The following is a 224,799-nucleotide window of genomic DNA, read 5'->3' on the forward strand; positions in this document are numbered from 1 at the left end:
TATAAATAATAGGTGTGCTAAGTTTAAGCTTTTATTATCTTCCTTAGAAAGGGGTATTAATAATATTAATAATAGCTCGGAGGGTATTAATTTCTTTTTAAAGAGCCTAAATATTAGTACTTACTTTTTTATTTCTTAAGTTAGATAACTTCGTTTTTTAGGGCCTAAATACGCTAGGGAGCTATTTTTAAATTATTAAAATATAATTTTAAAGTTTTTAGAGCTCGTTCGTAGTTTCGTTATATATAGTTTATATTTTAATAATATCTATATCTCCTTTCTTAACTCTTTTTTAGAATTATTTATAAGTTTCTTTTTTTAAAAAATAACCTCGTTATTAAAGTTAATATTTATAAGGGCTATTTTTTATTTTTTTTAACTAGGCTTTAAATAAGCTATTTAAAAAAAAATAAAAAAAAGCTCGGAGTAAAAAAAATTTAGTAGAGGTATAAGAAGATATTATTTATACTATTTAATTAGTTTTCGTAAAATAAACTTATTAAATAAGAGTAATTAAAATATTATAACTAGCTAGTTATAATAAGTATATTAATAAAAATTAAGGCTATGAATACTAAGTAAATAGTATTATAGTTATAAATAGCTTCTTTAAAACTATATTTATAAATCGTAAAGTAAATAGGGCTTTAGTAATTAATCATAGTCTTATTAAAAAGGTTTTTTTAATAAAAATAGTTAAAAACGATTATAAAATTTAATACTAAGTTGATTACTAAAGAAGTTATAAGAAGTTTATTTTTAAGTCCAGCTTAAGTTTATACTATATATAAGTCTTATTTATAAATATATTTTTTTATAATATTACTATTTATAATTACTTAACTATTTATTAAACGGTTATTTGTCTTATTTATATACGATTATTTATTTTACTTTTTTTATAGGCGTCCGTTTTTTTATTTTATTATATAATCGTAATTACATAACTTATTTATAATTTTTTTTATCTTAAGAGGAGTTATTTTAGGTTCGTTCTTTTTGTATATATAGTATGGTAGCTACTATAGGTTTTATAGGGCGGCCCCTAGCCTTATTATATTTATTAGGTCGTAATAAAAACTAAGGGTTAATATTAGTTTTTAATTTATTTTTTAAATAGTAAGTACTTAAGTAAAAAATACTTTTTATTTTATTTTATATATTTTTAAATAATTACCTTCGACTTTTTAATTAGCTTAGTAAACTTATTTTTAATTTCTTATATTATTTTAGTTTTATAGATCTAAAGAGATTTATATTATTTAAAGTTATATTATATAAAAATAAATATTCCCTAAGTAATTAAAGTATTAATTTTAATAGCGTTAAACTTTTCGTACGGGCTTTTTTAAAATTATAATAATATTATTTTATTTTAATTTAATAACTAAGTTATAATTATCTTTTTTTTTAAATTAAGTAAAATTATATTAACTATTATACAGGGACCTTATTAAATTATGTTTTTTTTAATCTTCCTCTCGGCCTTAGTTAAGTTAATAATTATAGTAATTAGGCTTTTTTATAATTTAAGTTTTAATTTTTTATTTATAGCTTTATTTAGTTAGTAATATAGCTTAATATATATTATATAAAACTAAGTAAAGCTATTTATTATATTTATTATAATTATTATATAGTTAATATTAATAACTTTATAAAATCCTATTTATTTTTAGTTTTTCTTTTAAATAAGTACGTTTATTACGACCTAATATATATAACTAAGACTAGGGCCTACCCCTGTAGGCTTATAATAGTTATAATACGCTATATATATATAAAAAATATTAATATAAGAGTTACTTTAATAGAATAGAAAAAACTATAAATAAGTTATATAATAATAAAAAGGACTAATAAATAATAAATAGTTTATAAATAAAAATAATAAAATAAAAGTAGTTTATTTATATAAACCTAATATTATAATATTAATCCTAATTATAAAAAAAACTATTTAAATAATATATAAGATTTATATATAATATAAACTCGGGCTAAGCTCGAAAATAAACTTTTTATAACTTTTTTAATAATTAACTTAATATTAAACTTTATAATTATTTTTTAATTATTTTTTATTAAAAAGCCTTTTTAATAAAACTATAATTAATTATTAAAACCTTATTTATTTTATAACTTATAAATATAGTTTTAAAAAAGCTATTTACGATTATAATACTATTTATTTAGTTATCGTAACCTTAATTTTTATTAATATACTTATTATAACTAACTAGTTATAATAACGTTACTTTAAAAAAAATAAAAAAAGATTTTTTAAATATTAAATCTATTTTAGGTATTAATTATATAATTAATTTTAATTTCTATTTTAATTAACTTAAGTATTTTTATAATTTTTTTAAACTATTTTTATTTATTATATAATATTTAATATAAATAACAAGTTAAAAATTAATTTTTAAATATATTTAAAAAGTTAATAAGGTTAGTATAATACTATTAGATTTAGTAATATTATTTAGGGCTTTAATTATTATTTAAACGATTATTTCTTTATTTATATTATAGCTAAGGTCTTTAAATAAGATTTCGTATACTTATTATACAGGTATATATACCCTTTTTTATTTTTTTATTACTTAATATATTTTAATTAGTATCTCTTTATATAATATACTTATAATTTTTACTTACGTTCTAAATTTTATATAAATTCGTTCTTAAGTTATATAAAAATATAATTACGTAGTCTTATATATATATAAATTTAATATTTATATAATATATTTTATATATGTTATATATTATAACTAGCTAGTTATAATAAGTATATTAATAAAAGGTAAAGCTATAATAACTAAATAAATAGTATCGTAATTATAAATAGCTTTTTTAAAGCTATATTTATAAATTATAAAATAAGTAAGGCTTTAATAATTAATTATAACCTTATTAAAAGGGTTTTTTAATAAAAATAGCTAAAAATAATTATAAAATTCAATATTAAGTTAATTATTAAAAAAACTATAAAAAGTTTATTTTTAAGCTTAGCTTAAGTTTATATTATATATAAATTTTATATATTATCTAAATAATTGTTTTATAATTGGGACTAATATTATAATATTAGTCCTATAAAAAATAAACTACTTTTTACTTTATTAATCTTATTTATAAATTATTTATTATTTATTAATCTTTTTTATTATTATATAACTTATTTATAATTCTTTTATTTTATTAAAATAACTCTTATATTAATATCTTTATATATATATAATATATTATAACTATTATAAACTTATAAAATAAGCCCTAATTTTAGTTATATATATTAAATCGTAATATTAAGTCTCCTTTTTAAAAAATCTAGTCCTATAAACTTATAAATAAATATCCTTAGCCTTAGTTAGGGCTTATTAAGCTTATTTACTTATTTTATTTTTTTATAATACTAATACTATATTAAATTATATAAAAGAATTAAGTTTAAAAACAAAATTTAAAAAAATAAAAATAAAAAAATCGTAAATACTTTACGCTTTTAAAATTTATCAAAGTTCGTTTAAAAATTATTAATATACTTTATACTCGTTATTTTTTATATAAAAGTCCCGTATTAGTTTAGTAAAAGTTCTTCTTATTATAAAACCTATATTAAAATAAAAGATTTTTTATAATAGAGTATTAATAACTTTAACTTATAAATTCGTTTTTTTATTCTTTTTGTTTTCTAATATTCTTTATAATTTAAAAAACTTAATACTTAATAAAAAAAATAAAAAAAATAAAAAAAATAATAAATAAATAAAGACTTTTTTAAACTTTATAAAAAAGCTAGCCCGTTTTTAGTTATTAATAATTATTATTCTTAGCTATTTATCTTATATTTAAAAAAACTTAAAAATTAATATATAATTATAAAAGTAAGACTTCTTATTAAAAAAATATAAAAAATAAATAAATCTAATACCCTAAAGTCCGTATTAATTACTTATAAATATAATATAATTAAAGAATTATAATTTATATAAGTTTATAATAATATAAACTAATTTATTTTTTAAAATTAATAATAAGTTCGTATTTTTTAAGTCTATTAATACCGTCCTTTAATAATCCTTAAAAAATTATTAAAAAATTCTAAAAGTTTATAATAAGTTCTTATATATTTTCTTTATATTCGTAGTCTTTTTATTTAATTAAAAATTCTTATATTTCGTTTTTTAACTCTATAATTAATAACTTATTTAACTTTATATTTTAGTTTATTTAGTTTTATAATAATATAATTTTTTATATATAAACCCTTAAGTATTAGTTTAAAAAATAAAATATAAAACTAAATAATACTTTATTATATTTAAATATCTTAATTTATAATTAATATTTAAGATTCTTTAAATATAATAAAGTATTATTTAGTTTTATATTTTATTTTTTAGCTATTTCGTTTTAATATTATAATAAAAAAAAATAAATACTATTTCCTTTTTTTAAAATTAATCTTCTAATCCTTAATTTATTTATATTTCTTTTATACGTTAATATATAAACTTAAGATCTAAAAATATTCTTTTTTAAATTTTTTCTAAGTTTTATTACGTTTATTACTATTTTAATAGCTTATAATCCTTATTATACTTTTTTTATATATTATTATTTAGTATTTATAATTTAGGTAAAACGAGGATTCTCTTATATTCTTATTAATTATACTATTAATTTATAAATAAAAAGTAGTTAATAATTTATAATTTATATTAAATTATAAGATTAGGGATTTCTAAAACTTTAAAATAAATAAAGTACCTCTATTAAAAAATAATTTCTTTTTAGTATACTATAAATAATAATACTATTTTTTAAAAAAACGTATATACTAATTCCTTTACGTTACTAACTTTTTTTATAAAATATAAAATAAGCGAATTTAATAAGTTAATTAATTATAATTAAAATATTATTATACTATATATTTATAAATAGTTCCTTAGATTATAATAATTTAATAATAATATCCTATAAAATTAATTATTATACTTTTATAAGTAATTATAATAACTATAACTTATTATAAAGCTTATATAAACTATTTTTTTTTATAAATTATATAATCCTTAATTATATTAGTAATTATAGCACATATAGCGGATTTATTATAATATTAATAAATCTATTTTTACGTTTTAATAACTCTTTAATATTTATATATAAGTATATTATAAATTTTTAATAATAAGCTTAGGGGTTATTTTTCTAATTAAATTAATATTAATTTTTTCTAATTATTATAAAAAGTTTTATAATTAATATAAAACTACCGTCTTTTTTTCTTTTTTAAAAATAACTTATATTTTTTTAAAAACTATAACTTCGTAATTAAGTCTTTTATTAAGAGCGTTTACTTTATTATTTTTTAAACCTTTTTTAATAAATAATTTAAAAATTATATTTAAATAAGAACTTATTTTATTTAACTTATTATTTATTTAAATTCTTATTTATTATAAAATTTATAAAGTTTTTATAATTTATATAAACTATAACTTTATACTTAGTTCTAAATAATTATAATCTTTATTCTTAAAATACTTTAATAATAATTATTAGTTTTTTATTATAAATTTATTAATTTAATTTTACTTTATAAAATATTTTTAAAATAAAAATAATATAAATAAAACTTTTTTTATTTATTTTATTATTTTAAAACCGCTTTTATAATAAAGTTTAAAGTATTAATTTTAATTTTTAAAAGGTTTTTAAAGGTTTAAAATTATAATAACTAGTTTAAAAATAATTATATTCCTAATTTTAATAAATACTTCTTTATACTTAAGATCCTAAACGAATAGGGTATTTTTTTATATTAAATTATTAAAAAGTTTAATAATATTAATATAGTTTTTTAAAAAAAATTATTAATAAGAGTTAATAAATCCTAAAATTTTTTTATATATTTTTAACGTTTTATAATATAAGCTAGTCCCTAATTATTTCTATTTTTTAATATTTATATATAAATTTATTTTAATATTATAATATATTTAAAGAAGTTTACTTTCTATATATAAAACTTATATTTAAAAAAGTTTAATATATAGCTTAGTATCTTAAAGTTTTTAAAATACTATATAAATATATTTTTTATATATTTTAAAATTAAAAGAAAATAAGAATATTATTAATATAAATAATAATAAAAATATTAACGAACTCCTAAAATATATAGTTAATTATTATTAAAAGAATTATTAAAGTATTAGTAAATCTAAAATATATAATATAATATTTAAAAAGTCCTTTATAAATTTGAAATACTATTTTTTTATTTATCTCTTTTTTTAATTCGGATTTAATTAAATATTTTTTTTAAAATTTATTATAATAAATTATTTAGTTTTATATAATAAATCTCTAAACTTAATAATAAGTAATAAAAAATAGTAATTTTTTTTTATAATTTCGTTGAGTTTTTTTATAATTAATAATAAGTCCTAATTATTTTTTTTCTTTTTTTTAATATAAAAAAATAAGACTAATTTTATAAAGGATTTCGAGGGTTAAATATATCCTTTTTTAAATTCCTTATTAATATATTTATTAAAATAGTTTTATTTTTTTTTAATTTATAAGGTATATAAAAAATAAACTTAGGTCATATTCTTTTTTTAAATTCGATTTCTATATCCTAATTATTATATTTTAATAATCTTATTTTTTTAAGTTTTATAAATAATCTTATATATTTTAATACTCTTTAAGTATAATTTAGAATTATTTTAATCCTTAATTATTTATATTAAATACGAACTTCTTAAAGCTTTTTATTATCTTAATAAAAAACTATATATTATATTTTTTTTCTTTTTTTTAAATATTATAAAAAATTCGTTTAAACCTTTTATTTTAAATTGTTTAATAACTAAATTTACTTATTAAACTTAGTTAATAATCTAATTTATTTATAAATTATATTTTCATAATTATAAGATTTTTTAAAAATAATATTAATATCTTTAATTTTTATAATATCGTATTATAATTATTTTTAAATAATTATTAATATATATTAAAAAAGTATATAGTTTTTTAATTAATATATTTAATATTATAATTAACTCTTTCTCTTTTTACTATTTATAATTAATATAAATTATTTTTTTTATATTTATAATAAATTAAATTTATTTATTACTCTTAATAATATAAAAAAAATTTTATATACTACTATTAATTATAATATATAGTTATTATTTATATATATTAAATTTAATTAGTAAATATACGTTATATTATTATTTAATTACGCATAAGAACTTATATTTAATATTTATTTCTTATTATTCCTTTATAATTAGCTTTTTTAGTTTTTTTAATATTTTATTCCTTAGTTATTTTTTCTTATTCTATTTATTTTTATTATTCTCTCTAAGCTCGTATTTTTAAAAAATATAATAAATCTAATACTAGTTATACTTATAATTAGTTTATATTATATTATTATTATTTTAATATTATATAAGGAAGTTTAAACTTAGTCTAAATATTATTTTATAAATCTTATTAAAATATATAATTATTTAGTTTAATAACTAGTTATTAATATAAATATTTTTAATAAGTTAGTTATTATGTTTTTATAAATAAAAATAGTTATCCTTTTTAAGTACGAAGTACTAAAAGTATTTATTATTTAGGTATTTTATTTAAAATAATTCTTTATAAAATATATTTTTAATATTAAATAAAGAGCTATTTCTTTTTACTTAGGGTATTATAAGAACCTTTTTAAATTCTATTATTCTATAAAATTATAATATTTATTTATTATTAAATAAGTTAATATTTTTTATATTAATTCTTATTAAAATCCTTTTTAAAACTAATATTATTAATACTAAAATAAGATCTATAATTAATTTTTATTTAAATATATTATTAAATAATATTATAAAGTTTATTTTAATTATATAATAATTCTTTATTAAAAAATAAAATTACTAAGGCCTACGTAAGGTTCTTTATTAAATTAAAAATTAATCTTTTTTTTAATTTTTTTAAAATCGAAATCTAGTTTTTTTAATTATTTTAATCCTATTTTTTATATAATAAGTCTTTAAATTATTCTTTAATTTTATAAATAAACCTTTTATTATTATTTTCTTATTTTATTATATAAATAAACTTAGTTAGGATTTCTTTTAAATTAAGTTTTTTAAATTTAAAAAACTATTTTTAATTATTATTTTATTATATTATATAAACGAGGTTATTTATAATCTTTTTTATATCAGGGTCCTTTTTTTTAAACTTAAAAAAATTATTTTTTTTATACTTATTTAAAGTCTTTATATAATCTTTTTTTTAAAAAAAATAAAAGATATTTTTTATAATAAAGTCCGTTTTAGCTTTTTCTTTTATATTCTTATAAATTTTAAAAAAATATAATAATATATTTAAAATTATTATTTTTTAAAAAATATATAATTATTATATTAAAAATAACTTTTTTCTTTAGTTATAATAACTAGTATTTTAATAAATAATAAAGTAGTATTATATCTTAATTATTTATTATTCCTAAGTTTTTTTAAATACTAACCGGTCTATTCTTTACTATTTTAATAAATAAAATAGTTATTATTATAATAAGTTATTTAAAAAAGTTATTTATAAAGAACTTCTTTATTTATAATATTAACTTATTTTTTTTAAAATAGGTTAGTATTAAATACGCTTAGGTTATTAATAATTTTTAACTATATATCCTAGCTTATTATAATTATAATATTTAAAATCTTTTTTTAAATAGTTATTTTCTTTTTAATAACGCTAAGGTCTATAGGATTATTATATTATTTATAAATAGTACTTTAGTAATTACTATTTTAATTATTATAAAGTTTTTAATTTATTTAAAAACTGCGCTAAAGGTTATTATTAATATTTACGTCTTATATTTTAGTATTATTAATAAAATTTAGTTAAGTATTAAAATATTTAAACTTAATAAAGTATTTCTTTATTAATTTAGTTTATTATAATTATACTAAGTTATGCTTAGTTTATTATTTCTTATTAAGGTCTTAAAATAAAAACTTAAAAACTTTTTATAAATTTATTAAAACTATAATAAATATTATATATTTTAATAAAGTACTTATTAAGAGTCTCTTTATTAAAATATTTTTTTAAAAATTAGTTTAAATTATTTAAGGGCTCGTCCCCTAAAAAAGTTAATAATATATATAACTTTCTTAATTTTATTAATAATGTCTTTATAATAAATATTTTAATAATACTTAATTTAAATTAAAAAATCTTTTAAGAATACCCAGGGGTATTATTATAAATAATAAATATATTAAACTTAAGTTTTTATTATTATTTTTTAAAAAGGGGTATTAATAATATTAATAACGGCTTAGAAAATATTAATTTCTTTTTAAAAAGCTTAAATATTAATACTTATTTTTTATTTCCTAAGTTAAATAACTTCGTTTTTTTAAAGCTTAAATATATTAAGGGCTATTCCTAAATTATTAAAATATAATTTTAAGGTTTTAAAATTTGTTTATAATTTTATTATATAGAATTTATACCTTAATAATATTTATATTTCTTTTTTAACTTTTTTCTAAAGTTATTTATAAGTTTTTTTTTAAAAATAACTTTGTTATTAAAGTTAATATTCATAAGGGCTATTTTTATTTTTTTTAGCTAAGCTTTAAATAAACTACTTAAAAAAAATAAAAGAGCTTAGAATAAGTAATTTAATAAAAAATATAAAAAAAATATTATTTTATTATAGCTAGCTAGTTATAGTAAGTATATTAATAAAAGTTAAAGCTATAATAATTAAATAAATAGTATCGTAATTATAAATAGCTTTTTTAAAACTATATTTATAAATTATAAAATAAGTAAAACTTTAGTAATTAATTATAATTTTATTAAAAAGGGTTCTTAATAAAAATAGTTAAAAGTAATTATAAAATCTAATATTAAGTTAATTATTAAAAAAAGCTATAAAAAATCTATCCTTAAACTTAGCTTGAAGTTATATTATATATAAGTTTTATTTATAAATATATCTTTTATAATACTACTATTTATAATTACTTAACCGTTTATTAAATAGTTATTTATTCTATTTATATATAATTATCCGTTTTATTTTTTTTATAAGTATTTATTTTTTATTTTATTATATAATTATAATTATATAACTTATTTATAGTTTTTTTATTTTTAAAAGAGTTATTCTAAATTTTTTTTTATATATATAGTATAATAACTATTATAAGTTTTATAAAGTAGCCCTTAGCTTTATTATATTTATTAAGTTATAATATTAACTTCTCTTTTTAAAAGTTTAATTCTCTAAGCTTATAAATAGGTTATTTATTTTTAAATTAGAGAATCGTTAAGTTTATTTTATTAAAAAAATATACTAATATAATATTAAGTTAAATTAAAAAAATCGAAATTTTAAGTAGCCGTATTTCGTTATAAGTTATTACGTATTATTTATTTTTTTTTAATAAAAGTATAAAAATAATATTTTATTTAAATTATTACTCGCATAATATTTAGTATTTAGTTTTTTTTAATTTTAATATTTATAAAATATACTATTACTTAAGTATATTATATAATGTTTTTTATTAATATTATTTATACTTATAAGTAATCATAGTCCTTATTTAATAATCTAAGCTAATTTAGTATAGTTAATTATTTAATAATAAAATCTAATTAATTAGATTATAAAAAAGTAAGTAAAAGAGTTACGTTTTTTAAAAAAAAGGCTATAAAGTTATAAAAAAAAGCTAAGGCTTATTAATAAGCTTAAGCTAAGTTAAATAAATCGTTATTTAAATTAGAGCGTTTTTATATTTAAAAATAAATAATATTTAAAAGAAGTTATATTATATTAAAAGAATTTTTTTAAAAAATACTAAAAATATTTTATTAATAACCCGCAAAATATAAACTAATAATATTTTTTAAAATTATTAACTAGGACGCTATAATAACTAAGAGTTCTAGTTTTAATTTTAATTTTAATATTTTTTAAAAAACTATTAAGAATTTTAGAGGTTCGTAATAAATTTTTTATATATCTTTTTTTATATTTATAGTTTTTTCATTTAATAAAGAATTCTTATATTTTATCCCTAGTTCTATAATTAATAATTTTTTTTAATTTTATATTTTAGTTTATTAAGTTTTATTATAATATAATCTTTTATATATATACCCTTAAGTACTAGCCTAAAAAATAAAATATAAAAAAACTAAATAATATTTTATTATATTTAAAAATCTTAACTTATAATTAATATTTAAGATTTTCTAAATAATTTCGAAAAGTCCAAGTTTTTTTATAATTTAATTTATTATTTAGTTATTTTATTTTAATATTATAATAAAAAAATATAAGTCCTATTCCCCTTTTTTTAAAATTAGTCGTCTAATTTTTTAATTTATTTACGTTTTTTTTTATATATTAATAAATAAACTCGAGATTTAAAAAATATTTTTTTTTAAATTTTTTTAAAGTTTTATTATGTTTATTATTATTTTAATAGCTTATAGTCTTTATTATGTTTTTTTCATATATTATTAACTAGTATTTATAGTTTAAATAAAATAAGGATTTTTTTTATATTTTTACTAATTATATTATTATATACGCATTAGGTTATTAATAATAATATTATTTAGTTATTTTAATCGTAGTTTATATAATAATAGAGGTATATTTTAAAAAAGTTAATTAATATTTTTTTATTTAACTATTAGTTTATAAATAAAAAGTAGTTAATAGTTTATAATCTATACTAAGTTACAAAATTGAAAATCTTGAAAATTTTAAAATAAATAGAGTACTTTTATTAAAAAATAATTTCTTTTAGTATATTATAAATAGTAATAATATTTTTTAAAAAAACGTATATACTAATTCTTTTACGTTATTAGCTTTTTTTATAAGGTATAAAATAAGTAAACTTAATAGGTTAATTAATTATAATTAAAATACTATTATATTATATATTTATAAGTAATTTTTTAAATTTTAGTAATTTAATAATAAAGTCTTATAAGATTAATTATTATACTTTTATAAATAGTTATAATAGTTATAGCTTATTATAAGACTTATATAAGCTATTTTTATTTTTTTTATAAGTTACGTAATTTTTAATTACGTTAATAATTTTAATACGTATAGCGGATTTATTATAATATTAATAAATTTATTTTTTATATTTTAATAACTTTTTTAATAACTATATGCGGGTATATTATAAATTTTTTATAATAAGTTTAGGGGTTATTTCTTTAGTTAAATTAATATTAATCTTTTTTAACTATTATAAGGAGTTTTATAATTAGTATAAAGCTACTATTTTCTTTTTTTTAAAAATAATATATATTTTTTTTAGGGACTATAACTTTATAATTAGGTTTTTTTATTAAAAACGTTTATTTTATTATTTTTTAAACCTTTTTAATAAATAATTTAAAAAGTTAAACTTAAATAAGAACTTATTCTATTTAATTTATTATTTATTTAAGTTTTTATTTATTATAAAATTCATAAAGTTCTTATAATCTATATAAACTATAACTTTATATTTTATTTTAAATAATTATAATTTTTGTTTTTTAAAAAGCTTTAATAATAATTATTAATTCTTTATTATAAATTTATTAATTTAGTTCTACTCTATAAAATATTTTAAAATAAAAAATAATATAAATAAAGTTTTTTTTATTTATTTTATTATTTTAAAACTATTTTTATAATAAAGTCCGAGGTATTAATTTTAATTTCGAAGGGTTTTTAGGGGTTTAAAATTATAATAATTAGTTTAAAAATAATTATATTTTTTTAATTTTAATAAATACTTTTTCGTATTTAAAGTCCTAAATAAATAAGTTATTTTTTTATATTAAATTATTAAAAAGTTTAATAATATTAATATAATTTTTTAAAAAATTGTTAGTAAAAGTTAATAAATCCTAAAAAATGCTTATATATCCTTAACGTTTTATAATTTAAACTAGTCCCTAACTATTTCTATTTTAAATACTTATATATAGATTTATCTTAGTATAATAATATATTTAAAAAAAATCTACTTTTTTAAAACTTATACTTAGAAAGTTCAATATATAGCTTAATATTCTAAAATTTCTAAAATATTATATAAATATACTTCTTATATATTTTAAAATCGAAAAAGAAAATAAAAAATATTATTAATATAAATAATAATAAAAATATTAATAAACTCCTAGAGTATATAATTAACTATTATTTAAAAAATTACTAGAATATTAATAAGTCCGAAAAAGTATAATAAAATACTTAAAAAATCTTTTATAAATCTAAAATACTATTTTCTACTTGTCTCTTTTTTTAATCCTAATTTAATTAAATATTTTTTTTAAAATCTATTACGGTAAACTAATTAGCTTTATAAAATAAATTTCTAAATTTAGTAATAGAAAATAAAAAAATAATAATTTTTTTTAATAATTTTATTAAGTTTTTTTATAGTTAATAATAAGTCTTAATTTTTCCTCTTTTTTTTAGTATAAAAAAATAAAACAAATCCTATAAAAAAAATTCAATAATTAAATATATTCCTTCTTAAGTTTTTTTATTAATATATTTATTAAAATATTCTTATTTTTCTTAATTTATAAGGTATAATAAATAAAACTTAAATTATATTTTTTTTTAAATTCGATTTCTATATCTTAATTATTATATTTTAATAATCCTATTTTTTTTAAGTTTTATAAATAATTTAATATATTTTTAATACTTTTTTAAATATAATTTAAAATCGTTCCGATTTTTTAATTATTTATATTAAATATAAACTTCTTAAAGCTTTTTATTATCTTAATAAAAATTATATATTATATTTCTTTTTTTTCTTTAAAAATTATAATAAATTTGTTTAAACCCTTTTTTTTAAGTCGTTTAATAACTAACTTTATTTATTAAACCTAGCTAATAATTTCATTTATTTATAAATTATACTTTTATAACTACGAGATTTTTTAAAATAACGTTAATATTTCCTATTTTTATAATATCGTATTATAATTATTTTAAATAATTATTAATATATATTAAAAAAGTATATAGTCTCTCGATTAATATATTTATTATTATAATTAACTCTTTTTTTTTACTATTTATAACTAATATAAATTATCTTTTTTATATTTATAATAAGTTAAGTTTATTTATTACTCTTAGTAATATAAAATTTCTTTATATACTACTATTAATTATAATATATAATTATTATCTATATATATTAAATTTAATTAATAAATATATATTATATTATTATTTAGTTATATATAAAAACTTATTTTCGATATTCGCTTTTCGTTATTCTTTTATAATTAGCTTTTTTAATTTTTTTAATATTTTATTTTTTTAATTATTCTTTTTTATTTCGTTTATTTTTTATTATTCTTTTTTAAGCTTATATTTTAAAAAATATAATAAATCTAATACTAATTATACTTATAATCGGTCTATATTATATTATTATTATTTTAATATTATATAAAAAAGTTTAGACTTAATTTAAATATTACTTTATAAATTTTATTAAAATATATAATTATTTAGTTTAATAACTAATTATTAATATAAATATTTTTAATAAGTTAGTTATTATATTTTTATAAATAAAAATAACTATTCTTTTTAAATAAAAAGTACTAAAAATATTTATTATTTAAATATTCTACTTAAAATAATTCTTTATAAAATATATTCTTAATATTAAATAAGGAGCTATTTCCTTTTACTTAGGGTATTATAAAAACTTTTTTTAGGTTTTATTATTTTATAAAATTATAATATTTATTTATTATTAAATAAGTTAATATTCTTACGTTAATTCTTATTAAAATCCTCTTTAAAACTAATATTATTAATACTAAAATAAAATTTATAACTAATTTTTTATTTAAGTACGTCGTTAAGTAATGTTATAAAATTCGTCCGAATTATATAATAATTCTTTATTAAAAAATAAAATTACTAGAGTTTATATAAAGTTCTTTATTAAATTAGAAGTTAATCCTTTTTTAACTTCTTTAAAATTAAAATCTAATTTCTTAATTATTTTAATTTTATTTTCGTATAATAAGTCCCTAAGTTATTTTTTTAATTTTATAAGTAAATTTCTTATTACTATCTTTTTTATCTTATTATATAAATAAACTTAGTTAGGATTTTTTTCTATATTAAAACCTCTTTTTTTAAATTTAAAAAATTATTCCTTTATATTTACTCAAAATCTTTATATAACTCTTTTTTTTAAAAAAAATAAAAAATATCTTTTATAATAAGGTCCGTTTTAACCTTTTCCTTTATATTTTTATAAATTTAAAAAAAATATAATAATATATTTAAAATTATTATTTTTGAGGGTATTTAATTAATATATTAAAATAACTTCTTTTTAATTATAACGGCTAGTATTTTAATAAATAGCAAAGTAATATTATATTTTATTTATTTATTATTCTTAAGTTTTTTTAAATACTAACTAATTTATTCCTTATTATCTTAATAAATAAAATAGTTATTATTATAATAAGTTATTTAAAAAAGTTATTTATAAAGGACTTTTTTACTCATAATATTAACTCGTTTTTTTTAAAATAAGCTAGTACTAAATATACTTAGGTTATTAATAATCTCTAACTATATATCTTAGCTTATTATAATTATAATATTTAAAATCTTTTTTTTAGCGGGGTTATTTTTTTTTAATAATACTAAGATCTATAAGTTTATTATAATAATTAATAATAATTATTAAAAAATCAATACTTCCTTTTAATATTAAATTTAAATTAGTTATTTTATACGTTCTAACCTTTACGCTCAAAATATTACTTATAAAATTAATTATTAATCTTAATTATTATATTTATATATTTATAAAGCTTATTAGGTCGTTTTTTATATTAAAATTTATCCTTAACTTCTTTTTTTTAATCCATAATAAAATAATACTATAAATACTTTATTACCCTAATTAAATTTAAAAATAATTTATTAAAACTCTAAAATATACTTATTAATAAATCCTTTTTATTTAAAATTCGTAAGCCTTTTTTTAATAACTCGTTCCTTATTAAGATTATTAAAAAAAATTTTAATTTTCTTCTTAAATTCGGTATAATTTATAAAAATCTTTTTTAATATTTTCGTTTTATATATAATAATTATTTTTAAAATAATCTCTTATTAAAAAATTCAAACTAAATAAGGGCATCCTTTTTTTTAAAAAAAAAGCTATATAATAAACCTTATTTATTTTAATAATAAAAAAAGTTTTATAATAATATAAATAGGCCCTAGTTTAAATAAAGAATCTTTAAAATATATCTAAAAACTTATTATAAAATTTTAATTTAAAATACTTAGCTCTAAGTACTAAAAGAGGTTAAAATATTATAAATTAAATATAAAATTACTTATTCTTATTCTTAAATTTAAATATTATATTATATAATTATTAAATAATAAATATAACTACCCTAATAAACTACTTAATATTATTATTACTAACGGTTAATATATTTATACTATTTAATTAGTCTTTATAAAATAAACTTACTAAACAAAAAACAATTAAAATATTATAACTAATTAATTATAATAAATATATTAATAAAAAATTAAAATTATAAGTACTAAATAAATAGTATTATAATTATAAATAGCTTCCTTAAAACTATATTTATAAGTTATAAAATAAATAAGGCTTTAGTAATTAATTATTATTTTTTTAAAAAAGTTTTTTAATAAAAATAGTTAAAAACGATTATAAAATCTAATATTAAATTAATTATTAAAAAAGTTATAAAAAGTTTATCCTTAAGCCTAACTTAAGCTTATCCTATATATAAATCTTATTTTTAAATATATTTTTTTATAATACTCTACTTTATTCATTAATAATTAAAAAATAAATATTAATAATTACTTACTTAAAATAATTATAATAATTACCTTATTATTTAATTACTCTCCTTATTTATATATAACTTATTTTATAATTCTTCTATTCTATAAAATAACTCCTATATTCTTTAATTTTATATATATAATATACTATAGCTGCTATAAGTTTACAGGGGCCGGCCCTAGTTTTAATTATATATATTAAGTCATAACACGTTAATCCTTTTTATTATTACGTAATTTTATTTATAATTCTTCTATTCTATTAAAATAACTCTTATATTAATATCCTTTATATATATATAGCGTATTATAGCCGCCACAAGCCTATGGGGTAGGCCCTAGTTTTAATTATATATATTAAGTCGTAATATAAGAGTAGCCCCTATCCTTTTTTAGATCTTTTATTTTTATTAATCTTATAAGTAATTAGAATAATAAGTCCTTATTTTTTATTTTTTAATAATAATTTTTTATATTTTTTTAACTTTATATAAGCTAATATATTTTTTTATTTTTATTAATTAAAAATACTCGCTTTACTTTTTTTATAAGAGCTCTTATTATTTATATAGATTTTTTAATTTATATAGATTTTTTAAAGTATTTATTACGTTATTTTACTTACTAAAAGTAATTCTAACTATAACTTTATAATTTCTCTTTTTATTAATATATATAACTTATACTTTTTATTAAAAAGTTAAAATAGTTTTATTTTTTTTAAAAAAGTAGTAATAGCTAAGTTAAAATAAGTAAGTTTAAATAAGTAGAAATAGAAGTAGAAGTAGGTAATTAGTAGTAGTAGAGATCGGTCGGAATAATCTATGGCCTCTTATTAGTCGGATTAGTTCGGGAAAAGTGGGATATAGCCCCCCTAGCAGAACCCTTTTTATTTATTAATTGATCTGATCTATTATGCTGTCTGCTCACTGCCAAGGTTGTCGTGTCTGTTATTCCCAAGCCCTGTGGTAGTTTAGCGTGCTGATCAGTCTTTCACGCAATATCTCCTTGTCGTCATCGTCGAACCCTAGAATTTGATTAACGAATGCGCCCACGAAAGGGAGATTGTGTCGAGTTTCTCGGGTTTCTTGGGCTTCCTGGCCGAGTTCCAACCAGCCAAGGTCATGGTATGATTCATCGCCAACAGACTTCTCGGAGGAGTAAAGATTGAGGTTGCGATACAGATCAGGATGAGGGAAATCGACTTCATCCCCTTGTATCTCCTGGTCTTCCTCTTGTATGTCCATCGGAGGAAGGACAGAATCCGATCCACAGGGAGCAACGCTCTCAGACAAGTCCTCGACGTACCCTTCCTCCTCCCCAGCGTCTTTCAAACTCTCGCTCTCTTTGAGCGCTCCACTTATCTCCACTTATCTCAACGGGCTTCCGCTCTCTCCCGAGCAGCAACCAGCAACTCCCTGACTTTCTGCTTGCGAAGACGTTCTTTTGCCACGTCGTCCAGCATCTTTCTGAGTTCTTCGGGCGGCGTCTCGCGCTGAAGTTTGCTGAGATATGCGGTTGCGGTGACCATACTGATGCCGGACATCCCGCCTGCCTTGGCGTCGGCGTCGGCGGGAGATGTAGAGTTGTGTGATGACATTATGGTTGTTGATGCGGATGGTGGGTTGACGTGATGTGTAGATGGAGATATGAGGAAAAGCTTGGAGAGTGTGTTTGAGATTTAAAACCGAGAAGGAAGATGTGTGTGTATGTGTGGGAGTTGATTGAAGACCGAAAAGAATAGCAGTGTCAAGGACGGGCGGTACAGCCCTTTTCGTAAGAGAATGGGCAGGGCCGTAGAGGTCGCGATGCCATCGTCTTGAATCCTGCAAGGGTAGCCAAGCAAGTTCAGCCATATGCACCATTCTAGCCATCGAAAAAGCTCAATCTTAAGTATTTCTCCGACGTTCCCCATGTATCACAGTTTTGCAACTCTAACATAAGGGGCGTTGATAACGCAAGGGAAGGGGGGGTTGTCACTGGCGCCTACCTCCGCATAAATGAAGATATCATCCACATCCTCTCGAGTATCTTACCGTGGAATCTTTGTCAGGATAGGGAATGGTTTCTGGAGATGAGTTTCGCTGGTTGACATGTATAAGATGGTGTATCATCGGCTCATCGAGGTACCATGACGACGACGACTCCGAGCATGGCAAGGTCAAACAGGCTCCCCACTAGCACAGCCTACGTCTGCCTCCTTCATCCCGATCTCCTGTCTTATGGGTTCCTCTAAAACAATGAGCACGTTAACGTCCAACAATGTACATCGTAAGCAGGTACATATCGATTTCTGAAGTGAAATAAAAGACTCGTTATTATGGATGTAAAATGTATCACCCGTGGTATCTTTTCCGTCCAATCATTACAAATACAGGCCCCTGATTCAGAGGGCGTAATTCTCAGTGTGCAAGTAAATCTCCTCGAGCATATCATCACCCCATATCGCTGCCTGAAGCCGGGCAACTGTGTTCGCCACACCAACCCGCATGGCCGGCGGCCCACACACGAACACAGCCGTTCGCCTGCCGAGGATGCCTCTTCCGTCGGCACCGCCCGTGGCCCATTCTTTTAGCATGTATCCCAAGTCCGGCCGGCCATACTCGACGCTCCAGCCGCCATCGATTTGGTGGGGCACGGGGAAAGCAAAGCGCATCAGGCTCTTTTGGAACTCTGTCGGCGTCTCCGGGAAGCCAAAGTCAAATCCTGAAGGCGGGCCGAATGTGCTGGTGGGACGGGTTTGACCTGCGCTCGGGAGGTTGGTAGTCCTCAAGTGGGCTAGCTCTGGAGGCCGTATTGGCACATCCGAGTTTCGCGGGCTTGTCTCAGGGATCTTCCTCGGGGAGGCAGGTGCGTAGTTGAAGTGCGGCACTTCGCCTTTGGTGTTGATGGGGGGGAAATGGAACTCGCGCTTTTTGGAATCTCTATCTTCCTCCTCGTCGTAATCGCGGCCCTCAAGCTTGCGTAATGACTCTTCCTGGGCAGAGAAGTGATTGGAGGGCGGGGGTCCTGGTGGTGGAGGAGGGTATTGATGGGGTTGTAAATATTTTTGTTGCGGTAGGGCGGTGATTCTATCCTCTTGCTCGGCGCGCAATTCCTGCTCTCGGTCAGGATCGCCTTGTGCTACAGACTGGATAAGAGCGGAATTACGCTTAGAAGCGATTCCTGCCACAAAGCCATCCAGCTTGTCATGGAACATGTGGCTCAAGGCCCTTGGCGCAGGACGGTCGTGGCCAGCCATCATCATGGCCCGGTTCCGCACTGCTGAAGTGACGAAAAATTTGCAAGTAACACTCTCTGGCGGCGCAGACTCGCGGCAGATTCTGAGCTCTTCACGGAACCAGTCCATGGCTTCAAGTCTTTTGAGGGCCCAGACAACGACGACTTTGCGCGTGATGGCTTTCCCATCACGCATGCGCTTGATTAAGTTGAGTAATTGCGACATCAATGCCGTGATGCCGCTCCCACCTGCAATGAGGATGCAGGTGTCGAAGGCTGCTAGATCCCTTCGCATGCCTCCGTACGGCCCATCCAAGAAGGCGCGATATGTGTGGAATGGCCCTCTCTCGATAGCCATGTCGAGGACCTTTCGCGTGAAGCCACCATACGGCTTGAAGACCAGCACGCAATCACGGTACTGCTCGCCGTACTCGGAGGGAAAATCTTCGCTACAGAGCGATGAGATGGTAAAGGGGTGGTTATCGAAAAAGGCGACTCCTGGCATGCGGAGGTAAACATATTGGCCAGGCTTCCACCTCATCTGAGTCGGGATCGTAATCTTGATAGCGTTCTCAGCAAGGAGGCTAATGGCCGCTTCGTCTCCGACCATGAAGCTCAGTCGCCATGGTCTTGTCCAGTTGAGGTTGATCAGGCGAATGGCATAGCAGAGAACCCAGATGCCGACTGTTGCCCACAGGTAGTCCCAAGAAGCAAGGTAATTCTTGGTGTGCCAGAACAAGAGCCCAACATACACCATGCCAACAGGCACATGTAGCATGACAAAGAGCTCGTATGCGACTCGGCGAATGAAGGGCAGAGATGCGACGCAAAGCCAGACCAGTGGCACAAGACAGGCTATGCCAGTGCCGTAGATGACGCCGCTGCCGCCGGGGAACAGGCGAGAAAAGACATCCATGCCACCGTCGTCCCATACTGGCTGGACGTAAAATGGAATGGTATGTACCAGCGACAGAAACAAGCAGAGGTAGCCTGCCCACCTGTGGAAGACATTGAGGCGCTCTGGCCCGATGCCAATCAGGATGGACAAGACATTTGCCTTCATGCTGGTCACAATGATCCAAGGTGTCAGGGCGACAGCAATCATTCCGGCTCGGATAGCAACGGGTGGCGAACCGAATTGAATGCTCTGCCAGTATAGCGGTTGCTGGAGAAAGCAGTAGAGTGTCACGAAAGCCAAGGCGATGAGACCGCAGGTAACTACGGCGAGGGAGGAGAATGTGAACCGGTGGCTGCCCCATACAAAGTCGGGAATCGGCCGGTAAAAGACCCAGCGGAAGAGGGCCAAGGTATCGTTAACGAAGCCAACTGAGGAGAAGTGAGCCCTTGGTTTGAATTGCTTCTCGCCAAGCCCCTCAGAGTCGGGGAAGAAGTGCTGTGCTTGTCCTGTATGCACGGCGTGTGCGTAGTCGGGATCAGTGTTGTAGAGGTTGGCATAGTATTCCTCTACCTCTTGCTTGTAGATGGCTTGGCGAATTTTGTCTTGCCAAAAGTGCCAAGATCGCATAAACAGAACAGTTCCCATGAGGGCCAGCGCGAAGTAAGTCCACCCCATGCCATATTTTCCAGACTTGGACCAAGGGTCAACTGTCAAGGCCTCGATTAAACCTGGCGGACTGTCGGGTTTGGGCGTGATGGCAATGCGCTTGGCTAGTTGCGCTGCCGTTTTGGTGGCAGCATCTGCCAGGTCGCGAATACGAGTAGCCATTGCAGCAAGGCGACAGAACTCGAATTATGCTGCGCGTTGAGGCGACTGCGCGCGGAGGTGTACAGTTATGTCGACATACGGTGCAGTCTGAGGAAGTCGAATGGCTGGGAGTCGTCGGGATAGTAAATTACCTGCCCCTTGCTGGTCGGTTGATCGTGTTGCCAGCTGAGAAGAATCGAGTTGTTGCGCAATGTGTGCAAGAACCCTTGGTAGCGGGGCCAAGATGAGTAGGTTTGATGCAATGCGATGTTATGCTTTGGCGGAGTAACGAGCAACCGGTAGGAAAACAGACGGGAGCACGGCAAACCGCGAATTGAGGGCGCCACCAGGGGATATATGGAGGTGAGATCGGAGTCGCTCCGAGGTGGAGAGGTCCCAGTGGTTTGACTCTGGGGTATGGGCGGCGTGATGAGAACACCTCTGTTATCGACAGTCTCGTCACGTTGCCTACAGATTCGGTCGGGAAGCGGGTTCAGTCAAGCGTGGTGACATGTGTAAAGGCAGAGGATATGTGATAAGACGGCGAATATTCCATGTGGAGGGGGGTCGAATGGGCTGCGGCCTCGATGAGGTCGTGCAATAAAAAGCCAGATGGGGGGATGGAGGGCTTCTCTGGGTCGGATGGGAGAGTGTGAATGGCACGAGGCCCAGCGGCTGACCGTACTTTAATATTGGCTGGCCGCAATTCTGGTCGTTCCCCGCGGGCGGATGTCACACAATGCAGGCTGGTGCGTGGGCGCTAGAGGTGTGGATGCGATGCAGGAGCAAGCTGCAAGCTGCAAGCTCTTGGGCAAAGGTACGGCCGTTTTCTCGGCAGACAACGACTATTGAAGATGAAGACCAGGGATGGCAAGCGGGATGGATGCGTTGGTTCCGGGCGCCATGAGTGAAGAGTGTGATCGGCGGGAGGTAAGATGTCCAGATTGCCAACGTCGCCGCAGCGCTAGTTCTTGTCGATGCCGTCTGGGTTGGTGTTCATACACCTGAACGAGGGTGGTCGTAGGCAGCTGTATAAGCAGGAAACGACTTTGGAATATCGTCGAGGTAACGTCCTCTGTGAAGAAGTCCGTCTGTGTACCCGGGGGTTGTCAATCCAGAAACGTAAGCGGCAGCCGCGGCCTCCCACGGCGTGGAAGATGCGGTTGCTGACGGCCACAGATATGCTTCAGTGATTTCTGGAACAGTGGAACTGGGGTTTTGTTGGTTCGGTCATGCCATGTGCCATAAGATGATGGGAAGGGCCGGAGAGCGTAGGTAACACTCCTCTTTGATCAGCGGTCATTGGAGCAACGCCGGAACGACGGGAGCGCATTTTGAGGTGCGACCAGTGGAGGCCGTCAAGTTGACCGCCGACACATTGAGATGGAATTGACCAACAGCTGGCAAAAGTGACCAAGAAACTGAAAGGCGAGGAGAGGGCCTGCAGAAGCTGCATGGGTCGGCACACAGGGTGGACAGGTGCATATTGGGGGCGGTTGATGTTCTTGGTGGCGGTCGAATAGCAGAGTGAGAAGAGGATGTGACGGGCAAAGAAGTGGTTGACAACTTTGATAGAAAGGCCGATGGAAGAGGACGAAGGACGGCGGAGACGGTCGAAAAAGGCGGGAGACCCCCGGCATTGCAGCGTGATTCGCACATTTGGGAGAGTGAAAGCTCCAGTGGGGTTACCTTCCCGTTCGGACCCCGGCCACTACGGGCGGTAATTCGTTGGTTTTGGTTGGCTGGGATATTGGATAATTCTCCACTATGCGCGTCTGTGTGCCCCTCCTTGCGCTAGTCCGCTAGTCACACCGCGGTACGTATCCAGACACCTCAGGTACCTTGAGGTAGGTACGGAGCACTCGTACCTACCTACATTTGCACCTACGCAGTAAGTAGCTATGTACCAGCCAGCCAGGGCAATCACGTCCGTGCCGTCGCCCGCACCTTCCAGGTTCCTGTCCAGTCTTTCCCATTGACTTTCGGTTGGTTGGCAGTTGGGTCTTGCCTGTTGAAGCTTTCCGGCCCAAGCTTCCGCCGCATTCCGTCCAACATCGACCCGTGGACCCAACTGGACCACTTGATCTGGACCTGCCCTGGGCGGATGTTTGGCAACTGCACCTCACTCTATCCGTCCTTTTAACCTTATGGTAAAAACCAAGCTTCTTCTTGGATAAACAGCTGTTTTCCTTGACGAACAAGATTCTTTGTTCGCTCACCAGCCGATACCTGAGTTCTGCAATGCACCACGTTCCTCCGAGGACGAAAACCTGCGACCTTCAACCACTTACTTTGACCACTCCAACGCCGCTGACAGATGAGCAGTCGTACTTGCCCGAGAACCCCTCTTTTCTCTCTCTCTCCCTATGCTACGGTTGCAGCATTTGAGAATGGTAGTCAAATCTTTGCCCGAGTCAGGCACACAGTGAATACCTCCCCCTGGCCGCCTCTTTCCAGCCAGATCTGGAAGTCCAGATTGCCGTGCATCCCAAACAGGCGAAAGCAACAGAATTCGACCCCGCCGCCCAGAACCGCCAACCGCCAATAGCCTGGCTCGAGATGTGACGAATCTCCTTCGATCCCTGGTCCCAAGAGATTGGGCCGCCAACATACATGTCCACCTTCAATGGCTGGTTGGCAAATGCCAACATGTATCCCACCATTTGAGCCCACGGTCATACGGATATGGTCAGACACCTTGCTGTCATGCATGGGCTTCCAAGATATTGCTCAAGATGCAGATACCATGCAAGCACATCATTTCTCATCACCAACCGCCAAGAAGCAAACAGATGTCGAGATGCGATACCCATCCCTCGTCGTCTACGTCGTCCGAGTTCCAACACTCCTGTCCCAACCGCCTACTGACCATCCATGGCCCGGCCACGGAACACAAGCAAACATCCCAGTCACGAGCCCGGTCTCCCGCTCGTCCCGGCCCTCTGCCCAGCGTGATCAGATACCGGGCTGACCCTTGCTCTCCCCTGGTGCCCAGACAGTTCGATCGACTGAGACCGCCCTCGATTCGCCCAGCCAGTTGCTCCTCACATAACTTCACAAGTTTAACGTGAGCCGGAACAATGCTTGACGACTGCTACTTTCTGTACGGCACTGACACCAAGACCACATTCGTAGACTGTTATGACGAAGGCAAATATCACACATGACAACAGCAGGTTGCTCGAAGCTATCTGGTAGAGACTACATATCGGTCCATTGAATTCCTCTACTTCCGTATCAATCATATGCCCATCTCACTGCCACCGTGAAACAAACATGGCGCGTCCGACGTTATGCGTTATCCGTAGTCTCCTCAGAGTTGTATCTCACAACGCTGACCTGACTCCTTCGAATGAAACAGAACGTAGATGACGACAAAAGGCATGCTGAAGCTCTGAGTCCTTTGGTCGTAAGAAGCAATGACGAAAGCAGACCTAGAGCCTGCTTCAAAGCTATGACAGAATGAAGCCTGTGGGTGCGTTTACTCGGCCTCCTCACATAGATCTCGTTTGATTTGGCTACAAATTTATGGCCCTGAAGTGAGTAGCTGTCGCTTATAGAACTCAATGTCTTAGAGATGTGGCTTCTATCAAGACAACCATTTTTGTCAATTCTATTGCCTTTCTTGTTGAGCGCCCTGAACCCGTTGTATATCATTTGGCCTGACGTCATCTTCCTCGACTACCAAAATGCTAATGATAGAATCTCCAGTAAGGATGATGCTCCATCTGACCATCCTCGTCGTAGTCAATCACCACATCCCGAGGCGGCTTCCCGAACTCCCTGTCTCGCCTCCTATTTTCCCTGATATTCATCACCGTCACAAACGCGGCCCCAACACCAGTCCAACACGTAGCCGCAAACAACGTCCAGAACCCCTTCTTGTAGCTCGGTCCATCCGTCGAAGGAAAGAGGTACCCCGTCGCGATGCCCATCGTGCTCCCAAAAGACTGAAACAACCCTGTGGCGATCCCCTTCTTGATATCGCCGCAGCAATTACTCGTAATATTGCCCACACTCAACGTGACACCAGACAGGATTCCAGACAAGATCAAAAACGTCGCGCCATACCTCGCACTCGCAGCCGTATGTGGCAACACAGCCAACAACAAATCCCCAACAGCCGCAACAACAGAACATCCCACCAGCAACCCCGAACACGATTTAACCCGATCACTCGCCCATCCGACCACAAAGACCATGACAAACGCAACACAATACGGCGGCGCCGTCATTAACTGCGCCTTAACGTTATCATACCCAAACGTTGCCACAATAATCGGCGTAAACGTCGCAATCGTGTACGTCTGCAGCACCTGACCCATGTAAATCGCGATATTCAGCCACAGCCGCCAGTCCCCCATAAGCTGTGCCGCCGTCGTGCGCCAGTGGACTTTGCCGTGCGTGCGGTTGCCGTCGCGCATCATCCGCCAGGTGGCGACGTCGCGCTCGCGCGGGGTGAGCCAGCGCGTGTTGTGCGGGCGGTCGGGCAGGACCCAGATGCAGGCTACGCCGAAGAGGATCGTGACGAGGCCTTCGATGATGAAGAGGGCTTGCCAGTGCTTTATGAGTGGGTTGGAGATATTGGAGACGCCATAGGCTACCCAGCCGCCAAAGGCGCCTGCGAGGGGCGTTGCTGAGAGGTAGACGCTTATGCGGCGGCCCCATTCCTTTGGCGGTGTTACGTCAGGGGTTGAGAGGACCAAGATCCTATGAAGGGGAGACTTACGGCTCTGGGATAGAGGACTGTCGTTAGGTATGGCGCTCCGGATATGAAGGCCGCCTCAAAGATGCCGAGGAAGAACCGGATCGCGAACATCCCGCTGGGACCGCCAGCAACAGCTTGCAGCGTCGCAAAGATACCCCAGATGATCTGCGTATTCCAGTGAGCTTTCGTCCATGTATTATTATCACTCTTGCGCATCGGACGTACCATGGCCGTAGCAAGGTAGACCGAAGGCCGGATATACCTCATCCCAATATTCGTAAACAGGTCAGAAATCGCCGTCCCGACGAAGAACATGCTCACGGCGAGAGAAAAGTCTCTACTCGTGAACCCGAGATCTTCCTTGATCCCCATTAGCGCCGCATTCCCCAGCGCGCCGCGGTCTAGCCAGGTGAACATGTAGAGGATGAGCAGGAAGAGGGGCAGGCGCATGTCGATTTTCCTCCGTACGCGCCTCTCTTCCTCTGGTATCACGGGAGGATCGAGGTTGTTCATCCGCGCCACGATGTCTTCGTCTCCGTGGACCTCAAGTGGTGCCTCAGAGTGCGATCCGCCAGTTTCTTCGTCGTTGAGCGAGCCATTTTGGTTTAGGCCTTTGACATCTCTGGGTTTCGTTGCTTCTGCCATCATGTGACGCGGGCGACCGTCGAAATATTGGATACAGTTTCTGTGAGACAACCTGAAGGTCTCCTGGTGGACAGAGGTGGTCGTATACGGTTCCCAAGTCTCTCTTCACCACAAGTCAGAGATATCTGCGTAGAACCTGGCATTCATATGTATCTGTTTAATATTGGCGGTGCGCGATGACTGTAGTCGTCGCTGGCAAATTCAAGCTTCAGTTTCATCCCAAATAAAGTCCTTGTCGTCAATCTTTTTCCGTCGAGCCGCATAGCGCGTTGAGAGTTTCTCGACCCCTCCTCGGCCTGTCCCGCGCGCATACAAACACCCGAGCTCCCCCCAACCGTTCCCCCGCACGCGAGACCGAGAAGCGGCATACCAAAGTCGGCGAGTTGCATGAGGTGAAGCTTTGATTCGCACCGATAATGCATGTGAGTGAGTTGTTCCACAAGTCTCAATTGGCTACGGTGCCAATCTCTTCCCGTTATCAATCCCACGCGCAAAGAGCAGGAGGAGAAGGAGACTGGTCTAGATTCAGGAAGTCCTTCCGATTTGCCCGCCAAGTTGAGCACGCACGGGAGCCCATAGCCCGTCGAGCGACACAGAACGAGCGGCTTTGGAGCATTGTGTACGACTTACAAGCTTTGAGTTCTCGACTACGAGGTTTGACGTTTAATCTTTGCCGATTACTACTGAGCAAGATCCACACCGAATGGAAGTCAGAAGATACTAAATTCAGTCTTTGATGAAATGTTTCTTTTAGAAGGCACAAAGAATTAGTAATTGAACCTCTCTAAGAAAGAGAAGAGCAAGCAAACACAAAGCGTAATTGATTTGAAGAAATGACAAAAAGCTGCAGCCTGCCCCAAACCCATGTACCTACAGACAGGGTTCGTCGTGCGCACCCTGCCGCGGATGACTGGGGACTCAAAACCAACAAATCAACGATTCGATATCGTAGTCGGTGGTGTTAAAGATCTGCCCCTTTATACCGGAGTCATCGTGCATCACCAATCATCTTCAAAGTGCCGCGAGTATGTCTCTTTCTCGAGATACGTGCTCCGGCTTGACCGAGGAACGAGACGGAGTCGGCAATGCCAGGCCACTTTGACGGAAATTGTAACCCCCGATCCTCAGCGGAAGGCCAAGACCCACGCAAAATGTAGTTTGGCTCTTCTCTTGGACTCTGAGTTTTCTAAGGGTATAAAAGGAACGTCGTCACATTATGATGGTTGCGGCTTGAATTGAAAACCCAGGTTCTGTTGTTACAAATAATCATCCAGCTAACGTACACGATGAAGTTCACGTCGGCGACATGCGGTCTCGGTGCCCTTCTCACGCTTTTCGCTCCAACTCTAGCGGATGAATCTGCTCGCATCATGACTTTCTTTACCCGAAAGGCCGGAATGACAGAGCAAGAATTCCACAATCACTGGACAAACACGCATGGCCCTCTTGTTGTGCCTTGGGCTCTCCAGTACGGCGTCAACCGGTACACTCAGGTAAGTAGCGAGGCACCATTACTCGATACTTAAACAGAAAGGTTCTTCGAACTGACTAGGACGGATTTCACAGTACCACACCACCGAGGCAAACCGCACGACTCTTCGGAAAGCTCTGAGGCTACCGGACGAGTACCTCTTACAATATGACGGAGCAGCCGACTTCACCGTATCGAGCATCGGGCAGTTCTTGTCCGCCTATGCGGACCCTTACTACAAACAGGTCATTGAGCCCGATGAGAAGTCATTGTTTGCTCACAGCGGAGATGTAATGGTGGTTCAGGGCTCGCTTGGATGGACTACGGATATCGTAAAGAATGGAGGGGCTGCCGTAAATGCTGCTAGTGGGTGTAGTAAGTGGCGGGAGGTTCACGGGAATGCGGGAAAGGGGTGTTGATATTTCCAATGCGCCTTTTGAATCTACTGAGGTGTTGAGTTTTTAAAACAACACGGAGTCATTTCTCTTTCAGACAAAACATCAGCTTATCGAAGCTAGCTGTGTGAGACATTACCGAGCAATCAGGATGTCTCCTAGACTTCGCTGGCAAAGAGTATCATGATCAGTGGACGGGTACTTAACTTAGAGCTGAGTGCCGGCCCGGTGTTGGTGCTCCTACAAAAGCCAATAGTTTGGTCTTCAGTGGTTCTTTATGTGATTCATTGCCTCGCATTGGTTGCTTGAAAGTCGTACCTACATGCCAGCCCCTAGCTCAGCACCGGGCCGGTTGCATGCGTTTGGGACCCATTATTGGACCCCGGATTTACGCCAAATACGCGGGGGCATGGTGTGGAAATTCACTTCGCGATGGGGAAACAGCCCTTCATGGACAACAGTCTTTGGGAACTTTCATTGTTTAGATTTCTGCTTCAACTCGCCGCGCTCCTTTACCATTGTGGAAATCTGGTTGCCCAAGTCCGAGTCCAACGCCTTGAACCCCGCGACAACACCTTGACGATCCCCCTCGCTCAACTCCTGGCTCATCTTGAACTTGCCCTGCAGCCTGTCGATGGTGATTTCGATGCCAATAATAGCCATTTTGGACAGATCAATATACCGTTGCGGGGCGTCCGAGATTTGCCACGGCCCAGGACGGCCGCCTTGACCAGTGTACCCCATGATTGACTGCTCTCCAAGTTGTGAGAGATCGTGGAGCTGCTTGTTCAGGAATCCCGACGTCTCCTCGGTCTTGGACTCGTAAAAGATTTTGGCGCGGCCGTACGCCTGCACCGCGGCGTAATTCCAGGTCGGCACAACTTTGGCCGTCGTTGGCTTAGTTTCGACATAGAATTTCGGCGTGACATAGGAGTGGGCGGGCGCGGTGAAGAGGACCAGCACCTCCTGATCGAGAACGTTTCCGGTTCCCGTACGATTTTCTGCCGATAGTGACTCGACCATCGCCTTGCACTGAGGATTTGCGCGCGCCACGTGACCTCTCAAAACGCCGAGCTCCGTTTCGCTAGAGTCATCTTCGACATCCAATACCCAGGGAATGTGGCTGGACTGGATGAAAGGGTGATCGGCTGATGGGATGGCTGTGGTGAGAACGCCGAGGGGATAGTCCTTGATGAGCTGACGAAGCACCCGGATGCTATTCTCCACGTGATCTTTCCGGAGCTGCATGTTGTCGAAGACAAGAAAATGGGCACAAAGGTTCGGTTAAATGGCTTTGTTGTTTGCTGATGTCGATGGGGCGAAATTGATAGTGCTAAAGTTGATCTGATGATGGCGGTTTATGTCGGTCTACCGGCTTTATAGGGCCGGGCGCTTCCGTGTAGGTAGTTCCTCTAGTTCCTGCCGAAACGTAATAGGACATGTGTTTGAAAGGGCGTGCATGCGGTCCACTAATTATGGTTTCTAATGTCAATTGCGGAAGTTTTCGCCTCCGCAGATGGTAGCAATAACAATATCACAACCACATCTAGAAAGACTGTTCGTTTGCCGTATTAGCACGGCGGCAGAGATCGGAAGGACTCGGTCTTCGACGACCGCATTTACTTATATTCTGATGACCTCAGCCACCGTACTCATGTGTAACATGGACCGTCCCGCGGTCTCAGGAGTAGCTTGGCCGTCACTGTTGAGAGCCAGTCAGCCCTGGTGACTCAAGCCCAAACTTGGCATCTCCGCGGGAGATAGGTTAGATAGCTTCGGTGCGGGTGACTCTTATCTGAATCCGCTTGAAAGGTGCACAAGCAAGCAAGGTCTGCATGAGCAACTGCTTTTACACGTGTACGTACTCCGTACACTCTGACGCATTTCGAGAGATGTTGTTTGTCAGAACCAGCCAATTACAAGAGACTGATTACATCCAGGTGCAGGACTCCCGGCCCCGCGATGTGGATACGAGGGGCGGGGCTTGGCACCGGCACCAAAGAAACTTACGTATCTGCCGGAATGGAAGCGAAGGGACTGGTGGATACCGGGATCCGGCAACCGGCAACCGGCGGTCGGGGCGGATATAGTCTACCTGCTGTACCTTACATGAAAAGCTTCGCCGCATCTCAATACAACTCTATGCTGGGCTTTAAGCTTTGAGGGAGGGAAGGATGCGGCACTCTTACTTATCTCTTAGTTACTGACAAGGGCGAAACTCCAGCTTTGTGCATTTGATACCATCATCTTTCCGGGAAAAGTTTTTGTTTCCTCAATAAATAGCTGTCAATGAGCCCACTCTGGCGTTTTTCCATCACTACCAAAGTTTTGAACAGCTTAGTATCTTCCAGCAGAACCATCTGGGCCATCCAAAAATCAATCCACGCGTGAAATCTTGAAGTCTCCAGGGATTCGCTTCTGGAACTTCCCCTCAGGATCATATTTGGCTGCAATCTCGCGGATGAAGTCCACATTAGCAGAGCCATACGTCTTGATCGGATCTTGGCTTGGGTCAGCGTAGTTCAGGTAACGCCAATTGACGTTTCCATCGACAGAAATAGCATAGTTTTCGATTCGGGCAGACGCTAAGGCCATACGTGCTCGAGCAACAGCTTCCTGAGCTTCGGTATTGATGGTAACGAGACCAAGCCAGAGGATTGCATTCTCCCTCTCCGCATCAAGGCCGAGGACATTACCACCGTTCTCGGTGCCAATGACTGCGAAGTAGGTAGGCAGAGGTTGGAAGACCATCTGAGTGGCGAACTGATCTGCCCCAACAGCAACCTTCATAGCGTCGACGAAGTCTTGGTGGGCCTCAACAGCCTTTTTCAGGATTGCCTCTTCGTTCTTGAATGTTAATGTAAACCATACAGACCTACATCACGAGGTGAGTTCCGGTGTTACTTTCAAAGCGTGAGGGAAAAAGAGATGCTACGAACCTAGAGCCGGCAGGAGTCTGGGAGTTCAACGCCAGATCAGCCATGCTTCGATGATTCATGTCGCTGCTGATGGCGGGAATTTGATTGATCTTCGCGAACGACGTGGTATCCGAGTTACCCTGAGTATTGATGCGAGAAGCGGCAATAAGTACATCGTCTCCCAAAGCTGCATTGTGGGTGTAGACAACAACCAGTGCGTCGTCAGCTAAGCTCTGATCGTGGTTGGTGAAGTCGACGATAGCACTGACGAAGGCATCGGAGTTATCCTTTGTCATCATGTGGATGCCCGTGTAGAGGTCTTTGGCCGGTAGTGCTTCGAGATCGAAGCGCGTTACGATGCCAAAGTTGCTACTGCCACCCTTGAGGGCTTTGAAGAGGTCAGGATTGGTTTCCTTGTTGGCGTTGACGACGCTACCATCGGCAAGAACGACCTCATAATTCCTCACAGAGTCTGCTCCAAAGCCCATGCGGCCGGTGTAATAAGAGTTGCCGCCTCCCAGAAGAAAACCACCGACACCCACGCCTCCATCGCGGCCACCAGTTACGGTAACATTGCTCTTGAGAAGCTTTGCATACCCATCTTTCCAGTGGTCTCCGGGACCAACAGAGGCAAGATTGGTCTCCGAATCGTATGAGGTCTGGTTGAGGTAGACCAGGTCAATCGTTACCCCGTTGGCAATGTTGTTTGTGCCTGCCCAGTGGTTGTGGCCTCCTCCACAGACAGCAATGTGCCAATCTCCGGCACCTGATCCAGCCTCCAACAGTGCGGTCAGGGTCTTGGATACTTCGTTAGTGTCTCGTGGCTGGACGAGACACCATGGCCGCAGACGAGCACTGACAGACCAGTATGTCGAAATCCGTGCCTCGTAGCCTGCTTCAGTTGCGAGAAGTAGACGGTCTGCCAGACCTGCAGCGATGAGAGCATCACACTGTTAGGTAACTTTGTCAGCGGTTGCAAATGCCAGCGTTTCGTTATTGCAAGAGAATGGCATACAGGTGGAATACCGGTGCGTGATGCTTCAGCGGTCCGGCTCGTTACTGAATCGGGAATCCTGTCGGTTGCCGCGAAGCAGACACCGGGAGAGAACAGGGTCGAGACAGCCAAGAGCCCCGCACCGATGTCGGCGTAGGTCATGGTGGTATTTAAAACTGCTAGTTGCTCCACGATGCTTGTAATACTTCAAGATCTTAGTGATCTTGGCGAATATGGGTATGGTGTGAAGACCATAGCGTTAGGACTTGAGGCGTTGAAGGTCAACCAACGCTGGCGGTTGCTCCAGTCGTCTTCCACAAAGCTACAGACGTCTTATACTGTAAATTCTGCGCTGCCAAGAAAGGCGGGCATTTCCAGTGTTGGGTTAATGGTCCGAGATCAGTTTATGCGGAGTGATGGAGTTGCAGGGCAAGGTATGATCGGGTTGCGGCGGCCAGCATTAAGCGATGGTCGTCTGACAGTTACACAGGAGCGGCACTCAATCATAATGTTGCTGAGCCAAACAAACAACGCGCAGATGGTAGTTCTTGTAGAAGAAGACAACTGAACCTTCTATGTTAGGGATTCTTTCTTGACACCTTGTGTCTCTTACGCGCTCGGAAGGCCCAATACTGAAAAGACCATGACAATTGAGCAGCGAGCAAGGATGGTCCTGAAAATGAGTCGAATGCAGCAAAGTGAAGAGGGATCTCTGTGTGTTCCTCAGCGTACGAAGCCTGCACATGCATATGGCGACCAGGGGCGGAACCCACTACTCGGCAGTTCTTGACTCGCTGTTGGTCTACTGGCTTCTCAGATATTGGATGTTAGTTGTCACTTTACGTGATGTTGCTCATTTGCTTCCAGGCTGAAGTGTTTTCTCATACCAGCCATATCAAGCCACAGGTACTCGAATTCCTGGGAACTGGCGTCACTCGGAACGTCCGGGAAATAGGTGGCTCGTTGATACGTCTTTAGAATAGGTTCAATAAGCGTAAAGCCGGTGGGATTGCATCTCATTCACCCTTGCATCAACGCTGCAATAAGGCCCTTCTAGACCACTGACGGGCTAAATGTCCCGGGGGAAATCATTCTATTGGCCTTAAATCGCAGCTGAGAGTATGGGACACAGCGCCCGAAGATGGAGACCTTGACCCAAGTCACACCAAGGTAGTGTGCGGCCCCGTGCGTCCAGGGCATAGTAGCATTGGGGAATCCAAACATCCGGGCAAGTCTTGATGCTATTGTTCCAAAGTTTCGGTCATAAAACTGTAACAATATCTGTATACTTATCCAATAGCCCAGTCAAACATTGAGTTATTTCGAAGTTTGGGACATAAAGGGACCTATAGATACTTCTGCGTGCATCTGCCGAACTGTATAACATGCCGGGCTACTCAGACTAGGTATCCTTTTACTCAAATTTCAATGCCATAAAAAAGAAAGAAGACAAGACGCGTAATGGAAGCTTAGAGAAAATTGACTTCTCACTTGATCGAGTTGAAAACATCAATCTTCTCCACAGACTACTTATTTCCCCAAAGCGGCCATTACTCTTTGGATCGTGGCTAATGACTCAATCATCTACGTTTCTATTCCTTTGATCTTATGTTCTTTCGTGACTTCAAGCGCGTGTAAGATTTGATTGGTATAAGTCCTAAGTTACAGGTAATAGGCCGCGTGCAGTAACGAAGAATGATGGCGTCATTCTGAGTTCTGATGCCCTTCGCGAGTTGCCTAGTTTCAAGTTCTCCGTCATTTCCCTTGGAAATTTTGACCGGATTTGAATTCTACATGCCTCCAGAAATGATGTTTCAAAGCCACCTCATGCAAATAAGTATTCAAATTCTGGATGAAGACCCATCCACATCCTACGGGGTTGAGGGATGGTACTCAGGCTGGTACTCAGGCCGTGGCGACGAGAAAGAGTCAATCGGTAAAAGGAATGATAAGAAAAATGGCTGCCTATGAAGAAGCATTATTTACCTTATATGACCTTATCACACTATTTCGAGGTGCGATCGTTGTGTTAGCAGCAGAGACCAACAGTCATAAAACGACGTGCCCTAGTAATCGCCGCACCGCCGATGCCGCCGATGACTGTGAAGTCGGCAGCAAATATAAATTGCACTTACGCAGGGAGTGACGCGACAACTTTTTCCCACCGTTGGTCGCAATGACAGGATTGAGGTGCTAGTTATACTAGGTACTAAGCCTACTTAATGATGTGGTGAATGACCACCGAAATTTGAAAGTGGCGAGGATGACTCAAAATATCAGACCCATTTGGACGACTTGTCATAGACCCTAGCTCAGCGCCCAACGTCTGTCTAGGCACCCAACAACGTCTTAGTATAACCTCATTCGACTCCCAACCGCAAAACAAGAAGAATGGCATCCCGTCTCTGAAATACCATTGATACGCTTGGTCTTCATATCGTGTCCCTCTTTCATCCCAATCTAATAAGTACCCAGTTGCACAGCATAACCGCCAGCAATGAGTTTCTTGGACACCTTACCTGCCGAAATTTTGTTACAAATCCAGAAACTTCTCCCTATTGAATCCCAGGCGATCTTACCAATCCTCCATAGTACGATACGAAACAAAGTCGGACACCAGCCCATGACTCTAGGCAAGGAAGCCCAACATCGACTTCTACAGCTAGTAGAATGCGACGGCGTGTATGCCAAACCTCTCTATATCGCATGCAAAGACTGCGGAACTTTCCACTCGCCCTCATCGTCCGTTCCGTCGAAGCCAGGACATCATCGCGATGTCGTTAACTCTCACTCGTCCAATCTACGACCATGCGCTGCTCCCAAAGTTTTACTTCCCGAGGATCATCTCTACATTGGCGCCAAGATGTGGTCAAACTTCCTGCCGTGGAAACTGCGATTCAACATGGTAGCAGGGCTTTTGAGGTCACAGCGCCTGCAGCCGTCAGGATCCGTCGCGAAAACAATGCCTGTCTCCAGGGAATTCTATAGAACCCCAAACTTCTGGATACAACGGCTGACCGAATGCCGAATCATCAGTGGTTTCCTGTACCTCAAGACACGGGACATCGTTCAGTTAAAAAGAGATATGCGCCATGCCAAACCTAGGGGAAATTTTCTAGGAAATGACGACAGGTTCTGGTACCTCAGCGGGTGTTGCCCTCATAACCACCGAACTTGGACAGCCGGTGACCTGAAAGAGGTTTTGAATACCGGCAGCCATCATGATATTTCTCTTGGGTCCACCACAAATACTACAGAGGAAGGCAGTATTTGGGAATATGGGCAGAAGCCTCCGAGAGTTGTTGCCGAAAATAATGGCAAGATATTCAGTTGTAAGCGTTGCTGGATGGACTACTCCTTCGAATTCTGGACCAATCCATCTTCCAAAGCTCGCATGGTAATATTGACGAGCTGGAAGAATCTTGGGGAAGGGGCGACGGATAACGATCCGAGATGGAGATCACATTTGCAGCGCTCCTGGGGCCGTCCGACTAGAAGTAGACTCTGCCCCAGGCAGGCAAGAGGTATCTATAAGGCATATGAGAAATCGTAGGGAATATGGATACCTTCCACAGTGCTGGATGTTTTTGAAACAGAGGTTCTGATGAAAATCTTATTATCTAAAGGGTTGCACGAAGCAACGTTCGGGACGCTCTGTCAGATAGAGGAAGCATAAGGATTACTGCTCAATGAATCAAAGCACAAGCCCTGCCCCATCCGTTATGTCAAAAACCGTCTTCTTCCACGTCTTCTTCAAGACGTTACGCCGCAAATATGACTGAACTGGTATCTCAACAATGTCATACACCAGTGTATCTTCAAAGAATCTATACGTCAGTATGAATTTATTGTGGTTGCTTTCCTGAGTGCATGTGATCCAAGCCCGAGTAAGCGTCAGCATGAATCTTACCTCCGTGGCATCCCCGCCCCCTCCGCATCCGTTCACCTCGGTACCAACGAGACGGATCTCCGGCCGGTTCAAAGCCCACCGCCGATGGCCGCACAAGATCAGTCTGCTTAGCTACCAACAGTGCGGTGCCTTTTTCCGAGGTCGCTGGGCTAGGCCAAGGAATTTCGCACCAATAGGCCTGTGCCGAGCCCTGCACTACAACAATTCCAAGGGTCTCCCCCGCACATCCTCCAAGATCCCAAGACTCAACCCCAACGCTTCCCCACGCGATCTTCCACCGTCTTGAACGCCAGACCGCTTCGCGATTAATGCTTTGTGAAGTGCGTTCGATGGCCAGGGGTTTTGTTCGACTCTTTTCCGATGCGCGCGCGGGGTTCCTCGTCCCCTTGGTCATCTTATTTCCGAGTTCAACTACGATTAACGTTGCCGTGCCTGGTCAATTTAGCCCTGCAGTGTCCAATGAGTCTATTTGACTTTTCCGTGTCCAGGGGGAGTGCTCCGTCACTCCGTCCGATGTGATGCTCGCCCGAACTTTGAAGAGAAGACAAAAGAAGTGGGAATACCTTCGTCGTCCCCACTTGGACTACATCCTCCCCGGAGCAAGCTTCCTGATCGCTTGAAAGCCTTAAAGATGGGGCAGCCTGCCCTCCGATTGCTGTCTTTGGAGCATCTCACATGAAGGCGAGATCGGGCTAGTATCGTTGCATCGCATTCATCCTCTAACTTTTCTCGTTCCTCTCCATCATGCGTTTCTCGCGATCACTGGCCCTGCTCGGAGCCGTAATCGGCGTGGTCTCTTCCTACGGGATCGAACTGCCGGCGGGTGTACCCAGATCTCTGGAAGAGTTCCGTGACAAGCATCCCTACACGCCTCCATCCCAAGGGTGTGGACGCAAGACCTTCACGATCCGCGCTTCCCGGAACGCCACGGATGACGTGTCTGAGGAACTCAAGAAGGGTCTTCAGGAAGCCAACAACGGTGGCACCTTGTATCTTCCCAAGAATCAAACGTTCGTCATCGCAAAAGCTCTCGACTTGACTTTCCTCAACGACATTCATGTCCGGCTGGAGGGCGAGATCAAGGTGAGATCTATCAACGGAAGGGCTGCCTAGGTTGATCTGACAGAGTGGGCTAGTTCACCGATGATGTGAAATACTGGCAAGTACGTTATACACAAAGCATCCGCAGAGGCTGAAGAGACGCGGCGTTGCTGACATCTAACAAAAGACAAATGCGTTCACGCATCCTTTCCAAGTAAGTCCCAGATCCGGTCTCATGCAGTTATCAACCCCTGCTAATGCGACATGGCAGAAATCAATCATGTTCTGTAAGACGGTCCCGGTGTTGCACATGCTTGGACGCCCTGCTCATAGTCTTGTGTAGGGAAATGGGGTGGCAAGGACATCAAGATCTACGGTGATGGTGTCATCAATGGACAAGGGTTCGTAGACCGAAAGTCGAAGCTTTCACCCATGTCTAACACTTTGCATAGCCAACGCTGGTGGAACGAGTTCAACTCTGGCATCGGATCGTAAGTATCGACTCCTTAGACGATCTGGAGAGCACCATGCTGACCCCCTTCAGGATTTTGGTATGAGTCCACGGTGGCCCGGTCACATGAACGACAAGCAACTAACAGCCCAGAACCCCGCCAACAAATACCTCCGGCCCATCCTTTTCTATGTTGAGAACACCACGAATCTAGAAGTTGAGGGCATCCACATGAAGGATTCTCCCTGCTGGACCAACTTCGTCGTCGGATGTAAGTCAGACTCACTGCAGCCGCTGTTCGCTTTCCCTGGGCCGTGAAATTCGGGCTAAACACCTGCGTACCAGCGAGCAATATTGAGTACAGAGATGTCATCGCCACTGCTATCACCAACAACGGCAGCATTATCCCCAAGAACACTGACTTCTTCGACTCTTTGGATGTTCAGGATGTAAAGATTGAGCGTGTCTGGGTCAACATTGACGACGATTGTTTCTCCCCGAAGTCCAACAACACCAATCTTTACGTGAACACCATGTACTGCAACGGTATGCGGTATAACCCCTAGCGGTTGATCAACAGCAGGCTAACATCATTACAGGTACACACGGCCAGGTATATATTTGCAAGGCCTTCCTCATGCTGTATTCTCGCTAACTTGACTCAGTCGATCGGCTCCTTGGGACAATACGCCGGGGAAATGTCATACGTCAAGGACGTTCACATTGAGAACGTTTGGATGTTGAACGGAGATGTGAGTCTGATCCAATGATTCTGATTCTACCTTCTTCTAAACAGGCATCAGTACTCGGGTGCCCGCATCAAGACCTGGGCTGGCCCTAACGTGGGATACGGTTTCGTCGACAACATTACCTACAAGTGAGTATTTCTCCGTCTCGACATTCTTGGCCACGCATCTCTGATAATGATTGGAGAAACTTCTGGGTTGCTCGGATGGACTACGGAGTTATTCTTGACTCATGTTACTTCAACGTGAGTTCTCTCTACAATCGTCATATACGAATGAACCTTAGTCCCCCTGACTAACTCGCGGCAGATCAACGAGACTACCTGCGAGCAATACCCGTCCGGCATGAATGTCTCCAACGTTCTCTTCGAAAATTTCACCGGCTACACCAGCGGTATCTACGGCAATGCCGTTGCGAAGCTAACATGCTCCACAAACCCCGACGCCGTCTGCCACAACATCAAATTCAAGAATTTTAACGTCACGTCACCCTGCGGTGGGGAACCCGTCATCATCTGTGATGGCGTAGATGGAGGTATCGACACTCCCTGTGTGAGCATCGACAGTGACGAGGCAAAAGCCGCTCTGGCGGCAAAGTGCCAGACTCCTCTCGCTCCCATTAACGAGAAGCCGTGGTAGATGTCTCATTGGGCGAGGGTGGCTTCAACCAGTAAGACGATTCTGGGGCCCCTTATCTGCGAGACAGCCAGATATGCGGTGCTCGAACGAAGAATTAAGCATTAAGATGTAGATCAAGTAATTACATGAATGAAATGTCCATAAACCAAACTCCTTGCTGAATGCATGCCTCGTGCAAATTGAAGAACGCACTGATCGCCGTTGCGAAATCGCCATTACTCAAGACTCAAGAACTACGACAGTATTGACAGGGAACGTAATGCTCATGTTCTGCACAGGGAGGATGTCGGTTCCAGCAGTGGCATTCCAAGTGAGCCCATCTTCCTGACGCTTGTAAATGTGCTCGACACCAAGGTACATGCGCTCACGGTCCGCGCCGGCCGTCCAAATAGTAAAGACCTGCGAACCCTCGCCGAGGGGGCTGTTGTCCGGGTTCAGGCAGGGGACCCAGCCCTGCTGGATGTAGATAGGGCTGCAGACCACGTTGAAGCCGGGCGCGCCGGAGCTGTAGCCTGAGGGGGCGCTAATGTTGAAGCGAGCACTGCAGCCGCCTGGTGAGCAGCCCCAGATGTAGTTTTGTGCACTCCAGGAGATGTTTCCTGGTGCTGTAGGATAGGTGGCGCTACCGGTGGCCTGTCGACGCTCGGCGGTCGCGGCGTTATTTGAGACGCCGGCCCACCGGAAGGGAAGAGTTGCAGCGGAGGCACCGACGATGAGGGCGGAGAAAGTGGTGATGAGGTTGCTGGCATACATCTTGAGATGCTTGGAAGGTTGATAAGGTGCGGGTCAGAAGAAGGTGCTTTTTTTTTTTCCTTTGTGACGAGAACCCTGGCTTAAAGTCGATATGGAAACGTTTGTCTTTTTGATGGGACACACAAACTTGTGGAATGTGTGACAGGATTTGGAGATGGTTGCGGGAAGATGATGGTATTTCTAGCTACGTTATGGTGAATCGTTTGCGCGGTGAGGGACTGATTCAGACCCTGCAAAGAGGTGGGGACTCGTGTCTCAATAAATACAAGAAAGCTTCTCCCTGGGAACGTTGGAAAGCTGTCAAACATCGTGACATTGGCACGCCACGAGAAGTGTGGGCATGGTAGATCACCACTCAGCGGTGCAGATCCCGCAAGAAGCATTTTAGCGGTCAGTGTGTGCCTGTGTGGCCCCCAACTTTTCCGTGCGCAAAAACTCGTATCGGCAGTAGAAGGAATGGAGGTCTCACATGTGATGTCACTCTCAACGTTGCTCTCCCCCGTGTCCGTCGACGCTAGTTGCCCGACGACAGCTGAGGAATGGGACCGATGGCTGTTCAAGCCCCTGTTCCGACTGGTTGATCCGTGTTCGATGTGGCCCAACTGATGATGGTATTTTCAATCCCACAGAATCCCGTTTGACCAAAGACACACATGGCGCGTGGATCGGAGCCTACGTGGACAAGGCCGGAACACGAAAGTTGCAGCAGACCAAGAAGCAAGTAACAGGGAGCAACGTCACATCCTCAAGCTATTTGAATCAAACCCTAAGGTGGCAGGCAAATTGCGGCAATTGAATGATAATTGTGGTAAATTGTCCTCGTTAAGGCGGCAATGGCCCACTGAGGAGGCACACGTGGGGAGGACGGCTAACAGTCGCATCTATTTTGGACGCGACTTTCGAGGCTGACGAGCCATGGCGCCGGCATCAGCCAGTGCTTGATTATCTCCGTAGCCTCATGCGTTCTGATGCGCTTGTCTTCATTGTGCTTCGAACAGGGCGCATCCGCTTTTGCTGACGTGCATAAGCAATCCCGATCCCTCGTAGATGTGGGGTTCGTCGATCAACGTAGATGCGATAGGTGCGGGAGTTGAGCAAATCGGTACCCAAGAGCCTCTCACTGACAATGCCAATATTCCTAGGATTGAAAAGTTAACCTACATCCAAGACTTAAAGCCATCGATATACATCTAGTCCAGATGGTCTTGGCAATAAGCATGTTCAACATCTGCATCAGTATTGCGTAACAGGTTAGGTTTGATTGACTGCACTCTATCCGGACCACATGAGAGGGATTCATCAAACAACTTGCAATAAATACCTTGAGTGGGCGCTTGTTCTACAGGCGAGCTATACGTATATACTTATGCTGACGATCTCTTTACAAATGCTTTCAGCGCTTCTACTGCCTCGGTTCTGCTTCGTTTCTCGACCAAACTCTGTGTGACGTTGTCCTGCTCTGATTCTGGCGCCATACCCTCATTTCTTGGCGGGTTGTTGTCCAAGTTCGTAGGAAACGGGTATCCCTCTGCCACAGCCGCGATGAACGACTTTACCCTGGCACTTAGCCCTTCGTCTTCGTATAACTTTAGCAAGTGATCCCAGCTCTTTTCCACCAGTGGCACGGCGTCCACAGACTCCATCGGTTTGCCAAAGGGGCTGCTGATCTGCAGCAAATTCGCCATCCTGTACACATCGCTCGACTCGTTCTTGCCAGCCGCGTGGAAGAGCGCCGGGTTGAAGAAGAGCCCATCTCCCACCTCGAGCGGCAAGGCGACGTAATTGTTCAAAAAGTAATCGTTAAACTCGGGGCGGCGGTACGAGACGTAGCCGGCCTCGAACGTCTGGCTAAACGGCAGCAGCCTTGTGGGACCGCTTTCGAGAGGCACCTCGGAGTGGGCTACAGCGCCCTGCAGCGTCAAGAGCTGGCTGGCGACCTGCATTGCTCGTGGGATCTGCGCGGCTGCTTCTGCGGTCTGGAAACCAACATGGTAGTCGCGGTGGCAGACCTGCGGCGAGGCACCGGGCTTGGTGTTGTTGACCTGCGCTGTGATCCTGTAACCCTGTCCAAGCCACGCGCTCGAGATCAAGCCGAGGTATGGATTCGAATAGTAGTTGACAAAGGACGCCGGGTCCTTGAGGCCGTGTTTGCTGAACGAGTTCCAGATGCGGTCGTTTTTGCCGGCGCTGGCAAAGTGGTCACCCTTTGCGGTTCCTGATTTCTTCTCGTCCTCTATGATTGATGCGAAAGCTGCGTTTGCTGACTGGATCAGCGCTTTGTCGCGGAAAAGGCCCTTTGTGACAAAGACGCCTGGGCCAGAAATCAGTACGCGATACCATTCGTCTTGTAGCTCTGTGCGTTCTGTGTCGCTTAAGGTTGAGTATTCAGGAAGGTCGTAGATCGGTATGTTCTTTTCGATGGATGCGGCGAGCGGGTAATCATCTGGAGAGGCTCGTTGGGAACAAGTGGTCGCAAATCGTTCTACTGCTGTCGTTTCCGATTTTGAGAATAGGCGGGAGGAGGCCGTGCTGGGAGAGTGACTGCCGTTCGCTTGTCCGTTTCTGATAGCCATCTTGTTGTACTTATTTCAGGTGTTAGTAGAAAGGTGATGGATCGTTGTAATATAAGGTATTCTATGACACTACCTGATATCCCACCGCTCGTGGAGGGAGAAGCGCGGGGTATTTATATTTTGAAAGGACCGTGTAGTGGGCTGGCGCTCTCCACATTCGGTAGAATATCGAGACTTAGTTCTGGCGTTGGAAGTCTGTTGAGATGATCCAACCACAGCCTATGCGGAACTGTAGATTGGTAGTCCTCTCCATCAATTCGATTCGCACACTTGCAGAAGTCCGAACAGGGCATTGTCTGACGAGGTTAAGTTAGGGATCGGGCGCTCCTCTACCGGTCAGAATTACCCGATTGAGCTCCGGATGGGTCCGCCGTGAACCGGCCCCATACGGAGATGCTCACCGTCACAGAATCTCTCCCCCTCGTGCTGATCACCTGGGGAAACATCTCGACTTATGAGTCAATATTCGGCGACGAACGTAGAAATTGGACTTTGTTGCATGACAATTGCCTCCGGGTCTACCTGACTTCTGGGGCCAAGGTAGGTGGGGACTTCGGAAACCGATTTCCGATTGTCCTATGAGATCTTAGTGCGGCTCAAATTCCAGATCTTCCCCGGACTATGATTCCGACTAAGCTTTCAGGATACCATTACTCATCATAATCCAGTAGCATCGTCTTGAGAAGTGATCATGAGGATGAAGCACGTGATTTAGAGAAATCTGGCGCCGCTTGATTTCTCGTCGAATCTAGACTCATGTGGGTGTCCCTACGTTTCTGGCTAAGGAGATTGACTTTGACCTCGGACCAGATTTTTGGTTATCAGATTCAGTCGCTAAGTTCGTCTGGAATCATTTCGGCACGGTACCGAGAATTTAAAGGCTGCTCTACGCTGTGGCTTTACTACTAGCAAAAATCCAAGGATGGAGAAAGGCCTTTCATTGGACTGGATGCAACTTCTTCTTCGAGTAAGGCGTTCTTTTCAGTAATGGCTCATTAGTCTTGCAAGCCAGAGGACGTGCTCGAGCTCCCTTAACGCCTCAAACATGCCAATGGTGTTTAGGTCCCTGTGAGCACGTGCGATACGCGTACTAGGAGGCTTAATAATGCGACTCTTAGTCTATGGCAGTTAGGTTTTGAAAGTAAGGTAGTTATTCCATCATGCCGTCTCGAGAAGATTCCGGATCATATGAGCAAGGGCATATCACGAACGCCTTGCCTCGATGGGAATAAATCAGTCATCAGGTAGCAATCCCAGACTCAATTCCAATTCTCAAAGTGCCAACCAGAGGAGAGGCTAAATCATGAAAGCTGTTCATTACATCTCTTTCCTGGAAATAGTTCCATTGGAAAGCCATTAGACCCGAGATCCCCATCATGCCACAAGTTTGAAGAGGAGTGACTCGGGGAGTCCCGCGGGCCGGCTCTTTCGGACATGTCAGTGCTTCATGTCTAGAGGAAAGACACCGGCACTCTTTCGCATACTTTGAATAAGATTAAGGTTTAGCACTGACCAGCTATCTTTATTCTATTGCTACGATTCATTAGAATGAGGATGTACGACTCGATATGCAGAATTGTGCGAGTTGACTTAATCCCGCCCCAATAGTACTTGACCTAGATGAGTAGCATTACCGCGTGTTTCGGCCATCAATTAAGATACACAAAGTGTAATTCTGTAGCTGTAAATCCTTGATTCATGTACAAGTGGCTGGTGGTTGCAAAAGTGTGCTCGAGATGTTCTTGATCCATAATCCGAATATCCACGCAGATTCCATGTGGGCAATGAAACGCTAACAAGAATAGTCGTTGTCTTCCAGATAGTATTGATAATTCCCACTGCATTACCTCAAGTAAGAGAAAACATCTTACAATTTTTCCCAATCCCAGTGGAAAGACCATCGAATCATATCGTAACCGTCCAGTGCGTTGTTGCCCACATCTGGAGTGAACTTTAGTGCACATTCATTCGGTGCAACATAGTCACTTTAGCGTCCAGCAAGTCCCCTGTACATCCGGGCGTGGCGCACACGCGCCCCGCGGTCAGCGCTAGGTACCGGTACGAACACGGCCGAAGCAACTTACAAAGCCATTTGGTCCAGGTAGCTAGCACACCGGGGTTCATGCTGTAAAAGAATGTCCTCCTACCAGTGGGCCTCGGTGCGGCCAAGAAGTGTCCACCGCCCCGTCATCTCTTTGATTTACCCCAGCCCAACTTCATCAACCTCCACACCTTCAACATAGAATCCGGGAGACAAGTTCCAGAGAGGCAAGGCAGTATGCCCCAATCATCGAAGCCCGACGCCAAGAGGAGGCATGTCACTACGGCCTGCATTTCCTGTCGGGAAAGCAAGATCAAGGTATGCGCTGCCTTCCCCAGCCTCATTGTCATGTTTCCATCCTCCAACTTTCATATCACGACGATGGCTTCAGGCTTGATCCTCTAGCATCCCATTAACAGATTGCCAATAGTGCGACGGCGCAACGCCTTCGTGTTCCAATTGCAAAACTAAGCGCCGAGAGTGTCGTTACCAAGCCGGAGAGGACAAGCGCAAGTTAGATTCTCTTTGCAGTTTCTTCATTTCGAGCGAACTGATCGAGACTGACAAACGTTAGACTGTCACTGCGTGTCGCTGTCGAATTACTGTCGAACAGGGTCGACCAGCTTTGTCACTTTATCAATCAAAAGGGCCTCCAACTCCCGCCTATGCCTTCAGAAGAGGCCAAAAGTCTGACCCGAATACTAAACACTCTAGGCCTTTCGACGGTCCAACTGGCTCTAGAACGCGACAAAACACCACCAATTGACCCAGTTTTATCCTTAGAGCCGCAAGTATTGGCACCCTGTGCTCCATCTAGCGATACCTTATTACCTCCAGATCAACTTCCTCTAGACTTTACACTGCCTTTTGACCCGTCGTCCTTCAATTTAGGCAACGATGTAATCGCCGGACATGTACCGCCGGTTCAAGACGAGTCATTGAACTTGACAACGAGAGCGATTGCCGATTGGGAATGGAGCCCCTCTGAAAATGCCGATAACATCATTGCAACTGGTGTTGGCGTCGCCAGCGTCCGGACCCCGAGCCATCCTCTGTTAAGCACGTACTCCGAAGATGCTGCTTTGAGCGACAATGGAGACGACGACGCCGGTTCGGGCACAACGGAAGAGGACCTCGTCAACCAGTTGTCTGATAGACTGGGGTCTCTTCAAATTGGCCCAAATGGTCGTATCTCGTATTTCGGACCAACATCTAACTTCAGCTTGATGGAACTACCTGTGGGAGCCGATACTTTGGCTATGGATCGAACCGTGCGCAATGATGGCCAGGAACACCTCGACAACATGGGCTACGGCAAGCAGGTACCGCAAGATCTCGAAGATCATCTGATCAATCTCTACTTCACATGGCAGGACCCCTTTCAGCATGTGGTCGATAGGACTCTCTACGAAGAAGCGAAGCATAGTTGGCATGAGCGAGAAGAAGACACGCCATATTACTCCGAGGCACTCAGAAATGCAATGTATATTCAACATAGATTCCACCTCTAGGTTGATCATTACTTGATCATGCTAATTCTGTGCAGGTGTTCGTTAGGCGCTACTTTCGAAACACGATATCACCCGAGCTTTATAACCTTCCCAAAGTCTCTTCCGGATTTCTTCGCCGCACGAGCCAAGACTCTTCTAGAGATCGATTTAGACTCGCCTTCAGTCTCTACGGTACAAGCAATGATTGTCCTCAGTAGCCATGAAATAGGAGCGAATAGAGACTCTCGCGGTTGGTTGTATAGTGGTACAGTTGCCCCAGCCCATCCCATGTGTGGACTGAGACACACGAGAAACTAACAGCTCTCGATCCAGCAATGGCAATTCGGCTCGCGTTTGATCTGGCTTTGCACAAGGACATGACACCGTACGTAAACAGCGGGATTCTTAAACCTGCCGAAGCCGAGCTTCGTCGAGCCGTATTCTGGGGCGCATACACAATGGATCAGTAAGCGCCTAGCGCCATTCCCAGCGTTGCCGGCGGCTCTGTTCTGACTTCAAGATTTTCTAGGACGCTCGGATTCTACAGAGGTCGACCTTTCCGTATCAGCATGGACGACATCACAGTCGAGAAACCGATAGTAGACTTGTCAGATGGACGGGTCGAGCAATGGTTCCCTTACGTTTCGCGTCTTAGCAACGGCAACTCACCAGTACCCCAACAGGACCACGCCGAGGCTGTTAGTCTTCACAGGATAGAGTTATGCGAGATCATGGCACCTCTTGGTCACACACTGTGAGTGAATTGCCCGGATATCAATGTTTCTGTCTAGATTAATGGTACTAAAGGCTGTTCCGGTAGATATGGCAACTCTCGGATTCCTCGGGACATATTACAGGCCAACAACGAGAAGATCGTTTCGATATTATTTGCTTGGAAGGAGAACTTGCCGCGCACGATACAAGTCGATCTAGAAGACTCAGAGGGGTCATTCCTTCCTCATGTTCTTCTGTTACAGTGAGTACAAATCCATGTTGTTGATTCCTGTTCTCGTGCAGCTTTTTATTCACCTTTTTCGTGCGCAGTATGCAATACTATCAAAACGTAATACATGCCCACAGGCCGTGGATGTCGTCGAGCTATATCCAACCTCAACCACCTCAAGGTCCCGGCTACATGCATGCGCAACAAATGTGCATTGAGTCAGCAGCCGCAGTAGCAAAACTGATCATCATTTATGAACGCCAATACTCCCTCAAGCGAGTTCCTATCCAAGGCGTAGCCATCATCTTCTCTGCAGCCATCATACTCATCTTCGCATCTATATCCCGCCGCAGACGGAAGAGGACCACAGAGACGACGACACACTTGAGCGTATGCTTCCGGGCTCTAGAGGAGCTATCAGGCACTTGGGAGTGCGCCAAACGGTCTCGGGACTTTCTTCTCATGCTGCAACGGAAGTGGGAGTTGCGCTCTCGCCGGCTAGGTCATTGTCCTTCACGTAACGCCATGCTAACCCCCGGTCTCGGCGCCCTACGGCAGAGCGAGCAGGCGTCTCGGAAACGAGCGCGTACCGATAGCCCGGCCGGGTCGAAGAGCATAGGCAGTTTCCAGAGCATATCTCCCATTCAGCAAGGGGATCAGCGGGAAGATCACGAGGGCATCGATATGGACATGAGGTTGGATCTCGACTGGGTGTTTGCCGCGGGAACACAACCCATGCCAGGCAATTGGGACCAATTGTTGAATACGGATACGCTCTATTTTAATTCAGACAGGACAGGGTAGCATGCAGCTTGTCTCATAAGGTAGTCGAGGATCACATAAAGAGTCTGGCTTGTTATCCTGGCGTGAGCTTGGTTGGGTCTTTGCGTAATCCATGGGTGCTGGATCCGATGTCTCGCGCGACGTTGCTGGCCAAGCCGCTGCTGCATGAAGCGGATGTAATTGGACGAAAAGTCGTGACAGGGGCGCTTACGCCTAATGCCGAGTTGCGCAGGCAGGATTCCAGAGCCTCGCCAACCTCACTTCCTCATCTCAACAGCACCACTAACAGACACCCATGCAAGATCATCATGTCCTTCTCAGATGACCGACTTTGTCGCAACTGCACCAAGCTAGACCTGCAGGCAGTCTTCAACCCGGCTCGATTCGACGGTCTTCCGGCCATTGGCTCGGCTCAGAGTTACAAGACTAGCTGGACCAAATATATCCAACATGTTGGAGACTGGAGACCGCTCACCCGTGAGGAGAGAATTAGTCAATACCCCCCAGGCATGATACCAAGTTGTCCGTTCTGTGACTTGGTCTTCTCCATCGGCTTCAATCTCACCCGCTATCCGATGGCTGAGAAGGAGAAGGTTATGTTGGCGATTCCTGCCAGTCTGCTCTACAACTTTGCTGCTCAGGACAACCGGAAGAGTGATAAGAGACTTCCAGACTATTCGGCAGTGTTCCTCCTTGTCATGAATCCTTCTCACTACAAGACAGCTTCTGCTCAGTACTTTGGCAATACCAGCGCGGGCGGCGGCTTGACAGCGTGGATCCGTTTCGCCCATCGAGAGGCACCAGGCAGCCTGGTCTCTCTTGCATCCACCGCCATCTTGGAGCCCTCTCAGCCTCTTCTAGACCTACCGATGCAAGCCAGAGTCTTGCGCGAAGAGAGAATCGACTACGGCCTAATCCGATCATGGATACACTTATGCGAGCGTCATCACGACGCATGTCGTACCAGCTCGAATTGGCAGACTCTTCCTCACTTCAAGCTCATAGACTGCGAAACCCGTCTGATTATCAACACGGATCCAAGCACTAGGTATCGCTACGTAGCGTTGAGCTACGTGTGGGGAGTCGCGCCTCCTGACAAGTACACTTACCCTCATCTGCCGGACGACCTTCCGCCAGTCATCCAGGATGCCATGAGGGCCACCATCAAGCTTGGCTTCCGCTACATCTGGATTGACAGATACTGCATCTGGCAAGATGACGCGACTCACAAGATGAGTCAGGTGGAGAGGATGGACCAGATCTACGGCGACGCAGAACTCAGCATCATCGCTATCGGCGCCAAAGACCCAAGCTACGGGCTGCCGGGCTTGTCTCTCGGCCGAACGCAACACGTTCCAATTACCAAAACAATTGGTGAGCAAAAGATTGTCACAAACTTCAGCCACCAGTGGCAACTCAACCAGATCTCGAGATCGAAGTGGTCCACGCGGGGTTGGACGTTTCAAGAGACGTGTCTGTCTAGGAGAAGACTTTACTTTTCCAACTACGAGGTCTCTTTCGAGTGCCATGACATGATGTGCTTCGAACACCTCACACGTCCCCTTGCTTTGCAGGGGAATCTGGAGCATCACGAGAGGCCCGAATGGACTCTGCTCAACACCCCAGACGGTGTCTGGGCTATCCTTCAAAAGTACTGCGATCGTCAGCTGACTTACTCGAGCGATAGGCTCTCTGCTGTGTCTGGAGTGTTGAAGAAGTGGTCGCGAGTTAACCCAGGGTGCTTTTCGTATTGGGGCATTCCCATAGTCGCCTCCGGTTGGCCAGTAGTAGACGCCACTGCTTCGAAACACGCCTTTCTGGTTGGACTCCAATGGGAGATCCGACCTGAAGGGAAGAACTATGCCAGGCTGGCAGGCTTTCCAAGCTGGTCGTGGGTATCGCAGAATGGGAAGACGCTGTTTGGTCATCAGGGGTATTTCCATCTGAGGCCTCCCAAGTTAGTGGAACTTACGGAAAACTTTGACGCGGAGGTTTGGATGGAAACGCCTCAGGGCAACGCAATTCAATGGGCCGAATTCTTTGAGACTGGTGGTCTTGGCTTTTCGATCCTGCAGTGTACGAGGTATCTTCACATCGAATGCTGGTCTTTCCAGACCGCTCCCCTCTGCTATCGGAAGATCAGTCGGCGTTCGGGTACTTCGCACGACGACATGTTTTATCTTCCGACAACACGGAAACCCCTTGATGGAAAAGGAGAGTTTGTCGTCAAGTTTACCCCAGACTTCGGATACGAAGATACCTTCCTCGGCCGAAAACTTACGGCAATATGCTTCTCGCCTCTGGAGCACGCAACGTGCGCTATAGTTCTCGAGTCTATCCCAGGCCTCACGGTGAGAATAGGTTTACTGGCATTTATGAGAATCGAAGATTTGGGTTCACACGAATCGCAAATTCCTGAGAATCTGCCTTTTTCTGGCCTTCGTTTTATTCCGCAGAGGCGTCGTTTCCGGATGGGATAGACATAGGGTAGGAAGACTCTGTTCCCACATGTGCTCTCATCACTAGCAGCATTCAAGAGATTTCGCCTCCAAGCACGATCTTTGTTGTGATCAATAGAGTACATCTGTTAGCCAAGAGACACCATTCTGCTAAAGATTTCGACATTCTCACAATATTGTACAGACAATCCATGTAGTCAATATACTTATGCTAGACTCATTTGATACGCTTCGGGCCCCAAACGCTCTCGATTATACGCCGTTGGTCTTGATCAAGCGTGTGAGATATTCTCCTTGGAAGCGCTTCAATCTCTTGAACTCCCAAACGTGTCCTTAGAGCCGCTTTTCTTATGTACATCCACTTGAAGGCACTCTAGAGCCTCCGCCATCGCAGACTGAGCCCCCATTTTCGCCTCCATCTCATTTGCAGTGAAAACGGCCGTTCTCAGCACAAACTGCACGCGGGTATCTTCAGTGAAGCGAACGAGATTATCCCAGATCAAGCTGAGTGGATGTTGTTCACCAAATATGGCCTGATGCATTCTGCATACAAAAACCAGGAGTGTCTCATAGAGCTTGGGTTCCAGGTCAAGGATGTCGTGGAATGTTAGTATAAGCAGCTCAGGGTCTTGTTCCCTTATGAGTTGTTTCAGTAAATCGAGTTGCTTGTTGAGAAGGCAGAAGCCTGTAGTTGTTTTCCGGCTGCTCAGTAAGGCATGGACGTCGGCCATGTCGTCATGCCACTTCCTGACCCTTTGCTTTGCTGGTTTCCCGTTTGGTCCATAAAGACTACGTCCGTCTATGATGACCAAGCCTGTTTCGAAAGCCCCATCAAGGTAGGAATGTATAATCCTGAAGGAGTCATCAAGCCGACGCAAGTCTGGATGTGACTCCATCCGACGGGGTATTTCAGTCTTTGATAAAGTTGGCGAAGGTGTCGAGCACTTTATGTCTAGGCTTGCCTCTATATATCGTGCAATGTCGACTCCGTTTGTGTCTTGCAGATCTGGTCGGCGTTTCAAATACTGAACCACACGGTCCCAATTGACCTGCTGACCTCGGAGGAAGAACTGAGAAGGCTTCCCGGTGGCATCGCGGTCCTCCTTTTGTCGAAGCATTACCATTACTTCAGCTTCTTTAAGTTTTTTACCTAGTTTCCACGTCTTTAATCTTGACTTGTACATCTTAGTTCTGGACAAGATTCAGTCAGAAAGTCATGACTCACCCATGCGATTCACGGTTGACTTACGTAGCGTAAAAATGATATTGGGATTCCATGATCTCCCTTACTTGTCTCAGAGATTTGTTTTCATCTCGATAGAGCTTGGTAATGATAGGCTGCATACGATTCCAATCCTTCTCATTTGCATATGTCTTGCTAGCAGCTAAGACGCTAACATCGTGAGGCCTAGACAAGGAATACATAGCGCGTAGTTGTGGTATAAGGTATCGATAGTCGATGAGTTCCAAACGGAGAAAGTATGAGAATAAGCAGTGCGAAGAGATAAAAGTGCTCGTAAGGCATGCTTCAGGTCTCTTCCCAAGTTCCCGAACTGAGGATGTAGCGCCTCGTATCGTCGCTCATATAAGCAAGGTTGTCAGCCTTGTCAAGACTAGGTAAGTTCACTAGCATGCAAGAACAAGCAGGGTGTACGGGAATAGGCCAATCTTGAGACGTTTTCCCTACTCAAGCAAGGAGCGGGATTATGGCACAGGCTGACCATTTCGGCCGTAAGCAGATAGTAGGCATGCACGGTACGTTTAAGACATACTGTTGGAAGAAAAAGGGCCTGATCGTACTCTGCTGCGCCGTATTGGGGGCACAACATTTGGTGGCTGTGTAGGACCAGCGTCTTCTTCAACCCAAGGACTCATCAATTTGGCTCCCATTGCCCTTGAGTAGCTACGCGATCCACGTACTTAGTGTAGGAACCCACGTAAAAGTGGTGTGCACTTTGTATAACCATGTTGACGGTCCGAGTGGGATGATCGAGATCGTATCCTGGCCATTATTTCACCCGTATTACCACCCGTATGACCAATAAACTCAAGCCACGATACATCTTGACTATCTGCCGCTGACCCATCGAAAACAGAAAGAGTGTATTGGGGGCAGAAAGGAAGAACTCGGTCACAGAAATCTCTGGAACGAGCTATTACCACACCGAAATAAAGGTAGTTTGCATCATTGTACTTCTAGAAATATTCAACGCCCAGCTATCTACTTGAGTACCTTACTCGGTACTCACTCTTGATGTACCCCCAAATTGTCCTGAACCCCCAACTCCGACCGGCAACCCAGGAACCCCAACGATCAAAAATACGCATCAGGCATATTCCCCGACTCGTCATAATCCCCAAACGTATTATCCGGACCAGGCCAGCTTTGATAAAGCTCGAAGAGATCAGCAAAGGTCATCCCCGCCCCTCCCCGTCGAGCGCGTGCCGCTTCTCCGAACGCGGGACCGTAACCATACCATCCACCTCCATAGTGACCTGGTGGGGACTGGTAGCCCGGCCGGAAGGTACCGCCGTTTCTGCCGGGGCCATTAGCCGCCGGGTCGGGGTTGCGATCGCCTCCTCCCCCGCCACCCCCTTGGCCACCGAGACCATCGGTACGGCCCTGATCAGGTCCAGGTCCAGGTCCAGGTCCAGGTTCAGTGCCGGGGTCGGGACGGGGTTCGAATGTGCGACCGCCTCTACCGTTGCCGCCCATACTTCCTCTCCCTCCTCCTCCACCGAAACTTCCAAAGATATCCCCAAACAAATCCTCAAACCGAATCTCCTCCGTCGGGCCAAAATCATCCTCACCAACCTCTCCGTACCCATCACCAGGGCCCAAGCCAAACCCACCACCTCCGGCATCAGCCTCCTGCTGTCTCCGCCGCCAGTGCTCTCTCTGCAGTGCTTCAAGGAACGCTCTCGCAGCAGCAGAAGCCTCTCTCGCAGCATCGTTCTCGGGTCCAGTGCCGTCCATTCGGCGGAAGCCACCGAAATAGGCGTACCGCGGCTGTTGTTGTTGATCGCGTCGAGGTTGCTGCTCATCTTGCTCTTCTGGCTGCCACTGCGGATCGTGCCGGTGCCGCTGTTGATTCTGTTCTCGTTCCTGCTGCTGTTGCTGTTGCCGCCGCCGTTGCTCATTGCGCAAATTCTCCTCGTAGAAGCGACCCGTACCGTAGTAGATCCCTCCAGGTAGGCCACCGACGGGTATATCTCCATTCCCATAACGACGCTGCTGACGGCCTCCTCCCCCTCCAGAGCCAGAGCCTTGCAGGCCGCGAGGTGTGTTCCGACCAGAGCTGGCTTCGGAGTATCCGTCGAATACGTAAGCCATTGTAGCTGATCGCTCCTTGGAGGGCTTGGGATGTGGATTTTGAATATGAAAGAGCTTATTCTCTGCAGGCACCTTTTTGTTGCTTGATGTCGTTGTGATACTTGCTGTTGCCTCTGGTGTATAAAAGTAATACCGTGGCAGATGATACGTGAAAACATTGAGCCTATTTATATGTTTGCCAAATGTTGCACCAATTAGTGATTCACAGTTCTGTCTCGTTTGAGCATAGTGGTGGTGTGGAAGCGTGTTTGATCATTGATTGCTAGAGGCAAGCAGCTGTGATTCAGGAACCAAAGACACACATCACATGATTGTGGAAGCTTTCAACTCGGGTTATGAACTAGCATTTGTTACGGGCGCAGCAATTTGCGCCAAACGTCTATGTACTGGCTCCGATATCGTAGCGCATTGCCGCGATGAAAATAATACGGGCCCTCGCCCCCTGCACCGAGGGAGAGAACCGGCGTTTTATGTCTGTTTACCTGCTTTGATAGGTAAAGCTGGGTATAATAGAAAACATACATTACAGGTATCCAGGATCCGTTAAAACGTATGATGGCTCCTAAACAACGCCACGCAGAAAACAATCAAAGAAATGGGTAATTATGTCGCGGTAGTGCTTGTTTCGTTGCGCAAGGAGACGGGTCCTTGAAACCCTGTCGTTGGTCTGACGTTCTGCATCTCCATACCCTGGATGTCGACCTTTTGATCCCGGAGAGCACCGAGGCGTTGATCACCACCAATGTATCTCTTCTTGAATTGGTAGTAGGTGGGAGGCCTCGGCCGACAAAGGACGACGATCCAGTTCTTGAGCATGCTACCCTGAGTAAAGGCTCGGAACCGCTCTGCCTTGATGAACTTGTGGGAGTTGATATACTCCCTCGTGGTTTCGCCTCGCGCCATGAGGAAGATGTGGTAGCCCATGAGGGCAGCAGGGTATAAGAAGGCAATGAAGCCGTAGATGACCATGGCGAAGGGAACGCGGAAGTCGTCGATGGATTTACCAAAAGAAATGTCGGATCGGTGCATGTGTACGAGGATTTGGGCAAGGGAGGCGCCAAGAAGGTAGAGAGAGAGAAATGTTGCTGAGGAGACGAAAGCAAAGAAATATCGGTAGTTGCGTTTTCCGACGCAATTGTTGAGCCACACGCAGTGGTGGTCGTGGGTCTCGATGCAGTTGTCGCAAAGACGGCAGTGATGAGCCCGGGGAGGTCGCCAAATGTTACATGTTCTACAATGTTTTACTGGAACTTCCATGGCGGCCGTGGCTGACTCTGCTGACTTGATCAGCGTCCAGTCGTTGGTCGGGGGCCCCAGCCGGAGGGGATCCTCCGTCGAATCAGCCGGTGGAAAGGCATGAAGGTTTCGCGGCAAAATCTATGTGCGGTCAGCTATGTGTTTACTCAAGTTCGGGTGCCACAACTTACGCCTGGGTCCGACAGGGATGCGTGGAGGAACGAGGAAATGCAAATGTAGAAGACGTATCCGAAAGTGATGGGAATGGCAGGGCTGATATTGTGCCATATCCAAGGAGCTGAGAAGATGAAGAATAGGACCGCGGGGATGATTATGAATAGCCCAGTGGCTACGTTGACTGGCCGATGCTTGGTGTTCTGGAACCGGCCTCCCAAGCAGAAGACAGTGTTGCCTTCGAAGTACTGGAAAACATAGCCAAGGTTTGTCTTGGACTTCTTTAAGTTGTTCTTGTCGGCGGGTCTTGAAGAGTCTACGGGGTTGAGCTGCGGCGTGGATGCGGTCGATGAGAGCTTTTCGCCGCCAGGTAAAGTCCGGTTAGACTTGTTCTGATCGCTTCTACCCGGCAGCAAGAAACTTGAGCGGAAAGATCGGGGCGATTTGATGGGGCTAGGTTGATTGCCTCGTTCTCTGAAGCCCCTGTCGATATTGACGCTCAGGTTCCGGCTATTGCGCTGGTTCCGTTGCAGCGGGGTGACGCTCTCGGACATGCTACCGGCGGCATAGTGACCATGAGTCGGACTCGTGTTCGCTGTGATTCGATCGTACGTTCCTTGATCGGTGTATTCGGTTCCGCGAGATGGAGGTGGTCTCATATTGTCGTCGTCGCTGAGCTGTCGCTGGAGACGTGCAACGGGGTTCGATACGGGGTTTGAGATGACGCTGTGCCGAGCATTTGGTCCCCCACTGGCTACTGCCGCTGCAGCGGCGGCACTCTGGTTGTGTTCGGGCGTAGGTTCGGTATCCTCCAACGTAGGTTGCTGGCGGGTCGCAGGTCGTGAACCACCACGCTGGGCCTGCAACTTCTGCGAACTCATGGGACGAAAGAAGGCTGAAGACGTAAGAGACGGAACATGACTTCGGCTTGTCGAGCTGGGCGGTCTGCTGCTGATCGAACCAGCGGTACTGCCACCCCCGATGCTTCCCCTCTTCTCGTTGAGACTGGTAATGTAGTTCATCCGTGGCGGCGGGCCTCGTCTCCGGCCTTCGAGAGGTCCAGACATGCCTGTCTTGGCCGTCCCTGGCCGCGACATAGTTTCTGAAGCCAGACCAGATTTTCTGCGCGGGTTTTCGGATAAGGTCTGGGCTACGGCTTCCCCGCCGTCGTCGGACGCGATGTCGGTCATTCGCGATGAGATGATACTCGGCGGGCCTGGTCGGTCGGAGCGCCCAGGAAATTGAGGTTTTGGAAACCCTCCATCGTCGGTCGGCGTGCTAGGCCCACCGGCCTGTTCTTTTGAAGTCATTTTGGGCGCTGATGTTGCAGTTGGATCGGCGGCGCAACGATTATTGAAAGTTCGCAGGTTTCCTCCGCTATAACATGTCGCTTTTTTGACGTTGATCAAAAGGTACCGCAAGGTTGGAAGAAGAGCTTGTCGAGAGCGGCCGGGGGAAGGGTGGTGGTCGGTCTTAAAATCGGCGCTTTGACGTAAGGTTGTGATGACTATCGCGTGGGATGAAGGGTTCGGTAGGTACGGAGACTGGATCGTAGAAGGTTTGGAAAAGGCTGAAGCGCAAAAGTCTGCGGTCGGAATGTGGTATTAAAAAGAGGTCGTGCGAAGGAATAGGAAAAGGCCCGTGTATTAAGGCGAGGGAGCGAATCGGTTGGTATCGTTTGTCGTTGTATCGTGTAGAGAGAGTGGGAGAGAGAGAGAGAGAGAGAGACGGAGAAAGGAAGGTTGGGATGGCGGACGAGCCGTGAATGAGCGAAGCAAAGAAGGCGTCGGACAAGACTCAGAGTCTCGTCTTGTGCCTGGTGTTGCTTTTTCGAGACCAGAAAGCGACCCAGTCCAGGCATGGATTGCCCAACAGTGACGGAGAGGGATTGGATTGGAGCACCGCAGCGCAAGTCGGACGGGGGGGGTTTTCTTGGGTGCTGGGCAGGATTCGCTGTAAAACTTTACCTTACGGATACTGCGACCCAATGTAAGGGGCGGCACAACCTGGGTATCCGTGCTTTGTGCATCTGGAAGGTTGCATAGAGCCCTGGTTTGGTTTAGCCTGGATAGCGCAGGATGTAGCTGCCGTCTGTCATCACTAACATGCCTCCACCTGTCTTACTGCCACTTCTCGATAGTGCTTGCGCTCAAGCCCCCTGCGAAACGGCTTTGGCCGCGTTTTTATGCAGGCGCCGGTGCAACTAGGCCAGGCCAATTTAATTACAATTGCCGGATCTGGGTCCCAGCTTTAAATTGCTACAGCAGCAACAGGCCAACAGCACGCGGCGCCGCGATGGCTGCAGTGCCGGGGTGATGAGATGAGGAGCACGACGGACGAAGGAGCGTGTCTTTCGCTCAGGTACCCGTCGTCGATGCCTTTGCCCTACGAACATTCGGACACCACCAGTACGGATACAAAGCAGCAATTAGCATAAAACGCACAGGCCATAGTTGTTCTAGCCTTTGGTTTACTGTCCAGTCCCTACCAAACTGGCGATGTTTCTGAGCCTCCCGTTCCCTCGTTCTCATTGCTGGCATGTGAGGAATGCTAAACCGTTGTTTTGGTCTTACTTATATTCCGTGGCTTAAGACGCGTCTTGCCCCTCCATTGAACGCCGTTGAGCTGCTGCAACGCTGAGGGTTCCCGGAATGATCTCCCTAATCTGCTGGGTTGGTCCTCGCTCGGAACGCTTTCGTCCGAGCAGCATCGCCAGGGAAATGCTTGGGACACGGCACAAATAAAACCATTCGCACACAATCCAAGCATACGCCGCAGTGAATGAGACATCTTGGATCCGATCCTCGTCCATGAGATTCACTGCTTTAACATGTAAGAGGATGCGATTATGCCGCCATGGCCAGCACCAACGCTGCCTCATCCACCACATTATGGCTTGTTTGCTCAAACAAGGGATATCCTGACCATCTCGGGTCTTCTGACAGTTTATGGCTGTTTTGACAACCAACGCACGTTTCTGCGGATGAACCGCGCTCTACGGTCTCTAGCTACGTGCACATGAGCCTTATGATAGTTACTATTACCGAAGACCAGGTTTGGTATTGATCTCTAGTCAACCGCTATTGTCATCTTCTGAGCGACTGTAGATCTGTTTATCAGCGATCCATCATTGCTTCCCATTATGTCCGCGGACCCTTTGGGGGGACAAGGTCTCGACGACACTGAGAACTTGCTCTATAGTAAGCATTGCATCTCACACGCTCTCCAATCAATCCGGCGTAAACGCTACCGCTATAAAACGGGCTGTTGGTGCATGTCGATGCCCGTCGGTGGAGATGATAGCCCGGCACAACGAGAGACTTCCATGAAGAGAAGCACGCAAGTCTCTAAGGAACCATTTGCTCAAGATAAACTCCAAATCCCGAAGCATCGATCCCACAGATCCTAACTTCAATGCTGGCCTCTCAAAGACGGGAAGGCAGTCTCTTGGTCTGTAGTGAACTGTGAATCGACACTAGATATCTACTCTTGCGATGTCCAACATCGTTGCAGACCATGAAACTCAGGGAGTCACATTAGATTACGTTTGTCCATGATGAGCTTCAGCCAGTGAACCTTAAGTCTACATTCAGTACCTCCCCGTAAGCCTTGAAAGCTTCTCCAGATGTCGATTCAAAACAGCCCCCAATATAGCCATGGTCAGAGTGAAGGCGTCTCCATGTTGCCTTTCGTTGGTGGATACTACTCGCCATGACTCTCACATGCTAGGAAGCCGTTAGTCAGTTATACGGCTTAGCGGATTGAATGGCTTAAGCGCATAGTAGTCATCTAGCCGGTGTAGGATGAGGTAATGCCCACATCGCCATCGATTGACCAATCACCTTCCACCCATAAGCCCGGCCAATCGTTTCTCCCGAATTTCAACCTTGGGATCCTGTCTCGACGAACCTGAAGCTCCGAAATCATACGACAAGCCGACACTACTCACAACATCACACCTCAACGACACCCCGTCAACCACCGCAACAATGGCCTCCTTCGTCGCCCGCCGCGCCTTCTCTACCTCCATCCGCCGCTTCGCCGACGAGCAGGCCAAGCAGACCCTCACTCAGGAGTCTAAGCGCAACCCCGAGACCCTCGTGCGTGATATCCCGTCCATCCAGCCGAGATGCCCTTAGATCGACCCGTCCGCCGTCCAACCTCCACCGCATCCCTTCCCCCGCGAAGCCGAGCTTCGAGGTAGCCAGAATATATCGCTCAGTCTACGAAGAAGCGATAGTTGCGCAGAGGGATGCGGACGGCCTGGCTGGTAGCGGCGTCAAAAACAAATGCATGCAAGAAAGCCGGAATGGAAGGCTAATCGGAATTTTCGTCATACAGATCCTCGGCGGTGTCATGGTTGCTGCCCTCGGCGGTGCCGGCCTCTACTTCGGTACGTCTGAGGAATAATTGTGATATTCCCCTTGACGATTGGAATAGCCATTGATGTTTTTTCTGTCCCCGCGCAGGCCGCTCCCCCACCTCCTCTACCTCCGAGAGCCCCGTCCTGAAGGCCGGTATGCCCTGGGAGACCGACAGCGAGGGCAAGTACAAGTACCACCCCGGTGGCAACCCCGCAAACGAGCCCAGAGACGCTCCCAGCGCCGTCAACACTGTCATCATTCCCGATGTCACTCTCCCCAAGGTTCGTCTGATATACCTTTTCTGATTGATCCCGCCACGACGGAGAGACTCCGTTCTTGGGAGGTCGACTTTGCTCCAAGGCCCGGGATTCGTCGGGATTTGCAGCCGGAGGAGATAGCCGAGCTGACGCTTCATGACACAGGAATTGCACGAAAAGTACAACAAGTGGGGCAAGGACGGCTACCCTTAAAGAATTAGAGATACCTGCGTTGATAAGATGTGTTTTTGCACAGTATGTGCAACTGGCGGAAGGTGGTTTTCATGTGTAGATAGGGAGAATTCAGTTTTATCCACGTTTTTCTACCTAGGACAGCATCTCCAAAGTTGAAACTACATCACTCGGCCTCGCGGCTCATCAAGCGACGTTGGCCGATTTTATATGCTCGGAGACTCATGAAGGAAGATTTCATCTCAACATCTTCGCAGCAGGAAGCTCAATGGCATGCAATTGAATCATGAGGGCGAGTAAGAAAAATTCTCCCAAAAAAACAGCAATGCCTTGCCTCGGTGTCACCCAACTACCCAAAACACCCACCATTCGACTGACGCCCACAACACCACTCCCACACCCACACCCACACAAGTCTACATAAGCCGCCGGCCAATTTACGAGGCGAGCTGCTCAATCTCATCTCCCGTGAACCCAAAGAGGTACAACAAGTCCAACAAGCTCTCGCTGTTGAGTCTCGTATCAGCCTCCATCTGCACCCTCGGCTTAGCGTTCCACGCAACACCCAAGCCCGCCGCGCGCATCATCAGCAGATCGTTTGCGCCATCGCCCACGGCAACGACCTGCGACAGATCGATGCCCTCCTTGGCCGCAATCTCAATCAGCAGATCGTGCTTCCGCTCCTTGCCCACAATAAGACCCTTGACCTCTCCAGTGAGCTTTCCAGCATCGTCAATGACAACCTCATTGGCGTGCGCGTAGTCGATGCCCAGTTCGCCAGCCAACCAGCTCGTCAGGGGCAGGAACCCGCCCGACAGCACCGCGGTCTTCACACCGAGGCGCTTCAGAGCCTTGATCAGGCGGGGCACGCCCTTCGTCACGTCCAGGACGGGCCGCAGCTGCTCGAAGCAGGATGCGGGCAGACCCTTGAGGAGCTGCACGCGCTCGCGGAACGCGGCGTCGAACTCAAGCTCGCCGAGCATGGCGCGGTGCGTGATGTCGGCGACGCGCGCGGCCAGGTCGGGCGGGTCCGTGAGCGTCGCGGCGAGCAGGTCGATGACCTCCTGCGTGATGAGGGTGCTGTCCATGTCAAAGACTACGAGGCGTGGGTGCCGGCGCCACAGGGTGTCGGGCTGCAGCGCGACGTCGACGCTCCACTCCCTCTCGAAGCGGTAGATGAGCTCGTGCCGCCGCAGGTCCGTCAGGCTGAGGTAGCTCTGGCAGGGGGCCGGGTCGAGGGTCAGCTCGACGACGCGCGGGTTCTCCTGGCTGTCGAGGCAGCGGTGGGAGGAGCTGTAGTCGGACTCGCCGGCTGGGAGAGGGAAGGTCGACATGAGGTGCAGGAACGAGGTCACGCACATGGGCGAGACGTGGGAGCCGTACAGGTGGTCGAGCTTCTCGGGCTCGAGGGTCGGGGGTTCGAGGGGAAAGGACTCGGGGTCCTGGGTCGGCGCGAAGTTGGCCGGGAGGGACTCCTTGCCGCTGGCGCTGTCGGAGGTGAGGGTCGGGGGGGATGCGACACGGCTGCCGCTTGCTCCGCCGTCCGCTGTCGTCGTGTGGTGGCCGACGCTATCGCCGCTGTTCGGTTTATAGAAGAGCGTGGCCACCAGGCGCGACTGCTTCTTCCCACCCGCGGGCGCGCAATTGGGGTGCGAGTAGCTGTGGTTCAGGCCGCTGCGGATAGTGGGCGGGTTGTCCTCCGAGGGGATGCCGTTGAAGCCCGCATAGTGCTTGTGGCTGGCGTTCTGGTTGTGCTGCTTTGGCGGGGAGACGGAGACGTTGCTCAGGTCCTCGACGACAGTGTCGATGCCGAAGCGGCTCTCTGGGTGCTGGGGAGGCCGGTACTGCTGGTGCTCGCGCAGGAAGGAGCTGCTCCTCATGGACGAGGTCAGCTGAGGTCGGGGCGACGTTGTCGACTTGGCGGGGCTTGCGTCGGCCATGGCGTAAATGATTTCTCTCGTATATTTTCTCTACGGCGGGCTCAAACTACGGTGGTCCGAGACGGAGACAAGGCTGGGACGGAGGGTGAACGGGACACTGAGAGACGGGACGGATAGAGGACGATGCAGGAGGTGGAAGGGACCTTCAGCAACAGCTGTCGGCGACGGCAGCGGCGGCTTGGAAGATTGCGGGGAGACAAAGAGAGAAAGCGCGAGAGAGGTGGAGGAGGGGTAAAGACAGAAGCTCGGGGCCCGGCGTGGTGGTGAACGTGAAGCTTAAAGACTCAGCTCAACTTAGTAGCCCTCATTGTTTCGAAAGGTAAAACATATTGGCGTGGTTGGACGACAGACGATAGAGAGAGAGAGAGGATGGGGCCTCGCGGCGGAGGGCTGGCGGGCGCTGGTGCACTGTGAAGTCTGACTGTGCGCCCCGCCTCGCCGTCACTGGTCCGGATCCGAACGAGGCCCCGCAACTCCCGTGTCCCGACGTCTTGGGCGGCGCGCCATTGGCTGAGCTAGGCGTCGCATGGCAAGCTCTCCCGTGGGACCTTCCTTGAGCCGTGGACCGTGGTTTTCCCCAAAGTGGACGCCAGAATCACGTGGTTACCCCTCCTAAAATTCTTTTCTGAACTTCTGATAAGCTGAAGGGGGGAAAGGAGGCCCGATCCGAATGACATGGTGAGGCTCAATTACATCACTGTGAGGTCGGTCAGTCATCTCCGGGTTCCGTCCAGGGTGAAAGGAGAAAACTTTGGCCAGAAGTCCGAACACGTGAGCTGGAAGCCAAGTATGAGAAAGTCACCCTTCCGACGATCTGCGGGACCATCAGCCTCGCCCGAATCTATGTACCGACGCTGGTCGTCAAGGGAAGGGAGCGTCAGGAACGATGCCAGGACAGCCCTATCGCCGTACTAGCGTACGCAGAATCACGCACTGGCCTGCCGCACCTTACCCTACCTTGGTCACCTACTGTGTTGGTCATTGGCAGGCACGCAGTACAGCCTGGCCTTGGCTTTTTTTTCGTCCGCTGGCAGGTTTGTCATCCACCAGTCACCGCGTCGACCGAAAACTGATCATTGCTTCAGGAGCTGGCTCCGCTGATAGAGAGCCGGAGCCGCGCGGAAATAAGACGCACGCTTGCACCAGACACCGAACACCAGACACTGTCCACATCATGGAGACTAGGCCAGATGCCATCTGTCCGGAGCCTAGACTCCACGCTCTTTCCAGAACGGCGCAGCGGCAGGGAGCCGTAATCGGCATGTCTGTCTGCCTCTCCATCTGCGTCTGCTTCTGCTTTGGCCAAGGGAGGCAGACAACGGCGCAGGATGATGAATGAGCGGTCATCCAAGTGGAAGCCCTCACAGCTGTCCCTGCCAACACATCTCCGGTCACTTGTGGATGTCGAAATGTTGGCCAAGAAACAAAAGGGTCCAAGAAGCCTTGGTCTGCTCAGTTTCCTTGGTTGAAGTACCTACTCTGAGTCATTGAACCGAATCACAATGAGAGCGTTTCCTCATGATCTCGCAGACAGATGGAGGTTCGCACCCCATTCATTTAAAGAGGCGCTGGACGCGGCGAATGTCTAAGCTCCTTCTCGGAACAAGTCGGTAAACGAAGTGCGTTTCCGCGGTGTTAGCGGTCGAAACACATCTGGTGTTGAAACCCAACTGTGGGTTTGTCAGAAAATATCGCAGGCGAGTAGCCATGGATGATGCCCTTGATCGGAGACGAAACTCGCATGGTGACTGGTTGGGCGATGGAGATACGTTGTCCGGCGTGGGATTGCTGACATTGACAGAGAGGCGCAGACCACCTCCTCCGGCTCATCCACACCGACGGCCGGGCGGGTACCGATTGCCGTGCCGCGCCGATGTGTTTTGTCAGGACCGATTGCCGGGACCACATACACTAGGCCAAGCCGACTAGTGGCCCGGGCGAAATCACGTCTTATGGCATCATCATGGCGAACTTACACCAGCGTTTCTGTTCAACGACAAGATCTTCCCCCTTTGAGCCCCTATTTTCGACCGCGCTCATCGTGAACCAGATAATGAGGAGAACCCCAACCCTCGGTGATCACGGAGGAGGAGTCCGGCCCCAAATATCTATACTCTGAACGTCACGGCTCCCGGCTTTCGGGGCCGGCTGTTGGGGAAAGTTTGCCATTGTCAACATCCACTCCGGCGTCCGGGGCGATGGCGCAATTGCGGGATGTTCGACGGTACGGAGCAACCCCTGCGACCTATGACCAATCACCTTGCACCGTCTTCGTCACGAAAGGTTTAGCGTCGATGTCGTGATTGCTCCCAGACCACGCCTCTTGCTTAGAGATGCAAATTCCTCAGCGCTTGTTCAATGCGATGCTCCAAACAAGCTGCGATTGCGCAATAGTTGGGAAGCGGGCTCTCGTCCCTAAGTCCCTCTCTCGGCCTTTGGTTCGATCGGGGCTCCTGTCTGAGAATGGGTTGGAAAGCAAATTAGTAATGTTGCTTGGTGATGCCCTGTGCCCAATATGAACAAGTCCTCCTCTTCCCGCCTCTTTAACTCGCGGTGTAAGTTCTGCCTGCCTTAAGTGCCTCTTGTCCTCATAAAACAACTACTGCCTTCTTCCTCTTCTCTGATCTGAGCATCTGAACTCACTTTCCCCAGCTTCAGCATCTTGCGTCATTTGCCTTTTATCCATCTTGTCTCTTGATCAAAGCCTTGTCGAGTGAATTATACCCCGGGTTTTCAACACACACCCCCTCTTACAACCACTACTCGTCATATACCCGTGGTGCCTCGCAACCACACTCTGTCCACTCACCAAAACCCCTCCTCCGTCAACTCATACATAACCTCACACAATGGCTGCTGTTGCTGAGCCCACGACGCAGACGTCCTCCGTCGAGTCGTCTCCTCGGTTGAACGCCGCCGATGCGGCAAAGCTTGACCGCGTCGAAGTCGAGTCCGGATATGGTTCCGCCACAGATGCCTCATCGACATCGTCGTCCATCCCCGCGCTCCCCTTGATCTCCCTCACCCAACCCCACCTCAAGCACCTCAACGACCAGCTCGAGAATATGCACCCCCTCGACATCCTCCGCTTCTCCAAGATCATGTTCCCCAACCTCTTCCAGTCGACCGCCTTTGGCCTCACCGGCCTCGTCACCCTCGACATGCTCTCCAAGATCCAAAAGGAGAACCCTTCCGCCGCCAACGTCGACCTCATCTTCCTCGACACCCTCTACCACTTCAAGGAGACCCACACCCTCGTCGACCGCATCCAGGAGCGCTACCCCAACGTCGCCCTCCACATCTTCAAGCCCTACGGCGTCGCCTCCACCGAAGAGTTCGAGGCCATGTACGGCCCCAAGCTCTGGGAGACCGAGGCCGAGATGTACGACTGGATCGCCAAGGTCGAGCCCCTCCAGCGCGCCTACCAGGAGCTCGGCGTCGCCGCCATCCTCACCGGCCGCCGCCGCTCCCAGGGCGGCGCCCGCGACAAGATGCCCGTCATCGAGGTCGACGACGAGCGCGGCGTCATCAAGATCAACCCCATGGCCAGCTGGTCCTTCAAGCAGGTGCAAGAGTACATCAAAACCCACAACGTCCCCTACAACGACCTCCTCGACCAGGGCTACAAGTCCGTCGGCGACTGGCACTCCACCGTCCCCGTCAAGGAGGGCGAGGACGAGCGCGCCGGCCGCTGGAAGGGCCAGCAGAAGACCGAGTGCGGCATCCACAACAAGAAGTCGCGCTACGCCCAGTACCTCGAGGAGATGGAGCGCAAGGCCGTCGAGGCCAAGGGCGCCGCCCCCGCGTCGTCGGCTGAGGCGGCCAAGCAGGGCGAGGCGGCCATCGCGCCCATCGTCAAGGCGGAGAGGGAGGAGCAGGCTATCGCATCGATCTAGCAGCGTTGTTTTTTGGCTCTGGTGCGATTTGGGATTTGCTTTCTTTATTAATGACCTGTATATACATGATGCATGACGGCGTTCAGGGAGGAAACAAAAATCAAGGGACGGTACGGGACAGCATGCAGGCGTTCCGGATGAATCCAGGCCATGGGCCAGGAGGTATCTCGCGTTCGGCGGATACTCGATTCTACTTTGTAGGTAGCATAAGCAAAAGAGACATTATGAATCAATCAATCAATCGATCAATCAAACTTGAAGATCTTAACTGAGACGTGAAGTGAGGAAAGAGATGCGGTGAGGCTCTAATCTCTGTGTTCCACAGGGACCCCGCATTCGGAGGATTAGTGGAAACCACTGACGGTGTATTTTAAGATCATAACACATTCTAAGTGAAATTTTGGTGTGGCAAAGATAGCCCACTGACATGTCATCTGCAAAGCTTAATTTTGACAGTTAGATTGGTTCAGATGACATCTCGTGACCACCTTCCCAAATCTACAACGATGGGTTACTCATAAAGCACTACTGCAATCATATGGTTCTCCATTAAACTGGGAAGATTGTGTGATTTTGACATTGCAAGACAGAAACCTTGAAGCGCCTGGAGTTGGTTGGCCAGCTCAATTCAAGCCAACTAATTGAACACAAAGCTGGGTCGCAAGCAGCTCCTGACGAACTCATTGACACCCAGGCAAGAAACGTGATTCAAGCTCATGGTAGAGTACTTGCTCACACAGAAAAGTACTCCAATATGAGCACTGAGCTTCAACGTAACTTACTACGTGCTGCTCACAGAGAATGAATAATGGGCGGGATAACTTGAATGATGTATAATAAAGGTCAGCCGGGCAAAAGGCCTGTCTCATAGTACATGAGTAACCTGCATTGCTCTTTTTTGCTTAGGTAACTAAGAGTTTCTCCAACTGTAATGTCTAAAGATGTGATACCTCAAGAAAATTAGAAACGTTGTTGCTTTCATGGCCAGGTCAGTTATTTGTAAAAATAATGCCATCTAATCATAATCCAACGACTATGCGTAATGAGTAGTCAGAGATAGCCGCGATTAGTATTACAGCCAAGGATAAGATACAAGGACGCAAACAACGTATCGATGGATATTTAGGCGATATGTATTGCTCGTAGGTGGCAAAAGTCACGATTCTTCTTTCTATCTAGTCATCCTCTCCGTCTATTATACACGACGTTTCGCCACAACGAACCGTAGGATAGTGATAATTTGTTCGCTTCATGATATCATGGCAGCAGAGAGCCCTTGAAAGTATCATCGAGATCAGCTGACGCAACAGACATGAGCGATTTCCCAGGTCATTTTACCCGGACGTAAATCAAATGAGTGCACCACATGTTCGGACTCTCCCGAGGTCTCCCCTGCATCAAATCAGGCACGTATTCAGGAAGCAGAATCAGAGTCCTACGATAAGCAGTATACCGCAGACTCTGGGCATCCAAGATACCGGCGCCGTCGGGCGAATGAACGGAGCACATACACGTACAGCTAGGGACATCGATCACCGACTTGGCAGCGGTCAAGTCAGATGATATATCAAAAACGCAACACCATACGTATTAAATAACCTGATTCAAAGAAAATCTTCTCTGGTTCACTAGTTTCCTAGGGTAGCATCGGAGGGTAGGGTAATATAAAAGAAGCTTGGGTTCGCCGGCTTCCGCCCCGAAGATGCACTGTGTACAGAGTAACGAAATCGCACGGCCGGGATACCTCACAGAACTGACGACCGCACACTTTTTTCATTTCACATGAGTCTGGCTTGCGGGCAGACTTCACTTACACGCAAGCCCAGCGTCAAAAAAACCAGCTCAACGCCCAACGCCCCACGCACGCCCGACCTCCCTGTCTTCTTCCATTTCACAGCAACCGAATCAGTCAAGCTGCAGAAGAGAAACACCTAGTGCCACCAAGGACTTCTTTCACCGGGTTGAGTGAGAGGAACACCCCTCTCCGTTGAAAAAAACACCCCACCACAATACACTCAAGTCCAAGGTCGCATGAATTTCTACCAAGTCTAAGGTACCTAAGAGCATAGGAGGGAAAGCAGCACCATGGCACCGCAGCAGAAGAAGCAAGGACACCAACAGCTGCCCGTCCCACCAGCGACCTTCACCACCCGCAAACACAAGATCCTGGAACAGCTCAGTGTGCCCGACGCAGAGTACACCGACGCCTCGCCCAAGGGGTCCGTGGATGTCGGCATCCGCGAGCTGATTGACGAGCTCAATGCCCTCGACGGCTTCGTCACGACGAGCAGCTGCGCGGGGCGCGTCAGCGTGTTCCTCGAAGGGCGTAAGGCGGGAGGAGGAGCTGCGGGAACGGATCAGCGGGCAGCGGCAGCAGCTGCAGTAGCAGTCCCATCATCTTCTGAAGACAACCAAGGCGATGGTACCCCTGCCGCCGCGGTCCTCGAGACGATAGCTGGACCCGGGGGAAAGGGAGGCGGAGGCACGTGGCTGTTCGTATCGCATGATCCCGTCCCCGGATCGCACAACAACGACGAGGATCTGCTGCGCTTGTTTGGTCTCGTGGACGAAGAGGCTGGCAGAGGAGCAGGACAGGAACCTGGACAGGCTGTCGGAGTATCGGGTCGCTCTCAGTCTGGGCGACGGAAGCGGCTTGTTCACTTCAAATTCGAGCCCATGGTATGCAAGGCCGTCCCCCGTTTTCTCTCATGCATGATTTCATTTACACCGACACACATACATACACACACACACACACCTAATCTTACCCGCCTCACACCAAGGCACTCACTACCACCAAACTCCCCCACACCTGACAACTCTACAGGTGAACAAGACTCACATGACTGACATACCACTCCACCCCCGGCATAGATCCTCCACGTCCTCACAGCATCTCTATCCCACGCCCAGCTCCTCCTCAAATGCGCCCTCGCAGCAGGCTTCCGCGAAAGCGGCGCCCTGAACCTCCTCCCCACCGCATCACAAGGCGAAGACGATGACGATGCCTCGGCCTCGTCGTCATCGTCATCACCCGTGACGCCAATGGTGGGCGTAAGAACAATGGGCCTCGCCCTCGAGTCTCTAATCGGCTACGTCGATGAAGACGCCACCGAAGGCAGCGCTGGCACCGCACGCCGGCACTGCACCGTCACGCCAGACTACCTCCGCGACCTGCTCTATATCGCCAACGAGCGCTTCGTGGAGAACGCCGCCCGCATCGCGCGGTTCCGCACCGCTCTGCAGGAGGCCGTCGCCGGACCCCCGCCAAAGATGGGCGAGGGCGGCGCCGCGTGGGAGGACGCTGACGCCAGGAGGGAGCGGAAGAGGGCCGAGGGTCTGCGGCGGAAGGAGGAGGTATTGGCTGCTAGACTGAAGACGGAGCAGCAGAAAGAGCAGAAGGCTCCGTCAGAGGAACAAGGGCCGATAGAGCTATTGACTGAGATATGAAAAGTAACCAAAAATAAAAGACTTCCATTAAGGGGGAGGTGATGTGAACCAAAATTCATTCGCCATCTAAACACTTTTGTCTCTTGCATCATTTGCCCGCCAGTAGCATGTTGTTACACTTTCACGACCTACTGCCCTGCTTCTTCTCTTGATCCAGCGCATCTCTCTAACCCCCTTCATGGCCCACAAGAAACGCAAAAAAGAAAACCTTCATCAAGTCCATCTCCTCCCAGGGCCTCTCAGGGAGACCCAGAGAAAAGAAGGGACTCAAGCATAATCCTCCCCCTTCACCAACTCACGAGACAATCTTCTCAACCCACCCCTTCTCTAACCGCTTCACCTCCTCCTTGAAAGCTTCAACCTCCTGCCAGCAATCGAGCGGCCGGCGGTCATTATCCCGCAGACACCGCACGACGTTGCCGCGCGCCGTCTCAACGCCCTCGGGCAGGTCGCGCACCTTTTTGCGCTCGGCCAGCTTGGCGCGCAGGACCTCGACCTCCTTCTTGACGCTCTCGTGGCTGCGCTGGCCCTCGGGCGCGGGCTTGTCCTCGGTAGCGATCTTGTCGTGGGCGAGGCGGAGGGCCTCTGACTCCTTGGCCTGCAGGCGCTTCAGCTCCTCGGCGACGCGGCGCTGGATTTGGATCTCGGTGAGTTGCGTGCGGGATGCGTCGGTCTGTTTGTTTTGGGGCGAGAGGTTAGCTTGAGGAGGTTTGACTTATTGCGGGAATAGATGCGCCAACGGGGGTGAGGGATGAAGTATGGATGGAAAACGTCGAGGCGGAGGACTAAACTCCGATTGGGGCATTTGATGTAGAGCTTTTCATCGGGAGGGTTCCGGTTCATATGGGGGAGGCAGCATTTACCTCATGGCTGGTCTGCAGGGACTCGACGAGGTCGTGGGAGATGCCGCTGGGCGAGCTGCTACGCGCGTATTGGATCAGCCGACGGATTCTGCGAGCGGGGGGGCAATTGGGATGAACTTACGCCTTCCACAGGTGTGGAGGCGTGCTGGAGGACGGCTTTGACTCGCTGGCACCCATGATTGCGGCCTCAATGGCTGGAGAGGTGATTTGAATGTTTGGCCGTGATGGTATGGAATTTTCCGGACCGTGACAGACGGTCGTCAAGCTGCAAGCTCCGATGGGCCGGCGAAGGTGCACGTGACAGCCATCATGTTCCGCGACCTTAGTCATCAGGAAGACATGAACCACTAAGGATTATGTCATCTTGAGGGATACCTCGGCGGAGCCTGCTTACATAAGGTCACAAGGGAACCAGCGGGATTGCGGGCCACGAGCCAGAATGATGTTTTGAGTGTTCGGACAGCTGTTGCGGGCTGGTGCCGATTTCTCATTGCCCATATTCCGTTCTGCCTTACCCACAACACGCAGGTTCTGGACATTGTTCTGGAAGCTTTTGGAGACGAGCACTATCTCCCTAACCTCTGGCCGGCCGCATCCACAGTGACCCCCGCGCTCCTACCAGCGTGGCCCTTGGACCAGGTATTTCATCATCCCATCTTGTTTCAAGGATCGCAGTCAACAGATAGGCGGAGTTGGCAGATGGGGGTAATCCAAGTTTGCTTTCTGGTTCATCAAGATTGAGACAGGACGGCTGTCTCGGTCAGATCCATGAGGCGTACGGATACAGAACATAAGCGTCCACGAACACCCTCAGCATTGGGTTGTCACTGGGCCCAGGATGGATGGGTAAATGTGCACGCCCCGGCGCCAAGAGGGCGGCAAGGGAAAAAGGAAGGAGAAGATATCGTGATGAGGGGCTAGTCGCGAAAGAGAAGCGTCTGCGTACGGATCCAGATAGAGACTAGAGTGACGAGTGAAGATGAGGAAATTTGAACAAATCTCACGAACCGTCCGAATATCTCGGCTTCATCTGCACGCGTTTGTGTGCTAATGCATGCCAACGCTCACCTGAAGCGGACGGGGCCTGCAATATCATTGAAACGATAGGCCACCGAACAAGCAAATGACTTCATGGGGGCATCCCCTCTTCACCCACCGCACGTCTGCAGTCTTCCAGGCCTCCTCCCAGACCTCCCAGGCATGTTGGCAGGTTGCTGGCGCCTTTGAGCGGGCGGCTGTCCTCCCTCGCAGAATCCCCTCGGCCCCTCTAGATACTGTGGCCCATCTGGTCGACCCGGCCAGGCGGTTGAGAGGATGTCAAGTAACCATGGTGGACGTTGAGCTTGGGAGCCTGGCCCTGGAAGGAGGGAAGACGCCTCTATACGGAATCTGGCTCCGAGGCCAAGTGCTGGGATGTTCGGGTGCATTAATTTGTTTGCAACGACGCTTACCAGGGACTGCCCGCTAAACTGAGCTGGAACCCCGGCGGGCACGGCTACGCCGTCACATCCCGCAATTTGTATGCGGCTCGACGAGAATTGCGAGGTCCAAAGGCGCGATTGAAGAAAATTCGCTGGTGGTTTGAAGGAGACAAGAACGTGGGATGGTTTACCCAGTCGGTTCATCGCTCCGTCTCCGATGGAGTCCCTTGTGAATACCCTCTACTGTGTGTCTTGGCTTTTTTGCTTGGTTGCTGTTCGGGGGCCATGCGAGGGCCGGGATGCCCTATGCCGAAAGGGTTGATTGCTATCAAGATCAGACCGAGCTTTGACTCCTGACAGACCACACAGACTCTGTGAACTGCAGCCGTGACAGGAGTCCTCGATGACAAGCGTATGAGTCTAAAATTTCATTGAGGGGTAGATAACGTCCGTTCAACAGCCGACCGAATGGTTCCAGTAGTACTGGAGATCCGAGTAACGTTCGATTACGATCCCTCGGTTGCAATTTACGACTTGCAGGGTAGATGAGATAGGGATACCGTTGATGTCAGTCATGGCAAAAGGAAGAAGAATACTTGATGCTTTGGTTGATGAGTCGAGAGCACGGTAAGTTCCAGAGCGGTACCACGGAACGTCAGGCGAATGCCACAGCAGAATCGGCCGAGAGATACGGCACAGCATTATGCCTGAGACGTGGTTTGATGACTATGTGAGGGGTTGATTCACATGCTCAGACAGCTTGAGCAATGAGTGGACGGTGGGTTAGGCTTTCGAACTCCTTTTGGGAATTCGCTCCTCCATTGAATACCCATCAGTTCGTCATCACCCCGAGCGTCAGTTGCCGTGTCTTCCAGCATTCCGGAAGGGAGGAAAATGGTTGGGTCCCAAATGGATACGACGATAGCCGCGCATCTTATGGCCCCGTTTGTGAACAATGTCTGTGTCACCGTTCCACACCACATCGGAATCCGGATGCCTTCTGATACACTAGTACGCAGAATCGAGAGTAGCCTGTGCTGGTGACCTCGTGGCGTTGGACCGAACGGCTTTGGTCTCGGCTTGGATCTCAATTCAGTGAATCAGATCAAGCCTGGCGCCAAACAGGGCCCAAAGATGCGGATGACCGATGGAGACCAACGGGAATCTCAACGGATGAAGATGTTATCAATATTGTCTCTGGCTTTGGAGACACTCGCCGACTAGGCGAGTCGATTCCAACGGTCGGCCCATGGGGTCACCAAGGCGAGACAACGAAGGGAACCACGAGGTCTTTTGGATTGAAAAGTCGGTGGCCCAGCCAATGGTTGGAATTTCTTTTCGTTCATCTCAACGTGTTCCTTGGCGGCTGGGCAGAGGAGACCTTGTTGGACGGTGGATGAGAGGCCAAGAAGAGACCCGAAGGACCCGTCGTGTTCGGTCACTTTTGGTGGATCTTCCATACAAGTCGAGAATTCCTGCAGCTTCGTGCCATGTGCGAAGCCGAGGAGACATGTCAAGTTCAGGGTCAGTCGGACCCATGAGAGAGAAGCAGCAAATCAGCAGCAGTTCATGAGAAGGATTGGTTGTTGTGCTTGGCATCTTGCGCGAACTGGTCCAACTGGCACTACACTAGCCGATAGGTCGAGGGCGAGTGTTCACCCGAGCCCGTATCCTTGTTCGTCCGGTCTCCTCCCCTGTCATTTCCTAGTCTGTGTCCGTTCGCCCCTGGATGAGGGGCCCTGGCTGGCTGTCAAGCCCTCTGAGCGGCCCAGTCCAGTCAGCAATGCTGCCACACTGGCAAGCCCAAGAACTGATTTTGGCCAGTCAAATCGCTCAGGGGCCTGGACGATGGCGAAAAGCCTGGAAACACTGGGCCATTCAGACTGCGCGTTTGGCCAGGAACGACGGCTCGGCGGAATCGCCCAGCAGAAGCCAAGGGAGCTGCAATGGCCAAGTTGTAGCGGTGTCCTGAGTTAGCGAGCCATGAACAATCAACAGAGCCTGTAATTGTGCAGCGAACACACTTTGTTCCCATTAATCCGTAGACCCTGAGGACCCCAAGTCCCTGATTTTGGGATGACCGAGGCGTAGGGTGAGACCGTTTGCGGCATGAGATTTGACGACGAAGTAGAGGACATGTTATCCCTCAGCATTCCACCCGTCCCAAGACAAAGATTCGCCGACGAATGGCTCCCGGAAGAACAATTAAGGTGCCGGGTTGTCAAGAGACGAGGGAAGCGAATGAAAATCATGGTAATCAACGCGGCCGAGCAGCCAGGGGCCATCCCTTCAGCCTCAGCGAACGGTAACACTGGATCTCAATGATTGGCGACCAGGGATCGACTCCCTCAGAGCCTGTCCCTGTGTGTACAGAATAAAGTGCCTGTGTACGTATCCCCCCGTCAGTGACATCCCTGCGTTTACTGTGAGCGACTTGCCTCTTCTTGACCGCTGGCCATGACCCCCCTCCTTTTATCCCACTCTCACCTCAGTCTTGCACAAAGTGCGAAGTCCCTTTGCTTCCCTGGGTTATTCCTGTTCCTGCGTTGTTGACTTGCTTGCCGTGCTCCATTCGCCATCTCCGCCGGGGTCATCAGTTGGCACTGGCATGAGCAACACCGGTACGTGGGTCGATGTGCAAGGCGCAGTGATTCCATTCCAGCGACCAAAGGATCGGAATAGGGTTAGACTGACAGCTCGGTGGGCAGATGTGGTCTTGGTACCCTTGGAGTTACTCCTCTTTCTGACCATTGAGTTGAGAATTGCGCGTCTGTAGTACTCTATACGGTTCAGGTGGTAGGACTGGAATCGGTATCAAGCTGACAAGGCAGTCGCACGTAGCCGCGGAGTGGAAAAGGGGTACATGGCTAGCGCACCGCGTATGTGAGGGCCACGCAGGTACCGAACTGTGCCATGCCATGCCATGCCATGCCCGACCTTGGTTCGTCGTCTCGTTCGTGAGAATGCTTGGCAGGTCATTGGCGCAGAGGAGTCCCCGTATCTGTCTGTATCTGTATCCTGGTTTGAAAACGGATACTTGCCGAAGCCAGCTGGGAGTGCTGGAGCCTGCGTGTACCTGCGAATAGATGAGCAAGAAGCTGGCAGAAACCAGTCAAGCGTGGGCTGTGAGGTCCAGTCGATCCAGTCATTCCCGTTTGCCCTTGCACGCCAACTCAGATCCAGGGGGATTTGGGAATGGACCATGTTGCCCTTCCCAGCTAGAGCCCAGCAGCATGCAGTCCAGGCCGCCCCAAGAGGAGCCATAACCTACCTAGCAAGAGGAGAGGAGCCTCTCGGCGGCGCTACCGTGGGTCCCCCCCGGCCCCGTCGTGGCTCGCAGGAGGTCCTTCATGGCCCGTCCCAGCCAGTCTCTTAAAAGTACCTTAATCGCCCTCTCCACGCCCGGTGATCCCAACCACTCTCTGTTTCTCCTCGCACGTTGTCACGCTGACTCTCTTCGGTCTCCTTTCGGTGAGACGGCTCGCCTTCGACTGGAATTCTGGAATTCGACTATTTTTCTTCTTTGCAAAAGAGAGGCTGGACAACACTCGACGACGTTACACGTATTCTTCTTTTTTTTGGTGGATACCGATTTGGACTTGTTTCGAGGAACAAAGGACTGAGCAACGAAAGAAAAAGAGAGAGCGCGAAACACACAGCAGGGGGAAACTGAACATCTGAGGTCATTGGACGAACACACCACCACCCACCAACTGCCAGGCAAAAACGGAAACAACGACCGTTGAACCCGACCCTTCCAACCTCACTCTGGAACTTACAACCACATCACCACCCTCACTGCACCTTCCTTCCCTCACGCTCTTTTCTTGCTCTTTTGCACCGTTTGCACCTTCCTTGAAAAACATTTCCACATTCACTAAAACCACGTGAGAATACTCGCTTGTTGATTACACACCCCCCTCCCCTTCCTTTCGGCAAATCAGCGCTCGGTTTCTGCCTTCGAATATCGAACAAACCCACGCTCGTTCTTTCCCATTCAATCCAACTCCGTCAGCGGCGGTGTACACTCGTTTTTTCTCTCATTCCAAGACAACCCAAAAAAAGCTCGCGCTACGCATCACATTCAAGACATTGTCAACGTCTCCGTTGTCTTGTTTTACTTCTTTTTCGTCATCCAGCAATCTGGGCATTTTCAGCTTTTTTGAAAATCCCCATCACTCACCTGCTCAACTTCTCCACACTCGACAGAAGGGATTCCGGCTCCTCGATTCCGAAAAGGACGCGGCACAAGACACTGCGAAGGACCACCTAAAAGACGCACGTTATATTGACGTTGCTTCGTCCCCCGTCTTCTCATACGTCAACTTCAGCCACCTGCCTTTTCTCAATTTGTTCAACCGGCTGCTGCTCGGCCAGATTCAGATCGACCTTGCCCTCATTTGGATCGCCAATAGACCGACCGCCCTCGCTTCCAGACAAACGATCAGCACAAGGGTATCGACGCAACGACCATCCGGCTTTTTCTTCCCCTGGTTGACTTGACGCTCCGTCATTCAGCTTCGCACATCACTCACCTCGAGGTTGGACGCATTCCTCAGTGATTCGGTCTCCTGCAGCACCTCAACTCATCACACGTCACCGTCGACACTGTGCTGATACTTACAAAGGCTTCCGCTTCACTTATTCGGAACAGGCCTGCTATCCCCGTTCTTTCTTTGTCACTTTGCTCTCGACCCGAAGCACAATGACATTGTAACCGACTAGCACTCTCGATAACAATCCGACTTCTCGCTCTCGCGCCTGCCGGACCGTTCTAGCAATTAGCCTAGCCCAACCGAACGAGGCTATCTAGCTCACGTCTTCAGGAGAAACGAACGCTCCTTGACCTTTCATACTCGACTTTTGAGATTTACAGCAAACACAAACAACACATCTGACCAGATGGACTCTCACCGGCGCAGGATCGCCGGCCTGGTGGCGGATCTCATCCCCACCCAGATCCTTCAACAGCGTGCTCATGCCGCTGCCACGACGGGGGCGGCTGAGGCCTCCTCCACCATCTCTCCTTACCACTCCAACCTTGCTGGTGTAAATCAGCCCGTCAACATGCTGTTCAAGGATATGCTCTGGGCTAGCTTCGGTGGCATGGCCATCGTCGTTTTGGTCATCACTATCAGCCGTATCCTTTGGGCCCAGCTTCGTCATGTCTCGGCCATGTCGGTTGAGGGTGAGAGGCAAAACTACTGGAAGACGGCTCAGTGGAACTGGATGCCCAGTTTGAAGAAGCATCTCATGTACGCCCCCCTCTGGAACAAACGCCACAACAAGGAGATCAAGCTCTCGAGCGCTATCGGCATCGGCACCTTGCCCTCTCGCATGCACAGCGTCATCCTCGGATTCTACATCGCCAGCAACATGATCTACATGTTCTTCCTGAACTGGGAGAATGCCAACCTGTACTCTTTCTGCGCCGAACTTCGTGGTCGCTCCGGCACGCTCTCTGTGGTCAACATGGTGCCGCTCATCATTCTTGCCGGCCGCAACAACCCGTTGATCGGCATGCTTCACGTCAGCTTCGACACCTACAACCTTCTTCACCGATGGGTTGGCCGCATGTCTGTCATCGAGGCTGTCCTTCACACTATTGCCTGGTTGATTGTCCAGATCGCCGACAGCGGATGGGATGGCGTTTGGCATAGGATGTCCAACGAGCTCTTTATCGGCTCAGGCATGGCTGGTACGCTGGCTCTCATCGTCATCATGATCCTGTCGTTCTCGCCCGTTCGCCACGCCTTCTACGAGACCTTCCTCAACGTCCACATCATCCTCGCATTCTTCATCTTCCTGATGACCTACATCCACTGCGCCGTCGCCGGTCTCCCTGGTGGCCTTCCCCAACTCCCCTGGATGATTGCCATCTTCATCCTTTGGTTCCTTGAGCGCATGGCCCGCATTGTTCGTGTCGCTTACATGAACTGGTCTGATCGCGGTACCACCGATGCCATTGTCGAGGCCGTTCCTGGCGAGTGCACTCGTGTCACCATGAACCTCCCTCGCTACGTCGACGTCAAGCCTGGCACCCACGCCTACCTGCGATTCAAGGACATCCGCCCCTGGGATTGCCACCCCTTCTCCATCGGATGGGTTGAGCATATTCCTGACCACCGCTCGCTGCCTCTCGGAGTGGATGAGGAGAAGGCTACGCTCACCGCCATTGACAAGAAGAACACGACGACCTCCATCTCTTTCATTATCGGTGCTCAGAGTGGCTTCACTCGCGACCTCTACAACGTCGCCCGCCAGAGTGGTGACCGCGCCATCCGTATGAAGGCTTGCGTTGAAGGTCCCTACAGCGGCCATCACTCGCTCGACTCGTATGGTCACGCTGTCCTCTTCGCTGGCGCTACTGGCATTACCCACGGTATCTCCTACCTCAAGCCCCTCATCGATGGCTACAACAATGGCAGCGTTGCCACGAGACGCATCACCCTCGTCTGGATCGTCCGTGACTACGAGGCTCTCGAGTGGGTCCGTCCCTGGATGGATACTATCCTTCGCCTCCCCAACCGCAAGGACATCCTCCGTATCCAGCTATACATTACTCGCCCCCAGAACTCTCAGCAGATTGTTTCGGCATCCAACACAGTCCAGATGTTCCCTGGTCGCCCCAACATTCCTCTAATTATGAAGCGTGAGGTGTCGGAGCAGCAGGGCGCAATGTGCGTCCACATCTGCGGCCCCGGCGCTCTTGCTGACGATGTGAGATCTGCGGTGAGAGAGGTGCAAGATGAGGGCACAGTGGTCGACTTTGTGGAGGAGAGTTTCACGTGGTAAAGAGAAGAAGAAAGATACCCCACAACAGATCCGAAGTGGACATGATTTTCAAATCTTTGGGCGTCAACGGTACCAAGCGGGGAAAAGCGCAGTGTTTTCACTATCTCTATTTTTTGCGGATCATCAGGATCAGATCGACATGGTCATGCTTCTCACGGCCGATGCCTTGTCTCTAATGGCTCGCTCTCTTCTATCTGTGTACATATTTCACACACCAACTCTTTGGGGCTGAACACATGGGATGGAAAGGTGGACTCTGGACACATTTTCTCTCCCACCGGTTGCCTCGGGCAGTTTTTTCTGGTCTCCCTAGGTTTTCTGGGAAGACATTTTGTCTAATAGTTGGACGTATATATCCCCCCACACACAGAACACATCTCCCACTGCGAGACAAAGCAGCAGGTTGATATGACTCTGTCGTTGTAAATAGCACCCGCCTGTCATGAAGATAGACCTACCTAGACGAAGACGTCAATCGGATTTCAAACAAACCTCCAGCTTCCCTATCGGCCATTGCGTGATCTCCTGCATACCCTGAACAACGTGACGAAGATGCTGTCAATGGCAGCTTCATGTTTGGATTCCCAACGTATATTAAACTCCAATGCTGTACGACTTCTCGGTCAAAACTAGTATACGAAGTACGTGCCCTGAAAGGAGACATCGGAGAGCGGCTTCTCACTCATCCACTCCGCATCCTAACTATTGATGGTGCCTTGGGGGGGCACTTCTTAGACGACGTTGCCGGCTAGGACTTTCTCGAATGAGGAAGTCGCAAGTGGATGTGCGGAGTTTGAGACATCTGGTTCATCTGGTTCAGCTGTGACTCAGCCCATGACGGAGCTGGCGTGGCCAACAAGTTCGCTAAACGGCTGGGGTAGCACGCGTGTGGCTGCTTTCATATCCATATCATACATTGCAATCGAACGCTGGAATCTATGTATGCTGTGCTGCCAGATTCCTGTAGTCGGGGTACCTAGATGAGCAGGTAATATGTTGGGAGTCGCGCGTCACATTTTTGAAGACGGCTTCAGATTCACTCGGATCTCTCACAGCCGCAAGATGATGACTACCTTACGGCACGTACGGGTATCAGGAACCAGCCTGTGGGGTTCGTACATCCCAGACCACTCTGACTCCATCAGCCATGGCCTCTGGAAACCATCGGCTTTTTTTTTTCTTTTCTCTTTTGTGAGAGAGAGATACCCCAGAAGTCTGAAGCTCCGAGTCAGCCGCATCAAGTCAAATACAACCTCTCCCATTGGAAAGTTTGGTTTGGATCGATCAGCCTCATCGATCGTGGAGAGAGTCGCGGTGAAGGGGGTTTGGACGTGCGATGCAAACCGAGCCGGTCATCGGCCGGGGCTAAAAGGGCAGTGGGCCCGTCCGCCCCATCACCGACTCCTTTCCGGGCCACCACATGGCGCACGATAAGTTGACCGTGGGGTTCTTGCGGAAAACTTGAATAATTTGCGAGCGATGTTCGGAGATGTGCTTGGATTACACGGGCGGTTAGGTTCGGCATACGTTTGACGACAACTCCCCTTGCACTGTTTATTATCAAACTTGGCTCTCAGAGGGCCGATTGAACAGTGAGCTTGTTGCTACAGTGGATTCCAGGTGTTCTGGAAGGGCATTATGCGGCCGAGCTTTACAAGGAGTGACTGTCTTCTTCGAGCACCCAAGATGGAGAGAACGAGTCAGTTCATGCAGCCTCTACCAAGATTGAGAATTCAGACGAAGGCCAGAGCGGAATTGATAGGAGTCTGAATACATAAGGTACCCAAGGTACCTTAGGTACAGACAACTGTTGGCGCGACGGCCGAGTAATAGCCGTCTTGCACTGCAATTGGCCGCGATGACAGCATTGCTACCTATCCTGCGTGCCTGCCCGCCGTGGATGGTTGCTGCCCCCCTGCTGTTGCGCAACTTCCAACCCCGCCATCCGCAACCGGTGATACCAGCCAACCAGAACCGTTGAATGTCGTCGAGAGGGCGTCCCAGAGGGCGTCCCAGAGGGCGTAGTGTGGGGTCTGTGGGCACGGGCATTGCCCCGCCTTGACATTGAAGTTGGAGAAAGGGCGAAGGAGGGTAAAAAGGTAAAAAAAAGATTTTTTTTGTAAGGGGATTAAAAAAAAAAATAGGTTTGGCAATTGCGGCTGGTACGACTGCCTCCGTCCAATGCGAAGGAGCTGGGCATCGATTTGCGGCCCTGCGCTGCGGGAAAGGGCAGACTGCATGTACATCCATCCAATGGCCTGAAAATTGCCTCGATGGTGCCTTGTGCTGTTTTCTCCGGCCGGCATGCGGGACGGGATTGAAGTCTTCTAGGTGCGTGTAGGTGTACCTCACGGTGACAGACAACGACAACAAGTGGAGTGATGGGAAAATCCAGACATGCGAGTGGCTGCTTTAATGACATGATTCTATCCAATCCAGCAAAGCAAAAATTCGAAATAAAATAAAAACGAATAGCAAAAGATTGAATCATAGGCAGCGTGTGAGGTACATGCATACCTTTGGGCCGCTCCCTTCTCTTAATGCCGTTTCTGGTGGAGGAGAGAAGGGGGGGGCGGGCGACCATGGCTCTCCACGTCCTCCGTGCTCGTAGTCCCCGGATCTTTGCGACTACGAACTTTGTGACTCAATTCTTTCTTCCCTTTCCTATCCTTCCCTTACACCCCCGACTCTGAAGTACAATCCCATCGACTGTTCTTCTACAAATACCCTCTTTAGCTTTTGACCTTTTGCTTCTTCCCGCTGGTCAAGCTATTCTTTCTCTCCCGTTTTCTCCAAACCAAACTGTGACGCCATCCCACCAGGAACAGATCCGCCCCTCCGTTCACTACTTGAAAGTCTGCCCCGCACTCGCCCAAGATGCCCATGTAGGTGACTCAATTGCCGCCCAAAAACCACACGAGAAACTAGACGCAACCCGCCTTGGAGACTTATACTGACATTGCTCAAATACCAGGCTCAAGGAACCGTGGAAGAAATACAAGCCCTTCCCGGCTCTGAACCTCCCTGACCGTCAATGGCCCTCCAAGACAATCACAAAAGCCCCGCGCTGGCTGTCGACCGACTTGCGCGACGGCAACCAGAGCTTGGTTGACCCAATGGTTCGTCTGCTCCACGGTCCCCTCAAATGTCTCGAAGCGGTGGCACTAACATGGCTTCCTCGCACAGAACGGTGACGAGAAATGGCGTTACTTCAAGATGCTGTGCGACCTGGGCTACAAGGAAATCGAAGTATCCTTCCCCTCTGCCTCGCAAACCGACTTCGACTTCACCCGCCGCCTCATCGAGACCCCCGGCGCCATCCCCGATGATGTATACCTCCAGGTCCTCTCCCCCTGCCGCGAGGACCTCATCAGGAGGACAGTAGAGTCCCTCAAGGGTGCCAAGAACGCCATCGTCCACATCTACCTCGCCACGAGCGAGTGCTTCCGTAGGGTAGTATTTGGCTTCAGCGAGGACGAGAGCGTCGAGCTCGCAGTGAAGTGCGCCAAGCTTGTCCGCTCCCTGACCAAGGACGACCCTTCGCAGTCCGGCACAAACTGGCAGTTCGAGTTCAGCCCAGAGACCTTCTCCGACACCTCCCCCGAGTTCGTCGTCCGCATCTGCGAGGCCGTCAAGGCCGCCTGGGAGCCCACCGTCGAGGTGCCCATCATCTTCAACCTCCCCGCCACCGTCGAGATGTCAACCCCCAACGTCTACGCCGATCAGATTGAGTTCTTCTGCAGAAACATCACCGAGCGCGAGAAGATCGCCGTCTCCCTCCACCCCCACAACGACCGCGGATGTGCCGTCGCCGCCGCAGAGCTGGCCCAGATGGCCGGCGCCGACCGTGTCGAGGGCTGCCTCTTCGGCAACGGCGAGCGCACCGGCAACGTGGACCTCGTCACCCTCGGCCTGAATCTGTACACACAGGGTGTCCACCCCAACGTCGACTTCTCGGACTTGAACCGCGTCATCGACATGGTCGAGGTCTGCAACAAGATCCCCGTCCACCCCCGCGCCCCCTACGGCGGCTCCCTCGTCGTCTGCGCCTTCTCCGGCTCCCACCAGGATGCTATCAAGAAGGGCTTCCAGGTCCGCGAGTCGACCGTCAAGTCCAACGACGAGCACTGGCAGATCCCCTACCTCCCCCTCGATCCCACCGATATTGGCCGCACCTACGAGGCCATCATTCGCGTCAACTCCCAGTCCGGCAAGGGCGGCGCCGCCTGGATCATCCTGCGCAAGCTCCAGCTCGACCTCCCCCGCGGCCTGCAAGTCGCCTTCTCCAAGGTCGTCCAAGATAAGGCCGACCAGCTCGGTCGCGAGCTCCTCTCGGACGAGATCACGGACCTCTTCGAGTCGACGTACTACCTCCACGACAACCCGCGCTTCACCATTGTCGACTACAGCATCGCGCCCGACCGCTCGCAGTCCCCGGCGCCGCCCCAGCCCGGCAAGACCCAGGACACAAAGAACCTCAAGCGTGTGTTTGAGGGCGTCGTCTCCATCGACGGCAAGGAGTACAAGCTGCGCGGCCGCGGCAACGGTCCCATTTCCAGCTTGGCCAACGCCCTTAAGAGCGTGGGCGTCACCCTGGATGTCGAGGACTACAAGGAGCACGCTATTGGTGCCGGTCGTGATGTCAAGGCCGCCACGTACATTGAGTGCACGGCCACGGGTACGAAGCAAAAATACTGGGGTATCGGCATCCACGAGGATGTGGTCCAAAGTTCTCTGACGGCTTTGTTGAGTGCCGCTAGCAACGTAAGCCGAGCTCACTCTCCATCTCTACATGGTGTGTTCTGAGTACTAATGTTCGAATGTACAGTTCGTCGGTAGCCGCCCTGGAAGCCCCATCATCGCCAAGCCCATTCCCTCAAGATCCATGAGCCAGGAGTTGGACCTCGAAACACCGAACGGAACCAACGGCGAGGTACCGAGTGTGGTATCTGTTCTGGAAGAGAAGGCGAACGGCTTGTAAGGGAAGAGTCATAGGGTTAACGGTTTTCGTTTTTCAAGCATATAGGGACATGAGAAAAGTTTGGTTCAAAATGCATATCCAGGAAGGAGAGACAGTCATCAAACAAAAAGGACAAATGAATGGCATGTATGATGAGATGATGCTATGCCTATTGCTGGTGATATAGCAGCATGGTTGAGGGGCCTTTCCCCCCTCTTATCTTGATTGGTTATGTCAATGTGAAAACACGTCTTATATCATGCTTGAGTGTCCCTTTCATTGACCGAATCGGAGCTGACGCTGAGCTGACGATCATCGAGGACGCGGGCTCCACGATATTCGTGTGCTTTTTTTTTAACTTTCATGTACGGTCTCTTCACTCTACGATATTGCAAAAGCCTTGTATAATTCGATGGCTGGCATGACATTTGAGTGTTCCAATGCTCGGAAGTTAGCCTCACAGGTAGGTACACAAGATATAAAAACACGCCACAAGTCAAGTGAGTTAGAGCTCCGCAAGCACCTTGTGTGCCATTGTGATTGTCAGAGAGAGCGCATCCAATCCTCCTGGTCTTAGCTAGGCAGGACCCCCCCCCCCCCTCCCCCGACTTGATCTTGTGTACTCGCCCAAAGGCTGTCACTCGGATGTATAGGTAACATGATGTATCTACCTATAGATATACTCTGTCCGTCGTCTACCTCGTGTTCTGAGGCGAATAACCTACGGGAGAGTAACGGGATTTGCCAGTGGATGTGCCCCGAGAACTTGCCATGGTATTTTAATCTGGCAAGGAGAGTAGATCGCGACGTGAAATTGACGACTTGTAAGTTCAGTCGCTAGACTGTCGATCACATATCAAGGCGGAATGTTGCTTTTCCGCCTCGGCCTTCGTTGGTAGCCTGGCGAGGAAAAATATGGGTACGGCATGGGAGGGGACTTCTTATAGGTCTGGGACGACCTCCTTTTGGACTGTTCTTCTCGTCTCCCTGAGGATGGGGGATCTTTTGTTGTCGTTTGAAACAGTACTGATAGACCCGACGGAGTCTGAGTAGATGTACAGGGCTCATTATCTGATCATGGTTCGCATTCGCTTTAATATCAAGTGATCGAGGCGGTGGAGAGCTTCCAGACTCGGTGCCAACCGAGTGTCGAGGTATAGATCCAAGCTCCATCCAGGGCTCTGGGTCGATCGGTCTTCACTCTTAAGACTGGTTGTCCTACTCTTTTTAAGTCGTGTCGTCCCTGCCTCTGCCGCATCAGAGCAGATTTCTCCATCATATAAAAGCAAGGCGATCCACGTCCAGGTTTTTCTTTCTAAGCACACAATTGGGTGTAGAGAAAGCATGAAGGACACGACAGTGTCCAATGCAACTGTCTTACGTTTCCAGCCACATAGCTCCGGTGGCGGATTTGAGAGAGTATGAGAACGAACTTGCATAGAGATTCGAGAGACAACATCCATGAGAGCTCGTCCTCATTGTTATGGAAGTACTCATCTTCGAATAACGAGAAGGAGGTACAGTGCAACGGCAGGTTGCTATAGTAGTCGTACCTAGTATTCACTGGGAGTTAGGGTGCCCTTATAACCATGAACCGGCCAGCATCACTTGGATGAATGAGAGAGACGCCGACGACACGCTCCCAATTGACCGTTGCGTCAATCCTTCATCTATGAGGGGCCTACCACGAGTCTATTCTTTATGAGGCTCGGCTACTCTGGACTCGGCCTACATTCCTCGCAGCTGTGGCGAGTTTAGCCACCCAAAGAGCACCCTCAGGGTGACATGATTATTACACATTAAAGCAGACTGCTGTGTAGTGAGGCATGAACATAGGTTCGATACACTGCTGCTTCGAATGATGAAACGAATTATATGAACGAAGGTTGATTGAAATTTTCAGTCACCCGTTGCAACTCGTGGTGTTTTCCGACCTCACGACGCATGTAGATACTTGCACTATGAGATACCATGTGAGCTTGAGAGCTAATCTAAGTGTTTGCTCCCGAAAAACAAAACCGTGAATCCATTCAAAGAACGTTGATACTATTAGAACGTTTCAAACCATGTCACGCGGTGTAGTTGATGAGCCACTCGTCGCTTCCCTTTGACCAATACTGAGCCTGATTTTCATCAAGCAGGTAACTCGCTCAATCTTCAGCAAGCCAAGATCGGTTCTTTTCCATTGAGATCTCACTGATTCGTGCCCACAGAACAGTCAGATGACCCAGAGCTTGCAACGTGCATCGCGGGGGGTTCAAGTTGAGGCCAAGGCAGGTGCTCGGATCCAGGTGCCTGGGAAAAAGATGACGTCGGGCTGACCTTTTGCGGGCTCGGATGGGGGCTGTCACTCACCCAACCGGACCGGCAGCAACCACACAAATGGAAGCAGCAGCCAGCAGCCAGCAGCCAGCAGCCTTACACACTTGCATTATTTGGGTTCGGTAAGCAAATAGTCGTCTCAAGACACCCCCGAATATGGCCTTTATCTCAACCCTGGCGGTACTTTTTTGTCCTACCTTCCCGTGCTCCCGTACGGATACCTAGTCACCTAGTAAAGTATGTAGCATAGGTAGGCACGGAACATGGGCCGAGAAGAGGGGCAGCGTTGGATTAGGCTGCTGACCATTGACCTGGCTGAGCAAGGGCAAGGGGCAACTTGTAATTTGTATTGCCCATGCTAGAGTTTGGAGTCTGGTGAACAAAGACCATTTCACTTTTGAATTTTATGCATTCTCCACGGCTGTGTCTCTGTCAGGAAAACATAGCTGACTCTTGATGTTGAGAGGGAACGAAGCGAAGGGGGCAAATGGCAGCCCGGCAACGCCATGCGCAGCTGCAGCCCTGACGCCCCATTGTGAGTCTCCCCGTCCATTGTGTGGGGTTTCTGCCCCTATGAGGTTAGCCTCACTGTCTGTCTTTTCAGTGTTGGTGAGATGAATCTGGGTTTTGATGGAGCAAAGACAAGAGATGCCATATTCAAGGATCTGAAGGTACTTGAATCATGGTACAGGAATACCCTGGGACCAGGTACTGGGTGATGGGCGCCTAACATGTAAATGGTCCCCAGCAACCGTCGGATACGTACAGGTGAAGCGGGACCACACGGTGCCAAAGACATGCCGCAATAGGAAAGGGAAAAAACAGAGTGCCTGATTCATTATTTTGATTCACTTTCTGCCCCTCCCCGCCCTCGGTTGATTCATATTTTGGCCGAAAGTTCAGCATGTCCCTGGCTGTCTTGTGAACGGCCCGGAGACGCCATATGTAGACGGGATGCCAGAAAAGCAACACTTCAAACGGACTCGCAGTACCGTTGAAGATGTGAAAATGGCTCCAAACATACGCAGTAAGGGACAAGGAGTGTTTCTCGTTTCCATGCCTTCCTCGCCTGTTCAAGTAGGTAGGTAAGGTAGGCAACAATTTCCAAAGTGCAGGAGCGGACGAAGCTAGAAGCAGACGGAAACGACCCCTCCTCGGTTTCGTGCATCAGAAACCTCTCTCCTTCCCCACACTCATTTAACGACGTCTTAAATTTTTCAGTCGTTTCTTTTTTGCCCTTGCTCCCCTATCGGCTGCCCACCGTCGGGTCACCTCGTCAGCCTGTAGAAAGTGGCGGTTTTGCATGTCCATTGGATGGGAGTTGGGTACCTCTTGGAGCTGCTTATTCCGCACTGTAAGGTAAGGAAGGTACTCTGTAGGTAGACATCAGTAGAGAAGAAGGTGCAAGCCTTTGCTGCACCTAAGCAACAAGACGAACTAAAAAAACAGTGAGGTGACGAGTAGACATCCACTGCTGCTACCTGAGGTGCCCTTGCCCAGGGGATTATGCGTATTCACCGCCCATTGTATGCTGTCTCTAATGCTCCTGCTGTCACCGTCATTCGGGTCCCCCCTTCCCGTCCAGCTCTCCTCTACCGCTCCTGCTACTCTTTTGTCCCTGGCTGAGGTACCTACCTACCTTAGTACGGCACCCCAAAACTGCGCACCATAGCGGGCCATTTCAACACTGTAACTGGGCAGTCTGAGATCGTCAACAACCTCGTCAAGGTCCCGCTCCTATTTTTCCCTCTCCTTCACCAACCCAAAGAGACGAGACTGAAAAAAAAATAAAACCATAAAAATCCTCACATTACTCACCACCCAGTTTCTGCGTCTGTTTATTGTCGCAGCCAGCTTTTTCTTTACGGTACGCCCTCTAATTCTTGCTAAAGGCCTTACCACGAGACATCTTCCTTTGGCGCATCATTTTAATTCGGAATCCAGTGCGAATCCTTCTCTCTTTTTGCCATCTCTCTCTCACACAGATACAATTCAGGCACACTCTCTCGCTTCCTTTTCCCTCTCAGCCGTCCGTTCGTTCGGTTCCGGTCATTCTCACCCACCTCATCCTCCCACCTCGCCTACCAACTCTCCCAAGGTCGCTGCTCTCGACGCACTGCCGACCCTGCCCCTGGCGCCCGCTTCACACACCACCTTACGCCAACCAAACCAAACCAAACCAAACCTCTGGTCCTGTCTTCTCTGCCTAGACCACCCGCCGCCGCAAAACACCCCCGCGTCTCCCGCTTTTGCTCTGACCTCAGCTGCGGTGCCTTGCTGAACCCTTTCCCTCCCACCTCCTGACACGTGCAACCTGTCAACGAGCCCCCCTCCGAACCTCTCCAAACATCGGCACTGGCTCAGCCTTACCTCCTTCAAACCACCACACATTGAGAGCGGCAAACATGTCGGGCTCAGAGATCAACCAAGTTTTGGCCAATTCGCTGTCGCCAGGTAAGTTTTTTTGTGTCCTCGTTGTTATTTGGTCTCGTTCATTCTTCACTGCGCCTGCCAGGTTTTGCATCGCCAGCAAATCCTATCCCCCCCTCCTATCCCCCAAATTGTCGCCGGGGCAATGTGAACAGAGCCTGCTCCTCTTGGCTTCCACCCTCACATCGCGCATCACCAAACTGCCACAACCTCCATGGCCATGCTAACGTTCTGAACAGACGCGAACTTGCGCAACGCCGCCGAGCAGCAACTTACACAAGCAGCCGACAACAACTTCGTACGTGCCCGCCCACTTTTGCATCCCGAGTCCCCCCTCCCCCCACCGCCGCTGGCAAATTTGCTAACCATCCTTCCCAACAGCCCCTATACCTCGCAACCCTCGTCCAAGAGCTTGCAAACGACAACGCCGATGGTTCCATTCGTGCCGCCGCAGGTCTCGCCCTGAAGAACGCTTTCACTGCCCGTGACTTTGCCCGTCACCAAGAGCTCCAGGCAAAATGGCTCCAACAGACCGACGAAGAGACGAAGACGCAGGTCAAGAACTTGACCCTGCAGACCCTCGGCTCCTCCAACTCCCAGGCCGGTCAGGCAGCTGCTCAGGTCATCTCCTCCATCGCTTCGATCGAGCTCCCGAGAAGTCAGTGGCAGGACCTCATGGGCATCCTTGTTAAGAACATCAGCGAGGGTGGCGAACACCAGAAGCAGGCCTCCTTGACCACGATCGGTTACATCTGCGAAAGCCAAGATCCCGATCTGCGAACGGCTCTCATTGCTCACTCCAACGCCATCCTGACCGCCGTCGTTCAGGGTGCCCGCAAGGAGGAGACGAGCCTCGAGGTTCGCCTGGCCGCCATCACGGCCTTGGGAGACTCGCTCGAGTTCGTTGGCAATAACTTCAAGCACGAGGGCGAGCGCAACTACATCATGCAGGTCGTTTGTGAGGCCACCCAGGCCGATGACTCCCGGATACAGCAGGGCGCCTTTGGATGCCTCAACCGCATCATGGGCCTCTACTACGATAACATGCGTTTCTACATGGAGAAGGCTCTGTTCGGCCTTACCATTCTGGGCATGAAGTCCTCGGACGAGGACGTTGCCAAGCTGGCTGTTGAGTTCTGGAGCACCGTCTGCGAGGAGGAGATCGGTATCGAAGACGACAACGCCCAGGTCGAGAGCGCCGACCAGATGAGACCCTTCTACAACTTCGCCCGCGTAGCAGCTAACGAGGTTGTGCCCGTTCTCCTTCTGCTTCTGACCAAGCAGGACGAGGATGCGGCCGATGACGAGTACAACTTGGCTCGCGCCGCCTACCAGTGTCTTCAACTCTACGCCCAGGCCATCGGTGCCGCTATCATCAGCCCCGTGCTGCAGTTTGTTGAGGGCAACCTGCGTGCCGAAGACTGGCACCACCGTGATGCCGCCGTTTCTGCTTTCGGCGCCATCATGGATGGCCCCGATGAGAAGGTCCTCGACCCCATCGTCAAGCAGGCTCTTCCTATCCTGATCGGCATGATGGACGACAGCTCCCTGCACGTCAAGGACTCGACCGCCTATGCCCTTGGCCGCATCACTGAGAGCGTGTCCGACAGCATCGACCCTAACCAGCACCTCGACCCTCTCATTCGCTCCTTGTTCAACGGCCTCATGAGCAGCGCAAAGATAGCATCTTCGTGCTGCTGGGCTCTGATGAACTTGGCTGAGCGCTTCTCTGGCGACCTTGGTGCCGCCCAGAACCCTCTCACTCCTCACTTCAACCAGAGTGTCACCAACCTGCTCGGTCTCACGGCCCGCCCCGATTGCGATTCGTACGTCCGCACCGCCGCCTACGAGGTTCTTAACGTCTTTGTGCAGAATGCTGCCAGCGAGAGCATGCAGCCCATCGCCTCCCTTTCCGGCGTCGTCATCGAGCGTCTCGAGGGCACCGTTCCCATGCAGACCCAGGTTGTTAGCGTCGAGGACAGGATCATGCTGGAGGAGATGCAAACTAGCTTGTGCACCGTTCTTCAGGCCATTATCCAGAGACTCGACAAGGAGATCGTTCCCCAGGGCGACAGAATTATGCAGACTCTGCTCCAGATTCTGAGCACCGTGGGCAGCAAGTCTAGCGTTCCCGATGGTATCTTCGCTACCATCAGCGCTCTAGCCAACGCCATGGAGGAGGACTTCTCCAAGTACATGGAGGCTTTCACGCCTTTCCTCTACAACGCTCTGTCAAACCAGGAGGAGCCCGCTCTGTGCTCCATGGCTATCGGTCTTGTCAGCGATCTGACGCGGTCCCTTGGCGAGCGCAGCCAGCCGTACTGCGACAACTTCATGAACCACCTGCTTCACAACCTCAAGGTACGTAATTACCGCCAACCAGGCCCCCAAGTGTTTTCATGCATTCTTGCGTGGATGCGAACTTCAATTGGCATGATACGTGTAAAAAGTGCTTTACTAACCTTTATCACAGAGCACCGCCTTGAGCAACCAGTTCAAGCCTGCTATCCTGCAGTGCTTCGGCGACATTGCTGGCGCCATTGGTGGCCACTTTGAGACATACCTGTCCGTCATTGCTCAGGTCTTGCAGCAGGCGGCGACTGTCAACGCCGGCCCCGAGGGCCCGTACGAGATGTACGACTACGTCATCTCTCTTCGCGAGGGTATCATGGATGCCTGGGGTGGTATCATCGGAGCTATGAAGTCCGGTGGCAAGAGTGAGTCTTTTTTGATGATCATTTCGTTCCCCTTTCTGTTTTGTCCGCTAATACGGTTCTGCAGCTCCTGCTCTTCAGCAATACGTACCTTCGATCTTCCAGCTGTTGAACATGATTGCCAGCGACATGAACCGTAGCGAGGCCCTCATGCGTGCATCCATGGGCGTTATTGGCGACCTTGCTGAGGCCTACCCTAACGGCGAGCTCGTCGACGTTTTCCGCCAGGAGTGGCTCACTGCCCTCATCAAGGAGACCAAGACCAACCGCGAGTTCCAGCCCCGAACCATCGAGACCGCTCGCTGGGCACGCGAACAGGTCAAGCGTCAGCTTGGCGGCTCCTCCAGCGTCATGGCGCAGACTTGAGCTTCGTGAAGCTTGAGGCTAACGCTGTATTTCGACTTGTTTGATTATTCACACCCAACCAACCCCCAAGCCCAGCACATATCCTGGAGCAGCCGGTTTCTCTACCGAAACCCGGATCTGCGTCAAACGGAGGAGAGAGAGAACAGCCAATCCCAGCTCTTGCCACAACACAGCATCGAAAGACACGGAGCTCCCTCGCGTGTATATAGACACCCTTGCACCACCACCCCAGGACTAATTTTACCCCAATACCCCTTGCCAGTACACCATATCACATCACGAAACTGCACCCCCTTATTCAATCACTTCACCTACCCCTTGGCTGTTATCTTCTGGACTTTGATTTTCGCGACGGAAGGCTGGATTAGAGAGAAGGCGGGAGTCCTCATTGTCATGTACGCCGCGCATAGAAAGCGCGTTGGCGACCTAAAAGTCATGTAGAAGGAGTTTCCCTCAGATGGAACCTGGAGTTTGATTTCATCCTTCAATGGGGAAACGAGAGCAATGAGAGACGGGGACATGAACAACGTCAATACACATTTCGGAGTCGGCCATGTCCCAACTCGGACGAACCAACCTGATCAAGTGATCAGGTGGGCCGGGAAAGGAAGAGCCTTTAGCCTCCCTGGAGGCTTCTGCTCTAGGCCATACTTGTATGCGATTTCGTCGGAGTATCTTTTCTTCACCGGAAAGAATACTCGCGCGCACTCGGCGGGCGGATGAGAAAGGAAAGGCCTTGCGAAATGGGCAAATCAAAGGAGAGTGTAGGCGCAGCGAGGAAAGACGGATCCTGCAGAGGAAGAAACAGACGGCACACAACGCGCTTATGACGAGGTCAAGTGACTTCATGTCTAGCACTGATTGATAGTCGTAGAAGTTCAATGAGTTTTGCCCCCTTCACCTCTGAAGTGTGTGAATGCAGTGTCGTGTTGTGAGATGAGATGAGATGTGCTATGATGTCATGAAAATTACTCTCCGTGAGAAAAATATCTACCGACTACCTTATGTGGGTGGATTTTCCATACCCTGCCTTGGTGAACGTGTCTCTTTCGCCTGACGATATCATTACATCCTACTCGTTACTAGTACCGTTACGACACTCACTGACTCTTTCTATCTGGAGTACAGTCTACACTTACCTACACCGCGGTGATCGGGTATCGTCGGTGTTGATATACAGTGTTTCGTTCTACCTCTCCAGGAAGGAAAAGCGTTTCTGAAATCCCCCAAAAAGCTGTGCTAGTCTTTCCCTTCCTGTTTTTTCTTTCTTTTCCTTTGCACAGAAGACCAAGGCGTTAATTGGCTCTTTTGCCTCCATACTTGATTCTCTGACTTGAAGCGCCGTGGTTCAAATCTTGCTCCTGAGAGTGTGTCATAGTTTTCGATATCTGCAGTCGTGTATATCCCATCCGTTGGGTAAGATTGTGATTCTAACTTGAGAAACAACCCCCCCTTGAGTAGCTTCAATATTTCCAGTAATGTCAATAGACGAGCTTTACAATTTTTTCCAATTTTTCTCTTTCTTTTTCGGTGCCTTTCTTTCCACTACGCCCTTTACAGGACACCACTTCTCTGCACGCTCAGTCAGATTCTAATTTCTACGCGGAGGGTGAGGTTTCTTCCATCTAATATACCTCACATGAATGGGCTTATTCTCAAAAAAAGTAGTGATGTAGCAGAAACGTACTTAATTCACTCAGGTATCTCGATCTAAAAATGTATATGAAGCACACCCAATAACAAAATCAGAAATCGACGGCTAGATGATGGCTCCAAAATGACCCAGTGAACCAAAGGCTCGTTTCTTCCGTCTATGATTTTTGCGCCGGCCCTCCTTTGAGATTTTTGTGCAAAGTATTGTTGACTTCCTTCTTCTGTTTCCAAACCCCACCCCCTTTTCTTATTTTCCGACCTGGCGCCCAGTTTCTAGATATGATTAAATGGGCTATATAAAAAGGAAATGACTTAATCGCTCAGATCGACGCTCGAATAACACTTTTTCTCCTGACGCAAACACACACACACACACACACACACACACTCTCTCTCTCTCTCTCTCTCTCTCTCTCTCTCTCTCTCTCTCTCTCTCTCTCTCTCTCTCTATACTTTCTTGACTTCTCTGATTCGTTGTTTTGCTTTCCGCCTCTTTCCGCCTCGATGAAGGCTATCCGCCTCAGTGTGAGCACACTCACGTGGACCCAAACCACCCCAGGCCAGCCGCCCCGTTCCCGATCCAGCTCGTCGCCTGGACCGGCGCCGTGCCGTCGAACCAGCTCTGGAGCTCACACTCGAAGCCGTCCGTGCCGGGGCCCAGAACGATGGACGTGGAACCTGGTGAATTATAAAACGCCGCCACCGCGGCGGCCGTGGTGGTATCGTACGGGTTGGTCGATGATGGCGGGGGCTGCTGCGCCGGCGCGCCGAGGATGGGGCTTGTGGTGTCGAAGGCGGCTGCTTGGACGAGCATGCCCATGCCGTTGTTGGGGCTGTATGGCGGAGGGGCTTGGGAGTAGAATGGTGGGGAGAACTGTGGGTGTAGTTCTGGGGGAAGGTGCTGGTGGTGGGGTTGTTGTTGTTGTTGTTGTTGTTGCATATGGGGTGTCGGTGGATGGTGCTGGCGTTGCTGTTGCTGGAGATGGTGTTGTGGTTGCGGCTGGTGTTGCAGCGAGTGATGTTGTTGATTGTGTGGAGAGAGGGGTTGATGATGTTGGGCTTGGTGGTGCTGCTGGTGATGGAGTTGTGGCTGCTGTTGGTGGGTGGTGTTGATGAGAGGCGGGAGCGGGAACGCGGAGTTGTGTTGCTGGTGCATTTGCTGCTGTTGTTGTAGGCTCGGTGATGGGCTCGGTGGAGGGAGGACGTTGTTGGATGCGTTACTGCTGATGCTGCTGTGTCGTAGTGGCACTGGTTTCTTCTCGTTTAAGGGGGTTGCCGGCGGGCCTGGAAGCTGGTACTTCGGTGCGTCGGCGCGCAGGCCCTTTGTAAAGTTGGAAGGCGAGGGATGGAGCGGTCGGAGGGTTCGGTCATTCTGATAAGATTCTCGTCAGCTTTCCCTCTCGAGCACTATTGGGTGGTAACAGGGGTTGGAACTTACGCCGTCGGCCATACTGCCCTCGAGACTAAAGGCAGCTGCTTTGGGATCACGCGAGAAGCGCTCCAGAGATTCGAGCCAGCGAGAGGCGAGGGGCCAAGTCTGTTTGGATTCGATGAGAATGGACATGCACCGCTGGAGCATATTCGGAGCCTGCGCGACAATATTCTTGTCGGAACAAACTAGGTTGGTTAGCCATGTGGTTACCTTTACGGCGTCTGGGTACTCACTGTTCCGGTACTTGACCAGGTAGGTCGAGAAAAGGCCGCAGCTGTAGACGCAGAACGACGCCATCTGAGCTCCCACACCCTCTTCAGAGGATCTGACGCTGAACTGAGCATCGATTTGCTCGTATAACTCTCGCACATTCCGGAAGAGATCGTCGGACATATTGGCGAAAAACGCCCGGCGTTGCATATCCTTCTCGTCTGGTTTGATGATGCTAATCTGGTCAGTACTTGAGGGGAAATTGGGATGAAGGGTGCTTGGGCTTACTTCTCGAGATACGCACGCCTCAGCACAATGTTGCAGAGTTTCGTTATCATCGTGACACCGAGGTAGGCCTGAACATGTCAGCTCTAAGTCCAACCGTAGTGGATCTCTGCACTTACCAGGTCTTCGCCGACGGACTTGTGCCCTTTGAGAAGAACCATACTCCATCGGTGATCTTGCGGAAGTTGCTGTTCCCAACTCAGGATCTGCTTCGCTGTAATGGCGTACTCGCTTGTAGGGTCCCAAGGATTGGCGCTCCTCATCGTTGCCAACGCTCGACGAGCGACTTTCCCCCAATAATAATGTGCTTGCATCAGACTCGCAAACAGCGATCGGGATGGTTGATGGATCAGCGAAGGGTTCTCGCGGGCTGGTGGCGTGTCCTCGAGGGCGGCACGCGATAAAGGCTCGCGGCCGTAGGCAAAGTCTTCTTCGTTGCTAGGGAGAAGAGCCGTGATGTCGTTTGCAGCTAGTGACACGGGGGAAAGAGCACCGCAATGGAGGTTGTCCTGGCCTACGTGTTGTTAGCAAAAGCCGCAATCGTCTTCGTTCGTGATCACAGACTGTGAAGCATCCACTATTGTTATTTGTTAGCAGTGCTCTCTCCCCTTGAGGCAATTTCCAACTAACCAAAGTTCTTCGGGCAGATTCCGCCCTGATAATCATCTCCCTCGTGGGATTCTTCATCTTGTAGAACTCCTCGCGATGCAGGTGCATCAAGACGGCCATCCTCGTTGCAATACCAATATTGATCTAGCAAAAGTTCAGCGATGCCCTTGTTGATACTCTATGCAAGGAACTCACGTAGCTCCTGTTCCTCATACCGCCGCCTTGCTGCGCTAGACTCAACAAATAAAAGGCTTGACATCTCTCTAAGGTAGGCTCTTGATACAGTTCATTGAGCGCGAGATTGCTGGCGCGTTCCATGAAGAAGTCGACGGCTTCCATTTCCCCATGGTATCTCTGAGCCAGGGCTGGCGAGAAGCGGGCAGAGACACTGAGAATACCGAGCAGAAGGAAGACGCTGACGGATCGGTGATCTCGCTGCAGCTGCTGGGGGAAAAGCTCCTTCGGGATGAAGCCTAGCTGGAAATACTTGCGGGTGAAGCCGTGAACGGCGTCGATGATTTCGGGTAGCGGTGGGAGAAGCTCCCATTCGTCTGCGGGTTTACGAAGAGCTGGCGCGCCGGGACCCCGAGGGACCTGAGCATCTGACGCGCTGCGTCGAGCCTTATCAGCTTCTCGTTTGGCGGCCTTCTCGGCCCTCAGGCGAGGGTGCCGGTATTCGCGGTCGAGATCCGGCTGGCCTCGTTGGGGAAAGATGCTGTCGTTGATTAGCTTCGAGATCGCGTCACGGACATTGCTCGGTGCTGACGGTACCATTCACTCGCTGGTATGCCGGCTTCCGCACAGGATTTACACGGCGGCTGTCCCTTCTCATGCACACATTTGCTCCTCATTCGACGGCATCTAGGACATAGTTTAGCTCGTCAAGATCGCGATATGTCCGCTGCACTGGCGAGCAGGACGAACCTCCGACAGGCTATGGGAGACCTGCGCTTGATGGGCGGTTTCGACCCATTCTGCTGCTGGGTAGCAGAGTCGAAAGCGCCGACAGATTCGCTTCTCACGCTCACGTTGGAGCTCATGTTCAAGGTTGTCAGATTTGGCTTGGTTTCTTCATCAAAGTCCATCGCTCATGGGGTAGACTGCGCCCAGCCTCGCGGGTCTGCCGGTTGAGTGCCAGCCTGGATTGTACGCAGGCAAATCGCAAACCACAAACCACAGAGGCAGACAAAGAGTCAAGTAGGTAGACCGAAGCTGCGGGGATGTGGAACTAGTTGACGACCGGTGGGAACGGGAAACCTGGGGATTGGCCGCGAAGGATTTCGTGGAGAACGGAATCGGTCGATGAAGAAGCAAGCAAACCACACGTCCCGGAAGCCGGGACCGCTGGACGGGACGTGGGGGCCAAGGGACGTATATAGGTAATGTAAGCAAGAAGAAGGTGGAAAAGGAAAATGTGATGTGATTAGGACGTCAAGAGGTCGCGTTGTTTGATGGCATTCCACGTCCAAAAGCTCGTAAAGGGACGCACAAGAGCGGGTATTTCCATCCAGGCGGTAATCCTCTTTTTTCTTTTTTTTTCGCAGGTCTAGATTCAAATGAAGGCCCAAACAGTTAGGCTCTGCCCTCGTTGGTCCCCCTGAAAGGTTCAAGCGTGGGATTAGAGTTTACCGGCTGTGAGCTCGAGGCGCGTCAGTGATCGGCACTGGTGTCTGCCGTGGCTTCGATGGCGTGAAGCGGACCCTAGACCCGAAGGGCGAGACGCTACGTTACTTTTCTGATGGAATCCTTTTTGTTTGATTAATTAATAGAGCGGATGGAGAGAGGGTCGAAGATTCAAACTTCCTACTCCAATTCTTGAAATCCTTGATGGGACCCACGCGTTAATAAGTTGGGATAGACACACACAAGCTGAAAAAGGTCGGTTGATGGTTGGTGAACTTATCGGTGCCGGTTCGCCCACGTGCGAGATCGAGGAAGATGCCAAGCTCTTGGACGAGGTGGACCATGCGCTTCTCTCTTTGAAGCTGCACAGACCAAGGACATGAAGGTTGGCACAGGGGATGACCCAGTGGTATTCGGACGTTGTTGAGTGTAACCCACGAGACACATACAGAATAACGGCCACTTTGACTTTCAGCCACCCCGGTGGACACCCCGGTGGGGGTTTGAGTTGGAGCAAGTGTCTGCCGTGGCTGTCACAGCTGCGTAGTAAGGTAGCTTGAAGTTGGTCTTTCTGGGGAGCGTCTGATGTCGCTCGACGGTGCGGGAAGTGAGGCAACCATGGGACTGGCCGGTGGCCGTTCTTTTCTGGCGCAAGGACTAGGATAGGGCGTGACGGGCGTAAGAATAAATGAGAGAATGGCGTCTCGCCAGGCTTTGCGAGTCAGTCTTGGATGAGGCTTGATTAACGTCATGCGGAGAGGACCTCGGAAACTGAGAAAGGTAAAGGGAGTGACGGCGGGGAACAGTCCAGTCTCATCCAGGCATGCCATTGCCAGGGGGAGGAGAAAGAACCGCTGAACCGCCGAATGGATGCCTCTCTCAGTCTCTCTTTCTCAATAGCCTGCGGCGCAAGGTAGCGTCGGATGGGGGCCAAAACCGGCATGTCCACAAACCGCGGATCGGGGCCGTATGGGATCGATCACCGTCACCTTCCTCTCTCTCATGTTTCCTTTATCTTCGGCAAGCTTTCCGCCGCCCTGGGGCCCCGGTTCAATTCATCCACTCAGTGTATACATACACTACGGAGCACAGCATGAGTGTCGCACTCGTCAAAATGTAAGTGATGCAAAAGTGAAGCTCCGGTATGCAGGTCCAAAGGATGAAGTGACCAGAATATCAGCGAGAATTCTTCTGGATGCGATTGGTGCCACGCTACGCGACGCCGCGGCGGCGGCGGCACGCGCTGGGGCCTGCTCGTACTTTGGATCGGCTACGATAGCCTCTTGGGAAGTCTGGAGACTTGTGCTCACTCGAGCCAGGCGTGGCAGGCCAGGCCGTCCTTTCCCCTGCAGGGACCCGTCCGTACCTGGTGCAGCTCAAACGCAAACTCTCTTTCGTTGTCGCGTAGGCGGTACGGATGATGCCGAATCCTTTATAATGCTACTGTTAGTTCGGTTTACAATAATAGGACCGGGCTTGCCATAGTGTTGAGTGGCGTGATGGGCACACTTTAAGCTCCTGTTCTTGTGGAAAGTTTCGGAAGTAAGCACCTGTCTTGCCATGATCCCTGGTATCTCCATCTCCGCGGGTGACCGTTCCGGCGTTCACTTCGGCCTCCGAATAGACCGTGTCTGACAGTCTGGCTGGCTGGCGACTTTGACATCCCATCATGCCGGGCACCGAAAGCATTTTCTGGCTGGTCTCCAACGGACGGGCCGTTGGGTATCCATTCAGTGCCGACTTGGCGTCTTCGATGTTCCGGCCGTTCGGGATCCATCTGAACCAATTGCTATGCCGTGAGACACTGACACGGATGGGGAAGGACTCTGGGTGAAAGGGTCTTCTCAGCTCTGTGCGTTCGCTTGAGCTTTCAGAGGTCTGTGAGATGTGATCATGACTGGTTCGCTCTCGGGGGTAGCCGTCGATCCTCACCCAGCGCTATGTGGGAGCTTGTATTGACGTGACCCGGAAAAGTGCCTTGTTTGGTACTTTGATGATCTTGCATTTGATATCGACATTAAACATTTGCACTAAGGTAGGCTTACGGCAAGGAGGAAAACTAACACGCGAGCAGAAAACTGTGGAAGAGCCTAGATCATCCTGCGTGCCTGTGATATCCGATACTCAACTCTTTGAGAAGGACCGGGTCAGAGGACCGAAGAGAGGAAGGGGCCACCCCGTACCCGACCCGATGTTACTGAGCAGCATTGCTGCCCATGAAAGATGAAGCTGCAAGAAATCGGGCAGGCAAGCAGACACGCGGACAAGGCAGGCAGGCTCATTGAATAGCGCGGTTTCATCTAGGTACCTTACGGTTTACCTCTATCATCTATCATCTTCACTACGGCAGTTCCCTCATCCTGTGTCCCTCTCATCTCTTTCAGTCCTTCCCGGTGTTTGTCATGGCTGATTAATCCAAAGTCGAATTGATTTGTTGCAAATTTTCCGTAAGGTGCCTTCCCGAGGCTTTACATCCCTTCGGCACCTCCCTCCCTTGTCGCTACCACGTCTGCTGAAAACTCAGCCACAAGTGCTGCTACCCAAGCCTTGGTCTGTGCACACAATCCGTGGCTGGTGATTTTTCTGACTCGACATCTTCCTCACCGACATCTCACCTTACTAAGCCTAGGTATCCGTATTCTGTATAGTTACATCAACACTCTATTAACCTTCCATATCCCGAAAGTATGAGCTCGGATTCTGCTACTATCGATTGCTCTTCGCTCGTGCCCCAACTTACCTTTCAAGATGGAAAGAGCGGTGTCTACGGATACAGGAGGCTTGTTGGTCTTACTCCATTACCTGATGCTTGATATGTCGCACGCAGAGTGAGCAAGTGTTCGTAAGATTGCACAATTTATTACACATGGTTCTTTATTGACCTGGTATCAGCGTCTACCTCGCCTGGTCTGTTCTGTCCACTCGTATCAATACAGTACCAAGACCGCTTGATGCAATATCTCAACTCCAAGCGTATCGGACCGCCTCCCAATGTCATCATCTCCGGAAATCTCAGCCTAAACCCCAATCGGCTGACCGGCAATCTCGGCCACAACAAATGACAGCTCATGGCATTTCATGACAACGATATACTGCATTTCAAGCACTTCGGGCAGGTCAAACTTCATAGGACGACGCATCTACCCCAACCCTCGGTCTATGGTACCCCGAAGTCGGGGTTACCCCATGCCTAATATTCCCCCAACTTCAAGCAATGCGGCAGCTAGCACAACACGTCCTCGGGGATAGCTTGGCGATCTCTCAAGAAAACCTAGTTGCGCTCAGAGCTCAGAGTCCGGGCTACTCCTCAATTCCCAATCTTCCGCTCTCCCGAGAGAAGCAAGGTATGACTAGGTTGATGACTGAATTTCCACCCATCAAAGCTCGCCGTTTGCTAGCAGCTAAGCTTACTTGGATTGCGGGGAACGGGGTAGTGCCCTGCTTGCGATATGCGCCCGCCCCAGTCTTGACCGACTGACGTCGCCTCCCCCAGTCAATCACCAATTCACGACTCACCACTCCGCATACTCAGGGCGAAAAAGAAGCAATACGAACCATGCGCTTCTCCTCCCCACGTAACCCACGAACCACGAGGGGTAAGAATGAGGAGAAGAGCGGCACCGGCGTGCCGGTTGCGCGGCTCAATGCTTGTTCGGGATAGGCTCGAGTAAGGGTATTGAATCGCCATACGGGTCATTGGACTTATTTAGTCTTCCCTCGGTGCCTGCTTGAGCGGTAGAAGAATACAAGAGAGAGGGGACCCTGCGAAATCTAGATGTCGTTGCTCTCACTCATGACGTGACGCCGAAGTTTTGTCTGCCAAGATGAGAAGCAGTCTTTTCGCCGCCGCCCTTGGAGGGTTGATTTCGAATGCCTTCACGGCCCCGACACAGACCGAACCTTTTCTTAGGCAGGTTGACAATCAGACGTGGATCATTGGCAATGATGTGTGGAACATGACTCAAGGTCTCAAATACGGCGTGAAGCTGTACTACAAGGACCGCGACCTCGTCGGGAACGCCGTCGGCCACTACGTGAGCTACAGTACGTGAATGCCCTCATCTTGAGTTTCGAATCTTCCCAAACGGGGAACTAATACTCGCCCTTCTAGACGGCGCCGCAAACGACATCGCCTGGTCCTCCGCCACCATTGCCAAAAAGGGCACCCACGAAGGAACTCCCTTCATCGACGTCAAGTTCACCGCAAACGACGGCGACTTCCACTGGGTCATCTTCCAAGGCCTCGCTGGCGCCTACCAGTACTTTGTCAATCGCAACCTGCCCACCCTGGGCGAGTTCCGCACCCTCTGGCGCCTCGACAACACTACTTTTCCCAACGGGAAGACGGACCTCCACGACAAGCCGCTACCGAAGCTGGCTGACTACCTGCCTGAGAACAAGGTCCCAAGATGAGACCTGGCGCACGCCTGATGGCACGGGGTATATCACAAAGTACGACTTTTCTGACTTCATCCGCACGCAAAAGTATTATGGCGTGTATGGCGATGAAGTTGGGAGCTGGTATATCAATGCTGGCAAGGACTACTACAACGGTAACCACTTGAAGCAGGAACTCATGGTACATGCTTAGTCTATATCTGCGATCCCAGGACATCACGCTTACGTTCCCTAGGTCCACCGTGAGAGTGCCACCGGCGATGCCGTACAACTTAACATGGTCCACGGAACACACTTCCAAGTCTCCGCCGTCGACGTCTTCCCCGTCGGCAAGATGTGGGGTCCCTGGCTCTGGTACCTCGTGCGTGAAATCCCCCTATTTCTCTTCAATAACCTCCATCAAAACTGACCACCACCACCTCCCCAGAACGACGGCTCCAAATCCGATGCAGAATCCCGCGCCACCTCCGAATTCGCCTCCTGGCCCTACCACTGGCTCGACGACTCAGCCTACCAATCCCGCGGCACCGTCAAGGGAAAACTCCTCCTCTCCGACGGCCGCCCCGCCGCCGGCGCCGCCGTCTTCCTCGGCGACAACCACCCCAACAAGACGGCCCTCGACATGGGCTCAGATTACTACTACACAACCTACGCCGACGCCTCTGGCGCCTTTGAGATCCCCCACGTCCGCACCACGGCAGCAGGCTACGCCCTCCAAGCCTGGTCCGCCGGCGCCGCCCTCGCCGACGTGACGACGCACATCCTCTTCAACGACGTCCACGTCACCGACTCAGGCCAGACGACGGACCTGGGAACACTCAATTGGGCCGTCTCGAAGCGCACAAAACTCTTCCAGGTCGGCGACTTTGATCGCACCTCCCCTCGGCTTCGCACACGGAGGAGACCCGTACTTTGGCCACGCCATCATCGCCTCGTGCCCCGAAAACATCGTCTTCCGCGCCGCTACCACCGGCAGCAACAGCACCTGCTCCGCAAGCAAGACTTCAGACTGGTGCTACGGCCAAACTTACAAGGGGAACTACACAATCTCCTTCCGCATCCCTACCCGGCCCGACCCGGCCCCTGCATCCGCGAACCTCATCGTCTCGCTGGCGGGTTACTCCACGGGCGCAAGCAGCGTCGTCCTCGCCAACGGGCAGCAAGTAGGGAACCTCACCAGCGGCGCCGTCGGCGTCGACTCCACTTCGGGATTGCTCAACGACCCGTCCGTCTACCGCAGCGCCACGGCGGCGGGCGAGTGGCGCCTATTCGAGTTTCCTTTCCCCGGTGCGCTGCTGAAGCAAGGGGAGAATGAGGTGACTTTCCAGCTCACGCGCAATACGACGTGGAGGGGGTTCATTTGGGATAGCATTGTTCTCGAATGGTAAGAGGTAGCCAGCCCCCTTTCTTTGCTGGCCGCAGCAAAGGGTGGGAAAGAAAAATTGGGCATGAGATTCTGTGTATATAATTTAAATATCCGTACATTTGATACAACAAAATCCAATGAGAGAGCATGTGTATCACATATCTCTTGAGAAAGATCCAGGCATCTAGGTTTCGGTTTCGGGAAGAAAAGTAGTCAGTACGTGAAGCAGAAAAACCACGAGGGCAACTTTTGCCGATTCAACGGCGTTCGTGTTCCAAATTCACACATCTAACAGTAACGTAAGGTACTCCATCATACAATTTTACACGCAAGGCAAGCCTGAGCCTACCTTTTCCCCTTTTACGCCTTGTCAAACACCAATAGCTTCCAACACCCCCGGACAAGTAGTATACCTCGACAAATCCACTCTAGCAAACACAAACTAGGCATCGGCTGCAGGTACAGCGGCATCAGTCGAGCTTTCCTCCACCTTCTTCTCTTGTTCCTCCGCAAGGGCCGTCTCCGCCGGTGCCGTCTCTGTGGGCGCGACAGCTTCCTCAGCTGGTGCCGATTCCGCAGTCACAGGGGCAGCTGCAGCAGGAACCGTCTCCGCCTCCGGAACCTCCGCAGCCTCTAGGACCAGAGCACTCTCAGTGGCCGCCGCCTCTGTTGGCTCTTGTGCGGGCTTCTCAGGCTCAATGGGCGGAACTTCAGGCAACGGCACTGGGTTGGCAATCTCGGGGAGCTCAGCCGGCTCCGGGTGCGGGGCCGCAGGCGGTTCGGTGAGTGGAGACTTGCTGATCTCGGCTTGGCGATCAAGCTCCGTCTCCAAACCGGCAAGCAGATCCGGGCCGTCGTCTTCTGGCACCATGGGAACTTCGGCAGGCGCTGACGGGACCGACGCCGGTTCGGCGGTGGGGATCTCGACGGCTGAAACTTCGACTGGTGCCTCAATGGGTTTCTCTGCGGGAAGATCGGCCGGTGCCTCCTCCATTGCAACGTCCGCAGAGACCTCGACTGGAATTTCAACCGGAATATCCACCAATGGTGCTACGGAAGGCTCGATTTGAGGCTCGAGGGGTGACGGCGGCGGCAAGGCAGCTGACTCCTCGGCGGCTGCTTCGACGGGTACTTCGACTGGAATCTCTGGTGGAATGTCGGCAGGTTCCACAATAGGAGGCTCCAAAGGAGCTGGGGGTTCCAGCACGGGAGCGGATGATTTGACTGATGACTCCGCTGCCGGAATCGCTGGCGACTTCAATGGCGATATGACGGGAGACTTCGCTGGTGACGTAACGGCTTCTGCGGGTTGTTCAGGCATTGGGGGCGCAAGTGGCATCTCCTCAACCACAGGTGCCACGGGCTCGGCCTCAGCAATCGGAGCTGAAGGTTCAGCGGTAATTGGCGGAATCAAGGGACTTTCTTCCTTCTTTTCAGAAGGATCCTCCATGACAATTGCTGGCTCCTCGGCAGGAGGCGGCGGTGCCTCCGAGGTTGAGAGAGCTTCAGAAAGCCCTGGAATCTCAGGGGCCTTGGGAGCCTCGGGGACTGGAGAGGGCTGACGTTCCTCGAGGGCGTCAAGCATCATCGAGTCTTGTGCAGCGTCATTCGACGCCACAGTTTGATCGCCGCTTTCTAACCTGGTACCCGAAGCATCGGTCTCTGCAGTCGTCGCCAACGAGAACGTTGATCTTGTCTCGGCCATAGGCGAGACGATGTCGCCCACCTTTTCGGCAGGCGGGAGCGCTGTCGATGCATCGTGAAGTTCTGTTGTAGTATCGGTAGGAGGTAGCTGATCAGGCACAGGCGAACCCAGCAATTCCTGGGGAGCCTGCGGGGAAGGCTCCTTTGTGGGTTCAGCTCCATCAGCCATGGGTATGTCAGCCTGCGAAGGCTCGCTCTTTGATTCCGCGGGGGGCACCAGTGCCTCTGAAATGGAGGAGAACTGGGCTGGTGGCTCCGTGGGGGACGGCAAGACTACGTTCTTGAGAGGGCTGCCCTTGGGAGAGGAGTTTGCCAGGTGCATGTTGGGAGGGGCGAGGTTGATGGGATTTGCCATCGGCGCAGCGCGCTTTGGTACAGGTGATTCGGGATCGGTCAGTTCCGCCGTTGTGTCGACAGTCGGTGTGGGCACAGATGGAGATGCGTCGGTCATTTCCTGGTCCTGACCATCCGTGTTCTCGCCATCGCGCTGCTCCTCGTCGCCGTCATCGCCATCATCACCATCATCGTCGTCGCCGTCGTCATCGTCATTATCAGCCATCTCGCTGTCGGGGTTGTTCGAGTCCTCCCGCTCTTGCTTGACAGCCTAGAAGCCAATCAGTCACATGCTCTCAGTAAAGAGGAGTGCGGTAAACTTACAGGGTCTGTCCCATCCGCCCCCTCAACTTTGGGAGCTGCAGGAACACCTTCTACTGGAGGCGCAGCAGCCGGTGCGCCAGGCACCGCCGGCGCGGGCAAAGGCAGGATCTTCTTCTTGCGGCCGCGTCCCGGACCAGGCTTGTTCTTCTTCTTGGGTGGCGGTGGTCGCCGGACGCGTTGCGGCGCTTGCTGCGTGGGATCAACAGCCGCGACGGCCACGACCGTCGTCGAGATGATCTCGCCCTCAACCGCCTGACCCTCCTGCAGCGTAATCTCCTGCGTGTACGGGTTTCCTGCGGCATCGACTCGTCGCACAGTAGCCTTGGTCACCGTCGCGCCGGGAACCTGGCTAGAGACCGTCTTGGAAGAGATGGTGACGGTGCCCTTCCTGCGCTTGGCCAAGTGCGAGACGGGGGAACCCTCCGAGTTGCGATTGATCTGCTTCCACACCTTGATCTGGAAGCCCTTGGTCTCCGCCTCGTCCTCCTTCTTCTCAGGCTTGTCGGGCACGGCGTCGGCGTCGGCCTCTTCCTCCTCAGTCGGCGCGGGCCTCTTGTAGAGGACACCCGATCGCGCGGCGCGCAGGAGGTCTTGGCTGTGCTGGGGCAGAAGACCCGCGTCCTTGGGCATGCCCCAGGGGAGTTCGACGTCCCAAATGTCGTTTTTCTGCGTCGTCTCGGGGGGCGCGGGGGGCTCAACGCTCACCCATTCCTGGCGCCATTGGCGCACGGGGAGACCTTCAAAGTCATCGTGTTCGGTGTATCCGCTACGATTCGCGCGTCGAGTCTACCGAAGCCACTTTGTTAGACTTGCTTGTCACTTGTCGCAAGGCAAACTCGACTCGTGTCCAAATGTTCATTTGACAGAACTTACTCCTGGCGCCATTATTAAGACGTGATTTCCACTCGGCGAACGCGGTCACAATATCCAAGAGGGGTTCGAAGTTGGCCCAATTCCAATTGATGCAGGGTCGCGCGCGCAGCGACGGAGCTCTGGTCGATTCGCGACGATGGTCCACAGATTCTGGACTCGAAATAATAATGACTTCGAGGGTGTAGACTAACGGCTATGACGAGAATGCAATGTGCACCACAAGTTGCAAATAATTGATGCGACGCGCGCGGACGCTGTGTTGTTTCGCTGATTATTGAGTTACTGTCGCTGTAGACTGCCGTGGATTGGCTCCACCCAGAGACGCAGCCTCGTCGCGAACTCTAAAGGCGGCAAGCGCGAGGACAGCTTGGCTTAGTCAGCTTTACTGAGCACACCGAGGGTTAACCGGTGAGACCTCGGTGTGGAATTTAATAAGAACCTGTACCTTGAGTATTCAGGAGGACAGCAGCAATGGTTTTCTTCAGCTTGTTTGTTCGATATGTTTGGTTAAAAATTTAAAGCGACACAAAGAAGATCTTTGCATAGTGAGTGGAACGTGGTCCATCAATTCCTATCAACGTGTATTCCCGCAGCCGCTTGCGAAGCTAGGGAGACCATCGACCTCGATAACACTCGAAGACGAGTCGAATGGAAGGCTTACTTGGCAGACAATAATCACACACCCCTGACGAGGTCGCTGTCAGATTCGTACGCAACACAGAGCACCCAGTCTATCCCGCCATCCACAGTTCCGCGAGAACGAAAGGCCCCAGTCAGAAACGCCATTGCCATATCTATATGCTCCAAAAAAGCCCTGGTTGGAGATTATAAAAGAATAAGACAGCACTCCAGAGAGGAGTGCCTTTCATTTGGGGAGTAATTGCCGCCACGCCCGGTCCCCCTTCATAAAGTTGAGTGAATATCTTGACGCCTCACCCCCTTTTAATGGTCATACACACCCCGATCCTTCCGCCGGTTTTTTTTTCTTGTCTTCCGCCCCCCACGTTTGAGTATATAGTACAGGAAAAGATCTCGACCCATCGTTTCCGTCGAGCTCGCGACGTAATTAGGTTGGCCTCCGTTCCACACTCCTAGGAGTTTCGTTATTTAATCGAAGCTGTGGGGGATGAAAGTTAGTTCCTATCACGCAAGCCAAAAGTAGAGGAACTCACCCATGCTCCGTTTGTCTGACAATGCCGCCCTTGTTGCCCTTTTGCTTGCCAGCGGCGCCGCCCTCAACCACTAACCGATCAAACTGGAAGAACTGGTTGACGACGGTTTGCCTCTGTTTCCGTAGTGTTAGCTCCCGATACTTTGTTCTTTATTGCCTTCGGGCACTCCCGTGACCCATTCTTCCCATCCCTAGCTGTCACGCAGAAAAAAACTGTTTCGACGAGAACTAGAGGGTCGAACTTCGTGGGGAGGGGAGAAAAAGCCAAAACCCGTAAACAGAGAGCCCACTAACCTTGAGCTTCTCAAGCTCCTTAATCCCCTTTTGAATCAACTCCTGCACCTGCCGCGGGTCCTCGACCTTTTGGTGCTCCCTGAAGGCATCCCTCGTCCGCCGCTTCGCATACTCGCGGAAGTTGTAGGCCGCAAACTGGTCGCCCGTCTTCAACAGCTGGCGATACTATCATTTTCGCAAAGGGCAATGTCAGCAAAAGCTCTTCTTATAGGCGCTTGGGAAAGGAAATAAGGTCTTGGCGTTTGGATCTTTTCGAATTCGAGATGAACGACAGAAACACCGGCATGCATGTAATCGGGAGAGATCGTGGGAGATTTTGCCAACTTGTTTCTACGTACCAGAGACCGAGCTTGCTGCGGCGCATCGCCCTTGAGAGCTTGTATCGCCGTCGCCATCGTGATTGCGCTTCTCGTGTGAATACCTGCGTTGTCCGTACGGGAACAAAAAAGCCTATCGATTGGCTTTGAGGGCTTCGTAGTTATTTGCTGCGGGGGGGCGGGGGGTTTTGAAGTGCGGTTGCGAAAAAGAAAAAAAAAAGATAGCTCTGGGCGATGTGAAGGCGCAAATGGGAATTATTTCTCGAGGTTTCGGGGCGGGAAACGGACCTATGATGCAAACGCGGTTTCTCTCCTCCCGCTCGGCGTTTAGCTTTAGCGGCTCCTTCGGGGCGCGGCATTTTACTAATCCGCCGGCTAAGCTGCCCTCAACGTGCCGGTTGGCCGATGTCGCCTCGTACCTCTGGTTTTTGTCAATCACCCAAGTGGACGCAGCCGAAACAGTGAGCAATCTATTCATCATCGTTTAATTGAGTGAGATTTTGCCAAAGAATTGAGGACCAGCCTGGAGATTATTGGCACGGAATGAACTTCAAATCCGGCTACCCGTAGTGCATTCCATTTTGCACCATGCTGAGACACCCTGGCCATTTCAGCACCTTTACATGTAGACACCTCAAACGACACATTTGCAAAGTGTTTGTAAGCTACCTCTATTAATGCTTATAATCTACAATGCCTTGCCCCCTCGTTCCTGGTATCCTGACCCTGCAGCTGACCAGTTCTACACTGCGCGGCCACAAAAAGGGGGTTAGACAAGAAAAAGAAATGTCCCGCGTCTTTGATATATGCCTCTTGATGAGCACTATATATATGACATTGTGTGTGGTGTGTATGTTCATTGCGCCGCCGAACGCCACTACTATGGCGCGGCCATTATTTTGCAATTAGGGTAGGCTCATGAATAGCTTCTCCATCTCAGGATAATTAGGTGTTCTGGTTTGCGTTTGTTAGTCGCTTGCTTGCAATATCCAAGTCAAGGAAGAAAAGTGCTTTACTCACCCCATGCCGGTGACGGGATCCCAACCTGCCACAGCGGAAAAGCCCTTGGTACCGCAGCCTGGGTTGTCGCCGTTGGTGACGTCGTTGAGAATCTCTGGGTGAGCGTAGAGCGTCGGGTTGATGAAGCCGACAGGCTTCTTGCCCGCCTCGATACGCTTCTCGTTGATCATATTAACAATTGATCCAACGACAGGCGCCGATGCTGCGAATAGGTTAGTCTTCGCCGAACAGATACTGAAAATAAAAGTCGAATGGCTCACCTGAAGTGCCGAAAGAGAGCGAGAACTTGCCGTTGACGGCAGTGACATAGTTGGCGCCATTGGCAGCAATGTCTGGGAAACCTCGCACCGTCTTGGAATTGTTGTACCGATCTGCGCCATATGGCGGCGCGTTCTTTGCGTAGTACTGCTCCATCATCTTCTTTTGATAGTCGGGGATCGCAAAGACGTTGGAGAAACCTCCGCCAGAGAAGATGGCCTTTTGGCAGGCGCTCTCAGGGGTGTGGACTGTCGATCCCTCCAAAATTTGAGTAGCACCAACGGAGGTGACCCAAGGGCAGCCGCCAGGGAAAGAAGGATTGAAGATACCCTGCTGTCCCTCATTGTACGCACCAGTCTGAGTGTCAATGCACTGCTTGCCGTTACCGGCAACACCAGAGTCGCCAGAAGAGTAGAGTACTGTGACGCCCGCCAGGCCGAGCTTCATGTACTCGGCACACTGGCGCTCGACGTACTTTTTGCCGAGATCTGCCTCGTTGAAGCCGTAACTTGTGGAGATGACGTTGACCATGGGGACGGAGCCGCAGACCTTTTGGCTGTATTGTCCGTCAATGTTGGGGTCCTTGGAGCCGCCACCTTGGAAAGTGCAGTAGCTGCCGTCAATGGCATCTAGGAAGTTGTTGAAGCTGGCACCCTGGTTGAGGTCACCGACCTGGTAGAGAGTTGTCGTTTGGGGGTGGATCATGGCCATGGCGAACTCAAGATCGAGCGCAGACTCGCCATTGAAGCGGAAGCTCTGGTTCGTCGTCTGTACGACGGCGTTTCCGACAAGGCTAACAATGGGGCCCTGTCCCTTCGCACGAGGCTCAAACTCGTTGAAGTACATGTCCAGATCCGACTGGAGGAATGCTTGCGGCGTGTACTCAACGATGCCGAGGGTATTGTTGGACGACTTGAGCGATCCGGGAGGAGTTGCGTAAAGTGCCCGCAGGCAGTCCGGAGTGATCATGGAGTCGCACTGGTTGAGATCCATGAGGGCGTTCATGACAACCGCGCCCTGCTTGGGTCCGAAGCCGCTGTCCGGGCTGCCCTGAATGGCTGGGTTCTTGCCGCCAGTAGCAACGTCTCGCTTGGCGAGCTCACGCTTCCTGAGTTGCCGCTTCTTGAGCTCTTCGATGTGGTGCTCCTCTAGATCATACTTGGTGTTCTTCCTTTGCTCTCCAATGCGCTGGTCAAAGTGAACCGTTGGCGTGATCATGTCGATATGCTGAACCAAATGCTCCGGTACGTGGTACTTATCGCAAGCCACGTGCTTGTGACCTTGTTCGTGCTTGTACATGTGGTACTCGGTCTTCAAGAGCCGCTCCATCTCGCCTACTGTCCCGTTGAACTGGATCCAGCTGCGACCTCTGGTGAGTTCGACACGACTCCGGTGGATGCCCTCGCTCTCAAGCCATTGCATGACCAGAGCAATGGACTCCTGCTTCGGTGCAAACATTTCGGCGATTTCATCATGAGTCCAATGTTTGCCGTAGTTGGGCGAGTCGGGGTGTGCCACATCGTTCATGAACTCGTTTGCGCGGTGAAGGTTTGACTGAGCAAGACCAATCCGTACTGGCAGCCTGGCCATGGTGTGTAGTTTGTGGTTCTTGACCCATTCTCTTCGCGCGGGGTGCCTCTCCTCGTGCACGACGTGGCTGTGCGACCGTGTCACCGGGTTTGCAATGGTCACCGCCGCAAGGGCGGTGAAGAGGGTGGCTACAGCGCTTAGCTTCATCGTGTATCTTCGGGTCGTTTTCGTCGTCAAACGTCTTCCTCTCTACTCTCTCACTTCACACAACGAGTCGAACCTAAGTCAGAAGAACCGAGCGACAAGGCTGGCTATTTGTTGATATTTTAGTAGCTGTCGTCCAGTCATGACGAACCCCACTGACGCAAGGTAGCAGCTCCAGACCTGACGAATGCGAAACCGGTTTCAATAGGATCCTGTGGGCTGTTTGTCTGGTGGTGACAACCCAAAACGAACACTTGGGTGAACGGCAGCCTGAGCGCATGGGATCCTGTGGCAAAGACGGGAACACCTCTGACAAGTGCAGTTTCTTACCCCCCCGGACCCCGGTTCGAGGAATCTCTTCGTGGCTCGCCAGGCTGGCCTCATATCGGGAAGTTGTGTGAAAGATTGATCAACAACAGGCCGATAGCCGAAGGTTAAGCTTTGAGGCGCGAGGTTCCCCAAACAATCGTCTCATATAGGTCCGGACCACCCCAGCAGGACGGTTTCTAGGCGTTTGCTAAACAAAGATGATTCGCGGCCGATTCGTGGTGGTCATGCGAGACGAATCATCAAGATTTCACGGATTCTTCTGCTCAAGATGGATTTGGTTCCGATGCAATTCCTCAAATGACTCGAGAGGCGAAGACAAGGAGAATTGAATGGGGGAAAAAAAGTTTGGATAAGGTCAATTGAAGGCTCGAGCCGCCGTCTGGTTTTGGGTGAAGGAAAGATGAAACGCTCTCAGGTATGAGATGATTTGGCTTCGTGGTACGGCTGCATAGTCAGCTTGTGTAGCGCCCGTTGCTCGTTGATAATATCCCACAACACTTCAGTCTCCTGCTGAGCCTCTTCATCCGTGGCACTTTGTTGTGCATGAGACTCCTGGAACGAAAGAATGGCGGCCTCAAGCGCATCATCAGGCAAGCCAAAGCCATTGAGCATCTTGCCGAATCTCGTCTCTTGTTCGAGACTTGTGTTTAGTTGAGATGTGAAGGTGAGTTGCCGCTCGGTCTGAGTGGGCTTGACAACTGCAACAGCTTTTGTGGGTCGAGGTGTTTGCAGCAATGGCGGAAACACCAAGTTCGTCACAGAGGCATTGAGATCTGTCAACTCTGTGGGGTGCCCGTTTTCGGCCAGTTGCCATTGCAGGATTTTGCCTTTTGCGTGACCGGATAAGATTGTTGTGCCATCATGGTTTGGTGCCAAGCACAAGGCCGAGCCAGCATCTTCATCAGCGACTCCAATCGGTGAATTTACTTGGACGACAGTCGACGATGATTCAGTGCTATTCGGACCAATGAGCGGCTTCTCACCGAAGAGCTCTACGAGGTGGAGAGCCCTGTCCTCAGATGAAACGAAGACGGCACGACCGCAGGGATCCATGGAAACGCACAGCGGAGCCGTGGGGAACAGTAGTGTACGCAGAACATCGCCCGTTTGATAGTTCCAGATGATGCAGGTCTTGTCTTTGCTGGACGAGACGCAGATGTTGGTTTCCGGGTTGACACTGCCGCTGACAGCGAGCGATGTGATGGCAGCCCTGTGGTTGGAAAGCGTACGGTCTGGCTCGCTCTCCACCGAAGCGTCCAGCTCCAGCAGACGCGAGATTGTCCAAACATGAATGTTAGAGTCTTCGGAGCCTGTGAGGATGTGATAGGGCGTGACGGCTAGACACGAAACGGCCTGGACGTGGCAAGGTGGTGTGACCAGCTGGCGACCGGTGCATGTCTGTTGTTTCGTTAGCCACAACAAGCCGGTTGGAATCCGATCCGGGAATAGAAAATGTTTACCTCCCACAAGATCAGCCTGCCCTCAGAGGTGCCTAACGCTAAGACATCGTCAATCAACGCCAAGCTCCGAATCCGCTCTGGGAAGGTAACGACTGTTTCTTGGATGCCCCGCGATCTCGAGTAGACGTGGACCTGGGACTTTTCGTGCTGGGCGGCAAAGACATGCGAGTCACTGACAGCCAGGCAGTGGGCCGGGGTAGCACTTCTCTTGAGAGTTGACTTGACAGTGTAGCTGGGGCTGAGAGTATGGGCGTAGATGCCAATATCTTTGGACACGGCCGTGTTTGCCGCAATAGGCGGGCCGCAAATACAGGAGTAGAATTCCTCCGATAGCATGGTGGAGATGTGAGTGAGAGAGGCGGTATCCGGAAGGTGTGGTAAAGGCCGAATAGGCCGCGGGCTCGTCGGAATCTGAGGCTGCAGAGATTATCCGAGAGCGGCTCTAACTTCGGATGCTCGGGTGAGAGAACGCAAGGGGTGAGAGAGACCAGGCGAATCGACGGCAGGGTTCGAGAATAGAAGCCGACGATGCCTAGAGCCACGAGGTGAACAAGACTCTGTCCTTGTGCTCGGGAAATGATTCAGTGCCACGAGTTTGTGAGATGGGCGTGGCGTCGATCCGTCGAGGCGAAATGGTCGGGTCTTGGAAACCACGTTGGAGGGCTTGATACTGGACTCAGATCTCTCGAGGTTATTAAAGTGCGAACGCGAGAACCAGAGCAAGAGCCAGGGTGGGAGCGAGAGTGGAGGACCAATGGCTGGTGTTAGCACCAAGCAATGTTTCCTTCTTCGAGTAGTCTATGACACACTGGTGTGCTCGTGGCGTTGAGACCGAAAAAGCCAAGAACAAGACTTGGAAAGGTTTGATAGTGAGGTTGAAGGTGAGGTGTGATGAGGCTGAAGACCCAGCTGCATGTCACATTGAGAAGGACGATGAAAAAATTCGAATCCACTTTTCCCGAGGTGCGTTATCGATAGCGATCGAGAAACGGCCCCACTACGGAAGCGCCCCCTTTGGGCTCTAGGTATGTTCAGGTCGCCAAGGGCCTTTTGGCAGTCATGCAGTGCATTTGATAGTGCAGGTGTGAATACCTTAGGGCAGCTAGAAAATACGCTAACAACCGATGGCCGCCAGACGTTGTCTCCCGCAGGCGCCACGGAGGGGTTTGACCTGTAGCTTGCCTATAATCCAGCCACTAACTCACCCTTACAGCAGAGAAGGAGCTCTCAGAACGCCAACTGCTCTCCCTAGAAACACTAACAACGGTCTCCACGCGGTCTGGCTTATGGGAGGGAAGGAGCGCACGGGGCAGCAGATTCAACTTGGCAGGTGCAGCTAGCTGGAGCTCCCTTACTTCCTGCACCTCGCGAGTTTGCAACATCGCCAACCATCAACGACACGACACCACTTCAACTTCATCTCTTCATGCCATGGTTTTCTTCCACAAGACATGTCTCTCCTCTCGCACCTCTAGCGCACGCCACGAAGCCTGTCTCAGACTCCACACTCTATGGTCTTGATTCGCCAATCTCTTCCAGTTCTACCGTTCAACCTTGGTTTCTAGCGGGGAATCTAGACAATCCTTCGCTTTTACAAACTGCCAACGAAGCAAGATTCTGAAGTTTGAGCTTCCTGTTGTCTTACATGCTCGATACCGCCTCAGCCGCCACCTGTTCGTATCACTCAACGCCACGCGCCAGGTCTTTCTTTTTTACCAAAAGATCGCCGGCTATCTAGGTAATCAGCTCTGTGCTCTGGCAGTCTGGGTCTCGGGCATCCGTCTGACGTGACGCCCCGGCTGCATCTGCCATCTGCATCCATGATACAATCACATTTCATCTGCAGCTCGCCAACAGGAGAGGCCTGTGACTTACTGCCGCTTGAGTCTTGACAGTTGGGGATCGAGGCATCCCGCAATCTACTACGGATACCTAAGCTTTCAGCCGTTGCCTTGCACGTACGAATACCTGTGCTCGGTCCTGATTTCACTGATTCAATATGCTGGTCATCTGCAGAGTACCTCACATGCCTCGCTTGATACGGCGACGACATCAGCAATGGCGCCCCTTCTGGAATTTGAGACGAGACGAAGGCAAGGGAGCCTGCGGACCCATTGCGTCCCTCACGATCCTCTTGTCTGGTAGATGACGATTGACCAAAGCAGGTCATCAGCCCGTCACAAGATTGCCAGCCGCCCTTCGACTCTTCGACTGCTCCATCCAGAAACGCGTACGTAGTCGCGGTCTCTCAAGTTGGTTGGCTCTGGGCCGTCAATTTCAAATGTGTCCAGGGACAGCTTGCTGGGCTTACATGCCCTGGTCCATGCAGACTCTAACCCTTGCTCGCTGCTATGAACAGCCGGGGGAGGGTACAAATCGACGTTGCATTTTAATCCAATGATGACCTGCTGGGGCCCTGTCTGCTCAAGAGCCGGAGGAGCAGCAAGCATAGGATGCGTCGACAAATTGCAACATTGTGCAGACTGCGCGACGCATGCGACCTGCGAAGACGGCAGATGGCATGCGATGCGACCTTTCAATTTCACATCATCAATGACGAGGAAACAAGACATACGTACTTCGTGTACTTCGTACAGACTGTCAGACTGGACGACGGCAGAAGGCGCTCCGCTGATGATTCTTCAGAAATAATGAATTGAGCCAAGGTCGACACTGCGATGTTCGTTTACCCCAACTCTCAGACATCCGAGCGCGCGGCGAGGGAACCAGATCGCCGGTCTACCTGGTTTATACAGCACGATGCCAGGGACTTGCCCCTCTCGTTATCCTATCACGGTTGAATTCTCTGCTGGTCTGCTGCGCCGCCCCTCAATCTCCTGTTGATCTCGGCAGGGCCAGTCAATCCGGAAGGGGACAACAAAAAAAGGGAGAGCCGAGAGACGACCCTCGCACACCTCGATCCAAGTTGCCACACACACACTCAACGTACCGTACGGAGTACGGATACACATTTCACATATCGAGTCCGCAGACAAGAACATGGGCACGCCAAAGACACACATGGGACAAATCCAGGCAAGCAGTGCCGAGACAGAAAGCTGCCATCCGCCGCAGAGATCATTTATGGAGATTTGGTGGTCGCTAGCACTGTCATGAGTGGAAATGACAACAGCAGAAGAAACAGAATTGCAAGCCTTGCAGGCAGATGTCAGGACCTCTTGTGCCACGGTTTGCATTGCAAGCTGCTGTACTTGCGACGATCGTGTGCGTGCCGCCGCACAACGCCTGCCGACACATGCGGGTACTGTGTACGGATACAAGATGCAGGCTGCAGACGCAGCAACACAGACGCCTCGGCCGCCCTGGGCCGGTGGCACTAACATGGAATACGCGATGGGGCTTCGCTGCGGCCTGCCAGGGATCTGATCCGCCGCGTTGGTCGTTGGTCGCTGGTTGTTGGACGGATTTTTGGAGTCTAGTCTGTTCTTTCGCGGACCCTTCGCTTCGATCCCTCGGAACTCGATTTTGTGATCGATTCTTCTGTGTTATGCTTCACCAACATTTGATTGCGGAAACCCCAGTGCAACGTGGTGGATATCATTCGCGGAGGTGACAACTCGTTCGAGGAGAAAACTCTTTCAACCTCCCTCCATCTCGCAGCCGTTTAAGCCTCCATCGTACAGGTCGCGGTGGACACGGCCATGTGTCATGAACACGCACTCGGGTCGGGACAATTAATGACAGTTCACAGGCGAAGACCATGCTTCAGACAGAATCAGACGCCAGCCCACCTTCCAAGCTTCGACGCCAAATAAGACCAATATTGCTTCTGCAACCGTGTGGCAGCGAACTGCCGTATGCAGCGCAGATATGCACAGAGAGCCCACTACCAGCGTAGCATTATTGAAGGCACAAGAGACCCTCGCCCACGTCCGCCCACATTGCTTTTTCTTCTTTTTCCCTCTTCTACTTTTCGACGGTCCGACGATACGGGTACGGAGCACAAGCTACGGATACTCAATGTATACATACTTTGTACGGGTACCCAAGTTGTGATTGTTCCTTCGGTGGACCGAAAATCGGGGACGCGATGCTTGCCGTTTGCTACTCGCTTCTCAAGAGTCAACACTAAGAGGCATGCTGCCCCTGACCCGGCTATTCTAGGTGTCTCCATCCCGTGAGCTCCGGAGTCCCGCTAGACTGGTTCCCTCACTGGTTCGCAAATCGCAACGGGCTCGCGAGAAGAATACATAAAGTATCACGCGGTACTGGGGACGCAAAGCGGACGGCACGGGTAGTACCTATGCTGTGGTTCGCGCAGACTCTGCACGCTCCGGAAGTGAAAAGAAAAAAAAAACACCAAAGCAAAGGGACGGCCTTGGCTACCACTCTGTACAGACTACACATGCATTGTTGAGGTGCGGACGACGCAAGGGCGAAAAGCACCATGCTTGGCGAATTTGTGTCTCACTCTCACAACTAACAATGGCCGTCAGCATTCTTGTCTTCCTACGGACCTTCGGTCTGTAGAATACTTAAAGTCTCCCTCCGTGTCGGTTGTCTGAGAAGGTGCAGCAAGCCCGACGACGTGTATCGCACCTATATTGATTGTTGTTGTTGTTGTGGCCCTCGAGGTGTCACGGCATACGCAGCTTTCCCCTCCGGCAATCTCTGGGAAGCAATCTTTCTCATTCTCGATCCCTCGTCGTCACCCTCGAGGTATTCGGAGACGGAGCTCTCTCCCGCCACACCCCCCTTCTCATCTCATCTCCCTCGTCACGTCGTGGGCCCTTTCTTACTCTTCCACTACTCTCCAACGGTCACAGGGTGCCCTCTTTGGGGATCCCGGATCCGACCACACAATCGTCCTTCGGCTTTTGTATACGGAGTATTGAGATACACTACATTGTACCGTACGGATACCTCCCCCCTTGGGCCCCTTCTCATACGCAAGGAAGCAGAAGCAGGATAGAAGCAGTGGAAATCGAACAACAAGGTCCTCCCTCGGATCCCTACTAGCGACAGTCCCTTCTTCTGCCCTACTGCTCCGTCGTCTCTGCCCATTGCCCACAGACGTGAGCAGTCGGGTGTCCATCGTCGCTGGAGCATTGTGGTGGTACACACGGCTACACGCCCGTCGCCCGTCGCCCATCTCCATTCCCTTCCCTGTCGTCAGCCCTGGCAGCTTAAAGGCTGAGCAGCTCCCAAGCGGCCAGCATCCTCGTGAGCAACGACCACCCCTGGCTCTTGGAGTTTCTCCCCTTTTCTCCCAGAGACTCGCCCAATGGCATGAGCATCAACCCATGTGGCATGCACCCCATGTTCGCGTTAGACGTTCCAGCTCCCTTCCCTGCCCCACACGCGACCGAGGCCCTCCCTGCAAGGAACATCTCTCCAACAACCTTTAAAACATCCCGTCCGCCGGTCCTGGGGCGAAGACGCTCCGTCCGGAGCATGAAAAACCTCTTGCCACTGACCCTGCCATCCAGCTCCAGCAACAGCTCCAAGACCAGCTCCTCCAACTGCAGTTCAAGTTCCAGATCTAGCTCTAGCTCTAGCTCTAGCTCCATCTTCAGCCCGCAGCCGATCATCTGTCGTCCTGTCTCGTCGCCGCTGCCAACCCAGTTTGAACCATACCACCATCACCATACTCATCACCCGCGTTCGCAACCGCATACCGACCTCTCGTACGGATACCATCCCGAGCGTTTATGCATCCGAGCCGGCGTCATGGCCGAAGCCGCGGAACCAACCATGGACTGCAACCTGCCGGAGCTGCTGGCTCAGGATCTTGAGTTCTCTGCCCTCATCTTCGCTGCCAAGAACATGACTGCCGGCGCGCCCTCGCCTGCTCTCGCCTCAGACGAAGACGACTGGCACGACACCGCCGAACCTCCTACCGTCCTCGGCGCACCATGCCATCCCAATGGAGTAGCTCAATTTCAGCCTCTAGGAGCTATCGACGAGAAGAGCTCGGCCAGCGATGCGAGCCACCATGACATTTCAGATGCCGCTTCAAGCTCGAGCGGTGACTCCTTTAGCATGACCGGGGGTGACCTCGATGGCGAGGACGACGCCGCCGAGTCACCGCACATTCGCCAACATTCTGTCCTTACTGCAGACACCACCATTTCCGCCTCAAGCCAGCCCGTAGTCGCGTCATCTTCATCGCAAAAACGAGTCGTCTCCTTTGGAGGCGAAGCAGACGGAAGCTTGGAGAGCTGGATGGACTTTGAGCCAGACGCGCCGGCGGATCATCCCGAGCTCGGCAAGAGCCTAGTCCAATCCCCCGTCTTGACACCCATCAAGCCGGTGCGGCCGCTATCCCGACTAGGCGACCGGTCCATCAACGAATCACCGCCCCGGGCCAAGAGCGCCAATGCCGCAGCCACTACGCGCCGGCTGTCCAACCCGTTTGAGGGTTACACCCGGCCCACAAGCCGGGCCCGGAGTCTGCATCTAGACCCTACCGCGGCGGCCGTTGCTGCTGCCGCCAAGGAGCAGAACCGTCATTCGATACACTCGATTCACTCACTTCACTCCGTCGACATCGCCGTGCCCACGCGTTGCTCATCGCTGAGGCACCGTGTCTCATTCACCGATGACGCCCGCAAGGCCATCTCTACTCGGTCTCGTTCGCGTTCGCATGCGTCTTCGCGTCATGTGCAACCCGATCACATCGTCGCGCCGGGAACGGATCGTAGCTCTATCATTTCCGATCTTAAGGAGGAACTGGAGCCATGGTTCCGTTACCTCGATGCGCAGGGCACGCCAACGCCAACTCCTCGTCAGGGCCTGGCACCCCCTTTACTCGTGACACCGCGTCCAACCTCCCGCTCCGGCGCCGCTGGTCCTTCAAGAGCATACACCACCCCGACTCCTCGTCCCCGATCCCAGGCTCAAACAAGGTCTCGGCCTACGTCGTCTCTAAGCACATCCTACACCTGGCTCGAGGACCCGATCGACATCCCGCCTCCTCCCTCGGATGACCAAAGCCGCCGTATTCCCCTTCCTCCCAACGTGATGGAATCCCTCCGCGTCTCCGTGACATGCTTCCCCGAGACAACGCTCCTCTGCTCCAGCCTCTCTATCGAGACGATCCGTAGCTACTCCCGCAAGGTCAGACAACCAGCCGCTCCGGAGGCTCTCCGCCCAGACACCCCGCCCGCATCCCCGAAACGCTGGCGCTGGCTCAGCTCCCGCCGCACCTCCAACCTCAACCGCCGCTGCTGCTCCCGCGGCGCGTCCTCCTCCAACCTCGATCTCCCCTCCTCTGCCTCCCTATCGCCGTCGACGGCTACTCTTGTTGCTCCACCCCAGTGGTCCCGTATTCGCAGCGTCTTTCCCCACGGGTCAGATTGGCTCTGCGACGCCCTCTACGCTCACATCGTCGCGTACAACTACCTCGCGCCCATGGTTCAGAACAGTACGACACATTCGCAGCCGAGACCACCCACACCTGCTAGCCCCAGCAGCAGCAGCGTCATCACGGATGACTCCATCCCAAAAAAGGCCGCCACCTTACTCGGCCTTCAGGGCATGCAAGGGATGCAGGACATGACGACATCGCCACCGCCGCCAAAGTCGTTGCGGAAGCGATCCAGTATGTTTCTCGGCCTCCGGACCTGTTCGGCGTCACGGCAGACTCCAATTGCAACGCCGGCTGCTGCTACCGTGCCAACAATGACGCCGGCGGCACACTCGGCTGCGGTCTCTGATGTCCCTCTTCGGGAGTTGCAGCAGGGACTGTCGCGGTGTATCGCGCACCTCGTGACGACGTTGCGTGCCGGGGGTTCCGGCAGGTCCATGGTGGGGAGGCGACCTGATCAACGAGGTTGATCCGCTCGTCATGCGATCTTTGTGCGAGATTGTCAAGTGCTGCGAGGAGTCGCCGAGCACGACGAATGATCGGTCTTTGTAACAATATGTTTATCATCTTCATTATACCATTAGAGTTTTGTTTTATTTTTGTGTGTATTTATCAGCGGACTTGAGGCAAACTTGGTAGTCATGAGGCGCTCAGGGGTAGGGTTATCAGGGAAGCGCGCGAGTCTTGTTCTGGAATTTGGTATATATACCCTGATTTCTTGCCATTCAAGCGTGGAGTAGAAAAGGGGGTTGGCCAGTCACAAAAGACAAAAAAGCCTACTAGGGGGAGTTCGGCATGGTGTTTGGGGGGTAATGGGTAGAAGGGAATCAAATGGCCACACGCCTCTTTCACACTCGCCTCGTCGTGCACAAGTTAATGTTCAAGATGTAGTGACGTCGGTGAGGAAGAGTTGGAAGGATGTCATGAGTGAGTTACTTGGTTCACAATATCCTACGCTGAACATTTTCTAGTCGGAGGACACGCTATAGTGTGTCTAGACTGTTTGCATAGTTCTTTTGTTATCTGGTAGTCTTCGATGGACTAGCAATTTCTTCACATACTATGCAACAGTGTGAATCAGTTAGGACGACAAGGTGCTATACCTACTTTACCGTATAAGACAGATCAGACACCAAGCTCCCGGTTTCCGAAAGGTTTGACTTTTTCCCCATCTCCGTTTTTTTTAATACCTATCTCCAAAAAAGGGAGAATCACTACTAAATAAGTCTCGAACAATTCAACGTATAGCAGTCGACTAAGCTCTCTCCTCACACTCACCGCATCCTATCACAGAACACCACTTCACCTTTCTTCTCACTATCTCGCAGTAATTCAACACAAAATATACACAAAATGGCGAGTGCACACAAGCAGCAACAAGATTCCCAATTTCTCCATCACCCAACATGGCGAACACCATACGGCCTCGGCCGTTTGCGCAACCGCTTTCAGAACCTGCCGGCGAAGGTCCTGCTCGCCATTGTAGAGCAGGCCATCCAGCCCGAGGCTAAACGCAGCCTTCGCCTGGATGATGGCGGACCGTTGCCATCGGAGCTGCAGCGGCTGGGGCTGCCCTTGTTATCATCATCAACAACACCAAACACCGCCCGGGCCCAAGAACCGGACGGGGCTTCAAAGCTCAACATGCCCGCCCTCGCAACGCTCTTTTACCTCGGCCTCCTCAACGACAGACTTCGGGAGTTGATCCTACCCATCCTCGAGTCCCACGCGCGCAGAAACTCCTCCCGTAGCACAAACGCAAGCATGAACACTACCTCACTGACAGATCCGAGCGGGTTGTACTCCTACATTCTCATCCTTTCCACAATAAGAGGTATTCCCGAAGGTGTCATCGCCGCTCTGGACCACGGCGCGGATATCAACGCCAACGACAGCATCGACGAGTTCCTCGCAGCCAGCAGAGTGACCAACGACAAGCCCACGGGCTCGTGTCTGACTGCCCTCCATTGGGCGGCCTTTAACCGCGACACTGCGATACTCCGCCTCTTACTCGACCGCGGCGCAGACGTCCGGCGCACGGCGGATCGCACGGCGGACCGCACGGCGTACAGCTCCACCGGCGCCCGCAGCCCGATTCGGGCCCCGGGGTTTCGCCCGCATTTGCTCTTGGGCCCAGGCGATCGCCTAGAGCACAACGTGAAGACGCTGGTGAATGCTCTGGGTTTCGCGCTTCAAGCGAATTACGGCCTCTTGCCTAAGGGCATGACGGAGCAGCAGCGGCAGGCGTTCATCGTTGACCGTGATACGCGAGATGAGGAGGCTGTAAGGATACTCGTCGAGGCCGGGTGTCCTGCTTTCGTTGAGGAGCATTGGCAGCGGGAGTTCAATGACGCCTGTGAGCTGGAGCGGTGGGGTGTTGCGCGGGATATGTTGGCGGATGCGGAGTGGAGGAGGAGGTGCGCTGAGAGGGACGATTATAGGCCGCTGCTGTCTCTTGTGCGTGTTGTACGAGGGAGACGGCGGTTGATAGGTGATGATGAGCATGAGTGATGAGTTTGGTTGGGGATGTTTTCGGGGATAGTGAGGTTGTTGGAGAGAGAGGATGGGATGTCAAGCTTTTGTTGTTAATTTCCTTGGGAGAAGATTTTCCTCTTAGGTTCATGACGGCGGCTAGTGAATATCGGGGAACGTCCATCGTAGGAACTCTCGTGCTATGAAAATGCATATTGCCGCGCGGAACCGCTTTCTCTATGACTAGTAGCCAGATATTCTATTCAGGCCTCAAGCGCTCTCAACCTAAATTCTCCAATAGTTGAGGGATGCTCATGATCGGGAGTAGCTAAGTATATATCTCAGTACAAAGATCATTGCATTAAGTCTTCGGTTCAACTTCACTACAGTTTGCTACATCTTGCTGACATGTTTACATTCACACAAACCTCAAATCAACAGACTGGCTTACCTTCATAGGCGTAGACGGACAAATGCGTTCGGTTAATATTAATGCTTATTACTAAGTATGTAAATAAAATATACTAGTTGAACGCGGCTTTAGAGGCTTTAGCAGGAGAGCGACGGCTCTGTTAGCTCGTCCTTAGAGCAATGATAGTGAGTTAAATGTTGAAAACGGTGTTGTGTTGAAGATATATCGTACATGTATTCGTATTCCGTACTCATAAATCACCACACCCTTCTATACTATGAATACTCAACACTCCCTTCAAATGGATACGGATCCCTCACAACCCTCCCAACCTGCGAATCCCAATCCGGATCTCCAATCCCATCCCCTCCTCCTCCTTATCCCCCTTCCACCCGCCGCGTGGCCTGGTAGTCCTCCCCATCTCCCCCTCCCAACCCGCCCCCCCACTTCCCGCACCATCACCACGTCCACCACCGCCACCAACAGGGCCATCACCATCATCACCATGCCACACCCTTGCCACACGCCCCCTTCCCCGAACCCCCTTCATACACCCGTTACTCAGCCCCAACAAGCCCGCACTCCCCAGCAACAGCACAAGCAGAACCAGATTCCCCGCCTGCGAGACGTTGCCGCTAAAGATGGCGACGACGTACACGGCCAGCTTGGCCGTCGCTTCCAGATAGCCCTGCGCGGCCGTCTTCGCGAGGAGCCAGGCGTCTGTTGTCAGGGCGGCGAGGTCGTCTGCGGGGCCGCGCATGCGGATTTTGAGGGAAGGGGTTAGGGGGATGAGGTATTCTGTTAGTTTTGGTGGTAAAGACGATATGGCTATGCCGCCGTTGCCGTCGCTAGTGAAGAACGGAGTTGGTGGTGCCGCCGGGGCTGGCCCGGGAGGGGGAGGGGTGCGTTGTTTGATGATGTAGATGTTGAGGAGGCGGGATGTGATGAGTGCTAGGATCGATGCGAGACCCCACCCTTGGATGGTCGTTAGTTTCGTTGCGGGAGGATACTCCACCGTCTAGATCTAGTTTGAGATTGATTGTGGGAGAAGAGATCGTGAATAAAGGGGGTTTGGTGGAAATCGAACGATCAAAGGTGGGTTACCATGCAGAAGGGGGGAGACGTGAGAAAAAACTACCAAGAAACACAAAACTCACAGTCTGCTAGTAAAATCATGATAGTCAATGCAGCAAACGTAAGAACCGGACTCGCGAGGTACAGCAAGTGACTGCCCCGCTCAAACTCCCACTCAGAGTCGTGCTCAAAAGCCCGGCCGCGTCGGTTTCGGCTCCGGCTCCGTTTCCGGCCGGTGGAGACGGTGCCGACGTCGAGTGTGATAATCTTTTCTCCGCTTCCTCCTCCTGCTCCGGTCCCGGCTCCGATACCGTAAGCCTCGACTCCGCCGCCGCCGGCTAGCTTCCCTCTCTTGAGCTCCTTCTCCCGCGCCCGCTCCTCCTGGACCCCAAGTCGTGAAAGAAAGAGCAACATCCCCGGATTCGTCACTTTAACATCCTTCTTTCGTCCGCCAGGTAGAGCCTGCATGCCGAAGATGCCGCCGCCGCCGTTTCCTCCCCCTCCTCCGCCTCCCGCGGCGGCACCTCCGTAGCCGAACGCAGAGGACGTCTGGGCCGTGACAGCACCGCTGGTTCCCGCAATACTATCGGCCGCTTGCTGATAATGCAACCCCGGCGCGAGGACGAGGGCGTCGAACCACGACGACGTGCCCGTCAGTGCGGTGCGGTTGGCGATGGTCTGCAGGTCCGCGAGGGCGACGAGACCTGCTGCTGAGAGGGAGAGGCCTGGGATGGGTTCTTTGGAGAGGACTGGGAAGGGCATAATGTTTGGTGTGGGCTTGCTTGCTCCCACCCAGCCTTGTTAGAAAACAAGAAAGGCTTGACGATTAAGATACTTTAGAGGCGGGCAGCTGGTCTTGGATCTCTTATCTTGATCGGGCTTGATGGGGGGTCTGGTAGGCGCCTTGAGCCTCACGCTGATGACGTGGTCGAGATCCTCGGCGGCGGTATCGTCACGAGGACGAGGAGGGCATGGTGTTGACTTTCTCCTTTGGCGACGACAAGGACAGGATTAAACACGATGAACCCGGGCTTTTGTCTCGATGAGCAAGCCGATATGCAAACAATCAAAGAAGGTTCCGTCCGAATGACCTTGGGTTGCAGGGTTGCATCCTGCTGCGGGCTGACCCTTTCGCCCCTCCATCCCACCCTCCTTCTGCCCCCTCCCTCCTCTATCCGAACTGCCTAGCATATCTACCTAGCTCTCCGAACCTCCAAAGCTTCCCAGCCTCTCTCTATCCTACCCCGACGCTATTACGTGCATGTGAAGTCGCAGCCAAGCTTGGAGCCGTTGCGAACGATGGCGCTGACGTTGGGTTCTCCACTTACCAACGCTAAGGTGTATGTAGCTCGCGCCGGCGTTGATTGCTACTCCGCATCTGAAGAGTTCCGATTCCCTACCCCACATAGAGTGTCAGACGCCGGCCGGCCGGCGCCGGACACGCCCGTTTTGTCTCAGACAGAGGAGTTGGCAAATAAGCTTAAGTCGAGTTTACACGGAACATTGAGTAAGTAGGATATGAGATGTTTGGGACAATAAGAGAGCTACGTCTAAAATGACAACGGTCCCGAAGGAGAACCAGGTTTTTGAGACCCCCCGGTTCACAAGTCCCTCAAAGCTTAGCAGGCTGCTGCGGCGCTGTAACATCACAAGAATGTTGAGCCATATTTGCGGCATCATCATTGGCTTCGAGTGACACCAGATAATCTCGCCCTTGAACCAGATTATGTGATCCACCTGGTGATCCATACGAAGCCCGTAAATGTGCATATATATACAATCTGGCGTGCGCCTAAACCGTATCTGGTGAGAACATATGGTGAGAGCGACCTGACCCAGATGCGCATCATTGATCTATCTTGGCCAACTGAATCGAAGCAGCCATACCGGAGGAATTCCAGCCGTCGGTATATACGAAGTCTTGGCTCTTGTCGTTCAATACAGTTGAGACTAGAGCATAGGTATTAGTGGCTGCCTTGCAAAGGAGCACTCTGAAAGTTGCCTTTACGTATCTTACGAGGAAAATCAGTGGAATCAGTTGTAGGGCCCGTTAACTTGACAAGTAGGGTTGATAAATGGAAGTGCTGAGACCCATGTCTAGAGAATCTGATATGGAGGTGAAGCCCTTCATCCATTCTCGTCACGCATTTATCCTAAATGAAAACAAGTGTCTTTTGAATGATTTGCCAGATCTATGGGACTTAATCAAGTCAGGAGTCAGGAGCTCTTGTTCGGCAAGGCAGTACGATTAGATGGCCAGAAGATCAGACTTCAAGCAAGTCTAAGTACCTAGTAACGTGATATCGAGGTGGCGCCAAGCACAACTACTCCCAAGGGAACTCGTATGGAGAAAGTGCTATCAACATAAGAGCAGAACCATGGCCATATAATCACTGGCGACTGGAGTCATCCTAGGACATACCCTTCTCGAAATACCCGAACCTAGTTCAAATTCATCTAGATTAACATATTGGGAACCCGTCGTGAATGTAGTAATAGAAGGGAATGTATCCGCGCAGATGATCACAGCCGCAACCACAGAAACACCACATCAATCTTCCTATCCATGCCTCATAAAGAAGACAACCCGTGACATCCTTCAAGTCGTGGCATCAGCTCAAGAAGAGCATCTCACAAATACGGGCCCAAAATCTCCATCGTCAAATCCCACACCTTACCCTGCGCACTACCCCTCAACTCCACCAAAGCACTTTCACTATACGAAACCTCCCCCTTATGATTCACCAAAAACAACCCATTCCTCCCTTCCTCCCCCCTCGTATTCTTAAAACTTCCTCCATCCTTCTCCTTCTCCTTCTTCTCCCCATCCTCTTTACCACCAAACCTCCCACACGTCGCCAAATAAACATGCCTCTCCCCCGCCTCCCTCTCATCAAACCCCATGACCAAAAACAATGGCTTTAACAAATTCGTCAACGGGAAAGGACTCCACCACGTCGGCGTGTGATAACGCGCCATATTCCCCGTGTCCACGGCGCCGGGCCAGTTATGTACGAAAGAAACCCCCGTGTTGGCCGGGTCGGAGGCGAGGCGGTCGAGGAAGAGGGTGTTCATGGTCGCCATGTGCGTCTGCGTCTTGAAGCCGAAGAGTCTGCTGCTGTTGGTGCTGCTGGGGGAGGAGCGGGTGAGGTTGAGGTCTGTCGCGTCAATACGGGTGGAGAGCATGCTGCCTGCTAGGACGGTGAGGACGCGCGGGGAGGGGCCGGAGGCGGAAGCGCGGAGGAGGGGCAGGAGGTGTAGAGTGGCGAGCATACGAGAGTAGTACTCCAGAGAATGGCAGACATCTATCCCTTCCGTAGTATCTAGAACAAAATCAGTAAATTCACTCAACTCACCTAAATACTCATCCCTCATCCTCAACCAAAAAAAAAACAAGCAAAACCACACTCATCGAAAAAACTCACTATTCCGCCCCCCAAAAGGCGCATACCCAGCCGTTAAACACAAAAAATCAAGACTCGTCTCCTTTTCTTTAACAAGCTCACACACCCTTCTCGTCTCCGCGAGCAACGAGACCTCAGCCTCGACCCACACCAGCTCGGCACGCGGGTTCTTCTGCCGCAGGTCCTCGAGCACAGGTTTCATCGCCGGCTCCGTGGCTCGGCGCCCGGCGATGTAGACGCGGATGGGAAAGCCGAGCGATACCAGCTCGATGAGGGTGAGCTTTCCGATGCCCGACGTCCCGCCTAGGAAGACGGCTGTCCGGGGCGCGGTTTGTGCTGTGAGGTGGGCGTTGGAGTGTTGGACTTGGGCGCGGGTGACCATTTTGTATGTATTTTGTTTTTTGTATGACTTGGATTTTTTGTAGATGAAAGTGTGCGCGAAGAGGAAACGAAAAACAGTTTCTCTTTGAAGTAGAACATAAATCCAAACAGCTTCAATTCACTTGTTTGAAATGGATTCAATCATCTTTTATACAACCATGGCATCGAGCTTCGGATAGCTTCGCATTCCTCACCGGGTTAGCACCACCGGGATAGCAGAAAGCGGAGTTTGCTGACGCGCTAGTGGGAAGGAACTAACACCACCACATGCAAGCCCATCGGAGCATCAATCTGTAGTGTTGCCTAATGTACTTTATGGATGGGGGTTCAAGGTATTCATTGTGCATTTCCTTTAGTGACTTGGCCAACCACATCAACGTCCCAACACTTGCGTTGGCGAGAAACTCATGTGTTCTCAGCTATGAACGCCCGAACATCCGGGCGCGGGAGTAGTGGTGGAGGTTGCGCCTCTCCCGCATTCCCGATCCGGTAAGCGAAATGTCCCGCTTCTTTCTCCGCGGTCGCCGGCCGGTGGTGAGTGGGCCTCCCCTCCGGTCAGCGAGTGGCAGTGTCGGGTCTTCCAGTTCTCAGCATTTCTCAGGGGTACGTAGTGAAGGTCAGCTCCCTCTCAACCCATGAGATCAAGGAATTCGAATATGATGAATCATTCATTCCTTGTGGGAAATTTTCGGGCTTAAAAGTTTCTCTTAAGGATAGGTTTGTGACGCGGTCCGGATTAACATCTGGTTTGGCAAGCGGGTTGGGGATAAATCTATCCCGTCGGAGCAATAAAGAGTTGGGGAATTGTTAGTGCGAAATGTGCTTACACGCTGAACTGGAGCCTGGAGGACACCCAAAGATGACGCAGAACCATTACGGCGTCATCTGCATGGAACCTACTTAGGCAGTAACTCGCCATCAAATTCTGCGTCATCTTTTCTCCGAACCGGCGTCTATGATTATCATGAAATCCAAGAGGTCTATGAGTAAGCGGGTTGAGAGCGGGCGAAGTAAACCGCGAAATACCCCTCAGGACTCAGGAGATGCATTGGTAGTCTCGAAGTTTTCAAAAAGACTCCTCGTCTCCTCGCCTCCTCGCCTCTTGTCCACCAATAAGCAAGTTTGGTGAGAATGACCAATGTTTCGTGATACGCGGCTGGGGTCCCGCGCGCGCTCTCCATCACCTAGGGGGCTCCACGTTTCGAGTCGTCGATCATGGGCTGAGTATTCGTACACGACATGATCAAAATCCGAAATGTGCTCAAAGGAAAACAATCATTTAGCGGCATATGACTTGACTTAAATACGATTGCTGGCCATGGGAAAATGGATCGCCACGTGTAGACGCCAGTCTTTCTATACTTTTTTCCCTTTGTTGTTGTTCACTTACAGTAACCGTCGACACTTCATTGTAATTAGGGCCTGGGCAATAGAAGCTTATTTTGCTGGTGTCTCTCGGCGGACAATTGAGGCCTGCACTAGCGAGCGGAGAGGCACGGCGGGACAAGCAGCCAAGTGCCAAGTGCTGCAGGGCACAATGGAACGTCGAGACGCCGAGAAGTACGACCAGGACAGGACCAATCGCCAATTTCCAGCCCTGGAAGAATTAAGGATGTCTCACAACAAGGGGTAGAAGCAAGCTTGCTTAGGTTGCAACATGCGGAGAAGAGTTCTAGTACGACGTTAGCTGCTCTCAACGCAACGGTAAGTGCTTGGCGACGTCGGTATCCGCTTGGTGAAAGTTGCGTGTTCCGGTCCACCTCTACCGGAGCAGAGAACTGGCACCCGAATTGGGGCGAATGGTCTGCTTCGGGATGCGAGGGACGCGAGGGATGCGTATGTCCAGCTCAGCTTCTCCTTTGAGATTAAGGAGTATGACTCTGATGCTTAGGGGCACTTCACTATTTCGCTACCAGCCAAGCCAATCTACTCCGGAAAGACTCCGTTATGAGTGCCGTCGCCGCGACTTCATCATGCTTATAGGATCCGTTGTTCTGAAGGAGTGGCGATTGTCTGTTCTCTTGCCGCCTTTTGATGCATTGCGTCCCTTCTCAGGCATGTGCTCATAGCCAAAGAATCGATACACGAGTTCCATGTAGACAGACTCTTAAGTGGCGAGAGAATCAACGCCAGTGTTTCTCGCTGAGACGTTCCAGCCGCGGTGTGGTTCATCCTGGGTCAAGTGACAGCGACAACGTAGACACTGCAGATCTTGCGGATGTTGGATGAACCGACTGACAGTGACAACTTGACAAACCGAATGTTACGGGCGGTGCTGACGAAATATGAGGAGAAGTCGTCTTGGCTCACGCTCGCCGGTGACCTGTCACCATCTGCGTGGTTTATGCGTCGCAGAAAACTGGCTGGAAACCCTTGATGATGATGGAGATGACGACGTCCTTGGCCACCAAGACGGCATTCGGGATTCGCCAAGCCGACTCTGCTGAAGACTGCCGTTGGACCTTATGGGCGACGTCGCATTCAGATTGACTTCTCTTGTAGATGATGGAGACGAAAACGCTGGGCAACTTGGCACGTCGTCGGCAGAGATGGGGTCCCAAACAAATAGCGAAAGCGAAGACCAGCGCCAACGTCGAGTTGAGCAAGTTGCGCGCCGGACACCGAGGACGGGCCGTCGAGTGGTCTAGGCAGAGAGAGAAAGAGAGACAGAGCGTCAGGCCTACCCAGCTGAAGGGTAACTCTTTCTGCTCTCTGTGGAGATCGAGAACCAGATCGTTCAGTTGGGGCCACAGCCAAAAAGCTGGCCGGCAGGCAGATACTGGGGTGAGACCGTGAGTGGTGAGCCTGAAAGGACTCGAGGAGATGGGGATAGCTTCTCAAGTTCCCATGTCGTCGCTAAAACATCAGACGCGGTTCCGGTAGACGCTGGGACTTGGCGCCAAAGGAGGGGCCGTCTGACGTTTGGAGCGCGCCAAGAAGCTTCAGATGAAGGCAGGCGGTGCCGACGGGGAGGTCGAGACGGTCGGCGGGAGCGCGGAGAGGGATGGCATGGCTGGCAGATGGGCCGCGGCGAGGCGTGGTAATGGTGATGGATGGACAGTTGCGTGGGTGGTAAAAGTCCGAACTTTGAGGACGTAAGGTACTCCAGAGGCCGTAGACGGTAGGTAAGTGACAAGGGAGATTGAGTCGTAGACTGGCGTAGCTGGTAGAGAAGGGGAGGGACCGGGGCTGAAGAGCAGACGAATGCTACCGCGCAGGCGATGTTGTTGAAGACCATTGGTGAAGTTGAGATGCGGAGGTGGAGGTTTGTCGCAGGCCCCGGCAGTTTGGAAAGGCGTGAGACGCGCCCAGAAGAAATCAGGAGGTGCAAGACTTGGCGAGAGGCGCGGCCGGCGAACACAAACGCAGCCCAGTCCTCAAGCGGTCCATTGGTAGGCAGCCTACCTCCCTACCTTACAGCAGGTCGCAGCAGGTAGAGGCGCTGTAGTGCGGATTAAGCGAGGGGATTAGCGGACACCATAGGTAACCTAACCTGGTTCAAGGCAAGTTATCCGTTGCAGGGAAGATGTTTCCAGCGGTGTACCGCCTGGATGGGACGCTAGGGTGCACACCGGCCAGGCGCTCTCCCACATCACGACGCTTCCTCATTGGCAGTTTCCCATCGCTTAGCTTAGTCAGTTCTGGACTTTCAGCCGTACTTGTGGTTAAGCTCCCCATTTGCTGTCCATATGGTGGCGGCTCACATATCGCTAGCTTTGCCATCACCAAGTTGCCCCCTTCCACTTCCGCCCCCAGTTTGACTTGGCAACCATTTAAGCTCTTGGCCCTGCAAAAATCAGCTGTTTTCTTCCTCCCTGCTCCTTCTTCCTGTCATCCCTTCTCACAAACTTCACACCTCTCGACGGGGTCCAACATCCTTTCAGTCTTAGCGTGTCTGTCAGACAAGTTGTCGGGCTCTCCTCAGTCGTCATCCGTGGGCCGTAGCTTGGCTGCAACGCAAGAAAGAAGGAAGGAACCTAAGTAATCTGGTGTGCAATATGTGCAAGGCAGGAACGTGCTTCATCTGAGGTGCTTCAGCTTCGCACCGGGTCTTGCCATGCGGTCGACTGAACTTGCTCTTTCCTACTGCGGTCTGGAACTGGCTGCTGTGTGTCCTGTGCGTCGTCTCACCACACGGTGACGGTTGAGAAAAGTGGACCCGAATACCCCCGTGTCGTCCGAACAGACTCAACGTGACAGAGACAGGCAAGAGCAGGAGGTCGTGCATGGCTTAAAGGCTGTTAAGGTTTAGAGCGCTACCAATGGTGAACAAGGTTTTTTCTGACGGCTGCCTCATCCCTGGTTGCTTCCTGCCATTACACACTACCTTACCTTACCTTACTCTTGCCATATCTGCCACGCGTACGAGTAAGAGCAGGAACGATGGTTCTTTACAGCTTTCATCTACCTTACCAGGCTTACCTGACCTGACGTGCCTACTCTTTGCTTTACCTTCCATAGTCAGGAGGAAAGAACAGGCTTGGGGTTACCTTAACCTGAAGTTGTTGCCCAGACCATACCTTACCACAGGCATCGCACCTACCAGCTTTTCTTTACATCTCTAACACCCTCACTCAGCCGAAGAAGGGGACACATGCGGATACCTTCTTGAGTAATGTAGTAGGCAAGCACGGATAACTCAGCACAAGGTACTCCGTACCTTACTCCGTACTTTCCTTCTCAGCCAGCCCGTAACACGTGGTCCAGGGAAAGTCCGAGGGATACGTACCAACGGCCCACCTTGCCATGGCACCTTCCATCCACCTCATGCCTTACTGAGTACGGAGCAGTGTCTGAGTGTCCGAGTCTCGTGCTCCAGTGGCAACCTAAGTGCTGCTGCTCCCCGCCTTCCAATCTCTTGGTATTCTCTTGGATGCATTGCTCGGCCTCTTGGACAAAGAGCCTCAATTCTTGACTTCCGTCTTCCCCTAGACATCACTCCCGCAAATGGTATTCTTCCGGCTTCGACCTGGCCAACGCCGCTCTTGTCGTCGATCCTCCCAAATGCTTATTTTTAGCCGCCCTCCCGCTTCTTGGAAATCACTTGGGTAAATGCGGTCATTCAGCATCACCTAACACGATGGTGTTGACATCCAGCCCATCGTCTCAACAAGATCACCGCTAAGATGATCTTTGGGAAGGGGGCTTCGTCTCCGTCCGAACCAGCGCTTCTCTCCCTCCCCAGCCGTCACTTCAACTCCCACATTGAGACTCGTGGAACGCGCACCGCAGGGGTCCTCTCTACAGCTCTTGACTTGGCCAAGCACCAGACTCACAAAGTGGCCATATTCCCCACATCCCCGTCCAACCCTCCGGAGCCTGGCAGTTTCACCCTGGCGACGCACTCCCATCCTGTCAACTCGACCAGGGTCGCAGGGCTCCCTGGCTTCCGCTCTCTTGTCCAAACGGTCCTCCTCCTAGGCTCCTCCTCCGTCTCAATAGCCTCGCCCGGGCTTGGCTACCTGCTCTCAATCATCAACCCTGGTTCATAGTCCAGATGACATGCAGTCGCATTGGATGGAGAAGCTTGAAAGCCCCCCTCCCATTCTGCGCCAGAAACACGTCCGCGATACCATGGGAAACGGAGGCGCTCATCCCCAAACACAGGGAATCCTGAACCTCATTCATCAACCTGTTCTCTTTTTCCTTCTGAGCCTCTCACTGCTCCTCAACACCCTGGATGAAGCACATGCCAAGATCCTCACCATGATTCCGTCCCTCGCTGCTTATCCGCCCCGGCCATCTTCGCATGGGTTCTTGCCTATTGATACTATTCTTGGACCTGTGAGGTAGATCATCAAGATAACCAGCCCTCGACTACAGTCTTACAGATCATAAGTATATAGACATCATGCCATCTTGATGCAAACATAATTCTTCTCTCGGCTCATCTCGTTTCTCATCTTCATCATCTGTCTTTTCTTCACCCTCAACTTTTTTCCCCGTTCGTTTCGTTTCTTCCCCTAGAGGGCTGGTCATACGTTTTTTCTTCAATAATCTACTTTTTTGTAACTCGCTTCTATTCTTCTCTTCCTTCGATCCTTTGTAGGCCCCCCACGCGCTGGTCCCGTATCCTACCTTTAGCTCAATATGTCTTCCCGTCTCATCACCTTCGGCTTCTTCGCCGCCTCTGTCTCCCAGGTTCTGGCCTCGTGCGCTTATGGAACTCACTTGGATCCTCGCGCTGAGGAGGGAAAGGTCAAGGTCAACAACTTTGCTTACACCGGCAGCAATGTAAGTGATCTTTTCTCTCCCTAGAAGCCGCACACCTCAATACTAACAACTTCACAAAGGGTCCCTTGAACTGGGTTGCTCTGGATACTACTGCCAACCAGCTGTGCGCCACGGGAACCACCCAGTCCCCCATCGACATGGTGGCCGGCTCCTTCAACGTTCTCCCCGGAAGCTCCATCAACCTCCAGATCCCCGACATGGCCGATGGCACCGAATTCGAGAACCTGGGAACCACCGTCGAGGTTATCGCCAAGGGTGGATCGATGCAAGTTGGAGGCAGCAATTTCACCCTGCAACAATTCCACTTCCACTTGCCCAGCGAGCATCTCGACGCCGGAAAGAGCATGGCTATGGAGATGCACATGGTCTTCGAGGGTGCCAACCAGGAGATTGCCGTCATTGGTACCTACATCGACCTGGAGCAGGGCGCTGCCGCTGCTGCCCCCGCGGCCCCTGTCGCTGAGGCTGCTCCTGTTGCCGAAGCTGCTCCCGCTGGAGGAAACGCCACTGCCGAGCGCCGCACCAAGCTGGCCCGCCGCGCTGCTACTGGAGCCGCGGCCGAAGCCCCAAAAGCCATTCCCGCGATGGGAACCAACCCGATCAAGGCCGAGGCCGCTTCTTCCAGCCTTCTTGAGACCGTCTTCTCTTCCCTCGGTGCTATCAAGGAGCCCGGTACCGTCACCAAGACTGGCGCGCTGAACATGCAGGAGGTCGTCACCCTTCTCTCCGCCGGTAGCTTCCAAAGGTACGATCCACGTTTGATAGTCTTTTCTGGTTTCCAATGTCTAATCCTTCTGCAGCTACATGGGTTCCCTCACTACTCCTCCCTGCTCCGAGGGTGTTCAGTGGCTCGTCTCAACTCAGCGCCTGATGGTCCAGCCCCAAACTTTCACTGCCGTCCGCGATGTCATTGGTTTCAATGCTCGATTCCCCCAGAACACCCTCGGCCAGGCCAACATCATCCAGGTCGCCCAGCAGAGTCTTACTAGCGCCAACATTGCCAACCCTGTTGCTGCTGCTCCCGCTGTCGCTGCTCCTGTCGCCGCTGCGCCCGCCGCTCCTGCTGCTGAGGCTGCCAAGGAAGCTGCTCCCGCCGCCGCCCCGGTCACTCACGCCTAGGCGATCAATAACGGTCAGCCGGCGAGGACAGCGAAAAACTCAGCGTCGCGAGGAATCATTGCGCCATAGCTGAAGCAGTAGGTTGGGCCAGGATGTGCAAGGATGCTCGATGCCTGTTTTGAGTTCAATTGTACCCTGGTCTCATGCCGATGGATGGAGGAAGGCCGACGGAAAAGCAGTCCCGGGCGCTGCATTTGCAACTGGGACAAAATAACCTTAACACCAGCCAGCTGCGCGCATTTGTACAGACATGACTAATTGACGGAAAGTTGCACCTGGGCCATTGTCTTTGGATCTCACTTGCCTATGAGGCATGTGGGTTGACCTGTAATTACCAATGCATCTTCGATGAAGCCCAGTGCCAAAGGCCCAATTGCAGAGAATAACATCGAGACAGCGGACAGTGGGGGAAATACCACGGGGCTCTGGAATACCAATGCATAGCAGTTTACTGAGTCAAGACGCATAATGGTGGAATAATGATAAGATGGGCATAGATAGCTAGACAGAGACAAAAAGTAACACGAGTCAACTGCAGGATATCCCACCAATTCAAGTGACCATGTATCCCGGCCGCAGCGCGCATGTCCGAATAGAGGTCGTCGTCAGAACTCCCGGGTTAACGAGAACGAGTTTCCTCATAGACCACGGGCAGAGACGAATTCATCAATGAAATGCTCTTGGTGTTAGGCCAAGATACCAAGACAGGTGGAAATAGAAGCGGCATTTTTTCTTTTCTCAAATTTGCTGAATCTAATCAATCTGGGAAAAGACTAGGGGGGGGAGGAGGCAAGAGCCGCAAGAACTTGATAAGAAAAAAGAGGTGTTTCGTATAATTTGTTAAACGCTCTTGGTGGCCGGCTTGGCGGCTACCGATTGATTGCGCGGCTCTTTTTTTTTTTTTGAGAAGTTCTCTTTTGGCAAGTCCTTTGCTCTGCCGCTTGATCTTTGTGTGTATATTTGCCCGTTTCCGCGTTTGATTCGCAAGGATATGCTGGGTTTGAGGGGATCTGTGCTTGGTGTTTGAGGGTTTGAGAGCCGCGACTCGTGGTGGCTGGACAAAAGCGTGACGAGAGCAGAACTAATGTGCCGGTCCGGGTCGGTCGGTCGGTCGGTTCGGCACCTCGAGTACCAAAGGTGAGGTAGGATGGGGGCGGTTTGCGAGAGGCAAGAAGGGAATGGCCAAGAAATAGGTGCCGGCCGGGTGACGATATCTCCCACGTGGGTGTTTTGGGGCCGTGCTGATGGCGGTGCGTCGTCTTGGGGGGGCCAAGGGCCAAGGTGTCGGGTGTTTTGCTTGGGATGTGTAGTAATTTGTAGCATTTAGATTGAGTGTTTCCGGGCAGCTACGAACAGAGCGCATCGGACTCGTGTATCTCAGACTGTCATGTTTATGAGGGAAACGTGGGGGTTTATCCTTCTAGTATGCTATTTGATAGGATTTCTTAGCTTTGCTTCCCTCGGATACCCCAGGCACACGTAGTTTTCAACGTGGACAGCGAGGGGTCGACTTGCGCAACTTAGATTGAGATCGACTTGAAGTGGTTCATGAATGGGTTAACATGGTATTGATGAGTGACTATGTGATACTCTAGGGTTTACATCAGTTGCATATTTATCATCGGGTTCCAATTTTGGAATAGAGGGGGAGGTATATACATGTGTTGGACGATGGCCGCGGAGGCCAATGACTTGTAAGTATAGGCACTCAAGGTGTTCTCCCCATATCAGGCGCACGCGTCTTCTGTCTCGTTCTTAACATCACTCACCATTATCACTCGCGTAACTTCTTGTTCCGCAAGCATTGCTACACTGCGTACCAAAACGACAAGAATCTCAACGATATGTCCTTTGACGGCTATTTCGGGGCAAGTTTAATATACGGTGGTGAAGTGCTGCAGAAAGGTTTACTAGTACCTTCTCAGCCAATCGTTGTTTGCTAGTGGCCTGCGCGACTTCGCGATCAATAAGGGATATCTACTCCCCCCCCCAAAGAGAGTATCTTTCCTACGACCATCTTTAGATATCTTCAAGAGTGTTGCCTCTTCCACTATGTCTTCGTAGTTCATAATTTCAGAGGGAAATGAGCGACTTGTTAGGTAACTCTGCGAAGCCTATTTTATCTGACCCGGTGATGCTGGGGCCTGGGGGAGTAGGCTGGGTTACGACGTCTTGCTGGTGCCAATGAATGAAGATTTGGTTGAGGATGAACAATAGATTTACGTCCCTGATCTTTGATTTCTCAGTGTGATACGGATAAATGGCAGTTGTAGTCGATGGGGCGACTTCTTCATAGCGTAGCCGGTGGGCGGGTGATGCATGATGGCTCATCCGGGTTAAGTGGACCCTCTCGTCGGCGCCGGGCCCGATACTGGTTAGGTAGACCTCAGGCGTGTGGGGCCGGAACGGTAGCGCTTACTTTGCATCAACATCACCTTCCCTTGCGGGTCGTTTGAGAAGGCAGATCTACGCATTTCAGCAAGGTCTGAGATAGGCTTCGAGTGGGAGGGAAAGATATAAAGACAAGACGCCGACTCTATGCTTCTCTCTGCTAGAATCGTTCCGCCTGAACAATACAGTCACGAGAATCACAAAAACCCAGCCACTCCACGAAAATCCTCAAAATGGCCGACTCCGCGGCAAACCTCCCACCCCTCCTCACACCTCCCACCTCCTCGCCTTCACAACATCCCTCAACCTCCCGCCACCAACCCACACAGAGCCCCTAACAGTAACGGCAGCCTTCCACAGCATCTACCTCCTCCACTTCGACCCCTCCGCCGTCACGCACCTCACCCCAGCACGTCCCAACCCAGACGGCACCATAACCCTCGTGCTCCGCGTCGCGGGCCCGCACCTCCCGCGCATAAAGACAGAAAACGAAGTCGCCATGATGCGTTGGGTCCGGCAACGCACCGCCGTCCCCGTGCCCGCCGTGCTGCGCTGGGATTCTTCTTGTGAGAATGTGCTGGGGTGCGAGTTTACGCTGCTGGAGAGGGTCGACGGTGTGAGTGCGGATAAGGTGTTTTGGGAGCTGGGGGAGGGTGCGCGGAGGAGGCTTGTCGAGCAGCTTGTCGGCTTTCTCGCGGAGGTGTGGGAGAGTTCGAAGGGTGGCGTGTGGAAGCATGTTGGCGGGTTGAGGGTTGATGATACGGGGGAGATTGTACCGGGTCCCGTGGTGGATGAATGGTTTTGGATGGAGCCTGAGATTTCGCGGTGCTGGGACGGGGAGACGACCGAGACGCTGAATCCTGTTGCGGGTGCGTTTTCGGGGTGGGCCGAGCAGCTTGAGAAGAGCGTCAAGAAGTACGTCTACGCTATCGAGAGGCACCCTTCGCTCGAGTGGATGAGGGATGTCGTGCCGAGACTCGAGGCGTATAGGGAGTATGTCAAGGTTCACACGGACGAGGTGGATGATACGCGGTATGTACTCTCGCACCGGGATCTACACCTTGCAAATGTCATGGTTGACGGGGAGGGAAACGTGACGGGGATTCTGGATTGGGAATTTGGTGGTGTGGTGCCTGGGCCGAGGTGGGATCCGCCGAATGCGTTTTTGTACCCTTGGGGCGGAGGGGATGATGAGATGGTGGCCAAGGCGGAGAGGGAGAGAATGAGGGGGTGGGCGAGGGAAATATGTCGGGAGAAGGGGATCGAAGGGGAGGTTGTGGCTGGATGGCCTTACAAGGGCGTTCAGGAGACGGTGCAGAAGGTCGCGAACTTTACGAGGGCGATCTGTGAGGTTTGTCCTAGAGGAAAGGGGGAGAAGGCGAAGGCGTGGAGGGTGAGTCTAGAGAGCGAGTTGACGAAGCTGGGGTTGTGACCGGTATTGTGTTTGATGTTCATAAGTAGAAGCCACATTTCAACTATTACAATAGATTCGAGGTATTTCTAGCATCATATACACATTACAAACACTCCTAATAGACGAATTGTCCGCAGTGCCGCAGGTATCTTGAAAGGAAACAAGTCCATCATCCCTTCCCCAGCCCCTCGGCTCGTCATGCTCCTGTTCAAGCACAACATTTTCACCTTCCGACCCGGCCTAAACTAGTTAACCTTGACGCCGGGCTACTCCCATCCAGCTCAGCATAGTACTGCGGAACAGGCAGCTCTGTCACCTCTTGACGATTCCCATCATGCTGGTGTGCGTAAAGCTCGTGATACCGCGGCGCAGGAGACATGGATTTATCCGGCTCAAGAGGCCTCGCATGGTATTCTTCGACGACTGGCACAGTTTCTCCTGCCCTTCGCTGCTGCTTGCGCTTCTTACGCCATAGGAAGAACCCGAGGATGGCCAGCGCGATGACCCCTACCGCAGCACCTACGCCGATTCCAATGGCGGTCGGCAACGGGAGGCCTACGGACTCGGGCGTCGACGTTGCTCCCGAGGGTGAAAGTGTCGTGGTAGATGCAGTTTCTCGAGGCAGGGCGGGGGTGTTGACGTTGACTGCGTTTGTGGGTGTTGCAGTTGCGTCAGTGACGGTGACTCTTGCTGTTGAAGTGGCTGCTGTCTCCTCGATATTCCAACCCAGCACTGCGATGGCACCAACAAAACCTAGCTGGGTGAGGGTTGACGTCACCATTGTCCAGCTTGAAGTATCCGGAGCGGATGTCGATGCATAGGTTATCACCGCTCCAGACAGGAGATCCGAACGGCAGTCTCCTTCAACCGACCCGGCAATACCTCTGATCAGAGTGTAGTCTCTATGACGACTAATCAGCAACGATCACTCATGTACCGAGAAACTCTCGATCATCAGCGACACTCACTGTGGGCAGCACATGGCAAGTGTACTGCTCGTATCGTTCTTGACGGACGTCGCAACCGTCACCCAGCGCTCAGGACATACCAGAGGCCCGATACTAACAGCGGTATGGCCCTCGCCGTCGTTGAGACCGAGACGTCCTTGCTCCCACCACGTTGTGACGGCTGGTGGGGCACATCGCACTCTGGTGTCAATGTCGATACCGTAACCTGGGTCATACGCCGCGAGAGAGAAGCCGTTAAGACGATAGATGGTAGAACAGCTTGTCGGTGGTGTGAAGGCGGTCGGGAGCGCAATGAAGGACGTGACTGTACCGTTCTCGTCTGTCTCAGCGGGATATGCTATCGCCATTGTCAACGAAGCCTCCAAGCCATAATAGCCATGAGATCAAGTAGTGATGATGAGAAGGGAAAGACGATGAATTTGCTAAGGCCTTTGATCCAGGGGACTCGAAGAAGGCGAAGCTGATCTATCTGTTGCCAATGCTGTAGATTCAAGGCGCCCTTGTCTTTCAAACGGGTGGACCCGGCATGCTGGTATTCTTGCATCAGTCTACATGGTGAGGCCCTACAAGATTGTGGTGTCTTTCTTTGTTGGTTCCCGAATTCAATTCCCACGTTTAGACAACCGGGGGTTCCTGTTTGCCTGCATTCCAGGTTGTGAATGAGAGCCATAAGTTGGCCAGGCCTGAGGTGGACTCTGGAGACAATGTCCAGCGCTTGCGTATCTCGAGAAAACAGGCCCCAAAGATGGAAAGAACCCCCGAGTAACGAGTTCCAACATCGTGCAGTTTTGTGGAACCCAGGCGAATGACATCTCGAGATCTTGCGATGCCAAGATTCAATCAGGCCGTTACCAACTCTTTGGTATCCAATTGAAAGGGAAGGTGCTTGATTGCTCCTTCCCATGCCCGAAAGCGAAAACTTGAGGAAACTACGTCTTGCATCCTTGGCACCTAAGGTACCTAGTTGCAATTACCGCCCGTTGGTTGTTCTTGCCTCTGCATGATGGCTCGTCGGGTACCTCTTCCACAGCGTGCAGGCCAGGCCCGAGGGCGCTAAGCGCTGGCGCTTCTGATTATTGTTCCTGAATGGGAGAACATATCCATTCCTCTGATTCTTTTTCATTGAGTTCATTTCCTCTTCATTGCGTCTTGGGAGTGACTGCCAATTCTAGTTCTGTATTCATCACACTCATTTACCGTAGCGAAAACACCACGATGGGCACCTCACCGAACCGACGAGGTCGGCACTCACCCACGCGATCCAAGGCCGGTGGTTCGGCCTCCCGTGATTCTCAGCTTGCTATGCACTTGTCCAGCGAGAAGAAGAATTCACTGAGACGGAGGATACGCAATGTCCTCATTGGCATATTTGTCTCTGGAGTTCTTGTCGCATGCCTTAGAGGATATTTCTTTGATCATGCTCTGGGACACATGCAATACAGCCCACAAGCCCAATTTACCGACTGGGATGATAGAAGAGAGGAAGTGAGAGATGTGTTCCTGACGAGCTGGACTGCTTACAAGAAACACGCTTGGGGTAAGATGCCCCTTGTATCAAGCCGCCCGTTGCCCAAATGCAACTAACACGCCAACTTTTTCAAGGCAACGATGTCTTCCATCCTCTATCCAAGAGAGGAGAAAACATGTCTCCCAAGGGCCTAGGCTGGATCATAGTCGATAGCATAGACACCATGATGCTCATGAATCTGACACAGCCCCTCGCTGACGCCCGGAGATGGTTGCACCGCAGCCTCACTTGGGACCAAGACCAAGACGTAAACACCTTTGAGACGACGATCCGTATGCTGGGCGGCCTCCTCTCAGCACACTACCTCTCAACCCAGCTGCCGCACGTCGCGTCCAAAAGAGACTCCCTCTACCTCTCCAAGGCGATCGATCTGGCGGACCGGCTCTTGGTGGCGTTCGACTCAAACTCTGGGATCCCTCTTGCGAGCGTCAATATCGGCAAGAGGGGATTGCATCGCATGCGGACGGCGGGGCTTCGTCCACGGCTGAGGCTGCCACTGTGCAGCTTGAAATGAAGTACCTTTCTCAGTTGACTGGGAATGATATTTACTGGAAAAAGGCAGAGCGCGTGATGAAAGTTCTGGATGACCAGAAGATGGAGGGTGGTCTACTGCCCATTTTCGTGCATCCCAGCCACGGGCTCTTCACAACCAGGGAGATCCGGCTCGGAAGTCGAGGTGACTCGTACTATGGTAGGATCAAGCCCCCCTTACGCGCTGACCCTATGACTGACGCCACGTAGAGTACCTGGCGAAGCAGTACCTTCAAACAGGCGAAGTCATATATCGTGATATGTGGGAAGATGCCTTGGGTGGCATTGCGAAACACCTCGTCACGACAACGCGAAACGCAGCACTGAAGTTCGTGGCGGAGCTTCCCACCGGCGTGGGAGGGCCGCTCTCTCCAAAGATGGACCATCTCGTCTGCTTTCTCCCAGGCACAATCGCCATGGCTGTGAGTTTCTCAAGCCTCTCGTTGTGTCATTTTCTAGGGAAACAACCGACTGAACCCTACCATGACAGGCAACAGAAGGGCGGCCTCTTGCGGAAGCGCGTCGTGACCCGGGCTGGACGCCTCAGCATGAAGACGACATCGAGCTTGCGATAGAGATCATGAATACCTGCTGGGGCATGTACGCCGTCACCGACACCGGCCTCGCCCCTGAGATTGCGTGGTTCAACGCCACGGAAGCAGACCTTCAGCCCGGACCCGGCGACAGATGGTTGCGGAAAGAAAGTAATGGTGCGTTGCCGTCTTTCTTCCCATCTTTCCAATCAAAGAACTCTTGTGCTAATGGAGCGTTTAGCGCTGTCAAAATGGAAAAAGGACTTCATTATCAAGCCTCTAGACGCTCACAACCTGCAAAGACCCGAGACGGTAGAGAGTCTGTTCATGATGTACCGCATCACTGGCAACGCCATGTACCGAGAATGGGGCTGGAAGATTTTCCAGTCGTTTCAGAAGCATGCTCTAGTGCCTGACGGGGAGGGTTACACCAGTCTAAATGATGTGCGGACGGTGCCCGCGGCGACGAGGGATAATATGGAGAGTTTCTGGCTGGTAAGTGATATATCAAGTGGTCGAAAGATAAAGCGACATGCAAAGCAGACTTTGAGCTGACGTTTCTGACTGCAGGCTGAGACTTTGAAGTATTTGTATTTGCTGTTCTCGCCGACAGACTATATGCCACTAACAGAGGTCGTCTTCAACACGGAAGCCCATCCTTTTCCAAGGTTTACGCTACGGAGCTCATTAAAGACTGGCTGGGAAAGATTGCTGCGATGATAGCCGTTCAAAAAATATTTGAAATTAGGATTGATGTAATTACGTGTAGGAAATCAGCCTTGAAGTGAAAGGTGTTCGACTTACTCTTCACCTTCGTCTTCGCTGAGAGGAATGATTCTGGCCAAAGAATGCAAGCTTCGCAAACATTGGGTAATCTTTTGCTAGGCCGACTTCGATTGATTGTTTTGTTACCTTGGCGAGGGATGTCTGTGGTAATAATCACCTGAGCTCCTCCGAGAGGCTCGGCGAGTGGCAGAAAACTCAGTCACCGAGACTTTGCTGATAACTTCAATGATACAGGTTCGTTGGGGAATGGACTCGATGCAGCAATTGAGTCCACGATGAGACTTAAAGCTGAAGTTTCATGTCGTTCCTTAGTATCAGTGGCTACGAGCACCAACTAAAAGTAAACCTCGGAGTATCTCGCACTCGTTTTCAAACCGAGATTTAGAAACCTAGCTTGTAAGTACTTCGATGGGTATTGCTCGTCCACCTTTGAGTTTCTTCCTCATATGGAGCAGGCGATTGATGGAGACAATACCCCACCTGATTCCGCGGGGCTAAGAAGCTAGGTGACATTGGATCTGACTGAATGTAGTGCATCATCGCGCATGTCGGAATTCGGCTATCAACCCAAGCCATTTAAACCAGGAAATCTTGATGGTTGTTCAAGCTTTCGGGGCCGAAGCGAAAGCCATTGCCAAGGCCTTTGTCCAAGTTTGGGGTATTGCAGAAAGTTCTCCGAAACTCGTTGGAGACGTCAAAAGAGTAACGGCAATCAGAAATTCGATCAAACGCCGTAAGGGAATCTAGAGTTGACTTTTCGATGGCCAGGATAAGATTCAGAGCACTCGCAAATCACACGACCAAACAATGTCATCCCAAAAAAGAGCCAGCTTCCCTGGTTAACCCCCAACTTTCAAGAGGCGTTTCGCCGGGCGGATATGGAACGGTAAAGTATCCGGTGAGTTGCCGCAACTATCGGTGTTTATGCCGCTCAATAGCCGCTGAAACCCGGGCGCGTTGGTCCAAATTGACAAATGGTCACGCTTTCGTCCAATAGTAGCAAATTTCTCCGAACTCAACTCCACGTCTACACGTGTTGCTACGCAGAAAGTTGCGGGTTTATGAGACGAGTCAGTACTGTGTACATGCAATGCGCTACTTTAGTTTGGATCTTGGACCATCTGGGTAAATTTGGGGGCTCTGGGGAGTTTCTACTTTCTCTAAGAGAGGGGCTATTATGAGTTGCCATCACGCAAATGGCTGCTGGGATCATGTCAGCAAGCCAAGTTCGGGGTTCTTTCCCTCCCCGCCCCCCTCCCCCACCTTGACGACGCCAACGACAAGCCGGATGGCTTCGTTATTGATGTCGTCGAGTGGGAACTTGGTGCGGATCTGGTGCTGTTCCCCCACCATCCCACCCATCCAGCCCGTTCATTCCATGGAATATCCATTTACCCCCGCTTACACGAAAGCTGTCGCGCGCATTGTGTTTTATTGGATCGCGGTCTCTCCGTCATCGGTATGCCTTGCCCCGAGGTTAGGTAAAACCAGACGTGACCCCTCGCTCTTTTTCTTCCAGATGCTCTCGTTTCTCTGATGTTTCTTCACGATCTCTTCAGTATTCAGATTCTCCTCTCATACCTCTCATAATGTAAGAGCCTCCGGTGCTTCCCCAAGCTTCCAATTGGGGACCAAAATCACTAACATACCAAACCTCTAGATCTCATAAACCATCAACACACACGTCACAACCATGAAGCTCCTCTACCCCACCTCCCTCAAGCTCGACGTCGACAGCCTCCAGGGCTTCTCCGTCGACCTCGTCCCCTACGACGTAAAGACCACCATCCCCGAGGAGCACACAGACGCCGAGATCCTCGTCACCTGGACAAACTCAGCCGACAACCTCAAGGACGCCGCCGCCCGCCTCAAGAACATCAAGTGGATCCAGTCCCTCGCCGCCGGACCCAACGACGTCCTCTCCGCCGGCTTCGACACCTCCAAGGTCACAGTCACCACGGGATCAGGCCTCCACGACCACACCGTCGCAGAGCACGCCCTCGGCCTCCTCCTCAACGCCGCCCGCCGCTTCTACGAGATGCGCGACTACCAGCTCCAGTCCAAGTGGCCTGGCCACCTCGGCGGCCCCCAGCCCGACCGCCCCGCCAATGCCTTCACCACCCTCCGCGACGCCCGCGTGCTCATCTGGGGCTTCGGCAACATTGCCAAGTCGCTCACCCCGCACCTCCGGGGCCTCGGCGCCCAGGTCAAGGGCGTCGCGCGCAACGCGGGCATCCGCGACGGCGTCGAGGTCTACGGCGAGGACAAGCTCGCCGAGCTGCTCCCCGAGACGGACGCCCTCGTCATGATCCTGCCCGGGTCCGAGTCTACCAAGAACGCCTTGAATGCCGCGCGCCTCAAGCAGCTGCCCAAGCACGCGTGGATCGTCAACGTCGGCCGCGGCACGTCCATTGACGAGGAGGCGCTCGTGGATGCGCTCGAGGCGGGCGAGGTCGGCGGTGCGGCGCTGGATGTGTTTGTTACGGAGCCGTTGCCTGAGTCCAGCCGGCTGTGGAAAGCGCCGAATGTTGTTGTGTCGCCGCACGCTGCTGGTGGAAGGCCGCAGGGCGCGGAGGCGTTGATTGCGTATAACTTGAGGCGGTTCCGTGCTAGTCAGTCGTTGAAGAATGTCATCTGAGGTGCGGCGGCTTTTTGTGAAAAAAGAAAATGGATGGAGAGCGTGGTTTGGTGAATAATAGACATGATTGATACAATACTGAATACAAAACGACCTTCATGATTCCACACTTCAGCTTATGCGCTGCCCCTTTCGCCGTTGCTCAGAACTCAACAGTGTGCCATGAGTAGAAAGACGGGCAAAAGTACCATGATCCCTTTCCGTCATTCGTTTACCACCTCGCTCAAGAATCGAACGGCTCCGCAATCTTCTTCGCCCAATATACCTCCTCAGTCCACGACCACACCGTAATATCAAGTGTTTCCTTCCAGTTATGTGTCTTCTCCATCCATGCTTCATGACAAGCCTTCTGCAAGTCCTCTCGGGTCATTCCCTCGAGGTTTTGATGATACTTGCCATCCTCAAGCTGGCACCAACCCCGGAGCAATCGGCACCGATCCTCTGCCGACGTGCGACCAACCTCCCAGTGAAGCCATTCGCTCACCCGGAAGACAGCGTAGTCCGGGATGGAGGTCAACGGCACCACATCAAACTCCTCGGCGCAAAGTTCGAGCTGTTCCTGTGTGAGCTCCTCCGTCTGGTCTTCCATGCCTCCCATGATCGTATCCTCTCCTTCAGCTTGTAGTTGAGCCCCCGGCAGGACGAAGTTCTTCAAAGCTCTGGTGAGCTTCATGCTTCTGCCAGTGATGATGATCGTTGTGGCCCATTTTAAGACGGCATCGTACGTCTTGGCCAGAATCAATCTGTTCTCCGGGTCGTCGATGACACCGGGACTGTAACCGAGAACAAGCGCCATAACAAAGTGGCCGCGGCGGTGGACTCGTCCGACTGTGGAAATGCTGACTGTAGCTGGTACAAGATGTGCTCCTTGTGTTACGTCCCATTTCAGATCCGAGAACGCCTTGACGGCAGAGGGGACGATGACTTCAAAGGCCTTGCCGTGGGGTGGCACTCTTCCGGTGAAGACGTTGTTCCAAGTATCTTCACGCAAACGCGCAGCGACTTCGTCCGTGTCACGCACGAGGTAATCTTCCGGCCTCATCAAGGTAAGACCCAGCTTCTTCCGCTCCAAGGCAGAAAGGTCGTACTTTTGCTTGATGGCGTCCTTCAAGCCGTTGAACCAGGCAGAGGCGTCTTCGGGGGTCTTGGGCTTCACGGCCGGTTCTAGGTCGATCCACGGGAACGTCTCGCGATCACCGTTCTGAGCGACTAAAAGGCCGTTCGGAGAACGTTAGCAAAGCGTTCTGGGCTGAATGTACGAGGATCACCGCGGTGGTACTCACACTTCTCATGGATGTAGCTCCATACATTAAAGTCCACATACCAGGCGAACCATGCAGTCGAAACGGAATCGCGGCCCTCGTGGATCAGTGATCTCGCCATTGCATTTGCTCTCGCAGCCTTGACATGTTCGTAGTCGAATTTGCGAGGCATGTTCAGTTCCCTGAACTTTCCTTGGACAATTTCCGCTCTTCCTACCGCTGCGAGAGCGATGTTCTCATCCTCCTCGCTCTCAATAATCATCTTCTTCGATGGATCTGTAATTGTTGGTTTGCTCCGAGTCCGCGATGATAATTTCGATGGCTTTTCGTGGGATGGGGAATTTGTGGGTGGAAGAAGAATTAGTTTAACGATATGGTGGAGGAAAGAAGTGATGAGGCTAAGAGAGGAAACTCGAGGCAGGTCCTGTGTTCCTGGTTTTCCTCGCGGCAGCAATAAGGGTGTACTGGCTACTCTTTTCCCTGTTAATATATTCAGGGCGGGAGCCCGTCGTCCATCTAGAGGTCACAGGTGCCGACTAATCGTGCTCGACCGTGTGATGTGAGTTACCTCAGGCTCCTTAGTCTCTTTCCCGGGTGCATGAGAAAGTAAAAGAACCGGCTTGTCAAAAGATGTCTCTCTCTCTTTCAATCGCCTTGAGACGTGGAGATTTCGATGGTGGCAAAACGTTGAGAAAGCACTTTGTTGTGAAATACCAGCGCAGGATATGGTATCTTAGTGGACTTCAATAAGCGATACTGAATGAAAGAAGCTTGACAACGATTTAGCACAAGTAAGCACCATCTCATATGAAGCCTCCAGATGGAGCCATTTGCCAAAGACGAAAACTGCATGACGCTTTCTGATCTCTAGCTGTTACTCAAACTCAGGTACTTGGGGTTGAGTAGTAGTTAAACCATACAAGAACTGATTTCAACCTGTTGCCGTTGCAAGACACCAACACTGTCCACTCAGCATACGCCTGTTCCTCATCTATGCCGTCGTAATGGTCAAGCTATTTCACCAATGAGTACCACTTTTGGGAACCCTTTTCAAAGATTGAGCAAGCTCAGTAGTAGATCAAAATGCTCTTCTAGGTGTGCTTTGGCACAGGGAAGTTTTCTAGTCGTAAATTAGGCTATTGGAGGTCTTCATGGTGGAACGAGCTCGCAAACTTGGCAAGTTGACATCATTTGAGTATGCAGAAGTCTTTGAGCTATCGATGTTCGCGACGCTGGTTACTGAACGAGAGACTTCCGAAACAAAGAACTTTCCCCAACATACACCTTTATCAGTATTTTGTCTTCTTCCACTGAGGGTATCTCAGACTGTCCTCGATTAAGGCATATGAGCTAAGTCAACTGTCTAGCAAAAAGATCGCTTCCTAATGGATCGCATTCAAATCAAGTTCCTATGGTAACAACTTCGAGTGTTAGGAGCGTAGAATAGCTCATCTGCAATCTGGTTTTCTCATCAGAGCCTCGACCCTCCATGGAGAAATCTGAAGTTTAGCTCAATTTCTTTTTTCCCTTCCGAATCTCGCGTACTTTTGTAAACATTTCAAAACTAGAATCATTTGAAACCAGATGTGCTGCTACAGTATTGAGCCTGCGATGTTACGGGCTAGACCCGATTAGTGGATCCGAGCCTCAGCCCGGATACTGCCACGGCTCACCGCGCCGTTTCCGCGGAGGTCCCACTTGAGCGCTTTTCCTCCGCGGAATCCCCGCTCCAGAAGTCTCTACTCCTTAGCTTAGATTCTATATACTGAAATCACCCCTACGTGGACTCACGAGGGCTGGACTCTTAACATGCGATTCTGCATTGTACATGCTTGCTGATCGTACATGCGCGAGTTTGGCCAACATATGATTATTTGCTGAACATAGATAGTGAAGACTCTCTGATACTTGTTCTTCTATTCATTATTTTTCTATCACAATCTTGAACTTTTCACCCACAAACTAGTTTCCTACGCTGTCTGTATTCAAGCACTTCGCTATGGTGTTGACTGTATTGTTTGATAAACCAGTGCTTGGATACACTGAAATCCTTTTCTGAGACATTGCAAAAGCCTGAGACATTTCTATGCCTACTTACATCAAGTTTTCATGCAGTCATGTTAATTACACCTTCAAAAACAATGGTTTCTTGACAGAACTTGTGTTTCATACATTTCGTTTCAAGGCTCATGAGGCTTGGGAAATCTACCAAGATATGCTTTCGAATGCAAGTAAGACGTAAAGAAGCGATGTGTATCTTTCAACTAAATTGATATGCCCGTATACTAATTCAAAGTTTACCTATTGGTGAACTCGAACTTCAACTTAAACTCTTCGAGAACACCCGAAGCCATCGGACGTTTTCTGTCTTCGCCGTGTAGAGTCTTTCCATTACTGTCTCTTCAGAAGCTCATAGATAGCGGACGAAACATCATGATGAACTGGCATAAATAAATCATTACTGGGTCTCAACAGACCCTGCCAATTCTTCAAAAATGGACCGTTGGATCCTTGTCCATGCAACCTACCATTTCTCTATAGAACACCTAATGTTTCTGACATTTTTCTGTAGTACCAGGCATCAAAACTCATTCCCATCTCAAACCCATATTAAAATGAAGGCTGGTCGCCAAAAGTCGGCGGACGGTGCGAGTACCCGAGGCAGCGAGGCGCTCCTAAGGGTAACCCTAAGCCGTAGCCTGCTCTTCCACACCACACCAACAAAGGTATGCATCGGGAACTGCAAAATGTGCTACGCTTTAATTCGAAGCTTCTTGAACGAAACAAATACGTGTCACCAATATGCAATATTCCGCACCATAAGCGGCAGCTCTCGGAGTCATAGACGCCCCGTTGAGTTGCTTGACCGGCACGTCCTGCTCCTTTTTCCGACTTTCTACCCCAGGATGAAAAAAGAAGGTTGTGAGTCAAACCTGCCTAGATCTGGCATGTGTTCGCGATCTTGGTGTCATGCGCGATCTTGTTGTTGAACCGTGAGTATGCCCGTAGCATTAACCTGGGCACCTTATGCAGCTGCTCTTCAGCCTGGCAGCCCGGCAGCCCGGTCTTAGCCTGGTCTCGAATTGATTTCTAGGCACAAATGTGCACATGAGATGTTCTCATCTTATATACAATTCCTGGGCGCGGGGATGGATTTTGCTACCCCAGTCCCCTCCTGCTGGTGTTGTAGCTCGGATGCTATCTGTACTACATTGAATGCCAAGAGATCAGCCACACCGCTTGGAATTGCAGATTATCTCGGAAGCATATCTGCCATTCTCCGTGAAAGGTTGCCCAGCTACCTACCGTTCCCTTCGCCAGTGTAGTTGCCTTACACTACTCTTTCCTACGTGACGTAAAATATTCGTTCTGAAATCCGATCACCATGTCGTAAGGCTCTTCACGAAGACATGATCAGTCTGAAGAAGGCAGGGCTAGGCAAGATGCAGCGACTCAAGAGACAGAGTGGCCAATTTACAGCCTGAATCGTTCTCAACGATCTCGGTGTGGCAATACCTCGAGATGCACATCCTCTTGCCCGTGCGTCTCTGATGAGATGTGCACATCGATGTTGAGCTTCACCAATCCAGTCTAGATGAGCAGTCCAGGAATGTGCAGAAATCCCATCATTATGATGGTCGCTTTTCTATACTTCGCCCATATTGAATCCAAAATACTCCTGGCTTCTTCAACAGTATTAAGCTGACCAGAACCGCAATGTTATCATATCTTGAGATGGCAATTGGGTGAACCTGACATCCCTCTATAACCTAACACCATACCACGTGCCTACGCAATTGGACGTCTCAAATAGCCTGCTTCCTCCAATGCTTCGAGGCAACCTACTCACTCAAAATTCGTTGGCCCACACATGTGATATCTCGAAACTTGCTCAACATTTGTAACCTTGATGATCTGATATGCACATCCATTCCACTAAATCTCTGGTATTCGAAAGCACGCCATACCGAAGCTTAGAAGTGCAGCAGTTGGTACTTGTTCGACAACAGGCCAATCGCGGCAAGTCGGAAGAGCCCGTTACGCCCTTTCCCTCTTCAAGGGTGATAAGCACTGCTTGCAGGGTGCCGTCCTGCGTAGAGCAACCGCTTGTGGAACGGCGTACACGCCGGATCCCCGCACTTTAGGCAGATCATGAAGACCGGTCAGTAATAGTCGAACTAATGAGAGTTTAACGCCGGGCTAATCTCCTTCACCTGCATCCCTTGCCTACCAGAATTATCTGGAAGAACATCAGGTGCCAGGCTGCCATGATTGCGCTTCGAATTCCCAACTTCCCCGCGATATTGGAACTTCTCCTTTATGTGATTCTGGGCCAAAACACGCCGATTTCGACAATGATGTACATTATCACGGCTACATTACCATCAGCCAAAAGCCTGGTCAACAGAGGGGTGCATGCAGCTGCCTGCGTGCCTTGCTGCATGTCATCCGCAGCTATCTGTTTGGTTGTGCCAGCTACTTAGGTAGGTTGGGGCTGTGCAACCCCTCATCGAGAACTTGGACAGAAGCTCTCCTGAAATCAGGATCTGTTTCCCTGATAACAACCCTTGCACTAATCACTGAACTCCAGTTTCTCCATTCCGTTCATTCGTAATGACAATAGCGATCTCATGCTCATTCCAACAACATCCAAGCTCGGAACTATTGAATCACCATGTCGTTATCACCCGAATAGTGCTTCTAGACATCAATGTTTCGGTGTGCAATGACGAGCAGAATGACAAATGTCTCACCGGGAAGTTGGAATGGAGGGGTTCGAATAGTGTCTTGTGGCTTCCCTATCCAAGTAGAGGGTGCATGCCTTGCATGATCTGCGGGCGTTGATAAGTGCAATCATGGTACCCATCAAATTTCAAGCCGGATGGGACCCAACCAAGGTACACACATCTTTGAGTACACCAAGAGAAAATACCACCAGAGCGTGTTGAACGTCCAGTGCAGCTCAGCAAATATCAAGCAATTATGGAAAAGGCCAACAGTCGTCGATTGAACTGGACATAGCCATTTAGCCATTGCTTCATAAGATTGTTTTTCAAGGCGAATGAACATGAAACTTGCGGTGAGATTTGTAGAGCTGCTCACAGCCTGTTCTTGTACTGTAATAAGTTTTCGAAAACGATTGGCGCGTTTCGCTCGCGCTCGTGCTACGCACGAGAACGGCACATGGCCAACAGGGATTGAGATGCGAACTTTTGTTTTGTCTAAAGCTGGCTGTTCGTCTAACTAGTATGCAATTTTCAAGGCATGACGTGCAAGGGCTGCCAAACGAGGCGTCCAAATCCGCCTGGGCTAGATATCGGATTTGCAGGGGGAGACATAGGCTGCAATGCGAGACAAGCAACGTGAACTTCAAACACTCCATAATTACAATATCTGTTAGAACCAGACTCCCAAACAAATTAATACCCGTACCTGATGATACGCAGCTCGTTAACGGCGACTATTCTCCATCCCACCGGTGACTGTGTCTTTCGGTTGTGCTTGCCCACCGAGGATTTAGAAAGGCGGACTGAATCCCTCTGGCAAGCTGACTGCGGGATCGGGCGGCGCTGACAAGTCCGGAGAGGTTAGTGACCTGACGATCAAATCCCACGACGACCGCAGGATGACGGAGAGATATAAGCAACATAAGCCCCACCCGTGTCCTGAAGGAATTGACTCTCTAGCAGGGCAATTATCAATCAATGCGAAAGTTAGGTATCGGCGCTCATAAGTCCATTGAGATATCAAGTCCGGCGCATGGCGAAGTTAACCCAAGTTCTGATCCTTTATAAGAGGATCAACGCAAAACCAAAGCTACTTAACTCTCTAGGTCCGAGCTCGCAGCGAATCCGAAGTAAGGCAGCTAGGCTGTGACCAGGCACCGCAAGGCAACCACTTAAAAAGCGCCGTTGTAACACCTTTGCGACGCAGTAGTTTTGGACGAGAGCGGACCCAAGCCGACAAATACCCCCATGCGCAGTCAGCGTTCAGGGTCCGCGGAACCGGGCGTTGGTCAGATCAATTAAACATTACCAATGGCTCCCAGCATCCCGGAATAGTTTCCGTGGAGATCGGGTTGACGGACGTCTACCGTCCGGCATCGCCGGACTGGACCTGAACTCACGGCGAGTTTCGGGATATTTCAAAGCACCCGACAACCCGACCTCTGACGAAGAGGTGTCATTGAGGGAAAAGACATGTTTTGCACATGTTTTGCACAATTGCCTTAGACTGACAATCCCCCGAGGTGATTCGGCAAGTGCGGTACCTAATGCTGCAAGATTCGGTCTCCAGCGGGATCAGAAATCGGTTTCGTAAAGGTGCATGTCCCGTGCCTCCCGGTCGTAGTTGCCCCAGATCTACCTTTTGCTCCGCCGCAAAGTTACGACACCTAACCCGCGCCATTCTCTTAACCATCCGGGCGTCGAATTGAAGCCGCCTTGTCGGCCGAGAAAGCATGTTGGGGGCAGAATTGCGGGCGTACGTCGACGGTTTCGTCAATATGGTGGCTGGGCTCGGATCACGCGTAGCATCGTCACCGACGTCTGACTTCAATGGTGGGTTGCCTTGTGAAATTACATTCCACATTGATGGCACCTTGGTGATGATTACCTATCCAATTGTCGATGCGTGTTGGTTCATGTTTGCGTGCAGGTTACCATAGAGGTTGCGCGCGTCAAGCTGTCAAGCAGGCTAACTCCGGAGGTGGAATGTCTCAAACTTTCATGCGTGCATTGGAAGGATCAGCTATTATCTACGCGACAATCTAAGCAGTTCCTCATTTGGATAGACCCCAATAAGCCAGGCTACTATGTAGCGAATCATTGCATACAGTTGCAAAGTCTCTGCACCGAGTTCCGAATTCGTACAGTCATGTGCATAGTAGAATAGACTACTAGGTAATTTTATTGGCCTGAACGAACCCTTATAGAGAGACTCCGGTGCCGATCCCCGGAATGCCGACGGGATATCTAAACCATTCCGAGTACGTACATACGGTTTGAATCTGAAACAGCTCTACTGAGCATTGTATCACAATGAATGTCTATAGTTAGTTTCAAAAAGTGGTAGAACCAAGATCGATCCGATTCACTTAATTGCGGCCGGTTAGCATATGCAGTGCTGATCTCCCGCTGGGGCCGGGCCGAACTGCATCCCGCACCGGGCTTGATTCACGGCCATCTCATCAGTATCAGATAACGGAGACATTACAATCGCGAAATTGCATTTAAGAATATTTACTTTAGGCAACATAAACATACTTGAGAACAAAATCAGCCCAGACTTTGATAATGGAATCAGGGCGACCCACCTGTTGCACTTCTCCCCAGCGTATTTCCAACTCATGAGAAGCGAGCGACTCATTAGCCATACCCTGATTTGCGCTCGCCAAACTAGATGTAGCGAGAGTAACGTAGACACTATTTCGGATGTGTGGACATTCGAAATTCTTAATCTCTGGTCTGTTGCCCAAGCTTCAGATCGAGATAGCAGTTTTGTGGACCAGGTGGACGGTTCACCTTGACAGGAAGCGTTGCAGCCGACAGGAACGAAACCCAGAAACAAATGAAACAAATATCCAAAACGCCGGGCTGCCGTATCTCTATGGAAGAGAACCCATAGAAATGCCTCCCACCAAGTAAAGATACCAGTCCACCACCGTCATTGACTTGCGTCAGGGGCATCTGGAATGATCACGTCGGCACCGTCGAAGGCTCTGGTAGGTGTGACATCGGTGCTCAGATCAGGGATTTCTACATCGAATCGCGGCGCAACGCCGAATTGCTTCGCTTCCTCGTCGTAAATCAACCACTTGCCCGTTGTTGCTAGTCGACAACCCAGCCAAAGACAGCGTTGTGAGCGCTCTTCCATCATTGATGCAACCTCGAAATACTTTTCATCGTCATCCACCTTTGTGGCTGTGAACCAATCGCTGGGATAGTACTTATCGACCCAGAGGAGGCCCCGCTGCGCGAAGTCGTCCGGCAGAGGACGAGGGTCACCCTTATCTGGCCGGGGGAAGTCTTCGGACTCAATGATCTTGATGATTTCAGTAGGCATGTCCGTGGGCATGATAGTGTTAAGGAGCAAAGCAATAAGCTTCCAAGGCATCTTCTCCTCTACCAGTCCTATTGCTGCAGGGAACTGGGACAAGTGGTGGAGGAGCGAGAGGGTGACGTGTAGGTAGGGTCGGATGTTCTCGTCGCCGAACCGTCTCAACACAACATTATGCGTGCGAGCAGCGAATTCCAGGGCGTCCAGGAACTTCTGAGTTGGAGCGGTGACAGTCTCCGCCTCTTCCATTGGAACGTCTGCGTCGTCGGCACGGCCAGATTTGATGGCTCTCATGATGGGATTGCTCTCGCTACCGTATTCGAGGAGGGAGCAACCCAACGCGATAGAAATGTAGTATGCGCTATCCAGCCAGCGACGAGTGTGACGTGCGATGTGATTGTCCAAGCTGTCGATGAAGTCTTTGATAGATGATGAGAGTTGATCAGTGTTCTTACCCGAGAAGAGGATTGCATGAGCGCGCACAAAGGCCGCGTCAATCTCCTGCAGCCTCGTCTGTGTGCCATTGAGATGCGGGTCGAATAATGTCATAATTGACTCGCGAGCAGACAGGAAAGGAACTGGTACGCAGAGAGACTTGGTATAGTAGAAAAGCTGCTGTAGAGCATTGGGTCGAGCCAGAATTGCGAGGTGGTGGTAAAGGCGGCCCGTTTGGGGAGCCTTATCACTAGCCTTTGAGTACCAGTGTCGAGAGACTGAAGTCCACACTTCTCTATCCTTAAGATCATCATCCTCGATAGCCATGCTGTAATAGAGAGTTAATATGTGTGTAGCAGGAAGATTGGTAACAATGTCTGTTTTGAATTTACTGACCGATAGCGGCCCAAGTCGCCCAGGCACTCAATCCAAGTATCTTCGAAAGTCGGAACAGTCTCATACAACAGAGCCATCATCGAGTACGCCAAGTAAATGAACGTAAGCATATGTTCGAGCGAGGCAGGCAGACGGTGACGCAAAAGCTCCAAAAATGAATGAATGCCATGACGCCACATGCGGGCCGGCATTGCGTACTTGCTTGCAAGCCGACGTAATGCCGGACTTGCGGAAGGATGCTGCGAAGCAAGGAAGAAATCATGGTGTTCGTGTAGCAGAGTTCGGTGTAAAGCAATCAATGCCTGCCACTGCTCATTATTTAGCTTGGGATTGGTCTCGTTATTTGAACTTTGAGCGTTGTCGACCTCGATACACTTTGACTCAACCATGACAAGCCCGGCGTATATGCCTTTTACCTCAGCAACAAGTTGTTCTTGGCTAATAGGGCGCGTCTCTGGCTGTTTGATTAACACTTCTGTGTTATCAAAATCAGAGGAACGCGGGTGCTCGAACGTCCGACCAGAAGCTGCTCGGGGAGGGTCTGCGCCGTCTTTCTCTTTGGATCGCCCGCCATCGGGCCGTCGAGGCGTAGATGCCCCCTCCTCAGGAGTCCATAATCTGCCCGCCTTGTGTGACGGATCTCTTTGAAAGTCACTGTCTTCAGCATGGCTGGCACCAGAAGCCTGTGGTTGCTGACGGGCACGACTACGCTTTGGATGCGAAGACCTATGATCCCCATCCTTTCTCTTATTCTTTTCCGAGGAGGGGCTGGTGGCTCCTTGCCTGTCGTGCCCGGCAACGGACGTCTGAGTACTTCGGTCCGCATTGTCTTTTGATGCTGTTGTATATTGATCGGCTGCGGACTGTGGTTGATTCGACGCTGGGCGTGCTTGTTGTCCCCTAATGCTGGAGAAGTAAACGTTAGCACTGACCTATGCGGTTCTGCGACTGACGGCATTACCGTAACCAAGTCCTGTCTACTAAATCGTTTTGGTCGCTGTCAAGCCTGCTGTGGCCAGACTCTATGAAGTGCCGCTCTACGTCTTCTTTCGTGGGACGTACAGGAAACGTATAGTCGGTGCAATGAGCGCATTTTCGAAGGCTCAAGTCGTTGGCCCGCTTGTAATTTGTGAGTCTTTTGGAAAGGTCGAGACCAACGCCGCGAGATTTATCCGTCATATTCAACGTATATTCGTGCGTGTTCCGTGCAGAAGTGGCAGCAGAACGGCATAGACGTCCAAGCTTCGGACAAACGTAATTCCTGATGGCTGTTGGAGCCGAGGGAAGTGAGGAGACGCGAATTCAACAGTACTTCAGCTGGCTTCAACCCCTTCATATCATGAGGACCAGAAATCTTGCCGAATCGTGCGGACTGTTCGCAAGATTTCGATGAAAGAAAGCTAGGAAATTGAGGATTTCTTCTCACAAATGGCCTGCGAGCCTGCCTCGAGGCAACAGTGAGGCGGGTATGCCGCGAACCATTTGTCCAGGTATCGAAGCGGATGTACGGAGTACGTATCTAGGCATATATCCCCGCCCCTACCGCCACCCCCTCGCAAACATTAGCTCGGTCGCCTTACGTTGAGCCGCAATCTGGTCCGCGAACCAGCCTCGCCAGGCTGTTTTTTCTCCTGGGGACTTCCCTTCGCCCACCCCAGCTCCCAACAGCCCCCTCTCACTGCCCAATGTCTTCCGCTAGGTAGTAAGCGCACCATCGCATATAATAAGGTGCTGTCCACCCGCACCTAAATAGGCGCTCGCGCTGCCCGACAAGATCGATCTCGTCCTCTCAGATCAATGCTCAGGATGCTCTTTTGCACTTTCCGATCCTGTCATTTGCATTTTCAAGAGTCCCGGAAATGGAGATCGTAAACGGTGGAAGCCACTGCTGGCCAGCGTTGCTATGCGATGTACTCGCATCAAATGAGATGGGAAGATTTGTGCACAAATTCAAGTCACGGCGTTGGGTGCCGGGGGATCATGTGCCTTTTGTTTAGCGGCGACCGTAGCCGCTTGGGGGCCAAATTTGGCCCAACCTACCTTTCATGAAGAGTGTTCCGTGATCACTTGACGCCGGCTTACTTACATAAGTTCAACCGACCAACCCAATAAATACGGAATCATCCCGCACTTGTTCACTCTGGGGACATCATATCGTGTCAGGCCGCGGGCTTTTCTACCCAGCTGACTGTCTCGAGAATTGCTACCACGAACATTGGGCTCTGCTGACCGAAATCTCAGCCATGTGCCACCAGAAAGGTATTGACAGTGCTTCTTCTCCTACGTTCACACATCTTTCTTTTCATAAGAACACTTCGCCAGTGCGAGTTTGGGTGAGCCTTATCGTCTTGTAGTCTTGATGTCTGGTCCCAACCTCACAACCAATACTGAGCCCTGAGTGATGGGGTTTCGCACTCAAATCAACTTTCGCCAGGCTGCAGCCTGGCTACTGTCTTTTTTTCTCTGCTGTGGTGCTCGCTCCGAGGTGTCATTGGCCCTACATACTACCTCTTGCATTGGTTGAAAACTGCACTGAACCACAAGTCCCCATCTCAACTGAGTCAACAGCCACATGGGTACTACCGCGGAGAATCATCTTCAACTTCTGACCTTCCACGGAGATGGTCTTGTGGGAAAAGTTCCAAGACTTGGAGGCCTCGTGGCAAACATATTGCTTTCGACCCCAGAATGCTCGGTTCAGTCTTCTTCTTGGTCTGACAAATTTTCTCAGTCATGTGGCGACCAATCTCAACTTCTCAAGTTCTCAGCGCCACTAGGTTGGTTGGCACAGCCACACGATGGACTGCATCCCATATCGGCAAGCCCGTAAAGCAACGCAACGTTGACAAAGCAGATAATAAATCGCCCCGAAATTCTCGTACCAGCCACCACTAATCGATTTTTCCGCGGTCTCTCAACGGGTTCGAGTAATAAGATCCGACGCTCGTGTTGGTCTGCTGCAGCTGCATGGTTTGATTTGGCGGAGAGGAAGGTCCCGGTGGCCAATATCACGACAGTGGCACGTGGGTGGTTACGCATGTGTCGGAATCCTCAAAGAAACTACCAGACCCCCACACGAATTCCAGCTGAAAGCTGATAGACTTGCAGATATCGTATACGTAAGGAGGCGGCTCTTCAATAACGCCAGAGCGGATTCGAGGCTGGCTGAGCCACTAAATCGATAACCGATACTCGTATGCCTACTGGGCCCGTGACAACGTTACGACATATTCACGTTCCATAAAACCGTATATCTTCATTCGGGCCTTCTGGGCGCAACAGGAGCTGGCCGTTTACTCAATGACCCATGGAATTCGCTAGATGAGGCGTCCGGCGTCCGGAGACATTCTCATAACCCATGTGCGACTCTAGACTGAGGTTAGATATTACCAGATTCACCATTGTTCCAGCTGCCTTGCCTCCGAAGCATCTGCAACGAATCAGTGCTTCTTCTTCTTCACCGATCGTTCGGAGTGGATCGTCATGTGGCTGGTCATCATTACCACGCTGGGTTTGCCTACAATGCCTCAAGTCAGCTCTTCCGGGGCTCCCAAGAGTCAGGGGTAAGCAGCGGTACAACTATTCGACGACAGGGAAGCGTTCAGGCAACCAACGAGAGAATGAATCATCACAAGCCAATTGCAAAGTCCCCAAGGAATAGAGCAAGATGGTGTGGCCAGCTCCGTTGGCTGCATCCAGAAATCTTGAGCCTCGCTTGAACGATTGGCGGTGTCGCAAGGCTAAATCAACCCGCTGGACCCAGGACGAGGCTGCTCTTCACTGACCTACCTTTAGTTTACATCACTCAAAGTACAGAGGTCCATTGATCAGTACTCAGCATAAGCGGCTGCAGAGTACCTTTCTAGTCTCGGTTCTCTTCGGACTTTTAGGCAGAACGCAACCTTCAGCGATGATCGTACATACAGAGGCCTGAGGCTCTTTTACTAGTTCTTACGACGGGACGAATACCTCAGTACCAAACATCATTCAACCAAAGATCTTCCATCGGTCTTTGCGGACTTATCAACGTTAACACCTGAAAGGATTACAAATACTGATTGTTAAGAACATTCTAGAAATCTGGCCGGCCTACCTTATGTTAGCCTTGGCCTCATAATTCTCGGGTTACGTACCAGAATTCTCGCATTGCTCTTGAGAAGCCTTTCTTTAATCCTGCAACATAGCAATAATTCGACATTCAGCAGCCAGCAAGCCAATTAAAGCAAATTATGGAGCAGTAAAACAAGGCTGGATGTTCAGCTTTAGATCTTGGAGCCAGCACATGCATGGAATGAAACGTGGCTCCCAAGCAATGTGCACTATGTGGTTTCTTTAGAACCTCAGAAGCCGCTCGAGGTGGCCGGTTCTAACCGTCCTAGCCATAATGCTAGCCTTAGGCGCGTCACAAGACCAGTATTGATCCTCAATGCATATACACCCTATTTTTCCATTACCCTGACAAGTGCCAAAGTGGATGTATCAAGTTAGCAACCTTCCAGGAACGGCGAACTGCGCATTACTGGCCATGCACGTCATCCGAAGCATGAAAATATAGGAAATCAGATATGATCTAGGGCGTTGGCGTGTCAACCAGGTCACATTTCCCAAAAAGAGTTGTTGCATGATGCTTGCAAACGTGGCAAGCGATATTGGATAGATAGGTATTACTAGTGATAAATACCCAACCTTCTGCATGGAAGGGTCGGGCAGCACGAGGCCAGGCGGCGGGCCGGCATCCTTGGGGCTAGCTCGGAACCTCTACGACATATTGAACGACATGAGACTACTATAAAATGCGCTGGCATCAGTTGTGTTTACGAGAAAATCCTGAGGAGGTGTACATTGTTTCCAAAGATCTGGCCAGCTCTGTTTTCTATTCCGGTAATTACCTTAGGTATCATGTCGAACCCAATACTGACATACATCAAAGTGGAGCGTAGTTACGATAATAGCTTATGATGTTATCTTGCCAGTTCATAGGATAGAAGGAGCAACTGGGAAGTTGACCATCACTGTATCGGGTAGTGTGAAATTCGACCAAATGTGATTCAACGATTGTGCAAGTTGCATAGAAGTGAAGTCATCACCAGACAAGGTAGCTAGCTGCAAGGCACGGGTATTACGGATATAGAAGACTTAGAAGCATGTCAGTCATATAAGGTCTGCGCCACATCCCGCAACTCTGGAAAGACCCACTATTCCTGTAGCCGCCACAGCGAACCATTGCTCAGCGCCGTGAGGCAACCATGTCCGTGTCACGAACCCGCTTTATTATGGAGAATCAGATGTGGAGTAGCAGGGCAGGCACGGCAGGCAATGGCAGGTTTCCATATTCGTCATTCATGATTCGCCAATGCAATTGCCGTGGTTTAGATCAACAATTGGTTCAAATTCCCATCGTAATCTCATCCCATGATGAACTTGTCATGCCACCCAAGCGGAATTTCATTTCCTCTATCACCCACGGCCCTGGCTCGGCGGCATTTAAATGTCTCAATGCCGCCATGGCCGTCTTCAAAGAAGCATGGTCTAGCCAGGTGCATGGACGGCGCGTAACATGGTATCTTGTTGCCTTCAACTAGCCTCGAGGTTACAATCTTCATCACCAGTCGTTGTGGCATGATATAGAGCTGACTACTCATTTCCGTTGGTAGGCTGAACGCGATGCAGAATTCCAATTTGACAGAACAAAGCACATGCTTTCATCACGAGCCGTCGCATCACCTTACCATCGGGAGACCTGGCGACGCTTAACAGCCCCAATCTCCAGAGTCCACACCCATTGAACAACTAAACAAAGCCAGGAGCTTTACCCTACCAACGTCACGCCGCAGACCATCGTTCGTCTTCAAAGTTCTCACACCGAGCTGTCGTAGGAGTCTCCTGATATAAAGCAACAATAGGATCGCCTTAATAGGCAAACTATGCGCCTGACCGATACGCGCCTGACCCCCGACTTGGCTACGCTGTCCGGGTCAAAGGAATGGCCGACATGCCCAAGATGGCATGTGCCCATCGGTAAGGAGCTCTTAGGAGCTGTTCACGGCCAACCGATACCTCGTCATCTCGGCTAGAGGACAAACCTGATGAAGGCAGCCAGGCAACTTCACTGGTGGCTGGCCCCCATTCAGACCCAGCAATCAGCCCTACGTGGTAGCGAGGCATTGTGGCCATGGACAGCGGCACTGTGCCGTCGATAAAGACATCTTCACAGCCACGCTGTAGGATCAACGGCGAAACATCCGGAAAGTGGCGGTAGGCAGCAAACCAACAATGCCGGCAAACCTTCTCTTCAGCCATTCAATCAAAGAACATATCTGCGGTTGGTTGATACTGAGCCAGCTTGCGGGCAACACGACGCCTCACCAACAGCCACGGCGGCCGACTTATGGGCAAGCGCCATCCGATATCAAGGTCGTTGTTCGTGTCTCAGTGGACATGCTTGCGGTCTACATATTTCCGTGCTGATCCGGGGGCTGCCTGCCGACGTTCCGAGTTATGATTAACCAGCATCATATGCGATCTACACGATGATATTCAACACCAGGCATGCCGCAAGGCTGGCAACCTGGCCTGTTTGCCTCAATGCCGCGAGGCGCCTTCCAATCCTGGTGCCACGTCTCAGTTAGGTCAACATCGATTCACGTCTATATGAGCCTTGTATTTGAGATTGCCCTGCAAGGCAGACGGCTCCCGCGTTGCGCCCTTGGAATCTAAAACGTATTGTGATCGCAGGGTGAATATGATTTCATCCCTCGAAAACACATTTGATTCAATTGGCTGTCTCACCACACCCTTGTCTTGGCTGGACGACTGTGCGCAATTATCCCAAGCATTCTTTCACACTCACAATCACTATCAAGTTGATAGGCAAACGAGCGATCTTTAGTAGCCATTGCTTCCATGGGGCTGAAGGTGTCGGCGCCAGCGCCCGTTTCTTTACCCTATTCTATTCAAAGCATGACTTCAAAAGGGGGTAATAGGTGGTTGGTGTCTTACGACGCGGGTGGCCAGCGCGTCTTTTTGACGAACTATTGGTCAACGTATTTCAGTTGGTTGCCTGCGCCACTCGCCCCCCCGCCCAACAATCACCCCAAACACACGAACTCCTTACACCGGTTTCCAACTTCATCGTTCCAATTGCATCATGTATTGGGTCGCCTTGCAAGGTTTACAACATTATCGTTGGTGATGAGGAGGTGTGTGTGGTTAGGGAGCGTTTTTCGCAAGGGTTACGCCATGTCTGCCCCTGAATACGTTGCTTTTTTTCGTGATGACCTCACTTACGGGTTTGCAATATCAGCGACCCCTGGATGAGAACCCTACCCGTTTCCGCCGCCACAAGTCACGGGCGGCATCCTACTCGTCCAGATCTCCGGGGGAAGCACTTTCCTTCCCATATCATGGACGCCAGCAGAGAGCAATGCTGGCAGCTTGTAAACCCGTCAAAATCCTTGTCTGTATGCGCATGCTGCTGCCCTTCTCAACCTGACCAAGCGAGGTTTCTGTAAGTACCTTGTTATCGAAGAAAGTAAATTCTTGTGAGTCACAAGTACAAGTTTCTCAAGTGAGCACATTCTACGATTCTGCCTATCTTGGCTCGTAATTTGTACGACCCCATCTTCCCGAGTTGGAGGACGTGTACAACGGCCTCTTGCAGACGCCTGCTGGTGCAACAACATCTCAGGGCCGTTGGTATTCGGCAGTGACATGAAACCTGGTGAGTGGAACATATTTCCGGACCCGATCGACGGAGCTCCGTACGGGGTGATCTGAGGCCGGTTTCCCGCGTGCCAATCGCCCCGTTCGGAGCGCATCAGCCCAGTAAGCTTCACTTCATTACTTTATGTGGCACGCCTATTACCATCCTTGGATATCTGTGAATGGCTCACCGATGAGTGGGAGTAGTTCCCGGAATAGGTAAATTTCGAGATCATTCGTCAGCTGACAGCGAGAGTTGATTGGTGCCGCGAGTTTTCCCCGGGAAACGCTGCGCCGGGCTCGGTCAAGCTCTGTCATACAAGAAGATTCAGACCGATGTCGCACAGATTTGCAACCTTTCTCGTTATCCACCACTCATCGAGATATTCAGTATCGCACTGAAGACTGTCCCGGCCCATAGACTGCTCGGGCCGCTTAAAGGAAGACTGATAGCCCCCCAGCCTGCCGTTCTTCGGGGCTTGCTTGAGACCCAAGACGAGAATGACAGTCCCGGATCAACGACGCCACACGGAAGAACAAAACACTCGCAGCAAATGACCTACACCACCGAGAAGCCTCAAAGGCGCCCTGCAACAGTTCCACCGATCTCTCGGTCGACATAGCCAAGTTCCCCGTCGCTGAACTCACAACACGTCGCCGCGCATCATGTTTTTTGAGTTCACTTGCTGCCCTACTGGGCGCCTCATTTCAGTCCAAAACATTAGTGTCTTCGATTTGAGGCCTTCCTCCTGCGCCTAGGATATCAATCTTAACATGTAACGATCGTGGCATTCGGGTATTCGGAGGATGTCAGGTGGACACTGGATGGACCATGGTGAGCCCATCTCTCTGGCCCGTTATCAGATCTATACATAACAAAATCAGGGCGAAAAGTTGAAGCAGGGCTTACGGACCAATGCATAGGGGATGGTGGGCAGAAAGAGATGCACTAGACATCCAATCTTTTGCTCAGGCGATGATGCGGCAGTGCACGTGAGCCCTAAGCCAGCGGGGTATCAACCTTTTACCCTTCTTCTTGTTGTGATGACTGTGTACCGCTTACCACCTTTTTGAGAGTTGTGTTGATCTTCTCACCACCATAAAATAACAAGGCATGAAAGACATCGTCGACAGTTTATGCTGATTCGGCGCTACGAAAGCATACTTGCCCAATGAAACAGGCCACATGATGCGTAGGCTTCAGATGGCATAGCTCCGCCCCATAAGCCATGCGAATATTGAATATCATTAGAGAGTATCTTGGAGTGCTGACGCGTGGCGAGTATCAACCAGGGTTATTTGATGCACAGAGCCCAATGGTTGAAGACGCAGGCATTAGGCATTAGAGCATCTGGCAGTCTATCTATTGGTCGACAAATATCGCGCTTCAGGGCCCGTTGGGACTCTAGTTTTCAGGGTCATCGACGTAGCCCACTTTCATTGCTGGGATATCGTACGCTGGATGTGCGTCTGAACTTAAGGCACGGGAGAGCCCGCCTTAACCCTGGAGCATTGGCTAGGTATCATTCTTCAACGGGTCTGCCGTGCCTCTCGGCGCGCCAGTCCGCCTCACCCGGTACCCGCCTGACCGGGATGGTCCCAGCTCGGTCCCCGACTCCCAGTGGTACTCCCTCGTGTTAGCCTGGGCACCGGCGTCGGCACTTGCGTTGCCTTGATCGGGAGTGAGAGGCGACGAGTCTCATCGCACTGCCAAATTCCAACTCACCAAGTGATACAGAGGCCATTTGAAAAGGTAGAACGAAGTAAGTAGAGATTCAGGCGAGATAAGGCGAATATGAAAGGACAAGGGCCTTGGCTTATGTAGGATCTTCAGGACTTGGACTTTGAGGAGGTTGCCAGCATTGCATACCTTCGGTGAAGATCAGAGAGACAGCATCGGATCATTGATGGTAGGGGGTTCTAGGCAGCCGAGTTGACTGCTCTGGCATTGGACAGGAGTTCAACTGGCGAACCTCCGATTCACATCGAGAACGTTGCGTCTTGTTTCGGAGGACATGGAGGGCTGCCGTCCTCCAAGAGAAGGATGAGGATTCGCAAGGCATCTGGTCTGCCTCTTCTTGTCTCACATATCTATCATGGGCATGTTCATCAAGACATGACGTTTTAAATAAAGTATTGACTGTTCTTGACCCAGGACTTGGTTGCTTAGTCAAATGTTACCTGGCGGTCCACAGCATCAGGTGCTCTAATGCGAACATGAGGGGCATCCTCGGCAGATACAGTAGTCAAACCTGCAAATTTGCATACATGCGCGTAGGAGATGAAACTGGCGCTCTTGTCTAACTTAGACCTCAGATTGCATAACTGCATATTGTTACTCAACCTGGTACGCTCTGAAAGACGCTTGATTACACGACATGCCAGCTTTGTTGAACGCGAAATCTTGACCGAATAACGTTCCGTAGCACATGAAGGGGTTCACAAAGCCGTTCTGGCGTGATTTGAGATTGAAGACCTCCTCGAGTATAAAAACTCGAGCTTTCTGAGACCAATTGCTACCATCCCTCGCATCGGAGAGTCAAGACACTGTGTATTGGTTCGTGAATCGTGTGAACTGTGATTCACATTGAGGTGAAGCATGTGAGACCACTTTATGGACGAAAATGCACTCTGCACTTCATGAGCAGGCAACCAGGTTGCAGGCGTTCATACATATCCATCGACTTCACATTGCGATCTCAGGCGGTTATGTACACATCTGCATTCTTGAAATGAGCGGTGGCACTGTACTTTTCCGTTCAACATGGCGGTGAGTCATGAGTCACTCTATGTGACTTGAAAATCCGACCTAGTAATAACAGCACCGTCTTAAGATGCGCTCGATTAGCGCGCTTGGTCATTTAATCATGTGCTCTGTCATTCGTTGCTTGGAACCAGGCCATAACTAGAGGGTAGCTCGAGATTGTCGGCTAGCACCTCTGCTAAAGTGTTGTGCTTTTTGCTCGGAGGCGGTGAAGATTCGTCTAAGTATCAAGGATATCCCGCTAGCGACCTCACTTCTGCCTAACCCATCCATCGCTTCGTCAACCAAGGTAGGGACCCTTGTCTTGAGTGGCCCGTGTCCGACTGTGACGCTGTGAGTTGAGTTTTCAGTGGAAACATAGAATATCATTGAGATTTAAATTCAACACAAATACCACTACTGTTCACTTGGGAAAACATCTCCGACTTACTACTCTTGAGGGGAAGTTCCATTAGACAAATGTGCCTGTTGGAATTCACTTATCTAAACCCCCCACATCCGATGACATTAAGTGCTGTCATTGACCAGGGTCTATACTGCACTGCCAGCAAGGAAACCGCATACTTGGGGCGTTGGGTTCGAGAGAAGTGTCGAGGGTAGTACATATGACCACACAGCATCGTCGGATTTGCTCCACCATACGAGGCAACCATATAGACACCAGACTAATGCGCCAGTCCACATGAGATGACCAAAATCCCCTCAAGTTTAACCCTCACCGGTGAGGATCTAGCTTCATGAAGTTCAGTATTAGTTTATTCTATTGGAAATGGTCCCAAGGCCTACGCCCGCCAAAGCGCAAGTCTTGAGATACGCCCAACCATGTGCCACATCATGTCGACGAAAGGCACAGCATATAACAGGAACCAACATTCGAAGCGCTTGAATAAGTATCGAAGCGCTTAAATCGAGGCACTTGCATGTAGTGATTTGGAGAATTCCAATACAGCCTGCTTAATGGCGTGGGTGGTTGGGAATCCCCAGCCTCGACCCTCATTACATTCACCCCAAATCCGCCTCACCTGAAAAAAACAAGGCTACACCGTTAGTCTGCACATTAGTAACAAGCGCATATTGCCTCGGGCGTAGTGCTTTATCTGATGAAAGAAAATAGCGCATTCAGCTGCTTTCGTGGGAGCCGGGCGCGATTGCCTAGTGTGATGTTGCCGTATTCCAATTCCTGAGCAGTGTGGGCAATGCTCTACACTTACAAAGAAGCCTTGTGTATAATCTCACCGAAACAGAGGAAGTAACAGGCCGTTATGGTGTTTCTAAAATGCAAAGCCTTGCTGGGTGATGAACGGAATTCAGCGTACATTTGATACTTGTTCTAGAAAGACGAACTAGCTGTTCAGACGAAAAGTCAATGCCGACTTCAGATGCACCATGCTCGGACAACGTGATGATGAATTAAGCTTATTTTGGCTACCCGCATTGCTATCGGTGGCAAAAGAAGAAATGAGCCTCCCGCGTTGCATTGCTAGGGCATCGAAGATAATGGCAGACACTTATTCGTGTGCCCAGGTAGCAACTCTCACTGATACTGAGATACTGGTGTGCCCACCTTCCCTGGTGGTGATTTGCTTCTCGCTGAAGCGCTCATATATTGGTTTGTTGTATGGTGTTCAACCTGGAGGACTATATACATATTGTTGATGAAGTCGAATATGTTTATTAGAATTCTTTTCTTGGTTCATAAGGCTTGAGCAATGCTTTTCGAATCCCGGCAACAATGCATTCTTTCTGTTACGAGACAGAAGTAGTATTGGCACCCCTAAGGCACTCCTGCAGGTGTCTTTTCTCCTAGATCTCATATTCTCTCAGTATATAGACTGGTCTTTCTTCTTCTTTCTAGATAGGTTACTTGAAGCCACTCGAACCTAGTACATATGCCCCTTGCTATGTGCCATAGCTTGTGACTTATTCCGTTGAACGATTTACGAAGTTGATGACTGTAAGAAATTGTGGCACGCATAAATTGGCATTAGTTGGTTAGAGAACGGCTTTAGTTGAGCAAAACTGAACCAAGAAAGGAGTCGCGTCTTCTCATGATGAAAGTGACGACTACAGTAATGAGCAGTAATGATTGGCAAGTCGCGATTCAATTTTCTCTGAAACCATAGGTACTTGGTCGTAGTTCATCTCAACATTGAACTTAGTGAAGGTAAAAGCCACAGGAAACAAGACAAAAACAGAATCTAGCGGGAATGCTGCTCGCGCGCAAGTGATAAACAACGAATTAATACTACACAATGAGACTATAAGGCTCGGGCATCTCCTAATTTATGACATATTATCTTAGTCTTCTTGCTGATGCCATTGCCACCTTCACTGAGGCGCCATCCCGACAACTACTCCTCATGGGAAGCTTCTCCTTTGCAGACAGATAGCTTCAGAACCTCGATACGCCGCGCTCACTCTTATGTTACCCCCCCTCTGATCGCCAGTGTGTATTAGTTGAAGAGTTAGTCAGTAGGCTAATCTCCTAAAACCGGAGAAACCAGGGCAGCAAGATCCACGTACCAAGCTTTCGACAATGTCCAGGATGCAAGTGGCTATGTTGAACACTTCCCACCATCAATGCTCCAAGCGTTCATGATATGTAGACCATTGCAAAGATCAACACTCTGAGCTAGTAGGACACTAATTCATTGGATGGTGACGAGCTTTATGATGACAACTGATGTACCCCTTCTCAGGGTGGTCTAGACTTTCACTTCATATGTGTGCATCGCGCAGCATGAATTGTGCAAGCTGGTCCATGAACACAGCCTACAGCAAAGCATAGGACTATGTCTACATCTAGGCACACCCCCAGGTAGTCACAAAAGAGCTTGTAGAGAGGTACAATCTTAATAGCAACGTATTCCACAACTTGAGGTCGACAAAAGCACCCACGGACAGTGAGTAGCGGTGGCTAGAGGAACACATGAAGGGACGTCAACGCAAAACTTCAAACGACTCTATTATATCATGATATCGTACAATACTTTTATCTACGCCCAACGCAAGTTGGTCTGCTTCTTGCGAACCTATTCCTTTTTGTCAGCGAATGATCAAAAAAGACGTTTGCGGGAGGAAAAAACTTACAATGGGTCCCAACACGGCGACACCGACAGTGAGCGCGAGGACAGTCGAAATCAGGCTAATTTTGTTGAAGCCCTTGCCGAGGATATCAAACGCAAAGCTAGGCGCGACACGGCTTCCAAAGACGTCGACACCGTAGGAGAAGACCAAGCTGGTGCTCTCCACAACGGTAGGCGAGGTAATAATCTTCTGCACACCAATGACGTCGCGCTGGTGGGTAATGACTTGTCTGGGATCGATCTCAATGGCGGGGTGGTACCTGATCAGGCCCTCGGCCTCCATCTCCGCGGGAGTCGGGTCGCGTCCGACTGGACGTCTCGGCTCTAGGAGCTGGCGAGGAAGACTGACAATGGCGTGGGACTCTGGCAGGTAGCCTAGGACGTGGCGGCTAGTGATGCCCTGGCGAGTCTGCGTGACAGCAAGAGCGGCCAGAGGGGCAGACAAGATCCAGGCTTGGCTGATCACTGAGGGCAGGGGCACGCCGGTCGGGGTATCGACAGGCTCGGTAGAGGAGAAGTTGGCAGCATCACCAAGCGGGCCTCGGTCATCAGCGTACTCGCTTTCGTACAAGTCGGAGACCACGATCTGGTTGCCCTTCAGAGTTTGTCCAGAAAGAGGCTGACCAGCATCATCCTTGAGAGAGTACTGTCCGAAGAATGAGCAGGCGAACCAGTTCTCGGCGAGTGTGCATTCGATATTCTTGTTGCCGTCAACTCCCTCGTGGGTGGTGGAGTGGAGAACAGCGCCCGAGACCGAGTCGATCAGGTAGACGTTGAGAGAAGACCTGGCGTTGCTGTAGGCAGAAACAACAATGGTGTTGGGGTTCAGGTACTTATATTTGACACGTCTGTCGCCGAGGACACGTCCGATAGAAGCAATAGGATCGTGGACGGGGCGGGTTGCGATGTTGACAATCTCAAATCCTGCTGGCGAAGAGAACTCCCAGGCGATCTGCTCCTTGCCAGTGCCTTCCTCCTCGATATAGGTCAGGCCCTTCAGCTCGCCCTTCAAGCCACGAACGACGACAGTCTGTGTGGGTATCCATGCAGCAGGGACGTCGCCGATGGCGCCTCCAACTCCAACGGGTGCGAGCCATGGGCCTGAAGGGCTATCGACAATGACGGCAGCTTGAGTTTGCACCCAGGAGCCTTCAGGCATGGAGTCAACCATCTTGCCAGTGTCTGTCTTGGCTATAACGTAATCGCCAAAGTGGCCTCGAACAGTGACAGTGGACTTGGCGTCCTCAACAAAGATGCCCTTGATATCCCAGGTATTCCAGGGGGCGATATCGACAGCGTGAAGTTTCCAGATAACTTTGCCATGCTTGCCGATATCAATACCGAAAAGCTTGCCGCGTCTGGTCACCAGAACTACGATCTTGTTGAAGCCGAAGGCATCCCGAGAAAGACCATCCATCTTTGAGGAGATTTCAGCTCCGGTGATGCTGCTGACCAGACGCTGGGGGATGGAGGCGAGGTAGTCGGGCAGATAGGCGAGATCATCAAAGTGACGTTGGACACGGTGGATGTAGGCAGACAGGACGTTGTCGTGTGCCTCTGCTTCGAGGGTCTTGGCGAGGTCCTCGCTTTCGGGGATCTCTGCGAAGGCCGCGGCGACACCTCCGGTAAGACCTTCGGGGCGCACCCAGGCCTCCTCACCGTTGCGAACCAAAATCCAGTCATCCAGCGTAGTAACAGCGGCGCAGCGGACAGCAAAGTTGTCAGCTGCCTTCCTGATAACCTCAGACACGGCGTGAAGAGCCGCGAATCTCTCCTTTCCTTCCTTGAAGGCCCATTTTCCGAGGATGGCATGCGAGCTTGACGAGGTAAGAATAACCTCCTCCTCGGTGATGCGCGTGAACCACACGTTGGCGCCCTCCGAGCTAGTCGAGAAAGCGCCCAATCCAGGAAGCACAGGCAGCTCGTGGTGCTTGGTGACGGCATTGTTCTTGATGTTGACGTGGTAGACCTCGCCCTTGTGGCTGTCAGAAGATCTGCTGTGCACCAAGAAATGCGGCTCCGCGTTGAGGTGATGCGGGGCATGGATAGCTACATCAAGGGTCCTGGGGAACGGGAGGGCAAACTCCTGCTTCGACTTGGTGCCCAGAACGTTGACCTTGAGCTTCGTGTGATCGCTATCGAGCCAGGCGACGATAGGAGACGCGGAGTTGGCGCCAACGAACATGACATCTCTTTTGTCCGTCACGTCGCCTTTGCTGCCGAGGCTGATGTCGTCGATGCGCTTTCCAGTGAGAGTGTCATGGACGGAAACTCTCACGGCCCACATACCGTCGTTTCCGTAAAGGCTCACGACAAAGATCTTCTCGATGTTGTTGGATACCTGGAGTGGGATGGTTTTGGAGGCATCCTTGTTCTCCCAAACGACAGTTCCGTCAGCACCGTTGAGTCTTCTCAAGACGGTAGAGCCATCCTCCTCTTCGAAAAGGGCCAGCACATCCTTGCGTCCGTTTTCTGTCATCTCCATGACTTCCAGATCCTTAATTGTGCCCACGAAGTCGATCCACCAGGCGTTCCTGCCGGACAAGGCATTCCAGGCATGCACTGAGCTTCCGTACGCAGACACAACCCAATCCTCGTCTTCGGCCGCTCGCAAGTGTCCGCCTCCATTCGTGATATTGCCCGTCAGGAATTGGCGCCAGACGACCGCGCCGTTGCTGGGATTGACGGCTCCCAAGACGCCAACATCGCTGAGGGTGTAGAGTAACGAAGCCTTATCGTCGCGCCGGGGCTTGTGGAATAGGGTGGTCTCGACCTGAGGGACGCCGATGAGCTCGTGGTGGTAATCGATATCGCCAACCTCATCGACGAACACCGCGCCGACGAGCGACGTAGCTGCGAGAAGCAGCGTCGTAAGGCGCATGGTGATGGGGTGTGGTGCTTTGAGCTTGTCGTGGAGTTGGACAGCTCCAAAAGTGTGTGAAGCTCGCACGTCACTTGGTGGTGGTTTAGTAGTGGTGGGAGCACTGCTGTACGATTACCTTAGTGTGGTACAAAGTACAGCGTACCTCGCCCGCAGTGGAAGGCTCCATATTTCTGTTGGAGGCGTGGCTGATTGGGTGTGGGGGAAGGCCCGTGCCAGGCGCGCAACATTGACGACCGAAAGCTTTCAGAAGACGACGACGCCCTATTCTCCAGAGCCAAACCAAACCACATTCGCAAGAAGCCCAGCGCTCTCTCCCGTCGCCAAAGCTCTCAAAATGGTATGTGACCCTCCTGTTTATGCCCAGATTGGAAAATGCTAATAGGTGCAGGCGCGAAATTCGGAAAAGGCGCAGTCCATGCTGTTTCGCTTTCGCGAAGCGCAAGCAGCAGACCTGGGCATTATCGACATCGGCCGGACAAGACGACCAAGAGTAATCACCGAAGTCGATTCGATACCGTCATGTGAGAAGTGGCGTGGCCAGGTGTTGAAGGAGATCTCGCGCAAGGTCTCCAAGATTCAAGACACCGCCCTCAGTGACTACCAGATCCGCGACCTCAACGACGAAATCAACAAGCTCATGAGGGAAAAGTACATGTGGGAGGTACAAATACGGAATCTTGGTGGACCTAATTACATGCGCGGAGGCGGCAAGATATACGACGAAGAGGGACGAGAGATACCAGGAGGCGGTAAAGGCTATCGATATTTTGGACGCGCGCGAGACTTGCCTGGAGTGAAGGAGCTATTCGACGCCGCCAAGGCAAAGGCCACAAACGATAAACCACTGGAGACGAGGGACGACCTGCGGAAACAGGTTGATGCGGCGTACTACGGTTACGCGCCAGATGAGGAGGACCCGGAACTGCTGGCGTATGAGCTCGCAAAGGAGGAAGAGGCCCTAGCGCACATGGCGAAGACGGGAAAGCAGCAACTACCGCCTGACTGGGAGGCTTTGCCGGGCGACACAGGCGACGGAAAGGGCTGGGAGCTGCCGACGCTGGAGGAGGTGCAAGAAGAGTTGATCAACAGGCGGCGGCAGAAGCTCTTGGACCAATTATAGCAGCCAACCCGCGCGCTGCCTTTTCGGTTACGATGAGAACTGCTTTGATCTTTTTTGGAGGGTCACTGGTGTTTTTCGAGAGGTTGTGTCGCTGCTGTATCATATTGCAAAGTTTGGGGTTCAGTCATAGCCTGAGATGATGGCTGGCGTTCTTGGAGGGTTTACGGCTAATCGAATACCAAAAATGCTATTTCTGTGAGCTCAAACGTGGATTATGTTGAACCAAGTATTTACGGTGGAAAACGCTCACCATCGCCTGGCTGCCAGTGCTGGGGTGACCTTCCAGGAGCGATGGTGAGCTCGGTGAGGTTCGGTGAGAGATAAGATAACGCCCCACGTGACCGATCGCGAACTTCAATCCGAGCACCGAAAGCTCAACTTTTGCGACTGCACGATCAGCATCTCCCCGGTCAATACGTCACAACCGCCGCCAAAATGTCGATGTTCCGTGCAAAGAAGCTGGATCTGGGATGTTTCGTCAACATCCGGACGATTCGTGACCACACGAAGCGCCAGGTCTTTATGCAAAACGAGCCCGAGAGGTCAGCAACGCCAAGCCTTCTACACCCCCTTCAAACCCGACAACGCAATCGAATTGGAACTGACACGAAGTTCGTGAAATAGACAAGCTCTCCGATACATTATCCAGAACACGACTCTTCCCGGGCGTGTGCGCGCCGAGGCGCAGCTTCAGCTGGGTCAGATGCACTGCTACACCCGGCCGACGCAGATCAAGAACCGATGCATTTTGGGTGGCAAGGCCAGGGGTGTCTTCCGCGACTTCAAGATGACGAGAGTATGTCGAAAGCCTATTCGTTCATCGCAGTTGGGCTTGGAATCACGCAGGCTGACTAGAGAGTACAGTTCAACTTCCGTATGCAAGCGTACGAGGGTAACATTCCCGGTGTTAAGAAGGCCAGTTGGTAGACGACTATGCGGCGGAAGACGATCATCAAGAGTAAAAGCAGGGAAATACTGTTGTAAGATACAATGAAAGGGGCTTGTGTACCTTTCGGACGGCATGCTACGCTCGCGAGCTTGCTCATACACGATTTGGGGATTGGCGTTTGGCTGCATGTTGGCACCGTAAGAGGCATATGTACAGATACAAATACTGGCAAACAATGTACAACACATCTCAGTTCACGTGTGGATCGGATCTATCTGACAGCGGATGATACTCTTTCGGCATGCCTCGCATATCCAGGCAGGAAGTCTCACGAGTTGTGGTTGCCTTCTCAATTCTCACTCCGCCTGGATCTTGCCTCATTCGTTAAGCTTGGAGTTCCTTCCTGCACACTGCTGCTGTTTGGTTTTCATCTTATCATCTTTTTGGTCCCTCTACTGCTCTTCCACTGAACCTCTCTCAGACTCGATTCTCGTCTCTTCAAGCCCGCTAATACAAAACCTCTTCTCAGCCATAGTTCCTTCTACACCCTAACACTTCCCTACCTCGTCTCTGTCCAGCCGCCGCCATGTTCCGCCGCCGCTGGTCTGGTCTCCCCAAAGACCCTATCTTCTCCTCTAATTTGAAGGACCTTGGGTTTGTGGCCATTCCCACAATGAATTGCGGCCCGAGCTAACATTCCCAGCTATTTCATCAACGATCAAGATGAGATACGCAACATCAGGGAACCCGATTACTACTTCAAGTACTACCTCACCAAGAACGGTCGCGTCAATGATCGCCAGCGCTTTCATTTCAATGGCAAGTACCTATCACTGGTAATCCTGGCTGCGCCTTCTTCCTAACACTCATACAGAAGCAATCCGCGATATCGTCCACGGCCGTCTCGAAAAGGAAGGCTTGGACAAAATCCTCCTACCTCTCGCCGTCGAGCCAACCTCGCCCAACGTCCCCATCTTCACGAGTGCCGACCTCGCTTCTACCTCGCGCGTAGTCGTAATCTTTGGCGAGCCCAGCCAGGATCTCGGCAACTTGGCCCTCCGCGTCGTCAACGGCCCCGGCGGCATCAACAAGGGCAGCATGGTCTCGGTCGTTCGGGAGATCAACCGCCAGAGAGCTTCGCCTTCCGACGATTGTCCCGCCGGAATCATTATTGCCAACATGGGCGAGTTATGGTGGTGGCCCGAAGGCAAAAAGGCTCTGAGCCCGACTTCGGCCATGGCTGTTCCTCGGAAGAGCATGGTTCACCACGGCCGCGCCAATAACCCAAGATACCATTCAATCCCGAAGAACGAGAGCCCCGAAGCCCACATTGCGTACGTTCTCAACGAGGTCATTCCATCCCTTCTATCGCCGAACGCTCGCCTCGATATCATCGGCATAGGCCTCGGTGCCGACCACGCGACTAGAGTGCTGGACACACCCGAGACCTGGGCTGCCCTCGGCCACCGTATCAACACCTTGTCCTTGCTGGGTAGCACAACAAGCATCGAAGAACTCACTCACGAGCCATTCAAAGAATTCCTTCCTCGCCGCGCTCGTGCGTACATCACAGATGAAGCACCGGCCCTCACACCCATAGCGCAGCCCGGCGGCAATCCGAACACGGCTTCTTTCACGCAGCACGGCTGCACGGTCTACAGCTCCGGCGAAGTCTACCTCGTCGAGTGCATGCTCGTCACTAGTCACGTCTCCATGCTCGACTGGATCCAAGAGGTCGCTCTCGCTGGTGCCGACTATCACCACCCAGAGGTTGTCGCCGTTGACCCCTATATGCCGACGGAGGAGGAGTGGGCGGCGGGGGGATTCGACGAGCAGTGGAAGAATATGCCTGAGTTTGCCAAGCCGAGTATCGGATATGCCACGGCGCCAGAGGACCATGAGCATTGCGAGGTCCTGGAGGGTATTCAGAAGCTTGCAATTGGAGAGAACGAGAACCAGTGTGGTGCCTGGGAGTGATCTTGAGGTATGATGATGGGCCGTCACAAATCCGGGTAGGGAATGGTAGCATATGGGACATGATACCAGAAATGAGATGGCAGTATCTTCTGGGTCCTTAACGTTCATGAAGAGGGCGGGCATGCAGTCTTTGGGATGAGAAAACAAACCAAGCCACCTTGGCTCTGCCGTTGACCATAAGAACGCTGTCCTGGCCCATAGATCGAGAAGCTACTCCGTAAACAATTTCTCAGTGCTTCCTATGAACTTAGCTGTAGGAAGAAGAAGCACATAGAATACAAACCATCAGAGGGACCGAACGAATTTAGACAGCCGAATGACATGTTGAGGGCCAGCTTTCCAATAATACATGCATTCGTGATATGGTTCTAAATATGGGTTCTCTACTCAAAGTCTATCCTTCTCGACCTCGACAGCTTCCTCCAACCTAGCCTCTATCCGGGCAATGATGTCCGCATCGTACAGATCCTCCAACTTGGTATCGTCCTTCTTAAGGTACTCCTTCTCGTGGCGGAGAGCCTCGTCTCTGGTCATACAGACCAAGTCGCGGAAGCGAATGTTGGACCACTTCTGCTCCTCGGCGCCCTCGCCGATGCGCAGCTTGGTCTGGCCCTCGGGCCGTCTCCACCGCACCAGCACGAGTCTGTTGATGAGACCGGTAACGGCGCTGCGTCCCTTCCACAGCTCCTCAGTCAAGAAGGCGGCGTCGCCGAGGGAGACGGGGATGCGGAGACCCTTGGACTCTTCGATGCCGAATCTGTGGTGGACGATTCTCGTCTCGGAGCCCTGAACGAATGCGACGATGTCGGTGTAGAGCTTGTCGCGGTTCTTGGCCGGAACGTAGTCGAGGGGGTATCCTAGAAGCTTTATTAGCCCCCGTGAGACAGATGCAGTCGCTTCATGACTATTCTTACCTGAAATGCTGAGAATGACGTGGTTCGCGGCGATGTATCCAAAGACAGCAGGCATGGTTCCAAGAACGGGCAGAATCCGGACTCTGAAAGTTGGCAAAACACTGAGATCGCCAACCTGGCCCTTCTTGAACTCTTCCTCGTCGAGCGGCAAGAGAGCAGCCTTGCCCTCGCCGGCGACCTCAGTCGAGTACACGACGGGAATTCCGCCAGTCACGCCCTGCAGCTTCAGCTTCCTGCGCGTCGCCCTAGAAAGCCCGTCGTCGGTGCTGGCTCCGATATCGCCGACATTAACGCGCGTAGGGTCGCCCTTGGCCCCGGCTCCCATGGAGGAGATCACGGGAATGCCGTGATCGTGGCAGTACTTGAGCAGAGCGACCTTTGTATCGATATTGTCAATCGCGTCGACGACATAGTCCGGCTTCTGTCCGTCCTCGGCCCAGGGCGCAAGCAGCGCGTCGGCGGCAATCTTTTCAAACTTTTGGTTCTTGAGCTCGTACTTGGCCCAGGGGGCGATGGCGATGAGGCGGCGGTAGAGGCACTGGACTTTGGGGATGCCGACGTCCGCCAGCGTGGCGACGGCGTGTCGGTTGAGGGAGCTGAGGGTCACCTGGTCAAAGTCGATGAGGCGGATCTTGGAGACGCCTGAGCGGGCGAGGGCGGCGGTGCAGTGGGAACCGACGCCGCCGCAGCCGACGACGATGACGAAGGCGTTGCGGAGCTTTTGCAGGCCGTCGTCTTTTAAGAAGACCCTGTTGCGGGCGAGCTGTTCGAGGATGAGTTCTTCGTCAAAGTCGCCGGCCTGTGCTCTCCTTGCGAGAGCCTGGTTGCGGGCATCCTCCTTGTCTACTGGGGGAGAGGCGGCGCCGTACCGAGTGAGCTGTGCGATGAGATTAGTTTCTTTTTCTTTTTCCTGGGATGGTATAGAGGAGATATATGAACCTTGGCAGCCTCTTCAGCAGAAGAAGGGATGGACTTTTTGAGATCTTGAATTCGTTCTTTTCTTTCGAATGCTTGGTAGCCGAGGATGAGACACGCTACCGTGGCGCCTGATAACACAGCGGTAGCAGCCAGTTGCGCATGCGGACTTGACGCCGCTTTAGAGAAGAATGAAGACATTTTCAACCTCGCGCACTCATCATGCAAGATGATGTGTTTACTGAATTGAAAAGTCGACACACAGGGAGAGTGCCTTGAGTGGCTTTCTATCAAGCCAGTCTTACACGAGCTTCAGGAGGACCCTCTCAAAATCACTGGTGATGGGTCTAAGCAGTGCCTTAAAGTCAGGCGTCTATTGCACCTTCGCCGGTCAAGGAAGGAAAAAAAGTTGCTATAGGTGAGTGGCCAATCACCACCTCCAATTCCAGCTGACAGCGGAACATTCGCCCACCGACACCACCGACCGCACCGGCCACCAAAGGCCCCACTTCGGCATCGAATCTTGGATGGATCGACCACTTCGGTCTGGAAGCTCCCTGGTCATTTGAAGCTCTGAGCATCCCGAATGTTTAATTCTACCGCACAAAGAACCCGACTTCGACACAACCACCGACGAACATACTCTAAACCAAAGACTATCACAACCGCATGAGTACCACAACCCGCTCGATCTGAAGTGTCCTTGGCCCGCAGCCACCATGCGCCAGCGCCTAGCCCTCCGCCGAATCCTCCTCCAGAGGCTCTTCCGGCTCCAGACCACCCGGCCCTTCACGAGCAACACATCCCTCACCTCCCGCAGCAGGCCACAGCTTCCGTTCCTCTCGATCCCCGTCGTCACCGCGCCGCGGGCCCGCTACTTCACCACAGAAAAGAAGCGCTTCCTGCGCTACGAGGGCCGCCTCTTCCTCCGCTACAATGTCTCCATCTGGGGCGGCGCCCTCTGCATTCTCGGCATCGTCTTCTTGCTGAACCAGGAAGGGCTGGAAAAGGAATACCCGACGCCGCACGAGTGGTCCTACCTGACGCGCATGGGCATCCGCGGCGCCAAGAATGCCGCCCGAGACACGCCCGGCAACAGCGTGAACTGGGTCGAGGTCATCGTGACGTGCCGTCGCGCGCTGGCTCGGCTGGAGAACCCAGATATCGACGGCGCCGCGATCCGCGAGCTTCTCGACGAACCTCTGTCCATCGATGGTATCGGCAACGCGGGCAAGGACGTCTCGGCCAAGAGCGAGAACTGGAGGCGGGGCTACTACGAGGTGCTGATGCTCATGGCGCAGGCGGCGGAGCAGCTCGACGGCTGGGTCAAGGACCGGACGAGGAACATCATCTTCCCCGCCGATGTCGTCCTGGGCCCTTCTAACCCGCACCCGAAACCCATCCCGCCCGGCGCAGAGAGCGCGCCCCGGGAGGAGGACTGCGAGGTCGCCTACGAGCCCGCCGAGAACCACTACCTCCGCATCCTCACCACAAAGGGCTTCACCGACCGCCAAAAGATGGACGCCGCCCTCGCCTATGCCTCGTTCCTCGACTACAAGAAAATGCCCGACGCCGCCGAGCGCATGTACCAATGGGCGCTCTCCCTAGCCACCGCGACCACCCCGAGCGACCCTCCCTAGTCGACCCCCGCACCTACACCATCAACGACAAGAAGCCGACGCAGCCGTCCGAGAACGTGCTGACTGTCCTCACCTCCATCGCCCTTCATAAGGCGCGCAACGACGACGTCAACGCCGCCCTCCCCATCTTCATCTCCGTCCTTCGTGCCCGCCGCGCCCTGCCCCAGGTTCCTCTCCCGGGCCAAGAACGTCCCACAGAGACGCCCGCGACACTCTGGCAGAGGATATGGAACCTCGCACAGGCGCCCAGGTACCCCGCCCTACCGGACGACGGCACCCGCCCGCCATGGCGCCACTCGAAAGAACTCTGCGAAGAGGCCGGTCTGAATCTCTACATTGGCGAAATCATCTACGCCGCCGCTGCTGCCGCAAAGGATTCGTCGTCCAAGAAGCAGGCCGCGAACCGCGATGAGGGCCTCGCCTGGACGCGCGACGCAATCGACCTCGCCGAGGAGCAGCTGCGCAAGCTCGGCCCGATCGGCGGCGACAAAGAGGCCCGCAAGACATGTCGCGAGTGTCTGGGCACGGGACTGCAGAACTGGTCCACCATGGTGGCCAGCTTAGCCAGGGAAGAGGAGGCCCAGAACCAGGCTGCGCCGACGAAATCGGCGTTTGGGTTTTGGACGGAAACCAAGACGGAGGAGAGCAGGTGGGCGGCGGAGGAAAAGGTCGTCAAGGAGAGGATACGGCGGACCAGGGAGTTGTTGGTGCAGGTTGAGCCGCCCGTTGCTGGTTTGGCTTCGTTGCTTCAGGTGTAAGGAGTTGCTGGTTAGTGCAGATGGGCGCTGTGAACAGGAGCAGAGGGTTCAGGATGTTATGTATAACAACATTGTTTCGACAATTTATATGCCAATGATACCACTTGCACATTCAATGCCTTTCTTTCTTACGGTAATATCTCATGCTTCATCCATCGCCACCGAACATGACAAATAGTCACGATTTGGTTTCTGATCCAGACTACAGCAGTACGTGTTTTGAAGTAACTCTCAAGTTGGCTCCCAAGCTCATGTCAAGATCAAAGGGCAGCGCACAGAAAAGTGTGGCTGGTGGTGCACCGGAGATGTGGCGGTGCAAGATGAAAGTGGAGGCGCCCAAGCTCCCATCGTCGCGCGGCGCGCCCGACTGGACTTCTTCAACCGCGACTTGCTTCTTCCACCTTCAACCGAAGAGGTTTCCTGACTGCCAGCTCTACCACCGTGGACACAAAGAATGGGCGCAAAAACTCCAATGGTCCATTCTCACCATATGCTAGTGGTATCAGAGTTTCTGCTGTCAAAAACCAGTACCTTGAACAGGTAAGCTACTTTCGTGGAGAAGATGAGAACCGAGGCCATCTTGACTGACCTCATCCCAGCAACTATTCTCCAGCCTCAACTTCAACAAATCGCTGCAGTCACTCTAATGTTTTCTCCTACTAGTCCTCTCTCTGGCTCAAGCTAGCTAGGTGCGCAGCTTCTCAAGTGAGACATAGCAAGAACCCCTCCTCGGCGCACGTCGGGGATTTCCTCAACGTTGCCTCTTTTGATCCTCGCCTATCTCTTCTCCCGGGACATCAAGTTGGTTCTTATCTTGTTTCCACACTGTTTTACCAGTATTCTTTGCCCATTGTCTCATTCAGAAAATACATCTTCCCCCCTCCCCTTTCCTCTCTCCGCCTGCATTGATGAAACCTTTCACAAATGGTTACGGGACCATCGGGTTCTGCGGTTCTGCAACAGAACCCTCCTCTCGATGGCAGGACCAGCACCAAAGAACAGAGATCTGAGCAGGCACCCATCTGGATTTTTCCAGCATGGGATGCTATCGCTGCGTTTGCTGCAACAGCTGGCGCCACGTTCTTCGAAATCTCGTCCCGCAATGACGACAATCTGAAATTACCTTGAAGCATTTCCTCCTTGTGCGTCACAGCGGGCACTCTCTTCGAAGGTGCTTGCCGTGTCTGCCTCGGAGAGTTCTTGCTCATGACAGGACATAATATAGTTTTCAATCGGAGCTGGCCGGTAAGCTGACAAAATCCTCCGACATCTTAGTACTAAGGGAGGTGAAGAGCTAATGTCGACTGCAGATTTCGAGAACTGCCAGCCTAGCGGCCTACGCAGCAAACACGATATAGAATTGCCCGGTGATGACCATAGTCCAAATAAGCCAAAGTTGCAGACAGCACGACGGGTTTACATCCGTCGGCCGTTGTCCGTGAGAACATGAGAGAGCTAATCTGAGGGCAAATTCTGTATCGTCGAGGTAAGTGATGTTTCAGCATATCGGGTACGGATCTTAGGGGCATCTCTCTCTGTCACCTTAACTCGGGATGGTACTATCTTAGCATGCAACGGGTTTCCTTGACGCTCAATCGCGTCATCTCTCGAGATGGCGGGCTACTCTTGTACCATCAGCCTAAGGTGGGCAAATACCTAGGCAAACTATAATATTCATCAAGAAACAAGCAATAACCACCTCTACTTTCCCCTCGACATAGTGTAAGAACCTTGGAAAGCTCTGAGGTGATCCTCATCTTACACCCAACTCTTTGAAAGCCGGATTGCTCAATCGGGCACTTTTACTTACGAAAATAACAAAAAACAAAAGATTTCACCCCCCCGGTGGCGAATGGGGGCTACATCTCTGGTGCAGTTGCTGGGACTCGAACACGGGACCTCTGAAAGCCTTCACCGATTAGGCTGTTCGTGGACTTCAACCACTCCACCACCCAGCTAGTTTTGACCTGACCCCCAAGGGGGCGCCTGCTGGCTGGTGACAGGAATGGACTTGAGGGGGGATACAAAGGCTCCCTCGTGGCGATGTGAGGAAGGTACGCCCTGACCCTGAGTTGGTATGTTCCAACCTGAGAGAGGTGAGTATTCGGGCCACTCCTGTCGCCCTCCTCGCATCACGTACACCTTGAAGCTGGCAGCTTAGCCTCGAAAACTACAGCCACGTGCTCTCACTCGATGAATCAACAGGTCTGGCCGCCATCTAGAGAAGTATCTGCCTGTTCGCTTTATGCGACCCGCGCTGCGATTCCAGCTCTGGCAGCTTTTACCTTATCAATGTTCGCGCCGTGCCTGCCTTCAGCTTACGGTGGACGTCGACCATTGACGCGGTTACCAAGATGCATGACGCCTGTGAGAAGGATGTTGAAGTAATCGATGAAGTAAATGGGCGACAGACCGCACTTAGCCAAGAACTTCGTCATGAGGAGTGTGCGGTTGGAATCTGGAAGCGCAGCGTAAGGTGAGGGATGTGATCCATAGGGATATGTTTCCCGGGCCGTGGCATCGTGATTTGCTCGGGAGGCCGAGACTTGTGTTGGAGGTGATCACTATTGAGAGAACCTCGGCATGAAGAGGCAGGTTGAGAGTCGATGATTCAACCGGAAGTTTGCAATGAAGGAAACATAGGGCCCCCCTGGTTAACGGCTGGAGGGTAGAGCCGAATGAGCGGTGGACTGATGAATGTGGTCAATTAACAGACAGGCCAGTAAGTGGTAAAGTATTTCAGCCCTAAAACCGACAGATCCTGGATGTTGAGAAGGCGCCAAATGCAGATCGCGTCCTGGTCTATTAGTGGTGCTACGATGTTACTCCGAACCACGAGTGGAAAAACACAAGCACGATGCGTATAGTCGGATAAATGAAAGCGGCCTATTACACTGATACAACGTGAAACTTATACATCGTATCATCTATGTACCCAAGAGACGCGAGACGGGATCAACGGTCGAGAAATGGTTGGTTACACGAGTGAACTGAGCCCCGATAAGACGCAATTCCCCAATCGGGGCGAATACGGCTCGCGCAAGCACGAAATCCTTCGTATATGTCCCTGGGTCATGATTGGACAATCCATGTTGTGTCGAACCCCCGACGCGCAACACTCCCTCCCCTTGTCCAGGCAGTCAGCATTAGCTTCAACCTCAAACAGGAAGCTGGGTAACCAACGCCGTTTCCTTTGAGAAGGATTGTTTTGAAAGTCGGTTCATCTCTATAAGAATCATTCAGACCTCCTCGCGAGCTCGCAATGGGATGACTTACCAGTCTCGCGTCTTCCACCTTGGATTGTGGCTGACAACTCGGCATTGCTTGGAGGACTTGTACTGTCTAAATGATCATCAACATCTCGCAATGAGCGTGGGCGACGACTATTTCGGCCCGCAGATGCGCGGCTACTTTGACTTTACCGTCTTATTCGAGCAGAGCATACTCTCCATTCTACCATCCGCTCTCTTCATCCTCCTCGTCCCAGTCCGAATTATCTCGCTCCTCCGGAATGGCATTCGTGTTCGCTCAGGGAAACTCCTATGGCTGAAGCTGGTATTATTATTTCACTCTTGGTACTTGAACTCATGAGGCAGAAAGACTAACGACATTCCAGTCAGCCGTAACCACATTTCTATGCTTTCAAATAGCCCTCATCACACTATGGTCTCTCCCAAGCGCTCCAAAAACAAAAGTCTCGGCAGCAGAAAGCGCAATCAGCCTCATCGAAGCCATTGCAATAGGCACCCTGTCCTACACAGAACACAAGCGCTCCGTCAGGCCGTCCCTGCTCCTCGGCGGGTACCTCGTCCTGACCATCGTCCTCGACACCGCGCACGCCAGGACGCTATGGATCCGAGACGGCCTCACGCCAATCGCTGGCGTCTTCACAGCCTCGCTCGCTATCAAGGCCGTCATGCTTATGCTGGAGGAGACACCGAAGCGCGGTTACTTGCCGGACAGCGAGAAGGATGTCGCGGTGGAGTGCACCACCGGCGTTGTGAGCCGGAGTTTGTTCTGGTGGTTGAACGGTCTGTTCTTCCAGGGTTTCAGGCTGCTCATCGGGTTGGAGGATCTGGGGCCAATTGATCCCAAGTTTGATTCTACGGTCTTGCTGGGTAGACTTGACCGGGTTTGGTCCAGGGGTAAGTCTGACACCTGTCTCTCTGCGGCACATCAAAGAGGGAAGGGCAAGAAGGTCAAACTGATTACAGAGTATCCAGCGGCGAAGAACAGCAAATGGAGCCTCATTAGAAGCGTATTCTGGGCGTACAGGACCACCTTTCTCGCAGCGGTCCTCCCCCGCATCCTTTTTGCGGGCTTCATCTTTTCCCAGCCCTTCCTCGTCAACCAAATTGTAAACTTTGTCGGGAGCCCTCGGACAGAAGATTCGAAGAACGTTGCCGGCGGTCTCGTCGGTGCAACGGCGTTGATATACTGTGGAATCGCTGTGAGTCCCCAGCGGAGGTACAATACTGCCATCTCGGTATCGGCACTCAGCTAACGAATACACTGTTTAGGTTTCAAGATGCTGGTACCAGCATATGACGTTCCAGCTTGTGACGCTCTTCCGCGGTGGCCTCATTTCCCTCATCTTCAAGAAGACGCTCAGCCTCGATGCTTCGGTCATCAAGGACTCGGCGCCCGTGACACTCATGAGCGTTGATATTGAGAATATCGCCGTTTCCATGACCTTTATTCACGACGTCTGGGCGGCGGCCATTGAGCTCCCGGTCGGGGTGTATCTGCTGTATCGACAGGTTGGCCCTCCTTGTTTTCTCCTGCTCATCCCTGGTCTGGGTAAGTTGATATCTCAATGCTTTTACGCACCACCTATCTCTTTCAAGATCCATCCAGGCTAAACAAACCTACTCCATGTAGTCTGCACTGCTCTCACAACCAAACTCTCCACACGCATGGCGCCGGCACGTGTGGCCTGGAACCAAGGCGTGCAGAAGCGTGTCTCCATCACTTCGTCCATGCTCACGCAGATCAAGGGCATCAAGATGATGGGCCTGACTGACCATTTCTCCGATATCATCCAGAAGCTGCGCGTCTCGGAGCTGAAGCTCTCCACCAAGTTCAGAATCCTCGTCACCATTCTGAGTGTCATCGGTAGATCCTCCCCTCCTTCTCAACTTCGGTCCTTGAACAAGAGGAAATGCTGATACAATGCGTCCCCTCCCAGCCGGGGTTGCACAGCAATTCACCCCCATAGTCATCATCGCCGCCGCTGTCTTCTGGACAAGAGCGGAGCAAGGCCTTACCATCGCCGAGGCGTTTACTGCTCTGTCCATCATCGTGTTGGTTTCGCAGCCTCTCATCAAGCTCATCTCGTCCATTATGCAGCTCATGGGAGCCTTCGGTTGCTTCACGCGCATTCAAGAGTTTCTCCTCTTGGATGAGATTATCGACCAGCGGCAGATCATCGCGGGCTCAACCAAGGCCTCTCTGGACTCTGGCCGTGCGCTGCCTAGTATTTTTCACGGCGGCTCCGATTTGCAGCCTCTGACTTCGCGGGCCATCCAGCTGGCGAATGGCAATGAGATTGAGCTTGGTTCTTTGAGGGGGACGGGTCGATCCTCCGTCGCCTCGGGCAATACCAACAAGCCCGTAGTCACCGTGAGTGATGCGACACTGGTTCTGAAAGACGGCACCGAGATTCTGAAGAACGTATCTCTCACCCTCCGACAAACGACCATTTCAATGCTCGTCGGACGCGTAGGCTGCGGAAAGTCATCGCTACTGAAAGCCATACTAGGAGAAACTGGCATCTCGACCGGCAGCACTACGCTTCACACCTCGTCTGTCGCCTTTTGCGACCAGTCTGCTTGGCTGCGCAACGTTTCCATCAAGGCAAACATAATCGGCCAGACGCCTTTCGACCAGGCCTGGTTCTCTGCCGTTGTGCACGCCTGCGCGCTTGACGAGGATATTGCATTGTTCCCCGAGGCTGAGGATACCATTGTCGGCACGGGTGGTGTAGCACTAAGCGGCGGTCAGAAGCAGAGGGTGGTGAGTTCTTGCTGCCTACTTTACTCACTGACATGAGCGGTATCATTGTGTTTGTACTAATTGGCTCACATGGAATCGTAACAGGCTCTAGCTCGCGCCGTCTACTCGCGCAGAAAACTGCTTCTCCTCGACGACGTCTTCAGCGGCCTTGATAATTCAACTTCCAAGGCTGTCTTCCGGCGTCTGCTTGGTCCGGATGGGCTTCTCCGTCAAGTGGGCATGACGGTGTTTCTCGCGACCAACCATGGTGAGCCTGGTTTAAGATGACAGCCCAGTGTCCAAGATATGTGACTAACAAGCCCACAGTCAACTTCCTCCGCTCAGCCGACTACATCACCATGATTCAAGATGGCATCATCCTACATAACCAAATATCCTTCGATTCTATCCCGCGCTCCGCATGGGGTCATCTCGTTGAGGAAGAGGCCAAAGGCAAAGACTCCGAGGAGCACGTCGAACCGACCGAGGGCTTCGCCAAAGACTCGAAGCCTACTAGAGCGGATCGGCCCGTCGCCGTTGCTTCCGGAGCCACGGAGGCCGAGCTGACGAGGCAGACAGGTGACACCGAGTGCTACCGCATGTACCTCAACTCTATTGGATGGCCCATCTTGATTGTGTTCCTCATTCTCAATGTCTTGTTTGTTGCTTTCACAAAGATGCCTCGTTAGTCTCCCCCTTTTGTTCAAATATGATCACATGCGAAAGGAGCTGCATGGCTAACCTGGTTTGGTAGAAATCTGGTTGCGGATCTGGACTGAACACGGCACGAATGACCGGCCGGCCATGCATTTTGGCATCTACGTCATGTTTGGTCTCATCTGCATCGTTCTCAACGGTGTAGCACTAGGGTGAGTCTCTCGACTTCCAGTTCATCGAGCTTTCTCATCTTGCTGACTTCTCAAGTTTCTGGATGCTTCTCGCCATCCCCCGATCCGCGAATCACCTCCATCAAACTCTCCTGAAAGCAGTTCTCGCGTAAGAACCTTCCCACCCCTGAGCCCTTTGACCGGTCTCCTTCGCATCTCTTTTCATCAATAATTAACCCATCCCAAGCGCACCCCTCTACTTCTTCACGACAACAGACAGCGGCGTGACCCTTAACCGCTTCAGCCAAGACATGGCCCTCATAGACCACCGTCTCCCCATCTCCGCCTGGGCCACCATCCACAGCTTCCTCACCGTCCTCGCCGAGACCGCCATCATCGCCACGGGAAGCTCCTACATCGCCGCCCTCATCCCCCCGTCCTTCCTCGCCCTCTACCTCCTGCAGAAATACTACCTCCGCACCTCCCGCCAGCTCCGCCATATCGACCTCGAAGCCAAATCCCCGCTCTTCACCCACTTCTCCGAGGTCCTGGCGGGCCTACCGACAATCCGCGCCTTCGCCTGGTCCCCCGCCATGCTCCGCGAGAACCACACGCTGCTCGACGCCTCGCAGAGGCCGTATTACCTCTTCTTCTGCGTCCAGCGCTGGCTCAACGTCGTGCTGGACCTTTTTATCGCGGGTATGGCTGTCGTGCTCGTGGCGTTTGCGCTGTACTTTACGAACGCTACGACCATGGGCGCCATTGGTCTCGCAATGGTGAATATTATCAACTTTAATCAGACGTTGGGCGACTTTATCGAGATGTGGACAATGCTGGAGACGAGCCTTGGTGCGATTGCGAGGTTGAAGTACTTTGTGCGGTATACCCCGCGCGAGGACCGTGATGGCGAGACGGATAAGATGCCGCCGGCTTGGCCTGGGAGTGGGGAGATTGAGATTGAAAACGTGACGGCTGCTTATAGGTAAGTGTTGCATTTGCAGTCCCTCAACGATGCCTCGTCATACTACGGACTAACATTCTATCTAGAGACGAAACTGACCCTATCATAAGGAATGTATCACTAACGATACAGCCGGGTCAAAAGGTTGGTATATGCGGTCGCTCGGGCTCCGGCAAATCCTCCCTCCTTCTCACACTCCTCCGTCTACTCGATCTCAAGCACGAAGAAGAAGAGGGAGAAGAAGGAAGAGGAGGAGACCTCCGAATTGCCTCTCATTCCCTCCTAACCCTCCCCCGCTCCGCCATCCGCACATCCCTCACTACACTCCCACAGGATCCCGTCCTCCTACCAGGCACCGTCCGCGAGAACCTTGACCCCGGAGCTCACACGCCCGACGCGGATCTGATTTCCGTCTTGCGCAAGATGAAGGTCTGGGAACTCATTGAAGCGCGGGGCGGTCTCGGCGCGGAAATGTCTGCGACGGGGCTGAGCGCGGGACAGAAGCAGCTGTTTTGCCTCGCGAGAGCGGTGTTGAAGACGCACTCGCGTGGGGCAGGTATTGTGTTGCTTGACGAGGCGACGAGTAACGTTGATCATGCTACTGATGAGGAGGTAAGAAAGGTGTTGGATGAGGAGTTTGGGGAGGCTGGTGTTACTGTTGTTGAGGTTGCGCATCGGTTGGAGGCTATTGTTGGTTATGATGTCGTTGTTGTGATGCATGAGGGTCGAGTGGTGGAGGTAGGCAGGCCGGAGGAGTTGATGGGTCGGGCATCGCGGTTTCGGAGTCTTTGGGATAGTCGGGGAGCTTGAGAGCGGTGGACGTATATCTTCAAGCATCTCTAATATCAAGACCTCACTATAGAAGTATGGAAGTCACATTATAGTCTCAAGCTATGTAAAGATATCAAAATCTGCACCGACAAATCTTGGCCCGTTCTAGTGTTCTTCGAGGGCATGTGAGTTATCAACTTTGTTATCTAACACATATCTTGAAAAGGAAACAAGACACAACAACCCCTCAAAGTCGGTACCTCCTCGAGAGTCGGGTAATTAAGTATTGAGAGATGCTCAGGTGGGGGCAAGAACATGTCCATTCTCGTGAGACTCAACATACGCGTTCCCCTCATCCTCTTTGAACTCACAGCTCACGACGGTGAAATATAGCATGAAGTCCAATCATCAGATAGCAGCAAGAGAATCTGCACATGAGGATAAAGGGGATTCTATAACATGCACAGAAAGCACCATACCCGACCGGGGTCCAGAAATTGTCAACAGCTGGCTCAACTCGGGGGGCTGCTACTACCCCAGCAGGAAACGACGATACATCTCATCAGAAGAGAAGAAAACCGGCAGCACAGAACGCTCGTCCCTCCGTAATCGACCCCTTTGCCAATGTAGTTAGAGCAATGAGAGCAATGGGAAAAGGTATTGGGCAGGCTCATCGGCTCTTCGTTACTTCTGTGGGAGGACTTGCATACTAACTTTCATCGCGCTCTGAGCACAAGCACGCTTTTCACGGCGTCAAGCTCGGCCATGGATCTCCTCGACATGGACTCCCATATAAATTCTTTTACAATTGACTTTCTGATGAATGGTTAGAGGAGAAGGTCGTTCTAGCGATGGCGAGTTCTAACAAAACGAATTTTCACGTATCGGTCAGGAGTCGTCGGCGGCATGGCGTAGAGACAGCCGAGGAGAAGCTTCAATGGATCACATCTTATCCTCGAATACAAATTCATATGTGCATAATCGCAATCAATGATTTTTTCTTCTGGGTACGAGTAAGGTAGATTTCCTGACACCACAGGCAGAGGGCACTGAGACCATGGTGCCTGATACTCAATAGCAGCACCGCTGAAGCCAGAGTAAAAGAAAAAGAAAATAGCGCACCAACCTTGCGTGCTAATTCCCTCACGCTGTCCTATTTCCCTTCTGCTGTCCCTCGCCTGACGTTGTACCCATGCCACGGAGATGGAGATGTCGCCGACAAAGGGGGGAAATCAACCAGAGGGCGGGGGCACCGGCATTCTCCCATCAAAACGAATGGCCTCGCAAGCAATTGTCCAAGGTCGGATCGGCTCCAGCGGAGGAAGAGACAAGAGGAATGGCAAGTGCCAAGGCATCAATGGGTCGTAAGGACGGGCGAATAATGCGCACTCGTCGCCCAACATGTGTGCCCAAAGTAGTTCGCAGTTGCGATCGAGAGTTGCCTCATTTCGAAGGGGGGGCTTTTGAAACCAGAGAGTGTGTGTGTGCCTGCCCCCTGGCTAAGCGCCCGGTCTGTGCCGTGGAAAGTGTCCTTTGGACAAAAGGTGTATTATGAGCTCATAGCGAAAACTTGCTATACTTTTTGATACAATTGAAATTGGTAAATGACGATGTTCGTCCCATAGGTGGATAGATACCTGTCGCCCTCAGGGCAAGAATTCATAGACTAAGGAAAGAGACGTAACTCATAACCTCGAGAAAGAACTCGAGTATGCCAACATGATCCATGTACCTAGATCATGTACAATGCCGCGAGGCTTAGCTTTGGGTTTTCCGTACACAGTAGAAAAGATGGGTATTTTGAGCTTGAGAAAATTGCGCAACGCCTCCCGATAGCAGCCAAACAGGCATTCGTGAAGCACCGAGACAATCCCCGCTGTTTTAATAAGAGAAAAGCCGAAGAAATCAAACGCCTTGAAATAAGACCACCGAGCCGTGAGGCTTTTCCATCTTGTCCAGCCGCGAGGCTCTCCGTCTTGGGACCGCCAATGGCCGTTAGTTCGCACGACCGGATAATATAGAGCTGCTCTTCGTCAGGGCCCGTAAATTAAATCCCGCGGTGCTGTATGTTCCCGCCGGGGTAAAACGTTATCGAGCCAACCTTTGAGCCTTGTGAGATCCTGTGGCGGTCGTGTGACCGATATATTCTACTCCACCTCAATTTTGAGACACGCTCCTGTTGCCATTCTTCAACATTTGTTCACATACGCTTGATGTGGTTGTTTTCCAGTCTGGCATTGAAGCTCCCGAGGCGCAATTTCTTTCGTTGTGCGTACGCGAAATTATTTAGTGTCGGTGTCGACGAGAACTCTCGTGTCCATGCCGGTGGCTATGCGAGTGTCCATGCCGGTGGGAATGATGGCCTTCTCTGTGCCGGGAGGACGAGCCACTCCGTTCCAATTCACGCTCCATCTCTTCGACTCGTGATCGGTAACCTCGTACAATCTCTTTGATATGCCTTATTCGATCAAAGTCGAGTTCCAACTCGTCAAGTTGCCGGAGAAGCTCGTGATACCGCTGGATCTCGGCGTCAGCACCCTCGATCAGGTTGCCAGCTCGGTCAAATTGGGCCATGGTGAACATTTGGCTTTGTTCGCTAAGGTAGATGATCTGTTGTTCGATCTGGTTCATGACCCGGTCAAAGTACCGTCCTAGAGCTGCCAATGAGGTGCTGTCCAGCAGCAGCAGTCCTTGGCTTGACGCGCGACTTGCTGCCCGCGACGAATTCGAGCCGCCTCCGCCTGTTCCTTGGCCCAGTGCCGCTTGTCCTTGACGCAGTAGCTGTATCTCTTCATAGCTCAACCCTAATTGCGTGTCCGGCACTGCATTGGCTTGGGTGGTCGACATGGCTCGGTGCAGCGCACCGTGCGCAGCTGGGCGAAAGCAAGACTTGCGGTTGAGGTTGAGGTCGTTGCGCGTTGGGATTGTCTATGTTCGATGATGGATGATTGCCGTGCGGCACTACGGCGGCGGCGGCGACGAGATTCGGGGTATTGTCCCTGTCGGAGGTGGGGTTCGAGGGAGAGGAGGGGTTTGACGACAGTCGGGGGCGAAGGCGAGAGGTTCAGCTGCGGATGCGAGCGCGACGAATAGCATGGGCTGTGGCTCGGAGCTGGCAAGTGATGTAGCCTTTGTTTGGGCGATGGTAACGCGCGCAAAGTCATGATATCGTAGAGCCAACGGAGATCATTGCTGATAGATCGGGCTGCGAGCTCAGCGCGTGGGCGAATTGAGTTCAGACTGGCCAAAGACTATTACGATACCTGTGGCTTCGGTGACGTCGCAACGGGTAGAGTGTATCGTCGTATTGTTCGAAATCAGAGGATAGAATCGGATCGAAGGAGTGTCGTCGAAGTGTTCGAATGGGCGGGGAGAAGGCTGAGAGAGAGGTGTACAGAAGGAAAGGGGAGGTGAAGGAAAAAGAGAGAGAGGAGCAGTGTTCGAAGTTGGGGATTTTTTTGGTGATACACAACCGGTGAGTCCGCACCCTCCACCGCCGCGATGCCTTGCTAGTCGCTGCTACCCGCACAGGTCTCGGTTCAGGTCACCAAGGCTCAGACCCAAAGCAGGTCTCGGCCGCTTTGACTTGCTGGGGAGAAAACAGCGCAAAGGCGCCGTCGCAAAGGACAGGCGAACGGGATGGTCCCTGGTGACGGAACACAGCTTCTGGTACAGAAAGATTTGATGTATCCAGACCGTGGGAGGTGGTTTCTTTTTCCCCTTGCGCAATGGGGGAAAGCTCGGTATCAGCTGACGGTCGATCCCTGGGGCGCTATAGCAGCTAGCAGCAGCGACAATGTAGGAATACTGCTCTGGAGGTCGCAAAAAGCAATCTTGGCGGGAGGTGGCTGCAAGGCTAAGAATATTCGGTAGGCAGTCAATGGATGATCCTGGTAAAGCAATGGCGGGAATTGAGCCGGCAAGGAGTCTGTAACCGAAGATTGTTGGTTGCCAGCCTTATTGTCAGTCTTTCGTTTCGTTCCAAAGTCCCAGTCGCGAATCGTGAGGTAAGGTAAGGTAAGGTAGCGCACGCGGCAGACAGGAGCAGAGGGTAAGTGGTGTGTGGATGGACAGGAACCGTGTGGCATCCCTCGGTCGATATCGTTAATTCAAGACAAGCGCCGTGTTTCCGCCGTGGTGGTATTGCAAGATTATTGGCCTTCCTATTTGGACGGAGGGCTGCTGGGCTCGTGATGATGGATTCCGAGAGGGTGTGATGAGGGTTGAAATCGCTATCTACTACCTCGGAGAAGCCCAAGACACCCGCGGCTTGATGAACGCTATTGCTAGGGATGGTTCGAAAGATGGTAGGTAATTGAGGGGTCGAAAGACAGGTGATGATGATGGCGATGGCGATGGCGATGCGACGAGCGGACGAAGGGAGGGGAACCGATGACGGATGGCACCAGACTCATGAGCGAGCGAGAGCGAGACAAAGGCTACCACCTAGGTATCGAGGCGAGGTGGACGAGTATGCTGCAGGGCGGATGCGCTTGCTATTTGATCAAAAGTTGCAAGTTGTCGAAGTTGTTGGATGGTTCCCTTACACCGGTAGATGCAAGTGCACGGAGTGACAAGGTACCTTGACCTTCCGCAATTTCAAGTGAAGAAGGAAGTACCTGTCTTCCGTGGCTCGGTGTGACGATGATGCGCCGGACATCCAGGTCGTTTCCCAAAGTTTTGACCTTCACAAACGGCAGGTACCTCACGGCGCATTCTTCCTTCCGTGTCTGTTCACTACCTCAAGTTCCACTGCGCGCGTGATTGACATACATCCTCCCTCGCTCGCACAACCTCTACTGTTTTCTTGATTCCATGACACTTCCTTGTTTCTAGATCCCTCCTCATCGCCACAATTGCTTCGCTCCGGATGCCGTTTTCTGCTCTCCCCGAAATTGAGTTGCCCATCTCACCGCGTTTTCCTTCACGTTGCCCACAACACAAACCCCCGGCCGGCGCAACTAGGCTCGGTCAACAGAGAAACATGGGCCTCATCGGAGCATCCGAACGACTGCAACGCGGCGGTCTGTCGTTTCGAAACCTTGGAACATCGGCCAAGCTACCTATCCAAAGGCAACTCTTGCTTTCCCGTGGGGATACCTGAGCGGTCAGTGCCTACCCTGGAGTCCGTCACACTGGGTTCGCTGCCGCAGGGATGATAGCTTCGAGCGATCCCCCGCCGGCATCCCGGGGAATGCGGCTTGATACGAAGTACGGAAGTACGCTTAGACGATACCCTGACTGACCCTCGCCCCGACTATGTACGGATACAAGTCGGGCACTGGGACCGGCCGGACAGGTGACATTCCATTCCATCCGCATCCTACCTTGTTCAACCAACCTTCAAAGTTCGATAGGAGAGCCCATGCCTCTTTTCCGTGCTTCCAACTTCTCGGCAGACCAAAGATAGCTCATGCTACCTCTACCATATTACTAGCACCACTATCGTTCGTGCTGGTGTCGGCATGGTCTTTCTTTTTGCCAAAGACACATGTCAAGCTCGACCGGGTCAATCAACACAAGGAAATACGTCACATCCCCATCGGCGCAGCCTAAACGAACCGATGCACCAATACGATCGTGCGCCGGAGACGAGGAACAACTGCTGCAGCTCCCGCGCTGTGGGATGCTGCAGAGATGTATGCACATGGTCGCGCCACGAGATTCAACGCAGCAGCGATATGCACATCACATCACGCCTTGCATGACACTTGCCTCGGGTATGGAACCCCCTTTTCCAGCACTTCACAGATTTAAGCCCAAACCTCATTTCTCATGAACCAGACTTGTTCAAGTATCTCCCCAACACTCCGTGGGTAGCTCTCATGTGTCTGACGATAGTGTCGACGCAGGATGTTAGTTCTCAAACACCGTTTTCTTAGCTATCCTTTGACATCTCTGGGACTGTAGGACCAAGCCAGAACCGGAGTCATCTGAGTCTTGGCCATCGGCGTGACGCAATTTGGGCAGTTTCCCATACACAAGTCAACGGTCAACGGTCTGGCGGAATAAACCACTCGGTCTAGAACAAATACCCACGGAATGTGTCACAACCTAGTCCCGGTATTCCGATACCCACAGCGTCCCGATCTAACGGGCCGGAAAAGACAGTCTCTTTCTCCGGATGCCGGGCCACAGCGGGCACCCCACACCGATAGGTCCACATTTCATCACACCTCACTTTCACCAATCGGGCCCACGGAACTCCTCCCTCCGTGAGATATACCTCGAAATACCCAACGTCTTTCTCCCGTCGCTATCGCATATTCGGACCAACGGACAGAAAATCGAAGGCTTCTTGACTTCTAGACAAATTCGAATCCGAGAAGAGTCACGGATCAAAGAGTCACCAGTCTCGCGCCTATACACGCTGGGCTTGTTCGGGCCTAGGAGAGCAGTGCCTTACAAGATATACGAGGCGCAGCTGGGAAATGGAGGGCTTCATTTCACAATTATCGGCATCTGGGATATCGGAGCGGTACACGACCCGAATAGCCGGCACATTTTCTCCAAGCCAAAAGTGACTCTGGCCAGGGGAGTACTGTGTTTTCCGCTCGTTTCGGTCCATCTCATGCCGCACCGAATTGTAGTTCGTATTGTTATGAGGGATCGGCACGACTGCCCTCAATCACGTCCGCAGGTCACAAAATGACATAAGAAGCTCGTATCTCTGTGCCCATGATGTTGCCAAGCTTCTTGTTAGATTGTCTACACTGGACGTCTTTGTCAGGCGAGTGGCTCCTAATAGCACCGTAATGATGATGATACGCCCACTCTCAATAGTACTGGCTTGTGTCTCTGCCGTCACCGCAACTATCTTGGAAAATGGCCGCCCAAGAGTAACGAGCTTTATCGATACGAATGTGGATCCGACTCTAGGCGACTTCAAGACGTACGATGCCGATGCCGACGAGATATCGTACAAAGGTCGATGGGACTCCAAGCGGATATCGTGGTGGGCGTAAGTGTACCCTAGCCCCGTGGAAAACATTCCTTAACTCAGGCTGTATAGAGCCCCGGGCATCAAATTCGGCTTCACTGGTCAGACAGTCGCAGTTACGTTCGGTAATCAGACCATCAACAGCACTCTTGTCGCCTACAGAATCGCCGGCCTAGACTGGATGCACACAAATGTCACGGCGAGCGGCACTCACCAGTTCGTGAGCCCCGAAACTCCAGGCATCGAGCTAGCGGGTCCTGTCAGCCCAGTCACTTTTGAGATGAGAGTGACAAACTGGGCTTATGGAGTCCAAATCGACAAGGTCCACGTGGCTTCTGGAGAACAGCTTGTCAAGATTGCCGACTATCCTCGTCGGGTCGAATTTATCGGTGATAGCCTGTCAGCAGGCATGTATAATACGTACGAGGCTCTCGCAGGATTTGCCTACGGTGTCGGCGCGGGTCTGGGAGACACTGAGTATTCCATAACAGCCTACCCGGGCATTTGCGTTGCCGACCAGGACTGTTGGGGCAATCCTCGAGGGCAATCTCACCAATGGTTCTACACGTCGGACACGGGTGGACGGGCGGCGGAGATATGGGGAGGTATGTGGATTCAGTCCCAAGCAGAGATTCAGGCGAAAACAGCCTCTTCGAATCAATCACAGATCTCTGCAGGGCATATTTTGGAAAATCTTGTATTGACTTCAACCTGTGCAGATGAGCCAGAACCTTGGGACTTCTCCGAAAACCCTCCTGCCGACCTAGCTGTCATCAACCTCGGCACAAACGATGCGAACGCTGCAAACAACGTCAGCAAAGCCACCTACGTTGAGCATTACAAGAGACTCATTCAGGGTATCCACGGAAAGTGGCCCGAAGCTCAGGTCATAGTCATGGTTCGTCCAACCTTCCAGTCAATGTCTAATGCCCACTAAATGCAGCAATAGCAAATGTGGCAAGGCTTTTTCCAAGATGGCAATACGTACGGTCAAAACACCGATCTTCGGGACGAAGTATACAGCGTTTACGAATACTTCAACTCGGAAGAGTATCTAAGAAACCCTATGACTTGGGATGCTGTCACAAACACCACCGAGCAGACGGGTAAACCGGCGACACCGTTCGTGCATTTCTTCAACACCACAGGCATCCTCCAGCACAACGACATCGCGCCACAGTGGCATCCGACTGATGTCGGCCAGATCAAGGTCGCGAGCCACCTGATACAGTACATCACGCTGAAGCTCGGCTGGCCCCTGTATGCTACCGGACCCGAGTGAGTCTTCCATGCTTCGATCTTTCCTTTGCGGATTGCCCTTTCTCACGATATGCTTGCATTGTCTTCGGATCATGACGAGGGGGCAAAGTGAAATCCTATATGCTAACACCCCATCGACAGGGTATACCATGAGACCCTGTACTGGAACGATCAGTCCAGCTATTAAGACGCCCCTATGAACTGGAGGTTATACAAACGAGGACTCCAAAGATACAAAGTCATGGCACAGGCAGCCTCGGGCCATACGGCACGCATGTCAAGAAACGCCATCTGTTGTTATAGTCTATAGTACACCTTGATATACCAACAACTTTCCGAGTTGAAACGCCGCCACCGCAGCCAGGCGAGTCGAAACACGATGACCCGCACGTCAAAGTGATGACAGTATGTAGTTGACATCAAAAGAAGACTGAAAGCCAAGCTTTGAGCCTCAACAGATCTTTCATGCCAACAGGGGCCCTTGTCCCCGGCGACATCTTGCTGTATCGTCACAGAGGATGCTATTCTTGCGTCCGGACGAGCCAGCCTCCGACCTCTGTCCCCCGCATCGGGAGAGCCCACTCGGGGGGTTGACAGGTGTCTGGCGCGGATACTGTTTGAGATGCCTCATGGGTCAGGGGCCAGCCTCACAAGTCTACCCTGAGGGTTAGGAGCATATCATGCATCTTGGCCACCACAAACCGCATGGGAAGGCGAAAAAGATGCATCGTCTGACGCCTCGACCCTGCTTGGCTCATCCCACTTCCCTTGAAGGATCGAGGCGATGCGCATGAGGCTCGGCTGTCAGATCGTGGGTAGGCTGAAAAACTTGAGACTGTGAAGGACTAAGCGATGCCCAGCAAACTCGCCTGTAAAGATGGGATGCCACGCGTTCAACCGGCTTGACAAGCGGTGGCGGTAAACTTGTGTCAAGTCTGCCTTGAAATACAGACGAAACTTGACGGACTGATGGCAGGTAGCTGACAAGGCGAACGACGGGTCACAGAAAAGCAATGCATGATACGGCAGCAACTTTGAAGCCGTAATTGACGTCTCGCTTGCAATTTGACCATAACCCAGCTGCTCATTGCTCGCACTTTGCAAGAAGCCAGCCGCCCCTCCCAAAGGACACACGATCCTGTGAAGTGGGTAGGCTTTGTTTCTCACCGCCTCAACCCCCTTGACGGCTGTCCCGGCTCGCATCATGTATGAGATGCCGGACGCCTGTCGAGGTGAAAGGCCCTGTGGTCATCCGGTTTAGGGTTCGGGGGATTTACGCACTCTATCGACGATCTTTCAACCAGGAGATTCTCGAAACACGTTGCCAAACTGCAAATTCCCGGCACTCAGGGTCTTCTTGCTGCTCCCGCTTTCCCAACACCCTGGCTGGTTATCTCTCCCTTCACCTCACGGAAGCTTCGTTTCCGTGAAGCCCCCTACATCATGATTGCTGAACCCAAGCGCCTGTGCGGAGCTGTCGTCCCTTGGGAGGAGTCTTTCTGGAGCCTCGATGGACACCCTCCACTTCCCTAACCACCCCCCTGGTTGAGGATATTCGCATTTTTGGTACCGCAGTATCCGTTCCACACTGGGAGAACGGAACGCTCCCAAAAGACGGTCTGGCAAGACCCATGCCCGCCGGAGTCAGCCATGAGCATAATGGGATACCCCAGCTTTGCGCCAAAAGCCTGGGGACTCTCCAAGTTGGGACGAAAAAAGAGAGTCAGAGACAGACAAGGGGAGCGAAAAAGGGCCAAGCCAGACCATGAGACCAGACGGCGGCCATGCGTGCGTCACACTCGAGTCGTGAGACTTATTCTCAAAAGGGACGAGCCTGGCGCACCGACGCCCGGCCGTGAATGCGAGAATAGGAAAGTCATGACCGATTGGAGGCCCAACGACGAAGCGGTACGGATACGTTACGGCATCTTCCGCCGACCTGCGGTTCATGTCGTCTCTTCGTCGGCCGTGGTCTGCCCGACTGCTGTCGTTCGTCCCGGCAAGGGGTGGGGGTGGGCGGTGGCGCGCGTGGGAGCCTCCGTCATCTTATTGAACCCATCCTCTTTTTGCTTGCTCTTCTCCTGGGGCTGGCTGTTATCGTTTTTCCCTATTGAATCTACCAGTGCCAAGTGGTGCTGTCTTGCCCTTTTTCTGCCCTCCTCACCCCCACAGACACACACCCGGCAATGCGTTAGCGTCCGGCGACCCACGAGCTAGAAGGGGAAGACAAGCAGCCCACGCCCCAAAGTTTCGTCGATCGGTTTCGCTCCCTGGGGTGTGTGTGATATGATGTGATGTGCGCTCTCTAAGTATTGATTGCACTCGAGTCAACATTGAACAATGGAATTGTCCTGTCTCGGGGCTGTATTCTCTTTTTGGCTGAGCGAACGCCAGAAAAGAAAAAAGGGAAGCAGGCAGAGCCATGGAAGAGGGGGAAACAAACCGTAAAAAAAAGAGTTTACGGGTGGGTTGGGTTGGTTGACAAAGCTGTTAGTAAACCACCAACATGAGAGACACTCGGGCGACGTTGGAAGCTGAAGCGAACACTGGACGACACACGGCACATCTCCACGGGTGCTCCCAGCGCTGCTTGGTGATGATGATTTTTACAACTGACTTTGGTGGTGGTCATGAAGCTCACAGAGTTCGCACCGGCGTCCGCGATCCCGCTTGTCAAGATTCAGAGTGAAGGCGACGTTGCCGCAAACCCAGCCCAGCTTCTTCTACGCACACCACACACGCCCCCTACCCTACGCTACCTTACACTACCCTTCCCCCTCAGTCTCCCCCAACCTCTCCAAGCCACCTGAAACGGGAGGGTTGTCACAGACGTGGACGAGGGTGTCTTTCCTTCCTTCTGGGGGAGCAATACGTATCTGGAGAGTTCCATCGCATCTGGGCTTTTCTACGACCACGGTTTGGATTGGATACCAAGGCCAAGTTTGAGACGTTCTTTGCAATTGGCTCTGGTTGCATGATGGAGCCTTGTCTGCCTCGTGGTCATTGTAGCCGCAATAGCCGTCTCTTAATACTATCTCCTTCAAACCTACAGATATTATCTACCACGTTTTTTTTTCGTTTTTTTTTTCCTCTCGAGATCTTGCTCCACGACTTTGACGTAGCTTCTTCATTCTGTAACCTGTAGGCCATATGCGGAGCAGACGGAGTTACAGCACAGGATTTTCCCAAGAAACCATGCAGGATGGCTAGACCATGGCCGCCATGCCCATGTCCAACTTCCAGAGTGACAATATTGGGAGAATTCGAGATGCGTACGTAAGGACGTTGGGCTGTCTGCGACGTCGACGATCACTTAGTCCTTTGGCGTCTCGGATTCGGTATGCACAGTCGGGCCGTGGTGGCTCTGCCACCTTCTCTATCGTTTTTTTTTCCCCTTTCTCTATCCCACAGGCTACTAGTGAATTGTGTGAGGGAATTTCTATGAGGGGACTACGAAAAAAGACACCAGGAATCCTTCGGCAGTTGGCTAGCCTGACGGTCAAATCGGCAGCGGGCAGCAACCCGCTGCCGTCTGTAAATCTGCGAATAGATAGGGAGGGGAGGGCCCGAGAGGGGGAAGGGAAAAGGGTCCAGCCCGTCGGCAGGTGTTCGGAATAGGTGGTTGATCATGTTGATCAAGATGATCTCTGGGATCGCCCGGGGAGTTCTCCGTAGGGAGAGCAGCACAGAAGGGAAAGGGGAGATGAGCTGCGAGCAAACCACGATGGGTTTATCGGGATGATTACGGATAGTTGGGATGTCTTGGTTGATCTTCTCTCTCTCTCTCTCTCCTCCGTTGCAGGGATAGAGATTGGATGCTCGTTCGTCCTCATCCTTCCTTTCCAAGCTCTTTCAGACGTTCTCTGTCCGTTAATACGGTCCCATCGTGTCGTGGACGGTTGCTTCTGCGGTTGTCACTTTTTACTAGCGCAGTGGCGTCGCAGCGGGAAACGTTAGGTGTCATTCCTAGGAAATGCTGCCGTCCGAGCGGCGAGCAGACGAGATGGATGTCGCAGACGGGGGGCTTCTGGCAGTGAGGAAAAAGTGAACCCACAAGAGTCCAAGTTGCGTCTTCTTTTTCCCTTCGCTTGGCGAGGCTCAAACACTGACGTCTCTAGTGTTGCGCTTTTGTATAGTGTAGAAATAAGCGAGGTAACCTAAAGCGCAACTACTACATACAACAACAGCCCAGCCTGTCCTTCATCTGACTGTTTCAGCAATGTGGCTTGTTGCTGGGAAGATGGTGGACGTTGGGGAAGGGAGGGAGTGTCATCGCAGCATTGAGTTGGAATCTGCAACGGCAGACTGGCTCGTCCGTCTGAACCGGTCGTCACCCCCCCCTCTCTCTCTTGCCGCTTGGCTCAAACTGACAAGCAGCGGCCTGTCAGCGGCCCGGGACTCTTCTTTTCAGATTTTTGGCTCAAGGTCTGGGCAGTAAGGCTGTACTTCGGCGTGTTGTGGGTTAGAGTGTAGGTTGCTCATCGATCAGATGAAAGGCTTTGAAACACAACGTGTGGCCATCATCTTCTCTCTGACCTTTGCACACCGCACACCGGGGGAGTGGGAAAGAAAAGGATGAAGAGGAAGAAGACGTACGGTGTTGAATGTGGTGTGAGCGCCGCTGAAGACAAAGTTCAACGGGCCAATAAGTGGTCGACTAAGACGAAGGCGCTCACGTCTCGGTTGCGCGGTTGAACCATCCCCAAAAGAAGGGATTCCCCGTCTAGCAAATTGCGTGAGCGTCCAGTCTATACTCTACACTACCTTCACACACTCTGCGAACACCATGGTACGACACTACTCTACGAAAGCAGTGCAGTGCATCGTGGGATGGGCGTGGGACAAGAACAGAGTTCCCTACCGTCCGTCGCCGGTACCATTCGGAGGGGACGCGCTAACGTGGTAGTCGACGGACTCTCCGTCGTGACGGGTTCGTTCTGGGAAACTTGGAGGACGAGCCAACCAAATTTCCCACCGCCGCGACACTGGGAACGGCGATGGGCTGGTTTAGCGGCGTAGCGTGCGATTTCCCAGGCATGAGTAGCATCGAACGCACGTTTACAGAAAGATAGGCCCTGGGGGGAGTATGATGTGGGAAGGGTTGAAGGGTCGAAGGCTGGACTGGGGAGGGGGGGTTTGGGGGGACGCACGAGACTCCAAGAAAGATGAAGAGATCCCCGCCAAGGAAGGATATGAATCGTCTGAGGTCTGCAAAGCAAGGAATGCCGGTCCCTGGTCGTTAAGTCAGCGTGTGCGAGTGCCGACCAAGGCTCTCCCAGCCCCAGCCCGGTCAAGAAGCATGCCGGATCCTGAGTCGTCGGCTCTGCAGGAACAGGCTCAGCTGGAGCCCGTGATCGGCACGCATCCCCTGCTCGGAAGCCCTGCAAGGGTTCTGCTTGTTTGACTTCGACTTTTTGATATTGAGACGGAGCTGGGACCGGCTAGACGGGGTGGGCACGGTGAGTGGCCGACCCCCCCTCCCCATACCCATCCTAAGTTCTAGCTAGTCAACTGCCCAGTAGTTGTAATCCTCGCTTTCTCGGGCGGTCAGTCAGCGAGAACCTGCGCTCCATGGCATCGCCGGTTGAGACGGTGGCAGTGGGAAAAGCCTGGAGAGCATGCCAAATGCAACATGAGATGCAATAGCTGGCGAACGCCTCTCGATATTGTCGATTACTACGTTATCCCACATCACACGCGACACGATCAAATCCAGTATTGACGATACGCTGGATGGGGCGGTGACCTGTACCGAATCGCCGGTCCCCAGAGCGAGATTTGCTAATAACCCGACATTCATGCCCAAAGGGATCTGTCTCCTCTCACTGTGAGAGCCAGTGCTCGATGCTCATGACGCCATGGGGTAGATCAGGCCATCGAGAGCTCTTGGCACCATCCGTCCTAGACTTTTCTGGTCTCTAGTGCTTCTTGTCTGTTTAGGCTCGCGTCCTTCCAGCCAGAAGCTTTAGGCCCTCGTTCGGCGCCGAGTAGCCAAGAAGAGGAGGAACCAATGGCTAGCAAGTTGCGACGAGCAAGAGAGAGACAGCAAAGAGCACGGATTCACTAGGGCCATCGCAGGCTTCCCGACGAACGTCGGGAAGGACAGGCCACCGCTGCCACTCTTCCCGGCGCGCCGGGCAGGGTAGGGGGCTCGGGAAGGTGGAGGGAGGGGCCCCAAGCTATCGTTAGCCAAGATCGCTCCGCCAAAGGACGTGAAAGGTGTGCCCCCCTCGTCCCTGGTTTTGACTTTCTGGCGTGCAGCGCTAGAAGGATTTTGGTCTGCGTCTAGCGTGAGGGCAGAGTCATTAGTAACTAGCCGTGTTATCCTACCGGGCTCTGTAGTGTACTCTTATAATGCCTTATTAGAGACTAACCTTTCGACTCCAAGATTGCAGTGAAAGCACAGGGAGGGGCAGAAAGGCAAGCACTGCCCTGTGGCTGACGACAGTGAGATGAACGTTGAAAGCAATCACTCCACGCTCTACGGAATATCCGTAGCGCGCGTACGGAGTAGACTACTGAGCTTCTTGATGGAGAAAACGGTTGCCGGCTCGCTCTACCCACAGTCTACAGAGAGTCATTGTCGTCGGCCCCTCCTCCCTGCGTCGGGCGAGTCCCTTTTGACTCTGCATGCAAACCGGGCTCCCACGCCGTTTTCCTGTGGATTTTGTACCTGGCGCTGCAGGCATCGTCCCTCTTCTGCGCTGCGAGATGGAATGGTGATCACCGTTTGCGGGTCAAATCCATTCTCTTCGTAACTGGGAAAGGGCTTGTCGAGAAAGGCCGTTGTGGAAAGGGGGCATGAAGAATAACAATAATAACAACAGCATCGTCATCAAAGTAAGGGTCCATTCCCATGCGATGGCCAAAACACCAGACAGCTCGTAGGACACAGGTCGTAAACACATACACTTGGAGAAGGGTACTACTCCGTACATCCGTGCCAGCGGCGCTTGAAAGCCTCATCTCGGAGCGCCAGTCGATCCACTCCGCGTCCGCCCGACTCCCGAGATTGGACTTCCCATAACAAGCCGGCTTCCTCGGGGGGTTTTTTGACAAGCTTGTCAAGCCATGTCTTAGACTCGTAAGTCAGCAACCCCGCTCGAGGGGAGAGTCCCCATTTTCTCCAACACGATTCCAGCGAAGGAAAAGCTTGGTATTACATACGCACGTATTAACATGAGTACGATGAATTAAGGGTCCGAGATCCATCCATCAAAACAACGAGTGCCCATGATGGGCAGAAGATTGACTCAATGGGTAAAACACGGAATAATATAACATAATTGCAATTAAGGGCACCTTGATCCTTTGCAAATCATATCAACAGAGTTCTACGAACCCTGTCAGATCAAAGGGGCCGTTCTAAATGAGAAAAAAAAAAAAGAGGGTAAAATCATTAAGATTCATTATATTACGGAGTAATCAAGAAACAAAAAAAAAAAAGAAAGGGGGGCGAGAAACGACAGATCGATAGTGACAAACAAAACACCTGGCGGGAAAGCTTCTTGTCAATATTGCAGCATGACATTTGAGAGACTTTGACGTTGCAGGCCGAGTCAGGACGACACGAGAAGCTTAATGTGCCGCCGACATACAGAGTACCTTTGAATCCTTTCTGCCCTGACCGGCAAGAAAGAGACGAATGGCAGCAGAGAAAGTAGTTCGCGCCACCAGGCCAATAAAGCTGAGTCCCCCCAGCCGTTGATGCTACGCCATCGTCTCCCCTTTTTGGCGCCGTTGCACCGTTGAAGCCGCGATGGGAAAGTCGCCCACGTCGTAACAGGTCGTAAATGGACATTTTCCGACCTTGGCCCCGAGAAATTGTCCCCAAATTGCGTACTGTGATCTTCCCATCCCCGTGTCCCCGTGTCCCCTCGATGCTACCGTCGCAGTGTCCAAGAAAGCAAAGCCCCCTTCTGAGTTCTGTCCAGTTACAGTGGCCGACTTTCTTGAACACCCCCCGGTTTAGAGTTGTAGGTCTTGTTTCTTCCCCCTGCCGTCTCCCACTCTCTATCGCAGCGCGGATCGGCGTTGGCTGCAGCAATCCTGACAGCCATCCCTTTCCCCGACCCCTACCTTGCTTTCCCTTTCCTTCCCTTCCTCTTCACCCGGGGTTGGCCCGGCGCTGTCATACCAGACTTTGCTCTTCTTTGGTTCACGCGGGTTCGGATAGTGTAGTGTATGTTACTCTGTCACTCTGTGTACTTTGTATGTGTGTGTGTGTGGCCACCGGCGCTTCTGTGGTGCAAAAGAGTTTCGATCCTCCAACTCCCCGAGCCCCTCCCCGCCCACCTCAGAGACCCATCGACTCAGCCAGCGACGCTAGTCAGATCAACGAGAATCGGGCTCGATTTGTCTTGTCACTGACACTCTGTGCCTTTTTGGACAGCGAAGCTGAACTGCTAGAGCAAACAAACCCACGTACTCCGTAAGGCCAGCGGGTCGGCCATTTCTCAACTCGGACTTTGAAGACTCAGTTGCTCCGGTTCGGTGGCGCTAAACATTTGGGAAAAATGAATTCCCGAGCAGGGCCGCGTACGTTTGTGAGGTTAGTGATTGTCCACCAACAGGTGGAGGCTCCTTAATTCGAAAAGCTACAGAGCTACATCTCGCTGAGTTAAGACAATGTAATCTTAAAACTCTCCATGTCATCATCCTTCCACGAGAGCCCCGAATCAGTCACTCGTAAAGAAAAAACAAACTGGCTCAGGAAGTACTGTGTATGTGTGTGTCTGCCGCATGGTACATGTATGCGAGCACATACCAACAACACCAGATATTCTTCAATGCCGTGCCGTGCGAAGCGAACACACAGACCGCAGCGTAGAAACAATGAAGTCAAGAAAAAGCCCACTCCGTGACGTGCACGAGACACTGTCGAGCCTATTATACATGGCTGACAGAGCAGTGCAAGAGCCAACTCTCCCCCCCCCCAGTCAGGTGTCACATCACACACTTTCTCAATCTCACACTTCAGCCGCATTGCGGTTGCGGGAAGGGATGGGATCAGGAACGGAAAGGCAAAAAGAAAAAGAATGGATGGGATGTCAGTCAATTCAGTCAGCCAGCCAGTCAGAGTGAGGGCCAACGCTCGGGCTGGGGTCTCCGGTTCGTTTCATCGGTCTGAACAATAAAAGAATGTCGGGCAAGTCTCGTGTCAAGTAGCGATGAGGCGAAGGAGCGAAAGGCAAAATAGACTCCATAGGGACAAGCAGACAACTTGGAGTTACCTTGCTAAAGGTCGAAGGAATCAGCCGTAAGAGAGACGATGGTTGGCCGCATGACTTTCAGCACCGCGGCTATTTTGCCGTGGACAAAACCAATCTGGCCTTTTTAGACGTTGGAGAGAGAGAGAGAGAGAGAGAGAGAGAGAGAGAGAGAGAGAGATTTTGGGTTCCATCGGTCAACCATGTACACGATCAACGGCGAAAAAGACCGGCCGAAACAAAAACATGCAAAGGCAACACTGACCTCACTTCTCTTACACCTTACACAACAGAGTGAGAGAGAAACTGGTAGAGAGAGGCACATACCACCTAACAAGAAAAATCAGGCGGTGGATTTTTTAAGCGTAAATCTCCTGACTGTCTCATCCCAAGAGCACCACCAAACTCTCTGACACCTTTCTGCAGCGTCGATCATCTGCCCTTTTTTTCTCTTCTCTTTTTTTCCTTTCTCCGGGCTGGTTTCCCCTGGTGTCAATCATTGCCGTCTTCCGCCCTACCGCCTCCTCTTTCGCCGCACTTCTCCCCGAGACCCAACGTTCCCGCTCTGGAACCTGGGCTCTTATTTGCCTTTTCAATCAATGGAAACAGACGAGGTACCTATGTAGATAGCTAGATCCACGGAGAAAATGGTAAGCCTGACCCCTCCCTCCCCTCCCCTTCCCCTCTCACCTGGTGGAGTTTAACGGGTGTGCCTGTGTCATCAGCAGCTGCCATCTCACAATGTTGCGATCGGCGGTTTTTCCGTCCGGTCTCAAGCTTCGAAGTCAACGTACCTAGTAAGCGATGGCTCAAAGCAACCATACTTTCATGTTTATGGGTGCCTGTGTCGGAGAAACTATTCCGAATACGTGTGAGTCGGTGAGGAAACACAATAGCGGTAGTCAAAAGATTAGTGATATGTTAGTGATGGGGAGATGAATCGGACTGATCCGAGCTTTCCTACGTGCTCGGTCCAGTCTTCTTGTGTTGCAAGGGGACCGAGTTCGCCTCATTGCAACACAATCCACAAGGTAAAGCCCACACATGGTACGTCTTGGGACGAAAAGCTGTGGCCAAAAAAAAAGACACCGACGAAACCACCAAGTGACTGTGCAACAGTATGGGAAACTGATGATGATGATGATCTTTCAATCCTCTCCTCTGTTCGATTCTGTGCGGCTTCTCCTTTCTATATACATTACCACATGATCGTACATTTTGATATAATCGTTCAAGAACCGGAAGAATAATAATGGAAAGAGAAGTAGAAAAAAAAACCCAAAACACTGCCAAGACAGAGAAATCCTCGCAGGATTAACCTTGACTCTCGACTTGCCTCCGAACCAGAGAACTAGTCACACACAATAAACGTCGTGCCACATCCACACACGATCCACCCACCCCCGTATACAATTCAAAACGCCCGTAAATGCCAAGTTTTCTCATTGCCTGGCTGGACTTCTTGTCCGTGACCAGTTTTGCCCCAGCCATGATTCACGCCTCTTGCTCCGGTAGTAAAAGCAGACGAAAGGAAAATAGAAGAGGAAGCCAACTTTAACACATGTCGAGAAAAAAGAGGTTTCTTCCTCTGCCTTGAGTGACCCGTCTTCCCCGTATCCAGAGGACCGCCAATGGATGATGTTCTCCAATCCGTGGGGAACCCTCTTTTGTAGTTGTTGAACGCCATTGAAAAGACTTTGGTTTGGGTTTTTTTTGTTTTGTTTCTTTGCGTCGTTACTGATTATGATGTTAAAATTGAATGTCGTTTGTTGTTGCAGTCGCGGTAGAAGTGATTATGTTCTACCACGTGGTATCTTTCCCGTTGAAACCGGTCCGAACCCCTTCCCCTTTGCTGTTCCAGCTTTTTTGCGCGTTTGACGACTCCACCCTGGGATTTTTGTCGTATTGATCATAACAGTAAATAGAGATAACCGTTCAAATTATAATCGTCGATCAGTTGCTGCAGGTGCTGCCGCTCTCAAAGTTGTGGCATCCACGCTCGTGACGCTTCATGTTGCTGCGGACGCTGAAGGCCTTGCCGCAGCCGGCGTGCGGGCACTTGAAGGGCTTCTCGCCGGTGTGGGAGTGGCTGTGGATGCGAAGGGATGAAGGGCGGGAGAAGGCCTTGTTGCAGGTCTGGCAGATGTAACGATCCTGGCTCTGGGGGAAGGATGCCGCAGAGGAAGGGGAGATGTAGTGGTGATGTTGCCACGGGTTGGTGCCATTGGGTCCCATGCCGACGGGAACGGGGGCCATGGGTGGGAATTGTTGAGGAAGAGGGCGCTGGTAGTAGATGCCAGAAATCTGGGCCTGAGGAGGAGGGGTGTGCTGCATGGGAGGATAGTAGGAAGCCGCCATGGGGTTGTGGGCGGGCATGTAGGCAGGCGGGAAGGGCTGGGCCTGGGAGTATGAGCCTTGGACTGGCACTCTTGGGATCATGGGAGCCATGTGGCGGTGGGCTTCGGCTTCCAGAGGCGGCGTGGACTCATAGTAGTAGTTGCTCTGAGGTTGTGAGACGACGGAAAGCTGGCTGACGGATCTCGTCGAGGGAGAGTTGTAGCCATCGAAGGAGGCATCGGAGCTCATGGGAGGCGTGGGAGGAAGTCCGCCGCGGCCATAGTGAGATGAGTTTGGTCTCGTCTCGGACTTTTGGGAGGATGCTATGCGGGAGGTCAGTGTTCTGTTGCTGTTGTCTGTTGTACTTTCCGTCCTATCCGTACCTTGCTGGGGAATCTGAGGGTGCGTCTCGGATGTGGGCGAGCCCTGGTCTGCGAGGCCGAGGAGATTTGAAATGGAGGGGAGAGAGCACTTTGATGTCTCGTCCATGGGAGGCGATGGGGGAGGTTGAGGCGGTTGGACGTATCCGTAGTGTGCGCTTTGCTGAGCAGCGTACGGGTTCGATATTAAAGCGCTCGCCATTGTTGCTGATTAGAGAGTTCCGAAAAACTTTGTAAAGTGTGCTTGGTGCTGGTTGCTTGGTGTAGATGCTTCTTTTTTCCTTGTAGTTGACTTCGGCCTTGTCGTTGATGAGTTGATGTCAAAGTTGGTTGGTGTGATGGTGATGATGGTAGGTCGTTGAATATTAACACAACAGGTATTAGATGTAGAGTAGTGATTAGCCCCAAGTGCCAGCTGGATACTAGAGATTGATTTTGCTTCAGGAGTTATTCAAGATTCCAAGTCGTTGAGGGGGAAGGGGAGGGTGGGTAGTTTAAGTATGAAATGGCCTGGTGAAAGAAGCTTGTTGGTGGGTGGATGGAGTAGAGGTGGCAGATGGGGGAGGCAGGTATATCAGATCTCCCGAAGCAGAGTGGAATGGGTGATCAAGCGTAAATCCACACGATGATCCCTGGACGATGAGATGCCACAATCGCCTGTCACAAATTGTGTGTGGGTCATAGGCAGAGAGAGTGGGATAAGTCTTGGGACCGTTACGCCAGGCCTGGGACCAGACGAAAGGCGGCGACGACGGGGGTGTGTGGTTCTGATGGTAGCGAAGCAAGGGTCAGTCCAAGGTCCTCGTCTTGGGTCATCTATGGGGTACGTACTGCCTAGTCGTGCTGCGAGGTTGAACGACAAGGGGAGGAGGACGGGGTCATCGATACTAGGTAGATGAGACCGGGGGCCGTGAAGAGGGAGGAGGGGAGGAGAGGGAGGAGAGGAGGAAGACAACGGGTAGGAAGTAGCAGAGACAGGAAGAGAGTGAGAGAAGCACGAGCACGATGCCTGTCTCCCGATGTATCTGTAGCCTGGCTATAGCGCCTCCTGGATATTGGGATGACGGGGCAAGGGTATACTTGGACGGTTCTCTTACTTGGGGGTGCATCGGGGGGATCCTGAGCGATGCTGGTTGTGTGCCTGAACCACAATCATAACAACAACGATCTCGAGCCAGGCGTGGGCAGAAAGAAAAGAGTCGTAGTGTATCCGTACTTCTACGCAGTACGGATACATGGAGTAGTAGGTAATGGGCGTATCCGTGTTGCTGGCTGGCTGGCAGCAGTAGCCGGGATTGCGGGTGAGATCGAGGGCGACTGACCCCGTCTGGGATCAACGTCAATGGGATCGCTCGCTCGAAGGTCAAACGGTCACTGGTTTATGCAACGGCAGGGTCTGTTGCTCAAGAACACACCCCAGCCGTGTGCCTTAGCTGTTCGTCAGGGCCCTGCTCTAAACTCCTCTTCCTCCTTCTCCCACACGGGAATGTACTGAGAGAGTCCCGTACATGTCTTGGCCACACGCCCTCTTGCTCTTCTCGCTCTCTCTCTGTCTCTCTCTGACCTCACAAACTCTCACGCTGCCGGCACACCCTTGACCACGCCTCCCCTGCTCCCCCCCTCCCACGGCCGTGGTGCGTGGGCCGCTGGCCTAGCAAGGGCTAATCCGAATCCAGTGCTGTTATGCATGGCACCACTCGGGCCACCATTTCCTAATCTGTATCTTGCTCCCGTTCCGAGGACGGGGCAGTCTGGGATGCCTGACCCCTGTCCTGTCATGAAGGCTTGTGTGTTTGGGACGGAGGCCCGAGGGGTTGGTTTAGAAGGGAAGAAGATCAAGAGGCACGATGGGAGAGAGAGATGTTCGTTATGGGCCGTGGTGTTCGTGGACTGGGGTTGCCAGCCGTGGGCACGCACCACAGACACACACTGCTCCGCACACACGCACGCACTTGAGACGAGCAACGACTCTGTGCCTGACTGACGTCGGGGGGCGTGCGGCGTGTGACGCCCCAAGAGCTTCATCAGACCCTGCCAGCCCTGTGCTGCGACCGGATTGTCGAGGTGATCTTATGCCGTTCGTCGCTTCTGCCTCGAATGTGCAGATGCCAGAACGTCATCCCAAGGCTGCGAGACTTCAGAAGAGTAGGGAGGGGGACACGGTGCTTCAACGTGCCGTGCTGGGTCCCATGTTCGGATGACTGGTGTCTTTGTTCCAGAATCGTCCTGAAGTGTTGAAATGGCAAGTTGCCCATGATGCAGATTGTCAGATCCAAACTTCGCTCAATCTGCCGACGACGCGAGATGATCCCAATCTTGTCTCAACGGCTCTTCCCAGCATAATGAGTTGTTTCTATGCTACTATGATGCTCGGCCTCGCATCCGTGGGGGGGCATACGAATACCAATACACAGGGGCACGGAAGAACCCCTTCCCAGATCATGGGACATTAATTGCAACAATATTCCGGATTTACTGCAGGGTTGAGAGGCAGGAGTGGCAAGCATTCTGGCCGGATGCTGTTTTGATTGACGCTCATCACGTTGCTCTCAAGACAAGCTTAATGATAAAAAAGGGTTGACGGGCTGGGAAAACGGCCTGCTCTTGGCATCTCATGCGGAGTCGTCGGGATGAAAGATAGAGAAACAGCTTCCAAGACGTTGCGTTGCGTCAACTCATGTGAAGAGCCGTTTTGTGCAACGGCAACAGCCGGTCAACTCTGGACGACAACTTTTTTGACAACTTTTTTGACAACTTCAGACAACTCTCAACTGTGTCGTGTGCGTTGCAACCTTCAGGCAGTTGCCGCTTGGCGATGCCGACGCAACTAGTACTGAGTACCAGAGTCGCATCCCGGAGTGGCATTCTGGCCATTCACAATTTAGCCACGAAAATCAGTGTGGTGAAGGATTGACCATCCGCCAGGCTTTCGGGTCGGGCATCAGTCCGAATTGGAATGGAGCAGAAACTGTTCAAAGTTGAGTTCAGCCCAGGCAAGTCGGCCCCAGTGATCCCATATGATCGCAATTCAACACAACGCAACGCACCCCTAGATAGAGTTCGTCACTGCAGCCCGGCTCGACTCGGGGGGGCGGTTGGCTTTGTGGCACCCAGGGAAAAGCCGCCAGCGAAGCTCTCCCGCAGTCGCCGCAAAGCTCCAGGCCTGGCGTCTGCCTCTAGGTTCGGCGCCGTCAACATCGCTTGCAGCGGCGGCCGTGCGAAAGGGTTACGCACGTCAAGTTTGAAGGTAGCTGTCAGCGACTCGTTAGCCTCTTCTATTGGGCCCTGCTTTGCTGCTTGTTGCTGTTAGGTCGGTGTGCTCTGACAATATCTCTCCATCTTGTCTTTTTCCCCCATTTTGGTTGTGGGCTTTTTGCGAGGGGATCGGACGGCGGCGGCGTCAAAGAGACGGCACGGCATCGATAGGGGAATGGGGCATCAGGGGGCCGGGATACTGTTTCTTGAAGGAGGGGGAAAGACTCCATATTGGCGTGGCATGAGGGTGTGAGAAATGTGAGATGTGTGAAGGGGTGGAAGAGAGGAGGGGGGGGCAGGGAAACAGACAGTCGGAAACAAAGGCTAATTTCAATATGATCTTCAGTTTAGCTCGGGCGCCAGGAAAGCCCCCCTCGCTTGCGCAGGGTGGCTTGAACCTTGCAAGGACCGGGTCGCAGGGGAGGAAGAGATGAAGTCTGGTCTTTGGCGTCGGCTCTTTCTCTCCTTCTGCCCTCTCTGCTCGGATTCTCGCTCTCTGAGTTTGAACGGCCCATGGATGTGCGCATGTGTGTTGTGTGGTCATCGTCTTGGCCTGGTGCTTGCTTTCCCAAAACATTTGATCCCACCCCGGGCCCCGGCCATGATGTCTCGCACATACCCTGTCCTCTGCAAGGTGCTTCCGCCTCTCTCTGGCTCCTACTGCCCTGGTTCAAAAGGAAGGGGTCCGTGATCGACCTGGAGACGAGGGTCGGGAAAGATGGGAGGAAAAGGGTTTGGGTATTGGAATGGAATGCAGACGGAACGGCAACGGAGTTCCTGGGAAAGGCCCGGGGTCAAGACTCAAGGGGGGTTGGGGAATCCCTTCCTTGTGAGGGCCAAGGCATGAAGAAGGCCTCGAGTTCCGAGAGCTTCTCAGGCACAATTGTGCAACAGAATAGCATCGGATGAAGCGGTGACTCGTCCGTTGTTGCTTGCCAAAGTCCAAATGACAGGCTCCGTCACGTCTTGTCCCGCCGATGTCGTCCCAAGTCTTCCGCCGTGACAGCTCCGGTCGCTCTGATGTTTTGCCACTGCTTTAATATGCTTATGGCAGCAGGTTTCCTCCATCCTCATTCATGTGGGTGCATGGGTACCAGTTATTGGGAGTGAGTGGTTATTGTTGATCAGAGAGTTTCGAAGTGGGTGTCTGTGTCTGCGTCTGCGACGAGACTGATAGCATTTGCATTCCCTCCCCTTTGCATTTTGCATGTCTGCAACTCTGCACTTTGCCATGTGTGCTGCCCTGTGACAGAAGAGCCTCTCTGAGACTTGACGACAACTTGGCATGGCACTTGGAGAAACGACGACCACGTAATACCCTCCCCAGACCCCGAGAGGCTTGAGGCTTGCTTGCCTTGGTGCGCTTGCAAGGCTCGGGGAACGGGGAAACGGGGAAACGGGGGAACGTTGAGACAAAGTGCAGACTTCAGACTTCGCTTGAGAAAATGGCTGGCGACGGCGTCGTCTAGTGTCTCCGTGTCAAACTTCGCGAACGACTTTAGCGTCCTAGCACGTGAAGAAGCAGAGACAGACAGAGAGAGAGAGACATAAACACTTCTAGTGTGGCTAGTATAGCTGAGAGCGAGAGTGTTAGTTGGAGCGTCCCCGCCGACAGTGAAGACTTTCTCCCTCGGTCCACACTATGTTAGTAGACGTAGACGGGCCGTATGTGACGAGAGGACTTGTGAGGCTTGCGTGGCTTAGAGGAGGAACCGCCCGGCCGTTGCTTGCTTTTTTTCCACCACCGGTGTCCATGGCCCATGTTCCCAGACGAATCCATCACCAGAAACGAAATGGAATGGCTACCGCTATGCCGCGTGCTAACACCGAACAAGTTGTCTGTTCCGTCGCGAAGCACGCTAGACTCACACCAGAACCGCCATGGAATCCTTTAGTGGTTGCCAACGCCTTGCTTGCGACTGGCACTTGCACATTGCTGGGCCGCTGGCCGACACAATGCAACGATGAGCCCGTTCACACACTCTATCGTAGTCCGTCCACATCTGAGGGTATCCGTACTATGCTCAGTATGCTGAGTGATGAATCTCTCTACGAATAAGAGTCTGCTCACCCCAACCCTGTTCTACCTTGCTGCACCATGCTTGCGGATGAAAGTCCCGCTACGGCGGGCGCGTCGTTGCTCACCGTTGTGGGATGACCCCCCCAATCTCCATCTCCCATCGGTGTAACATCTCGTTCATTCGCCAATCGGCAGCAGCTGGTTGTCCCCCCCGCCGTGGGGAGAGAGGATCGTGATGTGCGAGAACCCAACATCACGATAGTCTCTTGGCCGTCCGTGGTGTTGGTTAACCCCCCCGAAGCTACGTAATTCACCTCAATCTCCTGTGGCTGAGCGATATCTTGGGCTCTTGAGATGGGGAAATGAACGCCAGACGATAAACTTTGAGAGCAAGATGCAATTATTGAAGCGGTTCGTAGATGGTTCGTGAGCCTTGCAGCGGCTGCAGATCGCCGGGAGGCCGGCCACCCACGTCTACGTCCCTTGTACTCCGTTATTTCTTTATTTTCTTGATTAATCTTTTTTATACTTTGGCTATGCTTGACGGCCATCTGCCAACGACTCAGCACCCGCATGAAATCGTAAAACCTTGGAGAGGCCATTTTGTTTCGACGGAATTATTCTGCCCCCGTCACTCTCCAACTTTCACAACCCCAGCATCAGATCTCGTTTCTCGTGTCCTTCGGTCAAGATCCTCACGACGGGCTGGCGACGATCTCTCCTCTGCCCTGCCCCCGTGGTCCCATGTCGTCGGAAAAGCACGAGAAGGAGGTTCCCATTCAAAAGACATGGACCGCAAGTCCCGTGATCGGGCTTTGAACTAACCCAGGTCCTCGGGCTTTGAAGCTCTGCTAGCGCGAGCCTGGGCATCCTCTCAACCCCAGTACGTCCGTCCGCCTCCTCCGCCGTATCCTGTCAAACGGCAACTTCCTGGGATCAGTCAGATCTGTCTGCCTCTCCCTCTCACTCTCTCTCTTTCTTGCTGCTCGTCTGGACAAGGAGTTCCGCGGGTGAGCGATAGGTCTAGCTACCTAGGCACGGCTAGCAAAGTGTAAGGTAGCAACAAGCTCCCTAGGCTTGCCTGAGCTTAGCTGGTGCCAAACGAAACGGCGTCCATCCAGATCGGGTGCAGTGTGTGGCGTCCGCCAGACCTTTCGTATCGATGTATCCCTTCACTTTGTCGTCGTCCGTCCCCCGCGCGCGCATGCAAAGCTGCTGCGTGTCGACCCTGCAGTATGGGGTACCCTACGGCGCGAAGCGGTCGTACTTCGGAGCCTCTTTTTTGATTGTGCCAGTATCGTCATATGGGAGCACACCCCCATATAGCCCTCTTTTTCGATTCCCTAGACTGAGAGCGGAAGGCCGTACGATGGTATACGCAGCCAGCCCAGGTGAGGGTGGGTGGCAGATGTACCCGTCCATCCAGCGGTAGCGGTTGGACGCCTAACCAAACCAAACACCGGGCTTTTTTTATGTTGGCAATCCGGCTATTCGTAGTGATGGAACGTGGTAGGTAGATCGCCCATCCTTTAGGCTTTTTGAGATTTGAAGCCTGAAGACGGGGACTCGGACCACGGTACAGCTCGCCCCGATGTAACTTGCACGAGCGGTCATCCTCCACGCAAGCAGATCTGTGAATGGGATCAACTGTGCCCCTCTACGTAGGTAATTCACCTTTCAACATTGGCTTCCAACAATAAGCCCAGGCCAATCTGGTCTTCCAGCTCACCTGTCACCGACCAATCTCCGGGAAGGGCTGGACCTTGGGCTGGGCTAGTTCCCCCTCGACCATTAACCCACCCCCCCTTGTCCAGGACTACCTCTAACCGAAGGGCACTAACGCGGTGCCCGCGCGGCGATCGTCTTCGAGTGCCTCGGGTATTGTCCCAAAAACACTCTCTTGGTAAACCTTGGTCAGCAGCAGCGCAGGTTGAGCACGTTGTCTGCCGCGGCGCCGCTACCTCTGGCTGGGTACCGTCGTGCCGATCTCGAAGAATAACCCACGCACCCGGACGGGAAGTTGATCCAACCATGACGGCCGATGATGTCGTTGCAGCCGGCACTGCGTCCTCTTGGGCAACCCCGGTCGTGAGCCTTCAATTGCAACTTGCAAGATCATCCGGAGAATTCCAGGACGATGCCACGGTCGTGGATACAACAGGCGATTCTCACTCCATTTTGGGCGCATGTATTGTTGTCAACGGCGACGATGGGGGTCACAGGGCCTCCTTATCCAGAATAGAGCATGGGGGCGTCACCGCCTACATCATCACCATCATTATTATTATCCTCCTCATCACCATTACCTAGTATACGTACGCGTTCCCAAGTCTCACCCGCCATATCAATGTTTGGGATACCAACCCCGCGAACACTTGGCTCTTGCGGAGGAAATGCCATCCGGATGCCCTCTGCTGTCAATCATCGGTTAACTCTAAAGTCAAACAATGGCAGTTGCCTGTCTTGCAACTCGTAGTGTGCCATGTGCGCTGCTTGGCGCATGCAAGATCGTCCCTGAAGCACGAGTGGTGTCACGGAACGGACAGCCGACCGATGTGTGTGTTTTGGTACGGGTTGTGCTTCAGCCTTCAAGGACAATTCAATGCCGGTCGCGATTCCGATTCCTCGGCCTCTACCTGCCTTTTCATTGCCAGTTGCAGACCATCCATCGCCGACCCGCTCACTTCACCAGGGGTGAGAAGAATGAGTTTGTGCAGAAACGAACGGGCCAAGTTGGCAGTATGTAAGTATAAACTGATGGCTAGGAGGAGGCGAGTGGCAGTAAGACAAGGCTCAATCCTGTTTGCGTCATGTTTCTTAATACTTTGTCCCCCATCACACACATATATCCGTATTCGAACATAGGAGCAGTGAAGCACATCAACACGCGCCGCAGTAGCTCCAGAGTATTATGTAAAGTCTCACCAGTGATCACAAACACAAAAATTCCAGCCCTGCACCACATGGCCAACATGCTAATCGCTCATGGCGGACACCAGCTGTAAAGACACTACGCAACTGCCGACCGCCTGGGCGTCGCGCACTATTGTAGTAGGTTTCGTCGTAGTAACGCGCCGGCAGCCTCGTCTCCAGCAACGCCACTCGGCACTTTTTGACGACGACGTGGGCGGTAGCGTCCTGGGTGCTCGGAATCGGAGCAAGTGTTCGCGAACATAAACCCTAGGTGCAGGACGCCGTCTCTATTACTACCACCTAAAGTCAAATCCGGTTCCTCGTATGAAGGTGTCTCGAAACTTTGATTTCGAGATACTTCGAGATACTAGTAAATCGTTGCCTACACTAACGTCCCCAGGGGCCCTGTGACCCTGGACTGGAAAGTGTAATAAGTATAATGGAATCGATGATGTCGCCCGCTTGAATCCCGCCGCCAGCGCGTGTCTAGGCCAATGAATCCCATGGCTGGTACCGGTGCAACGGGCGTGACCAGATCCTTCTCTGGCCTCTCTTCGCGGCAGGTTCCTTTGAAGAGCGGCAGGGACGCTGATTGGGATGGCGGGACCCAGACGCGGACGAGGGCGTAGAGAGGATCTGTCGATCAGCACAGGGGGGGCCATCCGCCCAAGCCTAACCCTTGGCTCTCATCCCATCAGCTTGCTTTTTGAGAACCGGTCCCAAAGTCTGTTGTGATGGCTCCACTATCACCATCCATCTTCACACTCTCTTAATCTCTCAACAAGAGTCGAAAGTTCCAAACGAGAGAATTATGACGGAAACGGCGTGAAGGAGAGAATGCCGCTAGCTGAAGGGGAAATGAGGCTCAAACCTCAAACAAACATAGCAAGACATTTTGAAGACCATGAGAAATGTGTCTTCAATTGCAAAAACGGCTCTAGTCTATCCTTCTTTTCGTCGCCCGGTCTCGCCTCGTAAATCATTTCCTGTTGTTCAAAGTCGAGACTCTTCCCTTTCAACGCTCGATCAAAACAGCTTGTCCCCTTTGGCTAAGCCCCTAGAACGTGTGTGGAACGGCAAACCACCCCTGGATCCCCTACTTGGCCACTCCTTCGACCACATTGAGATTTCCGAGAGTGGGGGAAGAATAAGATGGGAAGAAGAAGCACAGGCCAGAGCTTGCTCCCCATGCCCCGAGAAACGTCGGCCGCTTGGGAACAAGTCCATTGGCAATTCGCAATCGGAGCCAGCTCCTACCATCGTAAGCCCTGAGGGCCGAGGCAGAAGCCCATGGCAGGCTGGCAGCATTGAAGACGGCCCATCTCGAGAGATTTGGTAATTCAACTCTCGTAACTTAATAAGATGGCTAGTGCCTCCTGCGACTGACGCGGACAATCTCGATTAGATCTCGCTTCGGCCCCAAAAGAAGCGTCAGATTTGTGCGGATTGGAAAGACGACTAACCGAGAGTTTCGGCTAGAGCTATGGCGGCCGGGCATCATCTACGGCGTCCCTTAGTCTGGAGAGATTTAGAGAAATTGAACCGCCGCCCTCCCAAAGCCACATAACACAAACTTCCGACTACAGGAGCTGTAGCTTGGTTTTCCAAGGCATCTACTGCAGCCTACGCTCTCTCGAATGAAATTTAATTGATCCTAATTTGAACCGACATGAACCTTTCCAGATAATAGACAGTCCAGTAGGTAAACCTACCCTGCTTCATCTACATGCCCCCCTCCTCCCACCCAGCATCGTGTTCTCTGCTTCCCTTCCCTCTTCCCGGTCGGTCATCCCATTGGACGCCTCGCTCGAATCCTCCCGAAAGTTCCCTACGCACACGGCCGGATCCAAAGGGTGTGAAGAAGACCTGGCACTTGGGTATGGGATAGAACAGAAAAGCAGAGGCCCACGGGACAATCCTGTGATCTCCAGCCTCCGCGACGATCAACCAGGATTCCCCCTGCCCTGCCAACACACTCTTTCTTGACTGGACGACCCGAGAAGAACCACCACGCGAAGAGATGCAACCTCTTCTGAAAGCGTGCTAGATGAACATTGAAGAACCGTGGTCGAATGAGCTGGCTGGTCTTTCTTGGATACCCGGAAACCCGTTCTTTACCCATCACGCTAAGAAGAAAAAGTAGGGCCCCTTGTTGAGAAGAGATGGATCAAGATCATTCGTCGACTAGGGGCGCTTTTGCTGCCCATCTCGCGGGCCTACGGAGTATCAAACTCTCGCAGGCCTTTTTGGAAGTTTGGAACTGCACTTACATTTGTGCTCTCTATCTCTCGCCCGTCGGCTGACTACTGGCCCAACCAAGTTGCCAATTCTGGCCATCTGCATCTACCCATCTTTGTCTCTCTCTTCTCTCCACCACGGGATTGGATTACCGGATCCGTGGCCCTCGTCAACGAACCCTCCTTGGCTTTTCTCCTCCTTACCAGGGTTTCTAGGCCAGTCGAGAACGATGAACTGCGAATTGCCCCTGGCAGCCCTCCCACGCCCCCCTCTCCCACCCCTTTAGAAGATCGCCCATCCGGACGTCAAAGTAGGCACGTAGGGTCGGGATGGGCGCTGCGGCGCTGTCACTCTTTACCGCTTTCTTATTCTTCCGCCGTCCGGCTGTGCTTGTTTAAATCTCGTTCAAAGCCTTCAGGCGTCATCATGGCCTGACTCTGGCCGTTAGTCTTCCTCCCGTGCTTCCGCCTTGCCCCTGGGACCTTTGGGGGCTCTCCTCTTTTGGGTTTGGGAAACAAAATGCATCAGCCACACTTTGAGTAGCTCAGTGACTGACACACAGACACACACCTCGATGAGGCACCCCCAGTCCCTCTCCCTACTAGAGCCTAGCCGCTCATCTCTCCAACGTCGCTTGGTGGACAGAAACATTCCAGTCGACGACATGTTGTCTCTTCCTCCAGACTAATGATAACCTCTCGCCCTTACAGAATTATGTTTTTGAAACCGCCATCATTCAACCTGACTGCAATGTTCTTCTTTTGCTGCTTTTTGTCTTTTTCTCCCATGTTCACCTATCCCATGTTCACCTACGGGCGCTGCGGGCTGAACGATTCAGAAGCCTGGATTTTTCTCTCAAATTTCTATTAATAACGCCCAGCAAACCTGTCAATGCGATGAGATTGCCCAATCTGGACCATGTCCGGGATGCGATGTCCAATTATGTTTCTCGCTGTTTATTTTGCTTTTTCTTGAACAGTTTGTCTCGCCGCCCTGCAACGCCAAAGACAATGGCTCACCTTTCGAGGTTTCCCCCGGGCGTCTATTTTGGCTTTTTTTCATTTTTTAATTCATTTCCATTTCATAACTGCTGTACGCGTTCAAATCTCCGTCACAGGCTCACAGCATGTCGAATCTGAGTCTCTGAGCCATGCTGGCTGGTTCCCCCCATGCCACAGGGTCAGATCTCGACCGAGAACGAGCTAGGGGGGGAGGGTCTCCTTCAATGCTGCCGTTGAACGGGAACATGGGGGGTGGCAGGCGGCTGAAGGATGCAGCAAGATGCAACGAAAGCCACGTCGATGACCAGCACATGCTTCTTCCCGTGGAATGCCGTTGCTGGGATTGATGGAAAAGCCAGCAAATGGCACGCACGCGCTTGTATCGTTCAACTGCAGCCAACCCTCACGTCGAATGGTGTTGCGCCCGTCATCATGAAGCTCGAGGCTTCATCGCCCATGTGCCTCTATGCCGTCCTCGGTGCTGCTCCCCCCAAGAGCTACATCCACCAAGTGAGTGAGCAGCAGCAGCAGCAGCCCGTCGACAGACAAGATGCAAGATGGGCTGTCGGGTAGCCTGCAGTGCAACACAAGACCACCGAACTGACCCCGGCAACGCTGGTCAGTCATCCTCTGGATAGGTTCTTCCCCATCCCGCTCAACGCGCAAGCCGGAGGGAGACAGGCAGGGAGCACGCTGCGAGCTTAGCTCGTATGTCACCATGGTCTCATGGATCGGTTCCAGTTATGATATCCGTACCTCGGTCTCTGCATCTCGGAGGCGTTGCTGCTCCTGCTACTGCTGCTCCCGGTCAAAGTTTGCCGCATCGGCCGGCGACAAGAATACCGGTACCAAGGCGAGCGGCCCAGAGAGCATGGGTCAATTGGCTCGCATTACACAATACGTACGGTAAAGTACGGTATTGTTTGCCTGTCAAAAGAGAATGGTTGTTGGTCCAGCTCCATGTCCCGAGAGCAATGTCAGAATCTCATCCTCTGCCGGTAAAGTCTGCAGGCTGTCCAGACTCGGGGAGGCGGACGGACTTCCATGCTACAGCATTTGCCGCCCTCCGCGCTGTGCAATATCATCCAAAAAAAGTACCTCTCCCTTCAGCTATCAATGATCTACTCCTTACGAAGTTACGAATACCCCCAATTAAAATACGCGTCCAACAGACATGTAAATCCGCATAGCAAAGGCCCTGCTTCATCTCGACGAGTCGGCCGCAAGCGGGCCTTGCGGGGAAACGCAATACGACAATTCAGAGGAGTTGGAACGTTGATGACTCGCAAGCCACATGGCTCGAGAAAAGGATCTTCCCTGCCTCCATTCATTGAGGCTAGACGACCGTTTGGGAATTTCTCAGAAGGGATATCCCCCTCACCTCCAGCCCTGTCAACAGGAATGCAGGCGGACTGGCGAAATGAGCCCTTTGCTACTAAGCCAGTCCCCGGACCCCTGCATGTGGTCCCTATATCGGCCTTCTACTAAGAGTCAAAAGAATACACCGGCGTTCCGGTTTGCTTTTTTTTGACAGCTGTCTGACCCAAGACGGACTCAAAACAAAAAAAGAGCAATAACAACGTCAGGAATGGGCTTCTCGTCCGGCGAACGGGGCTTCTAGTGTATATCAATATTGCAACTCTATACCAGCGGCTCGCTGCTCATGAGCAACGACGCAGGTTGCATGTGTGACATCCCTCGGAGCGATTGGGTCGACTCAAGGGTCAATGTCCGAGGGCTGAGACGGAAATATGCAGCTTGCAGGAAAGGGCAACTCGCGAGGGTCCCATTCAATATCGAGAGGGTACGATATGCGAGGCAAGGCACACTCAAAGAGGTTGGAGCACCACCAGCACCACTGCATCAGTACCAAGCAAAAGCATCAATCAGAAGCAGAAGCAGAAGCAGAAGCAGAAGCAGAAGCAGAAGCAGAAGCACAAGCAGAAGCACAAGCACGAGCCTGTCTGTCCCGAATTGTCGGGCGAGTTCCGGATATTGCCCAATGGTCCTTGCTGACAAAAAACCGGCTCCGAGTGGGAGAAGCATCTCCTCGAGACAAAAGCAGAAGAGCATGCATACTGGGGCCCCCCTCTAGGCTCTATCAACCTATCCCCAAATCGACAACTGCATCGTGGCCTTGGGTCTTGTTCCCCTGCCCTCTTGGCCTTTTCCAATCCCCTCCCAAAAGCAAAAACACAGCGCACCCCCTGATGCCGTCTCTCATCGGTGTGCTTGACGTTACACGGCACTGGGGTTCCAAGTCCCACCGATCACCGTCCTGAATAATTACCTTGACGTCGTTCATCGCGGGCGAGGCTCCGTCAGTACCGAGCCTCTGGGGCCCTCCTTCCTGGCAACTGGGAACAAGGCATCTTGGACACCGGACAAAGATTGGGTAAAAATTGGAGTCGTACGTCAAATGGTGACGGGCGAGCAGAAAAAGATCCCAACAGGAGAAGGCTCACATTACGAACTCTCAACGTATCTATCTGCCTCTGTGGACTTTATTCGCAGGGAACTACTTTAGCTTCAGTGGATGCATATCCAGAAAATCCAGTCCACACAGTCCACACATCCTACCCAACCATCCCCCTACTCGACGAATACGCCGGGATTGCAAAGGGAAAGGGGTGATCCCAGCAGAGACACGTTTTCCATGACCGTTTGTGGGCTCGCAGAAGCGTTGCGTCCACGATACGTACTACACAACCCACCTACAAAATACGATCACGACTATTGACCGAGAAAAGGAAGAGGAGACGCAAAGACAGGTTTCATGACACAAACGGGAGGGCTCCGAGTCGAGCTCAACCTCGATTCGGCGTACCGAGTACTGCTGCCGCTCCCCTCTCCATATTACCCTGGCAAGCAAGAAAGAGGCAGCGAGGCTGTGCTTGCATACATATCGAAAATCGTGGGACTGGGAGAGGGGTAAGCTGTGAGGTTCCGCGATTCAGAGGATCATTTCCCAGGATCTTGCAAATCGCAGGCGTCTTCCCGATTCCCCGAAGGCATAATACCGAAGGAAACTCAATATTCGACGAGGGGAGATGAGCATGTTCAGTGGGTGGGAACGGCGAGATACATCGCGGTGACAAAAACCCTCCGAGGGAACTGAATAATGGGCTTTCCATGGTCCTGGCTTCCTGGTCGAACACAACCTGACCGAGCGGATCCAGCAGTCTGGAGTCTGCCGTCCACCGCGCATGCTGTCATACAGAGTCCACTTGAAGGGGGGGAAGGGGTGAAGTCCGGGTGTTTCCTGGAAGTTACTCTTCTTCTTCCAAGAACGAAACAAGTGACGATCAGCATCATTCGAGCCCTTCATCCAACCTTCATTCCAGCAGATAGATGAAACCACCTCGTCGTAACTTCGTAAGCCCAGTACCAACCATGCGTACTGACATCAACTCTGTCCCGCCCAATCCTCTCTACGCGATCTCGGCCGGTCTAGCGTTCGAACTGCCCACTCCCCCCCTTCGTATATTGGGGAGAACGCGTCCCCGTTGGCCGACTTCGCTGGCTCATGCCTCGAGATCTCCCGTGGGCTCCCCTCTGTCGGCACCCACTAAGAACCCAGCCATCGTGGCATCCCAACGGTCCAAGGCTCGCCTCCTACAGGAAGTCAACGTTCATTCCCGCTTGGCACAGGTAATATGGCGCGATGCCCACAAAGCCAAAG

General features: G+C 50.0%; 46 protein-coding genes across 46 annotated transcripts; 22 read left to right on the top strand and 24 right to left on the bottom strand.

The window, feature by feature from the left end:
• Positions 1-19,391: 19,391 nt before the first annotated feature.
• N0V96_011218 (uncharacterized protein) lies at positions 19,392-21,950 on the bottom strand (the record flags this gene model as incomplete). Its single annotated transcript, XM_053199295.2, has 1 exon — positions 19,392-21,950. One exon carries the CDS (start codon positions 21,948-21,950, stop codon positions 19,392-19,394), a length of 2,559 nt encoding a protein of 852 aa, XP_053043278.2.
• Positions 21,951-25,621: 3,671 nt separating this feature from the next.
• N0V96_011219 (uncharacterized protein) lies at positions 25,622-27,282 on the bottom strand (the record flags this gene model as incomplete). Its single annotated transcript, XM_065759201.1, has 2 exons — positions 25,622-26,599; positions 26,659-27,282. The coding sequence occupies 2 exons, from the start codon at positions 27,280-27,282 to the stop codon at positions 25,622-25,624; spliced, it is 1,602 nt and encodes a 533-aa protein (XP_065612098.1).
• A 2,340-nt stretch (positions 27,283-29,622) lies between these two features.
• N0V96_011220 (uncharacterized protein) lies at positions 29,623-30,396 on the bottom strand (the record flags this gene model as incomplete). The annotated part of the gene is made up of 1 exon (XM_053199292.2): positions 29,623-30,396. One exon carries the CDS (start codon positions 30,394-30,396, stop codon positions 29,623-29,625), a length of 774 nt encoding a protein of 257 aa, XP_053043275.2.
• Positions 30,397-31,524: 1,128 nt separating this feature from the next.
• Positions 31,525-33,222, bottom strand: N0V96_011221 (uncharacterized protein; the record flags this gene model as incomplete). The annotated part of the gene is made up of 3 exons (XM_065759202.1): positions 31,525-32,023; positions 32,088-32,994; positions 33,093-33,222. The coding sequence occupies 3 exons, from the start codon at positions 33,220-33,222 to the stop codon at positions 31,525-31,527; spliced, it is 1,536 nt and encodes a 511-aa protein (XP_065612099.1).
• Positions 33,223-37,714: 4,492 nt separating this feature from the next.
• N0V96_011222 (uncharacterized protein) lies at positions 37,715-39,847 on the top strand (the record flags this gene model as incomplete). The annotated part of the gene is made up of 14 exons (XM_065759203.1): positions 37,715-38,053; positions 38,107-38,133; positions 38,199-38,225; positions 38,283-38,298; positions 38,355-38,412; positions 38,464-38,502; positions 38,556-38,562; positions 38,616-38,733; positions 38,808-39,008; positions 39,062-39,075; positions 39,128-39,214; positions 39,266-39,339; positions 39,396-39,453; positions 39,518-39,847. 14 exons carry the CDS (start codon positions 37,715-37,717, stop codon positions 39,845-39,847), a joined length of 1,395 nt encoding a protein of 464 aa, XP_065612100.1.
• A 219-nt stretch (positions 39,848-40,066) lies between these two features.
• On the bottom strand, positions 40,067-40,600 carry N0V96_011223 (uncharacterized protein; the record flags this gene model as incomplete). Its single annotated transcript, XM_053199289.2, has 1 exon — positions 40,067-40,600. One exon carries the CDS (start codon positions 40,598-40,600, stop codon positions 40,067-40,069), a length of 534 nt encoding a protein of 177 aa, XP_053043272.2.
• Positions 40,601-41,964: 1,364 nt separating this feature from the next.
• N0V96_011224 (uncharacterized protein) lies at positions 41,965-43,173 on the bottom strand (the record flags this gene model as incomplete). The annotated part of the gene is made up of 1 exon (XM_053199288.1): positions 41,965-43,173. One exon carries the CDS (start codon positions 43,171-43,173, stop codon positions 41,965-41,967), a length of 1,209 nt encoding a protein of 402 aa, XP_053043271.1.
• A 2,706-nt stretch (positions 43,174-45,879) lies between these two features.
• Positions 45,880-47,462, top strand: N0V96_011225 (uncharacterized protein; the record flags this gene model as incomplete). The annotated part of the gene is made up of 4 exons (XM_065759204.1): positions 45,880-45,901; positions 46,106-46,639; positions 47,038-47,170; positions 47,234-47,462. 4 exons carry the CDS (start codon positions 45,880-45,882, stop codon positions 47,460-47,462), a joined length of 918 nt encoding a protein of 305 aa, XP_065612101.1.
• A 1,276-nt stretch (positions 47,463-48,738) lies between these two features.
• On the top strand, positions 48,739-50,910 carry N0V96_011226 (uncharacterized protein; the record flags this gene model as incomplete). The annotated part of the gene is made up of 1 exon (XM_065759205.1): positions 48,739-50,910. The coding sequence occupies one exon, from the start codon at positions 48,739-48,741 to the stop codon at positions 50,908-50,910; it is 2,172 nt and encodes a 723-aa protein (XP_065612102.1).
• A 2,293-nt stretch (positions 50,911-53,203) lies between these two features.
• Positions 53,204-54,223, bottom strand: N0V96_011227 (uncharacterized protein; the record flags this gene model as incomplete). Its single annotated transcript, XM_065759206.1, has 1 exon — positions 53,204-54,223. One exon carries the CDS (start codon positions 54,221-54,223, stop codon positions 53,204-53,206), a length of 1,020 nt encoding a protein of 339 aa, XP_065612103.1.
• Positions 54,224-54,826: 603 nt separating this feature from the next.
• ERF2 (Eukaryotic peptide chain release factor GTP-binding subunit) lies at positions 54,827-56,943 on the bottom strand (the record flags this gene model as incomplete). The annotated part of the gene is made up of 2 exons (XM_053199284.2): positions 54,827-55,600; positions 55,651-56,943. 2 exons carry the CDS (start codon positions 56,941-56,943, stop codon positions 54,827-54,829), a joined length of 2,067 nt encoding a protein of 688 aa, XP_053043267.2.
• Positions 56,944-59,622: 2,679 nt separating this feature from the next.
• On the top strand, positions 59,623-60,467 carry N0V96_011229 (uncharacterized protein; the record flags this gene model as incomplete). Its single annotated transcript, XM_053199283.1, has 4 exons — positions 59,623-59,733; positions 59,975-60,026; positions 60,103-60,278; positions 60,420-60,467. 4 exons carry the CDS (start codon positions 59,623-59,625, stop codon positions 60,465-60,467), a joined length of 387 nt encoding a protein of 128 aa, XP_053043266.1.
• Positions 60,468-60,883: 416 nt separating this feature from the next.
• On the bottom strand, positions 60,884-62,386 carry SER2 (Phosphoserine phosphatase; the record flags this gene model as incomplete). The annotated part of the gene is made up of 1 exon (XM_053199282.1): positions 60,884-62,386. One exon carries the CDS (start codon positions 62,384-62,386, stop codon positions 60,884-60,886), a length of 1,503 nt encoding a protein of 500 aa, XP_053043265.1.
• A 2,849-nt stretch (positions 62,387-65,235) lies between these two features.
• Positions 65,236-66,282, top strand: MET16 (3'-phosphoadenylsulfate reductase; the record flags this gene model as incomplete). Its single annotated transcript, XM_053199281.1, has 1 exon — positions 65,236-66,282. The coding sequence occupies one exon, from the start codon at positions 65,236-65,238 to the stop codon at positions 66,280-66,282; it is 1,047 nt and encodes a 348-aa protein (XP_053043264.1).
• Positions 66,283-68,367: 2,085 nt separating this feature from the next.
• Positions 68,368-69,732, top strand: N0V96_011232 (uncharacterized protein; the record flags this gene model as incomplete). Its single annotated transcript, XM_053199280.1, has 2 exons — positions 68,368-68,961; positions 69,157-69,732. 2 exons carry the CDS (start codon positions 68,368-68,370, stop codon positions 69,730-69,732), a joined length of 1,170 nt encoding a protein of 389 aa, XP_053043263.1.
• A 295-nt stretch (positions 69,733-70,027) lies between these two features.
• N0V96_011233 (uncharacterized protein) lies at positions 70,028-70,772 on the bottom strand (the record flags this gene model as incomplete). Its single annotated transcript, XM_065759207.1, has 3 exons — positions 70,028-70,405; positions 70,596-70,650; positions 70,717-70,772. 3 exons carry the CDS (start codon positions 70,770-70,772, stop codon positions 70,028-70,030), a joined length of 489 nt encoding a protein of 162 aa, XP_065612104.1.
• A 6,146-nt stretch (positions 70,773-76,918) lies between these two features.
• On the top strand, positions 76,919-78,811 carry N0V96_011234 (uncharacterized protein; the record flags this gene model as incomplete). Its single annotated transcript, XM_053199278.1, has 1 exon — positions 76,919-78,811. The coding sequence occupies one exon, from the start codon at positions 76,919-76,921 to the stop codon at positions 78,809-78,811; it is 1,893 nt and encodes a 630-aa protein (XP_053043261.1).
• Positions 78,812-81,688: 2,877 nt separating this feature from the next.
• Positions 81,689-83,792, top strand: LEU4 (2-isopropylmalate synthase (Alpha-isopropylmalate synthase) (Alpha-IPM synthetase); the record flags this gene model as incomplete). Its single annotated transcript, XM_053199277.1, has 4 exons — positions 81,689-81,696; positions 81,786-81,930; positions 81,998-83,575; positions 83,640-83,792. The coding sequence occupies 4 exons, from the start codon at positions 81,689-81,691 to the stop codon at positions 83,790-83,792; spliced, it is 1,884 nt and encodes a 627-aa protein (XP_053043260.1).
• Positions 83,793-88,498: 4,706 nt separating this feature from the next.
• kap95 (karyopherin Kap95) lies at positions 88,499-91,603 on the top strand (the record flags this gene model as incomplete). The annotated part of the gene is made up of 5 exons (XM_053199276.1): positions 88,499-88,547; positions 88,763-88,821; positions 88,905-90,884; positions 90,997-91,240; positions 91,305-91,603. 5 exons carry the CDS (start codon positions 88,499-88,501, stop codon positions 91,601-91,603), a joined length of 2,631 nt encoding a protein of 876 aa, XP_053043259.1.
• A 2,188-nt stretch (positions 91,604-93,791) lies between these two features.
• On the bottom strand, positions 93,792-95,081 carry N0V96_011237 (uncharacterized protein; the record flags this gene model as incomplete). The annotated part of the gene is made up of 2 exons (XM_065759208.1): positions 93,792-94,628; positions 94,695-95,081. 2 exons carry the CDS (start codon positions 95,079-95,081, stop codon positions 93,792-93,794), a joined length of 1,224 nt encoding a protein of 407 aa, XP_065612105.1.
• Positions 95,082-95,182: 101 nt separating this feature from the next.
• N0V96_011238 (uncharacterized protein) lies at positions 95,183-96,566 on the bottom strand (the record flags this gene model as incomplete). The annotated part of the gene is made up of 5 exons (XM_065759209.1): positions 95,183-95,254; positions 95,303-95,697; positions 95,748-95,760; positions 95,814-95,936; positions 95,988-96,566. The coding sequence occupies 5 exons, from the start codon at positions 96,564-96,566 to the stop codon at positions 95,183-95,185; spliced, it is 1,182 nt and encodes a 393-aa protein (XP_065612106.1).
• A 4,673-nt stretch (positions 96,567-101,239) lies between these two features.
• Positions 101,240-103,201, top strand: N0V96_011239 (uncharacterized protein; the record flags this gene model as incomplete). The annotated part of the gene is given in 6 exon segments (XM_065759210.1): positions 101,240-101,459; positions 101,527-101,816; positions 101,830-101,994; positions 102,049-102,174; positions 102,241-102,536; positions 102,670-103,201. The coding sequence occupies 6 exon segments, from the start codon at positions 101,240-101,242 to the stop codon at positions 103,199-103,201; spliced, it is 1,629 nt and encodes a 542-aa protein (XP_065612107.1).
• Positions 103,202-103,621: 420 nt separating this feature from the next.
• On the bottom strand, positions 103,622-106,425 carry N0V96_011240 (uncharacterized protein; the record flags this gene model as incomplete). Its single annotated transcript, XM_053198930.2, has 3 exons — positions 103,622-105,487; positions 105,541-106,326; positions 106,414-106,425. 3 exons carry the CDS (start codon positions 106,423-106,425, stop codon positions 103,622-103,624), a joined length of 2,664 nt encoding a protein of 887 aa, XP_053043592.1.
• Positions 106,426-107,520: 1,095 nt separating this feature from the next.
• On the bottom strand, positions 107,521-108,273 carry N0V96_011241 (uncharacterized protein; the record flags this gene model as incomplete). The annotated part of the gene is made up of 4 exons (XM_053198931.1): positions 107,521-107,530; positions 107,586-107,698; positions 107,879-108,043; positions 108,217-108,273. 4 exons carry the CDS (start codon positions 108,271-108,273, stop codon positions 107,521-107,523), a joined length of 345 nt encoding a protein of 114 aa, XP_053043593.1.
• An 827-nt stretch (positions 108,274-109,100) lies between these two features.
• On the bottom strand, positions 109,101-111,210 carry N0V96_011242 (uncharacterized protein; the record flags this gene model as incomplete). Its single annotated transcript, XM_053198932.2, has 3 exons — positions 109,101-109,149; positions 109,216-109,417; positions 109,476-111,210. 3 exons carry the CDS (start codon positions 111,208-111,210, stop codon positions 109,101-109,103), a joined length of 1,986 nt encoding a protein of 661 aa, XP_053043594.2.
• A 738-nt stretch (positions 111,211-111,948) lies between these two features.
• IPI3 (Pre-rRNA-processing protein ipi3) lies at positions 111,949-113,333 on the bottom strand (the record flags this gene model as incomplete). Its single annotated transcript, XM_053198933.1, has 2 exons — positions 111,949-112,935; positions 112,998-113,333. 2 exons carry the CDS (start codon positions 113,331-113,333, stop codon positions 111,949-111,951), a joined length of 1,323 nt encoding a protein of 440 aa, XP_053043595.1.
• Positions 113,334-118,688: 5,355 nt separating this feature from the next.
• Positions 118,689-120,879, top strand: N0V96_011244 (uncharacterized protein; the record flags this gene model as incomplete). Its single annotated transcript, XM_065759211.1, has 2 exons — positions 118,689-120,561; positions 120,761-120,879. The coding sequence occupies 2 exons, from the start codon at positions 118,689-118,691 to the stop codon at positions 120,877-120,879; spliced, it is 1,992 nt and encodes a 663-aa protein (XP_065612108.1).
• Positions 120,880-121,680: 801 nt separating this feature from the next.
• Positions 121,681-122,838, top strand: N0V96_011245 (uncharacterized protein; the record flags this gene model as incomplete). Its single annotated transcript, XM_053198935.1, has 1 exon — positions 121,681-122,838. The coding sequence occupies one exon, from the start codon at positions 121,681-121,683 to the stop codon at positions 122,836-122,838; it is 1,158 nt and encodes a 385-aa protein (XP_053043597.1).
• A 689-nt stretch (positions 122,839-123,527) lies between these two features.
• N0V96_011246 (uncharacterized protein) lies at positions 123,528-125,047 on the bottom strand (the record flags this gene model as incomplete). The annotated part of the gene is made up of 2 exons (XM_065759212.1): positions 123,528-124,009; positions 124,420-125,047. 2 exons carry the CDS (start codon positions 125,045-125,047, stop codon positions 123,528-123,530), a joined length of 1,110 nt encoding a protein of 369 aa, XP_065612109.1.
• A 1,391-nt stretch (positions 125,048-126,438) lies between these two features.
• On the bottom strand, positions 126,439-128,071 carry N0V96_011247 (uncharacterized protein; the record flags this gene model as incomplete). The annotated part of the gene is made up of 3 exons (XM_065759213.1): positions 126,439-126,477; positions 127,301-127,570; positions 127,796-128,071. The coding sequence occupies 3 exons, from the start codon at positions 128,069-128,071 to the stop codon at positions 126,439-126,441; spliced, it is 585 nt and encodes a 194-aa protein (XP_065612110.1).
• Positions 128,072-134,160: 6,089 nt separating this feature from the next.
• Positions 134,161-135,423, top strand: N0V96_011248 (uncharacterized protein; the record flags this gene model as incomplete). The annotated part of the gene is made up of 3 exons (XM_053198938.1): positions 134,161-134,304; positions 134,364-135,049; positions 135,105-135,423. 3 exons carry the CDS (start codon positions 134,161-134,163, stop codon positions 135,421-135,423), a joined length of 1,149 nt encoding a protein of 382 aa, XP_053043600.1.
• Positions 135,424-138,313: 2,890 nt separating this feature from the next.
• On the top strand, positions 138,314-139,246 carry N0V96_011249 (uncharacterized protein; the record flags this gene model as incomplete). Its single annotated transcript, XM_053198939.2, has 1 exon — positions 138,314-139,246. The coding sequence occupies one exon, from the start codon at positions 138,314-138,316 to the stop codon at positions 139,244-139,246; it is 933 nt and encodes a 310-aa protein (XP_053043601.2).
• A 2,524-nt stretch (positions 139,247-141,770) lies between these two features.
• Positions 141,771-143,508, top strand: MNS1_2 (mannosyl-oligosaccharide alpha-1,2-mannosidase; the record flags this gene model as incomplete). The annotated part of the gene is made up of 6 exons (XM_065759214.1): positions 141,771-142,151; positions 142,229-142,415; positions 142,466-142,677; positions 142,746-142,965; positions 143,030-143,283; positions 143,359-143,508. 6 exons carry the CDS (start codon positions 141,771-141,773, stop codon positions 143,506-143,508), a joined length of 1,404 nt encoding a protein of 467 aa, XP_065612111.1.
• A 1,759-nt stretch (positions 143,509-145,267) lies between these two features.
• Positions 145,268-146,212, top strand: N0V96_011251 (uncharacterized protein; the record flags this gene model as incomplete). Its single annotated transcript, XM_053198941.1, has 1 exon — positions 145,268-146,212. One exon carries the CDS (start codon positions 145,268-145,270, stop codon positions 146,210-146,212), a length of 945 nt encoding a protein of 314 aa, XP_053043603.1.
• Positions 146,213-146,435: 223 nt separating this feature from the next.
• N0V96_011252 (uncharacterized protein) lies at positions 146,436-147,736 on the bottom strand (the record flags this gene model as incomplete). Its single annotated transcript, XM_053198942.2, has 2 exons — positions 146,436-147,421; positions 147,496-147,736. The coding sequence occupies 2 exons, from the start codon at positions 147,734-147,736 to the stop codon at positions 146,436-146,438; spliced, it is 1,227 nt and encodes a 408-aa protein (XP_053043604.2).
• Positions 147,737-155,139: 7,403 nt separating this feature from the next.
• Positions 155,140-156,937, bottom strand: N0V96_011253 (uncharacterized protein; the record flags this gene model as incomplete). Its single annotated transcript, XM_053198943.2, has 3 exons — positions 155,140-156,295; positions 156,364-156,772; positions 156,835-156,937. 3 exons carry the CDS (start codon positions 156,935-156,937, stop codon positions 155,140-155,142), a joined length of 1,668 nt encoding a protein of 555 aa, XP_053043605.2.
• Positions 156,938-169,824: 12,887 nt separating this feature from the next.
• Positions 169,825-172,795, bottom strand: N0V96_011254 (uncharacterized protein; the record flags this gene model as incomplete). Its single annotated transcript, XM_053198944.2, has 2 exons — positions 169,825-169,860; positions 169,919-172,795. 2 exons carry the CDS (start codon positions 172,793-172,795, stop codon positions 169,825-169,827), a joined length of 2,913 nt encoding a protein of 970 aa, XP_053043606.2.
• Positions 172,796-173,132: 337 nt separating this feature from the next.
• Positions 173,133-173,918, top strand: ISY1 (NineTeen Complex (NTC) component; the record flags this gene model as incomplete). Its single annotated transcript, XM_053198945.1, has 2 exons — positions 173,133-173,135; positions 173,181-173,918. The coding sequence occupies 2 exons, from the start codon at positions 173,133-173,135 to the stop codon at positions 173,916-173,918; spliced, it is 741 nt and encodes a 246-aa protein (XP_053043607.1).
• A 435-nt stretch (positions 173,919-174,353) lies between these two features.
• MRP2 (mitochondrial 37S ribosomal protein uS14m) lies at positions 174,354-174,845 on the top strand (the record flags this gene model as incomplete). The annotated part of the gene is made up of 3 exons (XM_053198946.2): positions 174,354-174,460; positions 174,543-174,714; positions 174,783-174,845. 3 exons carry the CDS (start codon positions 174,354-174,356, stop codon positions 174,843-174,845), a joined length of 342 nt encoding a protein of 113 aa, XP_053043608.1.
• A 778-nt stretch (positions 174,846-175,623) lies between these two features.
• N0V96_011257 (uncharacterized protein) lies at positions 175,624-176,784 on the top strand (the record flags this gene model as incomplete). The annotated part of the gene is made up of 2 exons (XM_053198947.2): positions 175,624-175,630; positions 175,682-176,784. 2 exons carry the CDS (start codon positions 175,624-175,626, stop codon positions 176,782-176,784), a joined length of 1,110 nt encoding a protein of 369 aa, XP_053043609.2.
• A 387-nt stretch (positions 176,785-177,171) lies between these two features.
• N0V96_011258 (uncharacterized protein) lies at positions 177,172-178,814 on the bottom strand (the record flags this gene model as incomplete). The annotated part of the gene is made up of 3 exons (XM_053198948.2): positions 177,172-177,641; positions 177,699-178,575; positions 178,638-178,814. The coding sequence occupies 3 exons, from the start codon at positions 178,812-178,814 to the stop codon at positions 177,172-177,174; spliced, it is 1,524 nt and encodes a 507-aa protein (XP_053043610.2).
• Positions 178,815-179,332: 518 nt separating this feature from the next.
• N0V96_011259 (uncharacterized protein) lies at positions 179,333-181,011 on the top strand (the record flags this gene model as incomplete). The annotated part of the gene is made up of 2 exons (XM_065759215.1): positions 179,333-180,198; positions 180,222-181,011. 2 exons carry the CDS (start codon positions 179,333-179,335, stop codon positions 181,009-181,011), a joined length of 1,656 nt encoding a protein of 551 aa, XP_065612112.1.
• Positions 181,012-184,377: 3,366 nt separating this feature from the next.
• N0V96_011260 (uncharacterized protein) lies at positions 184,378-189,692 on the top strand (the record flags this gene model as incomplete). The annotated part of the gene is made up of 11 exons (XM_065759216.1): positions 184,378-184,566; positions 184,781-185,439; positions 185,540-185,811; positions 185,893-186,126; positions 186,230-187,026; positions 187,111-187,273; positions 187,333-187,689; positions 187,760-187,874; positions 188,080-188,814; positions 188,880-189,531; positions 189,678-189,692. 11 exons carry the CDS (start codon positions 184,378-184,380, stop codon positions 189,690-189,692), a joined length of 4,188 nt encoding a protein of 1,395 aa, XP_065612113.1.
• Positions 189,693-191,846: 2,154 nt separating this feature from the next.
• Positions 191,847-192,147, bottom strand: N0V96_011261 (uncharacterized protein; the record flags this gene model as incomplete). Its single annotated transcript, XM_065759217.1, has 2 exons — positions 191,847-191,932; positions 192,000-192,147. The coding sequence occupies 2 exons, from the start codon at positions 192,145-192,147 to the stop codon at positions 191,847-191,849; spliced, it is 234 nt and encodes a 77-aa protein (XP_065612114.1).
• A 4,175-nt stretch (positions 192,148-196,322) lies between these two features.
• Positions 196,323-197,786, top strand: N0V96_011262 (uncharacterized protein; the record flags this gene model as incomplete). The annotated part of the gene is made up of 4 exons (XM_053198951.2): positions 196,323-196,525; positions 196,577-197,109; positions 197,224-197,402; positions 197,454-197,786. 4 exons carry the CDS (start codon positions 196,323-196,325, stop codon positions 197,784-197,786), a joined length of 1,248 nt encoding a protein of 415 aa, XP_053043613.2.
• An 11,140-nt stretch (positions 197,787-208,926) lies between these two features.
• Positions 208,927-209,892, bottom strand: N0V96_011263 (uncharacterized protein; the record flags this gene model as incomplete). The annotated part of the gene is made up of 1 exon (XM_065759218.1): positions 208,927-209,892. The coding sequence occupies one exon, from the start codon at positions 209,890-209,892 to the stop codon at positions 208,927-208,929; it is 966 nt and encodes a 321-aa protein (XP_065612115.1).
• Between the last annotated feature and the right edge of the window lie 14,907 nt (positions 209,893-224,799).

The sequence above is a fragment of the Colletotrichum fioriniae genome (genome assembly GCF_027942845.1).
Source record: "Colletotrichum fioriniae strain IMI 355084 chromosome Unknown scaffold_17, whole genome shotgun sequence".
Lineage (NCBI taxonomy): Eukaryota > Fungi > Ascomycota > Sordariomycetes > Glomerellales > Glomerellaceae > Colletotrichum > Colletotrichum fioriniae.